Raw genomic sequence first — 288,358 nt, forward strand, 5'->3', positions numbered from 1 at the left:
ATTCCAGCATCCGACGGCCGACACACCCAGGATATGTCTACATGCAGTGGATATAGATGGGTACTGAATTAAATGTACCACCTGCTTTGAAAATGTGTCAAGACTATTCCATTTCCATAAATTCAAAATATTCTTAATTAAACTTTATGTTTGAACACAATATAGCATAGTAATGAAAATCAGGCTGCTGCCATAATATGAGTTTGACTTCATTTTTAAGGGTTTCGAGTGAGGAACTCTGCTTCACAACCAAGATTATACCGCCAAGTAAGAAAGTGAATTATACCTGTAAAACAATATAATAGCACATATAATATTTTGACATCCTTTAAACAAATATTCGGCTTTACATTCGCTAAATTTTGTATTTCTGTTTTGTATCAGATCCTTGCTTATCCGTGCCATGCAAAAATGGGGCAAAATGCCGGACTGAGGAAACATCTGGAACTTTCAGATGCGAATGCAACCATAATTATCAAGGGACATTTTGTGAAAGTAGTACGTTTTCGTGTTGCGAAAAACCATTAGTGCTGTTGATGCAAATACAATATTGAATATAATGTTTAAAGTTGTGTGCGTCGATGTTTCGATTAGCCTCCTTACTCTGACAACATTTAAATTAGATTGTAATATCATGAATAGCATACGTAAGAAACGAAATTGTTAATAAACGATAAATGTTAATACTAGGATAAAATTGAAAAATCCAACTGACCATGGAAAATCTCTAACAATGTAACAGAACATTTGCAGTTATAAACGATCCCTGCGAGCCGAATCCGTGTGTTTTTGGTGTGTGTATCAACACTCAACGTCCGTATCTCTGCTACTGTACCAATGATGGCGACCACGAGAATGATTACGGGGGTGTCAACTGCACTGAAAGTTTGTTTAAAATTATTGCATTATCTGGGGTTTATTTTCGTAGACAAGCATTTACAACAGAGTAGAACCTGACACCGGATTGTATATAACTCATTATATGTCGCTTTTGAAATTAGAGGAGACAAATTACGTACATACCTTTATAATTTTTTAATTTTATAACACAACGAAGTTATTGTTAAAACGATCATTATATTGGTTTACAGAAAAAGACGATTGTGCCCCAAGTTCATGCAATAGTCACGGGGTATGCATTGACGGCATCGGCAAATTTGCATGTGATTGTTTTGATCGCTTCACAGGCCCTCATTGTGAAACAGGTACTTAGATAGATCAAACCATTTATTGCGTTATAGTTTGATTTTAGTGAGAGTTATTATAAGTATTAGAATTTATCATAGTTTTCCATAATTATTAGCATTACCCTCATGCGCGTTATCGTTGTCGCCATGCATATTTGTTTCACACAAAGGCATTGATTACATAATAATGATGGTCATAATTTGACTAACATATCAACAATGTATTCTTTGAGGACTTGCATGTGAAACATAATTAACAAGGGGCATTCACAAGAAACAGATATACTTTGATACGTTTGCAACCATTTCAGACACGTGTAACTCGTCAGCGGCGGACCCAACGTCGTGCTCTGCTGGTAGGTTAAACCACAACGAATTACATACATTTTGAATAAACAAAGTCACAGTAATGTTACTAAATTATCTTTGAGTGTTGTAGTCTTTAGATAAGTAACGTTAATAGGTCACGTTTATCTCTCGTCTTTCGATTTCAGGCATACCATGTAACGTGCCGTGTATTAACGGTGTATGTTCGCATGGAGTGTGCCAGTGCAGTTTAGGATTTACAGGACAGAACTGCTCCATAGGCACGTAATTTTCCATGAAAAACTAAACACCATGTCAATCCTTTTTACAAACAGTACTCAAAATGGTCTTGCAAAGTAAACAGAAACTCTTTTAAAAACAATCAAAGTTAACGACCCAGCCTAACCAACATACATATCGCATGATCGCTCATCAGAATTGATTGTTCGGATGTAATAAGATAAAAAAAAATATATATGTCATAGTTCTCTTCCAACATTATATTAACAATTGATATCACGTGATACCATTGTAACGAGCCTTACCGTCACAATACAGTGCATAACATTTACCATATACAAAATTATTATTTTCAGCAAGAGGAGACATTTCTAAAGATATGGTATGGGGAATCTCTCTCTCTCTCTATATATATATATATGTAATATGGTAGAAAAATACAAATACATGTGGTTCAATAATTTGAATTTTTGGAAGACTATTTTTCAATTTATATCATTTTATTTCTTAACACATACATTGAGTTAACGATTGATTGTTTTATTATTTAAGTATATAAAAGTTATATGTTCAGCGAGAAATGGGGTTATAAAACACAAAAATAACACAACTATCGTGTCAATGCATCTTTAATATAGCGTTGTGCGAAATATCGTCTCAAGATTCCACTCCGATGGTCTGATATTAACTCGATTATGTAGATTAAAGTTATGATCGAGTAATACAATTCAATTACAGAAAGGGAAAGTTCAATTTGTTGATCCGACAATGAAAGATGGCACCAAAATGACATGCCATGTAGATACTAGCAACACTTTGGATAATTGTAATTTCTTGGTGTACATAGGAACGTTTGACGGGTAAGTCTTAGAAATTTCGCCTTGTATGCAACTCAGTAATCAAGACAAAATATGAACATTATATTGAAAAAAAAGTAAATCAATTTTTATAGCACAATTTTAATTATCGTTATCAATGTGTTCATACAGCACACCGCCGTCATTGACATTAGATACGGCAGCTGACTTAAATTTGAGTAAGCCATCACCAGTTGGGCCGGCAGCTCTTATCCAAGGAGTCAGCAAAATGTTTTCGAGCACAATATCTGTTGTTGGCACTATACATACGGCAAAAAAACAATATGTTTGTGTCACGGCTAAAAACAGGTAATTTACAAATATTGAAATACAGAAGTCAGAACTTGAAGTCTGAAATACATTTGCATTGATTGGTGATGTTTTCTATTCCGTGTGCTATTCTAATTGTTGTTGTTTATTTTCAACGTTTAGTGGTGCGTCGGATACACTTTGCGTTCAAATCCAAATATCGTATTCAGGTAATAATCGACTTAGTTTTTCCGTATAAATTTTGACTTTTTTTGTCCGTTGTTTATTGTATTTTCTAGTATGAATGCGTTCTTTTGAAATAAGAAACACATACTCAGTATTCATTTTTTCCAGATATTTCTGGCTCTAGTGCAAGCGTGAGTAGACTTTTTTTCATAATCCTAACAGACATTCAATGGTTAAAACTTTCATGTTATTTCACTCTTTACTTTATTTTTTTATCTTTTGGGATTTATATTTTTCGTCATATAATGACTTTTGTCACATTGAATTATTGAAATGCTAATTTCAGACAAAATTTGAAATACCAACGCCAATGGCCGACAGCGTTTTCTATTGTGATGTGAGCGACGTTTGCTACCTGATCTTATATACAACATTTAGCAATTCATGGTAGGTTGTTTGCAAAGGACTATTGCCATTATTCTTACCGTCTCCTGTTTTTACAGATTGACAATGCGAAATTTCATTGAATATGTAAACACTAGTAATTTACACAATTTATTTATCAATTACTGCCACATTCAAAACTCGCACCTGGTTTCGTCTACATTGAAGTTATGTATATGCATGTCCTTCTTGATACTATAATACCCGCGTATAACTCCCGAAAAAAGAATGCTATTAAGGCCGGTCCTAGCGCGCTTTCCAAGTGTTGCAATGAAATTAAACTCTTCTCAATCAAACCATCCTGTTATATTCATTTTTGTTCGTCTGTAATATAGTTTTCGTGAATATGTTACATGCATTTCCGTATTTTATCGGGCATGGACATATCTGTCTTCTTTATATTTGTGTTTAGTAAGACAACCCGCCATTTTATCTTCGATGGAAACAATTTATCGATTAGAATTATTGTGTTTAGATGGGGAAAGTCAAGAAATGATATGTTTATAAAATATGATAAAATATGATAAAATATTATTGTAAACATTTTAAAAACGGTCGCATTTCTCGGCAATAGTTGACATTGAATTCAAATTACGGCGCGCCATGACGTCACTTAACAACTATGCATCCGCTATTGAGTTAACTGTTATAAAACCCCATATACAACGTCAATTTTTACCACGTTAGTTTTTGATGTGTGATGTGGTATTTTAGTTTATTTATCAGTTAATTGGTGGCTGGATATTTAGGGAAATCGTATTTCAATATCAGACAATATGAAAATATATTAAATAGATGGATTCGTGCATTTGTTTTCGGCTTTATTGTTCTGTACGAAAACAAATGCCAGTGCATTAAAGTTTGAAAAATAGCATTACCATCTCCCTAATAAACGATCATACTTATTTTCAAAATTCCTCTTTATTTTAAGAGAAACGTTTTTTCAATATCGATTTATTATTATTTACATAATTCGCTGATTCAAAATGGAGGCTTTTAGATTAATACAATTGGTTTTAAAAGTAGGTCATAAAAGGATTTTCACTCCTTAAGACTCCCTTGAAAAAATATCAAATGTTCACCGTTTTATTTCACTGATGAAACTGCATATTTCCTCGAAAAACATGAAAAATAGCAATATTGTTTTAATACCTAAAACATTGACGTTTTTTATGCACCTATTTGACGTAGACTTTGCATACACGTGAAAGATATTACAGGCTTATACATTTAGGTGAAAGTCTAAAAGAGTATTTACTGAGCGCAGCTGTACATTTGTCTGTTTAGATCAAATTGCAACACTAAAAGTTTATTCCAGCCAACAAGTGATTTCACCAAATAACCAGGTGACTATAATGAAGCCCATTCAGAACAGTACGGGCAACTGTATGACAGAAGCGTCCTACAAATTTACGGCGCCGGGCTCTCATGATATGTGCTTCCAATCAGCGTAAGAATCCATTTCATTTACCCGTTTGCAAATATTTGACATTCAAATAGCATTCATTTTAATGATACAATATCCAACATGCTATAAAAGCGCCAGCAAGCAACTTTACGTGCAAAACATGTTTGTGTAACAAGGAACTGTGCATAAAAGCAATTTGTGTAATGGATATTACGACGGATGATCATTACATATTGTCTAGTTCTATAAGTTAATTTATCAATTGCATCTCTTAATCACGTCAATGCATTTATTTATTTTTCAACATAAATTATTTATTAAAAGAAGTTTTTTGAGTTAGTTTAGAACCGGCTTATGTTTAATTTTCACCTGGTTTAGTTTTCTTATTTGTTCAATCAGGTTGACAGATTTCCAACAGCGCTGCTTCAAAATAATTGTTGTTGACCCAAGTTCTGGTAAGCATTTAGTTCCTTTTCCTTTCATGTCAATTTCCAGTATTGTCCAAATGATGCGTCCTGTCGCTTAGAAATTATTTGCATTAAACTTTTCTTTTAGATCCATGCATGAGTTCTCCATGCCAGAACACAGCACCTTGCTTCAGAAACAGCACAAATGATTATAAGTGTTATTGTGATGACAAATATTACGGAAACCAGTGTGAAAAGGGTAAAACAATATGTTGACACTCGAACCTGTTATGCTTTATGTTTTTGCTTTTTATATAATTACACCTCTTGTTTGTGTCACGGTTTAAAACATACATTAAAGAAACAACTAATGAGAATGCTATTTTGTGAACGAGAATAAAGCAATCGGTCTTCATTCCAGCTGAAATAAAGATGTTTGTATATTTTGTCTTACAACCTTAGGTCCATGCCATTCCACCGAGAATCACTGCAGCAATGGCGGTGTGTGTTTCCTTGACAACCACGTGACTAACTGTGTTTGCAAAGCTGGATATAAGGGAGATAAATGCCAGGACGAATCAAGTTCTCAGGTTGATCACACCTTGCAGGCAGTGAGTAACCATATTATTACAAATGGATATTATACAGTTCCAGCTTGTGTGACAAATTCTTAAGCACCAACGATGCAAAATATTATGATATTTTACTGCGCTTAATTAACTGCTCCCAAACAATCAAATGTGTCCGTGTGTGTAAGCGAGGTCAATCAATGGTATAGACCGATCAGAGAAGTGTCATATTCGTGTAAAAATAGGATCTGTCTATTGGATTATATTTTTTAGAAATAGAGGATCTATGTAATACATCTTTAAAGCTGCACTCTCACAGATGTACCGTTTTGACAACTTTATTTTTCTTTTTTCTTTTGGAATGAGCAATTTTTTGCGTAAATATGTGGAAAACAGTGATATATGACTGTTGACAAAAGATCAGATCGCAGATTTTCATATTTTCGTTCGAAAATTTATGTTTAATGGCTAAAAGGGTTACTAACGGTTTAAGAAAAGTGCATAAAACATCAATTTTTGAACAGAAATACGAAAATCTGCGATCTGTGATGTTTTTTGTCATTAGTCATATGTCACTGGTTTCCATGCATTTTCGCATAAATTGGCTCGTTTCAAAACAAACAAAAAAGTTGTCAAAACGTTCAATCTGTGAGAGTGCAGCTTTAAAACGTTGTTGTTCCAAAAGCAATTACAATAATACAATAAAATCTACTGGAACAACAAAGGATTTCAAACCCTGTTTAGAGAGGTTAGGGCTGTAACGACACTGAACGAGAGACATCAAGTAGATTATTGCAATTTATATTTCATTGATTTAGGCTACATTTGCTATTACTGGAGTTCCTGTTGAAATTAATTGCAACAAGAACAGATTTTGCAGTTTCCCTGTTGATGTTCTCGATCCCTCCCACGGCAACACAATGTAAGGAATACCATTACTCCATTTACGTCTCTGAAAATAATATATGTTAGAAACCACAATATTTGTAACATTAATAACATAACTGATAAAACATTCTAGGAAACCCCTTCGCCATAATATAGTTTGTAAGTTTAAACTAAAAGAATATTGAATATACAGTTTATGACGACTTGTGTAATCAGTGTATATTCTGTTTCTATGAAATTCTGTTCTAGACCACACATCGCTTTTGGATTTGTGAGCGTCTCCATCGAAAACGCTGAGTTAGAAACCGTCCAGCAGTCTGTTCCGGGATACTTTTTAACTGTTGTAAAATTCTCACCCACGCAAATTGGAAAGTTTACGCTCTGTCTTCAGACCTTTGATATTCACGGGTGATTTTGATTTCTTTCTATGAATTGACAAAATACCCTTTATTGATATAAAAGCAGACTTGCATTGTTTCGAAACCAATTCGGTGAGGAATGATATAAAAAACAAAACAAAAACAAAACAAACAATGTTTTATTAAAATAGATGCAACGTTATTTTTTTCGAACAATTATTATGAAATTTATCATACAAATAAGAAAGTGTCGTATCTTTGCAGAATCAATAAAGATGAACTATGCGTAAAGATTAATGTTGCTGCAGGTAATGTGCTCAAACCCCACTCCCATGTGTATTGTAACTCTGTAGTTTTGTGTGGTGTATTTATTTAGTATGACGAGCAATGTTAATGAAGTTATTTTGTTTCTAGTAATGCTCTCTTTTTTAGGCGTGTCGTACATTTACGGCGATTTGGTAAGTTGAGTTTCTTTCTTAGATTGCATTAAGTTAATATGCTTAGCACTCAGATTGACCGCAATAATTAAAAACGTTAGAACACATAAGGGAAATTGACTTCAAATCCTTACACTAATTAAACATATACATTTACTGATTATTTGTTTTAATCGTAACAGGAACGACCACATTTTGTCTCCCCTAGTCTCAGCCCGAATTCATTGCTAAGCTGTATTGATAAAAGACAATGTCATGCACACTTCACCGTCTTTCCTGGGAAAAACGTCCAACAGGAATGGTGAATATTATCTTTATTAATCTAAAGCAATATGTGGTTTCATTCTTCCGTCTAGAAAGTATTCGAATAAGACTTTCTACAAATTATTGTCATAATTTAAGTTATCTGTGTATATCTTATTCTTAAATTGCTTGATAAAATTTATATATCTACGTTTTCCATGTATATTCATCCATGTAGAAATGGCCAGTATACATTCGACTACAAAACTACTTTATTCAATCCAAAGAAATTGACAAATGACCTCCTGTTTAATTTTCAGTGTGGACGTACATTACAAGACGAATGATTTTGAACAAGTACATGTGTTTACAACATGTTCATCTTGCATTGCCGCTCACCAACAACCAGATAATTGCTCAGTGGACATCGCATTTAGTCCAACGTCCTCAATTAACGGAAGGATCTGCGTGTACTTAACAACACGAATGTAAGACCTTCACATTCAAGTTTTGACCAGTGGTGTTTAAGTGATACTCGTATTTATAAGCAATGTAACAAACCTAACTTTTGAGTGATAAACCTTTAACTACCTACTTTATAATTAATTATTGGAAAAAAACAATTACTGATAACAAGACTGTAACTGTGTATTAAATAGTTGAAAACGCACAAATATTAAATGACTGGTGGATCCTTAATGTCTTGCGGAGATCAACGATCGTCTCCGAAAAAGTGTGTGGGTGACGATCGGAATGTCGCGCGATTTTAAAGAATATCATTTCATAAGGTGGAATACCGTGTTTTCTTCAACTTTCTTCCTTTCCGATTCTTACACGGTATCCTTAATAGGAACCATTGTTTTTGATATGTATTCATCCATTGTATTAATTGTGGCAGCGCTTATTTGGGAGTACGAGTGCATATTTAAAATGAGACGGGATGACAGCAAACGATTTGAAGCAACCTTGTTACAAAATTGCTAAATTTTAATAATAAAATGTTCTGTAATGTCCAAAACACGCAGCAAGGGGCTATTGGTAATGTTGTAACACAATTCACCAGTCTCATGAATGATATAGCAAGTCCATTATTTTAAACTTTCAGTCGACGAGTAAATAAACCATAATACGTGATTATATTTTGAACATTAAAACAAAAGATTAGTTTGATTCCAAATGCTTCATAATTAATATTTATGCTTTAATATTGATAAGGGTTCTTTATATATAATGAAAGTATATATGTACGTATAGAGAAACAGTTGTAACTTTTACTTAAATAATATGTTTTGATGCATGCTTTTGATGCAACTCTGTGATTCGTATAATGTATGTATGTTACGTTTTGTCGATTATGTAAGATTTGTTAAAGGTAAGGGTCTTCTACGGTGCAAAAGAGTGTGGCGAATGTTAAAAGTGAAAACGCTTCAAACTACATGTTTATTACGTTTTGAGGACCAATCTTTTGTAGGAGTAAAACATTCATCCTTTCAGATATGTTTTGGGGTAATCAGGAGTCGAGCAACTTTTACAAAAGAAGATGGGATCGAAAAGCATGTGCATTTTTTTTCGTAAAACTCTGTCGCCAATATAACTAAACGTTTGTGTCAAAATGTCCCAGCCTACCAAATCAACAATGATTTGTAGTTTCATGATGATTTATTTTCAAATCAGAAAGACGTTATGTTAAATAACGTAAGATATTGGATTAAACAATTATCTTGGTTGCAAAAATGCAAATATATTTCTTAAAGATATACAATCACAACAACAGACCTTATTGATAGTGAATTTTTAGACACAAAAACATATTCATTTATATAAAGACATTTCCGAAAAAAAATGCAAATGCTTTTTATGCAAAAACTGGTAAAATATTCTTTCGCACGATTTGCGAAACTCCTAAATACACCTACACATGTCGCAAAAGATGTATGTAGTATGCTTGCTGAATATTGAACATCAAAACTAAAAAGAAATAGAAATTTGAAACACGTCATGTTTTTGTCCTTGTAACCATGCAACTTTGCATTGTTGAATGCGCTTAATTCAAACTTGATATCATAACGCTTTTTCGTCCTTCAGATCAAAGACCTTGGGAGAGGAGAGATGTTTTACAGTCAAAGTTCCCTCTTACAGTGGCCAAGGTAGAACTATGCATCGTTATATAAGTAGCATCGTATCTATTTACTCTGATCCTTTGGGATCATTGACTCTGACTCGGAGCTTTTTGGCGATACGGCACAAACTAGCCTACACTGCTGTTTTCATGTTTTATTGTATATGTAAAGTGTTTAAAGATGATTTATTAAATGACGTGATTGTGACTTTAGTTCGCCAAAATGTCCGCACTGTCACTTTTACAGCTCCTCCAAAGACTGGCTGTCAAAGGATTGAGTGCCATAATAAAGGTTTTTGTGATAGTCAAAATCCGGATCAACCGTTTTGTCACTGCAGAAAGGGATTCATTGGACCAAGATGTGAAAACGGTTATTATTATTATTATTATTATTATTATTATTATTATTATTATTATATATCACCATTATTATTATTATTATTATTATTATTATTATTATTATTATTATTATTATTATATATCACCATTATTATTATTATTATTATTATTATTATTATTATTATTATTATTATTATTATTATTATTATTTATTTATTTATTTACCCTATTTTTCTATTGCAGTGGTGACGCCAACCTTGGTTGGTGGAAGTCCTACGGTGAGGGTATTTTAATATGAAGCTTATTTCATAAAACATTAGACAATATGTCCATGAGTATACACATAATGAAATGTACATTGTTATACAAATAAGTCATAGGTAGTAAGACATGATGTATGAACAGTGAAAATAGGATATGTTTTCTACTCATAATACATATGAAAAGTTTTTCGTAATTCAAACGCTTTATAAACATACATCGCCAAATTTCTATTAACAACATTTTTTGAGAGGTCATCAACTCAATAAACTTGTAAAGTAATATGGTTGATATACATTTGTCGTAGTTCAGCATACAATTGAAATTCAAGTAAAAAGTGATATTCGTCTTCAAGAGGGTTACAAAATAGGCATTTTTTAATTTAAGGTGTTGCGATTGGCTTATGCCATCTATCTGTTTCGATGCTCAACATATGACTTGACATCCTTAACCTAGACAATGCATATCTATATTTTGATATATTTACATTACACAAATAGGTTTGTAATTCAAATAACGATATATGTACGTAAGTTCGGGCTCTACTATACTTTCTGAGCTCAGACTGCCAAATTTGTATATAATTATCAGTATAATTATGTATATATACATGTGACATGCACTATTATTTTGTATTATGTGTATTGTTTCACTTTAAGTAATTTTGATTGCACACGGCCTAAATGGTTGAATATCCTTTATATGTTCAGTCTTTTAGCGGTATTGATGGTGGACAGCCTGTGGAAATCGCCTGTCACGTGAGGCAAGCGTGTCCATTTCCGTTCTATATCTGCGGTTCGGAAAGGTACGCTTCTGGTTGATCTCTACTTCTAGACTGCCTCGAAATTTATGTTGTCTCTGTTTATTTATTAGTAGATATACGCGTGTTAATGCAACACTTTCGTTTGAATTTTTGGGTTTTTTTAGGCGTCGTTTTTCTCTTTTAGAATTGAAGTCACGAACGGATATGTGGCTCCAGGATTATTGGTAAGTAAACCATCATCGATGGCTGCTACATCTGGCGGGTGCACAAATGGAACAGTTGATGTTACCTCAACTAAACCTGGGTCACATAAGTTCTGTCTTCTGTCAAAGGTTTCCAATGGGTAAGCGGTATTGAAGTTGGTTTGTTTGTGTCATATTTGTCTTCAAGTAATGTAAATCGCGATCTAGTTCATTAAGTTGATGACACTCCTTACACTATAGAATTACCTTAATGGTAAGTTGAGAGATACCAAACCGGTTTCGTTTATGGTGCCCTTAGTTGATACTAAATGGTTATATTATGTACGTGATATTTCTTTATTATTTGTCTAATGGTCAGTTGTTTATGTGCCACTTTGTTGAACGTATATCTTTGACTTGTTCATTACATGAGATGTGGGGTTTTTTTTTCAATGCAAAAATATTCCTTTTAAGACGTAAATTTCGTTAGTTTATTCTAATCTATTACATGCCTTGCAGACAAGTCAAAGACGAAGTCTGCTTAACAGTACATACTACAAGTAAGTGGCGTTGCCGACTTAAATATGTCCACATATATACGATTCAGATATAGCATCAATTTCATGTTGTATTACTTGTCAAATGGCATTACCCTAATCGATGTAAACCGTTCCTTTTTCCAGCTAAAGACCCAGATAAGGTTGATAAGGTAAGTAAAAATAAATACCGATGGCTAATCGTTAAATAAATAAAGTAAACCAGCTGCGTATACATCCCTAGTCAAATGATTACTGGTAAATCTGTTTGTGATAAGATATTTATACTGTATCAGGTTATATTGTGTGACTTCTGATGTACATGTTTACGTTTTAAACACTCTTAAATAAATTTGAAATACATACGAAGGCCTAACATCTTAATTTTGTTAATTTCTTTGTAGCTAAAACCTTACTTCCTTCCCCCCACATATGCCGACGGTACAACATTTATGTGCCGTAAACAAGTTCCCTTTAATTTGGAGGTGCATTATACACCAGGGGCCATGTTTGGAGCGTCAAGCCTATGGTAAACTATATATGATTTGATATGAGTTCAATTTTAACATAATCGTATTTGATGTAAAGTTTGTCCATGGTATATTAATATGAATGCTATTTGTTAATGAGGATTACACATATGTTTCTGAAGTTGAATACTTTATGATAAAAATAGACTAGTAAAACGTTTGTATGAAAAAAGTGTTAAGTTTGACTGACTGTCATGAATTTTATAATTGTCGTTAACCATTTAAATGCCTCGCTTAATAATCACGTCCTTTCAATATTAATCATAGTTCCTCAATCTGTTTAGCCCAAAACTCAGTCAGACAACTACTGGAGAGTTTCAAGGTGTGCATATTTTCCAACCGGACCAACTTGCCGATAGATGTTCAAGTGAAGTCACATTCTCTGTTCCGGACACCGCCTCAACAGGAGATACCTTTGAACTTTGTCTGAAAGTTTCTTTACCAGGGTATGCACACTGATCAGTGTTGTTATTGTTTTATAAATAATTTTATATAAGTCTGAAAACATACATGCGTGTTTTGAGAATTTATACTAGCATTCCTTAATTAAGTATTATTATTATTATTATTATTATTATTATTATTATTATTATTATTATTATTAACTATATTTTGTTTTAGCAAACAAGGCGAGGAGCGGTGTCTTATTCTCAAAGTTGCTGACATTAATAGCGCAGGTAAGCAAATTGTACCTTAGCGATTGGACAGTAATATATTTAATATAAGGTATATCTTTCAAATCAAATTTAAAACATAATCTTATATTTCAGTTCCTGGCCCCTGCAAAGGCGTGATTTGTTCGGGCGATGCCAATTGTATTTCTGACCTTACAAGCAACGTTGGCGCATGCGTATGTCCTTCTGGTTTTACTGGAAAGGATTGTTCGCAAGGTTGGTCAACCTTCAAAAACTCACATTTTAATTTATTTATTTATTATTCCGCAAAACAACTTTTTTTGATAATTAGAGTGCCCATGGGGTGTAAACTAGTTTATGATAACCCTACCTCATACCTTTCCCTCAGGGGACAAAAGGTAACTATGTGGTTTTGTTTTCCTAGTCTAGATATAGTGTTTATAGTATATAAAGGCTAGGAAAACATCATAAATAGTTGTATTCTGTCCCCTCACTCGTTTACCCTAATTTAACAACAATAGATAAAAATCCAAGCGTCATCATATTGCTGACAATGAATAAAGAATAAAGTCAAACAAATCATATTTCTCTAACTATTTTTATTGTCAACCTTTTTCCGAACAGAAGTAACAATACATCACAACTTACCGGGGGTTATAAATCCACCGCCATCCACGCCAGATGCCCCACACTTTGACAGTTCCAGTGCTCTTCCAAAGACAATCAGTTGTACTGATGGTAAACCCTGCAGCATCATGGTTCCTTACATTGGGACACAAGGAAAGCCGTAAATATGTTGTTGTTTTTTAAATGTTAAATTAGGATTAACGATCACATGACGATCATGTGTTATTTAATGCGATCTAAAAATGTATTGCTTAAATTGATATAATAATCATATAAACTATGACAACCAGGACCTTGCATGCATTTATATGTTTAAGTTCACTATATAGCAATAGACATTGTTTGGTAAATATTGGGGTTGTACGTCAAATGCCCACAATGATTTGCGCTCCTAGTGCTAGAAAGCGATTATTGTGGGTAAGCCTGCATATAAAAAATACCTAATTTTACATAAACCTGACAAATTTTGATAATATCATATTGAAGACATTTAAAATGTTTCTCTTGTATGAGATAATTATATACACACATTGAATATGTGCATTTCTGCCCTTAATTTAGTGTATGTGTCTCGTGCTCTTTTACGATGGATATACCAACTTATCTTATACGTAGCGTCATTTCGGTTTGAAACTTGCAAGAAATTGTCAGCTATTAATTTGCATTGCAATACTTGTATATGAGTTCCAGCACCTACATACCACGTTTGTTAGAGTTGTGATCATTTAGACAAGTTAACTTATAGTGCATTCTTAATTTTATAAACAGACCGGTATTTGGAGTATGTCGCCTCCATCGCAATCAAACAGAAGTTCAGTCATTATCAGCGGTCGCTGGAGTTGGTCCTCGGCTGTTGGTCACAAGCATTACTGGCCCGCCTGGCCGTAACACTTGCTGCTACCAAACCACCGCGGATGGATCACCAGCGGGGTAAACGATGGGGCTTCTTATGTTGTACTTTGCCATTAATCCTGTTTTATTTTCGTATGTGTTTACATTATGACATCACCTGTGCATTCTTTGAACAAGTTAAATACTATATGTCAAATTGCCAATTGATAAAACGTTTCTCTTTGGTCTTAGTTTGATGGGTTTCACCGATTCAATATTGATTTCTTTCAAAAAATATCTGATCATCTCTGATCATCATCAAGCTCTCTTCTTCATAGTTTCGAGTCTATAACAACTAGACCTGATTATATTAGAACATGCGTGTATTTGCAGTGTTAACGTTGACGAGCTGTGTTTCACCGTGAATATTGGTCCACCAGGTATACGTGCTTATGAATACCTATAGTCTTAATGACCTTATCAGATACGTTATTGTATAGTAGTTTAACGTTGTATTTTCTTGTTTCACATTAAAGTAACAAATACTATAAGTCTACTTTAAATAGCATTTGAAGACGAATGCCACTTCAAAGTATATTTCAGTATCCTGGTTAACTTGCTATTTGATATTTTCAACAGGCCCTTCAACTACGCAATCCCCAAACCAAAATGGTGTAAGTAAAAACTGTATTTGGAACTAACAGACAGGAAACAAACTTAGCATTGTGTTTCTAATTTATATTCAAATAAATGGCACAATTATATGTAGTAATGTTTTAACTTTAGTTTTACATAAATGAAATGTTATCATTCTCCAACCAGAATAACACCAAGTTTAGCAACAAAATGCCACCGCCTGACTCCACCTTTACCTGTCAGTCTGGCGCCACCTGTCACATATCTGTCATGACGGACAAAGGAACAGGTCCTTGGTACGATTCCTGTCTTATTCTGATGATTATATGTGTGACTAGACAACTGTTGTTTTATGTTAAACTGCTTGTAAATCAAGTGTTGGTATATTTTGTGCTTCAAAACTGTTTTTTTCTTTCTTCATAACTTCTGCAATCACATTCACAGGGTTATATTTATATTCTCGGAAATAAAAAATTCTTAGAATGTACTAATAAGTATTTTATGACATGGGTAATCATGAATTTAGAAGAAATTTAACTAAACCCTAACCGCCACCCCACCCTCCTCCCCCTCTCCCCCTTTGGCCTTTAATAACTCGAGTAATTACATTGCAGCACCCAAGTGATAGAATGCGGCTCGGGTTTACCGGGCGTGCACGTCTTTCCCACGCAAATGGTGGATGGCGTATGCGTAACGGACGTCGGATACACAACAGGCAATCCGGGACATAGCAGGCTCTGTGTTAACGCAGGGTATTCAAAGTTTTTATGAGTTATTTTAATACTTAATTTTTAGTTTCAAAATAGCTTTGTCAAGATCAATTATTCACTTTATCAGTTTTCTTCTTTCCCTTTCAGAAACAACGGAGAAGAAAGGCACTTTGACATCGACATTAACAATTCCACAGGTATTACCAACTGAAGGTATCGGATGTACAAGCATGAGGATTTCATACCTGGAGACGCCATATTATTTTGGTGTCATTTAAACGCATTTTATGAGTAGATAATGTATGTGTTTACAGTATACGAGTGATGATCCAAAATCAACAGGACTGGCGTACTCATAATAATATAGAGTGGTTAAGTGTAACAACATAATTATACAAACCGTTTTAACCTGCAATGTATCTCATATTGATTCGTACCGAAAATAAATTACAAAGGCGATATTTTACCTTTGAAATATTGAAAATTAAGATAATAATAATAAGATTTTAGGTTGAAATAAATAACAAAAAAAGAACTGCATTAACTGTAATAATGATTTTTTGGTCATTTATTTTACATATCAGTAATCAGTAAGCCAATCCGTTTCAAATGCAACATACAGTTTACAGGTCACCAGGCACACACATTTGTTATCATTATTACTTGTTAAATGACAAGCTGTGTGTCGATGTCATTGTCGTTTGGTTCATGACCAGTGTTAATATTTGAATTTTCGGATACTGGGGTTTTCTCTGTACTTTTCATTGTGTTACTATATCTGTTTGTACATCGAATAGTGTGCTAACTTTTTTTCAATACTTCAAACACTATTAATGTTTTTTTTTAATTATTAATGATAATTGTTAATAGTAAAAGTTGACAGTATAAGCAATGTTGTTTGAAACGCTCTCGTGAATATGAACCTAAATTTTCGTTGAAGGCTTTGGTCCCTGTCAGACCCTTCATTGCATGCATGGAGGCAAATGCATATCAACAACGAAACCCACATGCCATTGTCAGTCAGAATATATTGGGATCGACTGTTCCACGAGTAAGCCTTTAACTTGTTTATTTGAAGAGAAATAAAAAAAAATACATTGAAAGATATTGTTATGCGTTAGTCGAATGTTCATTTTGCATTAGGTTTATGTTGTTGTAATATGTATATTTGCAGAAAAGGGAGAAAAAACTCATCAGAATATAACCACAATAAATGAACCGGTAAGTAAACAACATGTGTTATGCATTCAAATTTAAGAGCGCTTTTAATCCGATCAACCATCTATGTATGTAAATTAATTTGCTTTCTGTATTTAAGTTTATGAAAAAAAAAAATATGGTGTACAATGTTAATTTATTTGAAGTGTGCTTTCATTAGGACCCTCCAGCGTTTTCTGAGTACAACATACTTGATGTTATACGATGTGAGGTGAACACCACTTGCACCATAATCTTGCCGGTCACAGGCAAACCAAACATGATGTAAGCAATACTCTTCAGTAGCTCCTTGCTTAGTCTGTATGTTTCAAAAGTGCTTATATATTAGGGACGATACAATGTGCACGACTAAACTTACCAAATCTAGCATAATAATTACGATGTGTATTTTCAATTTAACATGTACAACATTAAAGAGGGTTAATTAGTTTATACGCGATTGTTATAAGTGTAGTTTGTATCATTTTGATAGAAAATATGTTTACTGTCATGGTTAACATACAGTCTTCTTTCCATGATCTCTTTGTTTTGTTTTGATATGGTATGTTTGTTTGTAATTCATTTCGGAAAATAGCCCATTGATCTAATGTTTCTTGTTAGTATATACCCGACTTTAAATAAAGATTATTTTATCTTGTATCATTCAAATCGGTTGAACAGTTCCATATTTACTGCTCTACATACGGAACAGTTATTACTCATATTAATACTAGTATTAAACAAAAGAACAATTAACCTTCAGACCTAAAGTACAGAACGGGCAGTTCACTCCGGGTTTGGAGGTTGACCTGCCTCACACAGTCCAGCATTTCAGCCCTAGTACTTGCAATCAGAACTCGCCGTGTTCTTATGATGCCCACATCTCATGCAAACCAACGTTTGTTGGAACCTTCAAGTATTGTGTGCAGACCACTGACATTAGTGGGTAAGTGGTTTAGTTCACTTTTTACCGATAAACAATTGGCACCCATAAATAACATTTGTTGTTGTTTTTTCGTGCGAATTAACAAATCGGTGTGTTTACGTCTTTCCTATTTTTTATTCAGGGTCAACGCCGACGAAATGTGCTACACAATCCGTGAGTAAACTTACAATGAGAATATTATTTTAATCCCTCAAACTTGATCTAAAACCGTTCCTGCTTGTCTTTAAACGTTTGATTTAATATAAGTAGTAATTGTAGTGCACCAGAAATAATTTAACTTTTTGGCATTTTTCAGAATCTTTCCAAAAGGTAAGTGTTATTCTTGATCTTTGCGACCCTCTGATCAATTAAAGAAAAAAATTAAAACACACACACACACACACACACGTGCACACACGCGCAAACACGCACACACTCGCGTGCACGCGCGCACACACGCACACTAACACACACACGCACACGCACGCACGCACGCACGCACACACACACACACACACACGCACGCACACACACACACACACACACACACTATGTACATTATTTGTTTGTTACCGCGTCAGTAACAACGCAACGTATGTGCCATATTGAATTTACATTCACAGCTTCCAAATCGGCCCAGTCCTCCCACTGTCTTCCTGTCACCTCCCGACAATTCCACCATGACCTGTCCCATAGGGAAATCATGCCATTATGTTGTGGAGACAAAGAAACCACAAACGGGATCATGGTAACACTTTTAATTTTAATCCGAGATCCTTTAAATATGTTGACAAAGTAAGTGATTAGGAACCACTGTTAGGTCATTTTGTCATTCAATATTAAATCTCATTCAAATGATTGTGTTTTTTGTATTCTCAAACAACTGCTTTTATGTGAAATATCAAAATCAATGCGAATGATTATTTGATTGGCATTCCTGTTTCGCAGTTTAACCGCCGTTCCCGAGGGCGAAATGAAGAACCTTCAAGTCACAAGTGGAAGCATACTGGCCAGTCCAACCACGTGCAAGTACGATGTCGTGTACACGCCTGACCCCTCCCTGCCCGGTCAACAGTCATTCTGTATTAGGTAGGCATCCCTAACTTAATTGTATCGAAGCTTATGGTGAAGAGTGATCTGGGTTTGCTGTCTCAGGTTTTAATTTGCTGATGATCATATATTCTACCAAAGATATGAAAAACTATAATCTTATTTTTTGTCAGCAGTCTAATATCACTGGTTTCCAGACATGTATGACAAAAATCGGTTCAGCTATAAAGCAACGACGGAAAATGAATATTAGTATAACACATTGATAAGCGACTGCTATTATGTTTAGAGAATATTCAAATGCCTCGTCTAACTTGCAGATTTGGCTCAAGTCCTGGTGAAAAACTCTGCACAAACGTCAATAGTCAGACCTTAGATAAAGTTGGTAAGTTCATTGAAACCAGATACAAATAAAACAATAGAATATCTGGAGTTAACAATAGAATATCTGGAATTAACGATATTATATCTGGAGTTAACAATAGAATATCTGGAGTTAACAATATAATATCTGGAGTTAACACGACGTTTTAAATGAAATGCAGAAGACATACATTTCGCATTTGAAATGACAATTGGGAATTTGTTTACAACCCGAAACACCTTATTAACATTGTTGATCACATCGTTTGCTTTCTCCACGGTATGTCAATAGTTAAAACAGTGGGTCTTCGGGTTTTTTATATCTTTGTCCAGGAAAAAGATAGCCATCTAATCTTAGACCCAGTTAACTAGATTTAAGTGTGTTGTGGTTTTCTTTGAACTTATTTGGTCATATATCTACGGATAGCAACTGCGAGGAGCCCTTGTAGTCACGTCCACTGTGTTCACGGATTCTGTGACTCAACAAGTTCGAGTTCCACATGCAAGTGTCGGCCCGGATATAAAGGAAACACATGTGATCATGCAGGTATCTCAGCACAACAGGCATTCATTTAGTCAGTAAATTACAATTTGGAATCGCATTTAGAAAGATGATGCTGTAATGTTTCGTAATTAAATCCTAACAACACTCCGCGGGTTTACGTGCCAATACTATTGATGTTAGGCGTACAGAAATAAACATTAGCATGTGAATAGCCTGGTCCGTTTTTATTACAGACGGTAAATGCACAGTGACGTCTATCCCCGTTTCGGTAACATGCAACCAGGCCTCCGACTGTAGATTTACGTTTGTTGTAACTGGAAGGTATGTATCGTTTGTGCAGTTCGCGTATTTTTACCTTTTATGATGAATGTCAATTGATAAAAATATTTTTTGAACTAAAGCAGCCGTATTTAAATATTTATATCTTTTCTACACATATTACATACGCATCCGCAAGATTAATAAATCACCGTCCACGAGTGCCTTAAGTTCTTTGATTTTCCGCAATATTTTAAACTGATTTGGTTTCTGAAATATACCGATAGTATTGTTTGGTTTTGAATTAAATTTTCAGCACTGAAGCACCTGAAGTGGGTGTAAACGATACACTGTTGGTGGCAGAAGTAGGCAGTGACGCTTCTGAGACGTTAACGTACTACGTCACAATTCAAGTCATTGATCCGGCTGACACCACGTCAGCTTGTTTTAACGTCAGTGTAGGACAACATGGAGACGGGTAACAATAATGATTTTGATGAATATAACATGTTGCTCGTAGACATTGTTATCTTCATTTTGCTGTCGGTTTTATTTAAAGAATTTAAAATTATAGTATTAATTTTCACACACAAAATGATTCAAACCATATACAAAATCGTAGATCTTAAAACATAATTCTGCTTTTTAAATCGTTGACATGCGTGTCCTATATATTCATTCTGATTGCAGGTCATGTTCAAAATCACGATGTGTTCCCGTTAAAGTAGACCAGAGTCAACGACACCCCACGCAACCCGGGGTAAAAGAGTGCTTATGTGTGTATTATGTATTTAATATACTGTACACACGTCAGATTCTTACCAAACGCTGAACAATGACACACTATTATCATGACTGTTTCAGACTTTGACGAGCACGCCCGAGCTAGACTGTCAGACACACCAAGAGCAGCCTTGTCCGCCGCTTGTCGTCACTTCCAGGCCTTTCTTAAATAACACATGGTACGACATGTGACGTTGATATTCGTTATTATTCATCAAGATCATGTTAGTTTCAAGACAAAAATACGGTTTCTAAAAACCTTACGTATACGTTCGTATGTTTTCATTGAATATTTCTTTGTGCTCTTATATAACGTTAACTGTGCACTGTTCTCATTCTGATGTTTGTTTGTCGTTTGATCACCACGTTCACACCCGACTATTGTTTTAGCCCTGTAGCCACGGTGAGCGAGGATACAACGTTGACGGAGGTCCACATCTTCGGTACCAAACTTGTCCACAACATGTGTCTTACCACTGTCACGGCGAAACCGTCAAAAAATCCCGACCAGAAACTCTGCCTTCAGGTTGCCGGGTAAGTGCATGGAGGGTTGGATTTAGTGTAGGCACAAGGATAAATACACAATTACTTGTGTAATTGTTCAACTGTGTATGTCGGCATCCGTTTGGTTCTAAATTGTTTTCCGTTTGAACATAATGAGCCATAATGTGCTTCATATTTTCAGGACGGTGACCTGTCTTGGGACATCTGTATCTGGGGGTAAGTAACCTCTTAGGGTTAGATAAACACACTAGGCCCCTTATAAACATCTTAGTCGGTTTATGTCGTGTATACATATACACATACACGCATGTACACATACGTATTTGTGTAACTTGAGTTTAAACCAGGATTAAAGATGAGCTATGAAACTAAAAAGTAATAACTTAACCAATCTATGATTTTCCTACGGATTTTGAATTCGGCTTTAAATTTTATGTTTTAGGTTACGACTTAGTGCACCGTATCAAAAAAGGATCTTGCCCAAAGAAAAAATTGCCTAAAGGGTTTATTAAAGTATAGCAAATATCCCTAACGTTTTTCAATTATGCTTTATAGAATTTGTCAGTCATAGTCACATTACTCTATAATAACATCCCGGATATGTCATTAAATCTAGAATGTGAGGTAAATCAGTGATGCCAAATCATGCCAATGAAGTAGTAGTAGAATTTATACTAGAACAGAGCAGTCTTTACTTGTCTTTGTTTCCATGAGACATGTTTCCGTGCAAGTATGTGCAGCCAAGCTTCAGCACCTCAGCTCTCCACACGAATTTTAGAATCATACTTTTTTTACCTATTCTAGATTTAATGATAACGTGTTAATTCCCATTTTTCTTTTTTCATTACAGCAAACTGCAAAGTCCAGGAAGGTATGTATGTTAGGCCTTCTTCAAAATTATATATTTCTAAAAACTGATGTTTCCTTGTATAATAAAGTATCTAACAGCTACGTATACTAAAATTTTAAAAATAAAGAGATATGGAGTAATACGTTCATAAAAATAAAAATAAGTTTTCTATTTAAGAACTGGATTGTTCCAGCATACTTTTCATAAACGATATTTTATCGAATTCGGGGAACTTAGATGCGAATTGTATTCTAAATAAGCTCAAAAATAAACAAAATTTGATTCCAAAGTAAATATTTTAGAACAAGCAATTCCTAACAGTTGGAAAGAAAATCTTATATCAGATGTATCTTTAAATACAAACGTCAATACAAAACTACTAACAAGTCTCAAATATTAACATAACAAACAGAATACAGAAAGTAATTAAGAATATAAAATATATAGTTAAAGGATGATATTGTAAACATTGTTTTGATGTATGTCATGAACTGGCAATTCTAAAAAGAAAGAAAAAATAGTATTAAACAGGAGTATGATGAACATATATTTATGTTTTATTCTAAATGATCGTTATTATTTTCAGAGCGTGTGTACGCGGTGAGTATTTTGTTTCGTGACCGTGTCAGATCTTGTCCGTGGTTTGGTTAATTTGAATTTACGATATTTATAATATCACAAACGTAAGCCATTTTCTTGACAGTTATAGCTCATACTACTTTCCAGAGGGAGATGGTCCGTACTGGTCACGTGCATTGTAAATGCAGAGGGGCCGACAATCAAGAAGTCACCATAATTAGGAGAAATCCGAAACCAGAGACGTCAAAGGTCACTAAATTGGCGGGCTTCGGCGCAGGAGCAATGACCGGAACTATGGCGATTGTGTTTGTCGTATATATTGTCATTTCAAAAGTACGGGCGCCGAAGGGAAGCCCTACTGCTTTCCTCGACGACTCTTACGATGAAGCTTCCCCTACCCTACAGCCGTCTACCAGCGGGCCCTCCCCACCGCGCTCCCGTGTCCGCCGCCACTCTCGCGTCTCGCCGGAAGTTGATCCTCTGCCAGGGCCGTCAGTTGCGCTCCCCAGGCCGCGAACACCGCGCCGGTCAAGAAATCTGCCTGCGCCACCGAAAAGCATGGACTTTTGATTGTGAACTGCCTTTGTTTAAGTGAACTATTATTTTTTTTATTTTTAAAACAGAAATAAATTGTGTTTTTTTGTTAATATTCGAAGGTTATGCCAAATGACTCAATGAATATCTCGTCAATAAATTCTTTTAAACGTGTAAAGTGTATGAAAACTGATACAGAAAAACAAATTTGAAGTTGTAATTATAAAACACAATTTAATTCGAATGCCTATTATGTGAATAAAACAAATAGCCCAATGCTCTGTATGGTTTTTAGTGCCGAACTTCGATATCATATATACCACAGACAGCTGTAGCCAGTTTATGAAATACTCAACAAGGCATGGTACTGGTACACAGGACCGACAGTATTATAATATGACGCACCATAAACTGTCGTTGTCAAACAAATAAGACGCATAGTTCATTATTTCACGTTTCATTAAAGGGTATCAGTTACCTTTTGTACTCTAAGACAAAGGACAAAGAAAAATGAGTGACTTATCGTGTGTATCTACCTGAATCATACAAATAAACAATGTTAGGAACAAAACGTACATTTTTCGATAAACAAGTTCATTGTTGCTTACCGATTAAGAAAGTTAACTTGCCTGACAAACTCTGTACAAACTTTCTGGAATTAATAAAAGAATAAGAGTTCAAACTTTATAAATTACATTAAGGACAATGGATTCGAGTGGTTCGGTTGAGTTACGTCAGTACAAGAACATTGCCGAGCACTTCAACTGCCCTATACATCTAGGCAAGCTACGGGACCCGCGCCGCCTCGCCTGCGCGCACACCTTCTGTGCAGAATGTCTCAATGGCGTCATCAAAACGGCGCTCGTGACGCGGACAGACGAAATGTTCGAATGTCCCGTCTGTCGGACGCGCCACCACATCCCCAACACGACCGAGTCACATGACTGGGCGCGGGGGTTCCCCGTGGACGCGTTTTGTGTCATCCAGCTGCATACACTATCCCAGTATGAACGATCAGTCGTCTGTGAGCGACACATCCAGAAGTTCAAAGAGTATTTCTGTTTCCACCACCGCGAGCTGCTGTGCTCGGACTGTGTGATAGAGAAACACACCAAGTCCCCGTGCTCGTGCGGGAGCCTCCAGGACTCCATGCTCGAGGTACGCCTGCAGATCAAAGAGCTCCTTGCCAAACTCCGGCTGCAGGAGGAACGCGCCAGGCGCATACTCGACTCCCAGGTCGCCGCCTCACACTCGGACGAGCTGGTGAAGAAAATTGGTGAGGTGGAGAAATTACTGGCAAAGTTTTATAAAACGATGAAAGCTAAACTAAAAGCGTCAAAACACCAGGTAAATGAGACAACAAAAATATCTCAGGCGGAGAAAGACCATCTTTCTACTATCCTTTCTTTAATTACAAAGACGAAGGAACACGTTGAAAATGTAATTAGACCAGAAAAGAAACGTAAGGAAACTAGCAACGAAATATTCAACATATGGACACCACTCGAGCAGGAAACCCAGAACTTTGACCAGGCCCTGGATGATGTTGAAACAAAACCATACTGCGTCAATGTCCAAGCTGACGAACAATTTCTCAACTTCATATCCTACGACAAGAGCCCAATAGTCGTATCCAGGGATACCACTGGAACACATCCAGCAACGCCGACAAAACAGAAAACTCTCAACCGATATGCCTCCCAAAACCCCACGGTTGCAGTAGAATCGGATTCCCCTAGATATCGGGATTCGCCGGAAGTGACGATAATTCCAAGTCCCGTGCAGGCAACGAGAACGATGATCTCTTTGGCAACACCGCCCATATCCAAGTCAACCAACTTGAAGAAATTATGTAACACTCGCCCTGCCTCCCATGATGAGACACCGAGACAGATACGTTACGGCCAATCGCCTGCGCGTATCGCTGGGAACGCAAGGTCCCTTAGCATGGCTCACGTTTTCCCGAAAGTTGGAACGGGTGAACTTATCAACAGAGATACGAGTAAAAGCATACGCGGAGCGGAAGTTAAGCTGAAAGGAATAACAGAGGTATCAAGTTTTGAACTTTCGTGTGCAGATCTTGTTCTTTTAGACAATCACATTGTCACAATCACTGACTCTGCAGTGCAAAAGTTCACGATGGAGTTTAGATATGTTGGAGGTATCCATATCCGGTTTCCATGGCGGTTGTGCGCGATTAAAGAAACGACGAACGTGGCTATCAACCACAATACCCGGTTTATCTCAATAATAGGGACGGAACCAACGCTTCAAATTCTCTACCGCATAGAAACTGAGAAGCCATACGCTCAGATTTGTCACATGCGCACGCAGTTTTTGGAGGACAGGTTTGGAAAGACAAAATACCACGAGTACTTTGCTCTGTCTCATACAACCGATTTAAGGGCTGACTGTGTTGATCTGATGAAAGTCTCTTACGATAAAAACCCTTTTAGTAACTTTACCTCCAACCAGGTAACAAAACTGGTTCCTCTCCGGACCCGCACTCTTATAGCGAGTGACAAACATTCTGTCGTCCGCAGCCCCAATGCGCTCGCAGCCACAGCGGACGGCAAACGCCTGATAATTGGCGGGGAATCAGCGGTTGTATGCGTAAGGAAGACGGGCGAGATCACATGGACGCGCCCTGTCATCAGGTTCGTGGCAAGCATTTGCTGTGACAAGGGGCTGGTGTTCGTCTGCATCGAGAACGAGCGAAAATTGATGGTGCTAGACGAGGCTGGAAATAATCTATGTGAGAACCTTTTTCCTCTTGGCTGCGATATAGTCCGCCCGAACCGCGTGGCCGTAGAGCACGACCAGATGGTTGTCCGCGAGTTCAACGAGAAGGACTGGAAAAGCACAGTGCACGTGTTCAATATTGATATGCGATAGACCAAACCCGGGCTCTTTTGCACGATTATATACTGCCGGATGTGATTTACTCTAAACATTGCGCATTTGGGACGTTGAAGTATGCCAGACCTGGTGACTTTTGTGCTTAATGTTTTAGTTTCAATTTCTATTATTTCGATCTGTATATTTTATTGACATAACTATTCGATATAACAGTGTGTGTTAGTTATTTTACATACATGCTAGTACCACAAGCGTATAGTCAACTGTGGGCCGAAGCCTGCACACGTGTTTCAACAATTGCACCACACGCGGATATCAGCGTTCCTCTGTCGTGGTGTTTGTTGTTGTTGTTTCCTGTCAACCAAGGGGCATTACTAGATACTTTTTAAAGCCAGACAGTTAGCTATTGGCGTTTCTATACATATGTATATTGTCACTGGTAATATGCATACGAAGTGTCATGTAAATATCTCGAACGGTTAATAAGTAATGGTCACAGTGAAAGAGTGAGCACGCCGGCGGCGACAACGACAACACTTCTTTTATTGACAACACATCCCATTACATTGACTTTATATCTTAACTTCAACTTATAAATTTTACAACGATTTGAAACAAGCTTTTTATAGAACATTATATTTATCACTCTCGTTGTCACGCGAGAGTGTGGTCTCTATATCTTCATAAACAGACAAGCTAAAAGAGTGGTTATTTCAAGTAGTAAAACACTCGTAGTATGCCTAAAACTGCTTTGTGCTTTCAACCAATAAAACGGGGTATTCCTGTCACCAGGGCACCAATGGCAAGACGGGCATATGCCACCGTGATAAGAAATGTACATGTCCTTGCTACGTTTACTCTCCAGGAAGTTCTGGGACACACGGTTGTGTTATTTCTTAGATCTGATATACGGTAAATAGATAAGACTGAACAGAACAGAACAGAACAGAACAGAACAGAATGTTTATTACCTAATGCAAATATAGCACGCTATCGATACATCAATGGCAAGCATATTAGCAAAACAAACTATTCTATCAGAATTTTCTAAAATCAAAACTTCTCCAATCTGAAAGACAATGTGTCTGATAAGTTCAACATTGCAGAATATCTGTATTAGGATATTTGAAACCAACAAATTACATTTTTATGATTTATTCCTCTTTTTATTACGATTTTAAATCAGACAAATCAAATGAATGGTTAAAACACAAATTTCGAAATTCACATCCCAACTGTACCCAACATACGTATACAAATTTTCAATTTTCATAAAAGTGTTAAATAATTAAAAAGGAAAAAAAGCAAGGTTCTTAATAAATGTAAGTGTCTATTTTTGTTTTTCTAAACTATTATAAATCGTTCAGAGCGAAATGTCACAGGAATCAGTTTATGGACATTTTGCGTTTGTTTTGCTAATGAATGGAAATTTAGCCGTTGCTTTGGTTACAAAATGAAAATTTGGCGGGTCTAGTCTGCTAAATGCGTGCTTTTCTAAATGACTGATTAAAAATGAATCCATCCGGCCATCCCATTTGCGGAGGAACGAACATGAACAGTATTTAAAGGTTATAGCTACTACCATGTTAGTCGTATCGCCCCAATAGCTCAGTGTTTGTGCGTTCGCTTCGGGTGTGGAAGATCGGGGTTCAAACCCCGGCCGATTCATACCGAAAGACGTTCAAATATGGTAACAGTAGTTCGATTGCGTCCGGTATTATAAAAGACCAGTACTGGGTAAACGGTGTATTGATTCAACGAAGAAAGTGTATCCCGTGTATCGGTGCTTTAACACCGAATACGTTAAAGAACCAAGAAGTTTCTTCGCAAAGAGCTAACTTCGGTATCGCACCCGGATCTTTTGTATCTCACTCTCACTGTTTTTTCAAGTCTTCTTATGTCTGGATTTGACTGCGAATTTCATTTACTTCTATCTCATGTCGCTCATGGCATTTAAACACACTGCAAGTCGCGGCGGTCAAGCCATAATGCAGCTAATAGGGCAGTTCTTACGACCTTAATAAACTCAAATTAACAATCTGACTCCGAGGTCCAGGTTCACATAGTCCGGCCCAACATTTATCCACAATGGCGATACATTGTGTAAATATATTAAAAATTGTGTTCGTCGCTGAATGTAGATTAAATGTCGGATTACATTGAAGCATTCTTTGTCACGGAGTGTTTGTCCTTTGTGTCAGGGTCTTGGTTCAATGTTAGGTCCTGCCAACTGTTGCCATCATAGTTCAGACACAGGGAATGTCCGAACTATGGACCAACGCCACTAGATGCAAGCAGTGCGACTTGCAATGCACATACAGTAAAACTGCGATCGCTCGAGGACGCCGGGATCCGAGCTGAAATCTCGAGGGAACCGGTGTTTCAAACGACCCGAGTTTCAATTTACCAGTCCGTTATGAAATATCTGTCACTGTATTTTAAGTTTGAAGTCGTCAAACCGACTGTATACTACGAAAGCGAGTGGCGGATCCGTGGTCTTGAGGTAACACACTTGACTATCAATCCAGGGGTCGCAGGTTCGATCCCCTGTCGCATCACTAAAAAAAATCGTCTTCCGGGAGATGTTAAATGGGGGTCCCGTGTGACAGTGCTATACACTGGTGCACTTTAAAGAACCAGGGTAGCTCTAACCAGGGTTACATGCTGTCTGTGCACTATGCTCCAAAAACATAAAATGACTAACAATCTTAACGGAGCACTCGCCGAATGGGCAAGGCCTGAGTGCGAGTATAAATAAGCTTACACACCCACTACGAAAGCGATTATGTGTTGCGTTGTGGAAATAGCTCATATGTTCAAAGGCTGTCGTATACAAAGTGTAAAAAAAAAATACATAAATGAATAAAAAGTAATGTTTATTTTTACAAAAGGCACATTTTCTAAACAAGAAACATTTAAAAATGACAGTACATATTATGGCATTAGTTAGATTTAAGTTTCGCAAAATCAAGAATTGATGATTGGCGCATCTTGGCTCTCTCGCAAAATTTTGTGCCAGAACTAAGAGTTTTGATGATTTAACTTTTGTAGATAAAGAATTTGCTTATTAACTTAAAATGAACAATGTTTATACTCATTTTACATTCAGCAAATTGACTACAGTACAACTTTCGATAATTACTAGTGGTCGTCATTGCATCCTTACCATGTTATTAGTGTGTAGATAAACCTGTGGAAGTTAGAGTCATCCTGGAAATCAATTTCCATTTATACAAATATTTCACATTCGAAAGAAATAGTGATACTATTGTCATCTAATCCATTATTGTATGTCAAAATGATTAAAAAGAATTGGCCATTGTGGGGGTCGAACCCACGACATTCGCGTTATTAGCACGACGCTCTAACCAACTGAGCTAAACGGCCAGTTGATATTTGTACAATTCAGCCGGTATAAAAATAAAAACTTACCAAAACGTTGTATTGCTTTTCGTGATTGGTATAAGGTGAAGTAGTTTTAACCAATCAGAATTGTTCTTATGATCAAAACAGAAAGTAAGATGGCTGACTAGGACGTCAACATTTAATAAAATTACGCAATTTCTCATTTATTTCATTAAATTATGTTTGATTTTCTCTAAAAGTTGTTATTATTGTTAATTGTTAGGATGAAGAGTCGGTTTAGTACGATCGATATCACTGCCGTGATACGAGAGTTGTTGAGGTATGTGTTTTTTTTCCAATTCTGGACAGTCATTAACACTGATTAATTTCATCAGTTTTGAATCTCTTATCTCACAGCTAAGAAAATAATTTATAATGATTCCACAAATTTTGTTTATTTAGATTTTAATTTTTTCTTTATTACAATTCATGATTGTTCAACACTCTTAAACATACTTCAGATTTTAACTTTGGAAACACATGTAGTCCACCTAAATGGCCGTCAACGAGTCTTTTGACGATTTTTTTAATATGGCAGACTCGTGACGTCCACCATCCCAGCAAAAAGTAGCAAGCGGTCCTTGCGCAGAGAATCCTCGCGGCCACAATTTTGAAATTATCTCCGTTATAAATTCAAATTTCTACGAAAATATTATTGCCTACTATTAAACACATATTAAGTTATGTCAGTATGCCCAAAACACATGTTAAGTTATCATAAAACACTTACAAGTGTCGATTGTTTATCAAGTATCCCGATATCGGTAAATCTGGGACAAATCTGACTGGTTGTGTACAAGTATAACGGTATTTGTGACCCATAATATATTAATGTGAAAATAACAACTCTAATGACAAATTTAATCCATTTCAGGTCACTGTCGGATAAAAATTGAACAACTTTGTCATTATTTTTCAACATCAATGCATATTATTACAGTATATCATTTCGTCCGTTGTTAAATGGTAGAGAGTTGTAGCGTTACAGGGATACATAAGAAATGTCAAAATAATAAAAAAAGTATCCCTGATCGCTCATTATTGTAGCTAGAAACACATGCTGTCATGTTGCCAAAATGGGCCGTACATATTTCTCCCTCGTTTGCACTGTGTCTACAACAACACTTAATATTTACCTCGGAATTTTGTAATAAAATATTATTTTTTGTAAGACAGCCAGTTAAGTGCCATAAGCATGATCTTAGTCGTTCATCATTCTAACCATAGTTGTTAAACAGTCATCAACATATCAAAAGGTTTACATTTTAGTTTTTACATTTTAGTTTAATCTATAATCTTGCAGAATTTTAAAAACGAATACTGTGATTTATATAATCACCAAATAATATTCGACAACATGAAAAAAATTAAATCTTACTCTTATTAAGAAAGTCAATGTACTATTTGAATGACCCATAAGAAGAAAGGATCAAAGACCTTTTTACCTCTTCCGAATCAACTAGTCCATATAAATAACCGCTTCAAAGTCTTTGACAATTTTTGGTTTAAAAAAAGTTCCCTTGGCGCAAAATATTGTGGCTTCGGAGTCTTTGACAATCTTTGTTTTAAAAAGTTCCGTTAACCCGCATTATAAAATTAATATTATTGTGGCTACCCAATGAAACTGAACTTTTCCAGTTATAAAACAAAATAAATGAATATACAAAGGTTTTAGCTGCACTTTTCTTGAAGAGCTTGTTTCAAAAACATTTCACTGACTGAAAATTATTTTTTAAAAATAATAAATGGTTTTCAAGAAATATAGCTTTTTAATCCATTTTATTGTGTTATTTTTTAACAAGTTGTCCATCCTATCCATTGATCTACTTCAAGGCAGCTATAAGTATATAAGATATGTGCACATTTAATTTGTTTTATTCCTTGAACGTTTAATATGTATTGGCCAAGGGTTGTGAACAGTCTCAAGACGTTCTTATTAAAAATGTTTTTACCATCTCTGATTGATACTCACACACATTTACTTGTTTGCCTTTCAAAGACAAAAATCCTGTTAATCAATTAAGGATTGTGAAATAGTTGTAGTCATTGCTGATTATTTAATTTAAATGAGCTAATCACGTAAATTACTAATTTATGATGATGATTGACTATAAATGTCATACTAAATCAAATGTTACCATTTCTTTGTTGTTTATGATTCTAGGTTTGTGAGTATGCGAGTGATGAATGTGTATGATGTTGACAACAAAACCTACCTCATTCGGCTTGGAAAGTAAGTACTGTATGCTGTGTAATGTTGTTTTTTTCATTAGAAACAGTCCTAGGGCTTCCATTTAAGGAAGTTTGGAAGTACACGCTAAAATGGAATAAAAATTGAGTCCTTGAAAGTAAATAAAAATTCAATAATTTAGGAGAAAACTTCCAAAGGTGTAGGCTTGGGAGTTTAAACTATCAAATCCTGGTGTCAATAGAAGTACCTAAATGACTCTAGAAACGATATCAACAGGAGTCTCAGGTCCCTGCTTTTGGCCTGTATACATCTTACTCAGACTTAGATTCAGATTTCTTTCATGGGTTTTAGGGAAGGGGATCTAGCACTCAAATTTAGGGGAAAATAGTGACTCAAATCCTGATAGTGGAATGTAACTTCAAAATTAAAGGAAAATTCTTTATTTTAGAGATATTTTGATATCATATAGAAGGATTCCTTTTAGTATACCATACACTATAAAAAATAATATATATGCAAGTGTTTTTTTACTTTTTAAACATTTTCATGCTTACTGTTTTGCAGACCTGATGATAAAGCAGTGATTCTCCTTGAATCTGGTATCAGAATACATAGCACCGAGTTTGAATGGCCGAAAAATCCAGCTCCTTCAGGATTCTCTATGAAGGTTCTTTGTTTGATAGTGACATTATGTACATGTATGTATTATGATATACATATATTGATTCATTGTAAGTCATTAACATGCATACAGAAGACTGAAGTAAAAGTATCAAACAATATTTTTGAAAACAAATTAAGACATTTTGTTAAACAAACATGCTCCTCACCTGTATGTATCCCTGCTGTAGATGAGGAAGCACCTGAAGGGTCGTCGTCTAGAGAGTGTTGAGCAGCTTGGTGTGGATCGTATCATCGACCTGACATTCGGCTCTGGGGAGGCAGCCTACCATGTCATCCTGGAACTTTACGACAGGGTACTGATATCTTTTGTTGAAATTATGTACTGTTGGTGATAAAGCTAGGGAAATCTCGTAATCATGAATGACTAATGAGGCAGTTTTGTTGGTTCCAAAAGTAATCAATGGGAAAATATGACTCTCACCTAAGCACAGACTCTGATACTGATGTTTTTCTGTAGAAAAAGTATTCTGCCGCAAACTCATATTGAACTTGGTCTGCCGAATCACTTCAAAATATAAACAGAACTTAGACCACTTGCCTACTGAGACAACTGACAGTACAGGGTTATTGAAGTCAGAATAGTATTTAATTGTAACATTCCATTTGAAGAAGACTTGTCTCCCGTGCTTCATGCAAATTCATATAAAAAGATTTTGTCAGTCAAATCTCGCCACTCCTCAGTATGTATAAAGTGTCACCCAAGAAAGTAGCATGGTTACAGATGATGGTTCATTAATTAGTCAAGCAATAAAGTCTATTTAACCTATTTGTAAATTCAATTGAATTATTGTGTAAGTATGTTGTGTTGATGTTAAAATTGATTTTTTTTGTTATATATTGAGTATCACTGGGTATTTCAGGGCAACATAGTGCTGACAGACTACACATACACGATCCTGAACATCCTACGTCCCCGCACTGACCAGAGTCAGGACGTGAGGTTTGCTGTGCGTGAGATGTACCAGGTTGATGCGGCGAAACAACACACACTGCCGACAGAGGAAAGGTATGGCTTGCTGGAGTGTTTTAATTGGTTAAAAAGGGACAATGTTCTATATGAAGTTTGATTAAAACAGGCAGATAGAACCATTTATCCTTTGATTTGGTGATAAAAATTGTTTTGTGAGTACGGTAAATTGCACAGGTATGTGCAATCTTCTATGCAGTGATCTCCCTTGATGGGAAAAGAAGATCTCCTGCCACCTCATACAAAAATGTCTGGATTTCAGCTACATGTACATGATTGTGTAGATACTAATTTAGAAATTAGTTTCAATTTATCTCTTTATCATATTGTTTTATTCAATTCTTTAAAATATTGACTGCTTTATACCTAAAAGAATGTCTAAAATGTGAAATTTGATTTTGTGAAGGTTTTGAATGCGGTCATGTGATTTCATGATCATTGCATGATATGGGTATGTAAATCAATAGGAAGTAATCACTGTGTGGATATTGATGTATGAAAACTGAAAATTTATTTATAGATTTGGCATGTATGGGGAGTGTAGCATGATTTATTTGTATCTTATTGTGCAATATTCACATTTCATAAAATAAATAAATTGTAAAAATATTCTATGGATTTAGTAAAATAACAGAGTTATACATGTAGTTAAATTAAAATTCTGTTAAGTGCATGTTGTACTTTTCTTCCAGTCTTCGGGAAATCCTTTTGTCCGGGAAGGCTGGAGATCCATTGAAGAAACTACTGATTCCTCACCTTGGTGAGTCGTTCATGATAAATCCACAAGCGCTTAATTTTATTAATGTTGAAACTATAATACCTACTCTGTGGTCGTACTACCTAAGATGAACGCATATATACCCGGTAGTTTCACATGCATTTGTATTCAGATGAATGCTTTACCTTCAAAATACCTTAGATACTACAAACTCATGCATGTGATTGGTCAAATGAACTTCTTGATTATGATGAAAACAACTGACATTACAGATGTCACTGCTGTTGAAATCACTTTTTTATACAATGTTTAAATCTCTTGGAAACATACTATTTTTGAACATTGAAGGTGGATTGTCCTCTCAAAATTTTGTGATATATTGTGTAAATATAAACATTGAATTGTTTAAAGTTGCAGGTTGTCTGTCTATGAAAGCTCATTATTCTATGATTTCCATATACAGTATGATAATACTTTATGTATCAATTGTGGTCTTTAAGCTAATGTTGAATTGCTTTGCAATTGCAGATTATGGACCAGCGATGATAGAGCACTGTTTGGTGACAGCTGGCTTCCCAGACAGTGTGAAAATTGGCAAGGGTTTTGATATAACAACAGGTACATACCAGTAGTGCATTCTTCATACAGCTCATATTCCAATAGAGTATGTCTTTTGTAAGGAAAATAAAACAGTGAACTTGATCTAAATGAGCTTATAATTCATTATGTTCTGGACATTGAACTTACGGCAAGGTGACTGGTATACTATAGCAGCACGTGATGAAAATAAACAACAGTTTGCAAAACCATATAAACATAAAAAGTATACTCAGTACTTTACATTAATGTTAGGTAAGCACTTAATAATATGGTAATTGTTCTTGTAAGAGTGTCTAGTGGTATAGGTATCTACTTCACCCAAGAGGGCCTCAAAGGGACACAGTACTGGTTTCTGCTAGGAAAATGGTTTAGGAGCTTTCATCTGCCTTCCCAGTCAAGCTTAAATAAATAATTGTAAACCAATTGTTGTTGCAGACATGGCTAAGTTGCTAGTTGCAATAGAGGAAGCAGAAGCCCTGTTTGATATGTTCCAGAATCAGGACTGCAAGGTAACCATGGAAACAGTAACAATGATTCAAATAACCCTGTCTTAACCACTTCCATTTGCTCCAGATATTGCTTTGTAGTTTGCTAAGTAAGGTCACATATAGATAGTAGAACATGTATTGATAAACTATGAAAGTCAAGTCTTAATTATTATGGCCAGTTCAATAGTATTGTTTATTTTATTGTTAATTTCTGGATGTGATTTTCAGGGTTATGTTGTGAAGCGGAGTGAGAAGCGGCCCAATGCGAAAGATGGAGAGCCGTCCGAACTGCTAGTTTTTGATGAGTTCCACCCCTACCCCTTTAAACAGTACGAGAAAAAACATGTCGAGGAGTATCCATCATTTAACAAAGTAAATACATGTACTCTGTTTTTCTTACCAATACCTCCATGAATTTGAGCTCTATTTCAACCTGGATATCCTTTATCTGTTAAAAAAGGCAATTAGTTTGGTGATCCTAATGCCTTGACCTTATGTTATAGGTAAACGCATTAAACTCATGGGACATAGGAAAGTGTGTACTTGACATCTGTTGCTTCATTTAAATAAACTTCCCTGTTGTCCTGATATTAACATTGGGTATATTGTCTGGTTTCTGAAAATCTCCTTGTCATTGCTGTCATAAAAACATTCGTGCTTGTGTATTTGTAGGCGGTGGATGAGTTTTACTCCCAGATGGAGGGACAAAAGATGGAGCTGAAAACACTGCATCAGGTAAATGTGGTATTAGTGATGACTGTCATGAATTTGATGACAATGTCTTGTAAGGGCCGGGGATGTTTATAGTAAATGTAAATGACTGGTTATAAGACGATAGGGATTATAAGATGCAGCCAAAAAAATCCATGATAAACTCGAGGAAAAAACTTTTAATGTATGTTAAAGGACGCATTGAAAATGTTAAAATCATCTGCCACCATTGGCCACCATGTTTGTTGACAGTGACAATTTTTTTTCTTCATGAAAATGACAATGGTTATTTTAAACCATGCAATACTAATACAAAGCAAAATATTCTTTCTGACCGTGTATCGTAATCGATAACGTGTCGAGAACGAAATGTTTTGTAAAGCAAAAACCTTATATTGTACGTGTTTGTTCTCAAAATGTCAACACCTACTGGAAAGTATAAAGAACGTGGCAAAGTGCGAAAAAACAAGTCTATTATCGCAACAGTTTGTACTATTGGTATGTTAAACTGCTTAAAGGCAGTGCAACTGACAATAAATATTTTGACTGTGCACAGCTATGCTGCTTTACATGCATGTTTCATTGAAAATTATACTGAATAATTTTAATCATACAAAAATAAAAATTTAAAATAATAAACATTTTATGATACACCGTATCTCGATCTTCAACTGCCGTTTTAACCGGTATAAACTCAATCCAGATGATGTGAGTGACATCCCTTTTTACATAAATCTAAACAAACTAGTTTTTTCACCATTTATTTCTCTGAATAGCCAGCTTCGGCCTGAAATCTACCACAGAAAAAAAAATGTCAAAGCTTGTTACTGTTTGTAGCAAGTATTTCTTTACATTGAAATCTGCTGGAAAAAAGTGTGTCTTATAACCAGTCGTTTACGGTAACATTTTTAAAATGTATGTGTTTTTAGCTGTTTTAAGAACATATCACTCTTGGTTATTGTCCCTCTTAGTCAACATTATTCTGATTGACTCTCTACCAGCTACTTTTTCTACTTATTAAACAAAAACGTGTGAATAAATATTGAAATGAGGCATTCAATGGCATCGCCTATCTGTATTTATGATCAGGGTACATCTTTTTTTTATGACCTTAATTTCCAATTAAATCGATAATTGACATGGGTATATGCACTAATTGGCATGTCGAACCACTTTAGCGAGTGTCATAAACCGAGTGACTTAGAAGACGGAAATCACAGGCCAGCGCGGAGATAATGCAGACGATCTAGAACTACCGCAGTTTCGATTTTTTTTTTTTTTTCAAAAACGAAAAACCACGAATTCAAGTACCCACGAAATTGTAATTTTTTTCAGGAAACCATGAAATTTCATGCCAACGAATATAAACGATTTCACAGTAGCTTATGTTTACTGTTGTATATAGTGCTAAAAATAAATAAATACTGACTTAACGAACCAAGAAGTGAAGTGTTAACAGTTATTAACCTCTCTTACTACTGTTCCCCCAGGAGAAGCAGGCGTTGAAGAAGCTGGATAATATCCGCCGTGACCACGAGAAGCGTGTGGATGGGCTCCAGCGGGAACAGGAAGTGGACAAACTCAAGGGCCAGCTCATAGAGATGAACCTCGATATGGTATATACTATCTCCTTATACACACGGGTTTAAACGTTAGCTAACTGGCTGGTCTGTCATATTCATTAATATCTTTCAGGTTAAAGGTACTGGATGCTAAAATTCAAGTTACATCAAAAGGTGCATCATGCCAAAACTTGTCATTTAATTTAGAACATTCTTCATTGTTAATTTTTGTATTCAGGGGTGCTTCTGATTTTTGAGAAAGTTTATTTACTTACCAGTAGTCGAGTTTGAGGTAATCTTAGGGAGATTGTTTATAATGTTTAACAATAGGTAACATATAACTTAGAACCCATATTTTATGTGTTCAGGTTGATAGGGCCATCTTGATTGTACGAAGCGCAATTGCTAACCAGATAGACTGGACAGAGATTCATAACCTGGTGAAGGAAGCCCAGATGGACGGAGATCCCGTCGCCTTGGCAATCAAGGATCTTAAACTCGCTACGAACCATATCACCATGCTGCTAAAGTGAGTTCATCTTCATTGATCAATAATGAATTTGTTGTGCTTGAAATAAGTACTCCAAATTATGATATTGATATCATAGTACTTAAGATACTGGTATGTCCATTTGAGCTTGTCTGATTGAAAGGAAAAGTAACCTTGTTGTCTGGTTGGTAGAGGTGGGCAGCAAGGATGGGGGGGGGGGATGTGGAGGCGTGATCTGCTAGGGGGTCTGGGGCATGCTTTCGCTTGAAAAATTTCATTCTTTAAGCTTACTGCCCTTTTCATGCATCTCAATGGAAAACAATCAGTGTTAATATGTTTCATGAAATTAAAGGGCATACCAGGGCATACAATGCCCTTGTAAATCTTTGTCAGTGGGCAGTAATACATGCACAAACTTGTTATTGGACATGTATAACTGAAAAGACATATATACAAATGTTGGCATACATTCATCCCAGTTTAGTTGTAAACTTTATTAAAATTTGTAATTATGATGAAGGGCTGTAGACTAACTGTTAAGCATAATCATGTTACTGTATGAAAGCAAGGTTTGAACAATTTGACTATTGTCCTAGGAACCCATACATTACGAGTGACTATGAAGATGACAGTGAAGATGACTACGCCATCAAGCCCCAGAGGGTAGAGATTGACCTCGCCATCTCCGCATACGCTAACTCAAGGAAGTATGCACACTGTGACTATTGAAAGTGTTGTCTCTGTAAATATGGTAATTAATTAATTAACCTACATGTAGGCCAAAACAATTCTGCTATTGGTATGTTGTTCATGTTTCAAAGAATACATGAATAATGTACATGTATAACGGTCACTTGTGCTTGATACACTATGTGGGCTTGGTGCTGGTGTTATAATATTAAAATATTTCCTTTCTGTAAATAAAAACGACTCATTTTCTTAAGCAAATATAAGTTATTAGTTTGATTATAAAACTATACAAGCCTTTAGTTGTGTTGACATTACAGGTGCTTTGAAAAGAAGAAGCATGCTGCAGTGAAGGAACAGAAGACACTCGATGCCTCAACAAAGGTAGTGTAGGAAGGCCATCTAGTATGAAATACAGTTTGGTATAGAGTTTAATATAGAGTTTAAAAATAATTCCAATATGCCCAGGCGTACACAAGTAATAAAATATCTGTGTGACATAGGCAATGGTATTAAAAAATTAAGTAACAAAGTGAATAAATCATATACAGCTTTACATTTATATTAGCTCTTATGTCCATAAAAGCTGCTTTCTTCTGAATAAAAACATCAACAGTGCTAAAACTTTGCCCTGTTAACACATCTCGATGCCTTAAAGTAACATGTTCATAAGTTCAGCATGTACCACTGCTAATGAGAATAACATCATGTAAACCTGTCCTATTTTTCCAGGCCTTGAAATCTGCTGAGAAGAAGACAAAAGAGACCCTGAAAGAAGTGGCCACAGCGGCCTCCATCAACAAGGCCCGCAAGACATTCTGGTGAGTCGTTTAGTGGAATATTAGCATGGAGTCGGAGATGCAAACAGTATCATATTTTATTTTATGTATTCTGGTTGTACGAGAAATAACTGTAAGAATTCATGTGATGCTAAAAATAATCTCTTCTGATGTCTGTTGGAGTTAATTAAACTTAAGAATTGTGTGGGCTCATATGCATAAGTGCTGATTATAAAACACTAATATATGAAGGCATAATATGAACTGATGGAATTGTTTCATTCAAATATCACTTCTATTGGTAGGTTTGAGAAGTTCCTGTGGTTTATCAGCTCTGAGAACTTCCTGGTAATAGGTGGACGAGACCAGCAGCAGAACGAGCTTATTGTGAAACGTTACTTGAAGCAAGGTAATGATTGCAGATATGTTCTCTTACTTACAAGAAATGATACACATAACAGTCATTATGCATTGACAAAAAAGACATTTGACTACAATTAGACTAATATGTCTTATATATAAGTAGTGTTTGGTAGAGGTGAAAATTATTTATTCAGCATTTCAGAACAGTCCAGACTCAATATAACCTGATTTATGATTTCAGGTGACGTGTATGTGCATGCTGATCTTCATGGAGCCAGCAGTTGTATCATCAAAAATCACACTAGTAAGTGATGGTGTCTTTTAGATAACATAATTATTTTTTGTATGATTTGAAATATGCACAAGTGAAATGCGAAGAAACCAGAATCTTATGTTCATGATTTTTCCCACCAGGTGAACCTGTTCCACCAAAGACATTAAATGAGGCTGGCACAATGGCAATCTGTAACAGTGCAGCATGGGACGCCAAGGTGGTGACGAGCGCCTGGTGGGTTAACCCCTCCCAGGTCTCCAAAACAGCACCCTCTGGGGAGTACTTGACCACAGGGTCATTTATGATCAGAGGTGAGTAGCATGGATGTATTGAACAACGGACTGTATCAGAATTTTGGTAAAAATGATCACTATGGTACTAATTATTAATTTAACATGTCCATTTAAATCTTAATGCCAACATTTTCACAATGTGTATTCTCTGTACATGACCATTGCTTTCTGATCATATGTTTTCATAACATTCAATACTGAAATATTTACATTAACCTAGTCCTTTGTGTAGATGAAACTTGACCTTTATGTTGAATAACACCCAAGGAGTTATGATGTCATTGTTTGTTTCAATATTGCGCTCTGATTGGATTAGCGCGGCATCATTTAACCAATAATATACGATGTTTTAAAAATCAGCTATTCTTTTATACAAACGTATGTTGTCAGTTACATTTCTTTCAGAACAAAATTTTTAATACTAAATTGCAGAAGATACTATTAATTGTCAATACTTATTCTAAATGTAAATATAAGTATTGGTCACATTTTTTCTTGCGTTTATGCTGTATGAATGCAGTAAGACAAGCCAGCAAATGACCAAAAAGCCCTAGCAGGCTTCATGGAATTTGCTTATGTGCCCATCTGCGTTCATACTGCATAAACGTAAGAAAACATGCGATCAATTCTTAAATATACCATGTATGTTACTGAATTACACATGGATTTACTATTCCAGGAAAGAAAAACTACCTACCACCATCTTACCTGATATACGGTTTCGGTCTCTTGTTCAAGGTATGTCAGAATGCTTCACTAATCAGACGTTTGAAGTTTATAATCCATTTAAGATGTTACGGTAAGATCTGTGAAATTGTACCAATTTGAATGTAATCATTGATATATTACCTCAACATTTTCAAGAGCAATGGTAAAGAATTATTTTGTCATTGTGGCATGTGATGTCAGGGTGCTCTAGGAGAAATTTTATAGTGTGCAGGGTTATCCGTTATGACATGCTATAAAAACTATTTCTAAGGAAGATAATAATAAAGTTTGGTATCATGTTAAAGGTTACAGCATGCACTTTTGTATCAACTAATAGTTTTCAAAAATTACATTGACGGAAAAAGAAATTAATATATTATTTTTTACAAAATCACAGTGGTATAAGTATACTTCCATTCTGTTTTATCATTCCATAAAGTAATACAAAACAGATGTACAGACTATTTATTCTAAAACTGTAGCTAGGATTTTTTAAAACACTGGAGGAAAGTTATTAAATCTTCAAAAAGTTGTACACTCTTCAGGTCTGTTAACCTTTCATGTATCCATTGTAGATAAATCATTTTTGAGTTAACAAGAAAAAAGAGAGAAAAAAGTTAACAATGAGCTACCAATTCAAATTTCGTTTACTGGCTAAGTCACTGCAGTACTGTAGAATAATAAATTATTATTAAAGAGCGTTGAACTCTAGGGGAAGGCTTCTTTCATGTATCGCAGTGAACCTCTTTCAAAGAACACCATAACATATAAATGTTTCTGGGTAACCAGGGTTGTCTTTGCAAGAAGAAGTTATATTAAACAATCATGTTCATTGTTAAAGGGGAAAGCTTTACAAATATCTCAGTTTTCTTTGACAGTGACTTAACATGTTTTCATTGGTTAAAAGAATGGTTTTATTGCCAGTTATTTCTTGACTATTGCATTTTTTTCATGACTCCACCTGTGTCTATCCTTGAAGCCCCCTGGTGGTCTGTTTCAGATGTAATGTATTTATTTGTTCATGTGTGATCCTGGTTTCAGTTAGAGGAGGGCAGTATGTCGCGGCATGCTGGTGAGCGGAAAATCCGGGTTACTGAGGATGATGATGATGTTATGTCCATAGCCGACTCCATGGCAACAGAGGTCACCCTTGAAACCACTTCCGACCAGGAGGATGAGGATGACGAGGAGACACAGGACCTGGAGGAGAGGGAGAATGAGGAGGAAAGTGAGAGTGAACAAGATGAGGAACAGGATAGTGCCAATAGTGAAAAGACTGATGCTGAAACACATGCCATCAAACAAACTAAAAATGAACCAGTCATAGAAAGTGCTGAAAGTGATATTGGAATATCTGGTGGTGAGGGGAGTGAGAACACCAGTGGTAAAAGTGCTCAGGTGAAGTCAGAAGGCGAGGTGGTGTTGGTGAAGCAGTGTGCAGAAAGGCCTGCAAGGCCAGTCATCGAGTTCCCAGATACAGAGATCAGTCTCCACCATGTCAAGGGAGACAAGTAAGGCTGATAGTTTTTGTATATTTTTTCTTGAAATTTGAACATGGCTTATTTGCACTTTAAGCGATTAGAACTCCAGGTATAGAACATCTGTTGTGCATTACTGGACAACAACGCATGGTACAATTGTACGACTTCATCCTGTTATCTCTGTGACATCATTTTTCTACGGGTAGCGTTATGTTATTAGTACTTTACACAGTCGCCTATAAAAAAAGATTTGTTGTTAAAAGCTTTCAAATTAATCCATGAGGCCATTAGGCCTTTGTGATAAGATTACTACACATCTTCTACCAATCCATGCAGTATTCACTGCTTTAGCATTTGGTAGTAAAATCCATGTGAATTTTCTAATATGAAATTGAGTATACATATACTGTGTTCCCTTGTGTATGTTTATTTTTTTGTGACTACAATTTTGACTGTATATAAACTATGAAATGCCATGTCATGAAAGATAAAGATGATGCTAGCTAAATGATATCTATATTTCAGGTACGAGTTAGCCCGGTGTATTTCCAACCAAAGCGATGACAGTGACAAGATATATCTCGGGGATGAGCAACCAGTCGAGTTTGGCGACAAGGTGTGACATATCCTAGGGTTATTTTAAGAGTCGTAACACATTTCAGATGATTATATAAGGAAATAAAGCATAGAAACTTTAGCCTTTACATTTTTTATCTAAATTGTTCTTTTTAAGAATAAAGATTGAAATGTGTAATTCTTCTGTTTGATAGATCAACAATAGTGGACCTCGGCTGTCCGCCAAACAGCGCCGAGAGATGAAGAAGGCAAAGAAACAACAGCACCAGTTACCTCCCATGCCCGGGGAGAGGGAACAAGGGGAGGACATTAAAGAAGAGGTGGTTGCAGAGAGGAGACAGGGGGGTAAACAGGGGGAGGCAGAAAAGGGACATGAAAGTGAAAAGAAAAGAAGAGGCCAGAGAGAGGAGAAGGAGGAAATACAACTGCAGCCTAAGCGAGGACAAAAGGTAAGACTTTCTGTATTGGATAATCATCTTGTTGATTTTGCTTTTTGAAGGTCACATTATATTCACATATTTTAAGGTTTCATAAGTATAGTAGGTACAAGACAAACTTCGCATTATTTTGCTGGAAAAAATTATCAACATCTTACACTACATTTAACTTGAGATTGTTTCTTCACAGGCCAAACTGAAAAAGATGAAGGATAAATACAAGGACCAGGATGAGGAAGAGAGACAACTCCGCATGGAAATACTTGCTGTATGTGCATAGTTTACAACTACCGGAGCGGGGGGGGGGGGGGGGGGGGTATTTGGTTGTATAAGGAAGGAGAGAAATATACTTTTGGGGGTTTTCATTTAAATATGGCAGTGATGGGTGGATTTAGTTTTAATTTATAAAAGCTTGTGGTACATTGTAACTTTTTGGCAATTTTATTGAGTTTTAGCACTCCTTGCTTATTCCGAATTTTATAATGATAAAAACAATGGTGGGGGATTTCAGACGGGGAAATTGGCAGAAATCTTAAGTTCTTAATGCTATGAAATATGTAAGTCTTATTACAATTAGTCTACATATTAAGACATTTTTGGACTCAGCAGTTATGAATCCTTACAATGTGTTGTTTTTGTTTTAGTCTGGAGGCAGTAAAAAGGAGGAGAAGAAAAAGAAGAAAGGCAAAAAGGGAGAAGACCGGGGCCGGCCCCAGTCTGCCAGTCAACAGCAGCCACAACAGCTGAACAAACAACAACAACAGCAACAGCAGCAAAAGAGGAAACTTGAGCTTGTTGATATTATCATTAAGGATGCTGATAATATCTCCACTGAAGGTATAGACACTTTTTCTCACAATTTCATGATGCTTATTTTACTATATGTGTGACAGGCCTTATTAATCTGGAAGTCTTTTGATGAATGTATTTGAGTGTCTCGACTAAAATTCTGTATTCACCTTCAAACATATGATGCAAATTCAGGCGTGACGGAGAAGAATCTGGCTGTGGAGGGAGGTGAAGAAGAGGACAAGATTGAGGAAGAGGTCAACACTGGCACAGAGGTACGTACAGCATTAAGTGTCTTGATCGCTTTACAGGTAGATTACTTCCGTTCAAAGATATTAGCTTTGCATGCTTTGAGGGTAGTTCTACTAGTTTAATATAAAAAAAATGATTGAATTGTTTTTAGCTGAGTAGAATATTATTAAATTCCCATGATTTATTATTAAATTCCCATGATTTATTATTAAATTCCCATGATTTATTATTAAATTCCCATGATTTATTATTAAATTCCCATGATTTATTTCGATTTGTACTAGTCTTGTATGTTTTTAAGTATCAAGCGTAGTTGGAAAGATATTTGGACTTTAGCTTGAATATCAGAATTTGTAACAATATATTTGTCTCAAGATCAATACTGAAAGGTGAAGACCTATGCTAGGCAATTAATTTATATGTGTTTCTCAGACTTGATCTTGTAAGTCTTCGTGTCACAGTATTTTAGTGAAATTACAATATATGGGACATCAGATGTTAAATGATTTTGTAGTACCGATTTTATTTGTGTTCTACCATATTGTCGTGTGTTTTCGTTATGCATTAATTCTCTTGTCGTAATGATAACCAGCAGTCAGATTCTTACCATGCAATAAGTGGTTTGCTGATATACTACAATGATATTTCAAAATAAGCACACTATGGTCAAACTAAGAAGGATCAGGAACTGTCCCTGAGCTGGTAACACTCTGGTACATGTACAACATGTTAGCCCCTAAATTGTTACTTTTCTGCAATATTACCATGATCTGTTATGTTACAGGATGTACAGACGTTGAACTCCCTGACTGGTATCCCCATGTTGGAGGATGAGCTGTTGTTTGCTGTACCAGTCTGTGCTCCATACAACGCCCTCACCAACTTCAAGTAAGAACCTTAAACTATTCCCAGAAATATTGAATGCTATCATGTGAGCTTGGTATTTAACAATTTTAGTATTGCAGTTTTTGAAATATATATATTTTAAGTAATTTCATTTAAGGAATGAATTGCGGGCTTGATGTCATTATTGGGGTATGAACGCAATTGGACTGGTCAAAGTGTGTGGAGTTGGTAGAGTTACCTCCTCCACGCGTACTTTGACCAGCCAAATTGCGTTCATATCCTCGATAATGACATCAACCCCGCAATTCATTACTTATATTTACACCAATAGTTCATTATTTCATTCAATAATTGGTAAAAAATACTTCATTTCATTTAAAAAAAACTTTCAGTAACTCACCTACCCATTCTGTAAATAGAACGACCCGACTTTAACCGGAAGCATTTTTTCAAATGACGTCACAATAATGCGGGAAAAGATCAGCCACTTGAAATCACTTTTAAACGTAGAATTCAAACACTTGTCTTATGGCAACAATTCATTTAAAATTAAAAAAGTAATACTTTCTAAAATGTTGATTTATATTTTACGGGACCTGCTGACACAATCCAAACAATAACAAGATCAATATTTTTAATGTATATTGTTATGCAATAACTTGCGATCAGAACATATCGGAAGATGTTGCGTTCATCGATTGGTAAACGCAATTGCCAAAAGGCAGTTCATTTAAGGAATGGAAGTTGAGGTGTAAATATTCTCCTGAAAACCTTTTCTGTTTGTAATGTTTCAAACCACCAGTTTTTCTAATTTGGTGTTGATCTTACAACTTGGAGATGCATGTAAATGCATATTTGTTATGTATGCATGTTTTCATGTTTATTTTAATGGTTAACTTTTGATGATTTACTTTCCAGATACAAAGTAAAACTTCTTCCAGGCTCAACAAAAAGAGGAAAAGGTAAGAGATTGTTTCTTTTTGAGAAGTAGAATATGCAAAGAATACATAAGTTCATATTTGTCACAAGCTGATGAATAATTATATCTTTTACTTAACATGATTATACCTATCCTTGTGCACCATTTGTAAAGTATTAGGGTATTAGCTAGAGGGTTATGGGAGGGTGCTGCACCCTGTCCTTTTTTGGTAGCACCCTTCTGCCCTCATGGAGATCAGAACATGCACCATCCAGCCTTCAAAAAATTAAATGCATAAGATAATGAAATATTTCTGTTTGTTTTGATTACAACTTTAAATGTGATTATAAATTTCAAACCAACTCTACATATTAAGACCCTAATATTACAGACTAAAACACAATTTCTAACATTTTCTATGAAAGTCATGATGCTTTAATGGCTATAACTGCCCAAGACAATGTGCTCTTTTGTTCCTAAGCACGCTGTCCCTTTTCTGAATCATCCTGTCATTTTTAAAACCTTGCTAAAACCCTACAGTATATTTGTACATGTAGCCAGAAGGTAAACAAGCAGTAACTGTATATTTCAGCTGCCAAGTTGGCGTTGAACATGTTCCAGCAAGATAGATTGATTACCAGCCGTGAGAAAGATCTTGTGAAGATTCTCAAGGTAAGTTGTACTGCTTATATCTGTGTGCTATGAACGGATCAAATCCTGTTGTATTTAGGTCTGTTACCTGTGGTTGCTATGGTAATTAAAATAATCAAAATACCAAACAAGTGAAGATTTTACTGAATGAACTTTGAGATTACTTGATTTCTTTTCTCCCTTTTCCATATGCAGTCTTTATTGACAGTTTCACATTCATTCCTTTCTTGTAAATACAATTTCAATGATTAGTATTAAAATTAGTAGGGAACATTCAAATTGTCAGCATTACTAAGTGGCTTGTTTCTATTGCAATAGTGTACATGTCCTATTAGACATGATTCCCCGATAGTAGCACATCGAGGGGTGAAAGCGAAGAGGTTCTATCTTCTTCTTTATTTAATGTCATTAGAACCTTTGTGCGTTCACCCCTCAACATGGACTCTTTCCATGTGTCTATTTTTCAATTCTTCAACTTGAACAATGTTTAATTTAACTCAAAATTAAACAAAAATGCTATTTGTTGTGAGGGCTATTTCAGTAAAACATATATAACCTAGAGGAGGAAGGCAATTATTTTCTTTGGTGTCTTTTTTCGCTAATTTGGACCCCAAAAGGGAAAATTTGCTTCTGTATGGGGGAGGCATAATTAAGAAATTTCTTGCTGAAGGTGATACTGGTTGCTGATTATTCAGTGACTGGGTTTTGACTCTGCCTACAGTCTAGGTAATGGGTAATGTAACAAATTTAGTCGGTAACAGATCTTTAAGACTCTATCCTAACTGATAATTGGATATAGCGTAATTAAGAAGTTCGCTAAATGGGGAAAAGTAGTTTTTTTTATAAGCAGTGTTCCCAAATTACCACGCACCTGGTGCAACAAATAGGACATTAACAGTAACTTCAATATCCTTGTTTTCAGGATGTAGACATGTCTCGTAATATTCCTGGCAAGGTGAAGGTCACAGCTCCAAACCTTCAGAAGTCAAAGAAGAAATAACCTGTTCCACCGGACAAACTAAACTCAAAGTGTCAATTTATATAAACTGACTACAATGACTTTACTCCGTTTGACTTAATGTAATGCTACGTGAATGTGAGAAATGTTGGCTCAGAAGAAATAACAGTTGCTGGTCAAATAATATTGTGTTCAACTTAATATCTATATGAACACATTTTGCAATGGCTTTTATGAACTATTGGTGTAAATTGTGAAGGCTTATTTGTTTAAAAAGAAATATTTGTTACTTAAAACAATTGACATAATACAATAAAAGATGTAAAGAAGCTTAATTTAAAGTATCATATGAATTTATTCGGCTTTAAATTTGTGTTGAACTTTGTTACTTCCTGATGGAAATAAAACATGAGAATTTGTCTGCCTATTTTTCATAACTACAGGATTAGGGACTATCTTGGGGTTTCATCATATCGCCATCATGTTTGGCTACCAGCCAGATGCACGGTCAAAACTGTCTGGTCAATAATATATAGTCTTTGTTCACCAGATTTAAAAGGTAACAAGTTTTATGGGCTTACTTGCAAAGGTCTGATGACTAGTCAAACAGTTGTTGAATTTGCTAATACATGTATATAATAATTAAAGAGAACGAGTGGAAATAATGCCTGGATTTATTAAATTATTATTATATCATGGTAATTATTACATCTTATCACGTTTGCACATTGCACGCTATATACATGTACAGTTAACACACACAATACCCAGTATGAAGATTAAATAAGAGAGCAATACATGTTCAGAAATAGTTTTAGAAGAATAGTTTTATACTGCAATAAATGAAGGAAAAAAGGGTTGAAATCTGCATTGTGTACACCATTGCTCTGAAAGTAACTTTTGCTTAACTATCTACCTGCTGGGTGTACTCTAAGAACTAAGAAACTAATTCCATGTGATTATTTTAGGGAGTAAAATAACAACCCATCTAAAAGACCAAACCTTTTATGCTTTGCCCTTGAAGTGATCTTGTTTTTTGATGTTACCAGTTTTATTTATAATGTTAACACTTAGTACACTACACTAACTTTACCAATCTCCGACGCAGTAATCTCCCCTGACAAGCAGAATACATCTCTCCACCATGGGGGAGGATCAATATTAATTTTATATAAACTTTTTTTAAAATGTTTTTTTCTTCTCACTCTTGGATAGTTGTTATCAAATTTCAATTTTTCACGGTGCATTGAGGATAAAATACAAAACAATTATTCAAAATTAAAGATAATTTAAATGGTAATTATGTTAACTTGATTTGTATGGTGGCAGTGATTACTGCACTGTAAGGGAAGTAACGCTGCGTTGAGTTGGTAACAGAACATTTATGCTGTAAAATTTATGATAACACAATTACAAGGTCATTCATTCTTGGAGAAAAAAATGAGCAAAATAGTTGCATATTCCATAGATTGCAGAAAGGTGTATACTCACTCCAGGAACATCATAACATGATTATGGAGACCTGCCATTTATAAACAAATGTGCATGTTTACATAATAATCAAAATAAAGCATGACTAGTGATCGAGTCAATGACCTTTGGCAACACAGTAAATATACAATGTATGCTATGCATAGTCTTCAAAAACACATAAAAATATCTCTTAAAATGTGTAATGTGAAGTAAAAATCCTGCTGCAGACTTTGTTAAAAAATACTGTTCTTGAATTAATATTTAAAAACTTGAATGTATCAGAAATAATAATTAAATGTCAAGAGTTCTTTCAACTTTTACTAATTAAAAAAATATTTAAAAAAAAAGCAATGAGACTGATGTACTTGCATCAACCATTAGCACATGGCGATAAATAAGAAAACAACAACAACAATAAAACATAATAACAACAAATATTCACACACATACATTACAGGGCTCTTTTCAAGAGATTGCACATAATTATTACATATGTCATTAATAAGTGTACATGTACATCTAAAATAATCTCTACAAGTTTGATAAAATGTATAAGATACAAAGATAACTGAAGATAGTGTAGCTCGAAAATGATGGCATGCCAACAGACAAAAATACCTGCAGGTTATTTATTTTAACCTTTATTTGTCAGAAGTATAATAAGTCTTAACTGGTTACTACCTCATGTATAAAAAGTGCCTATAAGAAGTGTCTGTCATCCATTGTGACTGGCATTAGGGTAACATATCTTTCCTGTTTAGAAAGACAAATATCCTCAAAACCTATATAATAATTTACTATTGAATGTTTCTTAAACACCTTCTGCAGTAGCATGTTAAAAGGCATATTACTATGATAGATGGATAATGGATCAAGAAAGAAATCAAGATTTTTGTTAACATGTGACACTGAACTACAGTGAACCCTGTGACCTTTGACCTTCATGTAATATCATGTGGTGCATGAAATGTGATGCATGACAATTGTTCTTGCAAGTTTTATTACAAATACATATTTAAAAAAAATGACAATAAATAAAAAACACTCAGTTTCAGTTCTATAATATTTGACTTTTTGCAAATGATAATATTTTCATATTGAAGCCGTTTAACACTAAAAAATTTGAACATACAGTCTATTTGTGTGGTTTCATTGATTTTCTGCTGCTACGCATTGGGCCATCTTATCATTGACTGTACAACAAAATATTGCAAGATAAAGAATTTAAGCAAGTCATGTCCTTTTAAAAAAGATTTTATGATTACTCAGAAATATTAATTAGAAAACTGATCATACAATATTAGTGCTGATAAGCCCTATGTCCTTAGAGAACAGATGCAAATACCCATTGTGTGTAACCTGGTAGCTCTATGTCTATAGAGAACAGATGCAAATACCCATTGTGTGTTACCTGGTAGCTCTATGTCTATAGAGAACAGATGCAAATACCCATTGTGTGTAACCTGGTAGCTCTATGTCTATAGAGAACAGATGCAAATACCCATTGTGTGTAACCTGGTAGCTCTATGTCTATAGAGAACAGATGCAAATACCCATTGTGTGTTACCTGGTAGCTCTATGTCTATAGTGAACAGATGCAAATGAAAACAGGATATGACTTGAATGTATGCCAGAAATGACTGAGTGTCTAGCAACACTTGAGATATGAGATTCTTTGTGAGATTGGATGACATAATGACTCAGTGATTGACCTGCTGGTATTGACCTTCACAAACTGAATTCTTGCTCAGACTCAAAGTATTGTTTGATTTATGACATTGTCAGATGGCCATTTCCCCAGGTCAGCATGCCTGCTGAAATCCAGTCACAGCTGTGCAAATTATATAAATATAAAAAACAATGACATTGATGAACAATGCAGATCTAATTTCCTCATTATCTTCAGTTACATTTGGAAGAACTATGATCTATTGACAAGCATGGCTGACAGTAGTTCCTCGTCGTACGAGTCAATGAACACACTGGAGCGACACGGCACATTCCGGATCATGGAGGAGTCCATTTTCTGCGGAGGAATGATCAGGGAGCGTTTCTTCAGCTCTTCTGTGTACTCCTTAATTAGGTGGGCGATCTGAGATGCCTGAAACACGGGAATGTTATTTGTAAATTTAATACAGTTAAAGTGAACCATACTTAAATACATGACTACTGCATTTGGATAGTAAAATGCATCTGCCAAGAGCTTTACTTACAACTATTAAGCCTTAATGTTTGGCCTAGCAAAACATGTAATTTCAGTGGAAATATGTGACCACTTGAAGACATTAAGTAATGCCTAAGGTTAAAACTGTTGCACACTTCTACTTAACACAACGGCTCTTCTTTTCCAGATTTTCTTTCTTCAAAATATGACATAAATGACAATCTCTTAATAGCCATTTAATGAAATGGATAAGGTCTATAAAAAAAATCTTTCAAAAACGTAAGTTGCAGCCAAAAAATAGCTGAAAACATTTCACAGCTGACTAGACAAGAACCCTGTACCTGATTAGTTGTGAACATGTATTTGTTTCCCTTGGCAACATCTCCGACGATCATCATTATGCTGTTGATGGCAGGGCTTGTGTGGAGAACATCTGTGTACTCATATGACTGGATTGACTTCTACAAAACACAAATAGCTCTTGGGTGCCCTGTGGCTTTCTAATAAGTAACAATGTTTTCAGAGGATGAAAAAAGTTTAAGCTATGGTCAAATCAGACTGCAGTATAAAATGAAAACTTGACCCTCAGGCTTTGCATTATTAAATCAAAGTTTAACCTTTACTGAATCATTAAAAATCATTGCAGCTTATATCTACACCAGCATAGGAGGACTTACAAATGTTTTTGCCTCTAGAAGATGCACTCCCCTCTGGTCGACAGCCAATAGCATGGACTTGGGCAGGGAAGATGTGTAGGATTGCTGTAATACAGGATAACACTCATATATATTATATTTTCCCTTGCAGTTCAGCTAACCTTCCAAGATGTTTCTTTACACATGAACACAAGTGATGTACATATACTTATGTTTAGATCATGTAAAGGAAAGCCACACAATACCTATAATTATTTCATAGTTTTACATTTGTTTTTAGTTTTGTTCTGTTAATGAGAGCTTAAATATGAAGCACCAAGCAGCTGCTAACAGGCAACTTACCCCAATCTGGAACACGGAAGCCCCGAAGAGTGACCAAGCCTTGAGGACCTCTATGAACTGTAGTACAGCCTGACCGGGCATCAGGTCGGCCATAGACTTGTGAAGGATCACGATATCCTCGAGCCTCACGAGCGGCCGCATATCACGTGGCAAGATACGCATCACAGAACTGCCACATAGAAGGGATATTGTCAAATGTCGAAGAAATTCAACTTGTTCATCATATTTTAAACAGTCTACATATATGTATGGTTAATACCCAATTAAGAAAGTACAAGGTATACAGAAGTGGAAGAGACATGACAACAACAAACATTTATTTGCTAATAGGCCAATGGCCCATATACAAAAACACATCTAAATGTACATGGACACAAAGTAGTGCATGAAGACATGATGGAAAACATCTCACCTGTAATCAATATCACCCGGCTTGATTTCTTCACTCTCCGACTGAATCTTTAAGGCACAAAGACGCACCTGGAAAATATGCAGAAAGTTTAATGTTTACATTTTTGTTTGTTTATTTCGCAGGCTTGAATGTATTGTAATCTCATTTAATAAAAGTGTGGGTGATGATTTCAGCACTTACAGCATCCTGTGGTGTGAGAGGAACACGGTGTTCAAATATATCCTCTATGAGCTGATGGAAGATGAGGTCGCACTCCACCGGGTCTATAGGGTTCAGGTAGGGCTCTATGAACAAACGCTTCTGTAAAACATACATGGACAAGAAACATGAGAAGGGTAGTTTATAACTTCAGTTTATTATTCCTGGTATTCCAAAAATTCAATATTTTATTCCAAATATTCAATATTTCAGTCAATCTAAGGACTGGTAACCAATGGTCAGTGCTGACTATTCAGTCAGAATTTTAGCTTTCATTTAAATATTAAGTTAAACTTCGTGCTTATGCAGTACAGTGTACTTCATATGAAGTTCGTACTAGGATTAAAATAGAAGTGCTCTCAATCACTGATATACTTGCCAAATATTTTTTTTTTTTCAACAAACTATATACAATAGGACAAACCTTGAAGACCAGCTTCAACTCGCGTGCAGTGGACCCCTTTGATATTCTCTCCCACTTACTAAGCGTGTCCGACATTCGCTCATCATGGTTCATGCACCGGTCTAAAACATATTCAACAGAGATAAACTTACAGCTCAAATTTCTTGGAAATAACACACTTCTCATTCACAGCAGCAAGTAAGCATCAAAGTTATACAGGAGTATCATAAAACACAAGATTATTACACTTCAAAGACAAACATTATTTACAGTATGTATTGCTTATCGTAGCTAGGAATAGGTATTGACCATAATCAAAGCCATTATATCGTCACCTTAGTGCAATAACTCAATAACTGCATATAGAAATAGAAACAGATATTGAGTTCTTGCACTAAGGTGACGATATGTTCATGTTCTACAGGCTTTCTTAGGTATGTTAGGTTCAATTGATGTTACCTGATGATCCCTGTGTGATCTCATATAGAGCAAAGCACTCAGCATCCGACCTCATGCCAATCTTCGCCTTAACTGACTTAATCAGCTGTAACACAAAAGAAATTAGCTTATAAATCAACAAACTATGTTTTAGTTTATGTTAAATTGGTGGAATGGAACTAACATAAATCTGGCCCAACAAAGTCCATACTCTACGGATGTTTGCAATACTTACTTTCAAGTTCAAGCATGAAATTACATGAAACAAAAAGCAAACAAGCACTTACTTCCCCACAAGTGGCTGCTGCGTCAAACTCTATGACCCGATGATCTCCGTTAAGGAGGAAGACCTTCTCGTTGATGGGTTTACGCCCAGTCACACACTCTATCTCCTTTGCAGACGGTGGGAACTTCCGCTGCTTCTTCTCTTGGGTACGGATCATACACTGCAAAGAAATACACATATGGTAAAAACTATTGGTGGAAATAGACAAATAGACATAGAACTATGCTACTCTATCTCACAATGAGACAAAGCCTAATAACAAAACCAGAAAATAGCTTATTTACTTAAAAAAACAACAACAGAATTCTTAAAAGATAACAGAACATCTGATATAAAAAAAATCCCTAAGTTAAAAGTTTTCATCCAAGAAACCAAATACTGGAAAAGCTGCCTTCACACTGTGACCTTGAAATATATTAAATCTATGGCAACACATATGATAACAATGGTTTCTGCAGACTCCAAACAAGTTTTTGTATCACACCACAACCCATCCAGACAGGCAGATTGACAAATGTGTGAATGACCTATGTAATCAATACCCATGTGCAGGAAATAATTCACTTATATTTTGTCTTTCACCAATATCCCATATAACATCTGAGCTATGCTATAGAAATTGTTACATAAAACTCTAGATTCTGTTTTATGGGCATGTCTGCAGACAGTAATGGATGGTAATGTTGGCCCACTAGATATAAACAAGTCAGCAGTCAACCTTCTATTGAGACCAAAATAGACAGTGTATATATCATTTTATTCCTGGAGCTAAATACAGCAACAAAAATGTATTAGCTCATTTGAAACAATTGCCGAATGCAACCCAACTACATTGCCGTTCAATATGGCTTCAAAACTACAAAGCAACTTAATATGGCTTCAAAACTACATTGCCGTTCAATATGGCTTCAAAACTACAAAGCAACTTAATATGGCTTCAAAACTTCATTGCAGTTCAATATGGCTTCAAAACTACAAAGCAACTTAATATGGCTTCAAAACTACATTGCAGTTCAATATGGCTTCAAAACTACAAAGCAACTTAATATGGCTTCAAAACTACATTGCAGTTCAATATGGCTTCAAACTACAAAGCAACTTAATATGGCTTCAAAACTTCATTGCAGTTCAATATGGCTTCAAAACTACATTGCAGTTCAATATGGCTTCAAACTACAAAGCAACTTAATATGGCTTAAAAACTTCATTGCAGTTCAATATGGCTTCAAAACTACATTGCAGTTCAATATGGCTTCAAAACTTCATTGCAGTTCAATATGGCTTCAAACTACAAAGCAACTTAATATGGCTTAAAAACAACAATGCAGTTCAATATGGCTTCAAAACTTCAATGGAGTTCAATATGGCTTCAAAACTACATTGCAGTTCAATATGGCTTCAAAACTTCATTGCAGTTCAATATGGCTTCAAAACTACAAAGCAACTTAATATGGCTTAAAAACTTCATTGCAGTTCAATATGGCTTCAAAACTTCATTGCAGTTCAATATGGCTTCAAAACTACATTGCAGTTCAATATGGCTTCAAAACTTCATTGCAGTTCAATATGGCTTCAAAACTTCATTGCAGTTCAATATGGCTTCAAAACTACATTGCAGTTCAATATGGCTTCAAGAACACAATGCAGTTTAATAAATGCAGTTTGTTTATGACTAAAGCACACCAAACTACATGCAAAATAGTTTGATAATAAATCACAACAGCATTTTCATGTGCTGATTTTATGTTTGAGTGCGGCCCATATGGTTTAGTGGTGCTTTTAAAATAGAGAAATTTTATTGTAGAATCAGATATATGGTTTAAATAAAATATAAAAAAGATTCCTCTGTTTTTACTTTATGCGTTACAATGACTGCCTCCAATGTTTTGGAAAATCCTTGTATATTTTTTTATATCATCCCTACTATAATACATTACACTGCTGGGTCACCTTATGACAGAAGCGAGCATATTTCCCCTCCTCTGTAGTGGTATCCAGGGAGCACTTGCGCAGGTGAGAGTTCAGGTACTTGAGCACCCGACTGTTGCTGGGGACAACACAGTTGGTTGCTACACACATCAGCTGCCAGTTACGCCGATTCACATTGCTGTTCGGTTCTGAAAAATAATAAACAAAAAATTGCATAATCTTAACATTTCTTTCAAGTTTTTGGTATTCTTTTTAAGTACAAATTTAAGTTATATTTTCGTTTGAATATCTTAAGCACTGACTATGGTCTCACTAATTGTTTAAATGTGAACCTCAAGGTTTCCACTAGTACTCATGTACTTAAAGGCTTTCTTCCTTGCCAGTATTTCCACAATACTGCCTGTATACGTACCTGGATGGTCTGTGGTTTGTTTAACAAGCTGTAGGTAATACTCGTTACACAGAGCCTCGCTCTCCTGGCACTTCTGCATCACTGTCTGGATCATCTCCGTGTGGTCAACACTGCCATATTCACCTACATGTTCAAATGAATTATTTGTAATAAAAACAAAAAAATAATACATTCTTTAGATATTTTAATGTCAGTCCTGGTATTCTATCACATCTTTTGGAGGAATAGTTTGTATTCTATCACATCTTTTGGAGGAATAGTTTGTAACAATTATATTTAAGTTGCACACAAAGGTTAAAACTATTTATGACTCTATAAAATAAAAGCTTTAAACTCATAACTTCTCAAGTTAACAAATCAAAATCATGAGTTTAATGACATCTATGGATATATATAACTCCAGGGTCAAAGTGAAAATTTCTACAAATCATATCCCACTGTGTCCACATACCGGACTCGATGACACCAGAGTATATGAGTATGGAGTTGAAGACTTTGAGTGCAAGTTCCTCCATGGTCTGGTCCTGCATGGCCGTGAGACACTGCTTGAGCGCCACCTTGCTGAACGACCAGTAACTCACATCAAACATCCCGATGTTCCCACCCGCATAGCAGCTACGTAACCGCTCCATCTTAGACTTTGTTATTCTGAAAGGTGACAATGGAAAGGATCAGCATCGGACATGATTGAGATTGAATCACCACTATAACCACATGACTTTACTCTTTAGTCAGATTATTACACTTTCTGGGACTTAACAACACAATATGAACAAAAAATAAAAATACAGTTTCTTTCACTTTTAGACTCTGTGCATACATGTAATTGCCATGCCCAGACTGACAGAAACTGAACCTGCTGAGAAATGCTGCCAGCAAACTAGTGCCTAATAATTTGTTAATTGTTTGTGTGCCTTCATAATATATTCGAAGCATTAGTCCCATACCTTCTGAGTGTGTTTTTGAGGAAGCTGGAGTCGCGGTCCTGGATTGGTCGGTTGAGAAGGCGTGTCTCAGAGAGGCTGCGACGTGCACGCACGAGATCCTCGTATAGTTTCAATTTCTCTTCGTCTGTCATCTTCATCTGAAACAAGCACAGACATGGAAATTATAACTCTTGTAAGAAAGAAATATATTAAATTGGAAAGATAAGAACTAGGGACACGCTTTGGTAATGCACAAACATGTTAAGCAAACCGATATGCTTCAGTTAGTATTTTCAAAATCTTGGGATACATTGGTTGGAATTAATGAAACAATTGGTTGATATTTTCAGTGGATTAAAAGTACAAATCAATACAAACTGGCATTTTGCTAGGTGCTCAAATCTGGTGACAAGAAAGTAAATAGTCATTATAACACTTCTAGGCTTTAATTCTTTAAAAAAAATAAGATGACCCCATACTGGATGTATAGTAACATCATTTTGATTTTTATATATATATCATGACTACTGTACATTGTATAATTTTTCAATCAAATATATTTTCCCAATCTCCAAAGAACAAAAGAAGGCAAACATGTCAATCATATTTGTTATCATTAAAATTCAGCAGTAAAATTTTACAAACAAGATGAAAAGGCAAAATTTAAATACTGGGTACACAGCTTCAATAAGTTTTTTATATTAACATGAATACACTTTTATATTAGTATATGGAAAACTTACAAACAGCAAAACTCTTCAGATAAGATAATATTATCAAAACTGCCATAAAAGCATTACTTGTGCAGATACCCTTCAATAAAAAGCAAGATCCCACAATAAAGCTCCAGTCAAGAGAAAATGTATATATGGACAGATGTAGTAAGACTTGGATTTAGGAAGAATAAAGCTGTAAGCTTATAACTAGGGAAATGACAATTCTTTTGATAAAGCCAAAAAACATGCTGAATTGTGTTTTATCAAAAAATGATTTATTATTCAGGTAAAACAAAATGAGAATGAACTGTGAACAGACTACTGATTTTTTAAACAAATCATTTAGCACTAGTCGTTGACTACTTATTAACATAAATATAGCATTAAAAGAAGGAATGTTAAGTGGTTGAAAAATGAGCACATTGAACCCTCCTATAACCCTGACAGCAGTGCACAGCCCCCCTTAACAATGACAGCAGTGCACAGCCCCCCCCCCATAACAATGACAGCAGTGCACAGCCCCCCATAACCCTGACAGCAGTGCACAGCCCCCCATAACCCTGACAGCAGTGCACAGCCCCCCATAACCCTGACAACAGTGCACAGCCTCCCATAAACCTGACAGCAGTGCACAGCCCCCCATAACAATGACAGCAGTGCACAGCCCCCCTATAACAATGACAGCAGTGCACAGCCACCCATAACCCTGACAGCAGTGCACAGCCCCCCATAACCCTGACAGCAGTGCACAGCCCCCATAACACTGACAGCAGTGCACAGCCCCCCATAACACTGACAGCAGTGCATAGCCCCCCCCCCCCCCCCATAACAATGACAGCAGTGCACAGCCCCCCATAACCCTGACAGCAGTGCACAGCCCCCCATAACCCTGACAGCAGTGCACAGCCCCCATAACACTGACAGCAGTGCACAGCCCCCCATAACACTGACAGCAGTGCATAGCCTCCCATAACCCTGACAGCAGTGCACAGCCCCCCATAACCCTGACAGCAGTGCACAGCCACCCATAACCCTGACAGCAGTGCACAGCCCCCCATAACCCTGACAGCAGTGCACAGCCTCCCATAACCCTGACAGCAGTGCACAGCCTCCCATAACACTGACAGCAGTGCACAGCCTCCCATAACCCTGACAGCAGTGCACAGCCTCCCATAACCCTGACAGCAGTGCACAGCCTCCCATAACCCTGACAGCAGTGCACAGCCTCCCATAACCCTGACAGCAGTGCACAGCCTCCCATAACCCTGACAGCAGTGCACAGCCCCCCATAACACTGACAGCAGTGCACAGCCTCCCATAACCCTGACAGCAGTGCACAGCCCCCCATAACACTGACAGCAGTGCACAGCCTCCCATAACCCTGACAGCAGTGCACAGCCTCCCATAACCCTGACAGCAGTGCACAGCCCCCCATTACCCTGACAGCAGTGCACAGCCTCCCATAACCCTGACAGCAGTGCACAGCCTCCCATAACCCTGACAGCAGTGCACAGCCTCCCATAACCCTGACAGCAGTGCACAGCCTCTCATAACCCTGACAGCAGTGCACAGCCTCCCATAACAATGACAGCAGTGCACAGCCCCCCATAACAATGACAGCAGTGCACTGCCTCCCATAACAATGACAGCAGTGCACAGCCCCCCATAACACTGACAGCAGTGCACTGCCTCCCATAACAATGACAGCAGTGCACAGCCTCCCATAACACTGACAGCAGTGCACTGCCTCCCATAACACTGACAGCAGTGCACAGCCTCCCATAACCCTGACAGCAGTGCACAGCCTCCCATAACGCTGACAGCAGTGCAAAGCCCCCCATAACAATGACAGCAGTGCACAGCCTCCCATAACCCTGACAGCAGTGCACAGCCTCCCATCACCCTGACAGCAGTGCACAGGTCTGGTTATATTGTACAATGTAAAAATGAAACACACAAAAGCAAAGCAATCAAAGTTAAAGAATACATACAACATCGAGCATGCGCCCATGCTGAAAATAAGGAATAATGTACTCATACAGCAAACTGTAAGTCTTTCATAGAAATATATAGCACATACAAAAACAATAGGCTTGATTTTTCTATTGAAGTTATAGAAACAGTTCCGAGACACACATTTTTTTGGTCCAATAAATTGAAGGCACTGATAAGCATATAGCAAGAATAAAAATAAGAGCTACATTCTTTTGCTGATAACTTGATTAACAATTTTAATTGGTACAATTTGACAAACCAGTTTTAAGCTGACTTATTTTGCTGATTACTTGATTCACAGTTTTTACAGGTACATTTGACAAACCAGTTTTAAGCTGGACTATTTTACTCGCAACTTGATGTCAGAAGTGCTGCAATAGTTCTTACTGGTAAAATGTGACAAGCCAGTTTTAAGGCTGAATTTTACAGTATTTCTGCTTTTAGCTCAATACAGAGATAACACATTCTACACTGTAATATCGTCCTAACAACTTTGTGTCTGCAGTAAATAAGCGTAGGCAGTAGTAACACCAGAAATGGCCATGTTATCAAAAATTCTGCTCTGGCTTAAAATTAATCACACTTAAAATAAATAATTTAGCAATGCCAGAACCAGGAATAGAAACTTCGAAGTTTTCTCCATCTGCCGTAAGGTGTAATAATGATGATTGAGGCCATCACATCACCCTAGTCACATTGTCTGTCTCTCACTTTGGGCAGCAGGTTTCAGAGGTTAGACGTTAGATTACTGTACGAATACTGATCTTCAATAGAAACATTTTGAAAACATTTTGGTACCAAGCAATGTTTAACCTGTTAAATGTTCATCACTATGTTTACAGAGCAGTGAATTAAAATAACATCTGCATACAAACTGCAACAAATTTCATGCAGCAAAATAACCTCATTAAAGGTAGCCAAGCTCAAAACAGTCATCTATGCTGCGGAAATGTAAGAAGTAGCACAAAATACAAAAATCAAATTACCCCACAAATGTAAGAAGTAAAGAAATGTTTTTGTTTGTTTTTGTTTGCAATTTCTTGATCTATTTTAAGACATATTTTGTAATAGAGCATTCAAATTCTAGAATAAATTTTTCCAAATGTGTTTCATTTTTGTGTCTATTTTTTTTTTTTTTTAGTTAATATTTCAAAATGTTTTTCATTTTCGTCTGTTTATTTCGCTATTTTTTCAACTATCATCACTGTTTATGCTTTCAAATATTAGTGTATCACTAATTTGTATTTTATTAGATTTATGGAAGCATTTGCCCCTCAGTGCCTTATAAATATCTAATTTTGGTCCAATCCCCCTTTAACTCCATGTAAAAGTACATTGACTCTTCAGAATATTCATAGTCATTTGTGTATTCTCTTTAGGTGCATAATGTGAGGTGAACTACAACTATTACACCGCATTAAATGATATTGGAGCGTGGTATACTAAACATAACATGAACTAGGAAGGGGGAAATGTGATAAACAAAAGATGTATGAAAAATGAGGAAAAAAGTATAATGGTGAATAGAAACATAACATGAACATAACATGAACATAATAAACTGGAAACATAATGAATGAAGGTGTATGTAAGAACTATATGAGATAACAGAATGTACTAGATATCGACCCTCACCTTCTTAGCTTGCTACAAAATGAACATGAACAATGAGAATTGTGGTAATGATGATAGGAATTATAAATCATGGAAAATATATGAGTTGAATTTAAAATGATGATGATGACATCTTGGAATAAGAAACAATAAAAATCACATATTTCCTAAAAATATAAAGTGTGAAATGACAACATTTACTTGTAAGCTAAACAATCTGTGATATTGACTGCAACAATGTGTAAAAGTAAAGGTAATTAACACAAAACATGAAGAGATATGAAGACACTATAACATGTATATATTGTAAAAAACAACACTTACAACAGTTTATATAAATACTTGAAAGAGTAATGTAACAAATGTTTACCTTTTTCACTCCCTCATAGTCTGGTTTGAGCCATGCGGCATGGGCAGGGGAGTAACTGGCAATGAGATTGCCCAGATCTTCCTTGTGATTCGTCTCGAACATGAAGCATCGCTGGGGACAATCTTTTGCTGCCCCATTCTTGAGCTCCATGGTTACATAATTGTCATTAGGGTCGAGAGCGATGGACTCAATGTCTGAGTATTTGAAGTCATGTAGAACGCATTTGTCTTTGGCACGTACAAACTTGACTCCATCCATGTTGATTGCGAGGAGGGCGTCATGGGCGTGGGGCCAGAGTCCCTTGTGTACGATGGGGAAGAGCGTACAGCCATACAGCGGGAACTGCTTTACACAAGTCAGGTACCACACCTTTGCCTCCAACTCAGACTTACCACACCCATATTTCTGGAATACAATAAATGAACCATAGAATGAGCACAATTTTGTGAATTTTATTACTATAACTTTAGTTGAATGATTATTTAAAAGATTTTTATAAACACTGAAATTGAAATCTCTCATGACTGTGCATTGAAAAATTTCAATACCTCCAAGAGCATTCCTTCAGGACAGTGAAGAAAGCAGGATGTATTACCAAACTTGCCCATACCTTATGTGCAGCAGCGACCTGTACACCCCAGTCTGTGCCCTGGTGTTGGAGTATACGTCGACACAGGTACTGCTCCACCTCGCGATAACGTTGAGCTTTCCCATCCTCATACTCCCCAAGAATCACCTGAGCCTGGAGGCCTGCCAACTGTAACGCTACAGTGTCCGACACAGAAAATTCATCCTGCAAGGTTGAGAAATATGTATGCAATCAGTTATTTTCAGATAAACCTTATCAACACTAAGCCCAATAAACTGAAAAAGTAATAAAATAACTCCAGAAATTTCCAAACAGTTCAGTTTTTTTCTTCTTTTCTTTTAATTATTTGTGATAGAAAATGTTTTAGTAACAACAAGTATATATATTCTTCATAAAATTTGTGCAGCTCCAAATAAATTGTTCTCACCTTGACCACCTTGTTGACTGCCTCCGCATACAGAAGGTGGTATTCTACAGGGTCATTTGGAATGTCATGGACGTGCCTGTACACACGCTTCCGGAACACAAGTTTGGCATCGCTGCCACCCAGCGCAAGCTTGGGACCCTTCTTCGACACTGTCTCATACTTGCTCAGCTGAGAGGATTGTCTTTCTGACCTAAACACATATATTAATCAATAAATTACTTTTTTATTTCTTTGTTGATGTTCTACTTCTTGTACAATTTTCACAATCAGCTTCTTCCTGATGATTTAATTATTTCAATGATGTTTTTACTGATCCAAAAGGCTACATTTATACATCTTACATTATTATTATCATTATATACTCACAGTTCCCAGTGAGCCAGGACATCTGCCACATATTCATATGCCCGGATATAGCGCTCATATTCCAGGGTCAACTGAAACACAACGAGTATAAGTTACAGACACAAGTCAATATCAGTGACATTCTTCACAAAAAAATGTGTGACTTATTATTAGTTACTTCAGAGTAATGTCAACTAGCTGTTATTATTTCTAATAAGCCTTGTCAAAGATTAGTAGCGTAATAATTCATGAAATTATTAACAGAAAGTACAAAACCAGTATATATTTTAATGTTGCTTGGTGTCTTTGATATTTAGTTGTAGATAGTATGGAAGTTACCATATTTTAATTCCTACAACCATTCCCCATAGAGAACCTCTTTCCCTAAAGACTGAAGTCTAAAGGTCAATAATTACATACTTAATTCAAAATAGACTAAAGTGTTCACTCAGAGTCAAAGTACATGAAATCAAATTTAGTTGCAAGTATTCTGTAACTGAACTCCTTTCATCTCCCCTTGCTGTACCTCATAGAGAGCCCATCCCTCTACATACTGCAGCCCGATCTTCTTGGCCACCTTGGCAAGTACATCATGTGTTGTGTCACATGGCATGATGCTCACAGCCTTTGTCTTCCCATCCATGAAGTGAACCTTGCAGATCAGTGGCGATAGGTTACGCATGCTCTGGAAGAGAAATAACAGGAAGTTTATATCATACATTGTGGCTCATGGAAAAAAATCACATTCAATTAAATATATTTAAAGTTATAAGAGTAGATTTTATAGTAGTCATTATGTATTTTATCTTTTATGATTTAACCATATTTTTTTTTACTTCCAAAATATGTAACCATGAGAACTATAGGGAAATGTAATAAAGTTCTAGCACCAGGTCATTCATATTTCAGAAATTACTTATTTATCAATTACTGTCAGAATAGAAGTTTCAATTTGAGACAAATGTAATTTCACGGCTAGAATATTCTTTATTAAAGTATATCAGTCAAGAAGCAAGAAATATTGTATGATTTTCATTTTCCAGGAATTCTTGGTCTGAACAAAACGGCATCCAAATTTTCATTGAAACAGTGAGACATATATTTCCATCCATCATAACTAATGCCTGACATATTCTGAAACTGACAAACAGTTGTAATCTAGATATATAGGCTCCAGACAAAATGTACAATATTTGGGTACATAAAAGCCGTGTTGTGAACAGAAACAGAAATAATTTAATAGCTCTAAACCGCTCTGTGTAACAATTTATGCAGGCTCGACAAAACAAAAAGCTTCTTGTGAATAAATTAATGTTAACCAGATAGAAAGTATTATTTTTTTACAAGTACCACAGGCAATCTTAAATAATGATTCATACTTGTACTTGAAGTGGTAAAAACAATTTGTTTACAGATTCTTCTAACCACAAAAACAAAACAGTTTTTCATAATTGTTTCATTGGATCCTATTTTTTCTCTCACTACATTGATGCCAGCAGACTTTCTGTCTTCTGCACCTGATTGTTACTAAACAATAACAATGTATATTGTAATATGTTGATTGTCGCTTATCTAACTTACCATTATTTCTGCATTTGATGGTGGGTATTTCCGGGCCATTGCACGAGGAACTGTCACTTGTTTGACCACCTGCTGCGCATACTTCCCCACCAGCACGTGTGAACGGGTCCTCTTAGCATATGACACCAAGTACTGGAAATATGAAAGGTCAAATATTTTACTTTGAATGCAATGTTTGCTTCCTATTATGTAGTATAACTATATCATAAGTCAGTCTTTGAGCATTCACTAAATTGTTGACATCCTAAGATGGAATACTTTTTCACATTAATACCAATACAACTAATTCAATAGTTAGAATAAGGTTTGTTTTTATGAAAAATGTAACAAACATTGCTACAAATGTCAGTGACAATTAATGTAACAAACATTGCTACAAATGTCAGTGACAATTAATGTAACAAACATTGCTACAAATGTCAGTGACAATTACTTGTTTAGAAAACCAATAATAGAGTAAGGTGTCTTGTTTAAAAAAACTTCTACAGTTTCTTTTCATCCGAATATATTGTAGATGACACTGCACTTCATAGTAATACAATCAATGATACAATTGATGGCTTCTTCTCTTTATCACCAGATGGAGTTTTAAAGGATGGAAACATTACTTGACAGAATAGACATCTTAGCGGTCTTTTATGTCAGTCAAAGTTTGGGCAATAAACTGTCTGTTTACACTGACACGCAAGATTGTTCAGACCAGCAAAATATAGGAATCATGTCTAGAACTTAAATTCACTTTGTCAAATAATGGGACCACAGGATTTACAAGCTACTCCAGTACTTCAACTCTAATCAAATCCCATTGGCTATAACTCACTTTGCTTGATTTTCGTAATGGCTCGATGTTTGTACAAAGTACCAATTTTTCTATAAAATATGTTTATAAAGAATTAAAACCGCATGGCTTGATTTTTTTCTGTCCTGTCTCAAACAGTGTGAGTATAAATTACGTCAACTTTTCTTCTACCACACCATTTTAAATGAAGCAAAGGGCAGTCTATGCAGCTTAAAGAGCACAGCGTTCAGTTTATTAGTGGAGTTTGATAAGGAGATAAGTTTCAACAAACACTTCGAAAAACCTGTTTCCAATACATTGTTTTGACAGTGCTCTGTCAGGTTGCTGTTTTGTAAAAAGGTTTGTCGAAGTCTTTTCATACTCTAAACTCTGAATCAAACTCTGGTAAAAGACCAAAGGTGGGGCTCTGTTAGTGTCGTAGGCTGTGCTATGTTTTAGATGAAATAGTAATTTATCTTTGTTTAAAGTCTTCATATCGAAGCAAAATGTTGCCTTCCAACGTAGCATTTATGATGCAATTTGTCACATGGTATACTCACACTGTTTAAATGATTTTCTTGGTCTTAGGTACAATATTCTCAACTTGTTTTGATTGCTTTGCTTATATCGTATGATGTGGTAATCAAATAACTGGTGTTATAATTGTGATCAAAGGTACTTTGGCATCACAGTTTGTGAACGACGAAAAAATTTGTAATAGCCGCATGTGACACCTAACATAAATTCCTTGAAGAATGTGAAAACATACAACATCTTCAGAGCCTGTGATATAAATGTAAATGCTTGATTTTGTTTTATCATTGAATTGTGCTATATTGTATGTTTTATGGTATCTTTCAGTAAACTCATTTTCTTGGTATATTTTTTCACAATATGAAATACGGTAGGGAAATAGAGTAAAAAATATACTTTTGAGGTTTATTGGTTTTTATCAAAGTATAAAATGCAATTATTATAAGAAATAAAAGCTCATTTATGTAAAAACATGGAAATGTGTGATATCTGCTTGACTCAAACTTCTAGTGACTCAAACTTTCTCCTTGGTCCCTGCAGGTTAGGCCAGTGGGATTCTACTACAGTATGTAATTTTCTGTGTTCCTTACTGTCAGGAACTGTTTATTTCAATGTTGTGACATAGTTAACACCCACTCACCTTATGCAGGTTTTTGCTAGGTGCGAATGAAGCTGTAGTCAGACAGAGGAAGAGCCAGCCCAGAATGAGGCTACTGTCGTCCGGATTCTCATTGGTCTGCCTGATCAGCTGACACAGGATTTCATCGCGCAGCTCGATCCGCTTGATGCCGTGTTTGATCACTGTCTGGATCACACTGGAAGATGAGTCGTCCTTGACATCTTCCTTCAGGCATTTCGTAATATCCTAAAAATAAAGCTCTCCTACATGAGTTTTGAAACAGTGATACTGGCTACTGTGCTGGGTTGGTGTTTGATTAGGAATGATATATATCAATGATCTATAATAACATCAGTACATATAATTCTTTATGAGTCAAATAAATAACCACAATATCAAGTAAGGATCCAGAAACTATTAACACAAAACAAGTATATTTTGAAATATTGAATATTGCTTTAAAAAAAAAAGATTTCAAATATTTCTCTCATGAGCGCCTCTCAGCCTACACAAGTTCAATGATATTGCGAATTAATAAAGCTCTTTGTTTTCTTCCAAATTTGATTTAAAAACTCAAAACAATGGATCATCTTTACAACAATTTCATAATAGACTGTAATTACAATCCTTTAAAGCAAAAGGATGAGGATTGTTTCGTGAAAAATTAGCAAGCTAATACCTTGAATATGTTGCACGCAAGGAAGACGTTCTCAGTATCGTGTATCTTCACGTGTGATGTAGCAATCAGCCCGGACTTGCAGAATCGTAGCATCTGCTCTTTACTTAAAATGTCCTTCTGGAATAGTACAAATTCATTTGAATATCAAAACTGCCTTTTTGTTAGCAATATTCTTAAGTATGCATTAACAAGGTAAACAGTAAGCACAAGCTTTCATACCAAACAGGTTCAAAGGACACTATAAATTCTTCACTTGTATCAAAATTACAAAAGACATGCACAATTTTTAGAGAAAAAAAAGAAAGCAGCTCTCTTTCAGCTATTATTGCTTTTAAAATGCTAGAATAAAACATCTCTAGTTTGCAAAAAAACATTCTAGACATAAAAAAATATATATATTTTTTTATGAGTCCCATTTTCTCACCTCTGAAGGTTTCTTGTTTTTCAAGCTCTTCATCAGGGTACCACTAATATCTTTTGGGTGGTCGTTAAAGTATTTCTCAGCGTAATCCAACAAGTCATACACTTCCCCGAAATCCCCACCCCCGTCCGACACTGGGCTCATAGGGGTAGGCGGGGTCAGGGTGGTTGTTCCATTGGGTATCAACGTGTCAGCATCCTCAGGCCCACTCAGAAGAGTATTTAACTTGACAGCCATCTTTGGTGAAAGGGCTTCCACATTGCCTGGTCCCTGTACCTGCAGTTTGTTTTGATTCATATTGTCTGGCACTTCAATTGAGAGGCTCTGTTTGAGAGCAAGTTTTTCTTTGGCCTGCTGTGACATTTCTACCCCTGGAGGTAGCGGTGGAGCTGGGATGGTAGGTATTGGGGGTAGGATCGGAGGCTGGGATGAATACTCATATTCTATGTTATCAATCTCATTGATGGCGTTCTGGATTTCTTGATATTCAAGGGAGGTAAGTGATGAGCCCCGGGCTCTGCTGAGTAAGCTGTTCCTATTGGAAAGATGGCTGTCCCTTCGTACGGGGGGTGGGGGTGGTGTGGGTCGGCCCTCTTCTGGCCTTAGCGGTGGCGGGAATGGCGGGGGTGGTGGAATGAAGCCATTTTGGTCAAAGGGCAGTGGCGGTGGGGGTGGTGCAGGCACACCGCCTGCTTTTGGTGGGAGTGTTGGGGGTTCTGAATCGTCACCAGGCGGGGGTGGGAGGGGCTCTTCTATGGATAGATTTTCTGTTGATGCGGAGATCTCTGGGGGTGGGGGCAGGTTATCAATGCTACCCTCGCGTACTTGACGGTCACCAGCCAATTCAAGCTCCTGCTTCTCCTAAAAATATACAAAATATAATTTGATATTGGTTATTAAAGGGATTTAAACATTCCCAGGATGATAATTGTAACTCCTTGCTTAATAAGCAACAGAATATTAAATCTTCAAATAATAAATGTTGTAAAGCATGAAGCTTGAATATCAAATCAAAAACATAACTTAATGATTAATTAAAAGCACTTAAAAACTTAATTGGATTATTTTTTTAGTTGTTTTAATTATTTAAGCTTCTTTTCATGCTGATGCAGATGCATTTCAAACCAGGCATGCAGAGTATACGTAAAGGCCCCCCTCTGAAAATAATGTACATTTTGCATGTCAAACCTCATTTAAATTGAGATAAAAAGTAGGATTACCCCTAATGCTAGGGTTTAAGCACTGACCCCTAATTTTACATTTAATTAAACATTTTAAGCTGAAAATTTACTTATGATTATGTTAACATTATTAAGATGAAGGACAAAAGTCAATCTATATCTGTCCTCTGGAATTGTTTCTATCTGAATGAAGAATCAAATTGATAACATTTTTCCAGCGCAGTACTGATATTAAATTTCCGAAACTGACAATGACAGTAAATATGGCATATAAAATTGAACCGGTCCTTAATGTGATGGAACTGTCATTTTTGTTATGAGTAAACTTGCTGTATATAATTACTGTCAGTATCGATACCAATTATCCTCGTTTAGATATTTTTTCCCTTGGATACAGCTGGCCAAACAAACAATAAGAAATGGCCTAGATATTGTTTTCAAATAGGGCAGCATACTTTTAGCAAGAGAAATACATTTTTATGCAGATATTTTTACTGTTATAACAGTCACAGAAAATATCAAAAGTTGTACATGTTAAGATGATTTTTATGTTTGTTTTATTAATGTGTAACAGAGCATCACATAGAGGAAAAAATAGCTGATAAAACGAGTACAGTATATACGATTTTTCTGAGAGACAATATTGAAATAGAAGACTCATTATTGGCATATTAGAATTTGAAACAGAGGCAAAATGAATTAAAAACTTGCCACAAAAATGCTGTCAAAGTCTACAGCAGGCTGTAAAAATTATTAGTAACTTGTTTGTCATTATACATTTAAAAATGAAAGTGGACTGATTTTGGTTGTTGATTAAGGGGGAATATGATAGTAATATTTTTCCACAGCTTTTAACTATAAAAACAAAATATATTCAAACAGATATATAAATGTTAACCAATATATTTTGTATGTATTATAATTAATGATACACACGCAGAAAACTTGTAGTATGAAAAATAGGTTCAAAACGCTTCAGCTATTTACTTAAATCATGCTGATATTAGTAGAAAAGCAATGATGTTATTTGCAACAGTTTTCATAAACTGCTAAACTAAAGGGGTTCTCATTATTCTAGAACAGTTTGTTTACTTACTCTTGTTTCGGATTCCTAGCATTTTTCAGAAAATCACAAAACAGAGGTGAATAATCCACTTATAACCACACAGGTATAAATATTCTTATATTCAGAATATGAATGTACAAAATCACTTGTTGTTTTACTGTGAAACTTTCCTTTGGAGAATATGTTATTCCGTAAGATATCGTATATTTATCGAAAGTATATACAAAATAATGTTCACTCCAGGTAACATCTACTTCAAAATGAGTCCAATAGTAATGAGTCCAGCTAATATTGCTAATATTGCAACCATTATATTATAGTATTTCTAAATAACACAATGTATATCAATTGCCCAATCTCCTATACAGTTATCAAATGCTCAAACATGGAGAGATGCCACATTCAAACTTTGCCCACTGTTATTTCATGAGACCCGATAGCCAATCAGAGAGTTCTGTGAGGAACCAGCTTTCTGCTATTATGAGAAACACATGGTCCTATAACCAGGGTCTATTGAAAACTCTTCTAGATCAATAAAAGTCCATTTCCTCTATTATTCATTTAAAATCGGACAATATTCTTTTTCCTTGGAATTGAAATGAGGTCAACATAATCAACATATCAAACTCAAAACAATTAGAAATAAAAATGAAATGTGTACTATTTAAAATTATACTGTAAATATTTATTTCACCTGTTTGATTTCATTTTTATTTTATTTTTTGCAAGTTACTTTGAACGATATCATTTACCTTTTTTAACTTAAGTTAAATTAACCCCTACAATTAAATAATGTATCAAGTTTAAATTAATAAGGTCTTAAAAACTTAAAAACAAAATTACTACATTGTAAAAAATGATCATCACTAGTTCACAAAGAAGAGTCTGTCCGATAGTGATCTAACACTTACAGAGGTGGTCTCTGTCTGATACATGTAATTTTCACTTTCTGACAATGAGTTATCCCAAACACACTGATTATAGCTATTACGGAAGTCCTGCTGCGTTGCCAATACCGGTAATTTATAACAAGCCGATATCCTGAGGAAGGGTTCCATTTTCTTAAGCATTACACAGTTAATGTCTGTGCTAAGATTCCTTAAATAGAGTGTAAGCAAAGACCTGATTAACTTGTTCTAAGAATGCTTTGGTGGAACACTCAAGTTATTCCAAGACTTCTAGATTAGAGCTTGCTGTCGACTTTCTTCTCTGGTTTTTGCTTATGATTTCATCTTAGACCACACCAAATCGATGTTTGGTTCGCAGATTATTTACTGCACCTATTTTCCTCAAAATGCTTATTTTTTTGAGAGACCACTCCTATTTGAAAAAAATTACTCTTTTTAAGCCAGGTCGCATCGAATGACGCAAAAACATGTAATTATATGTCTCCCAGTAGACTCAGTAATATAAAATGAATACTCCCAAAAATCCTTAAAAATGATAAAATGAGGCAAAATATAAAAATACTGCAAACTGTAAAAGGACTATTAAAAAAACGTTGCAAAGCATTAAAGCAAGTATTAAAGCGGTGTATTACCTCAATAAAGAGGTTGCAATGAAGTTTACCATGTTAACAGTGATATTTAAAAGGCAAAAATAAAATCATGCAATAATTACTATGAGAATGTACTCAAATAGAATAACCTCTTAAAAAATGATTAAATCCCAAATACAATCATGAATCTCATTAAAAGAAAACAAGAATATTATTAAGTTCAGCTGTGTTCAAAACAATATATTATTCCCTAAGGCAGACTAAAACCTACCATGTCTTGGCTGAGTAAATCATTCAGCTCGTTTAGCTCATCCGCAATGTCATCTAGTGTCTTGTTACTGTGCCCGGGCTTGTTGTCGAGGCTGCGTTCCTCCTGCAGGAAGGAGAACATCTCGTCCAGGTTGAGGTTGTGTGGGTCCACCGTGGGCTCATAGTGCGTCCACATTGACTCTATCAGCTGCGTGAGCGAGTTCAACTCATTTTGTGACTCCCTGGAAAAGGACGTTAAAAATTGTATGTTGTAAAAGTGGCAAATTATGTTGGTGAAGTGCTCTTGTCATGCTTTATGAAAGAATTATTACTGCTCTAAATACAAACCAAAGTGAAATACTTAAACAAGCAACCAGTGATGTCTAACAAATACTAAACCAGAATGAATATGGAATCTACAGATCTATGCTACAATAACTAGTGTTCTTTAATAATCAAATGTGTGCATCTCAATGTCTCCTTACATTGATAGTAACAAAAATACAAAATTTACTTTCTATAACATAATGGAACAAATAAACCCAGAATTACATTATAAAATCAGTGAACAACATTGCTAATGATAAAGATACTTAGTTAAGAATCACAGAATGTAGAACAAACACAAATACCCACAGGTACAGAAATACCACAGCGATGAAAGGTCAGCCAATTAAGATAATAGCATCATACATTAAATGAGAACAATCACCATCAAACAGAATTTGTATTTTGTGGGCAACTTGGAACATTTCCTTATCACTTTCAGGATATACTACAGAAAACAATTAAGAACTTGTCAAAATGTGGCATCAGCCCATGGGTTTGATGGACAGTTGTAATACTGAAGGTCTTGGATTTATTTAATATGGGATGAAGAAAACTTTTTCAAGATTGTACTGTTTTATGTAGGATAGAGATTATGAAAGTATGTTTTTTCAGATCTGGCCTTGGCATAATAATGCTACACCGGTAGTGACTTCATAATTCATACTTCATTAATACAAAAACAATTGTCAATTTCACAATTAAGGAAAATTGTGAGCTATGACATTGATAAGTGTGAAATGGTGAATTTGTGAAGAAAAAATAATGAAATTGCAAAGTATGAAACTGTGAAGTGTGAATTATGAAAATGGTCTTTTGTATTGATATGTAGGCATTCATTATTTATATCGTAATACATTGTAGAAAACTGGAGTCCTAATATATGTATCTACTTATAGGTCATTTTATTTAGGCCAATCAACACTTGAAAGTGAGTAGGATACACCTTATAACGGAAATGAAGACTTCAATAAATAGCATTGTTCTGAAAGCAACCCTGAAATAACACTTACACTTAAACCTAAGTACCTCCTATCAAAAAGAGTTTTCATTCCTTCATTGTAATGATTTTTTAAGATAATGACATCCTATACTGCTGCACAAGATGTATGCTTGTTTCATCTTGATATTGTCCCATTCATTGAAAATGTCACAAATGAACATTTAAGTCACATGGTTCCTGCACAAGCTTCATGTTGTATCAGTGGTATAATTATCTTTATTCTTTATTCAAATGGTCATATATTTAAGAGAGCATATAAATTGCTGCCTTTAAAATTTCTTTTCCCTAGAAAATTAAGCTCTGCAGGTATAATTTTATTTTATTTTGAAAAGAAAGAAATTAAAATTTTTATGCATGTATACATTTCTTGGGTCTCTTTTTGACATGGTAGGTGTACCGGGTAGTCTCAAGGATGTTGTAACTTCAAGAATGACTCTGTTGGATAAGCAAAGCCCAGTTGCACTGCCAATTTAAGTCACGCAATATTCAGGGATATATATTTTGATGCATTAAATATATATTCTATAAATTTATGTTAGTAGCTTAACAAGAGCGGTCACAGACAGCTATATCCCCCGCCTCATGGGACATTTTTTTGTAACGAAAGCCAATCAATGGTAAGGGTAGTTTCTCAGGAACATAAGAAATGCGTAAAATTAAGAAAGGGCAATAACTCTTTTAAATAAGGTCAAATAGCAAAAGCCTGACAATATGCGCTGCATCACTTTATAGTCATCAACTTTATAGTCATCAACATAAGTGGAGTTGCGAAGAAACCAATTTTATATGTAAAATAAGCAAAGGGCAATAACTCCTTCAAAAATAGTCAAATCGGGAAAGCCCGACAATATGGGCTGCTTCACTTTATGATCATCAATCTGTGAAAGTTTGGTAGAAATCGCATGAAAAACGTAAGAGCAGTTGCGAAGAAACCAATTTTAAATGTAAAATAAGCAAAGGACAATAACTCTTTCAAAAATAGTCAAATCGGGAAAGCCCGACAATATGCTCTTTTTCACTTTATGATAATCAATCTGTGAAAGTTTGGTAGAAATCGCATGAAAAACGTAAGAGGAGTTGTGAAGAAACCAAGTTAAAGGGCAATTACTCTTTCAAAAATAGTCAAATCGTGAAAGCCCAACAATATGCGCTGCTTCACATTATGATAATCAATCTGTGAAAGTTTGGTAGAAATCGCATGAAAAAGGTAAGAGCAGTTGCGAAGAAACCAATTTTAAATGTAAAATAAGCAAAGGGCAATAACTCTTTCAAAAATGGTCAAATCAGGAAAGCCCGCCAATATGCGCTGCTTCACTTTATGATAGGGATGCAAACGAATGACAAAATTGATATTCGAATATTCGGTAAGTCTTTCGATCGAATATTCGAATATTCGAATACCAAAATGATCCTTTGAGAATTGTAGTAAACTTATATTCACTAACGTTATAGCCAGGGCCCTGGTACCCTTCTTTGTCGTATTCGGTACACGCGACGGACACCTATCATTCCACAAAATAGCCTCTGAATTTCCCCCTTTTCAGAATATATCCCAAGAAAAAGCGATATATTTTAAACAAAAAAACGAACTATATCTATTCCTCTGCGTTTACTTTTGTAAACAATGCAAAATAAGATCGGGAAATTTCGTTTTTTACAGGTTAAATGACAATATGCTCCAACGTGGTACTTGCAGCCTCGTTCTTGGATTGATGTTCACGAAATATATTTATAGAAAACGACACCAACCATGCCCAAACGTCGATTTTGACTGATGTATTTTACATAAATACAGGACAAATATACTTAAATGTTAAACCATACAATTACTTTTCAACGCAAGAGCGTTGTAACGAAACATGGAAAACAGTTTAAAGCAAATAACTATCACATGTCCTTCGAATCATCATGGCGATTTGCGCAATATTGCCAAGCTTGATTAGCAGTGAAGACAACACATTGGTATAAAGGCCGATCTTAAATGTTCGAAAAATAATTGGAATGTGTCTGATTTCACTTGTCTAACAGTCAGTAAATACAAAATTACGGGGACTGTTTATAGTTCCCGGCGATATATCCGATATGGCGCGTGTATAGTGTCATAAGTTCACACCTCTGGCATAACAGGTCCATCATTGTAAAAACAAGACAGACGAAGATGACAGTTGTAGGCAAAATGTTTTTTAATTTAATTCAACAAAAACATCGAATATTCGAATACCTATTTTGACATTCGAATACCAAACGTTCGATCGAATATTCGAATATTCGTTTGCATCCCTACTTTATGATAATCAATATGTGAAAGTTTGGTAGAAATCGCATGAAAAACGTAAGAGCAGTTGTGAAGAAACCAATTTTAAATGTAAAATAAGCAAAGGACAATAACTCTTTCAAAAATAGTCGAAACAGGAAAGCCCGACAATATACCCTTTTTCACTTAATGATAATCAATCTGTGAAAGTTTGGTTGAAATCGCATGAAAAACGTAAGAGGAGTTGCGAAGAAACCAATTTTATATGTAAAATAAGCAAAGGGCAATAACTCTTTAAAAAATGGTCAAATCAGGAAAGCCCGCCAATATGCGCTGCTTCACTTTACCATCATCAATCTGTGAAAGTTTGGTAGAAATGGCATGAAAAACGTAAGAGGAGTTGCGAAGAAACCAATTTTAAATGTAAAATAAGCAAAGGGCAATAACTTTCAAAAATGGTCAAATCGGGAAAGCCCGACAATATGCGCTGCTTCACTTCATGATCATCAATCTGTGAAAGTTTGGTAGAAATCGCATGAGAAATGTAAGAGGAGATGCAAAGAAATGAATGTGGGCCGTACGGACACACACACACACACACACACACACACACACAGAATAGCGCCTACCATTACTATATCCCCTCGCCTTTTCAAGGCAGGGGATAATTATGTAAAGTATACTGCCTTTGATTTCTTTGAAATTAATCAATCCATTGAAAACTTTGCCAATCATAATAAAGCTCATACAGTTGTTATGACTGTACTGTACCAAAAACTGCAAGTTCATCGAACCTAACGTGTTTGTTATTACCATCAATTGGCCTACGGTTTTGTGCATTTCGTGCAGACTGAAACAAGATTTTTTTCTAAGGTTTTTGTTCCTTATAATAGATGGTGCACTATGTAGAGATATTTGTCTACACAGAAATATATCCATTTGCAAATCTTTCTAGAAGTTTTTGACCAGCAAAAAACACACTTTATATAGAATATATAAAATCAGACAAAAGCTACATAAGATGCCATTTAGTTAGGAGCTGACAAGTTTTCCTTTTCTCTCCGGAAACCATAATCTATATCTAGCCATAGTTTTACTCAGTGTAAATCATTTCTGATTGAGAATGATCTCCCTTGAGTAATCTTTAAACTGAAAACAAGAATTACTCCATCAAGCTGCCAAGTAATTCTGTCCCAGATGACAGAGATTGGCAGTGAACTTCAGACATTCATTTTCAGAATTTGTATGATTACTTTCAGATTTGGTGAAAATGTTTTCCTTCAGAATAAATAAGCATCCAAAGTTATGTGACTTCAACAGCTTTAGTTGATGGTGTCTGGCTGCAATTTATTTAACAGAGCACCTCAAACGATGCAAAGCATTCAACCGTTTTTCTCAGTTGATCAAGGGGCATATCTCAAAAGCTATTTAGACAGAGGGATGAGTATGTCACTGCAAACATGCATGCCAAGTTTCATGTAAACATTTTTTTATCCATTTTTTAATTATGGCCAGTGTCACTCTTCTGGTGCTGCTGCTGATCATGACACAAACACTTTAACAGTTTGACCTGCATACAGATGAGCAGATAAATTATACAACTTCTGCAACAAAATTGTTGGAAATCAGTAGTTAATGCGGATACATTCTGATATAACAAATTATGAGGTTTTCAACCTAGAAAGGCATCTACGAAAACAACACACTTCACAGTAAGGATGTAGAAATTTTGGCAACGATTTTGATATTTTTTATTCTTTAAACATCTCACAGTCTGCTGCCTACATGACCCAATGTGGGCACCATTTATGACCAAAACCAGGGACAATCTGTTTTGTATGGGCGATCTGCCATAAATTATGCACACCCAATTGTCTGCCAAGCTCTAAGCACTGACAGTTGCTGATATGATGACCTCATGATGCCAAAGGCATTGTGGTATGAAACCAATAGTGACTTAATAGTGACTACTTCAAGTGCGCTTTATTCAGCAGTTTTAAGAAGAAATCACAAATGATACCATGTATAACTTAAAAAACTCAGTTGACTTAAATAAAGGGACAATTCAAGGACATGACTTATTCTAGATAACTTGAAAGAATGAAATGACATTCAATTGGATGTTTTCTTTTAAACACTACAAGGGTCTGTTATTTCCTTTGCTAATAAGCTTGTCTTGTGAGGCCCTGTGGACCATGATACACCTGAGCTTTGAATCCTCTCTCCCTCACTCTTCTCTCTCAACTCTCGCTATCTCTGCAAATTCAATTCCATTTGGGGATGAAACAAATGATGCTGATATCAATTACATCCTGTGTTAAACAGGCTGTTTTTCATTATTCCAATAGTGAAGCAATAATTCATTTGCAAATTAGAAAAGACAACAAAAAGAAGTTATGTATAACAATATATAAATTACAATTAAAAAAATTGGTACGGCATACTAAACAAAATAAGGTCAAAATTCTATTCTACATTAGTGTTCAGGCTAATGCCTCTAACTATGGGATCACCCGACAGATTCACACAGTCAATTCACGTTCAATCATTTAGATGAGCTCTGACAACAGACAAAAATCCATCAAGCAGATTACAACCCCAAATTTCCATTTAGTCATTAAATGGTTTTATTAAGTGGGTAATTCAGAAGCTCACACATCCCCACTGGCTATTATAGAGGCATTCAGCGCTGAACACTAAGAAAGTTTGCATTTATATTTTGTCTCCTAATCAAGTTAATCTGGCCGGACACAGCAGACTTAATTGTTTAGAAGACCAAAGTAAACACCGTAACTACTTACTGAACTACCACAGTCATGCAAACATTAGATTTTGAATTAATAACCAAGACGATCAACAAAATTAAAATTATAAGAAATATACGGTAGCCTAATTAATAGAAGTGATTTTTGAATGAATTCAGTTGAGACAATAGCTGTATATTTAATTTTCTTTAACAACATGAGTGTTGTACATGTAGAGTGTTCAACAACATTTATGTTATAAGACAAAACAACATCAGTCATAAACAGATTGTTTGCTTTATCCAATCAGACTGAGCTGAAAATATCGGAAGCTTTAAAATTTACTGAATGTATTTTGAATATGACAGCAAACATTATAATTTAAAACTGATGCTCCATAAAAAACAATGTTTCATTTTAATAATGAAAATGAAAATGGTTAGACAGTGTAACAACAGCGTGGACCTACTCAATCTTTTTACACAGCTGATCTCGGGACAGTTGGCTGGAAAGTGAGCAAGCAGTTGAGCACCATGATGCAATGATGATGATAAGTAGGAAGAGAAACATGATGTTTAGACAGAGGAATCTTTCTTACCAATGGGAGCATTAAAACAAAAAAGTCATACATTATACAGACATATATGTCAACACTTATCCATTGTTGTTTGTTTTTCAAGTCAAATTCAGGGGGTATAACTTGAGTATTACTAAGAAGTTTCATATGAATTAGAATATCTTTTCAACAATTTCTGAATTATAGGCAACATATACTTTTTTATTGATAATGCAACAGACAATATGTGGGCAATGGCAACATCACTAAAAGACCTAAACAAATTTAAACTACTTTTATTAGTTTTTGAACCAACACTAAAATGATTTAACTTTATAACTATGATGGGTAATGATTTATGGTCAACAGATTCATGCTGAATTAATATTTCAATATTAGCAATAAAATACTTGCTTAATATATCACATAATTTGTATTATGTTATCTTTTATATTTTCTTTTCGCACCAAGACAGTAAATTACTGATCATGCAATTATATTAATAATCTACTTTGGAATAGTTAGAAATCCATCAAATGAAAGGCCATTAAATATTGAGAGGTTTTTCTTCACAAAACAATACACTCCCTCAGAAATGAATGTGTTGTGAAATGCAATACAAATTCTATCAAAATATAAACAATTTCCATTTGACAACACTTGTGTTATGAATATTTTATTCATCCTGAATCCCCTGGGCGAATTACAGGCAATATTTGAGGGCTCTGCTTCGGAAGTGATGACATCGACTTTCCAAGGCAATATCATAACACAGTGTATATGTCACTCAATTTCATGGAAATGATAGTTTTTATTCCACATAGTCCCTATGGAGCAGGAAACGATAACACTTTTATGATTTATATGGAAAAGTCTCGAGAATATCAGATATACAGAAGCCCAATATTCAGCCTGTCAGTGGATATCTCTTTTCAATTGAAGTTGATATTTTGTTGCGAGAATGGATCACTTATTAAGTTTTGATAATCAAAAGCTACAAAACAAAGGAGTATTAAAATCATTTTCAAGCATTTATATTAAATGCGTAGCTGTTAATAATCTTTATACTGAAATAAAAGCAATATCTTGATACTCCAGGGTATCTTTTACAAACATTTTATACAGTAAACTCTATTGAATTTAGTACAGTAAATAGCCCCAATATACTTCCAACAATGAGTACAGCCCATCCAGTGTAAACCCCTGTACATACTTGAGGGACTCTTGTATAGTGATTTCGTCTGCAGCCTCCTTCTCGCGCACCTGTCTTTCTCGTTCTTCCTGTTCCCGTCGCAGGCGCTCTTCCTCCACTTTCTTAGCTGCACGTAACTTAGCTGCCAGACGGCGCGCAAGTAATGCTCGCACTTGTGACTGCAAGTAGAATGATAAAAGTATAAGATGTGTACGCTTAAGCATTATTTTAATCGACAATATGAAATTGTTTGCATCTGACATTATTTAAGGAGTGTAACCAGATCACATATAATGATGCAGCAAAATGATTTTGTGCTAAATATTAGCGAAAAATTATTCTGAAATGTTTTCAACATTGTATGTTTTTCCAGCTATCAAATAAAGAACATGTCCAACCTTATACTGGAAACAGTCATGAAACACGTGGTAACTCATTTCTCGGATTTTTAATTTCCCATTATGTTTTTTACACAAGAAAAATTTATCATTGCAAATCCTCCTCGGAAATCTGGTAACAAACACTACAATACAAGAATGTTTCATATCGAAGTGAAACTTTAAATAGCGCAAGATTGAGATTTTTTCCCTCCAAGTTAACAGGAACTGACTAATTGTCACAAGGTCAGAGATTTTGGTGTGAACAAGTATCTTCATTCAAACACTTCAAGTCACCAAGGACGAGAAAGTTTTTAGAAAAAAAAAAAAAAAACATTGTGGGAAACAAATATGATCTCATGTTAGGTTCTCTTTGTTCATACAAATGTAAGACTTAATCATGAAAAAAGCAAATGATACATTCAACAATGTCTGCTTATTTCTTTGCAATGGCAGTCATCAATATATGAACTCATAAACCATTTGAGAAAATATTTCAATCAGTCGAGATATAACTTGATTTTCATTACCATACCCATATCCACATTTACAAACAAAGGATTTTATAACCAAACAAGATAATGTTTAACTGTTCCATGTTCAACTTCCTTAATCTATAGGCTATTTCCTTCTGCAAATATGCATTGAGGGAACCATTCTTGGAAATTGCTTAAGCCAACAAAGCAGCATTGATGAGCAATGAATCAGAATTGTAATGTCTACATCGTACATCAAACATATGTGAAACCATTCCTTTAATAATGATGAGAAAATTATACATGTTCATCTTGTTGGGAGTTAGCTATTGTTGCAACACCAGCCCAATGCTCTAAGGCTGAAAGGCAGCGACATATTGTCTGCAACATTTACATAAGAGAGCCATCACAACGGGACTTTGCGGACAATTTTGGGCCAGGAATGCTACAATTAAGGGACCCTGCCCTCCTTTCCATGCCTCCCATCCATCAATGTAACCCACAATTTGTGGACTTAGTGTCTACAATAGCAGCACCAGTATGGCAGCCTCTATAAACAGTTAATACAACTGGAGGGACAGTCCACACAATGAAGAACTGAGTTAATTGCTTTGTCAGACAAAGTGGTGAATTTAAAATAAATCTTTACAGATACTTGTCTCAAAATCTTCCTGAGAGAAATAAATAAACAAACAGTTGAAGTAGTGCACATAGAAGATGACTTAATATTGAAATGCGAATAAGTAGTTCTCTCAGTTGCAACCAAGATGCCAGTGGGATGCGCATGACTGTAACATGGATACAAGTAGTGAACACCTTTAGTACACCTATTATATTGCATGTAATTTGGTTGTTAACTTTGTTGTAATAGATGGCTCAATTTGATAACTTCTTTAGGACTTCATTTCAATAGGAATGCGTGAAATAGGACTATTAATAGTTAGGAAGTGGTGGAACGTATATAATCCAACAGTTAATGGTACAACTTTTGTGTATTTATTAACTGATATTGTCTCTCTCTATAAGAATTTGCATATTATGCAAAACCTAGTTTGCTCCGACCCATCATTGACATGCTGCAGCATCATTTCTTGAATATTGTATAATTGCCTGCACCAGGACTTTCTTTCATGGTGTAGCAATTAGAATTCATAGATGGCGATACAATACTGCCCGAACCAGGTTGAACTTGAACAAGATACAGTGATATGACAAACTTCTCTCAAGCTTTCTTGATTTGGGGGATTTTCTGCCAAAGAGGGAATGCCAGTTTGATGGGTTTTAAATCTTTTGAATATTTCCATCTCTAGTTGTGTCAAAATTGAGAGGAAAAGGACTGGGTGCCTATTGATATTCGTGGCTTTTAACAGTCTTAAGTTAAAACAACCCAAGAGAAGTAGTAAACCAATTATAGAATTAGATGCCTGTGCTAAAGGGCTAGAATATCAATTAAGACATCTCCTGTACAAATATACGAGACAATTTAAGACAATATTGTTTATAAAACTATTCTGGTGAAGGAGTTTTTTCCCTACTTCATTGTTAAAGCATTCCTGTAACCTTGAATTTAAACATGCTGTCAGACTGATATTGCTATAAAGTGTAACGCTACAGGCAGAGAGACACCTTGACTGTATCACTGTTGTCCTCACTGTTGACAGACTGATATTGTTATAAAGTGTAACGCTACAGGCAGAGAGACACCTTGACTGTATCACTGTTGTCTTCACTGTTGACAGACTGATATTGCTATAAAGTGTAACGCTACAGGCAGAGAGACACCTTGACTGTATCACTGTTGTCCTCACTGTTGACAGACTGATATTGCTATAAAGTGTAACGCTACAGGCAGAGAGACACCTTGACTGTATCACTGTTGTCCTCACTGTTGACAGACTGATATTGCTATAAAGTGTAACGCTACAGGCAGAGAGACACCTTGACTGTATCACTGTTGTCCTCACTGTTGACAGACTGATATTGTTATAAAGTGTAACGCTACAGGCAGAGAGACACCTTGACTGTATCACTGTTGTCCTCACTGTTGACAGACTGATATTGTTATAAAGTGTAACGCTACAGGCAGAGAGACACCTTGACTGTATCACTGTCGTCCTCACTGTTGACAGACTGATATTGCTATAAAGTGTAACGCTACAGGCAGAGAGACACCTTAACTGTATCACTGTCGTCCTCACTGATGACAGACTGATATTGCTATAAAGTGTAACGCTACAGGCAGAGAGACACCTTGACTGTATCACTGTTGTCCTCACTGTTGACAGACTGATATTGTTATAAAGTGTAACGCTACAGGCAGAGAGACACCTTGACTGTATCACTGTTGTCCTCACTGATGACAGACTGATATTGTTATAAAGTGTAACGCTACAGGCAGAGAGACACCTTGACTGTATCACTGTTGTCTTCACTGATGACAGACTGATATTGCTATAAAGTGTAACGCTACAGGCAGAGAGACACCTTGACTGTATCACTGTTGTCCTCACTGTTGACAGACTGATATTGCTATAAAGTGTAACGCTACAGGCAGAGAAACACCTTGACTGTATCACTGTTGTCTTCACTGATGACAGACTGATATTGCTATAAAGTGTAACGCTACAGGCAGAGAGACACCTTGACTGTATCACTGTTGTCCTCACTCAGAGACTTGTTTATTAAATTGTCTGCTCAAAGAAGTCTAGAGGACCTCCAACTGGTCAGATCTAAAACTTATCTCTCCATTAAGAAGGGTACTCATAATTCAACTTTAATAAACCAATCATTTCCGTGTATGCACAGGAATCAGGATATAAATCTGAGGCAGTATATATTCATTAAACATCTTGAGTCATCTCTTAACTTAAGTCGTTTTCTTTAAGTTTTCATAGTAAAAATAAAACAAAAATATAGGGTTTTTTAAAATAAATAAATGCATATTCAAAAAAATCAATGACGATATAGAAATTCAGATATTATTAAGATATTATATCATATGACCAGTGACATACTTAACATAGGAAACTGACTTCAGATAGGAAATGACTCAAGATGTTTTGTGAATAGGATTACACATTCACTTTTCCGAACAACACAATTTGTTCTGTGCAAAGTCCTAACCGCAGCTAATCAAGACAGCCAATTATAGGCAGCTAAGACTGGTGCCAGAAACGTTTCGGTTTCTGATCATAGCTCCCAAAATCTTTCAATCATGATGTCTCAAAGACTTAACCAGCAACATTTACTCTTAGCTAGTTAGATGTATTACACTTTAAAGACCTTGTTTGATTAATTTGAAATAAGAGAATATTACAGCCTGAACACTACCACCTATACTCTATGTCTTTATATGCAGCATTCCATAGAAAACTAAGTGTGACCTTGACCTTAGAGGTAGAGATGCAACCTGTAGTCTTGGTATGTCAAACACATGTGGCAAGTTATTTTAAAACCCGTCCATACAATAGAATGTTACCGTCCGGACACGAGAAATTATGATGGAGGCATGGACCGAAGGTGCAATTTTAATATGACTACAGACTATTAAAGTCTGGCTTTAATGTTCCTCAAGGACAAAGCATGCCTCAGAAAATTACTACAGGTTTGTCATCCAAATTCATTTTTGGGAAATTTATTTATCTTTGATTTGCATTGAAAATAATACCAATCCCATTTTTTTTTTTCATTTTTTTTAATTTAAAACAAAAATGCTCAAGAACCTTTATACAACTTTTTCCTAGTACAATAGATATCTTTATGTTGACCTGCTATAACTACATCAACTGTGTTCCTCTGGCCTTTATTCCAGGACCGGGACACAATCCCATTACCCATAAAGGCCCAATATCTGCAAGCTTTATTTAATTTTGCAGCCATTCTAATCAGAACTTACAATCTCCCAATATGTTTCTGACTGGCCAATCTTTGTAATTTTGGCACAACATAAACAATTCTGCCTGACTGTTTCTCTTCCCAGATTAGAACAGATTTTTCCAATTCTTTCATTTTCTAATCCCACAAATGGATAAACTGACAATTTACTGGGATATCATTTGTATCTTGTATAGGACTGTAACTGATTGGTCCCAATATGGTCATATAACAGGCTTGATTGTGTCCAATCCATCATAACACGGGCTATGATAAATCATCTGCTGATGATTGGACAATATCACATTACCCTTTATGTGTGGTACAAGTCAGAAGTTAATCAAATCTCACCAAGTCAATTTAAATTAGCAGCGTTGGTACCCACGTTTTAATTACAAATTTTATTACATTAAACTAAGGACTATATTTCCGAGGAAATTTCAGTGTTTGCGGATGGCATACTTACAATGAAACCAAAAGAGCCGAATTTGTATTTTACAAGGCAAAGATTGTTCAAACTTAGAGATGAAAGCATGCAACTGCTGGAAGCTTTAGTAACTGTTCTGATAAAACCCTTAAAGCAAAAAAAAAAATACAAACATCTTAAAGAGGCAAATATCGGAAGTTGTGCAATGTATGATGTTGATTAAACTGAAATGTTTCCTATGAGAGAAGTGAAAATGCCCAACTTCTGAGAAATTCCACATAATGGCTCTCCAGGCTACCAAACTTTTGCTCACATTCTGTAATTAATGACCTAAAATAAATCATCAAGGCTGAACTTGATCAATTATTCAACAATATTTGAAAATCAAGGAGAGATGAGCTTTCGCATTATTCACTGTTTTTAAATGAAAGAAAACATAAGGCTTCAGTTAGTATTATTCAGGGGTTAAAACAGATAGGGAGAGGGTTTATCAAATTCAGGGCCCACGTTTACGAATGGTCTCATGCGCATACTCAAAAAAGCGAATGTTTCACCATCATTACTCTCATTCTGTGTTTCAACTCGGATTGAGATACTTTGTCGTCATAGACCCTGGATTGAACAACCTTATTTGCAGTATCAAGTTGTAAACACCACCCACCTGAAGCAAAATGGCAGCTTTCCTCTTGCGCAGGAAGACGATGCGGTATCGGAATGCTCTGTACGCCGTCTGAATGATGATGGTCGCCACACGCAGTTGAAGGTAGTCTACAGGGAATATTACAGTTTGTTGTATCACTATAGAATGATATTTACATTGTTTTCATGTCTCTTGTCAACTTCATATGAATTTCAGCACTTTCAAAACTTGCAGCAAACATTTGACACCAAGGTAGCATGTGATTTGTCAGATATGTAATAAACTGTGTATAATTCAGTGCAACAAGAATGGCCCTTCACCCTTGCGAAGTTTGAAAGAAGTAGGTTTCAAGCTATAAAACTATTTTATACTAGCATTTGGAATGACTAATTTAAATGTGAATTGATAAAGTGATAAATTGTTTGGTTCACTATAATAGTGTGTACATGTATTTGCTTACAGCTGCGTTTGCTATATCCCCGCCAGAAGGTCTGTATAAGGACAGCATTCCGCCGCAGGAACTCGTGCCTCTTCTCCTCCAGTGGCTCAAACACAGAGTTCTTCATAAATACCTGCAATATAAAAAAATGTATCATTTATCATATGCTTTGAGGTGGTTAATAGAGATTTATCAGTTCTATGCCCAAATCAAATGTCAGTGTACTAAGGGCTGAGGCACAATTTTAACAGCGCAATTTCGAAATGTCTATAAGTTTGCATACAATTTGAGCGTTTTCCTGAAAAGCTACAATCAACTTCCATTTATATTCCTTTAAAAAAATACCAAAAAGAATAATTTGTTTCAGTATAAGATCGCAATCAATTTCAGCCCATTAAAATCAAAAGTAAATATTTCACTCATTGCTATGCCACTCGTGAATAATAGGTTTTGATGCTCATTCGCTGAAATGTATTGCGGTCTTTACACGGAAACCTTGATCTCTATATAACAATTAATCTTTATATAACATGTATATCATTTAAAAATTTGTAGACGTCATGTCATATATCATCTCGGTATATTTTTTTTTTATATCATATGCTTTTCTAATTATGAGAAACAAAACAACACAAAAGTAAAACTAAATGTGCCATTTATCTTTCAAGGATGATTACTGGTGCGTATGCAAACAAATATAATTTAACTGAATTGGATAAAATACTTTAATGTTGTACACAGAACTGTTGTTGTTTTTGTTTTAAGTCAGTAATCTGCCAACGTAAACCAATACTTTGTTTTTTCTAATCACTCTTCTCTGCTTATTGGAAAACAATGAAATTAATGCCCATCGGCACCATGAACGTGATGTGCTCCTATATGGCCATTCTGCAGGGATTAACTTCTAAATATTTACACTCCTATTGCAATTCCTTCGATGAACATGTTTTCTTTTTATTACATTCATCATATATAATTCCAATGACTGCAACACCTTCTAAATACCTTTGACCTTACAAAAACAATGATTGTGATTGGTCAAATCGTGGTTAATGTATGTGATGTTGATCAAAGTGACGTCATTGACGCTGAGGCTGTTCAAGCAGCCAAAATTAATCTACATTCAATTGTAGTTGGATTATCGCAAAGGAATTTTGCAAATAATGATATTAAATATAACACTGAATATTTCAGAATACTATAGTTCAACTGTGTATAAAAATAATCTATGACATGTTTCTTCAAAAAGAATTGAAAGAAAAAGTAGAGGATTTTACAGGCAATTATTTCAAACAATATGGATATTTTCTGATATCTGAACAATTAAAAAAAAAAAAAAATCTTTAAAACGAAGTTGTTTGTTATTAAGATTTTTACTCCATTATTCTCATGTGGCTTTGTCAAAACAACAAAGACAATTCTGTTTAATGAACATGCAATCTGTCAGTTGATTTAAAAGAGTTTCTTTAAACTATGTAAAAAAATCTCTCTCTGGAACACTAAAGCTATGCGTATGTTGATAATAACTGCCAAAATCGATTGTTCAGGAGATTTGTAGGGATATCCCCTGTTAAGCTTGCTGTATTAGGAACTTAAGAAGATGAATGCTGATGTCCCACTATTACGACATTATCTCAGTTAATGCGTATTTAGATTCAGAGCTGGGGCTAATCAAGCATTAATCTCAATGCCATTCCTGGACGACTGACGGCACACAATCTCTGTACAGAACAAACAATTCAACATCACAACGACTTTCTGGTCAATTTCTTCTACATTACTCTTCCACACAAACGATAATGTTATGCATGATGAAATAAAAGTCTTAGAAGAGTATACTAAGTTTTAGGGTATTCTAAATATTTCCTTTGCAAAGGTTTTTCTGACAATATTGCTGACAAGCAGAACCATACAATTATGGGTGTCTTTATACCACAAACTGAATATTACATGAGACGTCATTCAATATGGAATTTACTTAACACGCTGTCTAAATTTGATAAAAGCGAGCCATCATTTAACAATTTCAGTAAACAAGTTTAATAAATTTTATATTGAAAGAAGATGAATGTGATATTTGATTTATATAATAAATATTAATTTGATGATTAATGGTGCTAAATTGGTGACTTGATAGTTAATATATCAACAATATAATGACATCATTTCATAATGGTGACATCGTTTAGGACATAAAATACTCTATGAAAACTGCTTATAACACTGACGTAAACATTATGCAATAAGGTGCTCTATTTGATTTATACTGTAATTACACAACATTCTGTACTACTTTCATTTCCATTTATTTCAATAAAGCCGAGACAGTTACAACTGCAAGTTATTTGGTATTTATAGCAAACACAGTTTCCCATTACAATGTATGGAAATGAATAGCTGCCACCTTGCAGGAAACAATTCTTACGGAATTCATAAATCCTCATAAGATTCTAAACAAGGGCAGATGCACTTCACTGAGAGAAAGAAGCAAATCATTCTGGAGCAATACATGGTTAGTAAACCATCAGTCTTACAGTTCAGATGAGCCTTCAACCAATACTTAAAACACAAGAAATAAGTGAGATTCAGAAGGGGCAATGCCAGTCCTGTTTCCATCAATGCTAACCCTGTTACCGGGGTAACAAGGCCTGGTGTTTCCCACCAATCAACACTAAAAAATTGACAGTCCATATGGGACACATGGTATCCACAAGATTACATTAAGTGGACGTGTAATTTACTGTAAATAAATCCAATTATCACAATTAGTATGTGTCTGTGCTTCCTATGAAAGCAGTATGTTGGTACAGAACAGATCGGTCTTAAATGGTTTCTATTATAGGCAGACATAGAGCAAAAGTGTGCAAAACAGTTGGATGTTTAAGGATTGACCATTGGTGTTATTTTATTGGCTTGAATAAATGTCAGCAAGATCATGACTAGTGCTAGATACTATTCTTTCATGTTAATTCATGAGTTTTCACTGGAACAAAAGAACATTTCCACATATTCTGTATAATAACTTACCATATAACGCTATTACCACATACACATATTTAAGAATTTAAATGTACAGAAATTTTTGAAAAAAATGCTAATAAAAAACATTCATGACCTTTAAATCAAAGAAAAGCTGATAACTACCAGTACTAATTTCACTTTTCCTTGACCAGCACATTTTAAATCGCAGTACACAATCTTAACCAGGAAAGAATACATGTAAAACCTGACAATACATTTCACCACTCTATGTCATACCTTGGTTTTGCCAGCCTGCCAGTCTGTGGCAGGCAGATGGAGGGAGTCCAGGATGACCTTGACCTCTGACCTAGGTTCGGCCCCTGCCTCACGTGCACCCAACAGGCATGAGTACTTGTCCAGGAATGTCTCCAGGGGCACGTGCACCGGGTAGCCCTGAAACAGTTTAGGTTGTAGACACTGACATACAAAGGGAAACAACTGTTTAATACTTTAAAGTTGAAGGTCCAACAGTGACCTCATTGATAACAGAATGATGAAAGAACAAATTATGCATTCAGGTGAGAAAAAAAGCACTATTACAAAGAGGGCAACTTCATTTCAACTCTCAATGAATAATAGAATGATAATTTATTGTGCCACAAACATGACATCATATTCAAGCATGTAAACAACTAGGCAGTCCTACAATTTGACAACCTCTACAATGACCACTAAAGCAAAAATAAGACCTCTCGTTTGATCCTGATGATGTCAAGCATGCCGGAGTATTGGAGCTGGGTTATCACATCCGTGTCCACATAGCTATCGGCCTTCTTCATATTGTTGGGCTTGATACACCGTACATACCTGGAAAAGAAAACATAAAATAACTTATTCCATATATGATCAATACCTTTGGCAACATTCATATATTTTCCCCAATTCTTTTTCCCTATGTCATTGTTTCCTTCCCAATAACAATAGACAAGACAAGGGTAATGAAGTAGGAAGAAAGCCGACGGAATATCTTTCATTCACTTAAGTTTAAGCACAGTCAAAATCAGTGACCCTTTCAGTTTTCAGTTAACATCTAAAGGCTTTCCTTATGTGGTTTAACATTTTAATAGAGAATATACACACATACCATGGGTTGGTCGTAGAAAGAATGTCCACCAGGGCAGACAACTGGTGTTTGAATGTGTCCCCAACAGTGGGTTTGCCCCGGGTTGTGCGTGAGATTGTCTGCCTCCCTCCAAGGTCCTCCAGCCTCACCCCCAACAGGTCCTGTAATGTTATTTAATATTAATGTACACTTGGAATTATTATAATGGATATTATAATCACTACTCCTTATAATTCACAAATCAGGGATCTTTATAAGAAAATAAGGCCTAAATATATCTATCTTTACAGAACAAGTCTTTAAGACATTTATTGCAACAAGTTCTTATTTTATTTTCACCCTTTAACAAACCTTTTTTTGTAATCTTACCAGTCTTATGTACCAGTCTAGAGATTAACGAAATGGAAGACCTTCCTAATTATGCACCTAACTGCTTAGATGAACAAAGCATGTATGAAGAACACACCTGGAACCTAGTGAGGTCCTGTATGAAGGGGTTGGAGGAGCCATGCATCAAATCAAACAGATGGTCCTGCTGAACGTCCTTGTTCTTATCTAGGAATCCCGCCACGGTGTATGTGACAGCCCCTGCGTAGTGCATGATACCAAACTCTCGCTCCCATGTGCGCCGGTCCCCTCCCTTGATGTAGTACTCATAATCCTCTAGCTCAGTGTGCTGCTTGTTCAGATAGGATTTGTCTGTACCCTGGGGATGAGGGAAAACAGTTACCAAGTGATATATGTTGTATTACAGAAGCATCAAAAGAGAATTTTAAAATATTTAAACTTAATGATAACATATGAATTGTTGAACTTCTTGAAAAAAATAGTGAATTCAATTAAAAAAAAAAAGTTTTTATATTTTAAATCCAGAATATACATTAAGCATAACATTGTGTACCAATGGAATAACACAGTTAAGAAAAAATTGAATTTGAGGAAAAGATACAATTTTTAATTATATTTATCTTTAATTTTCAAGTTGTGGATATTTCAATTTCTCATATTCTTTTTTCAGTTAATCACTTTAAATGAGTTTGTAAACATCATGATAACATTTTTCTCATTGAACAACTCCCGGATATTTAGAAAAAAATATATAGATTGTATAAAATGATGTAATTCAAATAGCTAGTTTATGCTTTTTTCATTGAACATATCAAGTTGTTTCTACAGTTGTAAATACAAATTAAAACATGAAATTTATTACAATAAGCAGTTAGCTGTTTGCTGTGTTGTCATACCTGGGGAAACCTGCATTCCTCATCCAACATCTTCATAACACATCGAGGTGGCTGCAAAATTATACACAAAATCAATATCTCAACTTATCTCAATCATTATAATTGTTTCTATAGTGTTTGTACTCCATTTAAATTCTAATTGTCAGTGAAATTTAACAAATTTGTAATATTACTTCCTGGAGTAAGAATAATTTTTGATGTTATGAATATTCTTTCAAGCTTTATCATCGTTACATGTACATGTCGCTGGTAATGGTAAACTATTACCTTTTCTATGAGTTCTACACATTTAGAGTTGTCTGTAAAGGTGATGTGATCAAATGAGATCCCTTCCTGCCGATACTGTAACACACAGGCAGAGTTAAACATCAACATTATTGACAATGTCTTCAATTGACAAATATACACTGTGTAAATGAATTGTAGATTGTTAACCTAACTTTGACAACAGGGGTTTTCTTAAGCGGACGCCCACTTGCCCGCGCCGGGTTAAAATCGTCGCGAGCAAGTGATTTTTCAAAGCAGGTAGCCCGTCGGGCAAGTAAGCTTTCTTTTATTTTTCTTTGGGTTAAAATATTTTCTTACGAGCGTAAGTTAAACTAATTTTGATTGGTTATTGGAGTTTAGAAGGCCAATCAAACGAATCGTAACGTATAGCGTTCGTTGGACTTGGCAAGATGGCGGACGGAGACAAACAGGCCAAAACTGAACAACTTTTCTCAATTTTCTCTTAAAGTAAACCAAAACCAAAGCCAAAAACTACCAATAATGAAAGAAAAAGAAAATACGAAAAAGATGGTAGAAAGAGAATCTTCCAATCTTCCTGGTTAAACGAATTTAAATGGATTTAATATGAATATCATCTCATGAAATGTAAAGTTTGTACGAAATATGATGATGTTAGTTCTTTTGTTACGGGTTCAAACTTCTTTCGAAAATAACAATGATGAAAACAACAATGATTCTAATAACAATGAGTCAGAGAAGAAAAGTAAATTAGTTGGTGGTGACTCTCCAATACCATGTTATACATGCCAAGGCACGCAAACTGATGATAATTGTGCTGAAGAAATACTGATGGATGATAATGTATACAGCAGTGACTGTGACTTTTATGAAGAAGAATCAACAGATTGTGAAGAAAATCTATTTGAAAAAAGAATTCAGTATGAAGACAGGCTAATAGCAAAAAAGGCATCTGTTGAATTCCTCATGGTTTTAAACAGTGAGGCTATGGTGTTACTGTTGTTGGATAATGCTCGTTTGAAAATAAAATGTAGCAGTTTAGATCTCAAGTTATTGTTTATGTTTATTAATAAATATCATTGCCTTTAATACAGATTGACTAAAATGGTATACATATAAACATTATCAAAGATCGGGCAACCCAATTTCACAAGGGGCAAGTAGATGTTCAAATTGACTTGCCCCCGGGGCAAGTGAAAGTCAAATCGTTAGGAAAACCCCTGGACAATAATAATCACTTGCAGAAAATATGCCCAATTTTAAATCACCTGAATAATTATTATAAGTCAAAATGTAGATATCTGGATTGATCGCATTTGATTGGCAAGTTTATGCAGTATGGAGGGCTTCATGGATTTGGTTACATGCCCTCCTGCATTAGCACTAACACACATCACAATGTGATCATTCCCTTTAAAAGCTTATTCATACTCCCTCATTTTCATCTATCGAAACTACCAAATGAAATATAATTGGTAAGCTAATGATATGGTTTTCTGTTTTCCTTTTTAACTAATGACAACAACATGACCGCTTACTGTATCTTGTTCAAGTGCAAACACATAGTGGTTAAAGAACCGATGGAGTTTCTCATTGGTGTAGTTGATGCACAGCTGCTCAAAACTGTTCACCTGAAATGCATAGAATAGACAGTGTTACAATACTATCATTTCTTGCCATCTTTCAAAGGGAGGAGAATCCAACCATAGTTAACAGCATAACATTCAAGAATTGTGTCCCTTGTAGTAATTGACCCCTAAAAATTACGAGATAAGACATGAGGAAAGGCATTGAATGTCTGGGACTATTGTTTTCAAAACCTGACAATGTCTGATACTTGATACCATTGAGTAAAGTCATCTCAATGAGGAAAACCTCATGGCCAACTGAAATTGTAACAAAGACATTCATCTATATGGCCTTGGTAGGAGACACAAAGGTATGACTAACATGAAACCATTAGAACATTAGGAAGATACTAGTTTCAAATCACTTCATTGTTAATTGTACTGCCAATCGTCTTCAACTTCCTAACCTCACTGTACAACAATGACACAACATAAACCACATGTAAGTATGAGAAACTGCCATGAAGTGCCAGTATTGGAAGAAACAATAACTTCATGACTTTCAGGCCATTCAATATAGTGGAGAGAATGGTAGGTGGGGATGGTATTGTGGTCAACTTGAACCATGAGACAAAACCATGAGAAAACAGAACCAACCTATCCAGAATGAGATATTCTATTCCACAGTAAGATCATAAACATTATTACACATTAAGCTGAACGGTTCATTCCTTTAAAACCTACATCAACATATTTCAACAATTTATGAACTTAAATTCAATAATACCAAAATGCAATTTGGCACTACAAGGACAAGCTGTGCAGCCAGCAACTTACTGTAAGACATAATTATTCATTGAAGCTCCACATGACAACATACAAGGAAGATATCCCAGAATTAAGTACATGAAACTGATGCCTTGTAATATTACGTCTGACTCATTCTTTAAGACATGCTCTTTTAAGGTCTAAGAAAAATAATCAATCTCCCCAAACATTAGATATTTGACAGATATGAGTGCATGAAACAAGATACAGCAAGATGTATGTGACAAAAACTATCTTCCATCAACCTCATGAATGCTACTTTGCTTCCAAATTGTCTAGAGCTGAACAGTTACTGGTAAGTTTGTGCATTTTCATCAATTTCTTTTATCTTGATTGTAACAAAAGCTGGTTGTTAAGAAGAATCACACTGTTCTGGGGTTTCTTGGTAGAAACTTGAACTGGTGAAAACATGCCACTGGTGCGAACATGCCACTGGTGAGATCATGCCACTGGTGATCGAGATCATGCCAATGGTGATCGAGATCATGCCACTGGTGAGATCATGCCACTGGTGAGAACATGCCACTGGTGAGAACATGCCACTGGTGAGATCATGCCACTGGTGATCGAGATCATGCCACTGGTGATCGAGATCATGCCAATGGTGATCGAGATCATGCCACTGGTGAGATCATGCCACTGGTGAGATCATGCCACTGATGAGATCATGCCACTGGTGATCGAGATCATGCCACTGGTGATCGAGATCATGCCACTGGTGAGATCATGCCACTGGTGAGATCATGCCACTGGTGAGAACATGCCACTGGTGAGAACATGCCACTGGTGAGAACATGCCACTGGTGAGATCATTCCACTGGTGAGAACATGCCACTGGTGAGAACATGCCACTGGTGAGATCATGCCACTGGTGAGATCATGCCACTGGTGAGAAAATGCCACTGGTGAGAAAATGCGACTGGAGATCGAGATCATGCCACTGATGAGAACATGCCACTAGGGAGATCATGCCACTTGTGAGATCATGCTCCACCAGTGTCATGCTCTCACAAGTGGCATGTTCTCATCAGTGGCATATTCTCACCAGTGGCATGATCTCACAAGTGGCATGTTCTCATCAGTGGCATGTTCTCACCTGGTGAGATCATGCCACTAGTGATATCATTCTACTGGTGAAAACATGCCACTGATGAAAACATGCCACTGGTGGATCATTCCACTGGTGATAACATTCTACTGATGAGATCATGCCACTGGTGAGATCATTCTTCTGGTGAGATCATTCTACTGGTGATAACATACCATTGGTGAGATTAGAACCCAGAATGGTATGGGTGAGGGGCAGACACATATGATAGACTACAAGAGCACCTAACTGTTTTAACTGTGAAATACATGTTAAGGTACTTTACCAATTCAGACTGTAAAGGTCATGCACTCAACTGTACTATAGCTCACAAAGTCCTTAAAATTGCCTCGCTTTGCGTTGATCTAGAGATTCTCAGTTTCATGTTGAATAAAATACCAATTTGACATATTTCAGAAAAGGTTCATAAACGCAATCCCTCAAAACCAGTAAATTATTATCAAACAAAAGATGGGTGGCAGAAAGCATAAAAATGATTATTTCAAGAGCAGTAAATTATTAATATGTAACATGAGCCACCAGCTGCTGCCAGGCTGGCAAGTTCAAGACGTTTGCACTTATCGCTGTCAACCAGCTACTTCAAACTTACTGACTATCAAATCGGACCAAAACTTTCTAAATGATAATATGCAAATGGAAATACTCATTCATGTTAATATTGACTGGAATATACCAGGAAATATTCATGTTCATATTGACTATTTTATGCACTCTCCTTTAGCCCTAGCACACTGACAACATGTTTTTCTTGTAGCCCCAGCACATAATGTCAACAAGAATTTCTTTTAGCCCAAGCACATTGTCAACAAGGGTTTCTTATAGCCCGAACACATTGTCAACAAGGTTTTCTTCTAGCCCAAGCACATTGTCAACAAGGGTTTCTTGTAGCCCAAGCACATTGTCAACAAGGGTTTCTTATAGCCCCAACACATTGTCAACAAGGGTTTCTTCTAGCCCAAGCACACTGTCAACAAGGGTTTCTTGTAGCCCAAGCACATTGTCAACAAGGGTTTCTTGTAGCCCAAGCACATTGTCAACAAGGGTTTCTTGTAGCCCAAGCACATTGTCAACAAGGGTTTCTTGTAGCCCAAGCACATTGTCAACAAGGGTTTCTTGTAGCCTCAGCACACTGTCAACAAGGGTTTCTTGTAGCCCAAGCACATTGTCAACAAGGGTTTCTTCTAGCCTCAGCACATTGTCAACAAGGGTTTCTTGTAGCCCCAGCACACTGTCAACAAGGGTTTCTATTAGCCCAAGCACACTGTCAACAAGGGTTTCTTGTAGCCCCAGCACATTGTCAACAAGGGTTTCTTGTAGCCCCAGCACACTGTCAACAAGGGTTTCTATTAGCCCCAGCACACTGTCAACAAGGGTTTCTATTAGCCCAAGCACACTGTCAACAAGCGTTTTTTATAGCCTCAACACATTGTTATCAAGGTTTTCTTGTAGCCCCAGCACATTGTCAACAGGTTTTTCTTTTTTAGACCAAGCACACTGTCAACAAGTGTTTCTTGTAGCCCCAGCACATTGTCAACAGGTTTTTCTTTAAGCCCAAGCACATTGTCAACAAGTGTTTCTTATAGCCCAAGCACATTGTCAACAGGATTTTCTTTTAGCCCTAGCACACTGTCAACAAGTGTTTCTTATAGCCTCAGCACATTGTCAACAGGTTTTTCTTGTAGCCCAAGCACACTGTCAACAAGGCTTTTTTATAGCCTCAGCACACTGTCAACAAGGGTTTCTTTTAGCCCAAGCACATTGTCAACAGGTTTTTCTTTTAGCCCAAGCACATTGTCAACAAGTGTTTCTTATAGCCTCAGCACATTGTCAACAGGTTTTTCTTCTAGCCCCAGCACATTGTCAACAAGATTTTCTTTTAGCCCAAGCACACTGTCAACAAGTGTTTCTTATAGCCTCAGCACATTGTCAACAGGTTTTTCTTCTAGCCCAAGCACACTGTCAACAAGGGTTTCTTGTAGCCCTGGCACACTGTCAACAGGTTTTTCTTCTAGCCCAAGCACACTGTCAACAAGGGTTTCTTGTAGCCCCAGCACATTGTCAACAAGGGTTTCTTGTAGCCCTGGCACATTGTCAACAAGGGTTTCTTGTAGCCCTGGCACACTGTCAACAAGGGTTTCTTGTAGCCCTGGCACACTGTCAACAGGTTTTTCTTCTAGCCCAAGCACATTGTCAACAAGGGTGTCTTGTAGCCCTGGCACACTGTCAACAGGTTTTTCTTCTAGCCCAAGCACACTGTCAACAAGGGTTTCTTGTAGCCCTGGCACACTGTCAACAGGTTTTTCTTCTAGCCCAAGCACATTGTCAACAAGGGTTTCTTGTAGCCCCAGCACATTGTCAACAAGGGTTTCTTGTAGCCCTGGCACACTGTCAACAGGTTTTTCTTCTAGACCAAGCACACTGTCAACAAGGGTTTCTTATAGCCTCAGCACATTGTCAACAGGTTTTTCTTTTAGCCCAAGCACACTGTCAACAAGGCTTTTCTTGTAGACAAAGCACACTATCTACAAGGCTTTCTTGTAGCCCAAGTTCATTTTCACTAAGTTTTTTATTGTATCATTTACCATTATTTTAAAGAAATTGTGATGACTGTGGTATGGTTCAGAAGAAGATCTAACATTCAAACAATAGTGAATTTCATTATTTGTAAGTATCCACGAGAAGGAAAACAAGACTTAAACAAATGCTGCCCTAGCCAACAGCCTGTCCTTGTATATTAGTATAAAAAAAGGTTTGAATTAAATAAGTGGGGTTTGGAACATCATCATATTCACTCAGTCATCTCTAAAAATAAATATTTATTGTGCTTTTATTGCATTGATGATAATTTAGCCAATTTATGTTAGTCTGTAATGAAAACAGCTGATGGTTTATTAAGAATCAGACTTGAGTCTATTTCCTGAACAGGAACCTGCGTAACAAATCTTCTGATCTAGCCAATAGATCATAATGAAAGCAAACATATAGCAACAATGAGCTACTGAAAAGTGGCTGCAGTGCTCATTCAGTGTAGAAAAATCTGTTGAATGCCTTCAGACTTCCAGCATATCTTGTCTTCAAACATACTATTTATTGCAATCGACTTGAATATTTCCAAGGAAAATTTCTGATAAGGCTTGCAATAGACAGTCATAAAGCATCATATATTCAGGACCAAGAGGCTTGGTCTGACATAAGCATCTTTGTTCAATATTGGCCAGAAATGAACATTCTTTACTGGAAAGGCTTCCCAATAAATGTAGGGGCATCAGGTTATCCAAAAAATGCATAAATGGCTACCATGGGAATTCATAATGACTTGAAGGGAAACAGCCACTTGAATCACTTGACCTTTCCATCATGAAGTCTACACTAATATCAGAAATCTCTTGGAGGTTGTTTTTTTTAATTAGGATAAGTAGTATAGTAAGCTAATATATGACCGTGTGTATTTGAGCATTGTTATGAATGAGTGATCAAAATAAACAAGCATTCTGGGGGTGAGAAGGCATCAATCAGAATGGTGGAGTCTGCATGCCACCTGGAAGACTCTTATAACACATGGCCTCTCATGGGGAAGATAAACAAACTGGCTCCATCATACCCTACATATGTAACCCATGTTACAGAAGGTTTACTTTTATTCTTGAAGAACCTTCATCTGTTCCATATCCGGTTGTTAAAAGTTTCAGTCCATTTGGTGTCAAGGCTAAAGGTTTCAACAAGGGGTGATTTATTATCATACAGGTAAACACTCAAGCAATAAAAAGTTATCATTCTTGACAGGATATAAGTGTGGCCTCATTAATTAAGGTTCCCTAATGGTTTACATAGCTGAAAAATGATGAAATATTTGACCATTGTCAGCATGTCAGATAAGGTATATCCACAGTTGTATATCCAGTATAATTTATTTACGAGCCCTAAAGTGACATTACAAAGTTTCAGATGATGACCATAATAACCAATCATTAAATTTCAATACAGACGTTACTAACTTTTAAAATAAAAAAAAACCTAACCCTAGAACGCTATCAACATTGCCAAAAAATAAATAAACAGTGCCTTTGATTTTAAAGATGAAACCAAAACTTAATTCAGCTGTGAGGCAGGGTCATCTACAAAATTCTTCAGATACAATCTAAAATTTATCCAACAGTGCACATTTGCAGACAGGGAGGGTAATGGTACCATCAAACACCATTAACTACTGCAGTAGGAGCCCAATTCGTATTTTATGACAGTGGGTTAAGTGCAGCCAGACATGGACCCACTTCCTACACTGTCCATTTACTGTCTGCCACACACATAAATCACCATCTGCTAGATAAACAAACATGCACCAGACAAAGAAACAACATTCAACAAATAAACAACATTCAACAAATTTTCAACTAATTGCAGTTCTTGTACAATTTCTGCTTACAATGTGTATTTACATGGATGAGCCAATATGATAGAACAATTCAATGATAAGAACATACCAGTACAAACACTTTCACTTTAATCTGATTCTTCCATGTTTATTAGGAAACATTTCTTCTTTGTTTTCAAGTAATCTGTGAAATCATCTCTTATTAGTTACAAAGAGGGATGTTATCAGAGAAAGATAAGACCTATTTACAGGGATTCTACCAGTTTATTATCTGTTTACCCTAGTGAGCGCTGAACTGTATACAAGGTTCCTTGTTTTGACACATGATATTTTGTAAGACTTGCTGTTTTAATTATTTTCCTAGAAATTTGGAGGGTTTTCATAAATTTCCAATTTGATCTGAAAAAGTCATAACTACAGAATGATTGTTTAACCATGTATACACCCTGAGTATACAGAATGGCTATCATTTCCAAAATAAATGTCTATGATTAACTCTCTTGATTTGTTTAAAAAGAAATGTTGTATCTGTTAAAGTATTTAACTATTATTACAACTACTGCTACACTTCTAGATGCCCATCATGGCGAAACTTAAAAATAATAAATTAATTAATAATCAGCAGGCATGGATCATTAATACCTTGTCTGCCTTCATGACCTACCTTGAAATTTTCAAAACCGAATATGTCAAGTATGCCGATAAATCTCGACTGGAATGTTCCGGGGTTGGTGCACTTGTTGACAGCATCAACGAGCCAGGCAAAGGTGCGGGAATAAAGGCACTTGGCCATTGCATGGCGATTCTCACAGGCCTGAAAAAAAGAGAATCTTAATAGGAGATTTTATGAAATACAAAACTTCATGCGATACCCATTGATCAATTAACAACAGTATTTTAAGTACCACAAATGGACTTGTTACTTAATTTAGGTAAAGAGTTATGAAAGAGTACTGCACTTTCTTGGTACATATATCACCCTTCTGCTCTCATTGGGATCAATATACTCTTAAGGCTCTTGTCTGCCTTCATAGAATTTAATACTAATGATAATCAAATATTTCTTTTGTTTTGATTAAGACTTATAATATAATTATAAAGACATACAAACTTTGCATATTGAAACCTAATGATGTATTTTTGCAGAAAATCCCCAGATTCGCAAATAGCAACCAAACATGAATATAAATTGGAATATAATCAAAATGGATACCTTTTCTGAGAAATGTTAGACCTATGATCCTTTATTGCAAATGTGGATGGCAGTTTGAATCCATTATGGTTAACAAATGATCTTAGTTTATCTCAGCAATATTCTTTAACTTTCGCCTCAAATGTAAATGGTTAATATCATACTTGGGTTTTCAAAGCATATGTATAATTTTGCATTCATTTCACTGAAACACAGTATTGATAAATATTTTCTTTTTCAGGATTTCTTTTTAAATTGAAGGCAAATTTGTAAACAGTACAAAATTAATGTCAATCTCTGCAAGCGGAAGGTCCTTTCTGAGATCCCTGTAAATGTTTTGAAAAATTCTATTGTTTAAAATAAATGAATACTTACAAACACAAAAACAATAAAGCAAAACAAATCCCTAATGCAAACACAAATTTAGGAAAATTAGAATATGATAAAATTAGTTTGTCTTCAATTTTTTTTTACTTAGTCCAAAATCTTCTGAAATTTATTGCTAACCTCCACACCTCACACATTGGAACTTAGTCCTACCTCTTGGTGTTTGAACGGAATACTGGTGACTGTCCCGCGGACCTGGATCTGGCGGAACAGCAAGGCCTCAATGAAGGACTCCAAATTAAGTCCCAGCAGTTCACACACGAGTCCCACAATTTCAACGTCATCCTCTGTCAACTCGCTTTTCTCACCTTCCACATCCTCAAACTTTAAGTTGCCAAGCCATAACACTGACGAGAGTATACAGAATATTCCATGCACCATGTCTTGTGACACATTACACACATTTAACGCCAGTCGGAGACGATCAAACATGGAAGAATCGTTTACTCCATCTAATGTGTAGCACCCACTTTGGTTAAGATATGCGTAAGATTGTAACAAGCCTACACGATATTGTTCCCGAATTTCAGGACAGTGGTCAGCCGCTGCAATAAACTGATAGAACACATGGTAGTTTCTCTCATTGGCCGACTGGAAGGTGATGCGAGACTGTTCCAGCAAGTAGTCCTGCACAATGCAGCCTTTTATCTGGCACGAGTTGTCAAAACACACTTGGACAAACTTTCCGAACCGGCTCGAGTTGTCATTCCGGACCGTTTTGGCATTTCCTGAAATAAAATGAAAGAATATATGAATGATGCAAACTAGAAAAGTAAATGATTATCATCCATCATGTCTAGAATTACGACTGTATCGAGTGGATGTTCAATAAATAAAATAAAGGTCCAATCTGACTTGTCCATTTCAAAGCCTAGACACCATTTCAACATCTGTGCAGGTTTGTTAATATTTCTACCAAAGCATCAATTTTAAAACCTTTTAGGCCCCTTAGAGAAGGTATTCTAAAAAACATTGCATGTATGCCATTTATCATGGAGCATTGTTTAACAACCTCATTCACTTGTGCACATTTGGACTTAGATGTTGGGCTGCCACAGACAAGGAAAAATCCTTGATCAATCTATAGAAGGATAGGCAGTTTTTGGTCCAGAAAAACAGAACTAGACTTTAAAATCCTCTTTTTTTCAAAACAGGTGTAAAATGGACTATTCTAGTCTAAAATGATAACTTCAATAATATATCATACTTCTGCTTAACAACAAATTTTGTCTGGAAACTTTTTAAAAGCCCTTGGCAGATATCTGGTTGATGTCCTATTTCACAGTTCTTCAGAATTTAAAAGCATCTAAATCAAGGGCACCACCCTTTGATAAGTAAACTTTCCTAGATACAAAAAGCACTTGAGGTATTGAGAAGCAAGGCAATGTCAGGTATGTTTGTAAAATGGTGCCAGGATGGTCTCGCTACAAGTCTGCAAATGTGCTGGGTAAATTTCAAACATGAAAGGTTACATTTAAGAAACAGTAAACCTTAAGGTTTGTGGAATTTATCAGTCTAACATCATATAAACAGTATTACTCCACTACTAGTAACTATCCCAAACTGACAGCAGCTGCTTTTTATATTTATTGATGATATTTATAATATATGAAGATATATGCAAGGAATCCAAAGACTAGCAGATATCTAAACATGAAAGTGATAAAGGAGTAAACTAGGCCACATATTTGTGAAAACTAGAATGATAAACCTATCAATGTGTGATTTTGAAGGGATTGGCAAATGCTTACTGATAAGCCAAAATCTGGCTGGGCAGGATGTGTGTACAGGTAGAAATGTTAACAGCTAGATGAGATGTAATCAAAGAAGTACTTGTGCATGTTCCAATAATTAATAACATTACCATGTGAACTGTAAAGATGTTTACAATATCTAAATTCATTCACAGATATTTTTTTCTAAAAAGATAAGGATACACAATATTTCTTGTTATTTTATTCTCAATATTGACCACACCTGTTTGATATAACTATGTTTTTTACGCGTTGTAATTATAAATTAGAAGTTCTTATGAATTTCTCAAGTATGAAACTTGTATCAACCACACATTTCAATCATCTAAATGACATGAGATTTATTTACCTCTATCCTAGATAACTTTTCAACAAGAAAACCCACTAAATGATAGGAGGTAAATAATTCCACTGATAAGCCTCGTAATTAAGATACACTGCAAACACAAGCCTGCTGCACTACATTCTTAGAGCTGGAATTTAGGGAGAACCTTCACTAGCCTGCACAACCAGCTGCAGCCCCCCTCCTCTACACAAACCGGCCTGTTAACACCCGTTAAACCAGCCAGATAGGTTTCTCAGAGATTTATGTTCCGGACTCATCTACCATATACAATGTAGAATACATTCACTGCTTCTGGTAACAGGAGTTCCTTGGCTCAGAATTTACTGAGTAAAAAGTGAAATGTAATGTGAGTGAAACTGATGAGTCTTGTCCACTTTTATGACAAGTGCCTGTCTGACCTCACACCACTGCAGGTCATAGATAATAGTTTGTAGTAGGACAATCATAACCGTTAATGATTGATAGGTTTATATCCGCCTGCATGCAAGCCAATCAATATACAGGCAAGCCAATCAATATATTAAGTTGTTAAAATAACTACATGTACTAAAGAAAAAAAATCATACTGCAAAAAATTATTATAAGACCGACTTAATTAGTAGTTTAAAAATTGCTGAACAAGCTGTTCAAACATGTATCTTAATTTCATGCCTTCCTGGGAACTCTCAGGCACGGATTATAGTTTTAACATGTTTGTCTTAAAATCAAATATGACAATAAAAACCTACTATCATAAATATATCTTAACAGTTATTCAGTAAATCAGTCTCTCTTAATTAACTTCCATAAATTGTCTAACTCTCAATCAAACATACTTTCTCCCTTTCCAACAGGAAGTTGCCTATTCATGTACTTGCTTATAAAAATTATTTTAGGAAGTTAACAACTAAGTGCATTCTTAGTCTTTAGATCTTGACCACACGTCAAAAGTACTTGTATTTATTTGCTGATCGGTTGAAATCTCGATTGACCATTTTGATTTCCAGAAAAAAATATCCTAAATGACCAAAATAATATAGACTTTAAGTTTGAAAATGTAAAAATTTAATAAATCAATCTGTAAATGTCCTGTTACATTATATGATAACCACTTAATGGCATTTTAAGTGTTCCGCTAAAAACACTTACCGGTAATCTACATGTATATTATAGTGGTGCAACACGCACATTCTACAATTACAATGGTTTATGTTCAAAATCTCTATGCCTTTATTAATCTTAATAGTTCAAACTTAAAAATTAAATACAGGAGGCCAGTAAAAAGCAGAAGGCCACTGAATGCAGTATGCCCTCTTACATTATAACACCATTTTTTATAAAAGTCAGCAGTCATTGTTGTTCAACAGATAACAGTCCAGTACATCCATCCACTGCCAACATCAATATTACCAATACTATATTGCCAATGAGCAACAAATATATCACACATGACTCCATTCATAGATACCATTAAGGTTTCTAGTCGCCTTGTAAACCTACCGAATGCCTCGAGGATGGTATTGGCCTCGAGGATCTGTTGTTCGACCCAAAACGAGGTGTGGTTCGTCACTGAACACAGGTACTGCATGATGAACTTTGTGTTTTCCGTCTGAAAAAACATTCAGGGTATTAAGCTTCATCAACATTATCTTCATATTGTCCATTGAATGCTCACAGGGCTTATATAAACCTTCTTACTTCAACTGCTTATTAACCATTTCAGCAATCATTGGACTATACAGTTGCATTCACTTTGTTGAAGATAGAAGTTTGCCCAGTCCTATCTTTCAATTGTATGAACCATACTATATTGACCAACCCTTCTCTGCCAAGTCCTACCTTGCCATTGTATGACCCAAACTATATTGACCAACCCTTCTCTGCCCAGTCCTACCTGCCATTGTTAATGACCCATACTATATTGACCAACCCTTTTCTGCCCAGTCCTACCTTGCCATTGTATAGGCTATGCTATATTGACCAACTCCTCTCTGTCCAGTCCTACCTTGCCCTTGTATGAGCTATGCTATATTGACCAACCCTTCTCTGCTAAGTCCTACCTTGCCATTGTATGGGCTATACTATATTGACCAACCCTTCTCTGCCCAGTCCTACCTTGCCATTGTTAATGACCCATACTATATTGACCAACCCTTTTCTGCCCAGTCCTGCCTTGCCATTGTATAGGCTATACTATATTGACCAACTCTTCTCTGCCCAGTCCTACCTTGCCCTTGTATGAGCTATGCTATATTGACCAACATAAGTCCTTTCTCTTCCCAGTCCAATCTTGCCATTGCATGAGGCATACAATATTGACCAACCATTCACTGCCCAGTCCTTCCATTACGTTGTATAAGCTATGCGTTATTGTCCAACAATTGTCCAGTCAATCGTTGCCATTGTATAACCCATACTTTATTGACCAACCCTTCTTTGCCAAGTCCTACATTGCCATTGTATGGTCTATACTATATTGACCAACCCTTCTCTGCCCAGTCCTACCTTGCCATTTTATGAGCTCTGCTATATTGACCAACTCTTCTTTGCCCAGTCCTACATTGCCATTGTATGGGCTATACTATATTGACCAACCCTTCTCTGCCCAGATCTACCTTGCCATTGTATGGGCTATACTATATTGATCAACCCTTCTCTGTCCAGTCCTACCTTGCCATTGTATGGGCTATACTATATTGACCAACCTTTCTCTGTCCAGTCCTACCTTGCCATTGTATGGGCTATACTATATTGACCAACCTTTCTCTGTCCAGTCCTACCTTGCCATTGTATGGGCTATACTATATTGACCAACCTTTCTCTGCCCAGTCCTACCTTGCCATTGTATGGGCTATACTATATTGACCAACCTTTCTCTGCCCAGTCCTACCTTGCCATTGTATGGGCTATACTATATTGACCATCCCTTTTCTGTCCAGTCCTACCTTGCCATTGTATGGACTATACTATATTGACCATCCCTTTTCTGTCCAGTCCTACCTTGCCATTGTATGGGCTATACTATATTGACCATCCCTTCTCTGTCCAGTCCTACCTTGCCATTGTATGGGCTATACTATATTGACCAACCCTTCTCTGCCCAGTCCTACCTTGCCATGGTATGACCCATACTATATTGACCATCCCTTCTCTGTCAAGTCCTACCTTGCCATTGTATGACCCATACTATATTGACCAACCCTTTTCTGTCCAGTCCTACCTTGCCATTGTATGACCCATACTATATTGACCATCCCTTCTCTGTCCAGTCCTTCCTTGCCATTGTATGGGCTATACTATATTGACCATCCCTTCTCTGTCCAAATCTACCTTGCCATTGTATGACCCATACTATATTGACCAACCCTTTTCGGCCCAGTCCTACCTTGCCATTGTATGATCCATACTATATTGACCAACCCTTCTCTGCCCACTCCTATCTTGCCATTGTATGACCCATTCTATATTAACCATCCCTTCTCTGCCCAGCCCTACCTTGCCATTGTATGGCCCATACTATATTGACCAACCCTTTTATGCCCAGTCCTACCTTGCCATTGTATGACCCATTCTATATTGACCAACCCTTCTCTGCTCAGCCCTACCTTGCCATTGTATGACCCATACTATATTGACCAACCCTTTTCTGCCCAGTCCTATCTCAGTCCTACCTTGCCATTGTATGACCCATACTATATTGGCCAACCTTTTTCTGCCCAGTCCTATCTCAGTCCTACCTTGCCATTGTATGACCCATACTATATTGACCAACCTTTATCTGCCTAGCCCTACCTTGCCATTGTATGGCCCATACTATATTGACCAACCCTTTTCTGCCCAGCCCTACCTTGCCATGTATGGTCTACTGTATTGACCAACCCTTCTCGGCCCATCCCTACCTTGCCATTCTATGGCCCATACTATTATACTATATTGACCAACCCTTCTATGCCCATCCCTACCTTGCCATTGTATGACCCATACTATATTGACCAATAGTTCTCTGCCCATCCCTATCCTTCCTATTGTATGACCCATACTAAATTGACCAACCCTTCCTTGCCAAGTCCTACCTTGCCATTGTATGACCAATACTTCATTGACCAACCCTTCTCTGCCCAACCCTACCTTGCCTGCTCCACTCTCCCCGCTGATGATGCATGACTGGTTTGTGCGCTCGTCTGTGTTTGTGTTGTTGTTGTCATTGAGTCGCTGGAAAGCAGCTTCTGTGATAGCAAATATATGTGGCTCCATAGAGCTCAGCTTCTTCCCGCTAAACACCTCCACATTCTCCTGCAAACACACAGATAAAATGGACTTAAACATTGTCTAACCTTATACATGTACAACTGAGCAGTCCGGTATGTTAGCATTCTACAAGAAAAAGAGCCCTGTTTCAAAAGCAATCTTCTAAGGTTGTCGTAAATGATTAAAAAATGTACATGTTTTACATATATTATTTTGATAAATAAAAAAAGAGGTCAACATTTTATACAACAATACATCTAGCGGAAATCTGTACTCGAGTCCAATTTAATATTTATCAGTTATTAAATTCAAGTGCACTTTGTGCTCTAGAAATTACATTTTTCAGAATATTGAGCAATGATGTTTATTAACATAATGCACAAGAAAATGGGCTTTTAAAAAGAGTATAATATTTGTAATTTTGAATTATGTCATGCTGTAAGGTGAAAAATGAGTTGAACTTGAGACGGTGAAATGACTTGAGTAGTAGTTCTGTGATATTGGGGCCCTCTAAGCTATAATATTTTATTTTAACTATCACTAACCTAAAACATTTCTTGTAAACTAAATTATTTACTTATTCAGGAAATAGAATCCACAATCAAAATGCTTTTAATGTCTTATATATGTCTTAAAATATGGTGTAGTATAATGCAAACTACAAAATATCAAACACATCCCAACTAAGGCCTAAAAAACATTTTGCTTCTAGTCACCCGACACTCGACTCGATTTTGTTTTATTTCCAATAAAAATTGCGGTATACAATTATTTTAATATGAAAATACTGATACTTTGCTTATTTCACAACTAGAATTCATTCAGCACCTAAACAGTGCATTCGTTCTTTGTTGCCTTATCTGCTAATCTGACGCCTGTAAATCTGTTAAGAGGCATTAAATTTTCAGCTCCTAAATTTCAAAGCTGAATCAAGTCATTGGGTTAGTGTAATCTCTGTCAAATCCAATTAAAGAAAACATATAATTATTTTTTTTAATAATAATTAGATGCTCTGAAAGTAAGTTAGGGTCACAAACCATTCAAAAATATATGGCAGGACCTTCATAATATAGATTTTAGGGCTCTGAAAAACAGGTGGATCATTTTCTAGTTATATTGTCTTCTTAATCCTTGTATTTTCACTCAATCACTATTTCAATCATTATGGTGGAAATTTGACTTTATCAGTGTTTATAATGCCTGTCAAGCAGTAAAAATTGTTTTGTGAAGACAAACACTGACATGACACCCTGCCTATATCAGGTTTCATAACGTTCTTCCCCCAAAAGTCATAAAAATGTCATATAAGTGCAGGTTAATGTTTGAAGTATGTACATTTTGTACATTATAACTCATACCAATAAAGAGGGTTGTTTGAGTCCAAACAATAAACCATACAATCAATGAGGCAAACCAGAGAGCATGAGCAGAAAACTGATCATGAAAGAATGTTTTCAAAAACAGACTCTGCTCATTTCTGCTAAAACGGAGTGCTGTTTATAGCAGCAGTTCTCTGATAACAAGCTATCAACAGAAATCTTAGCAAACCATGCAATCAAAATATAATTGGTCTCTGAATCAATGGTGCAACTCAAAATCAAAGTGAAACTGCAATCTCCTAAAGGCTCGCATTTCCAATACATCGGTCTCCAAAACCATCAAGGCAATATGCAAAGTATGGCCATAAAAATGAAGGAACTTGATCAACTGGTGGCAGACTGACATTTCTTCCAGTTCAATAGCAAATACAATACCCCCAGTATTCATTGTTTCTCATATGCTTAGGTTCTCCCAACGGAGGGGGTAAATTGCTCGTCAATATTTCCCAAGTTCTTTCTCTTTAAGCATAATGATTAAGACTCCCTTATCCAGTTTGTATTTTGCATGTCATGTGATTATCATTATATATTTGTGCAGTGTTAAGTCCTTTGTGGTCACAATAACAAATTGAAGCCAAAATTGGTGCACTCAAATGGAATGCTTCAAGGCTTGAGTTAATGCACAGCATGAAATAAATCAGTCAACCTACAGTATATATATATACAGGGATTTATTTTTAATCTGCTTGAGTGCATCCTTCAGGACTCACATATTTCACAACTATAAGACTTATTGAGCATATATATATATATAATAAAACAATTCAAACGATTTAAGAACATTTTCTTCCCCTAAAACAACAGATTAGAAGTTTTTACAATGATGCATATTAAACAGAGTTAAACAAAACGGAGATTCGAATAATAATGTCTATCAGGAGAAGAAAACATGGCACTGAAGGCAATCAATGAAAATATGAATATCGATCAGTTTCCTCTAAATTAATATCCCAGACAACAAGTGGCGGGGCAACAATCGTGATCATATCTCAATGTCCCAAGTCCTGCTGCAACAGATATAGTGTGTACAATGCACTCCAGTCCAGGAAAACCAAATCAATTCATAACCATTTAATAAGCCAAGATAGCTTTGCTTTTTATGTTCATTTGCGAGAATTTAGTGGTAACAAGCAAGTTATTTAGGAGTTTATTGTGTAAACAGTAAAATGTCAACTACATTGTACATACATGTATATTTGGAATAATCTCTACATTATATTGATCGAGGTAACAACTCTGGAGTAGTTGAAATCACTAAAATTAAACATAATATCAAATATCCCCCTGTGGTCACTAATAACATAGTAGTGTCACTAATTATGTACATGATAACCATCTAAATCATGGGCAGGTGCCTTTTGTTTAAACCATTCAGCTGACTTCCATCTGCAAGTAATAGCTACCTTCACCTGCAAATGGCAAACTGGTGCTTGTGTTTCAATTCAAGAACATAAAAAACACCAGAAAACACATTTAACTTCAATATTTATAAACTGCCAGTACATGAAGTAAACCACCTATTTAGACTTGGCTCACATACAGTAGTAAAATCAACAATAATCATTACCAACTGTCTTATAACTGCAATGATAATTGTCCTTGGGCTATTTTCCGCCATAATAATGCAATAGCCTGACATCTTTGTATAGGAAGGTAACCTATATCGCGTGATCTAACATACGCTAATAGATATTGATACATTGTTAACCTGCTGCTAATTAATTAATGATTTGTTAATAATTAATGTCATTGGAAAATACCTGTAGATGAGAACAATCATAAAATGGTATAAATACATTTAAAATGGGAAAGACCAGTATACGTATTTAGATTTATAAGATAGCTTGCATTTTCAATGAAAAGTTATAAAATGTATTTCACACACTTTCTGAAGCAAAAACTTTAAGGGAAAGTAATATATTTATGACCTACTAAGTGAATCTATTTGTCTTAATCAGGCATATGACTAATCAATAACAATTAACAATGCTATTTCACTCTATGAAAAATGAAACAAAATGAGCCATTGATCATTACAGGAACATAAGTTTGTACAACCACTGAATCATGCTGGTTGGGCAGGATGCTATTGGAAATCATGGCGTCAGTGCCAGATTACAGGAAACTGTTGAATAATGACTAATATAGTAAATATACCATAATTTCCACAATTCAAAAAGCAGACTAATACTTATAAATGTAATAAATTAATAGCATGGTATATCATTTTGTTTATACAACAACATGACATCTACATGTTCACTAACAGACAGGATGATGAGAATAGAAAATTACAAATTTGTCATATTTTGACCAACTAGTTAAAGCTGCACTCTCACAGATTTACCATTTTTACAACTTTTTATTTTTTTGTCTTGGAAAGAGCAAATTTTTGCATATATATATATATCTGCAAAACAATGATAAAAGATTGCTGACAAAAGATCAGAACGCAGATTTTCATATTTCTGTTCGAAAATTAATGTTTTATGGCTTAAACCGTTACTTATAACGGTTTAAGAGAAATACATAAAACATCAATTTTTGAACTTTAATATTAAAATATGTGATCTAATTTTTTGTCAGCAGTCTTATATGACTGGTTTCCATGGATTTTCGCAAAAAAGTGGCTCGTTCCAAGACAAAATATAAAAAAGTTGTCAAAACGTTCAATCTGTGAGAGTGTAGCTTTAAATATATGCGCTACTAAATACAATACAATTAAACCAAAAAAAATAATGTTGCAACTGTACAGGAGCCTAATTGAAGGAGATGAGATTAATAACTATACTACAGTCCATCCATAATTTGAAATACATAAAAAACACATTATGGTCCAGTTCTCATAGATTTTGTATAGAACTGTCAACAGTTCCAAGTTATGTGCTTTCGGAGGGTGTACCAGAGGAAATTCTAAAACCATAAAATTGCTCTATAAAGGAACTGTGTAAACATTTTGCTATAAAATACATTAATGTGATCCAAATGTAAAAAAAAAAAAAACACCCTACAGGATGACTGCAAAATGCAAATGGAATGCATTTCTCGGAAAGCATCCTATACAAATGGTCTGCAGCAGCTTCATTCAAAAGGCAGTCAAACCCATCAGGAGTAGGTGAAAAGCCATGATTCCAATTGGATAAGGACAAATAATACCAGGGGGATTTCATGTATGCCATTTATGCATTTCTAAATAATGTATCCCATATCAGGAAAATAGAAAATGTCTGATGGATAACAGCCCTTTATTGATCTACTCTTAAAAGGAGTTTAAATTTTATAAATATGATATAAAGCAGCATGATGCTTCAAAATGAACTAATGCATTTCTGTGTTTTCCCATACTAAACTCAATAGTCTGACAGATTCCCCATGAACAAAGTGTTTAAGAATGCCCTCTTTGTAAAACAGTCTCATTTCAATACTATTAAATGAAATAGGAATTTGAAGTTTCATACTGCTACAATTATTTTTATGGGTGTACAGTATGTTGAAACTGATACCCTTTGTAAACATTGAACAGTTGTACAGGTTTTATAAATAAACAATGGATAAAGGTTAGACTGTTCATTATGAACTATTCACTGTTAGGCCTTAGTACCCTGTATATCTGAAAGGTTAAACTGTTCATTGTTTATAACTATGCACTGTTTTTGTTCCCTGTATATCTGAAAGGGGACTGTTCATTATTTAACTATTCACTGATTTAGTACCCTGTCAAAGTGCAAGTGCATTATTTCAGATCAATGAGCTCATCTTTCTAAAAGCTACAATGAAACATAATTTATATATGTACTCAATGGAAAATATTATATATTATAGATATATAACTTGTAATATATATTATAAATATTTTACATTTTGAGTTTCATTCCTGCATACCTGTTCATAGATGGGCACATTCTTATAGGGGTTGACTGCCACCAGAATAGAGCCCGTAAATGTCTGATATACGAGTTAAGGAACAGTACCGACTTACATTATATAAGAAACATACTCATCACCCATAACATGGACATGCAAATCAGAAATATTGTTTATGTCAACTTGTGAAATCAAAATAATGAATCACATTATTATTGAAAAAACTTTAAACCCTAAAATCAACAGTGACAGACAAGATTTAAACATTCTATAGCCTATTTGGAATAATGTATGTCTGATAATTTCAAATAATTGCACACAGAAGAAAAGGCTAACACTTAAATTATGGTACAACTAGAGTCAATGTGGGTTGAATTTTCTATTGAATCAAAAATATTTGAAATTGTAACTACTGATTGTTCTGACTTCTACTGGAAGACTCAGTCAGTATATCAATTAAATGATATCCACCTGTATGTCTAACATGATAATTAACAATCTTTATACACTGAGAGACTATTGAAACTTGAAAGGATACATATATTTGGTCCTTCCTGTATCTGGTCCTCAGGTTCTCATTGATTCCATTTTCATCAATGTTGCTAATCACAATCATGTCAGGAACTCCATCAGAGGGTCGGCACCCTGAAAAAAACATTTAGCTCAAATTCATATTTAAGATGATGAAGTCAAAACAAAAATCTTTACCTACAGTTGTTTTTATTAATCTTAGTAGCACATTACATGTTCTTTGCTGTGAGACATATTCCACATGTGTACATCAGTCATCGAAATTAGACTTTTGGATGAACAAGCCCGAACTCTTATTTTATTGCATGGAATCATATTTATGAACAAGCCCTGCTATATAAAATTCAGAATTTGAGCAAGCCCGGAAGACATTTTACCAAAGCAGGGCTTGCGGGCTTGTGCTAATTTCGACCACTGGTACATGTAGCCTTCATGATGTACCAGTCTTAACCATTAACAATTTCACTTAACCAAATTAATTATAAGACACTAGGCAACACCATATTTTCTCAAGTTAAGCGTAATCATTAACTTTTTAATGACTCAAAACTGTTACAAATTACTAAATGTGTGTGTATTTGTGACAGTGGTGGCTGCAGTTTTGATGTACTGTAATAGGTATGTAACTTAGGCTCCTCTTAAAAAAATGCTGATTCGGCTTACTTTGTTTTCAAAATTAAAGGGTCTCTCACATTTATTAGGGTCAGACATTTTTGCATAAAGGATATATAATAAACATCATCACAAATTCAAAAAGAGGTCTAGATTATAGATACTGAAGTAGTGTAAATCATTAATTAAAAGCGATAGAAGTGCTATTGAAATTCATTATTTTAGGCCTTGATTCATAAATTTTATGTTTAAATCAGTACTTAAAAGATGCTGTTTGTTCATTTATATAAATAAACTAACTTATTTCAACAAAGTGTAAAAAATATAATAAAATCTTTGAATGAATTCCTTATAAATTCAATAAAAAGGCGCTTCAACCATCTGTATCAATTTCATTTTACTTTATATTGGTCTTTTATATTTGCATTTCATTATAAAAAGAAAACAGGCTATTTGCAATTTGTAAACATACACACGTGCATAGCTGTCAAAACCAGGCACGCGTCCCAGTTTACACTCCCAAAATGTACGGCACGCGGGACAAAGAATTTAAATGGATTAATAATAGTTGAATATTTCATGAAAATCTCACCTCTCGAGGACATTTCTGGCCTCCCCATAACAGAAGCCATTTTAATTATCGTTTAACTCATAAATCCATAAAAAGGTACATAAAATCGCACTCGTTTTCACACAATCATTCACCAACAATGACCACTGTCAAATAATGTGTACACTCATGTGTGACTCAGAGCGAAGCGGCGGAGTTTCCGCATCTAGCCACGCCTACTCGATGTCTAATTTGCATATTTGTCGTAAAATATTTTTTTAACAATATTCTCTTTCGGATTTATTTATTTGCTCACTATATTTTTTTCAAAAAGGAATATCTATGCTATTTCAATAAAACTTTGCCCAAAACACCCTTAAGCTGAAAAATAATATTTTACGATAATGATCATGCCCACAGGAATTAGCCGTAAACCGTTTACAAGGCAAGCCACCGAAAAAAGAAAGTTGACAAGCGAAATGCAAGATTTCTGCAATTAGTATGGTATTTCCAAGTCGTGGAAGAGCGAGAGGAGGGCCTCGGGCTCGTGGAAGAGGAGTCGGCGAAGTGGCATTTGCTTCAAGGCCCGCACATGGGGACAGTAGCGGATATGAAGACTCCGGTAGAGGGCAGGTAAATCAGATCAAGAATAACAGAACAGTTAGGTATCAACACTTGTTTATATGGTCGCATTGTATTTTTATTTAGTGAGGGCCACATGCAGCAGTAACGTTGACAGGACCTACCCTATTGCGATGCCCCCACCCCTAAAAATTCTTTTTTATTCTGTTTTCATTAACATTTATCACAAAGACCTAAATATCAACCAAACATTCCATAAGAAAATCCATATAAATACTGTTATTACTATCAACTACAGTGCACTCAACAAGTTAGACCCACTTTCCTTGATCACTCCGAGGGATAAAGTCAATGATCGCGGATTTCCTCCAAGGGTAAAACTATTGCCCTCTCTAAAATATTGTCTTGGCTTGTTAATAATAAACATTGAATCATTGATGTATTGTTACTTATTCTATTGCATCATAAAACAGCCAACATTTTACACGATTCTGATTCATGACCTCTGACATCACGCGCATGATCGATACAATGTAGAATAAACTATTATTAGTGGTTAAAAATAGCTATGACATTTTAGGGAATTTTCCACAGAAAATGAGACAAGAAGGCCTTCAACAATGCTCTGTGAAACTTGAACGCATGTTTGACCTCCGTATTTTCCGAAATTGTGTAATTAGTAACCTAGCCGTTTTCGGTTGAAATGTGTTAAGCAATGTATTCAGCCATTAATAAAATAACACGTTTATAAAATGCAAGAGCTAATAGTGAAATACAACTGCGTTCTTGTGGTAAGCTTCCTTCATGCAAATCAGGCAAGGAAAAAGAATAATAGCAATTTACTGGAGCTGTCATAATCAGTGGAAATGTTTAATAAAAAAATAACTTTAGGATAGATTTTTATCAAGTAACCGCAGAGTTTCTGGGAGTTAACCCCTCCGAGGAACGCAGCATTCTTTGGTCGACTGATCACCTTCCGATGGCCTAAATTTCAAACTCTCAGGAGTGCAGAGAGTCGATAAATTCACTGTGTTGGCCGCAATAGCGAAAATCCGTGGTGGGAAACGGAAAGTGGGTCTAACTGGTTAAATGTACTGTAACCATGATTCGCGGATGTAAGGAATAAAGTTTAATAAAACAATGATTTTATTTTTCAGTGGTCAAATAAGCACAAGCCCGTAAGCCCCGCACTGGTAAAATACTTTCTGGACTTGATCAAATTCTGGATTATAAATTATATAGCAGGGCTTTTAAAAAAAAAATTTATGCCATGAAATAATATAAGCTTGTTTATGCAAATGACAAATTATGATAATTGGTTTTAATACTAACTTGAATTAAACATTCTCTTTATTTAGCGTTATTTCCCAAAGTATTTAAACACAACAGGTCCAAAGGTCAAAGTAAATGATATCAGTAGAGCACAGCCACTGAATCTAGGATCCCATCTTGATTCTAGTACCTAGGTTGACAGCTCTGACTTAATCTAGGTCAAAACATTTTAGGCAGGCCATCGCTATTTTAATCAATTGTTTTTTTGTGAAAAATAGTCACACATATCTTGTTCAACTACATGTTAGTACATTGAAAGAGAAAACATGTCAACTTGCGTGACTGGGCAAGTTCAACCAGCCTATTGCTATTATACATGGATCAATACACAAAGATTCATGGCAATAATCAGTGATTTAGTGCAATTTACTGCCTTCTAAAGGCCATTTCCCCATTTTTTCCCAATTGCTTTTTCCCCCAATTTCATAAATGTAGATTACTTTAATGAATGAAAAAGCAATGAATTTCTTGAACAATAAACAGATAGATAGGTAATTCTTTATTGATTCTTTATTCTTTCTTGCCATTTATGTATAAGCAATCTTGATTTTGTATTTTTCCCCCATAGTCAACTTTTTTCCCAATTTGCAAGGCACAGGCGGTGAAAATAATAATAAAAAAATACTGATAATATAACTGATTATATAGTTAGGTTATAAACTAATAATTTACATTTGAATGAGAAAAAATGACCCTCAGCGCTAAAACAAATTTTATTGTTTGTTTCAGATGCCAGAAGAATTGCGCATTACGGTTGGAAATGATAAGTACAGAGGTGCTGAGGATGTGACTGGAAGACTCAGCCCGTCTGTAAGCCATCGCCTGGGACCCCCTGTTGACAGTAGAGAAGCTGAGAGGCAGCGGGAGCATGAGCAATATAGAGCGGAGGCTAGCCTATATGGAGAAAGAGATAAATTCAGAGATTATGGTAGACATGACTCTTATGAACGTGAACCATTTCCAAGGGACCCTTACAGTAGGCCAGATGAAAGGGAGTATGGTGATAGGAGAGGACTTGGAGCTCCAACGGGCTACCCCTCTCCCAAACAGCAGCCACCAAATATGCCTTTGCGAACTGAGCATATTTTTCCTGCTGCTGCAAATTCACCTGCCCCTTCAAGTGGTGGTGGGTCTTCAAGACCTCTAAAATCAATCTTGAAGAAGAAAGAACCTCCAACATCTTCAACATCAACCTCTTCAAAACAATCAGGTTTACCCGGAATGGCAAATTATATTGATGATATTGAAGATGAGGATAAATTTCTTTATGGGGATGATGACAAAAAAGACAGTGGGCCTCCTAGGCAAGAAAGGCCTAGTATTCCTGTTGAAAGGCCAAGCATGCGATCAGCAGCTCAGTCTTGGCAGCCATCAGCTACTCCAGTACAAAAATCCTTGGCTAGTGCTGTTTCAAGCTTTGTTAGTGATCAGAGACAGTATGTGGAAAGTTCACTCCCAAGCCAGCAGCATTATCCTGAAGAAGACCCTTACAGGCAACCTGCTCATGCTCAGTTAGAGCCACCAAGACCAGATTCTGACATCTGGAGTATGCTAGCCAAGAGTGTGCAAAGTGTACAACAACATCAACCACAACCACAGCACCATCCACCAGTCAGTCAGCAATATACACAACAATTCAGTGAGCCAGAGCCCCAAAACACCTTTCAGAGCTCTTATGCCACCCTTCCTGCTGCAGCACAGCCGGTTCCAGATGTTCAAGATACACCACGCAATGATCCCACAATTGAAAATATACTCAAATCAATTGGGTTTGATTTTGCAATGTCAAAAAGAATGCAGGAAAAGGCAAAGCACACAGGTGGAGACACACTGTCTGCTGAGCAAAAGCCAGCAGATCCTGAATATCAGATCAAAGAAAATGCTTCTTTCATTGGTAGTGGGATGTCACATGAAGAAATGAAATCCCAGCTGGAGAAAGCTCAGCTTGATAGGAGAGATAATCAAGACAGAAGGAACGAGAAAAAGGCTGATGGCAAACTTCAAAGAGGTTGCTCCCCAGTAAGTGATGATGGTTCACCACCACCGATGTTTAACCTTCCACCCATTACCATTAAAAGAAGAATAAATGTGGAGAGAAGAAGTCCTGAGTGGGAAAAGAGAGCAAGAAGGAGCAGAAGCAGAGACAGAAGTTTTGACAGAGACAAACATGCAAGAAGTCGCAGTCCCAGTTGGAACAAAAACCAAGGCAGGAGATCAAAAAGTCCTGCATGCAGAAGATCCAGATCATTGAGTCCTGTGAGGAAAAGGTCAAGAACTCCAGAAAGACGATACATAAGACGATCCCCGAGTCCAGAACGGAGAAGATCAACTAGTTCTCCACGCAAAAGGTCTCCTAGTCCTAGAAGGCAGAGGTCTCCAAGCCCATCTGAAAGAAGAACAAGCCCGGTTATAACAAGAACTTTTAATCTTGATGGGCTAATGCCAAAATTTAGGAGACGTTTCAGTAGAAGTCCTGACAGAAGATCCAGAAGTAGGGATAGAAGTAGCCCAAGATTAAGGAGAAGATCACCAAGCCCTGGACGAGGTAGAAAAAGAGGATATAGTAGAAGTCGTAGTAGAAGTAGGGATAGGAAAGCAAGAAGAAGTTTAAGTCGTGATATAGGTCGCAATCGAATAAACTCAAGTCGTGGAAGAAGCCGCAGTAGATCACCAGGAAGGCGAAGGGGCTTGCCTGGCTCTCCTGTTTCATCAAGTTCTGACTCTGATCCTGATGGTCCAGCTAATAAAGAATACTTCTCTGAGCCTTTAAAACTTTTTTCAAGAAACCAAAATAAACATACATATGATGTATCTCCTTCAGTACATGGACAAGTACCATTCAGTGGTCCCCCACCAGATTTTCATGGTCCACCTCCAGGAATGTTCATACCACCAGGCTTTCCAGTGCCCCCTCCCGGCATTCCTCCACCAGGAATGCCCCCCTTTGTCATGCCAGGGGTCCCACCTATGTTTTCTGCAGTCCCTCCTATGTCAGTTCCACCCCCAATGATGACAGGTCCTCCGCTGGATATGGTTCCTCCTGGAACCATAGAAATGCCTTTAGAAATACCGAAAAGAGGATCTGAAATACGTGTAGTTGAGGAACACATGAGAGGATCCGAAATAAGTTTAGTTGATGAACGGGCAAGAAGAGAATCACCCAGGAAAAGGTCACGCTCAAGCAGCAGAGATAGGTCAAGAAGCAGAGACCGAAGATCAAGGAGCACTGACAGAAGTAGAGGCAGAAAAAGATCAAGGTCAAGAAGTGTGAATATTAGTCGAGATAGAAAGAGGTCCAGGTCTTATAGTAGAGATAGAAGTAGGGATCGAAGAAGTCGCAGTAGGGGGAGGAGAAGTAGAAGTAGGGAAAGGAAAAAGGCAAGATCAAGTAGCAGGGACAGGTCAAGAGACAAAAAATATGAAAAGCAAAGTTCTAAATCTAGTTCAAACAGAATAAGCAATAGAATGGTCTTGCCAGCAAAATCAGAAATAAAACCCACACTAAAAGAAGAAGGAATGGAAATAAAAGTCATAAGGAAATCACCTGAAAGACAGATTGTTGTAAGCAAGGCAAAAGATGAGAAAGATGACAAGCCAAAAGATGGAAAATATGTCAAAGTAAAAGCAGATCCTGATAAAGAAAAGAATAAAATACTTAAAGAGAAAGAAACAATAAATAATAAGATAAGTGTTCTTGAAAAAGAATACGAAAACTTAAAAAAGCTGGAAATTGACCTAAAGCAAAAACAAGGTAAAAGTAGTAAATCTGATCCCATCCTTGTTGAGAATAATAAAATACTTGATGAGATTAAAAAAGAACTGGGCAAACTGAAATCCAAAAGAAATGATCTGATCTCGAAACACTCCAAAATCCTGGACTCAAAGAGGGATGTTAAAGTATCACCAAAGACAACAGATGGTGATGGAAAGGGTTCAAAGAAAGATGGGAAATCAAAAGAAGAGGTAAATGTTTCGTCCTCATCTTGTTAATCATAACTTGCCTGATAATAAATTATTTTGTTTTTCAGTAAAAATGGGAATAAATTAGTTGATCAGTACATGTAACTTGTCTGTAGAGTTCAACTTCTAGTTGGAGTAAAAAAAGTACCAGAAGTGTCTAACATTTACCATGACTACTTTAGTTCTTAAATAAAATGTATTTGAAAAATGCCCGAATTGTTAATTATTGGAGAGTTCAACTTTTGTCCAATACATTGCATAATGTTTTCCAGTTTAAGGTAGAAAAGGGGAAGCTGATGCGACACCAGTTTGTGGACAATGGGAAACACTGGTGCAAGCCGTGTAAATGTGTTATGTCCAACCTACACGACTATGTACAGCACATTGCGGGTGTCACACACAAACAGGTATATTTGTGGAGTCAATTGGGTATTTAAGAAAGATATATTATAAACAGACCATTATTTACCACTACATGTACTATCATGTCTTCTTAGCTTTGGTGTTTTTGTAAGCTTCATTGTCTTGACTATAATTTCATGGGTATTTGTTCATCAATTTAGAGCGTTTAATATACTCACATGAAACTTTGACATCAGATCTAATATGTAAACATGTTTGGACTTCAACAGCCAGTATACTATAAAAGTTTGATAAGTTATCCACAGGAAATATTGGCTACTTAGCACAATTGAGTGATTTAATTAGTTAACAGCAATTATTGAACAAATATTGACCTATCAATAAATATTTTGGCTAACTGACCATTCAAAGGAATTAAGCGCTTTGAGCAATGGAAAACAACAAACCAGTGCTTGTATCCACTGGCGGTGCTTTTGATTAAATGAGTGTGCTAAGTGTTAAATTGAAGATTGAAGTGATTTTTGTATGAAGTAGACTTCAAATACATGAAGCAATTGGAAGTAATTAAAATTTTGCTGAAAAAAATGACAAAAAAACACAAATGTAATAATTTGTTCATGTTGCAGACAGTGTCCCCAGACCTAATGCCATGGAAGGATGGTTTCCAGCCCAACGATGGCATGATTGTGAACAAGGCTGGCATCCGTGTCTCCGTACCAGGTAAGCTCCGTACTTGTAGGGCTTCTCTGAATGCTTATAAAACTCATTTATTGTCTTACTGTTTTAATGTTTGGTTTATACGTTTCTCTTTTTTTTTAAGGTTAAGCATCTAAATAAAGAAAAAGGTGTTGGCGTTTTGAGCCATATTAATAAAGTCTTTAGCCCATCTGTTTTTCCAAAATCAGAGGGTATTGTGGTTATTTTGTGCGGCTTCATGCCATAACATGCCTGCATGTATATCTCAAGATATGCACAGTTGGTTTTTTCTTTAATAAAGGTTATTGCATTCAAAGTCTCTCTGAAATTCAATTACCTGAATTTTAAACATTATTTAATATGAGCTTGTAAATATATAAATATAATTATTACTTCATCACTAGTATCCGCCTCAAATGCCAATTGTAATTTATCATAACCAGGAAAGGAACTCTTATTAGTTTATTCCAATCCTGAAATTTGACTATGTATTTGTATTGTAATGTTGATAAATTTTGCTCAATAAAATATGTTTAAACCAAGATATTCACATAAAACTTGGTTCACATATGCAAAAGACACTATGCATATATGCAACAATAGCAAATTTTCAGCCATTTCGGCATGTGATAAAAATCCATGAATTAATTAACCGATTCTGGAGTTTAGCCATCATCTTTATCATGCCTTCAAAATATGGTCTGTTTTGCAGGTGTCGAGTTTCTGATGCCAATGGCCGCCTTCTTCTGCCAGATCTGCAAGGTGATGCTGGCTGACGTCTCCTACGCTGTGGACCACTTTAAATGTGAAAGCCATTTTCTCAGCTACAAGGTAACAAGACAGGGAGTATACTCATATACATAGCCCATTTGTATAAGGATCACTTGAGAATATCATTTCTGACAAAAGTTCATAGAATTTTTAAAACCAGGAATGCAACAAGTATAATTTCAAGAGTGTGTCACCAATACACCGTAGAACTTTTCATTTCCAATATATATTTTTTGACGAACATCTCATTTATTTATCAAGGTTTACTACTTTGTTTAAGTAAAATTAAAGGAACTAAGTTTTACTAGTGACTAGTAACATTGATAGGAACACCCATTTGAAGATCATGGCGCTTAGAGGTGATCCTTCATGGTTTTTGAACAGTGTATATCAAATCCAAATTGAAGTAATGAAATATATCATTATTTTAAAGATTCTCTGGCTTTAAGTTAAAGTTTAAATAACCTTTAAGCCTAAATTTGTAGGACTTCTTCTTTAATTTTTATTTCTGTTATGATGATGGATATTCATGCTGCTTTCTTTCAGTGTTAACAGCAGGTGGGGCTGCTGGAACATGTACCTTTTATCTGCTAGAACCAATAATAACCATTGCTTTCTTATTTCTTACTCTAACATGATACACACAAAAAGTGTACATGTATTTGCTTAATTTAGTTGTAATTACAATATTAGTTGGCTACCAGTCTTTCAGGTAAGTTACCTTAAAAACTAAATCAGATTTAATTTCATTAAGTTAATACTAAATATATGTACATTGACAAAGGAATTGCATTTAAAATGGATTGTTTCAGCATCCATGTCCTCACCTTTTTGCAATGGGGAGATTAGAAAAATATTTTAACCCACAAGTTTATGGATTTATTTACAATATTTCATATCCAATTTTTTTTTGAATTCTTAAAAAGAATAGATGTTTTGTAACTGATATGTGATTACTGTTATTTTATCTTTTCTCCTCTTTTCAAAGTTATAGTATTATCCATAGAACCATAATTATTTAAATGCAATGAAAGATCTCCTTTTTACTTCATAATTGAGCACATGTAAGCCGTTGTTACCCAATAATTGTCAATGTATCTTTAATTATGACATTGCGTTTCTGATACAGATAGCTGAATGAGAGTATACTGCTTAAATCTTATTTTTAGCTTATCCATTTTTTGTTGTTGTTTTTTATTAAAGGCATAAAATCAGAAAAAAGTATTTTCATAGTGAAAATATGGTTATTATAGTTAAGCTTTCACTCAGAAACATTTTAAGGATATCTACATGAACAATAGTACACAAAAAGATCTACCAATGCCAATATTTGCCTACTTATAGGCATTGGAATGTCCATAAATCTGGCTTCGATATAAGAAAATGACATGAATCATCAAGCATTGGCCATTTGGTACATACTCTTGTATACCATAACCTTAAATATTATATCACTTTTAAGCTGGTATGACATGAAATCTTATTAATATTATAACCCCTAAATGATTATATTTTCTTATACATGTTTATCACTTATGTAACAGTAGCCTTGTGTTGTTTTTCCAGAAATACTGCAAAGATAATCAGTTCTACGAGAAGAAATACAAGGAAGAGAAGGAAGTGTTCCTGAAGGGTATGACCGAGGTAGACAGGAAATCCTTTCAAGAAGAGAAAAAGGTTAAAGCTGAAGAGTTTAAAAAGAAGAACAAAGCTGCCGACTCTAGGGTTCGTGAGAATGAGAAGAAGTGGGAACAATCTGTTGATGACCTTGAAGATACAAAGGAACCAAAATCTAATACTAATGTTTCAAAGAGCCAAATAAAACTGAGTTTGAAAGGTGAAGATAGGGAGAGAAAAATCTCCCAGAGTGACAGGAAGTCAGTTGATGAAAAAAAAGAAAAGAAAACTGATGATAAGTTGGATGATAAAAAGACAGACATTGACCACCAACCAGACATTGAAAGTGTTTCCAATGAAAGTAAATCTGTATTAAAAAGTGGTACCCCAAAGAAAAACCCTGTCCTTCCACCATGGACACCTGTGGGCAAGAAACCAGAGGAAACAGTGAAACCTGATGACAAAGCTGCAAGTCTTGATTCTTTCCTTACAAACGCATCAAATGATGCTAAGATTCCAGTGTTTGGTAGTACAGAAAAAAAGAAACTTAGTGGTAAGGATTTGTTGAAGGCCTACAGTGCTAGGAAACAGGAAGAGCAAGCTGCAAAAGAAAGGAGTAAGCATGAGCAAAAAATAAACGAAGAAAAACAGGAACTTGAAAAAATGAAGGCACTAGCTGATCAAAAAACAGCTGCTGAACTTGCACAAAAGGCAAAGGAAGTGATATTTCAAAAAATGGTTGAAGCAGAAATGAAGAAACTAGAAGAAGAAAAGAAATTACTCCCTGTCAACAATACAACAGAAGCACCTGTAGGAGAGATCAAACCACCTCCACCACCATCACAGAATGTACCTCTACCTATTGTGCAACTACCAATCAGTGCAACAACTACAGATGTTCCAAATGTGAACCTTGCAGTAGCTCCTGCCAAGGCAAGGCCACTGTTCGCAGCACCGCCTCCGCCGCCACCACCAGAACCTGAAGAAGACATTCCCCTTCCTCCTGGTACTGAAGTGAATATGCCTCTGCCACCCCGTGTACTAGATGATGATATCCCATTGCCTCCAGGCACTAGTGACACCATCCCGCTGCCACTATCAGCTAACTCCTTGTCAGACAATCCACCTTTGCCCCCTGCACCAGCAATTATGCCTGCCTCAGATGAACCTTTGCCCCCTGGCACAGAAACTGCTGTGCCTGAGCTTGAAAGCACTGAAATTGACACACTCCTGCCACCGGGAACTGAGCCTGTTACTTTGATGTCTCCTATGACAGTTAAGATAAAATCACTGGAAAAGATAGTTGAAGATGTTTCAAAGCGAGAGATGCCTTCTCTTATTGATTTTAAAGATACTGAAATTTGTGAGGTTGAAATGTTAGATGCTGATGAACCAGACACAGGCTACACTGTAGAATTTAATACTGATAAAAACAATGAAGTCATCGCATTTGAAAATCAAGAAACATTGGCTAATGTGGTAGACTTTGAAAAACCTGCATCCATTGATAAAGCGGAGATAACTGTTGAACCAGACACAGCTAACACTGTAGAAACTGATCCAGATAAAGGAAATAAAATCATTGCATGTGAAATTCAAGAAACTTTGGCTAATGTGGTAGGCTTTGAAACCCCTGCATCCATTGATAAAGCGGAGATAACTGTTGAACCAGACACAGCTAACACTGTAGAAACTGATCCAGATAAAGGAAATAAAATCATTTCATGTGAAATTCAAGAAACTTTGGCTAAAGTGGTAGGCTTTGAAACCCCTGCATCCATTGATAAAGCGGAGATAACTGTTGAACCAGACACAGCTAACACTGTAGAAACTGATCCAGATAAAGGAAATAAAATCATTGCATGTGAAGTTCAAGAAACATTGGCTAATGTTGTAGATTTTGAAACATCTGGATCCGTTGATAAAGCGGAGATACTTGTAGTGGAACAATCACAAACAGCAACAACAGAAAGTATTGAAATAAATGGCTCTTCAGAAATTAAAATTGACGAGTCAGTAACTGATATAATACTCCAAAACATTGAAGATGCAGTAACTGATAAGCTTCCAGAACCAGATGCTGAGATAGAAATATCCAAGAAGGAATCAAGTCCTGATACAGAAGAACCAATGGAAGTGGGCCACGTAGAGGAGGGGGAAGAGACCGAAATAAAAACCCCAACAAGGCGTGGGAGAGGTCGTGGACGCGGTAGGGGTCGGGGAAGAGGAAGAGGGGCCAAGACGAAGACCTCAGCTGCTAGGTCAACTCGGGCTAGTAGGACCATGGTAGCTGAAGAGACAGCTGAAGCTGCGCAAACTGAAGAAACAAAAGTTGAAGCTGATAAGAACGATGAAGTTGTGAATGAAACTGATAGTAATGTATCTGATTATAAAACTGTTGACAATGTTGTTGACAATAAACCTTCAGATAAACAGTCTGGTGTTAACCTTGATGCCAGCACAGGTGGAAAACCAGTTAAGTCTGGCGCTTCTCCTAGGAAGTCGAGTCCTAGAGTGCGTAAGGTATCGACCAAGGCTGATACCGCAGCTGATTCCGATGTGGACGGTATGTAAACTTATTCTTTAACAAGGTTGCGTTAATATATTACATAGTTTCGAAGCAAATTTAGTGATTAACAGGTTATTATCTTTAACCTATTTCTTGCATCCTATTTTTCATTATTGACTTGTTATGTTATGATCTGAAGATAAAACTTATTCTTGAGAGGCTTGCATTGATAAAGAACATGTGAAACTTACGTTTCGAAAATCTTTATATAGAACTGTATCTTAAGTGTCTGTTGTAGATGCGGCGAGTGATGCTAGCGGCTCGAGCATGCACATGGACAGTGATTTTGAGGTCGTTGATGACATCGATGACGAAACGGGAAACGACACAGCTTAAGTATGTGTACAAGCAGATTATCTAGACTAGCATAAGAGACTGCTGAAGTATGTGTGCAAGCAGATTAACTAGACTAGCATAAAAGACACGTGTTTGTATCATACTTTCAAGAATGTGGAAGAAGCCTGAATACATTTTTTTTTTATTTTAGACTATGTTTACTTTGTGATTTGTATATTTCCCTTACGGTCGTAGTTGTGTCTACGGATATGGTTCAGAGAAGATGCGTACTACACCAAAGAGTTTATAAAGGTTGTACTAAGCCTGACCGTAGCAGCCATGTTCTTCAAGACTGCAGATTTTCACAAGGGAATGAGAATCACTGATGTAACCAAGACGAAGGACTTGCGGTAGCTGTTATATCCAAGTTGATTCCGGAAAAGATATCCGAGGCAGAATTGCATGTGTGTGCATTCGCTGTAACACTTTTTGACCTTACATAAACACAAAATCGTGTGCTAAATTGTTGTTAATTTGTTTTTAAATCGCTGTGCATATGAATTTTAGAAATAAATCCACTGTGTAACTTTGTGTGTAAAGTGTATGTGTGCGTGTGTGTGGATCGTTAGACAAGGTTTCGCGACTCAAGTGACCATGACCCCGCCCAATTACCAGTGATGGGATTCCAGGAAGAGGTCGGTGTGACGGCTTGCAGTATTCGGCCGAATAAAAAGCTCCAGTGATTATCTGTTTAATTTGCAACTTACTCAGTCGTGCATTTACGCTTTTTGTATGACAGAAATTAAATGATAAATATGAAATTATCGAAATGCTTGAACGTTTGATTTTCAGAATGGAATGATCGTCCTTGTATTTTACAGACACGTGTTATCTGCATCCCGCTAGAGTGGAATTGTTAATAATATGTTTCTATTGTGTCATATGTTGTCTTGTAATAAAAATCGTATACATCGTTGTTTTATCACGAATGAAAGATGGCCACGTAAATAGCTCCTCGGGCAAAAGTAATAAAAAATATACGCGGGAGGTATTTGACGAGGAACTTTTCTGTATTCAATAAAATTGTAAATATATGGTATCCGGGCGCAAACTTTCGTTTAGAAAAATTGTAAAAAAAGATTTTTTATTAAGCGTATGGTCAGTGCCACCCCAAACTTCGTTACATGAAGGCTAGTCATGTGTTTTCGTGGGCGTATTCACAACGATATGATTGGGCTTGACAATTTCATCATAATTACTAGTTAGCTACGTTTGCACATCGCACTGTCGATCGGAGCACATTTTGTCGGCGGCTTGATTGTTTTAATCAAAATATATAAACATGGAACTTGGTACGCTTGGTTACAAGAGTGAACACTTGTATACGTATTGACCCCATTTCCCTGGTAAATGGTTGGCAATTATATTCCCGAATTTATGCAGAAAAGATGACTAGCGTAAACGGACGGTTACGATGTTAAGTATTAAATGCGACCATGATCATATTTTACACATATTGTTTTTAAACAATCGTGCATTTTCGGATTTTACAAGAATGCTGTACTATCAAAGTACCATATTAAGAACTGTAATAATACTAGTTTACGCGACCGCTCTGGTCGAACGGTGGTAAATAAATGACACATTTTAAATACCTTTACAACAAACCTTCATTGTCATCATCATTATTGAACCTCATTTCATCAACATCGCTATCAATGAGGTTGAACCTCCATTGCCATCATTATTGACATATGAACCCTCATTCCCATCGGTGCTATTATTTTAACTTCAATGACAAAATTGACAATCATTAAACCTCAAATTGCCATCAATGAACCTTTATTGATCCTAATAATATCGTAATAATTAAGCCTCCATTACCATTATTGAGCTCCTTCATTTACCATCATTATTGAACCTGCAATGCAATCATTGAACATCCATTGCAACCAACCATACATAAACATGAATTGCCATCAACATCATTGGATCTTCATTGCCAATTTATGGCCATCAATCCCATTTAACATTCATTTCCATCAACATCATTTGATCTTCGTTGCCAATCTATGGCCATCAACCCCATTTAACATTCATTTCCATCAACATCATTTGATCTTCGTTGCCAATCTATGGCCAACAACCTCAATTAATATTCATTTCCATCAACATCATTTGATCTTCGTTGCCAATCTATGGCCATCAACCTCAATTAATATCCATTTCCATCAACATCATTGGATCTTTGTTGCCAATCTATGGCCATCAACCCCAATTAACATTCATTTCCATCAACATCATTTGATCTTCGTTGCCAATCTATGGCCATCAACCCCAATTAACATTCATTTCCATCAACATCATTTGATCTTCGTTGCCAATCTATGGCCATCAAACTCAATTAACATTCAATTTCATCAACATCATTAGATCTTCGTTGCCAATCTATGGCCATCAACCCCAATTAACATTCATTTCCATCAACATCATTGGATCTTCGTTGCCAACCTATGGCCATCAACCCAATTTAACATTCATTTCCATCAACATCATTAATTGGATCTTCGTTGCCAATCTATGGCCATAACCCAAATTAACATTCATTTCCATCAACATCATTGAATATGCATTGTCGTCAGCGTCATTGAACCCCAATGGCCATCAACGTCATCGAACAGGGTGCATATTTGATATTGTTTAAACTAGCACACGGGCGAAGCGCATTGCATGGTATTTGTATCAGCAACAGATCAGACATTTCTTCGGTAAGTGTCTCCAATCTAGATTAGAAGTCGTGACGTGGTCTTCGGGCAAAGTTTCTATGGTATGTATGTGTTGAATTGGCGCCACTGAGGTTTTCGTGGTAGTGTTATTGTTTTCGGTACTGGTACCGTTTGCAGTCCTATTTTTTGGATGCTGTTCTAGATAGTCTTATTTTCGATGACTGGGGTGAGAGTATTTGTCTGAATCCAGTTGTTAAAAACGACAGTCTCAGAACATACGTGTACTGTAGGCACGTGATTTTTTATTAAATACTAGTGCTAGATTCGGTGGAATATTGTATGTTTAAGAAAAAATGATGGGTGGAGCAGCAAGGTCACGCTGGAGAATCCACGTGAATAATTGGTATTTAAAGTGCACGGTAAAATTAAAGTGCACGGTAAAAAAGTCTCGCTTCAGGTAGGTTTTTTAAAGATAACTTCCTTAATACTAAGATAATAAAATAAAACGCTTCTTTTGTACACGGGATACCCTTTACGCGAGTAATTTACATCTTCAGAACACTTCAGCAATGCATGGATCGTTGTCGTGCTCGCGTTAGTATATATCAAATGGGCCATTTTTTTATTAAGTATTAAAAGCAAGTTTATTTACAGTTCTGCTATTCTCGTGGCTCTATTACTAATAACTACATGCTCATCATGTCCAGTTTACATGACGAGGCAGTTTTGCCGCCGTGGGTATTTCGTGTCGGTATAAAAGTATGCGGTATTCCGATGTTGGCATGGTTTTATAGCAGAGTTATCAAAACTAAATAAAGAAATGACATCGTTTTCTTGCATAACGGACATGTGTTTCCGAGGTTTTGTAATGTTCCCGGAATCATTAAGTTCGGAGTCCGGAAAATAAATTTCTGTCTTTGTATTTGACTATTTACGGTTTTTAATTACCGTTACCGGCTATAATTTATGTAGAACAATTTTGTTTGATATTAAAAGTTATATCCGTAATGGTTTAATACTTTTTCTAAAGATTGAACTTGACACCACCACTTTGTAATGTAATTTATATACAATCCAATATAGTTGTTAAAACTTGCAGACATTCCGTTTTGGCCACATGATAAACGTTAAAATAAATTCAATGAAAGGCATAAAAATGGTTTGTTCGTGTCTCGACGCTGATTAAAGAACATCACTTGCATATGGAAACTTTGAAGTTCCTTTTTGTACCGTTTAGAACAGATTCTCAACTATTGGGGACTAGGAGAATTAAAGTGGAACATTGCGCTACTGCTTCAAGCTTTCAGGTCCGGACACCCGTGGGGTCTCTTAGTGACCTCTTGGTAAGCATGGATCATAAAAGCGATATAGACGGAACAGGGTCAATGATTTGATTCCCTGTATGCAAGCTGTACAATTAGGACCGTTATTTTGTGAGATTGGGTTATGAACATTTAGTATATTGGTACTGTTGAAGATATAGCTAGCAAAGGTCTTGTAGTTATACCCGTTGGAATGTTATGTGCTTTTTGATAATAAAGCGTTATTAATTATTGAACCGCGTATAATAATTATTTCCAATCACTGTTTATTAAATGAGCTGTGTCACAGATTGGCACCAAAAAAGTGTTTTTCTGTAACGAATCTCAGGACAATTATCTAATAGAATGTGTTACGCTTTGATATCATAATTGTAAAAAAAGTACCATAATGTAAAAAAAAATGTGTCGGAAACCGGGTTCGAACCCGCGTCGCCAAAATTGAAGTCCAACGTCTTACTGAGCTACAAAGGCTTATTCTATACGGGTGACATCATTAAGCTATACAACTACCTCGGTAATATCACGTGATAACAATGACTAGCCAATCACGCATAAGGAATGAATTCTACCTGGTAGAAATTACCCAGTTATCTTTTTTAATGGAAAAAAAACCGAAATAACTGCTAAACTTAAATAAATTATAAACTATGTGGTACTTCAGCTACTAAGTTTCAATGCATTGTACACATGGATGCAAAGTTTATGTCGACAATTTTTTTTTCGCTATTTTATCATACGTGAGACAGCCCCTTTAAGTGTTTATATTACTGATAACATACTTAATGTCAGTCAACGAATTTTTTCAAGTCGTGCCCATGGGGTCAAAAATGGCCATACCCTAGAGTTTACAAGCTACAAGCTAAGATAGACTTATATTGGGAAATTATCGTAAATGTTATTTTCTCAAATCACATGGCCCAGACCTTTGATATTTGCTGTGTCATGATATGATGGCTATCCATCAAGCTTGTTCAAGTAATGCCTCTTGGATCAAACCCGGCCCCGCCCCGTTCGACCTTTTTTTTCTTATTTTTGAATCAATGAATTATGGGCCATGCGTACAGTTTTAAAAACAAATATCAATGCTGGCCTAAGATGACATTGTCTGTGATTTTTTCACCTACTTTCTTATTTTATTTATTTTTTCAACAACGAAATCTAGACCATGTGTACAGTTTTGAAAACATATATATCAATGTTGTGCTTTGATGACCTCCCATGAACATGAATGTGATCTATTGACCTACTTTCTTATTTATGAATCTACAGCGATGCAGTTTAGACCATGTGCGCATTTTTGCAAACAAATATCAATGTTGTAGTCGGATAAGTTATACTGTGTCATTTTGACCTTTTTTATTTTTGAAACAGTAGAAATGAAATTTGGACAATTTTGAAATCAAATATCAATTTATGTTCTGCTATGATGACATAACCACTTCAGCATTAGCCTGTTCTGCTATGATGACATAACCACTTCAGCATTAGCCATTCTCGATCATAGTTTAAAAACTCATTCATTCTCATGACAAGAGCTGTCACAGAGACTATTCCGCCGCTTTTCAATGTAAAGATTGTAAAGTTTTGGCGAAACATGCATGAATCACTGTTAGATAAGATTTCAATGCAATACATGATGTGCCGCGATATTAACATCAGTACCAGTCAATTGTAACCACGCCCCCCCCCCCCCCAAGGTCCGTGGGAATACCGGGGAAATGGGCCGAGTTTTTACCTTTCAGGTGGCCCCGCAGTGCCGGGTGAATGCGGTGGTTTTGTCTTCGCTTTAAATATAGCGGGAAATGGGCCTTACCTGGGGTACGGGGGCATCTGGCGGGGATTTTTCCATCTGTTCGTTCCCGAAGGGCGGGAATTTTAGCCGTGGTTGGCTGGACCGAAAGTTAAGTCTAATAATGAAGGGCCATTATTTGCAAAATACAGTTATCTAACATGGTTATTCAAGTAGGTTGGGTGGTTGAATACCATTGTATAAAGTCTCAATTAATGCAATACATCAAGCAGTTGCTGAGATAGTATCCCATTTCTAAGTCGCATTATAAAGGGGCAAATATTATATAATATGAAATATAGAGTTATCTTACTTGATTAAATTAGGTTAAATGGTTCGGAGCTTGTATGTAAAGTTTCAGTGCAAGACATGGTGTATTCGCTGAGGGTGTTGACTTTAAAGTGGTAACATGCAAAACCTTAACCAGAATTTCTAAAGGGGCCATGCTAGCTTATTTGAATTAAATGCAAACGAGAGTAATATTAGTTATTTAAGTAGATTGGATGGTTGAGTACTATTCTAAGTATCAATGCAATACATCATGTAGTTGCTGAGATATTAACCTGTGGGCTTACATGCAAAACTTTAACCAGAATTTTTAAGTCAAATAATAAAGGCCTATAATTTGCATTATATTCAAAAAAAGTGTTATCTTACTTCATTAATTTAGTAGATTAGATAGTTTGGAATACTGGGCATATCTAAAGTTTCAATGCAATACATGATATATTTGCTGATATGTTGACTTAAATGTGGTTATATGCAAAACCTTAACCAGAATTTCTAAGTCAAATAATATAGGGTAATTATTTGCATTAAATGTAAACTAGATATCTAACTTGGTTAATTAAGTAAGTTGATGGTTGAGTATCAATGTATTAAGTCTCAATGCAATACCTCAAGTAGTTGCTGAGATATTGACCTATGTGTGCTTGCACGCAAAACCAGCTGCACTCTCACAGATTTACTGTTTTGGCAACTTTTTTTTTATTTTTTGTCTTGGAATTAGAATTTTGTTGCGTAAATATCTGCAAACCAGTGACAAAAGACTGCTGACAAAAGATCAGATCGCAGAGTTTCATATTTCCGTTCCAAATTTAATGTTTTATGGTTTAAACCGTTACTAACGGTTTAAGAAAAATGCATAAAACATCATTTTTGGGACGGAAATATGAAAAACTGCGATCTGATCTTATGTCAGCAGTCTTTTGTCACTGGTTTGCAGATATTTACGCAAAAATTTGCTCGTTCGCAGACAAAAACGTCAAAACGTTCAATCTGTGAGAGTGCATCTTTAACCAGAATTTCAAGTCAAATAGTCAGGGCAACTTTTTGCATTAAATGCAAACAGGGGTTATCTAACTTCATTAATTTAGTATGAAAGATAGTTGGGAATACATAAGCAAAGTTTCAATGCAATAAATGATGTATTTACTGAGATAATGACTTAAAGGTGCTTGCATGCAAACCCTTAACCAAGTACGTGTGACGCCGACTCCGACGCCGACACCTGGGTGAGTAGTATAGCTCTCCTTATTCTTCGAATAGTCGAGCTAAAAACAAAGGTTTAAAACTTGCACTCAGGTGAGCTTTTCAGGGACATCATTGCCCTTTTGGTTGAACTAAGTATATGTCTGAGTTTACTATTATGTTTTCAAATTTGGATTTTTGGTCTTTTTCTTGAGACTCATTATATTCTATAAAAAGTTATCGCACGCCTCTTTCAGCTGATACTCTATCATTTTAAGCTGAACTATTCGAAGAATAAGGAGGCTTTACTACTTGCCGCGGCGTCGGCGTCCGGTAAAATGTTTATGGCAAAAGGCATGTTCACCTATAAATTCAGGTGACTTAATACTTCACACATGTGCAGTTGTTCAGGGCCATCACAAAATTAGGTTACATATAACTCCATAATTATGGCTGCTGATTGACTTAGGAATTTAAGTTAGTTTTAGGGCAAGTCGGGATTTTGACTTATAACTTCTACACCCTTCATTTAATTGACTTAATACATTTATTAAGCATTTATTACACAATTATTGACGACCATCTAACAATCCGATTACATAACACCATTCCATCCTTATACAAATTGACAATAGGTTAACGTTTCAGGGCACATTGTGTCCAGGGGCGGATCCAGGAATCGACGTTCGAAGGGGCGTAACTTAGGGGCGTAAGTTTGACTTGCCAAGTCTATTTTGTCTTTTTATTGCTTTTGACAAGCCCATATAATAATTGTTTTCATTTCTATGACAACGCGGCGAACAGTCGAGAAAAAAAATGTCCAACATCAACACGTATAGTTTTATGACTATACGGTCATGTAGTTAAATGATATTGCGAACATACTGCAATATACAATCGCTTACTGGATAAGACTGGTATTAAATACAGGTAAGTATATCATACGTTAGTGATATATTAGATTTATCATTATGTCTTATTTGCTTTCCAGGACAGCCGGCTTTTTCAATAACAACATATGAGTCCAAAACTTACCCTCGAGGCTAGTCCCCTGACAAATGTGCGTCATATACACGCAACCAAATTAAGGCTCTGAATGGACATAGTACATAGTTCTACTAAGTCACTCTCGTCGGCAAACAAACATTTATTGTATAACAAATCGTGACCTTCTAAAATCCTTTATATGAAAGCACTATCAGGATTGCACTGAAGCAGCAGTATGATAGTACGAACAACTTATTGCCACGGCATGTCGAACTTTAGGCAGTCCTTCCACCAGTTTTGGAATATCACTACGGAACAGATATCTGTGACCTTGACCCTCCGGATGACCTAGTCGTCCATCACTGCCGCAACCCCACGTGAAAACGCTTCCGTCTCGGCTAACGGCTGCGCTGTGAATTCCACCGGCGGAAACGTGAGATATATATTCGCCATTGAAGTGTTCTTCTGGGATTTTTGTTGGTGTATATCTTGAATTCTGATCACCCAAGCCTAATTTACCTTTGTACCCATCACCAAAAGAATATACTTGACGTCTTTATTGACAAATAAGGTATGTCCATGTTTTTCACCTACACTACAGCTCAACTCGACAGCACCTAACGTTTGTGATCCGCCAACAAGCGTAGGTACCCGCTGTGACTTCGAGTTGTTTTGGCCTTGGCCAAGCGCTCCGTCCTCCCCGCGACCAAACATGAACACACCAGCCTCCGTCACTGCACCGGAGTGGGCAAATCCGGCGCTCATAAAATTAACTTTCACGCCGTCATCTTGAAATTTCTTTATTACCTTTGGTGTCAGCTGGTCATCTTCATTTCCGTGACCCAACACGCCATGCCTCCCACAACCCCATGAGAAGGCTTCCCCGTCCATGGTCCACACTACAGAGAAGTTGTTTCCACACGACACACCGGCCACTCGATTAGATAATGTACCGGGTAAGCACGTGGGGAGTGCAAGATGTTGAGCGCTTCGGGTTCCGAGGACGCCATGGGATTTACCGTAACCCCATACGAAGACGTCGTTGTCTTCTGATACAGCAGCCCCGTGCCAGATGCCGCACGACACCTGTTCAATAATGGAAAATATGATGTTGCGATCGATTCAATTCACTCAGCAAGATTATATATCGTGATGTAATTTATTGATAATACTACTGTTAGCAAATTAGCATTTTAAGGTTTGAAGCATTTGATGATCGTGGGTTTTGCTCCATCCTAAACCCTTAAGTGAATTTCGAAATGAATACAATATGTGTGGCCTGCCAATCGAGTCCACGCATTTTTTACGTATTACGTAAAACTTACTACTGTAGAGGTAGTCCATTTATGCATGTGCTATTTATGAGTACATGCATGGTTTTATTTCAAATAAACGTCGGCCTAAATAAAAACGAACGAAACTGATCATCTATTGTTTTCAGTGTAAAATGACATTGCATTGTCCTTTGTTTACTGTGACTGATTGGGTGGCACGTTCTGCTATGTTTATTTGCTAGCAGAACTGCGTACATTTAATTTTAAGTATATTTTCTAATCGGGACGTATTTTTTAAAATCGACAGGATTTAAGTCAAGCCCCAGCGAGTTTCGGTCTCTTTTAAAAACATTTTTATTAGTTGTCGCATTTGTACAATACATGTAAATTTGTTAAACATTCATTTAGCCAGTATATATAGCTAGAATTCCCAATTTCAAGTTTTGCTTTCCAGCTGCAAGTTATATAATGCACATGTATATTACCACACTGAGTCATACCTTTTTCAGTTTCACATCTTTTCCATCCTTCAGCACGTGCACATGTTCAGGAGTGTGTCTGTCCGCTTCATCGCCCGTGCCAAGTCGACCATATTTCCCACACCCGAACGTGAATAGCTGCCCACTGGCGGTAATTACCGCGGTAAAATATCCTCCACAGTGAACACTCAAAACGTCATCACGAAGGTTCGCCTTAATTGGTGTGTGAACTGTGTCCGTTCGTCCGTTGCCAAGTTGTCCAAGTTTCCCAAATCCCCAAATGTATACTGCCATAATGAGTATCTTTAGGTTACTGGAATAATAAATATTGTAAGCTATATTTTCCCTTCGAAGTCATGGGTGAATAATTTCTATATATAGGAATACACGTAATAATTTGAGCACCACGCCTGATAAACTGAAACTCCGTAACATAGATTACAACGTGCAACGTATGCGCTATAATTGAGAAAAGCATGGAGTTGTAATTAACGTACTAGTATCAATTTCCAATATATTTCAATGTCAGTATACATATGAACGTATATCGTGCTTCCATTCATCATATTTAGATACACATTTACTACTACATGTACACGAGTTTTGATGCAGCGTATTTAGTATCGTGTCTAATACTAGTTTGATATATTGTTGTCTTGTACCTGGGTCGCTCAGGGCAAACTGCAAATGCTTCTTCCATCCGGTCATAATCAAATCTGATCACTTTATTGTCTCTTTAAACATGTGTGCAGAGGTGGTTCCAGAATGTGAGGCCATAGACCCTATAATTTGGACGTGCGCTCCCTATCATCTGAACCAAAAACTAAACGCTGTTTGGGGTTTGAATAATTTTGCTAGTTTTAATATAAAGTGGTGCATTCTTTACTTTGTTTTACTATTGATTTTAAAATTCCACTGACAACTTTATTTAAATGTAAAAGTCCAAAGCAAACATTGGGACCCGGCTGGGTCACTGAAGCTTCAGCGATTGTGTTTATGCCGCTTTTATGCATGCATGTTATGGCCGTCGTCTTCAAGTTGTACATTATTTTTTTTATGTCAATCTTTTGTGGAGCCAGTAGGTTGCAAAACAAAAGATGAAAACTAATGATGACACTAAGTCATTTACATCAAACAAGCTTAGTGTAAAACACACAGATATAACCTCTCATTTTGGAAACAATACTTTGATCTGGTGGTATTTTCCATAGTACAAAAATGGCAAAAGAAATGACATGTTTTAAGATTTATTTAATAAACAATTTAATGAAGATAAACAGGCATTGGATACCACATATCTTTCTCTCACCATATTTACACACTATGTCCACAAAAACACTAGCACTTCTAACCCAAAACACAACAAAACATAAAAAAATGCATTTGTTCACTTAGCTGAAAAATAAACATACATAATAAATATACTTAAAAGTGCTGTTTACAATGGCATAATAACCTACAGAAATGATAGAAAATTATAACTTACTAGTTATACATAAAAGTTAATTACACATATCATCCTGACCTATACATATATATATATTTTTATAAAATGATTTCTTCAATTATGCCCGCTTTGTCCTACTTGAGTGGTTAAGTTGTCTTCAGGATGTCCCACCTGAAATTAGTGGAGTTAGTTTCATCATTTCATAGTGTGTGCTTAAAATTAGAACCTTGTATATTTTAATGAATCTATTAATAATGAAAGTTCCAACGATTGTGGGCTTAGTGCAAAAAGATTTTAACTCATGATAGAAATATAAGATGTAATTTAAGCTAAGCCCTCAAGTTGTGTGTTTACAACTACACTGTAATATCATGTGTACACAACTGGATCATGCGATAGAAACAAAAGGATGAAAAACAACACCATAAAGTAAATTCCCAAAATGGAAATGGAATGCATCTTATAATAAAAAATATTTAACAATACCAACATCAAACTATACAAAAGAAGTATACAATACTAGAATGTAGTTTATGAGTTTAAACATGATGAAAGAGTAAAACAAAATTAATTTTAATGCCTGATTTAAGACATTATATTTAAACAAAATGGCGCTGTGAGATGAAATTGCTTCTTGCAAAATTTGGCAAACAATATATATAAACATCCAGACCATTTTGAAGTTAAATAATCTCCAAGCTATTTTCTTCTTTAAAGCTGCACTCTCACAGATATACCATTTTTACAACTTTTTATATTTTGTCTTGGAAAGAGCAAATTTTTGCGTAAATATCTGCAAATCAATAATTAAAGATTGCTGACAAAAGATAAGATCGCAGATGTTCATATTTCCATTCAAAAATTAATGTTTTTTGGTTTAAACCGCTAAGTTGCTAACAGTTTAAGAAAAATGCATAAAACATCAATTTTTGAACTTAAATATAAAATTCTGTGATATAATATTTTGTCAGCAGTCTTATAATATAACTGGTTCCATGGATTTTCGCAAAAATTGGCTCGTTCCTAGACAAAAAATAAAAAAGTTGACAAAACGTTCAATCTGTGAGAGTGCAGCTTTAATACAATCAAAACCTAGCTCTACCCTTATAAGCTTATCTGAATACATACTTGTATCAATGCATAACATGTAAATTACAAGATGAATTTTGCGAAATTGAGATTCTGTGTACTTGAAGTATTTGCAATAGGGCTACAAGATTTCTGGTTGAAACTTTTCTAAAGCCTTTATACTCTTTTTGTAAGAAATTATTGTGAAACGAAATTCTCCTAAATGTATTCACAAATTAATTCCAAATTTTAAACCTTCCCAACTCGAGGAGGGTGTTACCTCTCTATTCCCTCGTGTACCAAATACTCCATCATTTAGGAAAAACTGAATTGATGACATGGGGAAAACATTTCCTAAGATATGACATTGTGACCTAGTATTTGTCCTGAGGTGACCCATATTCACAAATTTTCAAGACAACATGGACATGTATTCTTACAAAGTTTTATAACAATATGATAAATACTATTGACTTGGAATAAAAACTTGAGCGCATAATTTTTAACGCCCACCCGCCCATACAACTGTCCACATCAGTTTTTGCCATTCAATAACCCATTATTTTATGATGAAGGCTTTGGCTTAAAATGGTTATCAAGTTGACATTAAATTCTTTTGTACTATGTATTATTACTAAAATGCCACAAAATAAACATTATTGACAAACATTTAAACATGGAGTTGTCAAGTGTGTATAACAGTATGTCCATTTGACAGTCCATTTTTTGCATTAGGTAGAGATATCACAGTGACAGGAATATACTTGTGGCCTCTACCACACATCTGCTGGTATTTGAGATACAGAAGGCCTGGCCACATATATGCCAAACTCAGTCTTGGCTCCACACGGGTACAGGCCAAGATCATCATGAAGATTTGTAGGTAAGGAATCAACAATATCACCAGCCAAAATGTCAATGGAATGTCAGACATATGACCCCAGAACTCGTCAAATAATGACACATGTTTAGAACCTGCCTCACTGTCTGGGTTTGGTTCAGAATGAAACTTTTGAACATGGTCCAATGCAAACTGGTTGTAGTGATCATTGATCTCAAACAGGTAGTAAGAGAATGCAAATGTAGCACCAAGGTAAAACAACACCATCAGCCAGGCAATTCGCTGTCGGAAATTCATGCTGCAGTATTGTCATTGCAGGACCTGAAATAAATTGCAGTTTGTTTAAAACTATACAGTTAACCATAAAAAAAAGTTACATGTACATGACTAGACTATATTCTAGACAAGCATGAATTTATGATATTTTCTGGTTTGCTTAAATCCTCATTCAAACAGACACAGTACAAAAAGACCTAATACAAATATCATCTTAAAATTTTGAAGCCTACAACTAGCTACAATAATGAGCAATCAGGGATACTTTTTTTATCATCAATGTTGAATAATAATAATAACAAAATTGTTCAATATACACCCGACAGTGATCTAAACTGGATTGAATTTGTCAATGGAGTCGTTATTTTCACATAAATATATTGTGGGTCCTGAATACTGTTTTTATACATGTTCACAACCTGTAAGGTTTTTCCCAGATTTACAGATATCAGGAGGTAACTAAATAAATATGTGATTAATAGAAGGCAATAATATTTTTGTAGAAATTTGAATATATAACGGAGATAATTTCAAAAGTGTGGCCGCGAGGATTCTCTACACAAGGACAGTTTGCTACTTATTTGCTGGGGTGGTGGACATCTAGAGTCTGCCATAGTAAAAATAAACTGTCAAAAGACTCGTTGACGGCCATTTAGGTGGACTTGCCTACGACAATCTGGACTACATGTAGTCTAGTCAAAATAATTCTACATATTTATTTTACATTTTTTGATATGGCAAATTGGAAGAATCTTGTATAACACGTCTATTTTTTTACCTCATGTGGTCATGCACTAGTATTTTATCTTGATGCATACCTGCCAATTTCTTCTTTTCGTATATGTACATAACATGTGTCTATCAAAATGGTAGATATGCTGATAAATCTGTAGACAAGAAAGTTTATCCGAAATGATTGATCCGAACATGGTTCATGTTTAGTAAAAAAATACAAAAATTACGACGCACTGTTACCAAAGAAATGCAATCCTTGCCGAAATGTATTTTCCAAAAACATGTTCTGTCTTAATTATCGTTCTCTCAACCTCACCTTTGACATCTAAACCAGTTCTATGAGCATTTGTTGTCTCGAACGTTTCTGTCTTGATGACACATCGTTCGGGCGGCAGTCAACAGGTAATGTATATCTCAAATAACAAAAAAATAATTCAAATAACGCCTGGTAAAACGTTCGTAGAAGGTTTGGCATCAAGTGCAGACAAGTAATTTGAAGTGTTACTTCTGGAAATCAGGCATTGTGTTGGTGAAGTTAGAGCATATTTACATTAACTATAGTGTGCACCATGATTGTATTTGCCGGCACCCGGGATCACTGAATTTCATATTATTAATAAACGTTTTTTTTTTTAAATATCCTAACACGAACCCTAACTATCTTTATTCCGCAAGAAATAATTCAAAGTTAAACCAATACTTAAAATTTTGTTCTCATTCTCGACATACTTGGCATTTTTGTGGCGAGGTGCATACTAAGAAGCTTGAAAAAGTACAAGAACGAGCCATCAGATTCATATACAATGATTACACATCTGATTACCCAACACTTTTATCTAAATCAATGTTGCCAACTCTCAAGCTTAGAAGGTTAAGGTCCATTGCTATAGAAACCCATAAAATTATCCACAAGCAGGGTCCAATGTATCTACATGACTTAGTGGTAATAAAAGAACATTCCTTTAACTTTAGATATAAGATGATGGCTGCTATCCCAACTGTAAGAACTACAACATATGGGTGCAATTCTTTCCGCTCCGGTGCCCCTAAACTCTGGAACTCCCTTCCACAACATTTTAGGGAAGAAACTAATTTTAATCATTTCAAGAGTTTAGTCCGGGCATGGAGCGGAGATAACTGCAAATGCTCATTTTGCATGTAAGAATGCTGTCATATAACATGCTGTAAAATGTCTTAATCAAAGATATGTTGGATGGGACCTCGCGAGCTTAGACTGCCTATGCAGCTGGTCTCTTTCAATGTGTCTTTGATTTAAATCATGTTAATTAATTGTGACTTCTTTTGTTTTATTTCCCATGCTAAATGCATTGCCCTTACAGAATGAATGTCTTTTTGTGAACAACTCGCGAACAATTTGTGAATATATTGTGAACACCAGTATTCGCAGGTATCATTCGCAGAATGTTCGCAGCTTATGCGAATAATCAGCGCACACCTAGGACTGCTATTCGCAATAAGTTCACAATAAAATAATAGTTCGCAGAATGTTTACGGTTATAACTTTAAAAATGTTAAAGTTAACATAATGTTCACAATTAGAACATATAAAATGTCAGTTTATCAAACGAAAGGGTTTCAATTCGCAGAATGTTCACATTTAAGTCGCAGAATGTTCACATAAATAACTTTGTTACTGACTAGGAATAACATTTGTGGAAAACACTCTGTTAATTTTCCCTGTTTACAATATGTTCACAATTGTGACTTGTAAAATTCCACTAATCAGTCCCACAAAGATTAACAAATTAAGTTAAACAGTATATGGATTCCACTTTAAATGAGTTTTTATACTGATCGAGGGTGTTAATTTATCCTTGGTTAAAAGTGAACATACATGTACCTATTGATGATGACCTTCAGACAAATCCTTTCAAAGGAATATTAACTACCAGTATGTAGAATTGAAGAATATCAAACGTTTTGTTCACTTTATTTTTTAAGCATGTTAACAATTCAGAATCAAATCAAATATTCAACAATGTGTCAAAAACATTCATATTATACATTCAGTACAAAGTCGGCAATTTTCGAGAAAAACGTGCTTAAAGTTTTGTTAATTTATTTCACTGATTTAAATTGTTATAAGTCACCATTTCTTCTTGTTAGATTTATTTAATTAACGTAAAACACATGGTTGAATCACATCCATAAAATAGCCATATTCTCCGACAACGATGTTGCCGATAGCGACGAGAAATAATAACAACCTAGTTATTTCCCTTCACCATATACGTAATTTCCGGTTTGTAATTGAAAAACGAGAAATTTTGAAACAATTACGTTTTTTGTCTACATTTACTGCTGTTCGAGGATGCTTCTGTCGAGTTATGACAGGTAAACATCATTGCAGTTGTATAAATTTAATATTAAGCTTTGTAAGGTTTAAATGATATAGAAAAAAGACTAAAATATTCGTTAATATAGTCATAAACCCGGAGTAGTAAACAAAGGACTTGAACTGGACTGCTTTTATTTAATTTTCATACACCATTGTCCATAATAATGAGGTAATTTGTATAATGATATAACTTTCTCATCATGATCGAGTCAATTGTTTATGTAGTCAGGGGAGTACTGTGTTCCTGATGGACTTGTCAACGACACTGATATGACATTTTCATCATGATTTGTGTATTATAACTTATGAATGACCTTCATTTACTAGAAACACTCATCCTGACCATACCAACACTGTAGATAATTGTGATCTGTTTATGAGTTTTGATAACAACAATGATGAAATGACAAAAGATCACAGTGCACTACATAACTGTATTTATATGCATCATATTGCTATCTTATTTCAGGACAGTATCCATGCTCCCTGTCGGACACCCTCCCATGTTGCAGTTAACATTTCCCTGCCAGTCTTCTTCCCCCATCATGCCCAACTGACTGGTTCAATATTGTTCAAAACTATATGGAAATGCCTCGTCATCGTAGTTTGGAGTATGTGCAGAGCACTGAGGTACATTTTAGTTATTTATAACTTAAGTTCACAAATTAATAAACGGCTAATTGAATTATTAACTGACAGTTTTTTTCAAGTAAGGAGAATATTTGTGGATGCACACATGACAATCTTGTGATGCGTAATCAGAAGGCATATTGTGTAATACCGAATAATTAACTGGTTTCCATATTTTATTTTGAAATCATGCAATAGTTTAGATTAACAAAATAGCATGTATAAAATAAAGATGTACGTGTATCAAATGTTGCAGGATAACAAGCAGTTTATTTGCTTGATGAGACTGATTTGCCGGGGAAGGGAGCAGACACTGCTGTGAGCATGATGATCACTACTTCAAGTACCATGGTTTGGAGATGAAAAGCCGAAAATGGCACTTTGGTCTTTGGAAAAGCAGGTAGATAATAAATTTTGCACATTTATCCCTATGGTAGAGTACTTTAATTTTGAAAATACTTACCTAACAGAATTGAGCCCTAGATTTTCAAGAGTATTCACTTAAGATGTTAGCCTTTTAATTGTTGTCAGTTACATGTCAAAAAAATAACCTTGACCATAACTCAATAACTGTTGAAATTGATAAAATGCAACTTTGCATACCTATTGCCAGAGGACGAATGTATATGTGAACTTTCATAAGTATGTTATTTCTATATTACATTTCAAATTTTCAACAATGATCAACAAAAATAAATGCTGTTTTAACTAGTCAAGAAACTCCTCACTTTGTCAAAACACTAGTATGATATCTAAATCTTTATGTAAGGCTTATATAAGCTTATTAAGCTTGTTTTTTGTGTGCTTTATTGTGATGTCAAAATATGACTGAACTAGACATAATTTCTATCAATTCATACTTTCAGCAAACAGGCCTGGCTTTGTGCAGTGCAGGTGTGTTGCATCGGATATGGTGTAGTTTACCTTAATGAAAACCAGAGTAGTTGTGTTACCTGAACTCCTTTCCGAAATCTGCATCAAGGGGATGGATCTTGAATGGCAGTGGTATTAACATGACAAGATCAGATAATACAGCAGATTTGACATTTAAAAAGACAGTGTGCCCTTGACAGTCTCAACCAAAGCATTGAACAAACTGTACAACCTGTTAATTAACTTTTAGAGCTGTTTGTTTGGACTAGTGTTTGTCATTCAGAAATAAGTATTAACATTATTTCTCAGTATGAGAAAACTCCAGGAATTAGAAACTTACTGATATTTACTATAACTATGTAAACAAACCTCTTACGGGTTTAGCCAGGTTAAAGAAAGACAGGGAGCCACAGAAAAGAGACAGGTTTCCATGTGTCAATAGAACACCCTTCATTTAGCTGTGAAGAATTTTAACATTTTGAATGTTACAGAAAATGTAAGGAACATTGTATAATGTTTAATTGAAGTACTATTAGGTTTCAAGTGCCAAATATGTAAAGCCTGTGTGTATTTATAATCATGTTAATATAAAGTTGTTATCAAAACAAAATCAATATTTGACTGTCTTAAGCTTTTAATTCTATGAAGGCAGGAGGTTGCCAATCTATTTGTTAGTTCTACCTTTTTCATAACTGTGGCCAGGGGTTTGCAGGCCCTTATAACACTTTAAAAAAAAACTGATAAAATTTCAATTTTACTCTGTTAACTTTGATATGGTAATCTAATCTTACTGCAGCTCATTTCTGCAATATTATGACTGAAACTGTATGTTATAACAATAAGTATGGTTACCTGTAAGTTACTTAAATGGAATTTTTTGACAAGTATATAAGACAAAATTATTGGAAAAAATAAGAAAAAAATTGTTTGTTAAAAGGTATAATGCATGTATGTAGACAAAAACAAAATGAATAATTACTTTGTGTTTGAATAAACTGTATAATAATTGTTTTCACTTCTTACATTTGATATATTCTCTAAAATGGCAATTTAGGATTTGACTCCAAAAGTTTTGCACACAGTATCACAATATATATATATATATATCACAGGTTATTCACATCTACTGATCTCCAATAGTTCACATTTATTGTTCGCATATTGTTAACATTTATTGGTTCATAGTTCGCGAATGGTTCACATGTACTATTCGCAAATTGTTTACATGTACTGTTCGCAAATTGTTTACATTTAATATTCGCAAGTTGTTACCATTTAATATTCGCGAATTGTTAACATTTAATATTCGCAAGTTGTTACCATTTAATATTCGCGAATTGTTAACATTTAATAGTCGCAAGTTGTTAACATTTAATGATCTCCATTTGTACAATTTGTTCACAATTTGTTCGCAATTTGAGTTCGCAGATAATCTAATTTGCATGTGAAAAGTGAACATTCTGTGAACATTGTGCGAATGAATTCTTAGAAGAAGATACATGTTCGCAGATAGTTCGCAAAATATTTACATATTATTCACAATAACTGTTCACATTTAATGCATTTTTTCTGTAAGGGTGTCGTATTACCTTGTGATTCGTATTTTCGATTAACTTATGCTATAAATTATGCTAATCTACCTACATTTTATATAAAGTCTAATGTCTTTCAACTGCCAAATATGTTTATGTGATTTTACTATAAGAATTATTTATTTGTTTCAAGTGTACATACTGAATATTATTATTTGCATGAACTGATGTGTGTGATATATTAGTTACATAAATTATGCTATTTATTTATATAATGTCGGTCAAAAGCTATTCACAGCTTATGTTAAACTGTTGATGATAGTACCCGACAATAAATAAATATTGACTTGACTTGACTTGATATGTTTTATCTGGGAGTAAGATTATTGGTCACAGGTTTTTTCATACACTATTGTATTCCTTTCCAGAGCTCTACTTTATATAATTATAGTAGATTAATTGTGCGTATACCTTAACTGTACTTGCAATGTTCGCGAAAAAAACGTTATACATAAAACACTAATCTATAAGAGTTAAATATTAGCCAAATCACATTCATCACATTTGAAGCTTATATTTTTCTTTACCGGGGATAGGGTGGAACATCAAGCACAAAGATACCATCTTACTTGAAAACACAAAACTAGTAACAGACCAACAAGAAGTATGCAATGTTTTCAATGATTTCTTTGTCAACGTAGCCAAAAATATTGGAAATAATTATCTTGATGTAAATGAAAACCATCCAAGTATTGTATCAATTAAGCAAAACAACCTAACACAAACCGAACTTCATTTTAAACCTATAGATTCTAGCTTTATTGATAAACAAATTGACAAATTATGTATCAAAAAAGCAACAGGCGCTGATGGTATCTCATCTAAACTGGTAAAATTAGCTAAACCTGTCATCGCCAATCACATTACTTCTATCGTAAACAAGTCATTTTCAACATCAACTTTTCCTGATAGTTTAAAAATGGCACAAGTTACTCCTTTACATAAAATGAACAGTAATCTCGAGAAGGGCAACTACCGTCCAGTCAGTATTCTTCCAGTAATGTCAAAAAAAATTGAACGCGCCATGAACACTCAATTAGTTGAATTCTTTGAACAACATTTTAATATATTCTTGTCTGCTTTTAGACCAAAATTCGGATGCCAAACAACACTTTTAAAAATCATTGAAGACTGGAAACAGGCACTAGATGAAAACAAATATGTAGCGTCAGTACTGATGGACCTCTCATTAAAGAGATTGAATCTAATTAAGAATTAGCACATTATTAAGACAAAATATAGATATCACATACTAATACATATGTACATATAAAATATTAAAATATGTAAGAAATTGTACCTAATATATATATATATATATATATATATATATATATAACGTCAAACCCGCCCCTTATGTTATTTTTATTTGCAGTATTGTATCTGTAAATTGACTGTGCAACAACAACAACAATTATCTTTATTTTCCATGGTAACATTTGTTACAACAGACTATATAAAGTTCGATAAAGCATCGGTAAACAAGATGGAACTGAATACTTCGTAACAATACATTTGCTTCAATAGTTCTATGCTAACGAAGTGAAATTATAACGCAATAAAATAATGTTAACATATTCAACTGAAATAAAGCGTTATAAACAGGTTCAGTGACATAGGTAGAATTAGTTAAACAATTCATTTTAACATTACCATACTATTAGTCTCTTGTCATTGTTTGACAAAGTTCATTTTGATGTTAAAACTAAACGGTCTTTGTTTGACGCTATGGTTGTTCCAACTTGATTGTACGGCTCTGAAGTATGGGGTAAATACAACTTTGAAGAAGTTGACAAGTTACATTATAATAGATTTCTCAAATATATATTAGGTGTAAAGCAACCGACCCCCAATTCTGCTGTATATGGTGAGCTTGTACATACATGTTCGATTAAGAAAACATGGCCCATGATCATATTTAGATGATACTTTTTTATATGTAATTAAGTAAAATTAAATTCGGCGAACAAATAAATGATTAAAAAAATATACACAACATAAGACTTTATTTTACTTCGGTATACAAATCTGATAATAATATTGCATTATAACTATACATTCGTATTCATTATTATTATTTTATTTTTTTTACCAAACTTATATAGCGCCCTTTTCATATACACGTTCAAAGGCGCTTTACAACGATAGAATCTGATAGCTAACTACAAGCAATATTATTAAAACACTAGACAGCCTTTGAACAATAAATGTACAACATACTAAAAAATATGAAACACAATAAAATAAAATGTGGTATTTAACTGGTCGTCTGAATTAAAAACAATAAATATCAATATCATCAGATAAAAAAATAGTCTAGCGAAACTTCGGAAAAATTTAAAAATGATATTAATATAATTTACGCCCGACATCTAAATTGCATTTATATATTGTATCAATAGTCTAAAACAGTTTACATAGGATATGTAACTGTACTAAAAGATCATGGAAGAATTAAAACAGGTTGTAAAATTATGTTTAAAATCACATAATGGTCACACAGTCTTCGTGAATCATTGTCACAGATCATTCCTGGTAAAAATGCTACTCATACACCTGTTTGAAATAGTGTGTTTTAAGTGCACGTTTGAAAGAATACAATGAACTTGAGTCTCTCACACCGGATGGTAGATCGTTCCACAGTTTCGGAGCTGCATATTCAAAACGTCGGTCGCCGTAGGTTACAGTTTTACCTTTTGGTATCACTAAAGTAAGTGCTTTGTTTTGAGATCGCAGATTTCTTCGTGGTTTGTAAACACAAAGCATTTCTTCCAAATATTCTGGTGATTTCCGTTTAAAGCTTTGTAGTTATGCGTAAAATTTTAAACTGAATTCTGTATTGCACTGGAAGCCAATGTAGTTCTTTAAGTACAGGTGTGATATGATCGTACCGCAAGGTTCTGGTGATGATGCGAGCAGCTGTATTTTGAACGATCTGCAGTTTAGATGTTTAGTTGCATCAATTGTCAGATATTTCTGAATTCTGCATATTTGTCTAAGATGTAAATAACATGATCTGCATACTGAATTAACGTAATCTTCCATGTTCATGTTTGAATCAAAGATGGCACCTAATTTTTTAACATTAACAGACTGTTTAACTTTCGAGTCACCGACGGTTACCGATAGATCTTCAATGTGTTTGGAGTTATGAGGAGATGAGAACATGATGACTCCTATTTTATCAGTGTTAAGTTTGAGCATGTTTAGATTCATCCATGATATTATGTCTCGAAGGCACGATTGAATGCGTTGTAATGTTTCTTCCTTAGAAATGTCATCTGATGATTTTGAAGATAAATACAGCTGTGAGTCATCGGCGTAGAGATGGTATTGCAGCCCTTGCTCTGTGCAAATGGCACCAAGGGGTTTAGTGTACATTGTGTAAAATTTCGGCCCTAATACAATCCCCTGTGGAACACTAAAATTCAGTGTGACCGGGTTTGACAGCACCCCATCAATGTATACTGTCTGTTTTCTATCTTGAAGGTATGATGTTATCCATTCAAGTGGTTTTTCAGCGATTCCGAACACATTTTCAAGTCTTTGTAACAAAGTTTTGTGATCGATTGTGTCAAAAGCTGCCGATAGATCTAGCATTACTAAGATGGTTGCATTACCATGGTCAAGGGATTTAAGAACATCATTTTGGACGTTGATAAGTGCAGTTTCTGTCGAATGGAATTTACGATAGGCTGACTGATGTTTTTCTTGAAGTTGATTTTCTGTCAAGTGTTCATCAATGCGAGAACTCACTACTTTTTCTAGTGTCTTTGATACAAATGATAGATTTGAAACAGGTCTTTATTTTTTTTTTAAATGTTTTGATCCAGTGTTTGTTTTTTCAAAAGAGGTCGAACATAAGATCCTTTAAACTCTGATGGAACGTTTCCTGTGCTGAGCGAAATGTTGATAATGTTCGAAAGAAATGGTAAAATTTCATCGAGGAATGATTTTAATAGCCATGTTGGTATCGGATCCATTTCACATGATTTATTGGAAGATTTATTGATTATTGTCTTAACTTCTTCTGCTGATGCTGTTTCAAAGTGAGTCAGACTATTTTCAACACTCAATTGTTCTGTTTCTGATTCGACTGGGTTAAGAACTAATTTTGATTTTATCTCATCTCTAATGGTTTCTATTTTCTTAACAAAAAAATCACTAAACTCTTGTGGCAATTTATGAGTTTTTATGTTTGTAGGTAAAGATGTCTCAGTTGGACCGTTCAGTAGATCTTTTGTGATTTGAAACAAGTGCTTTTGATCTCGACCACAAGCTGTTCCCTATCCAAATAATGATTTGGCTTTAGCCTCTACCAGCATATTATTTACTTTTGCACATTGATTTCGATAAATTTCGTGGTCAACAGTCAGTTTAGATGATTGCCACTTTCTTTCTAACCGCAGATGTTTTGCGTCATATAACTCCTTAGTATACCAAGCACAAGAAGGTCGTAACACTATTGTCTTTGTTTGAAGTGGGGCATGTTTTTCGAGTAAGGTGGATAGTACATTTGTATATACTCCTACAAGTTGTTCGGGATCTGTGCTTTCAATATTGTCACGTAAAATTTCTGCTGATTCAATGTCACTTTTAAAGGAGTCTATATCAATTGAGTTCAGTTTTCTATATGTCACTGTCTTTCGGATAGGTGGTGGTTTTTCAGCAACGGTATTGAATATAACAGCATAATGATATTTTGTCACTTTTCCCGATTTATTGTCAGACAACCCTGGATCAACAGCATTGATGTTCGAAACTGATGTGTCCGTGTCTCTAGTGATGACGACGTCAAGTGTATGTCCAAGCACATGAGTTGGTTCTCGTACATGTTGCACCATTCCACATGATTGTAAAATGCTTGTGAATTTAATTGTGTCCGATTGAGTGGGGATATCCAGATGGAAGTTCAAGTCTCCGGTTATTATAATGTTCTTATCAGTCACAGCAAATTTTGCTAGAAATTTTGCCCATTCTTCTAAAAATACACAAGTTTTTGATCCATTTCCTTTAGATGGGGGTGGTCGGTAAACAATAGCTAACCTCATTGAATAATTTTTAATTGTTATCTTGCAATCCAAATGTTCAAATGTTGCGTAGTCACTATCATGAGTTGAGGTTAGAACCTGAACGTTAATGTTTGACTTATAAATCAAATTAAAAATTCATAATAATACCAAACACACACATACACATATGTAACTGCCCACTAGTTACCCAATAGTGAACATTCATTTTTTATGTCACTTGCAACTTGCACAAGTGTTAAACTATTAACAAGTGTAGCCTTATTTGTAAAACATTTAATACACAACGCATGTCAGCCAGTGTAATTTCTCTAGTTTTTTTTGTTAAATTGAATTAATTATACTCAATAATGAGTTCCCCAATAACGTTTGGCACTATATTGAATATCCCTTTTATCCCTCATATTTTGTAAGTTTGATAAACTTGATACCCCTACTCTGTAACATTAATAATATATAATGGTTTCACCCATAGGATTTGTTAAAATGGACCATTCCATTTTGGTCCCGTGATGTTAGGGTATATAAGAAGCGAAAGGCATAGAATTAGTTAGTTCGTGTCTCGACGCCGATGTGAAAACATCAAGTTAACATATAGGGAAGCTTTAAAGTATCTTTTTGTACTGTTTAGTGCGGGTTCTGAACTATTGGAGGCTAGAATTAAAGTGAAGCATTGCGCTACAGCTTTTAGTTTCCAGGTTCGGACATCCATGGGGTTTCTTTTTGGCCTCTTAGTAAGCCTGGATCATTGGGATACAGACGGAACAGGGACAATGGTTTGATTCCCCGTAAAAGCTTTACATTTAGGACTATGGGTTTCGCTAATATATTGTGATTGGTTTATAAGCTTTTTGTATGCTGGTCCAGTTTGAAGTTATTTCATAGTTGTTGTAGTGTTTCTGTTTGTTCGTTCTTGCTTTTGGGATAATTGAACATTGATTCTTGAACCATAATAATTATTTCCAATCATTTGGTTTTGTAAGCAATCATTGTTAATCACTTGTATATATTACTGATTTCATACTTAATTTTTATGACAATGCAGTCCGGGAATAGGTTTATAGTTTAATTTAAGGTAGCGTGTCCGAGCTAGCTAGGAAAGAAACGTTACAAAATTTGGCGCCCAACAAGGGACAATATAGATTTATAGCAATCTAGCTTACCTTGAATACAAAAGAAGCATGGACAGCCCAAACCAGAACGAGGTTTCGAGACTGATCGGCGAAAACGCTGTCTTGAAACAAGAAATAACAAGGCTTAAGTTGGAGCAGGAAATTTCATCGTTGCAAAAGGAGCTCGATAGAACTGCAGCACCAAGCATGACGTCTACACCAAAATATCAGCTCAAACCACGCATGAGGTTTAATATACAGAGAGGACTTTCGGATGATGAAACTGGATGTAAAAAGTTTTCGTCTCCAATAGGTGATGACGCCCAGGACCAGAGTATGGGCAGACACGTAAATCAGTTTAGGAAACGGCCGGGTAGCGTGTCCGAGCTAGCTAGGGAAGAAACGTTTCAATATATATTCGATACAAGAACGACCATGAAAACAATACAAAACCATTTTATTTCCGCCACTCGAGACAAAGCCATCCTTCTTCGTATTAGTATAATTAAGCTTTTATTGACACTGCTGACTAAACTTATTTGTTCTCATGTTGTCATGTATATACGTATGACCTGAGTGTAATAAAGAGATTTGTTGTTGTTGTTGTTGTCACTGGTAATATATTTCGGTCGACCAACATGAAAGCAATTTAGGTCGAAAAAAAAATCTAATTTTATTTTTCATTTAATTTATTATATCCTTTTTTTAAAAATATATTTTGGTGTTGAAAAACGCTGAACTATGGAGCAAATCCTGCAGCCGGCTTTTATCATTCTCTCTATGTACGTGGATGTGCTCTTCCGGTGAGCTGTCAACTTGGAAAACACAAAGCATGACTGATGTTATATAGATTTGTCTATTGTACAGTTGACTAATTCATAATGGGCCTTTGCAAGTGTCCAAAAAAGAAAGTAACAAACTTGTTTTGCTTTGAACATCGTGTAAATGTTTGTGAACATTGCCTAGTTGCTAATCACGCTAAGGTAAGTCAGTGGGTGGGGTAGCGTATTAGACTAAAAGGGCTACAACAATACCCCAGGACCCGTATTATAATATATTTCAGTATGTAACGACCGTTTTGGCATCCGTTGTAATTGATTGAAACCAAATTATTTATTGCATACATTGTCAGATTTTTCACATATTTTTTTTTTAAATTTTAACTCGAACACTTGTGCAAATGGATTTTTGGTATTAAAACACAGGCCATTAGCAGATTAAGCCTTTGATTTCACCCTAGTGTAGCTCACTCAAAGCATATGAACAATAGAATATACATTTGTACAAGGGATAACTCAAAAGCTAGTGCAAGTAGGTGCCACAACTTTGTGTTCTACTTCTTCAATACTCGTACTTAGCTACAATAATGAGCGATCAGGGATACTTTTTTTTATTATTTTGACATTTCTTATGTATCCCTGTAACGCTACAACTCTCTACCATTTAACAATGGGCGAAATGATATACTGTGATAATATGCGTTGATGTTGAATAATAATGACAAAGTTGTTCAATTTTTATCCGACAGTGATCTGAACTGGATTTAATTTGTCATTAGAGTTGTTATTTTCACATTAATATTTTATTGGGTCACGAATACCGTTATACATGTACACAACCAGTCAGATTTGTCCCAGATTTACCGATATCGGGATACTTGATAAACAATCGACACTTGTAAGTGTTTTATGATGACTTAACATGTTTTTTGGGCATACTGACATAACTTAATATGTGTTTAATAGTAGGCAATAATATTTTCGTAGAAATTATTATTTATAACGGAGATAATTTCAAAATTGTGGCCGCGAGGGTTCTCTGCGCAAGAACCGCTTGCTACTTTTTGCTGGGATGGTGGACGTCACGAGTCTGCCATATTAAAAAAATTGTCAACAGACTCATTGACGGCCATTTAGGTGGACTATACTCGTACTGTGCCCACTCTGTAACATTATCATTCTGTGGGTATGTACAAAGGTAGAGTCTAGTCAAAATAATGGTACATTAATTTTTTTTTCAATTTTTGATATGGCAAATCCTTTATGTATAAATTGTTTTGTACCAAAAGTGGGTAGTTATTCCGATCAGGATTCCGTGTTAAAGCATATTGCTTCTATTAAATAACATAAAAATTAGAAATATTACCAGATAATATTATTTTATATTAGATCCATACACAAACAAAAATAAATATCCAACAAATTATTATGAGTTTGATGTGTTTATTCTTTTCATACTGTCAAAACATAACGATATATATTCGTGAAGGGCACCTACAAGGCTGTGGTTCACAGTTTTACAACAATCGGAACACCTTGGCCATGGCTGAGTTGTTACGATTGTATTTACGAGGTCTATCTTGAAGCTTGCCAGAGATGGCCGAGTTGTTACGAATGGCATAAATATAGTCTGTGTCAGTCAAGTTTTGTTTTATTGGAAAGGTAAATCCTGTGTTTTAATGCATTTAATGCTTGTTTGGTGTAAAATATCTTTGCACTTACATGGTAAAGTATGAATATAAACCTTTTTTATCTATTTCAAACATAAAATATTTCTTTAAGTACAAATTCAATATTTTTCAAAACCCCCCTGTTTTTTGCTCAAACCTGTTTAGACGTTATGGATTAGAAGAATCCCGTACAACAGGTCTATTATTTTAGACTAGGGTAGTGTCAGGCATGCAAATATAAAGAAGGGCTTGTGCTTATTTCGACAACTGCTTTCTCCATCAAAAACATTGCATGAGGTATGGAAGCTGAGATCAAAAGACAGGACTTTTTTCACTTCATATGATAGGGGCTGCAATAAGGCTTCCGAGTACATAGGCTTCCTACAATTTCCAAAAATTAAGTAGTTTTTATTCCAAGAATAATGAAATGGGATTTTATGAAAGGTGGTCAAAATATATGTCACATCCTTTTCTGTGTGTTAAATTATGTCAAGAATGTTATCACATATATGTTTTATAATACTGCATCCCTTTCTGTGTATTAGGTTCCCATGTGGTCATTTTTGTTTCAGTACATTGTCCAGAGGTACCTTCAGTGGTTACAAGACAGCTCATTTTTGTTTCAGTGCATTGTCCAGTCGTACCTACAGTGGCTACAAGACAGTGACTATAGCCCAAACTGTACGCTATGCTCCAAAGATCTGCCTGATGCATCCTGTGGAGAATGTGTGAGGCTTACCTGCTATGGTATGTACAATATTATATACTGTGGTTTTCTTTCAATTTGTCTACATTACCATAATGTTGTGACACAGACTTCTTCTACAATGTAATGGAATAACTTCATATTTGGTAGAGGTATGTGATGTGAGTAAAACTGATAAAACCATGTGGAGAAATAATTTATTCCACGTAAATGTAATTTAAATAATGATGTTTTCAGTCTTTAATCATGAATAAGCTTCAAATATAAATATTTCTTTTTTGTTTGTTTGATTATTGAACTTATACAAATCTCAAAGACCATAATTATGTACATTAAAACATTTCCAGATGTGTTTCACTTTGGGTGTTTGAATCAGTATGCGCGGGCCCTACCTGCCAATACAGCCCCGGCTGGTTACACATGCCCCGTCTGCCATGCTGGGATATTTCCACCCAGTAATATGGCCTCACCGGTGGCTGATGCCCTGCGACAGGCTCTTTCCACTGTCAACTGGGCTCGGGCTGGACTTGGGATGCCTCTGGTACATGTTACTTTTATATTTCAGCCAAGATAAGGAGTTAAAGTATCTATTTTTCAGTCATTTTGGTCAAACTTTGGCAGGACGGAGGGACAAAATTCACATTTCTAATTCTCAGTAATGACTTATGGGTGTACATTGTATTCAAGTAATTTTTGAAGATCTCATAGTTTTCAAATGTAACAGTGATGAATTTACTATCCTTTCTTTAAATCTTCTTGTTTGGTCAAATCCATTGCTTTTCCTCAAAGATGAAAAACAAAATGCCATTCTGTAATTTTAGACAAAATGATCAATATGTTGGTTAGATATAAGAGAATTGGTACTTGATGCATGAACAGTTATTTGCAAACATCCCTTTGTATTTTACTTTAAGTAAAAAGAATCTGGTTACAGATAGAAGAGGCAGAATCAGCTTTAGTGCAGACCCAACGGCCCCCTTGCCCTATTCCAGCCTTAACCCCTAACGGAGGTCCGGCCCAGGCTCTCCCCCAGGAAACAACTCCTCCCCTGGTAGGCCTCACCAATCTCTCCACACTGGGCACCACGCCTGGTCCCAACACCACACGCCCCAGTGCTCAGGTAGTCTCAGTTGACTGTGTCTGATGTTTTAATAGTATGCAGTTGTGGCATGGGCATTTTTTTGTTACAGTCAAAACTGTTGTCCCGAGGTGGAGGGGATGACTTCTGAACTGTTGTCCTGAGGCCGAGGCAATAGTTCAGAATGTTATTCCCGACACCGAGGGACAACAGTTTTGACTATTACACAAATGCTTATGCAACAACAGGCTTTATTACCTGATTATATATTTCTGTTCAAAAATGAAAAAGACAAAAACTTTTGTAAAGCGAATGTATTGAAGTTTGCCCTTGATCATATATTATATAAGATTGAGCGCTTGAAATTTCTTCGGTACTTTCAGTGAACCAAATAAAATTACAAAACCAGAAATTCACGAGTTTAAAAAATATGCAGGTTTTTTTTTAGAATCTCAATAAAGCCTATGATGTACCTATGACATAGCCTCACATGCGGGTAACAGTTCATACTGTTTACCAGTGAACAGTTCAAAACTGTGATGTTGATTGCTATTTGTAAAACAGTTGAAAATAGTGAATTACATTTATATAGGGCATCCGGTAATAATGCGGTCCAGGATGCACTCTCTGTATTTAAGATTGAGAATGCTACTTAAGTGATATTTTATTTAAGTCTGAGTAATGCATATCATTATTAGTTGTTATTCTTTGAATTCAGTCCAATACCAATATGTAATTTTCTTATCTTATTAATGAAATTTTAATGAAATACCTAAACACTATCCCATCATTCAATGCCTATTTACAATACTTAACTCTTAGACAAAAAATTAAAGGAGAAATTGCACTACACAAAGATAGATATGATTCCCACCCTCTCAAATGGAATGTATTAGAATTATAATTTTTTTCAAAATAATTAAAATACCGATTTTAGTCAAAACCAAAATGCATATTAACAGTATAGATTCTTTTTCCTTTTTACACAACCATATATAGTAAACACATCAATAAGTGAAGGGGACATGTGGGTGTGTGTATGTGCGTGCGTGTGTGCATGCGTGTGTTTGTGTGCGCGTGCATGATTAGTTTTGAAAATATGAAACAAAATATAGATATGCTTTTGATTTGTGGTGTTTTTGTGATCGCTTATTTTTCAGTTATTATAATATCTATGTTCAAAATAAATGAGAAAATAAAAGTTCAAAGTGAGTGAGTAGAAACATGGCAAACCTTTTTTATATGCTACTATAGTTTTAGCTGCGGCGTACAAACAGAGAGTAGGGGGGCGGGCAGCGTCCAGTATACCAAATTTGGCCTGAATGTGTATTGGCATAAAATTTCGGAATATTTGGATAACCAGCCATATCGCTCTTGTTTCTCAAGAGTTTTTGCACTTTAAATATAGAAATAACCTCAAATCTGTCTTGTCTGATCAATTACTTTAGATCCTTTGTCAAATCATCACAAAATTTAGTCAGAATATATATGGGCATAATATCTCCAACAAGTTTGATAACCAGCATTATTGTTTGAGTCATTGAAAGAGTTATCGTTCTTTAATTATAGAAATAACCAGAATTGGCCTTGTTGATCAATAACTTTAGAAGTCTTTGTCCAATCATCCCAAAATTTGGTCCGTATGTGAATTAGCATAATAATCAGACAAGTATGTTTACCATTCATATAGTTTGAATCTTTAGATAATTATTGCCCAACCAGTCATTTAGTTTGAGTAGTTCGAGAATAATCGCCCTTTGATTATAGAAATTACCTAAAATTGTTCTTGTCTGATCAGTTACTTTTGATGTAAGGTATATGCCTTTTTTCAATCATCACCAAGTTTGCCTTTTCTTCATTGAAATATAAGAAAAATAATTAGTATATTATAATCATATGATAGCTCTTGAGGAGTAGGTTCCGTTATAACTTGGTCCATTTTAGTGTATCATAGAATCTATATGGAAACTTTTTTCAATTGATGAGAACCTTGAATTACAGTCTGTGTGATTGAAAAGTCACAGAAGAACATGGTCAGTATGGACTGCAAATTGCATTTGGCATTTTGTAGGCCAGTTTCATGAAACTGTTTAAGGCTTTGCTATTCTGACTGTCTGTGATTTTATTTTTAAATATGGTGTTATCTTTCTCAAAAAACTGAATTACGTGTACATGTTAACAGCAGTGACACCATAACATAACCTTGTATTATTCATATACATGTAGTCCGTGCTGTATTTTTGTCTTGGTTTGATCAAAATGTATTGTGCATTTTTACATGACTTGTTTGTATTCTAAATGAATAACTTTAATCAGAGAAAAGCATTTAGTACCTTGCATTTCATTTCAAAAGCTACAATAACATTGCTAACTATGTTTAGTATATTACTATGAAGAGAAGGTCTCTGAGTAGAAGCAATAATGAATCTTGTGTCTCATTTCGGCAAGGTTTATATTGATTCTTACTGAGCTATATAGATATGAACATACAAATAACATATTTAAACTGTTCTTGATTTATGTCCATAGTATAACTCTTTAATTTAATGGCATGTACCATGCTTTAATGCAATAATACATATATATTTCATTTACCTTTTTATGTATTTTGTGTACTGACTCATCAATAAAACCATCATTAATATAAATAAATCCTCTTTTAATGGAGGAAAGAAAGATATCTATCTATTTACACGAAATGAAATATTGCTTAATGCTCACATTGCACCTTTAACATTTGAAGTCAAGTATAGTACAGTTAGAAGGAAAGGTGGGGTTTAAAAAAATGTTTAAACAAATTTTTTTGAAGCGTTCCAAGTATATGATATAATTTTGGCTTACATGTTCATAGTTAGATTTGTGAGGTTTGTTTTAAACAGATGATGCCAAAATTCTTTCAGTGGAGCTGCATATTATTTGCCAACATTTATGGATAGAATCCCCTCAAAGTACTTTTCGGTAGTTTGGTATATATTCCTATATCTATCATAAATACATGTAATTGTCTTTATCTAAGTGGTTAGTGTTGTCTATATATATTATAAGTGGCAATGGTTTGTGTTATCTAGATAAGTGGCAACGGTTAGTGTTGTCTAAGGGATGGTTAGTGTTGTCTAAGGGATGGTTAGTGTTGTCTAAATCTAAGTTGAGATAATAAGTATTGTCTTAATCTATGTGGTGATTTTTAGTATTGCCGTTATCTTAGTGTTGTCTTAATCTAAGCAGGAATTGTTAGTATTGTCTTTATCTAAGTGACCATTGTTAGTATTGCCTTTATCTAAGTGGCCATTGTTAGTATTGACTTAATCTAATCGGCAATTGTTAGTATTGCCTTTATCTAACCGGCAATTGTTAGTATTGCCTTTATCTAAGTGGCCTTTGTTAGTATTGACTTAATATAAGTGGCCATTGTTAGTATTGTCTTAGTCTAAGTGGCCATTGTTAGTATTGCCTTTATTTAAGTGGCCATTGTTAGTACTGACTTTATCTAAGTAGCGATTGTTAGTATTGTCTTAATCTAAGTGGCGACTGTTAGTATTGTCTTAATCTAAGTGGCGATTGTTAGTATTACCTTAATCTAAGTGGCCATTGTAAGTATTGACTTAATCTAATCGGCAATTGTTAGTATTGCCTTTATCTAACCGGCAATTGTTAGTATTGCCTTTATCTAAGTGGCCTTTGTTAGTATTGACTTAATCTAAGGGGCCATTATTAGTATTGTCTTAATCTAAGGGGCCATTGTTAGTTTTGTCTAAATCTAAGCGGCGATCGTTAGTTTTGCCTTTATCTAAGTGGCCATTGTTAGTTTTACCTTTATCTAAGTGCCCATTTTTGTATTGACGTTATCTAAGTGGCGATTGTTAGTTTTGTCTTTGTCTTTATTTAAGTGGCCATTGTTAGTATTGTCTTTATTTAAGTGGCCATTGTTAGTATTGCCTTTATCTAAGTGCCCATTTTTGTATTGACGTTATCTAAGTGGCGATTGTTAGTTTTGTCTTTATTTAAGTGGCCATTGTTAGTATTGTCTTTATTTAAGTGGCCATTGTTAGTATTGACTTTATCTAAGTGGCCATTGTTAGTATTGTCTTAATCTAAGTGGCCATTGTTAGTATTGACTTTATCTAAGTGGCCATTGTTAGTATTGTCTTAATATAAGTGGCCATTGTTAGTATTGTCTTTATTTAAGTGGCCATTGTTAGTATTGACTTTATCTAAGTAGCGATTGTTAGTATTGTCTTAATCTGAGTGGCGACTGTTAGTATTGTCTTAATCTAAGTGGCGATTGTTAGTATTACCTTAATCTAAGTGGCCATTGTAAGTATTGACTTTATCTAAGTGGCCATTGTTAGTATTGTCCTTATATAAGTGGTGATTGTTAGTATTGTCTTAATCTAAGTGGCCATTGTTAGAATTGTCTTTATTTAAGTGGCCATTGTTAGTATTGTCTTAATCTAAGTGGCCATTGTTAGTATTGTCTTTATCTAAGTGGATAATGTTAGTGTAACTCTGAGTGTCAAAGGCTTGGCCCCCTTGCAGTTTTGTTAATGAAACTTGGTGGTGGGTATCATTCAGAAATTATGACTGATTTTGAAACTGTGTAATGTTAAGGTTGTTATGTCTGATGTTTGTTTGTTCAATTTACATTTTCATCAGTGTGACGTAAATTAAAGGTTACCATTACTTTTTTCCAGGTGAGCCCATACACAACATCCACACCCAGTCGGCCCAACCCTGGCCCAAACACCCACAGTGTTATCAACGTGGATGAGGGGACCAGCGTACGAGGGACGGACAAACAGACACATGCAGGTGAGCAGTCTGTAGGACTTTTATTTGGCTATTTCGGGAAGATGACTATAGTGGTTCAACCTTTGGAAAATGTGTCTGAGTTTCTAAGTTGGGCTTACTTTTATCAATGTTTTTTTTTTTATTTTTTTGGGGGAGCTTTTGGATTCAAATTTGAACAAATGTTATATGGATTATTGAAGGTATATAGAGCTTTTCCTGGGTGCTTTTTGCATGTTGATCAGCTCAGTATTATACAGCAAATTCTGAGAAATACTTTTGCATTGAACTATGTATTGTCTCCCTCTCTGTAATTTGTTCAGATGGCTTGCTCTTTATAAACAAACTTGTCTCTCTTATTCTGAGATAAAGGGCATATTTACAGCAAATTTCTTTCTCTTTTATCATTTAAATTCAATTTGTATTCAAATATTTTGGATGAAATGGCATTCTCACTGAAAACTTCAGAACTTTTTTTTGCATAACTTTGTTAAATATTGTACTTTCCGTTTAAAAGTACTTTCCATTTTGTGATTTTCTCAATTTGGTATAGTTTATTTAAACAGAAGCTGATTTAAAGCATCTTTTATTCTTTACTCATTTTATAGTCATGTTTTTTACAGGGTGTGTTTCATGCAAGGATACCTAAAAATTGATCCAGATTGTAAGACACTTTTGTGTTAAAAAAGCCAAATGAGAAAAAATCAGTGTCCTGTCTTATATATGAAAAAGCCATTATATTTTGTAGGAGAAAAAAATGTGTGTATCAGATCAGATTAGTTGTAAGAAATGTCATCTCATCTAATGATTTTGTTAGACAAATAATATTTTAGATAATGCTCATTTTTGCATACAAGAGGTCCTGACCTGTATGTTACTATGCCCCTCAAAATGGTGACAGTGTATATATTAATTTGACTTTGAAAAATTTGGACTTCAGGGTCAACAGCATATAAGGCTAAACATAGAGTCACAATTAACCCAGGGATTAATACAAGTTATGACCTATTATAGTTACACTTGTGAGGAGTATATATATGGTCAACATTTTTAAATGGAAGTTGTTATTTATTCAACAATTAAACATTTTAAATGCAAGTTATTTGATTTCAGATCCGCGTAAACTGTTTGACTCAACAAAGGAGGATCTGTTGAACATGTCACATGACCATGATGATGACAAGTACCGGCGGAGACCCGCCATGGACTGGCTCAACAGATGGCTCAGGTACACTAAAGGTTTGCTAGGAGATTCCAATATATTGATGACATTGATCCACTGGTATTTTGAAAACATTGGGTAGTCTCACCACAGCCATATAAAAATGTTAACTTTTAAAATAAAGTGTCACCAGTTGCTAAAATGTGTTCAACGTTCATTAACTCTGGCACAGAATAATATACATACAATATATTATATGCTATATTTAAAAAAATATCTAATTTGTACAGATTGAGGTTATTAATTTATTCAACGTTCATAAACTCTGGCACAGAATAATATATACATACAATATATTATATGCTATATTTAAAAAAATATCTAATTTGTACAGATTGAGGTTATTAAATAAGATTGAGGTTATTAAATAAGTGAAATGATAGATAAACTGAGCTTGTTGTCTTGCCTTCGAAGCATGACTGACATGTAGGAATTACTTAGTTGGGTGGCTTCGGCATCAGAATCATTGGCATCACACTTGCATTTCTAATAAATTATTTTTAAATAAATTGATGTGAAATGTGAATACACATTGCTCATGGTAAGTATATGACCTCCATTGATTTTTGATTTTTCAATAGGAGGTCAAAGGTGATGGTTACCTTAACTGGAAAAATTACTTTTGTTTCCGATCAATAACTTTTAAAACACTTAAATTATAGCTACATCTTCAATTTTGGTATTCACATTGTTTTTTGGTCATAAAATGACCCCTGTCGATTTTGTGGTCAACAGTCCTTGTCATTGTGACCTTTACTAGAAAGTTTATGTGTGCTTTCAAAAGGCCACAGATCCGATTTGCGGCATTCTAGTTTTAATTCTGGTATGGTTGACGTTGTAAAGTTTAGGCTTAATAGGTGCTTTACATAAGATGACATAAAACAACAAAAAGGCTTAGTTATTACCCGGCCTTTTTCTGCCCATTTGCGTCTTGAAATATGCCATTATAGAAAAAACATAAAAAAATCGGAAGATTTACAGAAGAACAAACTTTTCTCTTTTTTGAAAATGAGGAATTTATTAATATATCAGTTTTTTCCCATTCAAAAGACCTGAAATGGCTGAAATATCAAACTGTGTGAGTATAAATATCAATTTAATAAATCATGACGGTTGATATTGCAAACTGATCTCTGTATGTGATGATTAACAACAGTTTTTGAATTCAATAATCTCCATAACTTTTCATCACACAATTCATTACAATATTGAATGAAGCATTTAATACAAGTAAAAGGACTTCCATAAAAATAATAATTTAAAAACATTTTTTTTTTTTAATTCTTTCCTCCAGATTGGGAAACAAGTCAAATATTTTGCTAGGGGAAGGGGTCCAATAATCTGGGAGCTATAGAAAAAAGGCCTGATTACGTACAGTGTATTACTGTTTATCCCAGCAATACAAGAGTTCAAATATCCCATTTACAACACTGTCAGGAGTTTATGTTAGTCCCTGTTAAATATTTCCAATCAGTAGTGAACATTTATGCAAAAAAAACACGATTTCAGGGCGCGGAAACCGGTTACTAATTCTCAGACAGAGAACAGTGTTAAGTGAGCTTTGTATTAATTATATTGAAAAGACCCCCAGGAAACCTTTACCTACACCAGACAACACTTAAACACCCTACAATGCACTCGGGGATACACTTACCCTTGTAAACCAGTCCAGTTGCCTTATTGCAAGATATTTACGGATATTTTTCTGTAACACTGATACCTTTTCCGTAATACAACACACATTAGCTTCAAACCATTTGTCTGCTAAAACTTAAAAGGCTTCAGGGTGTGATATCAAAAAAGCTTATGATACACTGTAACTATCTAATATGCTGTTTGCATAATGATCAGCTCCCAATTTTCTTTATGGTAATATCTTCTGTATTCATATTTTGAGAATGATAGGATTTCTATAAATTTCTGTGATTGATTTGAAAAGATTTATCATTTGTTCATCCATGAATTGAAAATGTAGTAATTTGGTCTATTGCATTAAACTGTAGCCTAGCAAGACGACTGGTTACTAATGAGATTTATATGTGATACATTAAGTAATATTCCATTCGTGTTATTTAGAATTTTGGATGAAAAAGCAATAATTCTTACACTATTGGCATCATAATTTTCATCAAGCTCTGCTTTATAAAACCTATTATTTGAACTGGCTTGGAAAGCATTCTGCCAGTGCTGGGTATTCACTGAGTTTCAGACTCAGACTCTGAAACTTAATTCTTATATTGACAGATGATGAATGCCTGATAGTAGAAAACATGATTTGTAGCGCATACATCTTTGCTCCTATGACAGCAATTTTACAATGAAATTAAAATTCAGCTTTTCTGAGACTGAGTCTCAAAGTCTAAAATTCAGACTCAGGACATAAGTGAATACGGATCCATGGCTTGCAGGCTTGTGCTTATTTTCATCAATGACTTTTTTGTGCAAACGTTACTTTGGACATAAGTTGTCTTAGCGTTTTCAATACCAAGTTATGATACAGTATACAATGAGATTTTAAATAATCCAAACCTATTTCAGGTCGAGGGACACGGGACCAAAGTATGGAATGATGAAGCGGGATGCCAGCTCGGTGCGCAAGAAATTCCTCATTGTGTTGCTCATTGGTGTGATTGGCTTCTTGACTCTCATTGTGATATTCTCAAGGTTGGGCAGAGATGCTGCCGAAGACGACCCCTTACTAGACCCCATGGCAAATCCAAACATTAGGGTGAATAAAATTTGAGCCCTGGGGCATTCCAGGGTTTGTTGTTATATATGGGCAGATATTAGCAAAGTGGCAGTGATAAGGGAATTATAAATACTGTGGATAAAGATTGTGCATGTATTCCGGCCACTATTTGTGGTCAACTCGGTTGTCTGAGAAAGAGAATGTCTATTTTTCATATTTTCTTTTAAATACAAGTGAAAGTTAAGTTATAAGAGAATTTGTGTAATGCTATCTTACTTTTTGAGTGCTACATCATCCAGGTATGTGATCTTCGTCAAATAGATATGAGAAGGGCTCTTGCAAGGTCAACGGTAATGACATAAACAAACCATGAGGAATGCATTTTATGCACGAATTGGACAGCCTTCCGTCATGTGACAATGGTTAGGCTAACTGCAACTTTTACTTGCATGTATAAGTACAAGTATTGCAACCTATCTATTGTTGATGAACTGAAAATCTTCTTGCATGTCTTGGTGACATCTATTTTCCTTCTTAAAAAGGCTTCTTAAGACTCCATCAAAGACGTTGTCATTTCTTCAGGTAGTTAATGGTGTAAAGAATACCACGTGTTCATGATCTTGCTAGTAGCAAAATAGTTATGGCCTGCTATGAAACAAGATTTTTAGTGTTAAAAATAACTGTATTTACACTTTGATAGCAAATATTTATTTTTTAGTTTATAACACTTGTGGTTACTGGAAATTTAGTAATCATCATGATTTACCCTCTTTAATCCTTTTTTGTTCTGTAATATCCTGCTTTACTTAAAGTTTTCCACTGTATTGGAAGATGTTATAACAACCTGATGTATGTAGATACTAATATTAAATGTTTTAATGTGCAATGTTGATCAGATTTGCTTGGAAAAAATAGTAGAGCTAATGAATTTAGCTTGCAGTGTGCATCACAAATATTAGGGCTTAAACAATGCATTATTGTGGTCAACTTTAATCTTGCTTACGAGCGTAGCCTATTGTTCTGTTTATCCTGATTGATAATTGAGTGATTAATGACACTTTCTTGTTCATAACATGCTGATATGACGTTGAAAAACCCACACGTTCATATTTTCGTCTGTATTTCCTCTTGGTTTCTGATTGTTTGTTGTCAGAAGAGACAAGCCAGCATGCTATCGCTGTAGATTATTTCCTGGCTCATTATCAGCTTTTTATCGACATGTTGTAGACACAAGTATTGCTTTTGACGCCAGCATGGAATGAATTGGATAAAAAGAGCCATTTATATATGTACTTTCCATTTAGCACAAAGTCCTTTTGGCTCAAAATATGACACAAAGTGCGTAAAGTGACACTCTTATTCAAAATCAATGCATACACATGTTTAACGAACATAAATTTTGAGTGATAAACCTTTAACTACTTACTAAATAATGCATTTATGGAAAATATTAATTACTGATAACGAGATTGTAACCGTGTATTTAATAGCTGAAAATGCAAAATAATGATTGGTGAATGCTAAAAGATTTACTGTGATTTACTATTGTGTCATAAGGTAGAAATACCATGTTTTCGGCACCTTTCTTTGAAATTTAACTCTGTAATCTTCATTCGAACCATTGTTTCTGACATTTATTTATCCTCTTTGGTAAATTAAAACAATTGTATTAATTGTTGTAAATCTTATTTGGGAGTAAGAGTGCATCTTTAAAGATTTCGTTTCTAGGCACAATCAACACAGTGATTACATATTTTAATTCTTTATTTCAAAGTTTTATTTCCTACATTGTTGACATTTATACATTTTATTTAGTGGAGAAGTTTCATATTGAAATCATCAAGATCAAGTCATTGCTTTAACCAAAATGTTGATACTTCTAATAGAATAACACATCTCATTAACTACCGGTATGTGACTTGGATGAAACAATTGACATCATTGACACTTCTGCTGTGCAAGCAATTAATTCTGTATTCAATTGTCTATATTCTTTTTATAAATAAGTTATCTAGTTGAATTTATTCTTTGACGTGACGTCACAAATATCAGCGTTGAAAATGTTTGCTTTAAATATGTATTGAGTGCTGTTAATCATCAAATTTTCAAATAAGTACTATGATATAAATAAGATATCACATTCATGCCCATTCAGTACGAATTTGGTTAAAACTTGTTCACTGAAAATTGATTAAAATTCAGCTAGGCTCGCTCAGTTTTAGAGAACTTGTTTTATTCCATGTTGAATGACCATTCATGTAATATTCTCAATAAAGTTTATGGAAGTATGTAATTATCTTCTACATAGAACACACCATAAGTGTAAAATGCCTACCATCCTGAATTCATGAATACAACTGAAGTCTAAGGTTATATTATGCTTATCTATTACTCAGGCTTAGCTTTCTAAAGAAAAGCAGATTATCAAAAAAATAAATGAAGAGCACATGGTCTATATACCAAAGACAAGGCAAAAATACATACATATACTATATGTATGTATTTTTGCCTTGTCTTTGGTATACAGAAATGTTCACATTGTATTACATGCAAAAGGTTATGGCGTCACTGTTTATTTCAACACTGCGCTTTGATTGGATTAGTGCAATGTCAATTAACCAATGGTATACGAGATTACATTAATGGGCTATTCTTTGATATAAATGTATGCTGTTGATCACCTATTTTAGTTAATATGTAGCTGCAGAAACTACAATTTTTTAATCATGATGAATATTTATTTAAAATATAGATATAAGAATGAAGCACAATTTTTCATATGTTCATGCTGTATGAATGGAGGAGGGTTCATGGCCTACATGCAAATTTTTAAAAAATCACTAGTTTTCTTCATGGAACTTGCTCTCATGCCCTACCAAGGTTGATACAGTATGAACAAACCAAAATGGGATCAATCCATTAATGACACGAATTATAGCTGTCTGTTGTCAGCGTCAGCTTCAGTTATGCCTGATATTTCCTCGTAGTTCAATATTAGATAGGTTCCATAATCAGCTGCAAATCATTATTATTTATATACTATAAAATAGTATACATACATGTAAACATATAAGCATTATGTAAAATATTGCTGTTGGGCCATACCAAATTGATATTTCTTTCCGCGGATTTACCGCTCCTATTTTTTTGAAAATGTAAAAAAAATTTTTTTTTTTTTTTGTGCGCCCGCACCTTCATTTTGATCGCCAAGCAGATTTTTTTCAGGTAATAATTTATTAAAAGGCTAAAAATAATCAAGTATAATTTTTCTACGCTAGTTTTCGTGTTTTTGTAAAGGGAAGTTACCGATGCGTAGTGTTTTTATACTGTATATCGATCGGTTTAGCATGGGTTTCAATAAATTCAATCAAAATGGTGTCTTCCGGTATAAACAATGTGGCTCGAAGTTTGGATATTAAATCTTATTTTTGACAATTAATATGTTTTGAGCATGCTTGAAGTCATTGTTGATTGTCTCATGCACTAAAGGATCATTATTTAAAGCAATCATTATGCAATAAAGCATGTGTATCTGAGACTGGTAGCGATTATATTGCGTAATTAGTGACTCGTTTTAAATGGAAATCAGAATGATCAACTTAGTATTTTATTTAAGTCATAATACAGGGACCAAAATTTTACCTCGTTACGACGATGCTGAAGATGACAGGTCAACTTAACTGGAACATGAGTCATTGTTTGGTCGAAATTGATGTATCAAGCTCATTTTCTGATCAAATTCTGACAAAACAACAGTTTTGAACAAATATCTTTTCACAAATAGCGATATAAACACTGGTCTGGATATACCTCAACATAAGTAAGCCTAAAGTTTATCACCTTATTTTTTGTTTTTATTTGCAGCACAATCCGGGATTGTAATGCACTTGTCAATTGTAACCACTGCCGCGCCCACCCCTCGCCCTTGTTCCAGGGATATGCCAGGGGCGAGTGGGGGATGGCCATATACAATTGGCCGGTGCATAAAAACATCTAAATAACCAAAAAAAGTACTCTAAAAAATAACCTTGTCCTTTTTGTTTTAATAAGCACATGTCATTGCATTTCTTAGTCTATGTTATATGATGTCTGATGTTTGATGATGCCTGTGTAAGTGATCATTTTTTACAAATCCAAAATCAATCCTAAGTTATGTCTAAATACAGTTGCATATGATGTTAAACTGATTCAGGTAGATTTATATAAGTTGTTTCAAACTTTTTACTTAAAGCAGGGTTATTTATTATTATGAATGATCATCATATTAAAGTTTGTTTTAATTATATAAGAAATTAGAAATTAGATTTATCCATATAATGTTTGTACTAAACAAGGATGAATAAATAGTATGTTTTCCGACATTTCCCCAATTTCCATTAGAGGTTCAAGATGGCATTAAAATGGGTTTAAGGGCAATTATTTTGAACAATCTTTCTTATTTATATTGAATATAAGGAAACATATATTTTTCGCTCGCTCGCTCCAATTTTTTTGGGCAAAAATCCGAGGAACTAAACATCAATTTGGTGTGGCCTTGCTGTTAAAAAAAATCTAAATGCGATGATGGAAATAATTTACTATGTTCAATTAAATGTTATAACATAAAGACACAATTGATATAATGACCATAAATTGTATCATTAGCTGTCCATATATGTTTTTGTTATTTTTATGAATTTGTTTTGTTCAATGTTGGAACTATGTTGAAGACTATTATGATTAGGGAACATTAATTATTTATTAAAAATAATGAAAAGGGTTTGCTTGTGTTTATTATTTGTTTATATGATACATACGCAGTTTATATGTATGTAATATAGACACTGGTATGATTTCAGCTTTGCTATTCACATATTTAAGGGACACTCTCATTGTTTGTAAAATGCACTTTTTTCTACAAAATAAAGTGTGGCAAATGGAGTGTTAATCTAAGATACTGTCGGCTGGAACCCTTCAACAAATGTTGACATAACCTCAAATATTGTCTTTGAAGCCCAAAATGATAAAATGTGTTACTTTAGCCATTCAACAAAAGTCTGGAGCTGGAGCATCATTGGTTGTTTTAAGTTATCACATGATGCTACCAAGTTTTCAATAAAGATTTAAATATTCGCCAGCTTAGTTTGGTTCCCTGTGGGCGTGTGGATTAGATATCTGATTCCTATATTTTCTTGAGAACCGTCGTGTGTCTGCAGGCCACTACAACCAGATTGTTTTTTTAATCCCCCGCCACGGAGTGGGGAGGGGAATATAGGAATGCACTTCGTCCGTCTGTCCTTCTGTCCGTCCGTCCGTCTGTCTGGCTGTAACATTTTGTGTCCGGGCTATAACTTACTTACGCATTGATGGATTACCATATTACTTGGTACAAATGTTGTCCTCATTGAGACGATGTGCATTGACATTGACCCGGGTCCATACCTCAAAGGTCAAGGTCACACGAGACATTTAAAGGTCAGAATACACATGCTCATGTCCCCACTATAACTTACTTATGCATTGATGGATTACCATATTACTTGGTACAAATGTTGTCCTCATTGAGACGATGTGCAGTGACCTTGACCTGGGTCCATACCTCAAAGGTCAAGGTCACACGAGACATTTAAAGGTCAGAGTACACATGCTCGTGTTAGCGCTATAACCTAATTATGCATTGATGGATTACCATATTACTTGGTACAAATGTTGTCCTCATTGAGACGATGTGCAGTGACCTTGACCCGGGTCCATACCTCAAAGGTCAAGGTCACATCTGACATTTAAAGGTCATAGTACACATGCTTGTGTCCAGGCTTTTTACATTTAGCAGTGTAGACATGCCAATTCTTACTGGATTTATTGACCTTATACATTTTATGTACTTTTAGCAACAATAACTGAATTTAATCCAAGAACTCGAACCAATTGCAATTTGTGCCAGTAATCCAACACAAAGTTTCGGGTCCATATTATGACAATGCCTAATAGAGGATAAGATATAAATGATAAATGAAAGTGTTAAACAAGTTACACAGATTTATACTTAGCGCACTCTATCAAGCATTATCATTATGGGCAACAAGTTTGATATTTAAAAAAAATAATGGACACAAATGTGATAATATATTTATAACATGTGTTTTCTCTTCAAAAGCAGTAAAACAATGTTATGACGATATATTTATAACATGTGTTTTCTCTTCAAAAGCAGTAAAACAATGTTATGACGTCACCACAATATATATGTATCACTTTATTGAAAATACTTAAGGCTTGCTATTTCATCGATGTTATAAATCAAGGACTCATTTTCCTTCTTTTATTTTTTAGCCAAAATAACCTTGACGTTGATCTTACCTACACTACACAAAATATGAATTACTTAATAAAATATCCTTTTATAATATGTTCAAATATCCAAGAATATTTAGGTTACCGATCAAACAACTTGTAATTCCTATATTCCCACTCTTGACCAGTGGTTGTGTACAATTTTGGTCAGATTCGATGTACCAGTCAGGTTGCGAGGAAAACAAAATATACTAAAAACAAGGGCGGGGGATATAGCCGTACTTTGGACTGCCTTGTATACTTCAATTGTATTGTATTCTTCAATTTTCATATCGAAGAGTAAAATAGTTTTAATATAAGTGTTTTCAGATGCATTACTGGGAAAATTGTTTGGTGCCAAATATGAGTGAGTCCCTTTAATGGAGGAATGTAACACCCTTACGTCCTAGTTGATGTTCAAGTTATTCATAGGAAACTCTCATCCTTTGTAAGTGTCCCCAGATTGTGTTCAATTGAATTTAATGTATGTTATAATGGCTTACCAAGTGGGTAAAGTCCACCATCAACAAAAGTAAGCTGAATTGTGAAGTTTAGCTAAATGCACAGCTGTATCTGTAACAATCTGTAAAACGAAATACAACAAAAGTCTTCATTACAGCTGCAGCTTAACATGGAATACAGCAACAGTCTTTATTACAGTTGCAGCTAAAATCAAATACATCCACAGTCTTAAATACAGCTGCAGCTAAAAATGGAATACATCAACAGTTTTAATTATGACCGCATCTTAAATGAAATACAACAACAGTCTAAATTACAGCTACAGCTAAAAATGAAATAAAACCACAATCTTAGTTACAGTTGCAGCTAAAAATGAAATTCAACAACAATCTTAAATAAAAGCTGCAGTAAAAAATGAAATACAAGAACACTGTTAATTAAAGCTGCAGCTAAAAATGAAATAAAACATCAATCTTAATTACAGTTGCAGCTAAAAATGAAATTTAACAACAGCCTTAATAAAAGCTGCAGTAAGAAATGAAATACAAGAACACTGTTAATTAAAGCTGCAGCTAAAAATGAAATACAACAACAGTCTTTATTACAGTTGCAGGTAAAATGAAATAACACAACCGTCTTCATTGCAGCTGCAGCTTAACATGGAATACAACAACAATCTTAATTACAGCTGCAGCTGAAAATGGTATACAACAACAGTCTTTATTACAGCTGCAGCTATAAATGGAATACATCAACAGTTTTAATTATGACTGCATCTTAAATGAAATACAACAATAGTCTTAATTACAGCTGCAGCAAAAAATGAAATACAACAACACGCAGTCTTCATTACAGCTGCAGCTAATAATGGAATAAAACCACAGTCTAAATTATAGCTGAATCTTAAATGGAATACAACAACGGCCCTAATACTATAATTACAGCTGCAGCTGAAAATGGTATACAACAACAGTCTTTATTACAGCTGTAGCTGAAAGTGGTATACAACAACAGTCTTTATTACAGCTGTAGCTGAAAATGGTATACAACAACAGTCTTTATTACAGCTGCAACTGAAAATGGTATACAACAACAGTCTTTATTACAGCTGCAGCTGAAAATGGTATACAACAACAGTCTTTATTACAGTTGCAACTTAAAATTTACTAAATCAACATTCTTAAATACAGCTGCAGCTAATAATGAAAGACATCAACAGTCTAAATTGCATATGCTGCTAAAAATGGAATACTACAGCAGTCTTAATTACAGTAGCAGCTAAAAAATTGAATCTATCAACAGTCTTAACCACATTTATAGCTAAAATTGAAATACAAGAACAGTCTTTATTACAGCTGCAGCTAATAATGGAAAAAAAAACAACAGCCTTAATTACAGCTGCATCTAAAAAAGAAATACAACAACCGTCTAAATTACAGCTGCAGCTAAAATGGAATACATCAACAGTTTTAATTACAGCTGCAGCTCAAAATGGAATACAACAACAGTCTAAATTACAGCTGCAGCTAAAAATGAAATAAAACCACAATCTTAGTTACAGTTGCAGCTAAAAATGAAATTCAACAACAGTCTTAATAAAAGCTGCAGTAAAAAATGAAATACAAGAACACTGTTAATTAAAGCTGCAGCTAAAAATGAAATAAAACATCAATCTTAATTACAGTTGCAGCTAAAAATGAAATTTAACAACAGCCTTAATAAAAGCTGCAGTAAGAAATGAAATACAAGAACACTGTTAATTAAAGCTGCAGCTAAAAATGAAATAAAACATCAATCTTAATTACAGTTGCAGCTAAAAATGAAATAACACAAACGTCTTCATTGCAGCTGCAGCTTAACATGGAATACAACAACAATCTTAATTACAGTTGCAGCTGGAAATGAAATACAACAGCAGTCTAAATTGCAGCTGCAGCTATAAATGGAATACATCAACAGTTTTAATTATGACTGCATCTTAAATGAAATACAACAATAGTCTTAATTACAGCTGCAGCAAAAAATGAAATACAACAACACGCAGTCTTCATTACAGCTGCAGCTAATAATGGAATAAAACCACAGTCTAAATTATAGCTGAATCTTAAATGGAATACAACAACGGCCCTAATACTATAATTACAGCTGCAGCTGAAAATGGTATACAACAACAGTCTTTATTACAGCTGCAGCTGAAAATGGTATACAACAACAGTCTTTATTACAGCTGCAGCTGAAAATGGTATACAACAACAGTCTTTATTACAGCTGCAGCTGAAAATGGTATACAACAACAGTCTTTATTACAGCTGTAGCTGAAAGTGGTATACAACAACAGTCTTTATTACAGCTGCAACTGAAAATGGTATACAACAACAGTCTTTATTACAGCTGTAGCTGAAAATGGTATACAACAACAGTCTTTATTACAGCTGTAGCTGAAAGTGGTATACAACAACAGTCTTTATTACAGCTGCAACTGAAAATGGTATACAACAACAGTCTTTATTACAGCTGCAGCTGAAAATGGTATACAACAACAGTCTTTATTACAGCTGCAACTGAAAATGGTATACAACAACAGTCTTTATTACAGCTGTAGCTGAAAATGGTATACAACAACAGTCTTTATTACAGCTGCAACTGAAAATGGTATACAACAACAGTCTTTATTACAGCTGCAACTGAAAATGGTATACAACAACAGTCTTTATTACAGCTGCAGCTGAAAATGGTATACAACAACAGTCTTTATTACAGTTGCAACTTAAAATTTACTAAATCAACATTCTTAAATACAGCTGCAGCTAATAATGAAAGACATCAACAGTCTAAATTGCATATGCTGCTAAAAATGGAATACTACAGCAGTCTTAATTACAGTAGCAGCTAAAAAATTGAATCTATCAATAGTCTTAACCACATTAATAGCTAAAATTGAAATACAAGAACAGTCTTTATTACAGCTGCAGCTAATAATGGAAAAAAAAAACAACAGCCTTAATTACAGCTGCATCTAAAAAAGAAATACAACAGCAGTCTAAATTACAGCTGCAGCTAAAATGGAATACATCAACAGTTTTAATTACAGCTGCAGCTCAAAATGGAATACAACAACTGTCTTAATTACATCTGAAATTATAGATATAATATACACCAATTTGTTGTAAATATAAAGCTTTAGCTGTTTAATAAAAATATAGAAGCAGTTAAATGTTATATATTATATATATTATATTATATTAGGTATATTTATGAGTACACCTTCAGATATGGATTACTGAGATATTGTTATGAATATACAGCTGAAGCTTTAAACTCATATTTGATAAGCCATTGCTGTCATATTGTAACTTTTGAGCCACTAGTGCCTGCCCATTTGTTATAGCTTGACTCAAATCGCGCATGTTTATCATCAACTATATAGGCTTTATAACTTCTCATTAATGCAGTTGCCAAATTTGATCGCTTATATGTAGAAAATAATCATTTTTAAAACTATAAGGACGGAAACTTTGCCTGCACTATCAACTGGTGCTTTTCAACCAAGTTAGTTCAGATCATGAATACATGTCTAGAATGAAAAACATGTTTCTTTCACAGAGCGCTTGAACCTAATTTGTACTTAAAACATATACCTCTTGATATGCTAAATCAGTAGGCTATTTATGTTAGTATCTGATACAAAAAATGTTGACTGTAGGTTTTGCGAACAATGTCGGACATCATTTTGCTCAAATTAGGCGTTTCGTCTGTACAGTTGGGGTCGATGTAATCAGGACTACCTAGCACTAGGCAATCGACATTAGAAGACCTTTATATCTAGTCATTGCTATGCTTTAGGTCTGTTGCAGAATGAGATAATGACACTTTTATTGAATTATCTTTCTAAAAAAGTTGCTTTTTTCTTTTTAAATTCTATATTCCGCACAAAATGGTTTTGTTTCTATAGGAAATGACATCTTGTGTTTGGCGAAATGAAGATTTCTGAAATGTTGTGTCAGATGAAGCGATGTTCTTTTTGTCTTTGCTGACACATATTGGTACGAAACATTTCTTTCGAGGAGACAAGCTTTTGTTAGTATGAGATTTTCATTCAAACTGATCTCATTTAAAGATTTTCCTCCGTCGGAAGATAACACATTATATAATATTTTTTATGTATTGCTACTGAATAAGGAGGGGCTGGCCATGACAAGTTCAACTAAGTGGGAGACGTGAATAATAAACCACAGTCAGTGAAAAGGACATTTATTCAATGTCAAAACTAATAATAAATACGAGTTTGACATCCTCGTAACATACTATTCACGACTAGCACATTGGGCGTCCAAATAACCGCCCAATAATGAATAACCGTGTAACAATAAAACCAAAATATACTAGAACAACTGCCTAAACATGTATATGTTCAAAGAAATGACAGTATAAAACAGTACACAAACAACTTAGAAATGAGTTGATTGCACTACAAATATACAACATAAAGAAATGCAAAAACGAATTTTTTTTTAAATAATATACACATAGATTATTTGAATATGTATGGAGGTGGATTGGGAGGTGGAGGAAAAATTATGCAAAATATTTTTGCTCAAAATATGCAAGCACGCATCTCAGAAGATTTTTCTAGAATGGCTGACGCGGGAGGCTAGCGATAGGCTGACCCCCACCACGTGACCACTGGTCACGGCTTGGAACGCTGATAAGCCAAGCACACACCACGTGGCCACTGGTCACGGCGTGGAGCGCTGTTAAGCCACGCTTTGGATGTAAACGGTTAAACCCGCACATTTAGCAAGGGGTGATTCAGTTCAACCCGCAGATCCATAAAACATTTTATGTCGGCATAAAATTATATTTATGTATTGCTACTGAATAAGGAGGGGCTGGCCATGACAAGTTCAACTAAGTGGGAGACGTGAATAATAAACCACAGTCAGTGAAAAGGACATTTATTCAATGTCAAAACTAATAATAAATACGAGTTTGACATCCTCGTAACATATTATTCACGACTAGCACATTGGGCGTCCAAATAACCGCCATAAGTGTAACCACACGACGCGACGCTTTTGTTAGTATGAGATTTTCATTCAAACTGATCTCATTTACAGATTTTCCTCCGTCGGAAGATAAAACATTATATAATATTTTTTCCCTGGTGATCTATTTGAAGAAACAACAAGATTGGAAGCTCGATTCTCAATATTCATCATCAGCTGTAAAGCATACTATTAAATAGAGGATAATTCTTTTTTCCAGTATACAATAGCTTGACTTGAGAAAGAGAATCCAGTGAAACACTTAAAAACAGATTAACATTTATTGACAGTTTTACAAAGATGTTCCGAAAATATCTATATTGATCCTTGTTTGTTTGTTTTTTTGAATTTGCACGGAATTTAATCCACATGAAATATTGAAATTGAACACACTTTATGAGATCTAATTAAATCCAACAACACTCAGAATTATTCCCAGAATATTTTGAAATGTAATCACCACAGATAAATTTAATTAAGTACAAGATTTTAGAATTTTTCTAACACTGGTGCTACCTTTATTAAGACTTGACAAATTAAAATGAAACATTAACTTTACCTAAGAAGCTAGCTCAGAAAGATTTGCCCCAATATATAAAATAAAAATGTTCCAGCACATTCTACTCCAGAAAATTTCATTAAATTCTATAAATATCTTTATACATATTCTCAAACTACCAAATATAGAAAAGTATAAAACTCTTATCAAATCTGGACAAAAACATGCTATAAAGTATCATAAGACAAAACGTCGTTTATTTAAATGAATTTACTGTAGAACACCATACAGATGTACACTAACAGTTTTAGTAGAATACATACACATGTTACAACAGCATATTTGTGAATAACTAATCATGAACTTTAAAATAGACTTACAATATGAACACGCTGAACAAACTACATGTAGTTATGTTGACAAATGCTTGGACAAGTGTGAGGTTAAGTATTCTGATACTACATTAACCCCCAGTGGACTCCATACTCATCGACCGTTACAAGGCGTTAACTCCATCATTTATTTATAGAGATTTTCTCATGTATGTGCTATCTGGCTACCTTGTGTTTCTCGTTAATGCATCAGTCAATTGTAACCACGGACTCTGAGGTCCGGGGAATGGCGGGGACTTTGACTTTCGGTATAGCCAACCCCCGGTAAAATCCCCGCTCTGCGGAGAGAAACTGCTGGTAAAATCCCTGCCAAAAGCCCCCCGCACCCCGGGAACATCCTATGGTAGGCCCATGCCACGCTAGTTTCGGCGCGAAAACAAAATCACCACTGTCACTCGGCACTGCGGGGCCACATGGAAGGTAAAAACGCTGCCAATTTCCCCCGCTATCCCCGGTATACTCCCGGACCTGGGGAAGCCGTGGTAATAACTGACTGGTGCATAAGTGTCTGACATAAGGCCTCGAAAGTTTTACCTTTACAGCTGCACTCTTACAGATTGACCGTTTTGACAAGTTTTTATATATATTTCGTCTTGGAATGAGCCCATTTTGGCGTAAATGTCTGGAAACCAGTGATATAAAACTGCTGACAAAAGATCAGGTCGCAGTTTTACATAATTACGTTCAGAAAATGATGTTTTATGTCAAAACACCGTTTCTTAAAGCGTTTAGAACGCTTTTAGCTATAGAAAAAAGCAAACATTGTTTTTTATGATATGTTATGATATTATGTGAAAATGAAAATCTGAGATCTGATCTTTGGTCAGCGGTCTTATATCACTGGTTTCCAGGCAGAAATGGGTCATTCCAAGACAAAAAAAAATAAAACGTTGTCAAACGGTCAATCTGTGAGAGTGCGGCTCTAAAAAGGGTCCATTGTAGAATTGTAAAGTATGGGTGCATGCCAGCCTAATACAAAATGCAATATAATTTGGAAAGTATATGTGTCCAAAACTAAACAAGATCAAAAAGACCTGATACCATGTTCAGTTTACGCGATCGTTGAAACAATGTTTAATTTAAATAGATACACGAAAAAAACCTCATCCCGAACTGGGCAAGAGTTGTGGACTATGCTACCGTCTTACACGTTTAAAACGTGAATATTAAATTCCAAAATATAAACAAAAATGTGTCTACATATTCACTTATTGATATCTTTGCTTTCACGAATTGTCCTAGCCATTGCAATAAAGGGCATTCTCAATCAAAGGATTGGAATTCATTTCGGGGGCATTCAAACAATCGTGAATGCACTAGAGCAAAGGAAATGCCCATGAAACGAGCTACAAGTGTCTTACTTTCTTTGGACGAGCCATTAAGTGATCAGTTCATTAAACTAGATAAACATAAAATGTCCTCGTTGGGAGGTCACCGTTCACAATAACGTATATTCAGTGAGTTGTAGGCGTTGAACAAGAGTGGTTATGTGGAACAATTACTCCTGAATGTATCCCTTTGTTTGAGGATCCCCAACGTAGCGGTGAACATTATATAGGTCGTTTCTACTAATGTCACATTTCAATAATGGAAGTAAGGATAGATCAAGGTATGTGAATTATCAACAGAAGTAATTATAGTTCGCCAATATCTATGTAACACAGACACTCATTTGTACTAACAACCGTATTGTCATAAAAAATACTGCTGGACGTTTAAAAGAGATCCAGACTTACGTATTTCATTTGAAAATCTTATTCTATACAGCTATAGTTTATTAGATTACATCAATGGCAGAATTGATGCTACGAGGTTTCAATGAATTTATTCAAATAAATGTAATCTAATTGATCTTATATTCGCGATGCAGGTCGATCGCAGAAATTGCGATCGCATATTATATTACTTCTTACTTCCGATAAGCCTTACATGCTGGGGGAAATGTGAGATTGAGCGCTCGTACACCGGTTTAAGCATCCAGTGATTTTATTGACTGTTCCACCATATCTCAATATTTGTAAATACGTTAACAGTGCGTATTTTGATATTACCACTATAAACAATCTTAAACTAATCTTGTATCATTTAACAAATCTATCGATGTACAGTTGATATCTACCAAACTCCTCATAAACACTAGCTGTATTTTCAAATCTTAAACTGAATTCTTTCAATTTCCTTTTACTTGGTATTTGCCCATATTTCAGATGCATAGTTAAGAACAGGAGCAACAGAAGACACAGTATATTTGGTTTCAGATAGAAGTCCTTACATTTATCGAATAAAACATTCAGCGCTTTACCTAGTACCAATAAAATGCCTTTTTAAGCAAAATTACCATTATACTTGAATACAGGACATAATAAAATGGAATCATTCAAAACATCAATAAGTTGTCCTAAAAAGACGCAATGCTTCAATACAAAGAATAAAATATTGTCATTTTCAATATTAATGTAACCACAACGTCAAGAACAAACTGCCAGATTGTGAGCACTCAACCTTACATTTCCCATCATTTATCACCAATTGTTTATTTTTTACAGACACAAAACAGGTAATCAGGAAAATGAATCACAAAACAAAACAATGATACAATAATGCAATAACTTTCGACAAATATTGTGATCCTGCCATGGAACGTTCAATAACATCCCTTAAAACTACTGGAGGCTTAAACCGGTGTTCGAGCGCTCAATCTCGCATTTTCCCCCAGTATATATGGCTTATCGGAAGTACATTTTTTTAAGAAGTAATATGATATACGATCGCAAGTTCTTCGACATGCTTCGCTAAAAATTAACAAAACTATAAGATGAATTAAAGTACATTTACTTGAATAAACGTACTTAATGGAACAACGCAGCAACTGTGTTTGCCGATGGAACCCCATAGCATCTATTCTGCCATTTATACAATCTAATAAACTACAGAATACGCTTTTCAAAAGAAAAACGCATGTCTGGACCTGTTTTAAACGACTAGCGGTATTTTTTGACAACACGGTCGGTAGTACAAATGAGTGTCTGTGTTACATAGATATTGGTGAACTATAATTACTTCTGTTGAAACTTGCTATCCCCGAACTGATTTTGTTCGTGATCTATCCTTACTTCCATTATTGAAATGTGACATTAGGAGAAAAGAGCTATATAGCGTTAGCCGCTACGTAGGGAATCCCCAAACAGTGGTATTCTCTACGACCAATTTCATCGCCGATGTTAATCTGTCGGAGTCTATGTCCCCGTTGTTTGCAGCATTTGCCGGCTTCCACTTGTTGTGTGAATATTTAGCCAGTGAAGACTGATGTCAAGTGATGAGTATCGATAAATATGCCGGCGTTATTTTTATACTTACTTGGAGGATATACCCAGTAAATTGAAAAATACGCTAAAGATTATAACTATCTTGTATGGCCGAGAGTGTAAGATAGGTTCATTCCGACCCGAGCGTAGGGTGTTTTGTGGAAGCGAGGTTTACCGAGTTTCCGCAAAACACCCTGCGCGAGGGTTGGGATGAACCTATCTTACACGAGCGGCTATGGTAGATGCTTTTTCTCCCACATCAGTTAAACAAAATAAAGTGAAAATGTATCTTTTAGCTGGAACTATTTTGTGCTTAGTGAAAATAACTGCGTATGGATATGCGATAATTCGTGGTTGTCATGGATATGCGCGCAGTGATTCAGAGTATGTTATTAGTCGAATCGGTCTATAAATAGTTCCAAGGAGACTGGTGACATTTGAAGCGAGAAATTATTTATTAGCTTTCTAAATATAGCCACAAGACAAGATTTCCATGATGTTACAGACGACAGTCTTCAACAAGGGAGGTAATTATATTGTGGTGACCATTAAAAGGGAGTTCCATACGGGTATTTTATCTTCGCCTGTGGACAAGATAAGAATTTCGAGCATGGTTATATTATTGGATCTACTTATCTGAGGTGGGAGAAAATATGTCGCAAGGAAAGTGTTGCATGAGTAAGATTCAATGCGTGGTAAACAACGATATCAATTGTATGTAAGAGTTTGACAATTTTCTTCTTTTGTTGCAGTTGTGTCATCCGGTGTCTAATTCCCCAAAGGCCATACTAATTGATATTTTGCGTCAGTCTTTTTAACTGCGAGTTTTTTGTATGAAAATAAATATCTTTAAGCACTTAACTGTATTGTATATATGTTTGTTTACGCTTGATATAAATAATATGTATCATTCTCCATTGATAACTTTTGTGAGCGAATCATTAGTGAAATATGTTACATATCCAAATGATTTTCAAAAAAATGTTAAGATAAAAATAGACCAGTACATTCAATTATGGAATAAAAAAGTACATTCTCCAAGTAAATGTATAAATTATAATAGTAGAATACAAATTCGAAAACTAATAAAATGGTGTACCTAGGATCTTATTTTTTGTCATTATAGATGCTAGCATCATACATTTCCAATTGAAAAATGCAAATTTATTGATGTTTAAAGTCATTGATTAAATATAGAACACGTCTTATGTGTTGAAACATTCTTTATGTAAGAATTTCACTATATATTTCAATGTACGCAAGTGTAATGGTAAACAATTATTTGCGTTATAAATGTCCGTACTCTACTTTAATCGCAAAAATCAATCATAAATTTAATGTGTATTGGCGAATGAGAGGGGACAACTTAACGCCAGTACGATACCATCTGTTGTTGCAGTAACTGCAGATTATATATAGTTGTTATTGTAATGTTCTTTGCATCACCGAAATGTTTTTGTAAATCGTCTTTTGATCATCCTCCTGTAAAGCAATTCGTCGTTGATAATTCTTCAATAATAAAACATTATCCTTCTGATACAACGTCATACTTTTCATTTAGTTAGCCCAATAAAATATAAAATCATTCCGAGCATACCCTGGTATGTTATTTGTGGATGGTTTATTGGCATTGCATAAAATAACACGGCATTCAGACTGGGTGAATTTGTGTGGAGTTTAAAATTTATTGCTTGAAAACACAGCCATTTATTGACCAGTTACCCAATCCTAGTGCAGTTTAATCACAGCCATTCATTGACCAGTTACCCAACCCCAGTGCAGTTGATTCACCGCCATTCATTGACCAGTTACCCAACCACAGTGCAGTTGATTCACATCCATTCATTGACCAGTTACCCAACCACAGTGCAGTTAAATCACAGCCATTCATTGACCAGTTACCCAACCACAGTGCAGTTAAATCACATCCATTCATTGACTAGTTACCCAACCACAGTGCAGTTAAATCACAGCCATTCATTGACCAGTTACCCAACCCCAGTGCAGTTGATTCACCGCCATTCATTGACCAGTTACCCAACCACAGTGCAGCTGATTCACAGCCATTTATTGACCAGTTACCCAACCCCAGTGCAGTTGATTCACCGCCATTCATTGACCAGTTACCCAACCCACAGTGCAGTTGAATCACAGCCATTTATTGACCAGTTACCCAACCCCAGTGCAGTTGATTCACCGCCATTCATTGACCAGTTACCCAACCACAGTGCAGCTGATTCACCGCCATTCATTGACCAGTTACTCAACCCCAGTTCAGTTGATTCACCGCCATTTATTGACCAGTTACCCAACCCCAGTGCAGCTGATTCACCGCCATTCATTGACCAGTTACTCAACCCCAGTTCAGTTGATTCACCGCCATTTATTGACCAGTTACCCAACCCCAGTGCAGCTGATTCACCGCCATTCATTGACCAGTTACCCAACCACAGTGCAGTTAAATCACAGCCATTTATTGACCAGTTACCCAACCCCAGTGCAGTTGATTCACCGCCATTCACTGACCAGTTACCCAACCACAGTGCAGTTAAATCACAGCCATTCATTGACCAGTTACCCAACCACAGTGCAGCTGATTCACCGCCATTTATTGACCAGTTACCCAACCACAGTGCAGTTAAATCACAGCCATTCATTGACCAGTTACCCAAACACAGTGCAGTTGAATCACAGCCATTCATTGACCAGTTACCCAACCCCAGTGCAGTTGAATCACAGCCATCCATTAAGCAGTTACCCAAACTAATGCAGTTGAATCACAGCCATCCATTAACCAGTTACCCAACCCTTGTGCAGTTGATTCATAGCAATTCATTGACCAGTTACCCAACAACAGTGCAGTTTATTCACAGTCATTCATTGACCAGTCACCCAATCACAGTGCAGTTGATTCACATCCATTCATTGACCAGTTACCCAATCACAATGCAGTTGATTCACATCCATTCATTGACCAGTTATCCCAACATTTATAAATACAGTTTAAATATAGATATAAATATATGTTATGTATGTAATGCAAATGTGTATGATTATCGACATGTAGTATAATGTCAACCAAGTAAACATGAGGCAATGCCAAAGATTCAAACGAATATATCAAAACATTCTAATTATTTTTGACTTCGCTTTTGAATGAATTAACACTAGGTAAATCAACTAAGAAGTTTCAAGTATTATCATTCATTTTTTAAAAAGCAGTCTTCAAGATGACATTCAAATTAACGTTAGGAACCTGCGCTTTTAAATCAAGGACTAGCAATTTACCAGTCTAGAACTCTAGACCATCATTCAAATGGCGCAAGAATGGGCTATCGATGCTATCTTGAGGTAATAGAACAATGTTAACCTGTTTGGCTGTCTGATGAACTGAAAGGGAATATTAAAGGACTTCTCTAGAATGTTTAAGACCATAACACAGACCGTAAAGATAGAACATATCGAACACTCATCTCTAATCTTGAAAGGAAATGCATGAGTTTAGTTGTATTGACAAAATGTAAAGACAATCTTGGCACTACCAGTTACGATGGTTGGTGCTGGTTTAGTGGAAACGCGAAGCACGAACATTCGATAATTGAAGATTTAAAAACAAAGGGGGATGGTCTCGAGTGGTAGAGATTTCTACATATTTATATATAAGAGACTTATGTCGCATTCGGTCGCATTCTTTAAAAACCTGTGTCACTATGTGGACAATACTTTGACCAAACATGCAACCAACTGGTAACAAAGTTTAAAATATTAAACCATAACAAGCACTTTTCTTTGTATATCAAATATAAATAAAGGGTTAATCCAAAGCTATAAATTCCACGATGAAAATAGCTGACATAAACATGATAGGCAAGGATCTTGGCTGTGTTTTATTTGGCATTATTGTCTTGTTATTAAAAATATGTTCAATAACTATAGACTGTTTATAGACAGATATATAAGACAGATATATAACACAATATATACACCATCATTATACACTTTCGTTTACCTTAGTCTAAAACTCTATTGTTGAAACGTTTTCAGGACTGTATGCTTATTTTCGTTGAAATTGGGCAATCAAATGAGAGAGTTTTTTGTGCAAACACTTGCTCTCAGGGTTCAACATTTTAAAAAAGAAACATTCTTGGTGTGTCTTTTAGGTACAAGTTAGGGATGCAAACGAATATTCGAATATTCGATCAAACGTTTGGTATTCGAATGTCAAAATCGGTATTCGAATATTCGAAAAAAAAAGTAATAATACTAATTCTCAATAAAGAGAATAAAAAACTTTTTGCCTACAACACTGTTGTTGTTTATAAAGTTTTTTTGTTTTGTTTTTACAACGACTTGCCCCTAATGCCAGAGGTGTGAATGTGATGACAATACACTAAACACGTGTCATATGTCATTTAGGGACATATCGTCGGGTACTGTAAAAAGTCCCCCTACTGTTACAATATCTGACTAGGAATCGGCTATAACACTAATGTTTTGTCCTGGCTGTAAATTAACCTGTGCAACATAGCTCAAATTGCCGTGATGATATGAATGCCATGTGCTACAATAATGTTGTTACATATATGTGCTTTAAACTGTTTTCCATGTTTCGATACAATGTTCGTGCTTTGAAATGTAAACATATATAGTATAGCGTTTTAGGATATTTTTTCTCTATTGTTGTTCAATAGATGAGTCAAATCCAGATATGTTTTCGTTTTATTATTTTACTACTTCCCGAGTTGGTTTGAGTTTTCCAAAGTTATATTTCGTCAATTTAAAGGTCAATCTCAGAACGAGGCCGCTTGTCCTACGGACAGAGCCTCCATTGGCACAAAGCGCTATTTGACTAGGAATGCATCTTATTTCACATTGTTTACAAATATAAAGGCTGCGGAATTGAAATTATTGAAACTACAAGTACATTGAAATTTAAAAATAATGATAAATAAAACACGATAAACACATCTGAAAAAGCCAATTTGAACTTGAGAAAACAAGCTGTTAGTCATTGTACATACATTGTACATACAGATATATAACAGAAAAGAACAAAAATCATTTTGATTAACATAGTTTTACGGTTAAATTAAAGTAAAACCCAACTTACTTGTAACATAAGAGTGTGGGAAAATGTGTGTAAGAGGATGCGCAATGAAGATACCATCGTGGTTAAGAATTCCTTGTCATATTGAGCAATGCCATGCACTCTCTGGTCTAACTTGTCTGATAATTTCTATTCCAGTATCTGCCCAACAGTCACTCATAATTTATCGTTCCGCTTCTTGTAAATCCTTAGGGATATGTAGTGTTAACAATGAAATTGGATTCATCATGAACTTTCATCAACTATCCTGTTATTTATAAAGTCAATCTGTTCGATGAGGCTAACAAAATAAAAAAAAATAAAAAGTTTAAATTTGAGAAACTTAAGTTGATGATGTACAAGTTCTCATGTGATACCAGATAATAAGGATTCCTTTTAACTAGATACAGATTATGATATGGGAAGGGAATTGGCGTAAATACATGTTTTAAACAAAAACACGTATGAGGTGAAGTTTAAGTACAGAACTGGAAAACATATAACTCATCTTAAAGGAATAATTTTTCACGCCGCACTGAAAAGCGAGGCCAATTTTGTTTCAATAAATGTGAGGTGCTGTTATTATGCCATTGGTATTTATGGTTTGCTGTAACAATTTAAAAGAATATTGCAACAATGCAACAATAATGCCATTTATTTTTAGAAAAAGAAAGTAAACTTTATGTAGTCTTTGTTACGTACTTTTTGTAAGAAATACCTAGAAGTTATGTAGCCTTACCAACTTTGATGGTTTTCGAACAGAAAGAACGTAACAGAACAGAACATATTGTTTATTAAGACTTTTATCTGGCACATCGACTTAGAAACCAAATAATGCTCATAATCAAATGTCGTTTTTAATTCCATATTCAAAACAAATAACGGGCTATCAAGATATCTATGACTTTCTTCCTTAAAACCATCAATTATTCTAGTTTTGAATCATAACAAGGATGACTTCACATTGAATACATTGTATTAAGCGAGACCGCCGAGGGATTACAAAACCATTTAGACTGCTCAATGCATTACTGTGATCGGTGGCAAATGCTAGTAAATGTGGACAAAACGAACATAATGATTTTCAAACGAGGTGGTAGAGGAAGGATTAACGATGTATTCATGTATAACGGCAAACAGATTGAAATTGTGAACACGTTTTGCTATTCAGCGTTTGTTATAAGTTCAAATGGGTCTTTCCGCAAATGTTTAGAGGCTGTGGCAAGTTAAACTATTAAATAAGTCATGTCAGTTAAAGCATTACATCTGTAGGGTATATAACAGCAAATATACAATTTGATTTATTTGACGCTTATGAACTCTCTGTGCTCGAAAATTGCTCAGAGGTATGGGGTTTTACTGCAGCTGAAAGTCGGGAACGTCTACAAAAAAGTTCCTTAAGAAGATGTCAAAATAACAAATAACAAAATAATAAATTTTCCTTATATGGGGAAACGGGACGCTATCCATTAATGATTTAACAGAAAAGTGAAAATTATTGGTTAAACCAATGGACAGCTATAATTCAAATTGTTTGAGACTCCCCTACTTTAAGTACTTTGATTTCGATGTGTTATATCTAACGGTTGGAAAAGAACGTTCTTAAAACATAACAGAAAAAAGGGAAAATATTAATACAGTTATAAGATATTTTTGACAAGATTGTTAACGAAATGTTTTTACTCATGTTAGTCTATTACTATAAGCGCCATTTTTCGTTGGGTACTTCCGGTGCTCGTATGCAAATTGAAACTTTGGGATTCTGCAAACGGATATAAATCGCGCTCATGCGTATTGGAGGAAATAATGACAGTTGGGGTGCATTTAACCAATATCCTCTTAAAATACAATGATCGAAAACACTTATACATCAAACAAGAGACGCAACCTTATATTTCTCAACATTTTTCACCAATTGTTTAGTTTTTACAGGCACAACACAGGTTATCAAATCAAGATTCACAAAACAAAAACTGTCAATGAAATCACTTAAACATTCAGTGCAGGCTTAATCCGGTATACGAGCGCACAACCCCACATTCTCCTCGCATATAAGGCTTATCGGAAGTAAGAAGTAATATAATATGCGATCGCATGTTCTTCGATCTGCTGCGTTAGTCGACACTAAATATAGGATCAATTAAAGTGCATTTACTTGAACAAAATTGAATACGCTTAATCGAACACAGCAACAACTGTGTTTGCTTTTCGAGCCCCTTGTCATCAATCCTGCCATTTATATAATCTAATAAACTATAGCATAAGCTTTTTTAGAAGTAAAAGGCAAGTCTGGATCTGTGTTAAACGTATAGCAGTACTTTTATGACAATATGGTCGTAAGTATAAAAGAGTGTCTGTGTTACATAGATATTGGCGAAATATAATTACTTCTGTTGATAATTCCCATCCCCGAACTGATTTTGTTCCTGGCCAATCCTTACTTCAATTATTGAAATGTGACATTAGTAGAAACGAGCTATATAATGTTAAGCGTTACGTAGGGAATCCCCAGACAAAGGGATACATTCAGGAGTAATTGTTCCACATAAATCCTGTTCAACGCCCGCAACACACTGAATATACATTATTGCGGACATAGACCTCCAAACGAGGGCATTATCTGATTATTTAGTTTAATGAACTGATCACCAAAATGACTCATTCTAAGAAAGTAAAACACTTGTAGCGCGTTTCATGGGCATTTACATTGTCCTCGTGCATTCAGGATTGTTTGAAGGATTTTCAATCCTTTAGATAGAACAGTAAGAGGCTGCCCTTATGGCAAAGCGATGTAATCAATAAGTAGGCACAAGTTTGGAATTTAATTCACACGTTATAAACGTGTAAAACGGTTGGATATGCCCTCACTTTTGCTCAGTTTGCGACAAAATAAGTTTGTTGATTGCAAACATTTTAACAAGCAACATCTTGGGCTGACACGCATCTATACTTTACGATACTACAATGGACCCTGTTTAAAACTGCATTCTCACCGTTCGACCGTTTGTCTTTTTTATTTTAGTTGTGTCTTGAAATGTTCCATTTTGCGTTAAAGTCAGGAAACCAGTGACATAATATCACATCGAAGGTTTTCAAATTTGCGTTCGAAAAATAATGTTTTATGGCTAAATGCGTTACTAACGCTTTAAGAAAAAATGAGTTTTTGAGGAAAAATGTTCAGGATCGTTTTCATTTTGTATATTGGGGCCATCCTCTCTGATCTTGGGTCTTTGGTGAAGTTAATGTTTCTATAAAAACATATCACATCCTTATACACGTATCACCAAAGCCAGAAAATCTTAAAATATGGAATTAATTAAATAATCTGTGGTGATTACATTTTAAACTCTTCTAGGGCACAATTCTGAAAGTTCATGTGGATTAATCTGTGTACATCCAAAAATACAAGGATCAGTGCAGATATTTTACTAAGTAAATAAATGTTATTGTTTTTTATCGTGTATCTGTATTTAAGAATTGTGCGAAACATGGAACAGTTATATAACGGGACTCTATTTGTACATCACGCTATACCGCGGCTCTACCTGAGCACAACGTTAACTTTGAATTTTCGCTTTGGCTACAATTCCTGATTTAAGTACTTTTTGTTTAGACAGTTATCTCCAAATCGAAATCTACGCGGTAAGCGCTACATATTGCAATTATACATATCATGTTTTAGTCCTGGCGATGTAAACGTACCCAAAACTTTCAACTTGAAAATCATTTTTAAATAGATTATCCAAACTCATGCGGCCCCTTTCAGATCACACAAAAACAAATAATGACGTTACAAATGATAACTACAAAATACCCACCAGGAGCAACAGTCGTGCAACATGTTGTCTTGTTATAGTGCCTTGGTATAATCAACCTGTCGGAGTAACCCGGGCTCTCGAGTAGTCAGCGTGAACTTGTTTCTGATGTTAATGGTGATTTACAACCGTCTTAAAATAAGCCAGCGTATTGCAATATTTTTCTTAATCTATATGAAACATTGCACACATATTTGTTATAAAATATTATTAAAATGATAAAGGAATTTCTAAACATACTGCCAAAGAGCGAGGAAGTAAACGTTGTTTACAGAACATTATTCTCGCATTTGATTTATGTCGTAATTTTATTTTTTCAAATGAACATAAACACATTTAACCATTTTATATTTGAACCTTTTTACAATAGTTTTATACTCTGATCTAGGTCGATTGGTCGATCTCAAAGAAAGAGAGGAAAAATATCCCTACATACCATATTTGTTTTGAGATGTTTGTGGAAAAAAGAACTTGTTTTGGCTAAAGTATGATTTACATACGTTGTTCACAACGATATTAAGTTCATGTAAGTTTTTGACAATTTCACGTTTTCTTCATCTGGTGTCTAGTCCCTTTAAGGCAATTTAATAACATTTTGAGTCAGTCTTTTTTAACTTCGAAGTTCTCGTATGAGACTACATATCATCTGGGCACGAAACTGTATTGTATACATTTATGTATCATTCCCTATTGATAACTTTTGTGAACGAATCGTTAGTGAACTTTTAAATAGATCAATTCTGTACAATCTCCATATGATTTTCAAACTGTGTTCGTTTGTGGAGTTTTGTGGTGTTGTTCCGAGGTTCTTGTTTGTGTTTTATTTTTGTGTTCTATGTCGCTGGCGTGCCATTCAACGGGGCTTATGTTTAAACTTTTGGCTACTGAGCTGATTTCTGTAGCTTTTCCTATAAATATTAAGATAAAAATACCAATAAATCAATCATGGAATAAACAAGTACATTCTCCAATTAATTTTATAAATTATACTTGTATAATTCGAAAACTATTGTTTTACCTACGAACTTTAGAATCAAACTGAATAATCATACAATTCCAATTGTAAATGTTTTGATATTGAAAGTCATTGATTATAAAATACGTCTTTTGTGTTCAAACTTTCTTTATTATCACTAAATATTTGAATGTACGCACTTGTGATTGTAGAAATATATTTGCGCTTATATAAATTGTATATCCGAACTACCTTAATCGCAAAATTCGTTTACAAAATTTATTGAGTATCGGCAAATGAAAGGGGAAAAATAATCACCAGTACAATGCAGTCTGTTGTTGTAGAAAAACTTATTTATAGTTGTTATTGTAATGTTCTTTGCATACCGGAATTTATTGTAAATCGTCTTTTGATCATCTTGTTGTAAAGAAATTTGTCGGCTATAATTCTTCAATAAAAAACATTATTCTTCTGATACAACGTCATACTTTTTATTTAATTAGCTCAATAAAGTATAAAAGACAGAGCATACCCTGGTATGTTATTTGTGGATGGTTTATTGGTATTGCATAATATAAGACGGCATTAAGACTGGGGGAATTTGTGTGGAGTTCAATATTTATTGCTTGAAAACATCAACAAAAATAATATTGATTATTTAAACAGATAGGATTAATGTTAGGCCCAAGTGCAGTTTAATCACAGCCATTCATTGACCAGTTACTCAACCCGAATGCAGTTGAATCGCAGCCATTCATTGACCAGTGACCCAACCAAGTACAGTTGTTCACAGCCATTCATTGACCAGTTACCCAACCCAGTGCAGTTGAATCGCAGCAATTCATTGACCAGTTACCCAACCCAGTGCAGTTGATTCACAGCAATTCATTGACCAGTTACCCAACCCAGTGCAGTTGAATCGCAGCCATTCATTGACCAGTTACCCAACCCAGTGCAGTTGAATCACAGCCATTCATTGACCAGTTACCCAACCCAGTGCAGTTGAATCACAGCCATTCATTGACCAGTTACCCAACCCAGTGCAGTTGAATCGCAGCCATTCATTGACCAGTGACCCAACCCAGTGCAGTTTAATCACAGCCATTCATTGACCAGTTACCCAACCCCAGTGCAGTTGATTCACAGCCATTCATTGACCAGTGACCCAACCCCAGTGCAGTTAAATCACAGCCATTCATTGACCAGTTATCCAACCCCAGTGCAGTTTTATCACAGTCATTCATTGACCAGTTACCCAACCCCAGTGCAGTTGATTCACAGCAATTCATTGACCAGTTACCCAACCCAGTGCAGTTGAATCGCAGCCATTCATTGACCAGTGACCCAACCAAGTACAGTTGTTCACAGCCATTCATTGACCAGTTACCCAACCCAGTGCAGTTGAATCACAGCAATTCATTGACCAGTGACCCAACCCAGTGCAGTTGATTCACAGCCATTCATTGACCAGTTACCCAACCCAGTGCAGTTGAATCGCAGCCATTCATTGACCAGTTACCCAACCCAGTGCAGTTGATTCACAGCCATTCATTGACCAGTAACCCAACCTCAGAGCAGTTGATTCACAGCCATTCATTTACCAGTGACCCAACCCCAGAGCAGTTGATTCACAGCCATTCATTTACCAGTGACCCAACCCCAGAGCAGATGAATCACAGCCATTCATTGACCAGTAACCCAACCCCTGTGCAGTTTGCCCACAGTCATTTATTGACCAGCTACCCAACCCCAGTGCGGTTGGATCAGAGCCATTCATTGACCAGTTACCATAACTAAATTTTTAAATACAGTTAAAAGTATACATGCTACGTTTGTAATGTAAATGTTAAATGTATATATTTATAAACATTTACTAATATTTCAACCAAGCTATCATGAGAGAATGCCAAAGATTCAAACGAATACATGAGCATTCTAGACTGTTTTACTTCTCTTTTGAATGAATTAATACTAGTTCATTCAACTATGTAGATTTAAGTATTTTTCTCTTTTTCCCCCAAAGTAGTCGTAAATATGAAATCCAATATAACGCTACGAATCTGCGTCTTTAAATCAAGGATTTGCAATGAACTAATCTAGAACTCCTAACCATCATTCAAATGGCGCAAGAATAGTTTATTGATGATGTCTGGGGATAAACAAAATACGTTAACCTGTTTGGCTTTCTGATGAAATGAAAGGGAAAACTTAAGGCTTTTTCTAGAACGTTTAAGACCATCGCAAATACCTAAAAGATTTAGGCCCGCCATATCGAACGGTTATCTCAAATCTTGATAAGAAAGGCATGAGTTAAGTTTTTTATCGACAAAATGTAAAGGAAAAAAATGGCACCACTAACAACGATGGAGGGTGCTAGTTTAGCACGCATATTCGAGTTTTTTTTAAGTTTTAAAAGAAGGGGAATGGTATCGAGTTGTCAAGATTTCTACATAATCTATAAGAAAATTCGGACGCATTCTTACTTGCATTTAAAAACCTTTGTCTCATTGTGGACAATTCTTTGACCAAACACGCAACCAAGTGGTAACCAAGTTTAATCTAAAACATTTGCTTTTTTGTATTTCAAATATGAATACATGTATATATCCAAATCTATACATTACGCGATAAAAATAGCGGACATAAACATAAGAGGACAGGATGCTGGCTGTGTTTTTACATCATACATCATTTTTGTTTTGTAATTGAAGAACATTGCATTATCTATAGACCGTTTATGGATATAAATAACACAATTAACACCATTAATATAAACCCTTTCGTTTACTTTTAGTCTAACACTCTATTGCTGATTTCAGGACAGCATGCTTAATTTTGTTCACATTGGGCAATCAATTGAGAGGTGTTTTTTATTATAAGCGCAGATACTTTCAACACCTTCAAAAAGGAAAACTATTGGCGTGTCTTTTAAGAACAACATTAGTGTATATTCAAAACTCATAATAAACGATATAAAACTTTAAACTAAGATAACAGGATGTTGGCCGTTTATCAGACTTATTAGATTTATATCCAATATTTTATACATTCATTTTGAGTTAGGAACGAATAACATGTTTATATCTAGATATATAACAGAAAACAACACTCATCATTGTATTTAATATTCATTTAAACACTAATTAAATTAAAGCTCAACATACATTGAAGAGTGGTATAATGTGTGGTCGGGGACGCAATTTAGTTGCGCAATGAAGATGGACAAGACAGACTTAAGCGGCAAAGAACTCCTTGCCATATTTTGGATATTGATGCCATGAATCTCTGGTCCGGCAGGTTGTTGAAGGTTATCAACTTGTCATGTTTTCGATTCCAGCATCTGCCAATTTACGGAACAGGCAGTCACTCATAACCGAGACAATAACACCATTATCATTTTAAGGCATCTTCTTTCCGTTTCTTGTCAATCCTTAGGGATAAATAGTGTCAGACATAAAATTGGATTTATGCTGAATTTTCATCAATAATCCGGATATTTATATAATATGAAATCTGTTCGATTAAGGTTACAAAATAATAAAAAAAAATGTTTACATTTGAGAAACTTAAGTTGATGACGTACAAGTTCTCTTTTTTCATCAGAAAACAAGGATTCCTTTTAGCTTTTTACAGATTACGGTATTAGAAGGGATTAGGCGGAAATTCATGTTACGTTCAACAAACAGATGAGGTCAGCTATAGAAACAGAACTGCGGTCATATTCAGAAGGCATCTTAAATAACTAAATTGTAATTTTCAAAGAGCTTGCAATTTCTAAAAATGTACTATTCCAAGTGACGATAGGTTTTTTCTCAGTTAATGATTCAATTTGAGGAGTTAATTTTTTTCAATGACATTAGATAAATAAGCAGATATAACCTTAAGCTTTCAAACTCCAAAACGTGAAAACATCTGTGAAGTACTTTTGTTTGAAATTTAACGGTGAGGTAACATTTTGCAATCGATGGTATTTTTACTGAGCCATTTATACGAGATAATGCGGCACAAGGACGATTAAGACGGTTAAATCCAATCCCAAGAGTCCATGTTGTAATTGTCATTTCTTCAGTTTAAGTAATATCCATATATGGTGCAATTTTGATATATATCTAACTTTTCATTTGATATAACCTACAGTTCCATACTAACTTTCTATATTTTTCTAATCACTCCCTACCTAGTTGTGATGGCGTTCATATAATGCGTATAAGTCACATAACCATTTAGAATTAAGTACGAAATTTAGTAGATCATTTCAGAGCCTTTCCCATACACTGACCAACTATTGTCCAGTTTATAGACATACAATCCTGTAAAGTGTCGTTTAAACCTTCTACAAATTGGCTCCGCGACAAGGTACCAGTGGGCCAGTCTGTCGTCAATCAGATACATGGTAAAGTTGGAACACTGTGGACCCTGTCCGCCCTCAGAGCAACCAGAGGCAATTCAGAAGTATACGACCATCCATTATTCAACCATGACTGCTCTTTACTTAAAGTAATAACTTAAACTTTGGTAGCAATAACAACGTAAAAAAATAATTTCATGCGGTATAGTAAAGTGATATATCATTAAAAAGGTTACGTCATTACAAATTCAAATATGCACATTTTTTTAGAATCCATCATTTTTTGACAGAATTATGGCCCTTTTAATTTTACATTTTTATCAATTTTTCTGCCAAAATAGGTCAAATTCAAAACTTCGGAATTTAAATGAAATAAATAATGTAAAACAACACATTTTGTTTAATTTCTATAAATTTAATACACATTCCTAAATATCAGAGCGTAAACAATGCTTTAAGTAATTTATTTCACGTTAAAAAAATTGATGTAAAAACGTCTATTTTTAAGAAATTTTAAAAATGCCCTATATTTTGAAGAATGAGCTAGCAATATGGTAAAATACAAATAACATTTACATTCTTCCATTCACTGCTTGGCTGTTGCATTTTTACAATTAATAGTACACAAATAATTAGTTGCCATGGTAACCATTCAATTAAAATACAAAAAAAAATGCTAAGAAACATCGCTTTTTGTTAAAACGGAGAATTATGTATATCTTTCAATTTTAAAAAAGGTTAACTTAAAATCATCTAGCAATTCTGAATATTTTAATAGTATGAGATTGTCAGCAATTTTTAAGGTTAAATTATAAATATAATTGTATACAAAGTATGACCAAATGAATGAAAAATAAGATAAATATTTTGTTTTGACTGAAGCGGACAAGCTAAAAAAGTATCACATTGAAAATACTTTTTAGACAACAATTACAGTTTCCTAAGAAAACCATGTTACCATCGCAACTGTTTAAAGTGACACACTTATTCAATATCATTACATACACATGTAAAAAAAAATATATACTTTGACTGTTAACCCTTTAACTACTTATTTAATAATTTATCTATGGAAAATAATTAGTACTGATAAAAAGATTGTAAATGTCCATGCATGTATTTGTAACCATTCATAACATATGAAGTTTTACACTTAATAAGACAACATTTTATATGGAAACATTTTCACTCTATAATCACTCAAAAAAGTGAAGGAACTATTCATGCTGTACCGGCGTATTTGGAGGTGCAGATACTTCTTATTGCAAGAAAATTAATCCTCTTTGCACTACACTCTTATCTTGGATATTGCAGGAATTGAGAGAGAATCTGTGAGACACCTCATGGTATGACTGTTGCATGATATAACTACTGTCAAATACTGAAAAATACTGTCAAATTACACCAAGCTGATTTCTTCTCAGAAACCATCAGGAGACTGAAAATATAACAAAGGAATGTGTTGATTTCAATACACATGTACACAAAAGAAACTGAATGCATTCAGTTTATATAGCAACAAACATATACAGATGTATATATACAGTGTAAAAAGGTTTTATCAAAATTAATTAAGGGAATACATTATATTACCAGATATAATCTTAATAAAGTTGACATACATACAGAGAAAAATAAGGATTTTTCTAATTTAAAACTTCATACTGTTCAACGTTTATGTCCATTTTTTGTACATAGCAAATTACTTTTTCTTTATAATAATTTATTTTTCCTTTCAAAATTATTCCTCAAAAAGGTAAACATTATATTTTTAATAGAGCAAAAAAATGTTAGTTTAGTATATGTATGGCACAGTCTATTTGTCATTTTATCGACATTTTATTTCCTCATATGTTCCTGACCTACTTCGGCTACTTTCATTTGCTTTTTTTATAGAGCGCATAAAAGTAATTTTTCAAAATTTTGAGTAAATGTATTATGGTTCAAATCCTTGGAATATTTCTTTGATTTTAACAATAGTGTTCTCTTCCTGTGTCTTTCTGGTAACTCTACTTGAATATTGCATCATCTGTCAGAGTTTGTTTACCTTAAATTTATTGTCATTCATCTGATGTACTTCTTGATTTTTTATTTTGTAAAAGCTGTGCGTTTTCTTAGTCGTTTTCGTTTCTCTTTTAATCGGGTTAACTTATTTAGCTTTGATTACTTTTTAGCCCATTTTTTCCCAATTTGTGTTTTACTATTTAATTGTGTTTTCTTTATAATTTAATACATATGTTTGGTCTTACCGCTGAATCAAGACTAATTAGATACACACATGTATATTACATATGTTTCATTTCACTTTGAATATTAGTTCTATCCATAAACAAAAGATATCTAAACAATCTGACTTCATATATAAGTCTTGCAAACTTAATTCCGATGCGATGGTGTAAGTCTTAATGCTGGTTTTCTAAAGAGATTTGACTTGATGTTTTTTGTTTCCATTTATCCTGTCTAATGTTTTCTGGTGTGACGGATCTTTACCTGATCAATGAAGAGATCGTTGCCCCTGTCTTGTCTCACCAACCAATCCAGAAGGCTGTAAGACAGAACTGTCCAAATATCCTGACACCACTAAGGTCATTTCCGCCTTTCATTTCGGTTCTCGTCCGAGTGGAAGGAGACGTCAAAATATGTCAAAGCCCTTCTTTGTGACTTGTCAAGCCTTTCGCTCGAGATTTGTGTCGGGATAAGTATTTCTGGCTAGTTCGATGGCGTTTTTTTTTCTGACCTTTATATCGTTTTTTTCTAATCTGTATATATAAGTAGTATAGTGTAGGGAGTTTGACATTATAATTTCACTTGTAGTAGGATGGGTTTTTTATTTCATATCTTGCCAAGGTGATATTTCATTATTTTCAAATTTTTATTTCAATTACATGCTCGTCATTTTATTTTGACTTTCCAAAAGTACTATTGAACGATTTCGGGGAGTGGTTTGTTGTTGATCTGTCAACTCAACGTGGATATCATTGTGTTTCACTTTTCATACATGTATGAGTTCAAAATGGTTTTCGCAGTTACATTTATAGCAGTGAATATTTTTTCATTAGTAGTTTCATCTATATTCATATTACCGGTGTATTTCAGAAAAAGTTCTATTCCTTTTCTCTGTAAACTTTAAGGGTATATTCTATTTAATATCTATTCCAGATTTTACAAGGTCCGCCAAAATTGATCTCCGGGTACCTCTCTTCACATTCCATTATGTATACATGTTATCTTTTTAATTTAGGAATGTCGTAGACATTTTAAATAAAGAGGGGTTGTAAACAGGACAGTCCATTTTGTTATTCTGTTTCGTTCAGTCAATGTAATCTTCATGTACGTGCATTTGTTTAAAGCTGTAGTGTGAATGTTAAATTAAATTTATCACGTGATACTACCAATGATTTCAATAAAGGTTTAAATATCCGTCAGCGTAGTATTAGTCATTATAGGCGAGTTGATAAGGTATCGGTTTTCTTTTGTTTTTCTGTCTGTACCGGCGTTGCTTTCAATTTCGGGATCAAAGAATGAAATTATTAAAACTTATGTGTTTTAGATGCATTACCTGATAACTTATTTCTGGTGCCAAAACGTGAGCGAGTCCCTTTAAATCTTTTCCATTGTTTTATTATATCATTCTTTTTATAGGTTTTCCATATACTGGTCAAGTATTATTGAGTTGATAAACATAGAACCCCAAGAAGAGTCGTTTACACCTGCTGCACATATTTATTTATAATGGACACAGTTTGTTTTGTAACATGTGAGTAAATGAGATTCACGTATGCCTATCTAAAATAAATAATCTTGAATACGTTGTCGACTAAATTATATGAAAATTTTAGAAAACTAAATAAAAAGCCATGGTTTAACATAAAGAAGCCATGAAAAGAAAAACGAAATTTCGTTTTACATTCCAATATAGAAAGTAAAAGCCGTTGGAAATAGACTGCACCATCAAATGGGTGTGTCTTCAAGCGCTGCGCCTTAATGAAGCAGAATGTATGTTCAGGCAATATGCAGATACAACTTTTCATTCATATTTTGTATCAAAGTTTAACATATACATGCCATATTCATGCGCGCTTAACGTGAGAATGAGAAAAACAAAGCAAATTGAAAATACTTTATGTGTTAGTATTATTGTAACTACTTAATATTTTGGTTAATCAGTTTTGCCTCTAAAAGAGAATACCACTTGATACAATCGAGTACCGTGGGTGTGTAGTTGGTTTTCTAAGAATCTGAATCCATGAATGTACTTATGCTCCTCTCCAATATTAAGTAACTATATGTTTTCGAAGAATATAGCATGCCTTTGTGGTAGGTATTTTGTTAATATAAATAGCTGGAATGTGTCACCTACCTATAGAAGGTTTTGTTAGAAGGATTAACTGGAAAAGAATACGCTAGTTTAACGTTAACACTTAACATTCTTGTTAGTTTAATTATGGAGTAAGTGTTGTTTACCGAAGAATGAATTAAAAATATGAAAAGTCACGTGTTATGTTTGTTTTCATAATATTTATAATGGACAACAATTGTTAACAAATATTTCCGTCAAATACGAAATCAAGATGGGTGTGGTTAAATGTCAGTAAAACAAAGACCTATTGTAAAAGCTGGCACATTGCCAAATGCCATTCCATACACATTACAGGAATAAATATTGTTTATAGTTTATACATAAGATAGTTGCTAAAACAATGGAAACAGGCATGCAAAATAACCTCATATGGCAGTGGTAATTAATAATGAAAGTCTAGACTGTGTAACATTGATACGATTTCGTCTTTTTACTCGATTAACCACCATCGGGTAACAACCTTCAGAATCCCTGCGGTAAGTACAATCAAGACCCAATAGCCCTGGATCGTGTAAATATTGCTTGCAAATAGTCTCTGACAAGATGACGTTTACCGTCTACATACCAATACCGTGTTCTCGACCTTAAGATTAAACTTGCTACACATCCTTTTAAATGTGTCTAATTTTATGAGAACAATTAAGCAAATATGTAGTTAAATGATTACAACTTCCTTGTCCATATCTTTAAATCTGTTCTCATTTAGGAATGTTGGATTTAATCAATGTAATTGTGGTCGTGTTTATTAACTGTCTTATCTAAAAACTATGTTTTTGCTTAGTTTGTATTAATTCTTTTTTGTACTTTGTCAATGAAATAGATGGCAAATAAAACTGAAACTGAATTTTCCAAGTCAAATAAGATAGTTTAATGTTTTGAAGTCAAGTTAATGGTGACAATATCATGTTGTCTATTTTCAATGAGCCTCTGCAAGACAGGCCTATATAATTGCCTTAGGACGGTGCACTGACATCTCCCGACAGGCACACTTATATATCAGGGAATTATATGTTCTCCTTAAAACATACCTTAAAATAAGAATAAAAGGAAAAGCGAAGTAAAGCATGTGGCCAATATTTATATTGTGTGTGATAAAATAAAAAATGAATTATTTTGTTAACAAATGCGCATCTCACCTTAAGGTATTCTATCCATAATGGCGAGGTTAGTATTCAGGTTTCAAAGACTTTGCCCATGCGATTCTAATGAAAATGCAAAGAGAGTTTTATATGACATTTTGTAACAACACTTTATCTAAAGTCGGAAAATAATAAATATTTTTTTTACCGCAGCTAATTTTAAATTTACGGCGTAAATGTATATTATGCTGGCATTGTAGTATCTTAAACATTGCACATAGTCAAATTCAAGTTCTAGGGAAAAAGCAGAGTTGCCTAGAGTCAAAAATCAGTCCGAAGAAGGTATATCTACATCTACTACTTATATAAATTACCTATTTCCTATACGCTGAAAAATGTTTTTTTTTTTTTTATAATTGCCAATTAAAAAGTCTTAATAAAGTATCATATTATAGTGGCTAAATTGATCTGGAAGTGTCTTACTATATTTTAAAATATAATAAAACAACTGAATAACATTGAAGTTAATTGTTGGTTAATAGTATTTTTTGGAAAACATGATTTAAAAGAAAGTAGTGAGTCACGATTAAAGGTATTAAACTATGCTACGTGGCGCCGTTTTATTTTAACTAGTAATACTGACATCGATAATTTTGGAATTTACCGAAGCAAGGTGAGTGAAATTCGACCTTGTACGGAAATAAACGACATTAACGACGTTGTTAAAGGTTGTTAAAGGTGGAATAACTTAATGAACATAATTTTACCTACTTATACAACAAGGATAACGACATACTCTATGTTCAAAACAGTAGTATTAAAATATGTAGTTTTGAAAATTAAAACAAAGCTAAAAATATTAAATAGAAAGCTATACACGATACAAAAAACAACAACAACAAATTAAATCGAAACAAGAACGAACGACAAACATTTGGATTTCTTTTAGTGGTGCTTTATCTACAGAATATACATTCCTTACTTTGCTGCTTAATGTTTATAGAGTGACAACTATTTGTTATTTTATGATTTATGTTCTTCCATGCATGAACTGCATGCGTTTTGTTTCAATCAAACTGTATTGTTCGGAATTGTTGAAAATCCTAGAACGTAATCTGTTGTCTACTGGCTGTACGATCTATCTCAAGAGAATCGCTTCCACAAACAAAACCATGTTTTCATGACCGCATGTTAGTTTGTGTTCACAGCAAAGCAGTGTTTATCACCATTATTGTGACAAATGCGTAAGCACTTGCCCGCCTGGTTGAACATTTCAAAATTAATAATTTCTGGAGTGGCTTTAAAGGATGATTAATCATTTATGATCCGCTGGGATCATTGTATACGACACAGTGAAAATAGTGATGATTGACCCAAAGTCAGTGCAAAAGTGTGTTGCCGTTATTGTGTGCATTTTGTAGTTATATGAACCAAACTTTGTTATGAAACCTAAAATTGCATACAGTGTTTAAAAATCTAAGAATCTCCTACCTATTACAATAGCTGTGGTATCTTTTAAAAGTCTGAAGTAAATGTTGAAATCAGAGTAAGACTCTTTCGGATAGAAAATGTTTTTCGCACAAAATACATAAATGATGTTAAATTACTACAATTTAAATGCCAACTTATTACGTCGAATATAAGGAATGACCATACAGGAGTTGAACAAACAGTGTATTTACTGTAAATGTCATTTGAGCGTATAACTGAATATGTCATATGGACGTTCACTGTATCAGTAAAATTATTTTCTCGTACAACTTAAGTTCTATTATTATTCCTTCTTTTTTACCTTTGAGGAGTCACGTTGTAATTCTAGCCAGTGTAGAAGTGAAGAAACATACGCTACAATATGTATAGCCTTTTGTCTTTGACAGCGTCCTTCAATTTGATGCTGTTCAGCTACTGATAGTGATGATCGGCCATGTGCTTACAGGTTATCACGTCCTTTCAATATTGAATATCAGTAAAGAAGTCATGGTCGGGAAAAGTATCTCTGGCAAGCTCTTCGGCGTATTTTTCGGGCCTTTACATATTTTTTTATCCATTTACATTAAAACGATGTTAATAAATGTAGATTGACATTATAATTTACCTTGCAGTAGGACTTTTTATTTCATATGTTGTAAAGATGATATTTAATTTCTTTCAATTTCAATTATATGCTCGATACTTTTTTTCATTTTGATTTTCCTGAAGTACTATTGTACGATTTCGGGGAATAGTTTGTTGTAGATTTGACCACTCAACGTTAAAATTATAGTGTTTAATGTTTCATACATGTATAAGTTATTCCTTGCAAAGTGATTTTCGCATTAACCTTTATTTCAGAGAATATGTTTTCAGAATGTTGACCTTTATTCATATAACCGGTGTATTTCATATCAGTTATTGTATACTTTTATTTTATTTTTTTCTGCAATATCGGTCATTGGCGTTGACCCTGTGGACATTAAACTGAGTTTATGTTTAAACTTTGTACTACTGGAATTGTTTCTGTATTTTTTCATATACATATCAAGGAATGCAATAATTCAAACGTACATGTTATAGATGCATTTCCTGGAAAATTATTTCTGGTACCATAACGTGTGCGAGTCCCTTTAAATGATTTTCTATTGTTTTATTATATTATTCTTTTTATAGGTTTTCCATTGACCATTTTTAGTCAATAAACATCGAACCCCGCGAAGAGTTGTTTACACCTTATACAAATATGTGTTTATAATGTATATTGTTTGTTTTGTAACTTGTGAGTAAATGAGATTAACGTCCGCCTATCTATATACATAATCCTGAATATGTTTTTGACTAAATTATATGATTCTTGCAGAAAACTGAATAAAACATTCAGACGAGGTTTATCATTAATATGACAGGTAAAGAAAAACGAAGTAATTTAGAGTTTATATTCCAATTATATCCGAAGTCAAAGCCGGGGGAAAAAGACTGCACCATCAAATGCGTGTGTCTTCTGGCGCTTGGCCTTAATGAAGACTAAATGTGCCTGTTCAGGATACATTCAGATACAACTTTTCCTTTATATTTGAATGAAAAAGTTCAACATATACATGCAATATTCAGGCGCGCTTAACTAGAGAATGAGAAAAACAAAGCACATTGGAATTATTATATGTGTTAGTATAAGTGTTACTACTTAATATTTTGGTCCATTAGTTTTGCTTCTAAAAAAGAAAATAAATTATTAAAAAAATGAGTACTGTGGGTGTATAGTTTGCTTTCAATTAAAGAAGCTTAATTCAAGAATGTAAATGTCATCGATGCATTTTGTCTTAACCTCTAAAGATCCTAAAGTCTCCTTAAGCATGCAAGCGTGGATAGGCAAATTTCAGTATGAAACTGTCTCTTAAATTATATTGAGACATATGAAAGTCATTATTGGCTTATAGACCTCATGATTTTACGTAATAAATGAAATGTTCGGCTACAAATAACGTTCTTCGTTTCCCTGACCCCTATTATCAATTCCGATTATTATATATAATGTTATCATAGTGTTGCTTATATTGTTGTGAAAAATACACAAATATCATTTGATACTGTTTGATATCATATTTTTTAGTTAATATGTCACTGTAACATGATTCATTTATGTTATATATTAAAAGGTTTTGTTGCTGACTACTGTTGCTTTTGTATAGCATTACCTATGATCCTATGAGCTATTATGTTATTGTTTATATCTATGCTCCTCGCCAATATTAGGTAACTTCATGTTTTCTACGAATATAACACGCTTTTGTGGTAGTTATTATCTTAATATAAATAGTTAGAATGTGTATTTTATTAGAATAATTAACTTAGGGACAAATAAACACTAGTTTAAAATTAAAGTTAACACTTAAAATTCTTGTTAGTTTAATTATGGAAAAGTTGGATTAAGTGTTGTAAAAGGAAGAATGAATTAAATATAAGGAATGTCACGTTTTATGTTTTTATCTCATAAAAGTTTTAGTAGAAAACATCATGGCGTAGCAAATAATTCAGTCTAAGAAGAACTAAAAATGGGTGTGGTCAAATGATCAGTGAAACAAAGAATTGTACTAAAAGCTGCCATATTGTATGTTTTCACGACATATACTGTTACACGCTTGCCAGCGTCGAGGGGTGGCCTGTCCCTCGACTCCTGGTATGTAAATAGAAGCCCTCTTGTTTGATTGGTCTAAGACGAAGGGGCACCCGATATTCTGCGCTGGAAAACAATAACATTTTAATATATTGGTAGGGAGTACTCTGATGACGTTATATCTTAATTGTTCTGATTTCACTTAACACCGACAAACTGTAAATGTACACTAACACTAACACTAACACTTTATAACACTTACCTATACATCGCTGTCTACGTAAAATATCATACTTCTCACCAACGGTTACACTTCATATTTATATTTAATCTCGTTTTTATAGCCTGAATATATATTGTTGATTGCTGTAAATATTCAGCGAACGAAGGTACTGAAAATAAAAAGGCCATCTCTTGTCAAATGAACTGCTTAAAACGTTGTCAAAATCATTCGTGAGGAAAACTGGATTTCGAAACGTACTTGGTGTTTGTTAATTACTTAAGACTGTGGGAATTTGCTGTATAATTTGACATGAAAACGTGCTTTTGCGGTCCTGGCCAGATTGTTGTGACCGGCAGTTGTTGCAAAATTTACTGTCCGGTAGCGTAAGTTTAAAGTAGGTCATGACCGGAAACAAATATGGCGGACTGTAAACATTATCATCAACATATGAATTTTCAACAGTTGTGACTTATTCTATGGAATAATGTGAAAAAGTCAATTAAACTTGAATCATGATTTGAGTAGCAGTAAATGAATTTGATTGAAACATTCTTTACACTTTATAAGTGTATTATAAATGCTATGCCGTACACAAAACAGGAATAATCATTGTTCATACATAAGATATTTGCTTAATCAATGGAAATAGGCAAACAAATTAACCTCATATGGCGGTGGTAATTTATAGCATATGTCTAGACTGTGAAACATTAATACTGTTCTATGTCTTTTTACACGAGTTACTGCCATCATTCATCATTTCATTTTTTTTTCAGAGTCATACTGACTTTGCTAATTTTGGAATTAACCCAAGCAAAGCACATCAAATTTGACCTTGTATGGAAATAAACGACGTCGTTATGGGTGGAATACTTTAATGAGCAGTATTACACTTACCTATACAACAAAAATCAAGACATAGTCTATGTTCCAAACAGAAGTACTAAATATATATGTAAACTGTATAAAATTAAAGCAAAGCTAGAAATATTAACAAGAATGCTATACACGATACAAAAAACAACCAAATAATAAATCAAAATTTGAAGGAACGTCAAACATTTTCAAATGAATAATATTTCTTTTACAAAGAATACATTTTTTATAGAAAATACATTCCTTTCATTGCTGCTTATTTTCTAAAGCGTGACAACTATTTATTATTTTCTGTTTCATGAACCTAAACGCATGACTTGCATGCGTTTTAATTTATTTCATTCAAACTGTATTGTTTGCATCGGAAACGATGACAATCCTAGCACGTTATCTGTTGTCTGCTGTCTGTACGAACTATCTCAAGAGAATCGTTTCCATAAACAAAAACATGCCGTATGTCATCCTATTGTTGATATGTTTTCATGACCTCATAATTACTTGTTGTTCACAGCAAAGCAATAATTATCACCATTGTTGTGATTAATGCGTCAACACTTGCCCGCCGGGTTGAGCATCTTCAAAAATGCTAATTCCTGGGGTGTCTTTAAAGGATGATTATTCATTTATGATTCGTTGGAGTCAATGTATTCGACATACATTCAATTTTACTGTGTAGTAAATTTGCCTAATGTACACTAACATATATTAATAGGCAGTTGTCCTTGGCAGTTTCCTTAAATTTGATGCTGCTTAGCTACTAATAATGATGATCGGCAATGTTTTTGAAATTAATAACGTCATTTCACAATAAGTTTCTTCTATGGCCGCTCGTGTAAGATAGGTTATCCCAACTCTCGCGCAGGTTGTTTTCCTCTCGTTAAGGCAAGACACCATACGCTCGTTAAACTTCGTTTCCTCAAAACACTCTGCTTTCGGGTTGGGATGAACTCACTCGAGTGGCCATGTTAAATGCTTTTTCTCCCACCTCAGTTAAACAAAATAGAGTAAAATGTGTTTTTTAGCTGAAACCTTTTATACATTATAAACAAAAATCGCGTTTAGATATGTGACAATTTGTGGTTGTCATAGATATGCGCGTTGAGATTCAAAATATATAAGAAGTCAAATCGTTTTTTAAATAGTTTTGAGGAAAGTGCAGCATTATTTCTTAATGCAGCGTAAAAACGTTTTGTTGGTGTCATTTGAAGCGAGAAATGCTTTATTTCAATTCCTTATATTGCCACGAGACAAGGTTTCCATGGTGTTACAGACGACAGTCTTCAACAACCGAGGTCATTGCGTGATGACAAAAAAAGTATTACCATACGGGTACTTTTTCATCTTTGCCCTTGGGCAAGATAAGGATTTCCAGCATGGCCAAATATTGGATCTACTTATTTGGGCTGGGAGAAATTTTTATATCTGTAAAGAAGTATAATACCACCGACAGGCTGATGTATGTTTAACTTATATAGAGGAATATCTAAATAGTATTAAATTTTGCTTTAGCTTTAATATACGATGTTATTTTCTCCCACCTCAGATAAGTAAATCCAAAAATTCGACCATGCTAAAAATTCTTATCTTGCCCACGGGCAAATTTTGAAGACCGTCGTATGTAGCATCATGGAAACCTTGTCTTGTGGCAAAAATTAACATCCTAATTAATTATTTCTGGCTTCAAATGGCACCAATTATTTTTTTCACGCTCCGTTCAAAAATGATGCTGCACACTCCTCAGAACTATTTAAGGAACGATTTGACTAGTCACAAAATCTGAATCACTGAGCGCATAGCCATGACAACCACGAATTATCACATATCTATACGCATTTATTTTCACAACGCACAAAAGAGTTCCAGCGACAAATACATTTTTACTAAATTTTGTTTAACTGAGGTGGGAGAAAAACATACTATAACCGCTCGTGTAAGATAGGTTCATCCCATTTGGTAAACCTCGTTTCTGCAAACACTCTACATACGTATAGGTGACTTCAGTTGCAGCCTTAGCTCATGCATAGAAGAACCGGTTTGAAGCATGTTCATCTCAGTGATGGCTAGCATCGAAGGCTGAGCAAGTTCTTGTACACAGTATTGCTTATTGTATTGTCTCATTTCCTTGTAAGAATAATTTATGGCAAAACACATTATTACTTTATTTACATTTCAGTACTATGATAAAAGCCAATATAAATACGTGGATTCTATATATGAAACATTCAATTTTCATAATATCTATGTTTATGTATATCACAAAATTCTTCAGAATATCTTATGAAAAAAGTTAAAAAACATTCATTTAGGTTTTTTTTGTTTTAGCTTGATGTTGTTGTGTTTAAAAAAGTAGGTAGACCAACGGATTCATCAATTTCGTCAAGTGACATTATTCTCATGAGTGGTATATTAGCTTTATTCAGCTTTGATATACAAAACGTTGTTGTCAGAAGTTAAACATATATTTGAGACTACATTTTTATACAACGTTAAGGTACATCATCATTGCAAAATTGTACTTTTCATACCCTTCAAATATATATTGTTTTTTCCCGCTTGTAGTCAATGGTGTATTTTGGTGATATAAGAGCAACGGCCCAACGCTAACTTAATAATTTAACACTCCACATATTGAAAGTGGTAAAGCGACAGCTTCATGTATTTTGAGGACACTTCAACCAGAATTTCGAAGAGTTTTATGAAAGATACAATTAGCAAATATTTCGATATATTTGATCTCTGTAACTCTTGAATAAGCATTTGATTGTCAGATGTATTATTCAGGTTGAATTATTATTTATTACAGTATAAGGTTTATACATAAGGATAAACAGTGATAAAGTTGTGTAGCCTTAAACTCATGTATATAATTATGTTGTATTATCAAAATATCTACATATGCTCCCGTTTTATAACGCGCGTTACGTCTATTATCCGTCTCTGCATTGTATTAGTAACACAAACATTACTTGAGTGAGTGGTTGTATAAAATGTCCTTACATTTCCTTTAAAATAATTAGCTAAAATAATAACCTAATTGAGCGTTAATTTGAAAGTCATCGTTTTTTCATTTTACTAAAAATTAGATTTAATTCATGAATAATACGATGCATAATATAATTGTATCCTGTAATTTAATCTTTCTCGTGGTTTAGGTGTGTTTGGTAGAGTTTTCCAGAGTCTAGTACGTTCCATACTTGGCCTGAAATTTATATAATATAAAAGTAGTAATGTTGAAAATGTTCCTTATTATAAAAGTGAAGCACACAATTACACAATTAAAAATGATGGATGATACTGGTTTTGCGGAAACGTGAAGCACGCATATTCGATAATTGATTTTTAAGAAAACCGGAAACATTCTTCCAGTAGTCGAGTTTGTCACATATCAGAGCACTATGTAGCATTCAATCACATTAGATTCGGTCGCAACCATAATAGCATTGCAGATAAAAGAAAATTTTGACAGGAGTAACCACGTGAATATTTCGACCGAAAATGCTGCCAAGGGGCTCAGATGTGGTCTAGTTCAAGGTGTGGAAACCAATCTAGGTGAGCAATGAAGACGGACAAGACATACTATTGTGGTGAAGCGTGCCTTGCAAACTGTTGAATGTTTAGTTATACTATAAAGTCCTTGGCCTGACAACTTATTGCAGACAATCAACTTTTATATTAATCCAATTCCATGTTGAAATATCTGCATCTTTACAAAACAGGCATTTACTCATAACTTAACGAGGCAATACAATTATCATCATGGTAAATAATCTCTTTTCTTTTTTTGTCGATCCTAAAGTGGGAAAAATATAATGTTAAAACATGAAACTGAATTATAAAATATTATCAATAATTCTATTCTGGTTATTTCATATTCTGGTTATTTGTATGATACAAAATCTTAAGATGATGTCGTACTAGTTTGGATTTTTTTTATCAAAAAAAGAACATGAATAAACTAGATACATACACTTATATGGGTAGGAAATGACTACAAATCAATGTATTGAAAAATATAACTTGTTAATAGACAGCAGCCAATTGTATAAAAGTTGGTTAGATTTAACCGCTGGTTAAAGTTGTCCAGCGGTTAACTTTAACCAAGTTGGCCATTTTATCCAAACCGTTTATCCGTTTGTATAAAGGCAGAAAATGCGGCGGCTAAGTTAACCAACTTGGACAACTTTAACCTAACCAATACTCCATGAAAATACCCACAATGCACTGATAAACATGGCTCCGGTCAGTGCGTGTTTACCGCATTTTTCTTTTAACATCGTTGACTTTTTCGGCATATACCATGACATTACAAAAAGGTCGTTGAATTTTAATGAAAAAAATACCGATCAAATCCATTACAGCGTTTAACACCACAGTAGCGTGAACATGTACCTATTATTTTGATATACACCAATATATAGGGCTTATGGTGTACCTTTGAAAATGAAAATATAATATATCATGGTACAGTAGTACCAATTTAATAAAATCGCACTTACCTGTTTCAAGTGCATATTTCCTCTTTATAGAATTCTGTGCATCGGCAGATTTAATGACAAACTTCATTAAATCTGCCCAGCATATTAAAATGGTAAATATTCAACCAAATACCTGAAAAAACTGTCAACAATGTATACGCTTCTTCTGTCAAAAATAGTTTGACACATATTACACATGCAACATCTGAAGGGATTAGCTCATTCCAGAAACAGGGGTGTTGAACTATTACTTTGCACAATATGGTTGATATTGCAGCAACTAAAAATGCATGAGCATGCAAACATCATTCATATAATCTTCTTCAATATACCGTGAAAAGTTTTAAGAGAATACCAGCTGCTAATAAATTGTATTTGTTAACCCGAAATAAAAAGTATCACTTTCATTAAAATGCAATGGCTTCGTCCATTCAAGTGTGTGATTTTTGTGGAAGATGCCATCTAAGGAATGTATAGTCAGTTTTAACTTTGTCCTTGAAAAAATCAAATGAGTTTTGTATGAGGCCATTCCTTTTGCTACTAATTAAATATAATTATCATGTTTTTTAAATGTTGACATTAAAACGTTTAGTTTTATATGTTATTCAAAATAGTAGCTTTGACTGGAATAGTATATGGGTATTATTATTCAAATTTAAACACAGTTATATCATAGGTGACTTTTGGTATCAGTATCAATACAGAGACATCATTAGTTTACAATTTAACCCTCTCAGCATAATATTATATTACACTAAACTTATTCACTATATGGCCTTAGATTAACCATTATGTAATTCCTTTTCCACTTACCAGGACCACAAAATCAACAGACATGGAATATAAATTCTTGTCTTTATTTTCATAAAACTATGTAAATAAAATCAAAGTCAATGTGTAACAACAGTACACATGTATTTAAGATTAATCAAATCTTTAATGTTAGTGTTGAAGAGACATGCAAATTGATTTAAATAACAACACACTGTGGCAATAAAGTATTTATTTTATCATATTTGTTGTAAGAATTTTTCTTAAACCAACCATTTATCTTTTATACAAAATGTTCTTTATTAAAACCATTTTTACAGTAAATGCAGTCCTGTGTCAATATCAGAAAATGTCAAACATTATATTGTTTATTTTCCAATCCAGCCATTAACTGTCAAATGAATAGTTTACAAAGAAAACTATTAATAGTGAAATTTAAATATAAAATGACTTTTTTGGTACATCCCAATTAAAAACAATCAGACTAAACATTGTTTCAACATGACGAAGTGCTATTTGTAATTTCTTTTATATTACACTGTTGGTACTACCCATTAGTATGGTAATTTGAATAGCAAGAAAAAGATCTAAGAAAACAAATCTAATGAAAAGTATATTAATTTAATTACAATAAACATTTATTATTTAACCCTCTCAATACAAGATAGGACGTTGACAAGTAAGCCCTCTGGGAGCAGCAATTTGAAACGTTTCCCCTTCCTCTCATGAATTTTTAAGATCCACTTTGTGGTGTTTCCTAAAACAGGAGTCTGTCAAATGATCTTGGTCATCCAGTGGCTACAATCTGAAGAATAGTAAAATCAATATTTTAAATCATAACAATCATGTATGTGCGTTTAGGTATTTGAACATAGGTCAATGAAGGGAAAGCCTCTTTAAAACACCATGAACACTAATGCACTAGTCAGTTGTAACCACGCCCCCCAGGTCTGGGGAATAGTGGGGACTTTGCGGGGACAAACAGCTGGTAAAATCCCCGCCAATTGCCCCCGCACCCCAGGGACCCTAGGTAAGGCCCTTTCCCCGCTATATTTTTGCGAAGACAAAACCACCGCATTCACCTGGCACTGCGGTTCCACCTGGAACGTAAAAACACGGCCCATTTACCCGCCTATCCCCGCTATACCCCGGACCTGGGAGGGGGGGGGCGTGGTTACAATTGACTGGTGCATAACCTATATAAGTTACAAGAACTGGAATTTCAAAACATGATTTTAATGCAACAGAATGCAATTTGGTCTCTAAAGTACTTTAATGTTCACTTTTAAACTATTTAATAAGCAATAAAGCAGAAGTATCGAAATCCATGCTTTACATTGAATGTTCCTGTAAAACTCCATTTAAATATATATGTAAATCCTCACTGCTTTTGATGTGTAAGATCTCGTGTTGGTTCCATTCCCTACTGTAACGGACAAATGTAGAACTAATCAACACTAGTTCTTCCGACTTTGGCTGGTAAAACCACTCAACTGAAACATAAATTTATTATATACAATAAAGCTAAAAAATGTATCTATCTTTTTATCTATGACATGTTATTTGAAGGATACAGTTAAGGTCTCAAATCACAATTATGCTTACATTTACTCATTTATATCACGCAAGCACGCACGCACGCACACACTTCTTTATGTGTTTTCAATAATATAATTACATACTACTGAACACTAGCAATTATCCTCCTGGGTGCCTCTACCAGGGTGTATTAGAGAAAGTTGTAGAAATAGGCTTTAGAATGGGTAAGATTCCTTGAAAATGACGTCATTGCAGTCAACTTTTCTCAATGTTTACACGCGGTTTATTTTGATTGTAAATATGTGTAAATGAAATAAAATATGTTAAAAGCAAGGGTATATCTATACACAGAAAGGGCGAGACATGCAATCAATTGTTGGTCTCGACCCAGAGTCGTGACTTGTGTAAGATTATGGAATACTATGCACACACTAACAAGGTAAATATCGTTCTCAAAATGCAGCTTCTTGTCACTATTTTTGTTTCAAGGTTCCGTGGATAAGTTTCATGCATAAATTAGGTCACAAATAAGAAATTGATTTTTTCTTACCTCTAAATTCATGACTATCATGGATATCGATCTTATAACATTTGTTTTCTATTTAGGCAGAGTCCATGTGTCTGTAAAATAGTCGAAATAAGTTGGGAATCGAGTTTTTTTGTGTCTGGGCCGCCATCTTTGTTTTGGATAAGTCAGGTAACCATACTCCTAGAGGTCGGTTAAATATTGTCCAAAAGTTAGCCGAATCACGCGCAGGTTAGGATAACTTATATTTTATACAATCGGGTTTCGGATAACTTGACCAAACCAGGGAAATAACCAAAAGATAACCGCTGGTTAGGACTTATCCACGTTTATACAATTGGCTGCAGATGTCTAACTGGGGTCGTATTCCTCAAGGCATCGTGAGTAATTAATATATTATTTTCTCAAAGCTTGCATTTTCTAGATATGTATCATTTTAAATGTAGAAAACCTGCTCCGTTTATATTTTGTCATAATAATACTTCTTGGCATTAAACGAAATGGATTTATCAGTTACTTGAATAATGTGTATATGTTTATGTGACAGATGAACTATTCCGTTGATATAAGTGGCACACGAAATAATTGTTTATACTGTTCAACCTTATATTGTATTGATATATAGGTGCGATAAATGGAGAATTTAGCTATCTCCAAGATCCGTACATTTCATTTTAGTTCATTGTTCGGAATATAGCTGATCTTCCTTGTAAGAAGATCGACGTGTTTACGGGAAATATCCGGAACTGTGAATGAGAGTCCGTTCTCTTGTAACCGTGCATGTAGCATCCAAACAATCGCTCCCAAAGGGAAAACTAAATAGATGTAGTATGATTTAATCGGCTACGTGTTAGCTTTATCTGATCACGTGTGAACGCCTCATTGCGGAAGGCACGCGTTTTTTAATTCATTGCTCACCGCGAGCCTTCCTGGGCCAGGTTGCCTTTATTGACGGGAGACATGGAAAGTATACAAAACTAATTCTAAAAAAATCCGATTCATTATAGGAACTATGTGGCTTTCTTGTTTGTAGTTCGTTCACAATGACTGACATCGTTATATAATACTATAATTCACAGTGTTCTTCAGTTACTATGGAGTTGTAGGGTTAAGGGAATAAAAGTGTCGAGAAACCCTCGCCAGTTAGGCCTAAACAAATAAATTGTGTGGTTCGGGTCACCCGACCCTACCTGGAAAATATCGCCGACCCTACTGTTTTTTTGGTGCGACTTGCGAAAAACCCCCACTCCAGAAAGTCGGGAGTTTATGCTCATAACACCCAAGATGAGTTTCGAAGGTGTAGAGATAATGTTTTGTTCGAGCCGGGATCTGTATCCGATATTGACAAATCAACATCCGGCAAGGGGCCATGGACCCGTTTGTATGAAGAACAGCTGTACGATATTCCTGTCGTACAATTTATCGGGAAATTCTCCGACTTTTCGCTCTTCAATATGTTCATTGTATATACAATTGAACAAAATGTCTCTGGATAATAGTACAAGTTTTCCCACACACAAGATTAAATGCCGGTCTAATTTTAATATACCCCACCCACCACTGCAGGACAAGGCATGACCCAATTCACTTGTCATGTTGTTAGATGCAGTCATAAAAAATAGTTTGAATAAAATAGCAGCCGTGCAAACATACTACTAGTATTGATAGGAAATATAAAACACTCGGAGTTCTGACATAGGCTGGTGCCTGACAAAATGTGACTTTCTTTTAAACTGGGACTGAAACCTGGGTCTGTTGCCATTTGTACAGTTTATAAATTATTCCTTACTTTACTTCTTGGAGAATGGCAGAGAAATGTTTTTGAGATGCTGAAGCAGGTCAGTATTGTCACATTTAATTATCAATATAATTCTTCGGAAGGTGTGTAACGAATGACAACAAAACTGGCAATAACACCCCACCTAACTGCAGCGATACTCAGTAATGTCCTTATATAACTTAAATTCTGTTGAAAAAGGACAAAAACAAAGCAAACAAAACTGTACCAAATTTAAATAAAATCCCGACCTACCCTACCTATTCTTGGGGACCATGGTACCCGAACCACACAATTTATTGTTTTAGGCCTTATGCTATTTACAGCTCCATTTAGCAATAAGGAACATTTTCATCATAACGTTATTTCTTCATATTTCATGCCAGTGGCACATGTATTGTTAATAGTTGATTCATGAAAACAGAATATCGCTTTTCCTAGTGGACGTTGACATACCACATGTATGATTTATAGTTGATATTTGAATATAGAATACCGCTATTTATAGGGATCGTTGACACTCCACATGCATGATTGGTACGTTGAGAATACGGTTATTGCTTATAGTTGATGATTCTTAAAAAAACTCGTTGACATTTTACTTGTTTGACATGTGGTTATTTTTTTAAAGGACAGAATACCGCGCTCGTGAGGGAAAGTTGACAGTTAACATGTATGCCTTATTGATGATTATACGGAAGCTAGGGGACGTTTATAGTAAACACGCATGCGATTAAGTTGATAATGAAAACAGAATACCACTGAAGCTAGGGGACGTTTACAGTATACATGTATGAGATTAAGTTGATAATTGAAAACAGAATACCACTGAAGCTAGGGGACGTTTACAGTATACATGTATGAGATTAAGTTGATTATTGAAAACAGAATACCACTGAAGCTAGGGGACGTTTACAGTATACATGTATGAGATTAAGTTGATTATTGAAAACAGAATACCACTGAAGCTAGGGGACGTTTACATTATACATGTATGAGATTAAGTTGATTATTGAAAACAGAATACCACTGAAGCTAGGGGACGTTTACAGTAAACACGCATGAGATTAAGTTGATTATTGAAAACAGAATACCACTGAAGCTAGGGGACGTTTACAGTATACATGTATGAGATTAAGTTGATTATTGAAAACAGAATACCACTGAAGCTAGGGACGTTTACAGTAAACACGCATGCGATTAAGTTGATTATTGAAAACAGAATACCACTGAAGCTAGGGGACGTTTACAATATACATGTATGAGATTAAGTTGATTATTGAAAACAGAATACCACTGCAGCTAGGGCACGTTTACAGTATACATGTATGAGATTAAGTTGATTATTGAAAACAGAATACCACTGAAGCTAGGGGACGTTTACAGTATACATGTATGAGATTAAGTTGATTATTGAAAACAGAATACCACTGAAGCTAGGGGACGTTTACAATATACATGTATGAGATTAAGTTGATTATTGAAAACAAAATACCACTGAAGCTAGGGGACGTGTAAAGAATACATGTATGAGATTAAGTTGATTATTGAAAACAGAATACCACTGAAGCTAGGGGACGTTTACAGTATACATGTATGAGATTAAGTTGATTATTGAAAACAGAATACCACGGAAGCTAGGGGACGTTTACAATATACATGTATGAGATTAAGTTGATTATTGAAAACAGAATACCACGGAAGCTAGGGGACGTTTACAATATACATGTATGAGATTAAGTTGATTATTGAAAACAGAATACCACGGAAGCTAGGGGACGTTTACAATATACATGTATGAGATTAAGTTGATTATTGAAAACAGAATACCACTGAAGCTAGGGGACGTTTACAGTAAACACGCATGAGATTAAGTTGATTATTGAAAACAGAATACCACTGAAGCTAGTGGACGTTTACAATATACATGTATGAGATTAAGTTGATTATTGAAAACAGAATACCACTGAAGCTAGGGGACGTTTACAATATACACGTATGAGATTAAGTTGATTATTGAAAACAGAATACCACTGAAGCTAGGGGACGTTTACAATATACATGTATGAGATTAAGTTGATTATTAAAAACAGAATACCACTGAAGCTAGGGGACGTTTACAGTAAACACGCATGAGATTAAGTTGATTATTGAAAACAGAATACCACTGAAGCTAGGGGACGTTTACAGTATACATGTATGAGATTAAGTTGATTATTGAAAACAGAATACCACTGAAGCTAGGGATGTTTACAGTAAACACGCATGCGATTAAGTTGATTATTGAAAACAGAATACCACTGAAGCTAGGGGACGTTTACAATATACATGTATGAGATTAAGTTGATTATTGAAAACAGAATACCACTGAAGCTAGGGGACGTTTACATTATACATGTATGAGATTAAGTTGATTATTGAAAACAGAATACCACTGAAGCTAGTGGACGTTTACAATATACATGTATGAGATTAAGTTGATTATTGAAAACAGAATACCACTGAAGCTAGGGGACGTTTACAGTATACACGTATGAGATTAAGTTGATTATTGAAAACAGAATACCACTGAAGCTAGGGGACGTTTACAGTATACATGTATGAGATTAAGTTGATTATTGAAAACAGAATTAACTGAAGCTAGTGGACGTTTACAATATACACGTATGAGATTAAGTTGATTATTGAAAACAGAATACCACTGAAGCTAGGGGACGTTTACAGTATACACGTATGAGATTAAGTTGATTATTGAAAACAGAATTAACTGAAGCTAGTGGACGTTTACAATATACACGTATGAGATTAAGTTGATTATTGAAAACAGAATACCACTGAAGCTAGGGGACGTTTACAATATACATGTATGAGATTAAGTTGATTATTGAAAACAGAATACCACTGAAGCTAGGGGACGTTTACAGTATACATGTATGAGATTAAGTTGATTATTGAAAACAGAATTAACTGAAGCTAGGGGACGTTTACAATATACATGTATGAGATTAAGTTGATTATTGAAAATAGAATACCACTGAAGCTAGGGGACGTTTACAATATACATGTATGAGATTAAGTTGATTATTGAAAACAGAATACCACTGAAGCTAGGGGACGTTTACAATATACATGTATGAGATTAAGTTGATTATTGAAAACAGAATACCACTGAAGCTAGGGGACGTTTACAGTATACATGTATGAGATTAAGTTGATTATTGAAAACAGAATACCACGGAAGCTAGGGGACGTTTACAATATACATGTATGAGATTAAGTTGATTATTGAAAACAGAATACCACTGAAGCTAGTGGACGTTTACAATATACACGTATGAGATTAAGTTGATTATTGAAAACAGAATACCACTGAAGCTAGGGGACGTTTACAATATACACGTATGAGATTAAGTTGATTATTGAAAACAGAATACCACTGCAGCTAGGGGACGTTTACAGTATACATGTATGAGATTAAGTTGATTATTGAAAACAGAATACCACTGAAGCTAGGGGACGTTTACAATATACACGTATGAGATTAAGTTGATTATTGAAAACAGAATACCACTGCAGCTAGGGGACGTTTACAGTATACATGTATGAGATTAAGTTGATTATTGAAAACAGAATACCACTGAAGCTTGTGGACGTTTACAATATACATGTATGAGATTAAGTTGATTATTGAAAACAGAATACCACGGAAGCTAGGGGACGTTTACAGTATACATGTATGAGATTAAGTTGATTATTGAAAACAGAATACCACTGAAGCTAGGGGACGTTTACAGTAAACACGCATGAGATTAAGTTGATTATTGAAAACAGAATACCACTGAAGCTAGGGGACGTTTACAGTATACATGTATGAGATTAAGTTGATTATTGAAAACAGAATACCACTGAAGCTAGGGGACGTTTACAGTATACACGTATGAGATTAAGTTGATTATTGAAAAAAGAATACCACTGAAGCTAGGGGACGTTTACAGTAAACACGTATGAGATTAAGTTGATTATTGAAAACAGAATTAACTGAAGCTAGTGGACGTTTACAATATACACGTATGAGATTAAGTTGATTATTGAAAACAGAATACCACTGAAGCTAGGGGACGTTTACAGTATACACGTATGAGATTAAGTTGATTATTGAAAACAGAATACCACGGAAGCTAGGGGACGTTTACAGTATACATGTATGAGATTAAGTTAATTATTGAAAACAGAATACCACGGAAGCTAGGGGACGTTTACAGTATACATGTATGAGATTAAGTTAATTATTGAAAACAGAATACCACTGAAGCTAGGGGACGTGTAAAGTATACATGTATGAGATTAAGTTGATTATTGAAAACAGAATACCACTGAAGCTAGGGGACGTTTACAGTATACATGTATGAGATTAAGTTGATTATTGAAAACAGAATACCACTGAAGCTAGGGGACGTTTACAGTAAACACGCATGCGATTAAGTTGATTATTGAAAACAGAATACCATGGAAGCTAGGGGACGTTTACAATATACATGTATGAGATTAAGTTGATTATTGAAAACAGAATACCACTGAAGCTAGGGACGTGTACAGTATACATGTATGAGATTAAGTTGATTATTGAAAACAGAATACCACGGAAGCTAGGGGACGTTTACAATATACATGTATGAGATTAAGTTGATTATTGAAAACAGAATACCACGGAAGCTAGGGGACGTTTACAATATACCACATAAGATAGGGCTATTTCATACTATGAATGTACGTGGTTCTGAATGTATGTGTTCTGAACGAGCTTTCTCCCAGAATGTATTAATTATCGATTAATTGAAAAGCGTGCAACGATTTATTGAAATTTCATTCGTTTTAAAACAGATAGAAAGGTAACACACCCTAAAGGCATTTATGGAACGTTGGCATTAGTTCCTTTACTATTCAATCGTATGCTAAACTCAGGAAGTCTTGTAAATCCTTGTTCCAAATTGGGCAGATTGCCTGTGACATTATGAAAGAATATGAACAGATTATGCATTGGCTAATGGAATTTACATCTGATTTGAATAAAGTAAATGATCGGCTATAAATAACGTTCCTTGTAACTATTAACATTATTTCTAGTCTTCGGCTAATACACGTCTTTGGTATTTTCCATAAAGCAATAGGACACGAAATACAACAGATAACACGTTTTAATTTAATTTTAATTTTTATTGCTTTCCTACTACTTTGCAACAAAATGGTATTCTGCGTTGGCCTCTTGTTGAATAGTTAAAATCTTTTTGAATATACATCATAATAACTACGGGAATACCAAACACTTTAAATTAATTTGGTAAGTTATTTATTGCAAACTATTTGTTACTTGCCTTCCTTAGATTTCAAGTTCGAATACGTTAGTTCCTAAATGACCGTTTAATTAAACCCCCCTCTTTTGTTTAATAACTGCAATTCCAATATAGAATGTTTTTGATAATATTGCTAGCAAATATTCTCTGACAATCTGGTTTTACCAACAACATAAGTTAGCAATACTGTGTACGTGCCTTAAAGAGTAAAGAAGTAACATACCTTCAAGTTTATGCCCTCCTATCACACTCACGTTTAGAACGTTAACCAATCGTCATATCAGTTAAATATCTCAATTTTATGAATGGCCATAACATCAGCAGACATTTCCTGGTTGTCTATTGACATGGATCTCCTTGTAAGACAGCTTTGTCATCCGAAGAAGTAAGCACACTCCAAGTTCAAGAGCTCTTGCTCGACAGCCAAGCTGATATGAGACGGGTTTATCTCCGTCCACTTTAACTCACCCTATTGATCTTTAATATACAACAGAGAAATGTTGTCCTGTTGGGAATGAGATTGGACTTTGTAAGCAATGCCCGAAACCTAAAATAAACAAAAACTGTCTTTAAAAAGGATAAACGGCGTAGATATTTAAGATCTGTATCGAGTCGTCGTATAATACACATCTTCATTCAAAGAGTTCAGGAAATATGTAAGTAAGCGAACCTTTGGCAAGCTTGCTAACATATTTCCTGGTCGAGTAGAAAAAAATTGTGTAGTATATGAAGACGAGTGTTGGATGTTTTCATAATTTTCTAGTAAAAGAATAGCAACATGTTTCATCTGCTCTAGTGATGAGCCGAATACTCCAAAGCAATGCAGAGTCCCGCCTTACATGTATTGCAGAAATGTAGTACCCGGAATAATTAAAAGACTAGAATTACATCCGTTCGTTTTAATTCTGTTTTGAGTAGAATTCATACTAAAATGATATCCAGTTAGAAATACGACAAAAAAAACAATAAACTTTTAACGAAATTTGCTTCCTTTTTATTAGTTGTCATTTCCGGTAAGATGACGTCATCAGTTGTGAGTTGTTCATGACGTAATTACCAGTTTTAATACATAATTACCGCCTGTCTTGAATAATGTTTTCAAAAAACCAATACGAAATACAACGCTTTCCTCATAAGATGAGATGGAAAATGTACTACTGTATATAAATAAATCTTCGTCATAAATACAAACTGAGAAATTAGCGTATGACTTGCTAGAATATTGTCAATTAAGCAATCATCATCATAATGATGATGATGATGATGATGATGATGATGATGATGATGATGATGATGATGATGATCATGATGATCATGATGATGATGATGATGATGATGATGATATGATGATGATGATGATCATCATCATCATCAGCAGCAGGAGCAGGAGCAGCAGCAACAACGTCATCATCATCATCATCCGCAGTATCATCAGCATCGTCGTCGTCACCGTCGTCATTTTCAAAAGTTGTAAATGAATTAATCTCCTGTAAAAAATGTTAAAATATCATACTTATGCGACCAACAGACACAACTCGCAAAAGTTATAGAACACCTGCTTGCATTTCGGGTAAACGTATTGCTTTACGGATTCATTAGTATATAGGTACATATATGCCATTAAAAAGATTATGCTTTTGACTTCATAATACTAACAGTTCAATATATAAATATTTTAACGTATGATAAACATGCAGTATCTTGAGACTGATAAATAATTGCTGAAAATAACATAGACAATGAAAAATGTTGATTAAGAGTAGACTTATACTGTTCTGACAGCATGTGAATGCCCCTAAATCGCATTGCGAGGCTCATGCTCTGTCAATTCCCATGACGATTGCAGAACATCTCCCAAAACGCGGTAAACAAATGGCATGTCTGAAAGAAACAATGTATTTCTATTATTTATTTTAAATGTTCATACACCTTAAGGAGTAGGTAATGGATTTGCCAACGTTCGTGTGTTATTTTTTTGTAAGTATATACGTTTGCATCAACGAAAATGTCCCTTGGCGGTTGCCAAAACGAAAATTTTCTAAAAGTATATTTTCGCACATATGACATCCAACTAAATATTCCTATAGCAAATAAGAAAGGAACTTGAACAATTGGAATGATGTTTATAATCATTGGATGGCTATTCAACTCAATCAGTTACCCGTAAACGTTTGCTGCGTGCGTTTTGCATCACAGGAAAGTATTTGTTTCGAAGTGTTTTCAAAAAGCATGCACGTGTGTATGGGGACCAAAACATCGATCATAAGACAAAATAATTTATTCATTTTTGCACTATGTCTCTGTAAAAGACTTTTGAAAATAGCGAAAAAAATCGATGTAAAAGCATACCCGAATCGACGTGATTTCTGTCTTATATCCCCTCGGCGTTGCATTTGTGATCACGTGGCCAAAGTTTGTTCATCACCTGTGTATTTTATAACAACAAATTCAATTTAAAACGATGATAACGTTAAAAATACTTTGTACAATGACATGAATAAAAAAGTTGTAATATTATGCAGTAAAATGTACTATTACATCCTTTTATTGTTTGCAACGCAACTTATACTATGAATTACGACCGGATTGTTATGAGGTTTGTATAAGATCTATGACAATGCTAAATAAAATCAGATGTGATCGATATTTTTTTATATTGAAATCGCTTTCTCTTTGCAACAACATTGTTTAACGACACGAACATTACGTTAAACAAGACATATTGAAATATGTAACACATACACTTTTAATGACGATGTGTATGTTGTGATAAGAATCCGTTTGGATTGACAAAAACGAGTATGCTATCGATGTGATGTTTTCGTTGTGCCTCCTATGCTTTTGCTCTTTACAACCGACTTTCTCGTTCTCATACCTCTTGGACATGAATATAAATCGTTAAAAATAGACGTTTTAGCATTCAAAAAATGTACAACAGTCACTAGCGTCCGGTATTCGATCTATACGCAACATAGAAATACTATCAAAAGCAATCGAAGGACAAATAGAAAAAAATGCAACAAAATTCGCCGGGTAACAAATAATCCTAGCCGGAACACTTTGCATGATGTTTAAAATATAAAAATGTGAAGCTTCATCGTCTTTACACTTCATTCCCCGATTTTGAAAAAAAACAACCTTTGTCCTTTTTTTAAAGAGAAAAACCGTTGATCATACTCACTTTTTGTCAACAAAACAGCGCGTCCGTTCTAGCCCTGAATTGGCATTCGCTCGTTTTGCTACGTTCCATATTTTTGTGGAAGAAGGGGAAAGTGTAATACATTTAAACTACAGAAACAAGAAGCTCATGTAAGTACCAACACCAAATTTTTTTTGTTGGAATTGCCCTACGAAAGAACGAAATTTTAATTAATTGCATCTAATTTAAGAACATAAAAAAAAATAAAAATACAATGTATGACACCATTATGTGTTTACAAATGGGAATTCAGCCTTGCTGTATTTGTGAATAAACTCTTTAAAAACGTGTTGGTAGGGAAAGTGCATGTTTTATTTAGTTTTGAAGAACAAGAATAAAACATACATGCTTTGCGACATGCTTTGGAGAAATAAGTAGTTGACCGAATTTAACGAAAGATTTTATCAGATTTTGAATCTAAAAGCATCTGCTTTTGTTCTGGTGACAACATAACTATATTTAATGTCAAAATGCTCCTATCAACAATGTTTTGTGGGATCTTGTTGGTATATTTTCAAATAAGAAAGGTTTTCAATAAAATAACGATAAGTAGTGGTTAAAATTAACTTCATGGTTTAAAAATGCAAAAAGCTTTCTTAGAATAGTTGCAATAACCACAGAGCCACAAGACATAATTGATAAGGTAAAATTAAATATTTTGACAAAAAACATATTCATTTTGTATAAAGAAATTTCCGAAAAAAATGCAAATGTTCTTTTATTGAAAATCTGATAAAATGTTGTTTTGACTTGTCCTCAAACGACTTTTGCACTTTGGAATGCCCTTAATTTGCAATGAAATGCATTTTTAATGATGACAGTCACCGTTTTATTTGTTGATATAAAATGCCAACGAATCTATGCATATTTTATAACCTAATTATAATTATATAACACAATGATCATTTGATTGATTGATCAAACAATAAGGTGTTTTTACATGCAAATGAAACTATGAACCCTTAAAAATCTATTGATCATGATATCATGAAATTATGAAATGAGTAATTGTGCATAACATTTGCAAACTGTCTGGCTTGATTCCATGTTTGATACCAATCGAATGCGAAACCCACGGCAAGATCGAGGTAAGGTAAAACTATGAAAAAATAGAAAGACATAGAAGTATAAAAAAACAGTCAATAGAGCATGTATAATGATGATGTAAAAAGCCCTGTAAGAACAAAGCTAGTAGTCGAACTTTAACGAATATCCTGGTTAGAGGCACATGGATGGTAAACAACATAGACTGAATGTGCAAACACACACTTTTGTTAATTACTGTGTGGGTTACCGCCTTGGAAAGAACGGTCACTAGCAATTCTGTGTGTGTGATTATTCTTATCGAATGTCCATACTTATCAGATATTTGATAGTCACCTTTATGTGTCAAACACATCAAGGTGGTAATCCTGAACCTTCTTTCCACACATGTGTAATTACTTAATTCCACATAGACCGATCTGTCAAAAAAATGGTCTATTGAAAATCCACGCAGATTTGCTCACAACTTTTAATTCATGGAGAGAGAATAGTGTGACGGATTCAAACAAACATTGATAACAAGCTGGGCCCGTAAATATCTTTAATTGCAACGGTTTTAGTGATAGATTGTTGTATTCCTGATTCAATATTAATGGGAAGTAGTTTTGTCCAGTTTTAACTCGATCAAGAATGAATTGGCTGTTTTTTCTGAAGTGACACTCTTATTCAAAATCAAACCGTACACATGTATGACAAAATTAAATTTTGAGATTTATGTCTTTTACTACTAACTAAATAATTTATTACTGATAACAAGAGTATAACCGTGTTTTTAATAGATGAAAACGCAAAATATATGGAATGATTGGTGAATGCTACAGATTTACTGTGATCTACTATGGTCCCATAAGGCAGAAATATCATGTTCTCTACACCTGTCTTCAAATTAAACTCGGTATCATTCATATGAACCATTGTTTTCGACATTTATTCATCCATTTTGGTATATCAAATCAATGGTTTTAATTGTGGTAAATCTTAGTTGGGAGTTAGAGTGCATCTTTAGCATTGATTTGTCGCCTTATGAATAAACATATATAGTAAATACCTGTTATCCAAAAAGCGAACTCAAAGTTTACATGTTCATAAGCCACTTGGTAAGAAAGCCTATATTCTACAACGTATGTGAGAAACAAGACATCAATTCAGCTGTAAACAAGTGCGTTTAGATAGTTAACCGTACTGCTAGGTTGAGTGGTGTTTAGGACAGAACTTGGTGATGATATATTTATTATCCTAGAGATGAAGCGGGCGTTTTCCCATACTTTATTCATTGTCAAGAAGAAGTTTACTGTTATATAAAGCGAGTTTGTTTATACAACAGTTGAATTCACACAACCATAAAACGGCCTTATAAATCCTTCCATAATAAAGAGGGAAACAGCTTGTACGCTGTCAGTACAGTTATGTTTTTATTATTCTTGTAAATCGAACATTTAAAGAAACCTTAAAGATCAGATCAGTCACAAATTTGAACAGATCTAATCGATTTTACATTATATTTCAATTATGTCTGGTGTTGAATGAACTAAACTTCTTTATGTTAAATGCATAAGCACTTCTATTTGGAAAACGTTGAACAAGGAATTGGCTATCTTGCTACAATACTGAATGCCTTCGTTCGATTTTTTTGAATTTTAAATTTCATTACATGACCATAATTTGAAAAAGACAAGAAAACACCCAAAAGTTTTTTTTGACGTGCAAAACCTTAAATTTGTATTAACATGACTAATGACAACAAGCTGTTGTTTCACTCAATCAAGAATGGCTAAAAGCACTGGATCAATCAAAGAACAAATGCACATAGCCGGGGAAATTATTTGAAGGAAATGGTTTAGAAATACAACTGAATGTTAAGTGATTTTTTTTAAAAGCCTGAACTCTGTCCTTACCCAAGAGAGGATTTAAAAAAAAATCAATAGATTTTCATCCTCCAAAAATAAGAAGCCCACACGCATGATTTGAACAAAATTGAGTTTTAAACTCTTTTTATTTACTAAACTTAAATCACTTGAATAAAATAAATGGCACATTTTGGCCATACCACATTTAACAGTGGGCTACTGCTTAATCCAACCGATTCACCTTTGATAAAATTGGAAGCCTTACTGGGAAAATATTCCCTTTTTCATTTGATAAGACGAAGAGGATCATTGAGAGCCTAAATAGTTGTTTTGTACCTACGACATCTAAAACCGAAAAGGATTCAACGGATTTGTAATCCAATGATGTTATTTTCTAATTAAGTTAGATGACCTCAAGTTAACTCTATAGGTTAAGAAAGGTCTCGTTTGCTACGCTCACTAAGAAAATCCTTTATCGTTTTTGACTTTGCTTCATGTCATCTAAAACTTACCTAGATATTAAAGAAATATTGGTGCGATAATCCTGATTTGAGTAAATGAAACAATGACACAAAAACACTCCTTTAATAACCTAGTCGGTTTTTTTGTCATCGTGTGTCATCATTTGTTTAGTTGTTCAAGACAAATATTTTTTATAGAATCCAAATAATAAAATTGCTTCTAAATGTGTTGGTCAATTCATATAACTAATTCAGAATAATTCACACACATACATATACTTATACTCCAAACAAGCAGAAAGTATTTTGGATACTGTCTGTTTAGTTTAGTTCCTGAGGTACTGGGACTAATTTTGTCAAGAGACAGTGATAATAACCGTATTCGATGAACCATATTTTAAGGAGTTTATCATGAAAGAACATATTCTTCTCATATCTGTACTATTCATGCCGTACATCTTTTTCAATCATTGGTTAATTTCATAGAACAAGTTGCATTTATATCCGTAATATAAATTACAGTAGATTTTCAATGGATGATTCAGCATAAATTGTGGGTTGTTAGGTTTTAAAGGTTTGCATAAGTCAGGGAAAATTATTTCCACAACTTCGTTGACGGACGGAAGCAAAGTGAATACGTGCAAAGCAATTAATTCTCAAAGGTTTTTTTCCGAATTCCTTGTACAAACCACTTGCCTTTTCATGTACTTGAAATCTGGTGAATCAAATTTGCACGGTGAACTGTGTACAATAACTGTCCCATATGGACATAGGTGACGCATTTTCTTTCAGAGATCATATAAGACCTTAAGACTTGGCCCATTAAACATGTTTGTATGTGGTTTGAAAAATCATAAACATATCTGACGATCTATCGGTCTAGCAAAATACTGACACCAACACATAAAATGATTCACATACAAATATAAAGTAAACAAAGTTTTGATTTTTGGAACAAAAGATGAGGGTTATGAGTACCTGGCCAAACCATGTTGATTAATATGACACCCTTAGCATACACATGTAAATATATGAATAATCTGTTTAGTGACTTTTAAAGGGTTTTTCAAAAGTAAAATAAACGATAATTGTCCAATTAATAGTTTTAAGAAACGCTTTGACAAAGAGTAATAAGTTTATATTGTAACCATTCCACTGAGCTTAGACGCTCACATAGTCTTTTTTATTTCGTGAACAAAAATCCTCGGGGGAATTCCGACATTTTTTTCGCAGATAATTGTGACATTTATTTTAATGACAGTATTTTCCATGATATTTAAAAAACATTTCAAGATTTTAATAATCAGCTTTGATGGATTTAGTGCCAACAAACGCCTTTAAACATTATTTATAGAGAAACAATCACAGGGAAGTTCAATAGATACGGCGCCAGTACATATTATCTTGATGTATGGAAGGAGAGACGTCCGTTAGAGATGAGTAGGAAGGGGATGCTGAGGCGATTAGGAGAAATGCGTTATTGAACATGCTCTGTGCTTCCCCTCCAATCAGGCTTCGAGGACGCTGGTGGTCGCCTCTTACACGCGAGCTCGCAAACATTTATATCTTACACCTGACGACAAAAGGATGTCTTGTCGGGAATCGGATGATGAAATATTCAATTAAATCTTATCTGTTTGAAAGACATAACATTGATTTCACTTATGAAATAGTACGCGTTAATGTAATATCTGTGTAGATAGATATCAAAAAGTATTTGTATATATTGAAGTTTTTTTAAAAATAACCTTTGAAGTTTATCATTTCTTAATAAGCCAGGAAGGGTAAATTTTAGCATCAGCAACACTTTAACAATGGAGGACTCTTTTACATTCAATAATACCAGTGTAGTTAATTCAACATATTATGACGATTTATACTATGATAGTAGCATGGATAGTTGCCAGCTCAATGCGATGGAACCGTACAGGGACTACACTCAAGTTGGTTGGGTGTCCGCAATAATTACATTTGCCTACGTCCTGGTTGCTACGCTGGCGTTGCTTGGCAACCTGTTGGTGATCTGGACGGTGTGGCGGAACTCGCACATGCACACGGTGACTAACTACTACATCATGAACCTTGCCATTTCCGACCTGCTCGTGGCGGCGCTTGTCATGCCGCTCAAGCTGCTGGAGTACCGCGCCGAGTGCCAGTGGCACATCTTCAAGAGCGATGGGCTCTGCTCTGTCGTCTACTACCTTCTTCCGGTTTTCGTGTTTGCCAGCGTCCTGACGCTTGTCGCCATATCCATAGAAAGGTAGATGATTGATAAAGGCTTATTCTATAAATATATAAAGCATTTAACGTGATAAAATATTCAGTTTAGTTTTTTTTTTATTAGAATGTATGTAGTATGTTTAGTTAACATCAATTGAATGAGACTTATACACACGAAACTAAAATATTTCTTAATTTGATCATATTAAGTATGGTACCTTAGGATGTTGGATTTCACGAATCAACAACATTTATTGCATCGCTTAAAAATTTGGTCGAAGCAAGTTTTTAAAACATTATATTTATGTACGAGGCGTTCGTCTATTTTTAGAATCTCAAAAAAAGGAGGATATCACGGTATCAATAAAATTTAAATTTTAATGGGATGCTAATGCCAGCGTTTTATCAGTGAAATATCAATTTGTATTTCAACTGCTTACTAAGGATTGCAAATATAAACTTTAAGAACTACTTATAAACTTTTGAACCAGACAATGTTGCCAAAAAAAAAGAATAAATGATTATTGTTTGAAAAAAAAAGCTTGCATAAGTTTAAATAAAGGTATATATTACATATATATTTGTAAATAAACAACTAATCGTTTATTTGAAAAATGGCATTCCTGTTTTTTAAACGTTTTCTTGAACTTTAAAGCTGAATGTTCGAAAATTTGCTGAATGAAAAATAAATTTCAGACGAAGACAACTGCTCAAACATAAATATACCTTGTTATATAATCGTTCAAATATATTTTTGAACTGTCATTGTTATACGTAATACAAACTTCAAGGAAAATTTGCACAATCATTTAAAGATTTAATGATGATTTCTTTACCCCACCCACGCCTCAAAATGTGTCAATAACCTAGCGTGGTATGCACTCTTTACCTGGAAAACGACTTATTTCTAAGCAAATCAGACTGGTCTCTGACCGTGAGGGGTGACTGAATACCAATGTAACATAAAACAAACTTTTAAACTACAAAAAAGTCTCATCCAAATCGTCCGCAATTGTTTTGCATACATTCGACCATTCGAAAATGCATTTAATAAATTGCGGGGTAGTAATTTGGTCATTCATTTATGCCTTTTTGTTAAAGTGTGATTATGCATTCAATGTTATTAATTGGATGACAAATGCATTATAAAAGTTCATTGATTAATGGTCATAAAATGTTTACTCATCAACGAAGGCAGGACTCTGGGTCGGCAGTAAGTGAGTTCTTCGACTGCCCCAAGGGGAAAACACCCATTCGGACTATATACACAATGTTAACAAATTGCACATTTGCAGCGAATTTTTTCAAAAATAATTGAATGCCTTTTTCTTGCGTCATGGTAAAATGAAATGCTTTCGAAAAAAATAGCCATAGTATCAGTTAGTTGGATAAGAGGTGTTTTCTTAGATCTCATTGAACATAGTACTTATTAATAATAATAATCAAATAACAACACTACTACTACTACTACTACTACTACTACTACTACTACTTCTGCTACTGCTACTGCTGCTGCTGCTGCTGCTGCTGCTGCTGCTGCTGCTGCTGCTGCTGCTACTACTACTACTACTACTACTACTACTACTACTACTACTACTTCTACTACTACTACTACTACTTCTACTACTACTACTACTACTACTACTACTACTACTACTACTACTACTACTACTACTACTACTACTACTACTACTACTACTACTTCTAATAATAATAATAATATAAAAAATAATAAATACTGTTACGGGAACATTTAATCCAATAAGGCCAATCATTTCCGTAATACATAAAATATAAGAAATAAGTTTATTTTACATTCATCAATATTCACTGTTATTGTTATGATTTTTTCATAACCGTTAATACTTAAAATACTTAATTGAGTTACGCTTAAGTATTTTCGAGAAATTGGGCCAGATTTTAATGGTGCTTTGTTTATGGCAATCTCGTACACATGTGTTCTGTATCACCAAGACTACAATAATTTGAAAACATGAACATGGCCATTTAAGGTCAACGCGTTCTTATTGAACATGCGCGTAATCTAAATTCCTCTATAATTTGTACGGTTTGTAAAACCATCAGGGTTTTAACATTTAATTAGGACATGACCACGTCTGCGTTCTAAGCTTGTTAGCCTTATTATCTCTTAATTTGAGTGATAATTTTCGGTGATTTATCTTTCTTGTACAGGCATAGGTCTTTGTCCCAAAACCAACATTCAAATATCTGGTTGTGGGTGGGAGTGGCATAGGCATTACAATATTTACCCTTAAAGCCCGTAAAGTTTTGTCCAGATTAATCATAATTGTAGATAATTGGTCAATTCACTGCATAAGTTTTAAAACTATATCTCCAGAAAGCGTTTAGAAAAAAGCAAATTCTGATGACACCGGAGATTCATTTTATGTAATAACATTGTAATATTGCACATAAACCCGAAGATGAAAACGAAATTCGAGAAATTATACTTAATCATTTTTCGTGACAAGATCCAGTTTATGCTGTTAACAAAATGGAAGCTTACACCGAACTGGGAGATTAGTTGTCATCAGTATGGCCAATGATGGAACATAATGACTTAGAAACAATTTCAAGAACTCAAATCACTTTCTTGGTAAAGTTATTAAAGCATAATTATATAAAGTTGTTAAGATTGAACGGTTCTAAGATTACAGAAACATTATCTAATACGAGCGAACATTCTAAAGGAAAATGAAATACAGCCGCTACAGAAAAAAATTGTAAATGAAGATTAAGTACCAATGTCAGAAGCTTAAAGCAAAACAATTAAATAGAACAGAATAAGTGTTTACTTGATTTAGACTATTATTGTTTATTGCTTTCCTTCCAAACGTGCCTTTAGTAGATAGTATTGTAATGTATATTTTATATTTGACTATAACGTATGAAAATGCTTTCGTATTTTCCTTTATATTATTCTAAAGGATTCCAAGTTTGGTTCTATATAGGACATCTCCAGCACTTAATGAAACTACAGTTTCTCCAGCATTGTAATGAAGCTACAGGTTGCATCTAATGGTTTGAACATACCTATAATTGTATGAAACTGGGTTATGTTTAAACTTTTTGCTACTGAGCTTGTTTGTGTAGCTTTTCGCATACATATTTATATGTATTTAAATAAAATATATTGCATGAACTATTAAAGAGCGGTTCTTTTTTGAGTCCGATAGACGATTTTAATTGCTACACATGTAGGTTATATTCTAAGAAATAATGTATCTATTGATTATTGTTTTCATTGTTTATGTGTACATTTCCAATTGAAACCCTGAAGAGAAATATTAAAACAATATATTTGTATATGTTTTCACATTGGTCATGAAGAATTTAATGAGATAACGTTTTTGAGGAACAATTTATGTTTTAATATCCGTTCTTCCCATGCTCATTTATAGAAAAGCACACACACAACAACTGGCAATAAATAGGGTTTGCATAGTTATTCCAAATTTGTTTTAAACAAGTTAAACAATTTTCAAAGCAGTCGGTAAAACGGAAATGGCTGCCTTTTAAAATAATTTACGGTATTCGCATATAGGGATGAGTTTTTGACTGTCAATGAAAATGGTCCATTCCTCAAATTACGTATTTGGCGAGTTTAGTAGCAGAAAATGGTATCATCTTTACTTGTCAATTGTCATGTCGAGGGGTGAAAGCGAAAAGGTTCTATCTGCTTATTTATTTAATGTCACTTAGAACCTTTTCGCTTTCACCCCTCGATGTATAATACTACGATTGTCTCGGTATCGCGTCAAATACGTAAAAGTTGATTGATAAAACAATATGAACGACCAGCTGACCCTGAACATGCAGACATTATGTGCAACTCTAACAATTATTTCGTAGTTTTATTCGTATCTTAAAATGTTTATTTTAAATACCCTCTTTTTGGAATATCTCACATGACGATGTTATTGCAAAAGATAATGGAGATAGATTTTTCAAATATTTGTCTCGTGATTCAGTGCAACTATCTTATAACCATTCTCCAATACACGTTTAACAATGAATTTATGTTCATAATAAAAACAGTTAATAGACGATTTATTATACCAAATTACACTTGTCGCAATTACTCATTGAATATTTAAAAGGTCGAAATTTTAAACAAAACCACTGTGGACTATCATGAGATTGTGAAGTTTTCCAAATTTTAGAGTTCATGATATATGTATATTTAAACAACCCTCATTGTCGGAGATCAGTCTTATTATTAGGTAGACGGGTCGTTTACAAGATTCGTTGTTGACATGACGTGTGCTGGGTTGTTTTAAGTTATAAGTTATGTTATGTATTCATTTTTCGGAAAGTTCAATTTACATAGTCAGACAGTTTGAAAAGATGATATGATATCGAATTTATGTTAGAACATTTGTTTTCGTCTAATGTTTTGTCCGAAAGCAAATGTTTGCGAAGTTTTCTTAAAAAGAAAACGTTGAAAAACGGGATTGCAATTCCCTTCATAAATGGTAGGATTATTTTTATTTCCAAAGAATCTCTGAATCAAACATATGCAATATTTCTTTAAGATTTGACATACCTATTATTTACTGGTTCAAAACTGAGGTAGTAAGTTTTGATCAAAGGGGAGTAACTTTAGTTGATTTTAAAAGTAGTTCTTAAAGTTGATATTTTTACTGCTGTTATTCAACTGATAAAACTCAATATTTCACCGAAAAGCACAAAAACTCGTATTCACTTTGATTACTTGTAGGACAATATCTCATACACACAGAGTAGCGCTCAGTCACCACTTCTAATGGTGCAATACTCCCTAGGATCGAGTTTATATCCAGGAGACACTTTTAACAGAAGTAGTTTATTGCTGAAAATGTATCCCAGCCTAAGATTGATGTGTACCTTTTTGTCATCTTTTCTTTGTATACAGGTAGAAATCACGACACTAATGACAATTCCAAAGAGTAAAGTATTACATTTCTGTTCATGTTAATTGAAGCTTTTATCATTGAGCTGTTCTGAAGTGTTCACAAGAAAGGGGCAAGCATTTTCGAGACTATACTAAGCCCAAAGACATACAACTTTTCTAAATAGGAAAATCACAGATGGTAGTTCCTAATGAAACACGTTATTGACTGTTATAACCACATTCGTAATATGACAAAATTAAATTCCGCTTTTTTGTCCTGAGTCTAAATTATGATCGATCGAAATCACACGCACAGGTTACATATTACGTCATTCTCATATCCAGCCTATTTCCGACTAAACGTAAATAAAATGGTGTAATCAAATTCATGCATTGCAGCGGGGATACGAACCTGGTGGACAGCTTTCGTCAATTAAGACAAAGCAGAACATATTTCTGCAATAATAATGTTGTTTTGATTTCACCAAATCGGTAAACAGTACAAGTCTGACTTTACAAACGTTTATTTTTACAAATATTTCGAACAATACACGAGAAGTGAAGTACGTGAGCGTTGTTTTCTCGACAACACGTGTTAACACTTTCTTTTGTTTTTTTCCCTTCTTGCTTTCGCTTACCGATCTGATCATTTGTGGACAGACCGTCCGTTGATATTCATATTTGCAATACAGGATTTTCGCCCAAAGTCGGTTTGAAACGAAAATATTTCACCAGAGTTAAAACTTGGACAGCAATTTGGACCAAAATATCATGATTTCACATACAAATGTAATTTCCCCTTTTTAATTTTGTCTATTTGGTCTTTGTCGCTTGAATGCTATATCATAAAATAATATCATAGTAGGTCGCTATAAGGATTGGTCTAGCAATTCTGTATCGTATTATCTACGCAGCGTGTTTTAATCTATAATTCTGGTTAGATATTTTTCATCATTAATATTGTGATAAGCTTAATAACAATTATGAAACTCGAATGTCGGCATCCATTTCAATATATGACTGAAGTATTTCCCAGGAGCATACTAGCATTGCTGTTTGTGAGACTAATAGCTATCCTGATCAACGCTTTGTTATAAGAAAAGAAAACTCGTCAGTATTAAGAAAATATTAAGGTGACCATTTTCTGTGGCCACGCGCATCTGGGCGATCATTTTATTTTGATATATGAACATTAACAAACAGTGATCGGCTTATGTTCTAAATTTTATTTGTTCTTGTGCAGCCTCTGTTAAAACCAATCGATGAACCTGTTTAAATCAGATTTTCATTAGTAGTTTACTGCGAATTTGTAAAATATTTGCATCACATTGGTAAAAAAGAGTTTCTAATACTAATTTAGCTTATTATTTGCTCAGTCCAATGTAATAAAACGCGGTTTCTGTCGAGGAGCTGAACAATTAAAACCTCATTACGTATTTAAACCCCTCAAATGTCTGGTTTCCTAAGAAGGATCATGCAGATTCAGTTTTCTGGACAAATATTTCTAAATATTCAGAACTTTCTTATTTCTTCTGGACACATTTGATATTTATGATCTTCCTTAATCCTAATCAGAGACGCAGCTTTAGGATTCTTAGTCATTTTTTAGATAATATTATTCTAAAAATAAATACAACCACATTAACACAGTTTGTATTGAAAATTATTGCGCCATCCAATTTACTATCGTTTTCTGATGTTTTTTTTAATTTATGAAAAATGTCATCTTATGGTATACCGTCGACTAAGTTGAAACTGATTTCTGTCGTATAACACGATTAAACTAAGTATAATTATCAGAGTCAAATGATGCATTTTCACTTTCATCAGAAAATGATTCCTTTATCTTTAAGGCAAAAGTTATTTCAGACATAAATGGGCCTGCAGATACCATGTTAAATTTGTACACACATGTTTATATACTGGTGGTATGGGGCATTTCAAGTGATTCACTTGTACGTTTTGTCAATTAACAGTCTCAACCAATATTTATATGAAAAACTACAGAAACAAGAACGAGACTGCTGTTTATATACATTTGATGTGTTTATTCCCGACGATTTCTCCCCTAAGATGTTTTATTCTCCACTTTAGCCGGCGCTAAGTTATGTTTAGTGATTGTTGCCCGTACTTCTTCCACACTGTATATATATTTTTTCTCGTCACTCGCAGTCATTTGATATGACCTAATGACCAAGTATGCCAAGTTCTAAGAGGCGCTGACAGAGTAAAGGAATTCAAACCGAGCCTGTTTTTTCATACTTGAGATGTATTTAGTACTTCTGGTGGATATCTCTTCCAGGATGTTTATAGTATCAGTCACGAGTCGTCATATGATACGCAAGTTTATACATCGAGGTCGGGAAACATGTAGTAAGCAAGCCTTTGTCTCGACTACATATGTCCTGGTCGAGTTATCTAAAATGTATATGCATATTATATGATGATGAGTGTCAGATTCTTTTTATCACATGCTTTTGCATTAAAAAAAGCAAAAACGACCTAACCGTTTTACCTCCACTTTTCCATTGATGAGTCGAATACAATAAAGCCATGCCATATGTATCTATAATACAGAAAAATTCGCGATGGATATATTAAACTGAAAACAATGTATAAAATAGCATGTAATGAAAATATTCATGTAAAAATATATTTCAAAGAACTGTGTTTTATCATTTCAGGTACTACGCAATTGTTCACCCGTTGTCAGCGATGAAAGTAAGCAGCAAGTCCCGTACTCGTAAGATCCTCGCTGTCACATGGGTTATCCCGATCCTGGTGGCGTCCCCGTTTGTTTTCAGTAGAAGTCTGCCTTTCTCCATACACAGCGAGCTTGGATCTATTTCACGAGAAATCTGTAATGACCGTTTTAATGAAATTGACTTTGCCTTGTTTGGCGACCCTGAACACATAGGGGATTTTCGAAAAGGCTACTTCCTGTTTCTCTTTTTTGTTATGTATTTGACTCCCAGTGCTGTTATTTTTATCACATGTGTGAAGATTGCAATTAGTCTTGTACAACCAATAACCGTGGAAAACTCCATTTACGGACGAAAAGATACTAGAAGAAGACATGAGGAAAACAAACGAAAGGTAAACTAACCGTGTAAAATATTACTTTTGTAAACTAATGGCCTGGTGGCTGTATGGTCATTGTAATTATATCTTGTAACAATCTATGGATACGATTTCTGATATTTCTGATAATGGATAGGTGTTCTTTTTGACCGTGCCAATACTTTAGATATAAGTACATGTTAATTAGATAACTATCAGGGGTCCACATGCAATGCAAATATGGTCTTTTTAGGTTGTTGTGTCATCTCGTAACTATGGAGGTAAGGCTATAAGCAGCTGTCAACTATATTAAAACATGGTCAAGTCCTTATTATTAAAATGGAAAGAAAGCACAAGGCACACTGATCAAGACCTAACAGATAAACAACATCACAATACTGCAGACACAGATAACACGTGGATCATGGATATTGGAAACACACTATTTGACCAGTTTTCATTTAAATATTATGTCTGTTACATTTTTATGTATTTTACTGATCATGTTGAAACATTTTCAAATTGCAGGTGGCTCGGATGGTGATTGTTATCGCCATAACGTTCATTATCTCTTGGTCACCCCACTACCTGGTCAGCATCATCAGTCAGCTCCAGCCAAATAGCTTTCTACGAGAGGGTCAAATCATTTTCACCATGCTTATTACTCATCTCTGTGGCTTTGTTAACAGTTGTCTTAACCCTATCATTTATACAGCAATGAGCCAAAAATTTCGACGCAGTTTTAAAGACATTTTAGGTCGTATTTTATACTGTTGCACGTTTCGATCGTTAGGACCATATGGGATGAGGTACGGTCAGTCACAGAGGTTTACGTCCACCTTTCGACAAACGTTATCCGAGACTGACCCAAACCACCTCGCTTTGAATGATCACAGACACAGGAACACCGTGTTGTTGACTGCAAAAACACATCCGTCACACAGTAGTAGCGGAACAGACTCGGACATTCGGGAGTTGAAAGAAGAGGAAAAGAGCATTGTGAAGAAGTATATTTTCAAAAACAATGGACACGTTTGTAAAACAGAAAATATCGTTGTACGAAACAGTTCCCCTGTAAATGTTGAACCTGCTTCGCCATTGAAAGGAATTCTAAAGAATGGTACAAGAAACGTTGATTATCAAAGTAATATACGTTGCCATGAGCAGTTGTGCACAGGGGATGATGAAAGGAATATTGCAGACGTTTAAATAGTCCTGGTTAATTCATTTTTTTAAATTAAAATGAAAAGATGGATCTGTTCAATCTGTTTAAGCATAGACATTATTTTATGATTCGTAAATCATGATACTTCGATGGAAACAAATCACGATAAACGAATGAACATATTAAAAAACATTCTTTATTCTTATACCAATGTACATACATTTCGAAATCATTCATTGGCTTAATAGAAGCACAAGCTTAGCATGCTTAATAGATATTAATGAAGTCATTTAAGTCGCGTCGTTGTTTGATGCTCCATGTTTACAAGTATACCAAAGCTTATGAATACCGTACATAATGTGTGAATTAAAATAACATTCCATGCAAATATAATTTATATTGTATTGAAAAAGAAGTTTGAATATTCCAAGACAATCAATTGTTATGCACCCGTATTGATGTCTGCTTTTAGGGCTATGTCATATTACCTTACAATAAAATATTTGTTAGTAAACTTTGTACGAACATATCAAATAGTATTTTCGGCATTTAAAACCGTTGTCGGCAGGGGCTTTAAAAGCCTAAGTTAAGCTACGGAAATCACAGAAACATGCTGAGCAACTGATTTTTTTATGGATCATGGATTAAATGCCCAATAGACACTCGACAACACTGTGCACTATAAAAATAATTGTTCAATAAATGTTGTGGAAATTGCCGTTGTCAGCGAAAGCAGAGGAGTACTTTGGGGGTTAAAGAGCGCTCAGTTTAATAATTGCCCAATATTTTATTCAAAACCAAAAACATAAAAAAATTAGCACGCAAGACAACAACAATAAATACAACGCAAAATGTTTGGGCCACCGCTCAAACACTATCATTGTGTAAACTCTATTATCTATCAAAGCAAAAATGAGTATCTTTAAGTCCTGTCGAAGAATTTTGAGAACATGTATTTCAGTATAGGACATCCTGACGAGGTCTTTGCAACGGCTACCACGGAAACATCCCACAAATTCTTGTTTTGGATGTCCTTCTCCCCGTAGATCTCAATGTGTTTTCAAGCTTATTCCACATTGATTGCGTTGTACAAAATGACACGATCAAACAGATTAAAATTCGATTTTTCGAAAAAAATATTTTGAAAAACAGTTTCGGGAAAATGTTTTGCATAATGTGTGTATATATTTTATAGCAATATCTCTGACTGGTACTTGCATACTTGATTGGTCCCGTTAGGGATTAATTTGTTTATATAGATTTAAAAAAAACCCTGAGAAATGGATGGTTTTGAAAAGAGTACCACCTAAAGAAATTAATAGGAAAAGGCCACACCTATCATGAGGTTGTAGTCAAAAAGACGTTTAAAGGAATTGTCTCTGAGGACACTGCTTACCAGTCATCTAAAGGTCTTAATGACAGTTGTATCTAGTGCCTCAAGAAATCATATGATTTTTCAGTTAGTCCAGTGAGAAATGCAATTCAGTTTGTGCATTTCAAGTCAGTCCCCGCTTAATAGCGTCCGCGTTGTTAGATTTCAAATTAAAAATGTAGTTGTATTGTATTTGTTTTTTATAAACATTTATCGTCCTCACTGTATCTTCCTAATCACTATGCCTTAAAGCGCGGATCATTTTTCACTAAAATATTGTTTTGTGTTAGTGCGTTGTTGCACGTGAGCTGTCTTATCAAGGGTGGGAAAGACAGAGAATTTCAGACCCAGTTACAATGCTGAAACCATGAAAGGATTTTGTTTACAATATATTCCTTTAACCCAAACCTTATCACAACGTTTTTAATTTATCGTGACCGCCTGTTGAACGCCGAACAAAGTTTGTCATACGTCACCAAAATTATCATTGGATGAATCCCTACTGGGACTGCTTTGCCAATTGAACAATCGACAGTTGTCAATTTATCAATCGGTTGGCTGAATAAAAACTTATAGTTTGTAAATGAATACACATTATTGTATGTTCCAAAGGAATAACTGACAGATCTCGCCCAATGATCTCGATGAGTTGGCGATGGATCAAATTTCTATGGTACTTGGCCACACTCACTTGCATCTACGTATTTCGTGTATGCCAATTAAGTCCATGTTCTGTAAGCATCTTTGCTGCCACAGTTGAAACTACGTCTGCTTACGAGTATTCCGGTTTTAACATTTTTATGTTTTATATAAATTGTCTTTGTATACAATTGTCATGTTCGCGGACAACGCCTGATGGCACATTTACACTGTTTAAATTTGCCTGGATATATTTTCTCCCGATTCAAATCAATGAAATTGCTTTTAGAATTGAAAAAAAAATATAATTAAGGCGATAATGGTGTAATAATCGGCTACAATGGCATCATTGACAGCATTTATTGCAATAATTTGATTTGTTTTGCATATAATTTCAGATTTTAAACATTTTTATTTATTTGAAAACTCAAACATTCGAACATTTTTTTTTGGGTGCTGACTTAATCAATTGTTTACTAAAATAGTAAACGTACACAGCAATATCCATTATTGTTTTGTTTTTGTGACATTTACTTAGTCATCAATAAAGTATTGTCAAATTGTTTGTTTAACTAATCAATGCCTTAAATCATGCCTCTGTGTCAGTTTTGTTGTTTGCAATGATTTCCTTAACTATTAAATTTCAAACAAATCTTAATATCCGACGCCAGGATGCATTAAGCTTCGAAATTAACTCAGTAGCATCCGTTTGAGATGCCGTTCGAATCTTGTAAAAATCTCTCGCCTGGGTTCGGGACTGGTCCATGAGACATATCGTTTCGGCGTATAATTATATATAACACGCACTTAAAAGCATTATGTTGCCGGATTCTGGATCCTTTGCACCGCCGGTGTCTATTCCGTTGATACGGGATATCATGTAACCCAGAATTCTGGTGCGTTTCTAGCTCTAATACTTAGTTTATATAGCTGTGCAATTTATATTAGGCGAGAAATAAAGTAACGTTGGATCTTTCTGGACTTACACTATATCAGTTTATTTTGGAAATAACATTTGAGAACCATCTTTATTTAGAATAAAACGAAATTGGATTATTGCTTACTATTTGGATTTGTGAATAAAGTAAAATCTTACAATTGTGGTAGCTTTGTGTTTCGAAAATAATTACATAAAAGCTTGAAGAAAATTATGTCTTTGTATCTCTCATACATGTCTGGCAAGTTAGGGGGCCAAATTAATAAGGTAAAAATAAATTTTGCCACAGGAGTACGGCATTTTGGACATTTGCAAATCAGCTATGCCATAAACTAATCGAAAAATCAAGTCAGAAACGTACTATTTATCAACATTTTTTTATTGTTTATTTATACTTTTAACGTCAAGAATGCCATTTTCTCATTGGAATGTCTCACAATTTAAGATCCGTTTGGTATTTCCTAATAGAAATGTCTCATAATTTAAGATTGTGTTTGCTATTTTCTATTCTTGATTAATTGTTGTCCAAAGAGGAAAATCAGGTCAGATAATCAAACGTTTATGAACGCTGCATCAGTTTTGTCTAAGCACTCGTTGGAACATTCAGGCATTTATTATTTTTTTAAAATAGGATCTTTAAAAATGCAGTTAAAATACTGCTTAGAATGTAAAAGAGCAACACATGAGGACATGTAGGATCAAAAGAGTGTATGATAGAGCTGGATTGAGCTTACGTCACAACACCCGATATCCAGCACCTTATTCATTGGGCATGCACCAAGTGCGGTTCTCAATTTGGAATATATAGCATTCAGTTAAATAATGCATTAATGATGAAAACTAATGGTACAGGAATAAGATCAGTAGTTAAGAAATAACGATGACTCTGAATTGATAATAGTTCTTCCAGGCAAAAAAAAACGACGGGTGACACAACGTTAAAATACAAAACAACAAACACATATAACATAAGTATACATTAATATATTTCTATTTATATAATGTAATGGCAATGCATTTCTACATTTGCATTGTCAATCTAGGACGGGGTAACATTTTAGTACTTTTTTTCTTATTAGGTTTCGTTTTTCCACAAAGTTATATTTAAGTAAAGTCCATCCCAGAGTGAGGCTGCGTGGAAATACAGAATATTGAAAATCATTTGCCCCTCTCGGCGAGTATTGACGTTCGTCATACATGCGTTCGTTAGAAATATTGACTTTGTTTACAGTTGAAAACACACTTGAATCGAAATTATTCGAATTTGTTTACTATAAAATATATTAGTTCTTCTGAAAATCGGGAATTTCAGAGGTTATCTTGGGGAGAAAAAAAAACGACCGTCACTTGTTTTCCAAAAATAATTTACCAAGGTCTACCCTTAAACAACTTGGTTTATATAACGCTCCCCAGTCCTCGTATTACAGTACGCTGGCTGAATTTCTGCAACAATTATGCAAGTTTCGAGGTCAACTCGGCAAGTCTTTTGCATAGGGTTTTCCACGTAAAAGATCATAAAAGGCCATCTAGAGCAAAAACGAGGTTCTCTTTACAATGATATTTCCCGAGTTTTCGTGCGCAGCTTCATACATGTGCGCTTAATCGTTTGCCTCCTTTCAATGTGTCGGTCTATGTAATAGCTAGAGCAAAACGATTCCACCAACAATCTTCAAACAAGTATAAACAAGTATATGAATATTAGTGTGATTGATTTCCCGAAGCTCTCCCGATTAGTAGAAGTTAAGTTGTAAAGCCTTTTCCATTAGCAACCCGTCAGTTTTGTTTCATTGCGTGGATGTAATATATGGAGTTTATTTTGGACGTTTTGTGACATTAACATCTGTTTACAAAACAATTTTTTTACCCGCTTTCAATTCCAAATCAAACGCCAAAGGGCAGGGACACATATTCGAAATGACGTAACATTCGCATACAATCTGGCCCGCTTTTCCGAAAAACTATAATAAACCGTCATTTCAAATCTTTTTAGGCATAAAAGAACAAAGAAAAAAAAATTGTTCCCGTGTAAGGAAACAATTTCACCTCGTTAACACCAAAAGTAGATATAGCTTTTAGTGTTTACTCGGTAAAATACGAACTTACACTGAAACAAAACCCCACCCTCTCTCTCGATCGAAATGCCTCATCCACGTTGATACTGCGATGACCTGCGATGACGTCAACACTGTCTTGCTCACAGACAAAAATACCAATTCACGGTGGTGATTGTGTGTCAGTTGATTTATTTTCGCACTCGGGCAAGGTCCGTTCAGCGAGTGATCCGATGAGAATGTTAGTCATGTAACGCTAGTATGAGCTACCCGTGTTCTTTAATGTGCACCAGTTGATAGCACTGTCACACCGGATTCACATTTTACGTCCCTACTGGAAGACCATTCGTATTTTTTTAGAGTTGCGATGGTGAATCGTATATGCGACCCCTGGTTTGACAGTCAAGTGTTTTACCACCAGTCCACGGATCCGCCACCAATTCACGGCCAAACGTTGCTGCTTTTATAATGCTATCAAAGGATCTGAACCGAAGCTATCCACATATCTATAACCGTGAAGTGAGTGGGGAACATTAACCATGTGTAATGATATCCGACTTCTGAGTAATTAAGGACTGGAAAGCATGGAGAACTATCTGATTACTTTTAAATAGGAGTATTCTACAATGTGCAATAAAAATGCATAACTAATATAAAGCTGTTGAGATTGATCATTATTACAAATAGTCAATTATATTACTATTAAGCGTCTACGTGATCTAATACATAAATTACTTCGTAGTTCGTACTGATTTAAAAGGTTTGTCATATTTTTCATTGACTAAAACATGGTTTCTCTTAAACGCAATTTTACCAAATAAAATAGTTTCTTTACAAACTCCCTAATTAAACTGCGGTAAAACATAAAATCTACGTTTGGAATTGGTAATTTATACGAAAACATTTTAATCTTTTTTAACAGGTTGACCGATTCCCATAGCCATGGTCATTCACGTTCCATCATAAATAATAACTTCAAATGTTAAGATTTTATTCAAAGCTCCTTTTTAATAATATTTTAACCAAAAATTGCCTAAGATTTAAGAAATGAAAGTTAATCTTGCAGAATAAATGATAATAAAGCAGTTCCCAATTTTTCTGATTAATACTCTTATTTGTCTTTAAAATGAATGCAAAATACTATAATGTAAACAGGATCATCTTTGTCGGAGTTACCATAAAGATTTTGATGGTTGACAGGTTTGTTGTTATTTTGTTCCCTCTGCGAATCATGCAAACGACTTATTGTTTCGTCAGTTTTCAATTAACTTTTTGGCCCAAACAGTATTATCTATGATTGATATAGAATTATGTTAAGTCCTCAAAATTATATTACTCTTACCATGCGTATGTGCAGTGTATGAAATGTCCTTCAGAAATTGGTTTTCTCCGTATACCACATGAGATAATGCTTACAAAGAAATCAAACAGCATACATTTAACACAGAGTAACAACTTAAAACAACACTCCATTATCAAGTTAAAACACAAACGGTTACCAACATCTATTTTTATAAATAAACATGCTATCAATAAAACTTGGGCTAAGCACATTTGTACGGGCAATTATATACATATACATAATGTATCACATGCAATGAAATTACATACAGTTACCAGATAGTATTAAATCTATCAAAATGTGAAGTTGATCCGGTGACATGTCACCCTACAAGAAATTTGCGCTCCTAACAAATTCGCTCAAGTGGTTACACTGTGTACAGATGTACTTGTCTGAACAACTTAATCGATCTGCGTATCTCTGACAACTACCTAATTTTGTTGACGTCCAGCAGGCTTATGCCTTTATTAGATCGTGATTTTTATCAATCAGCCTATCTTTCTCATCACGAAAGCAATTACGCAATAGATGCAAATTCGTCCGTGAAATGTCTTGACAACAACGTTCTATTATTAATTTCAATATGCATAATACCAGCACTTATAGGACAACAGATATCGGTGTCTGTAAAATATCCAGGTCTTAGTATATTAAAGAGAAACAAATGTTGAACCAATAAATTTTGTAGAAATTTGCTATGAACATTCTTTATTTATACAAAGAAGAAGAAAGGAATTACACTTAGATCTGCAAGGACATTTTTACAGGAGCCTATCATACATAAATAACATGATTCTTTTTTAAGTAGCAATAAAAATATTTATGCGAAAAAAACTGAACAAACAACATATTTTGTTTAAAAATATTCTTATGAAGTTTAAAGTGATCCGTGTATTGCAGGGTGTAACTATGGCAACATAAACAATTCTACCGATGAACCAATGCTAAAAATGGTTTGGTAGTGTGTCAAACAGGAAAGATGTGACATCTCATCCAAAATAAGATCAACACACAGATAGGAAGTGAGAATATGAGGTGCTTGGTTTGTAACCTTATGCCACTGAACAGTGTCAATGTTAAACGCTTAGTTATTGGACCTGTAGAACCACTGTATAAATATACTATTGTAGATATTAATGCTTTCCTGTTCAAATCGGCGAAGGCTTATTCTTCTAAAAAACAAAAATAATATTGGATTTTTATATATCTAGTTCAACCAGGTTATGAAAAGCAAATGCCAAAACTTTTGACCGATTTCCACAAAAGTATTCATAACCTTTGTGTGGTTTCTTTGGAATCCATTTACGCTAGGTTCAAGTTTGTTTTATACATGTGGTTAACTCTTCGAAAACTAAAGACACAGTTTCTAAAACGTTTAAGGCACTCAGCAAACAGCACACAGATAGTGCCGTCAACAACCGAACCATTATCTCTAATCTTGAATGACTTTCAATTCAAGAGAGAAATTAAGGAGATGAGTTTTTTTTGTCGAGTTTAAACAGTGTTGTATTATTTTGTATTTTTTGGCAACATGAGTCAACTTTTTATAAATTAATTGTAAAAAATATAATGGCATTACTGGATGGTGGAGGGTAATGGTTTTGTGAACACGTGAAACACGCATATTCGATAATTGTTGTCTGACAATGCATCGCAGATCATCAGTTTTTATCTTTTCGATTACATTCTAAATGTTTGTCCATTTAAAAAACAGGCAATCAGTCAGTATCCAGATAAAAAATATTATCATGGTATGGAAACTCATTTCCGTTTTGTGCCAATCCTATAAGGAAACACATAACATTTAAAAACTGAAATCACGTTCATGTTATATTTTCAGCAACTTATATGACACGACTATTCTGCTCTTTCTAATATCTGGCTATTGATATGATACAAACAATATTTGATGACGATTACGAAACAGAAATTGTTTCATGTACTAATTTCAGTGCTGTTTTCGACATCAAAGGAGGTCAGGATCAATATATTGCACCGGATCATTTTTGTATCTCGAACACTAAGCATGTGTAAAATGCTTCAGCGAACAGAATGTCTTTTGAGTATACAACAGAAAAAAACGGCAAGGTGTAAAACTTAAATTTGATTCTAAAATAGAATACCACAGTATCTATCGGACGTTGAAAGAATGCATGTGTCACGGTTTTAAATATTGCGTATGTAGTTTGCATTGTTTTAAACGTAAATTCCATCATGGAACTATAGTGAATCCTTCCGCAAACACATCTAAAGGCTGTACAACGGAAGGCCTCTCGGGCGATTACGACAATGCCGAATCTTGCCGATTGGCTTTGTAAATGGATCTCCGTTTTTACGAGAAGCATTCGTTAATGTCCTTGAGTGTCCGTTGGTGTTCGGGTGCTTCTGTCCTTGTGCCATACGTTCAATCGTTTTTAAGTGACCTTTGAATAGATTCCAGCGAACATAGTTCTTTTGTTACGTCCTTATGTTCCAAAGTGAATGTTTGGCAAGAAACAGTATGATTTGCGAGGTGTCCGATTTACACGTGTGTATGTCTTGGTGTGGTCAAACGCTTTTAAAATTCATTTGACCTTCCTGGTAGCCCTTATGAGATGCAGGTACGGAAACCCATTCTAGAAAAAAAATATCATTGTTTGGACTATGTAACTTTCGTACTTGTAGTTCGTTCTTAATTCATGGTTTCGTTATACAAATTGAAAATCGCAATGTTCTACATTATCCATGACCAAAATAATAAAAAAGTATCGAAATACAAGCGCCATGGAGTTATCTATTTTCGTATCAAACTAAAAACTGAAGAACATTTGAATGATAAAGTAATGTTTTGATATTTCACGCGTGTGATACAATTATGATTAAAATTGAAAGCCGGGTTAATTATACATTGTACAGCGATTCGTTGAAATTCCGTTCGTTTTGAAACAAATAAAAAGGTAAAACAACTCTAAGATATCTATGGAACGTTGTCACTGCTTTCTTTACCATTTAACCGTATGCTAAAATCAAGAAGTCTTGTTGATCCTTATTCTCAATAATTATTATTATAGGCAGATTTTAAAACGTAATGGTCTTTGAAGAAAGTAAGCATCAGCTTGTGAACTTCACATCTGACGTTAATAAAGTAAATGTTCGCCTATTAATATTGTTCCTTGTCCCTCGTAATGACGTGCCAACCAGACAGATTGATATAATGTTGTAATAACTTGTTTCACAATCGTTGTAAAACAAATCGATCAAAGAACTTATGCACATGGCCGTGGTAATTATTTAAAGGAAATAGTTTAGAAATACACCGGAATGTTTTGTGAACATTTTAAAAACCTTGGCTCTGTCGTTACCAAAAATAGGACTTTGAAAAGTGTTTCCAAGAGATGTGCATACTCCAAAATTAAGAATGTGCCATCCTGCAAAACTAGGTGCAGGATTTAAGCAAACTGGAGTTTTAAACTATGCTTTTATCACTGAACTTAATTCACTTGAATAAATCATATAGCACATTTTATTCAGGCGTGGATATTTCAGACTAAATTTCGTTGAGAATTAGTTTAGAGGTCATATGGTAAAAAGCGGGCTACTGCTTGACTGCTGCTTGACCAAACTGAAATGCCTTGCTTAGATACATATACATTTGGAAGCCTAATTGCGAAAATATACCCTTTTCATTTGATAAGTTAGACGAAAATAATCATTAAGTGCCAATTTAGTGGTTTGGTTTCAACAATAAATGACATCGAAAACGTTACAAAACCGAAAAGGATTCAAAGAGAAAGGGCCAACCAAAGTTTTTGGAGCTCAGAATAGCATTGTGCTTAAAGGTTCGCCTACTGCCACTCATCAGATACATACTCCATGTGCCAGATTTTGCCAATGTCGCAAAGGGCAATGTGACTGTATTCTAAGTCAGTTAGATGACCTGAATTAGAAATCTTAACACATTAACAAGGGCTCGTTCGATACACTATCTCTGCCCGGTTTTAATAGTTAAGACTTGGCTTCATGTCTTCTAAATATTTATAACATGAGTGCAATAATCCTGAATAGATTAAATGAAAAAATCCACACAATTTTCTTTTTGTCATGGTATGTCATTATTTGTTTTGTTTTTCGAGACAACTATTATTTTCTCTGTAGGATCCAATCAATAACATTATTTCTTAATATGCTGATAACTTTCATATAATTTATTCTGAATAATTCCCTTAACTTATAAAATAAACATAACTCTTTTCATTCATAGATAATCCGAAACAAGCAGAAACTATTTCAGAATATTTCTTGATGAGTTCTTCAGATACGGTGACTATTTTTTGTCAAGAGACATTGAAATTAATGTAGGAACGATATATACACAAGTTATACACATTAAGTGTGTTCAGATTCCATTCAACGAGTAATGCTTCAAACGATATGAGTCATATTTGATGAAGCATATTTCAGGAAATATATGAAGTAAGAGTGTAATATGAAAGGACATGTTTATCTTACATTTGTATTAAACTTACCGTAAGTCTTTTTCAGTTGGTAATTTTACATAATCAGTGGACTGCTAGTTTTCAAACGTTCGCATAATTATTTCCAGACGAACGCAAATTGAATATGTTCAAAGCAATTTCTTATCAAGATACATCCGAATTCCTTGTACAAACCATTTGCATTTGAATGAACTTGAGTATGAATTCTTCTTTAAAATGGTTCAAATTTACACGGTGAACTGAATATTATCACTTTCCCAAATGAGATTGTATTAGTGACGCATTTTCTTCCTAAGATCATTTTATTATGTTAACACTTGCCCCATTAAATCTGTTTGTATTTGGCTTGAAATATAGGGATAGGTGAAAAACATAAATATATCTGACGCTATCGGTCTAACAAAATACAGACATCAACCCATAAAATGATTCACATAAAAAGATAAGGAAAACAAAGTTCTGATTTTGGATCAAGCGATGAGGTTAACGGGTACTTGGTACAGAATGCGGTTTAATATGGCTTCCTTAGTAAACACTTGTTCAGATATGAGCAATCGGTTTTGTGGCTTTTGAAGAGTGTTATGAAAGAAAAATAAACGATAAGTTACCCATTTTATTTCTTGTAAATACGGCTTGACAAAGAGTAATAAATTTGTACAGTAACCCTTCCGCTGAGCTTACTTAGGAGTTCGCTTAGTCGCTTTATTTCATAGAGAAAACAATCCTCGACGGAATTCCACTAAACATTTATTTCGCAGATAATTCTGACATTTATTTTAATGACAGTGTTTTCCAGAATATTTCAAAACGATTTCAAGTTTTAAATGAACAACTTTGATGGATTTAGAGCCAACAAACGCCTTTAAACTTTATTTATAGAGAAACAATCACAGGTTAGTCAATAGATGCGGCGCCCGTACATATTATCTTGATGTATGGAAGGAGAGACGTCTGTCAGAGACGAGTAGGAAGGGGATGCTGGGGCGATTACGAGAAAGACGTTATTGAACATGCTCTGCGCTGCCGCTCCAATCAGGCATCGTGGACGATGGAGGTTGTCTCTCACACGCAAGCCTCGCAAACATTTTTATCTTACACCTGACGACAGACGGATGTCTTGTCGGGAATCGGATGATGAAATATTCAATATTATTTTTTCAGTACGATAGACAAAACATTGATTTTACTTATTTAACACTAGCGTTGTTATTTGTGTTAAATACATATCAAACTATCTATTTGTTTTTAAGGTTGGTATATTTTTTTATTATTTCTTTATACACCAGGAAAGGTCATTTTTATCATCAGCAACTCTTCAACAATGGAGGACTATATAAACTACAATACTACCAGTGTAGTTAATTCAACATATTATGACGATTTATACTATGACAGTAGTTTGGATAGTTGCCAGTTCAATGCGATGGAACCGTACAGGGACTACACTCAGGTTGGTTGGGTGTCCGCAATTATGACATTTGCCTACGTCCTGGTTGCTACGCTGGCGTTGCTAGGTAACCTATTGGTGATCTGGACGGTGTGGCGGAACTCGCACATGCAAACGGTGACTAACTACTACATCGTGAACCTTGCCATTTCCGACCTGCTCGTGGCGGCGCTTGTCATGCCGCTTAAGCTGCTAGAGTACCGCGCCGAGTGCGAGTGGCACATCTTCCGGAGCGATGGGCTCTGCTCCGTCGTCTACTACCTACTTCCGTTATTCGTGTTTGCCAGCGTCCTGACGCTCGTCGCCATATCTATTGAAAGGTAATGTTCGATAAATCAATGCTTTGTTCTAAAGATCCATGATATATTTATACTATAAGATTGTATGTAGTATGTTCCATAAACTTCAAATAAATGCATCTTATAAACACGAGACTAAAGTATCTAAATTGATTATAATTGATGACATACCTCCCTTTTTCGAAAAACGTTATGAACGTTAATGAGCTAGGTGTAGATATCCTCCAATTATATTTCCGAAAGAGGAACATAATTTTGCTCAATTCAACATTCTGATTTACCCGCTGAGTTTTTTTGTGTTGACGTTAGAAATATTTGAAACACATTAATTAAAAAAATTAAAGAAATTCAAAATATTGATATTAATTTTATAGAGTTCCAATAAGGTTTTAATGGACTTCCATTGCCAGATAAATGTCAAGTCTTGTATATATCTTCGACTATTATTTGAGTAATATCAGATCATTTCGGAAACATGTAAATTTCACACGCTTAAATTAATGCTGCCATTACACAATATTCAACATTGTTGTTGAACCCCAACGCAAGTTTAAAGACATTAATTTTTAGGTAAAACGATTAGAAATCAATGACGATGAATATAATTAAATGTTTTTTTTGTCCAAAGCAGGCCTCTGTGCGTGCAGTGAGTCGAGTTTAATATAGCATATAAACTAGACAGAATTTGTCACCATTTAAATGTTTTATTTTTTAAGGTGAACTGAACTGCTTTTGGACAAAAAGTTATCGAAATCACCAAGTAGGATATTAAGAAGTGTTCAAAATACCGTATTCAATCTGCTAATTATATGTTTATTATTGAATATAAACAAACTAGCTTGCCAAAACCAAAAATGATCCTAAAACGAATACATGAGAATCATCAATTCATAGTATATGTAGTATTATCATAGCATTGGCCTTCTAAGCAATCTCTTATTACATATTTGCATACCTTAAGAGTATTCCTTCCTTTAAACCTTTTTCGTCGGTACAATTAAATCAAAAGCCCTGTTTAGAATTCGGTAATCTCGTTTTCTTTTGCAAAAACTCTTCGCCTTAGTCAAGTCTTATGGATGTGTGTTTTTTTACAATCTCTTTTGGCGGTTTTGGCCGCCAGATAAGTCATCAACATTTACCTTGTTTATACAAATGATGTATATTATTGTTACGGCATTAAATAAATGCCCATATACAAACTTATCCTGGTAGTTTGTTGATTACTTACTAGCTGGGGATATGAGGGTCATAGCCAAGCCTGGTATAATACATAAATGTATATTACTTACAAAAGTCACCTTACACAATTGTTTGATCTTATATAACACAATAATTTACTCAAAAACGTTTCTTTTCTTGACTCGTGCATTTGTAAAACCCAAGGAGCTAAAGCATTTAAAAACGTAAGTGCACTACGTAAAAAAAATTGAAATGAAAGGTCGATATGCGGCCTTTGATGTATAATTAATCATATACCTTTTGATATAGGCAATTATCTCCTTTATCTGAACTTCGCAATGTCAAAGCTGGTGTACCTCAAAGGTCTGTACTTGATTCATTGATTTTCTTATTTATGTTTATGTCATTGCCGACTCCCTCGTAAGTACAACGCGACTATATGCAAATGAAAGCTCGCTTGACGTTTCTTCGTCAGATACCAGTCGTATTAAATCTAAACTAAATAGCGATCTGGATTTTTTTTTTTAAATTAGGCTTAAGTACAATCCCCTTAGTGGATACAATTGGATAGCAGAAATAAAAATAACATTCTTTTAATTGCACTTTTATGGCGTTTCAGTGAAATAAAACGTCTTATCTATTTATTCATTTATTTTTTGGTCATTAAGCTGGGCGCTTATTTAAAAGTCACATCCTGTGGAATAGGCAATTGTATATAATATGGAATGCAATTTGGTAAAGGTATCAATATGAGAATCAGTTAAGTTGTGTTTTAAGTTTTGAAAAACATATTGTAATTAGCTTTGTCTGTCAAGATATGTCAGGGTCTAACGATTATTTGAAATCGGAAGTAGAGAAATTTGTCAATTTGTAAACTGAAAGATTATTGATATAACTCCTAACATAGTGTTTCAAATGGGCTCTTTCTTTGGTATATAAGCGAGAATTTACTGTGAGTAGTAATAACAAACCGGACTGTCAATCCAGGGGTCGCGGGTTCGATTCCCCGTCGCACAACTAAAAAGTACTGATTGTCTTCAGGGAGGGACATATGGGTCCCGTGTTAATTTATTGTACACAAGTACACGTTATAGAACCAGGTCAGCTCGAATCAGGGTTACATTCTTTCTGTGCACTATAATGCTCCACTAACTTACAATGACTAACAATATTATAGGAGCACTCGCCGAATGGGCCGAGCTTACAAACCCACAAAGAGTAGTTAATCTGAATCGGAATTGAGTAAGCTCGAGTCGATTGTTGTATGTGGAACGATGGTCAACATGGTTACAGCAAAGGTTACTATTTTAACTCAGGGACCTCCTCTCAATCATTGCGATAGTGCAGGGGTTCTATGATGACAGTTACTGATGCGAATACTTGGGACTTTTAACAAGATACCACTGCTAGACTGTCTTAATAATTGCGATTGTTGTATACTGAACTTTAATACAGTTTACTAGACCGGGTCGTGCTGTGTAACTGTTGAATCACTGTTTGGTGCAGTACAAATGAGGCTCATTTCAAAAGATTGAGTTTGAAAATTAGCAATTTAGGATATAATAATAGGAAGTTGAAATAGTCGTAGTTCGGATGGACCCATATATTAATTCAAGTTATGTGCAATTGAAGTTGTATTCTCTTTACCGGATGAAGTGAACGGAATTTTTTGTGTAAGCTTGAACTGTTGAAAGGCTCAGGAGATATTAATGAAGTTAATTTATGTATTTGATCAGCTCAGTGATTTATAATTTTAAAGAACAATAATGACTAGAAATGTTCTAAACTCAATGAAATTGTAAGAAGTCGTTAGAGATAATGAATTTCTAAAATTATATTTGTAAACATTTTATTAATAAAAGGACAATGAAGAAGAGGAAAAATGATATATCTTAGCAGTTTGTTTTGTAAAAGACTGCTCTGAAACATTTAAACCAAAAGCTAGTTAGATTATATAGTAAATGACCGCTCGGAAGAACGTTTCATGTATTATGTTGTAGTTTTATTGGTTCAGTTAAAATTAAATTATTAAAGTTAGAACAGTGGTCGTTACATGTTTTGTTGAAAGACATTCGTTACATAATACTATTTTAATCAAAATATTTTAAAGTCTTTATTTGTTAATTTCTTATTGAAATCCTGAAGAGGGTCTTTTTTCTCATTGACTTATATTTTCATCGTAAATAATTCTGCAGGTTTGGCACGGCATCGTTTTCTCCTGACGGTGACTGCATCTAAAAGAAAACAAGTAAAGCGTTGTGATAAGAGCGGGAATAACAATGGTTACACTATCAGTAATAATGGTTGATGTTGACTGAGCATTGCGCGTATATAATCAACTACCTCGTTTTGCTTAATGATCTGGGTAAGGTTTTTTGAACAAAAGAGATCGTATTGCATTTCATTAGCGATATGTATGTTTTGTCATAACATCTGCAAATAAGTAAAGTGTTTCTCTTTCCGTGATATAATCGCTTATCGTATATTATCTAGCGGATTGCCTGTGTCGTGTAAGGTTTGCTTGGCTTTGGTAAATTTTGTCACAGCACACAGTGCCTCCTCCTGTCCTGTCGTGTCTAGACTCGCGCTGCCGAACAAGTCTTAAGAGCACCTTCCCACAGAATAGACATAGTGGACTAATCGATGGATTCATCATTATATAAAATAAATAAATCGATAAGATATGAATTTAAATATATTCACCAAAGACTAGATGTATGAAACGAAAACAAGAACTGCTGATTCTGACCAGCCGTTTAATAGTAAGAAATGTGTACGTTGCCACAACATAACAATACATTTTTCGAGTGTGCACGTTGTCATTTTTACAGTACCACCAGCTTTAAAATCCTGCAATAAAAGCATGTCAGAAGTGAAGAATCTTATCTTCTTTAACATCGAGAAGGCGACTTCAAAACACTTGCATTGAATATTTACGGTATTTTGGGACTTTTTCATAACAAAGCATTGTCTTATTTTGCATTAAATACATACATGAACTCCATCTATACCATCATGAAATCCTTAGTGTCAGTATATTGTAAATAACCTACGTTTCATTGGATCCCAAAGAATCAAATTTATAGAAATTTCAATAAAAGATAAAATCATGATAAGGTATATTATTTATATTTCTTCTTTAGATTGAAATGGTCAGTATTTTTAACCAAGAACTCTATATAATTTGGTTGCATTATTGCATTAATGACAGTGTCCGATTATTTATAGCATATGGTATGTAACAGCATGATAATTGTTTAAATACTGACAACATATATAGGGTTTGTATTATTTAGTTCAATTTGGAAATCATTCGATAAATCGCAATACAGTACCATTGCCCAAAGGCATTCTTTAACAAAAAAGCTGACATTTGATGAGAGTTATAGTTCTGATACCGACTTTGTATCAACCTTCCCGTAATGCGATATTCGTTTGTTATATCATATTTCTTTTTTTATTGTCCGTGTGTGCTTCGGCGAATGAACGCTCCGTCATTTAGTCAGATCACAGAACGTCGCTTTTAAGGCTTGGAATTTACGATAACTGGATTTGACCTTTAAGTTTTCATTGTAGTATTGCCCCATACGTATTATATAATCGACTCAGCGTGTTTAGATTTAAAATTCTGCTGGTCGGGTATTTGTCATTATTTATATTAGCTTAATAACTTCTATTACGATACTCAAACGTCGGCATCATTTCAATATATAACTGAATTATTTCCCAGAAGCATACTATGAATTTTACAATCAACGCTTTGAAATAAGTAAAATATACTCTTCAGTATACCGAAAGGATTAGCAGAAGCACAATAATGTGTCACCGAAACACATTTGTTTCAATTTAATTATTAAGAAAGAGGATTTTACAACTTGTAATGGTTAATAAATATGCATGATATGTGGTCAGGCCAGGCGCTTCTGGGTAATTATCTTGATTTGATAACTGAACTTGACAAACAATATCCGGCTAAGATTAGAAATGTATATTTTGTTTTATTGCCCAGCATCTGTTAAAATCTACCAATGGTTAGAGTCAATGACAACAAACAGTTTTTCCTAAATAATGTACTGCGAATGTGTAAAATGTTGTCATCACATTAGAAAGAACATAGTTTCCATCACTTATTCTGCTCATCACACGCAATGTTCATAAACGGAGACAAGAAAATGCTTTGTTATAAAACGCGGTTTCTGTCGAGGATCTAAACAATTAAATCCCAGGTATGTAGACCGCTCAAATGCCTGGTTTCTAAGACGGATCGTGCAGATTTTGTTTTTCTGAGGAAATATTTGAAAATATGCAAAACGTTCCAATTTCTTCTTGACAAATTTACCATTTATGATCCCTTTGAGAAAAAGTTGCTTAAGCATTTTTAGTATTTTTTTTTCCAGATATTCGAAAGATCAAAACAACCACATAAGCACAGAAACGATTCACATCGTCAAATTAAGTATCGTTTTCTGATCTTGTCTTTAATTTATGCAAATTGTATTCTTAAGGTAGACCATCTTGAAACTGATTTCAACAGTACAACAGGATTAAGCAAAGGAGAATAATCAGATTAAATGGATATAGTTATTTCCGCTTGATAAACATACCTGTTTTTTTATATATATAGTATGCATGCACTGTGCTGCTTGTAGAGTTTTGTGCTGTTCATCAATGTTTCTTGTTTGTGATTTTATGTTCTATGTCTTTGGCGTTTACCCAGTGTTATTAAACCGGGTTTATGTTTAAACGTTTTGCTACTGAGCTTGTTTCTGTAGCTTTTCGCATAAATAATCATTAAAATAATGATTTCTTAATCATTAAGGTAGAAATATATCAGTCAGTAGTGGGCCTGCAGATAAGCTAAGCTCTGTTTAATGTTTACACAAATGTTAATTAACCGCTCCTACGGGGCATTGTTAGTGTTACACTAGTACTTTTTGTCAATTAACAGTTTCAATTTAGCCGGAACTGCTGTTTTTATACCTTTGATATGTTTATTGCCGGTGATCCCTGCCCTAAAATGTTTTTATATTCCATTACACTGGTGCTAAGTGCTACGTGGCAACTGTCCCCCCGTATTGACGCGCGTGCACACACAATGTAGAATGGTTTTAATCCTTTGGCTCACTTCATATGGTTTAGCTATTACCGCTTATGCCGGTTGTAAAAGGCGTCTGCAGTGTTGCTCATATTATTAGTTTTTTGTTATGTCCATGTCACAAGCTCTAGTGTCAATGGACTGTCTTAATCAAACCGAGACTTCCTTTTCATACTTTGAATATAACTAGTATTACTGGGGGATCTCTCTTCAAATATGTAAACTGTATATAGATATTTATGTCAACATATTTCCAAGAACAATATGTTATCATTCCAGGTACTACGCCATTGTTCATCCGTTGTCAGTAATGAAAGTAAGCAGCAAGTCGCGGACTCGTAAGATCCTCGCTATCACGTGGGTTATCCCGATCCTGGTGGCGTCCCCGTTTGTCTTCAGCAGAAGTCTGCCCTTCTCCATACACAGCGAGCTTGGATCTATTTCAAGAGAAATCTGTAATGACCGTTTTAATGAAATTGACATTGCCTTGTCTGGCGACTCTGAACACACAGGGGAATTTCGAAGAGGCTACTTCCTGTTTCTCTTCTTTGTCATGTATTTGACTCCCAGTGCTGTTATTTTTATCACTTGTGTGAAGATTGCCATTAGTATTGTACAACCAATTATTGTGGAAAACTCCATTTACGGACGAAAAGATACTAGAAGAAGACAGGAGGAAAGCAAACGAAAGGTAAACTTACCGTGTTTACATATAACTTATAGTTACGACTCATAATGTTTGACCTGGAGGATGTGTCGCCAGTGTAATGTCTTATTGAAACAAGAAATGGATATGTTTTTCGATCATCATATATGTTTCACATGCGTTATTTTTCCGTGCCAATGCATTAACCTTAGATTAAGGTTTACGTCTTTATGCGAACAGGGGTGCACATTTGTGTGCAATGAAAATGTGATCTTTTATGGTTTTCATGTCAGTACTATGAAGGTACGGCTTTGTTGCCATTTAACTGTTTCTCAAATATATCACACATGGTCAAGTCCTTATAAAAACAATTGCAGCTAAAAGACGTTGAATGCACATTGATCAATACCTGACATCATACAAAAACACAATACTACAGACACAGATCACTCGTGGGTCAAAGTATAAATAAATGTGTTTCAGGGATCCAGACTATTTTACCAGTTTAGATTTACATCTCGTGTCTGTCACATTTACATGTACTTTATTGTCTGTCATGTTGAAACCTTCCCAATTGCAGGTGGCTCGGATGGTGGTCGTTATCGCCATGACGTTTATCATCTCCTGGTTGCCCCACTACCTGGTCAGCATCATCAGTCAGCTCCAGCCAAATAGCTTTCTGCGGGAGGGCCAATACATATTCACCATGCTTGTAACTCATCTCTGTGGCTTTGTGAACAGTTGTCTTAACCCTATCATTTATTCAGTCATGAGCCAAAGGTTTAGACGCAGTTTCAAAGACAGTTTAGTTCGTATTTTATACTGCTGCACATGTCGATCGTTCGGACCATACAGGATGAGGTATGGTCAGTCACAGAGGTTTACGTCAACATTTCGACAAACGCTATCCGAGACTGACCCGAACCACCTCGCTATGAATGACCACATATACAGGAATACCATCATGTCAAAAGGCAATATCGGAACTGACTCGGACGTTCGGGAGTTAAAAGAAGAGGAAACGAACATTATGAAGAAGTATATATTCAAAAACAATGAACACGTTTGTAAAACTGAAGGTATCGTTGTATGAAATAATTCCCCTGTAAATGTTGAACCTGCATCGACATTGAAAGGGATTTTAAAGATTGGTACACGATACGGTGAATATCAAAGCAACGTCCTTTGTCACAAACAGTTGTGCAATGGAGATCATGTCGGGAATATTGCAGAAGTTTAAATTTTCATTTTGATTCAAAGTCTGTGAAGGTGAATCACAATAAAAGCTGTTTAGCGTAGGCCTTTGTTTTATGAATCGCAAATCACAATATACAAAGTAAAACTTTAAATAGTCACGATATACGAATGGACACATTAAAAACAAACATTCTCAATACTTATGATTATTTGTATATATGTACACTTTAAAATATTATTAATAGTTTTCATCTACAATCAATCACGCATGCGAATCTTGTATCATTTTATAATCATGGGATGTTCGTACTGGTTCTTTGCATGCTCTTTTGTAATTGATTAAGTCTTTTTAGTCGCGTCGGTATTAATTAGTTCATGTGCATTATTATGTCAAAGCCTTTTTTATCATAAAATCATGTGTATTTTCAATCAACATTCCATGAAAACATAATCTGTAGTGTATACAGTCATGATAAATATTCTGTTTTGTAATCGGAAAAAATGTTGTTTGTATATTTCACGATAATTATATTCAATGTTCCTGATTGTATGCCAGCCTTTTAACGCTTTGTTATATTACCTGACAATAAAATATTTGCATGTTAACTTTGTACGTTTATTACAATTGTAAATATTATTTTTAGCATTAATAGACGTCGTCGGCAGCGGCTTGAATATTGGTAATAAAACTATGGGGACAAGCCGAGCAGCCGTGAATTGCCAGGGCGTGTGTGTGAAATTTTTTACCACAGGCTTCTTTAAGCACGTGGTAATTGGAAATCGGATCATTGACATGTTTTGCACTGTCAAGTGTAAATGAGGATTAATGGGTATCCAGTTGGGAAACGTGAAAAAAGGAACAGCTGATATTTTGTTGTTACTCAACGAGATTCCTATAATAAAATACGTGTGTAGAATAAATGTACGCATTTTGTCCTACGCATTTTGACAGCAACGCTATGATTTGAAATACTTCAGTATGGGGCATATATACGTGGCGTTTGCGACGGTATCTAGCAGGAAATTCCCAAATCATCTTGTTTATTTACCTTTCACGTTTTTACTTTATTCAGTATTGTTGGGATAAGAGTGCGGTTGTGCACACAATTTGGTTTAAATTCCCATGAAAATTTACATTTAACTGACCGTTCCAAGGCGGTACCTATCAATCCTTGATAAACAACTTGTTTTTGGAGTTTTGTTTTGTTGTTTCATGTTTCTGGTTTGTGATATTTTGTTTTTCAGTTCTATGTCTTTTGCATTTACCCTGCACTATTAAACGGGGTTAATGTTTAAACTTTCGGCTACTGAGCTTGTTTCTGTAGATGTTCATGTAAATATTGAATGTATTTGTATATGGAGCCATTATCAAAATATCAGTGTTGTTCAGTTTAGTTTTCTGTTCTAGGCATTGTTGAACTATAAGACTTGTGTAATATAATTATTAATATGTACTCTCACAAAATATGAATATCTGGCAGTTTATATCATTAAGGGCTTTTAGTGGGTAATTAATTGAAATTAATTCGTAAAACAAAATAACGATGACCATGTTACGAAGCACACTGTTTAACGTATAACAAACTATAAACGTGAGTCACACAACGCCACAATACAACAAATATTACATACTTATCAATTTAAATAGTTGCATTAATTTTCAATATTAATATAACATATGTAGATTGTTACTGTACATGGTTGATAAGCAAACCCTTCTGAGAATATATTAATTCAAAATAATTTAATTCTAGGAAACTTGAAAATTGGCATTTCATTTAAACAAATGACGTTCTACACAATAGCTTGCTTTTTTGTTTCCCCATATTGACTTTCGTGTATAATTGACATTTATTGAAATAACCGAATCTGCACGATTTAGCAGACTTGTCTTACAAGCTACCATTTCCTGTCAAATTAATTTATGTATTTTCATCACATTCGTGAGAAGGTCTAAAACATTGGAAACATTAAAACATTAAAATATTGTTTTCTTAATGCAGTATATGACATCTTAAAGTCCCTAGTGAATCCCGTTGAGTCAAGCCTAATATTTATGTGAAAAACTACAGAAACACGCTCAGTAGCCAAACGTTTAAACATAAACTCAAATACTTAACAGTTAAATAATTCTCAAGCAATTGCTTGGTTGAATTCCTGGAAATTTCGACAGCATATCATTGTCGGATTGTATTTCACAGAATATGCTATCATATACTGATTTATTGAAGCAGCAGTCTTGTCACGAATCAATAATCGCAATATTAAACAAAGCAAAATGTTATTGGACGATTGTTAAGAACATAAACCTTTGTTAATCATGAGAACGATTTGTTCCGATGTTTTCATAACATAGTTTTTATAAAGTTTTTTTTAATTTATCAAACTGTATGCCATACCTAGAACTTCAGTATTGTCCTTATCCAAATCAGTTCTCGCTAACCACTGGCTTGAACTCCCACAAAAGAGGATTAAACCAAAGCGTTTATTCAATTTCGAGTTTGTTTTTATATATTATTGTATAATGTATAACGTTTCAATCTGACGGAATGAATATGCTGAATAAGATGCTTTTAACCTGTACAATTTTCAGTCAGAGAAATTCCGTTGATATAAGGGTCATAACATAAAATACAAGTTTGTTACGAAAGTATTTCTACAAGATCATTCACTCTAAAATTCAGCTAGGTAATATTTAAGCCCGTGTTGGAAACCATCACAACCTATGATACACTACCTAAAACTTTCGGGAAAATAATCGCCGAATGTCGAGGAGCATACCGTTTAACAATTGCCTTCTTTATTTAGATAATCTAAAGTACTTATTTTCAGCATTAACTGGACAGTCTTAAATCATCAAACATTCTGCCCCTACATCAGCCATCTCTTTTAAATTCTACCCATACTTGTACATCACTCAGTATAAAAATGTCACATTTTTCCAAGAGGCGCAAGTAGGATATTTGTTTATCTCAGTGTAAGATCGTATTTTATTTCACGAGTGTCATAAAAAAAACATAGTTTCACGAGTGGCGAAGGCACGAGTGAAAATATAGTTTTTCTATGATCACGAGTGGAATTAAATACCATCTCACACTGAAATGGACAAATTTTCTGTTTCTTTTATGCTTATTTTCAGAGTTTAATAGAATTTTAATTTATTTTCTTAATTACCCCATTTTTTGAAAAGGGTGTTATTTACGCCGCTACCCGTGGGGCGCTCCTCATGCAAAATTATAGCTGTCATTTTTTTAATTTTCAGTTTGTTGAGAAAGAGTTCTCGGGTATTGTGTTTTATAGTTTATTATTCGCTCGTTTTTTAAGTGCAAATATATAATGAACAGATATCAATGTAGTTTTATAAGTTCATCCATGTTCCAAATATAATGAAAACAATTTTATTTTAAGCGTGGTATAAATACATAACCAAGTTACTACGCCGCATGTTATTGAATGAAAATTTGAAAGATCGAATGTGTTGGCAAAACGAATGCAGATAATCATAGGATATACAACATTTTTCTAAGTTTAAGAGTGTGTTTCATGAAACATGGATATTCAGCCATCTTTCTGTCAGAAACCAGTCTGTTTTGAAGACAGGTCGATTTTCAGGTAATGTTGAGGGTCACGCTAGTTTGTTGACAAATTTTGCGGCGTGGGTGGGGTAAAAAAAAAATCAGAAAATCTGTAAATTGTTGTGTGAATTTTCCGGGAATTTCATATTATGTTTTACAACGACAAACAGTTCAAAATACATTTAAATGATGATATAACATTCTCTTTATGTTCGAACACTTGTTTTCGTCTGTTATTTGTTTGGAATAAATAAGGAACAGGTATTGTGATAGCCATGGTTTCATAGTCTATGTCGGCGGTGTCGTTGCCACAAACCTTTCATCTTGGCAATAATCTAAAGTTAAATCATGGTATTCAAATGAAAACATGGTTTACATACAAAAATTAATATATAAATATAGTCAAGAATAACCTTGGTTGGTAAGTACAGAACTGTCAATATCTACTTGCACCATTTGACGCTCTTCCCAATAAGGAATGGTCTAAAGGGGCAAAAATTATATAATATGAAAGATAGAGTTATCTTACTTGATTAAAGAAGAAAGTTAAATGGTTGGGAGCCTGTGTGTAAAGTTTCAATGCAATACATGAGGTATTCGCTAAGGTATTGACTTAAAAGTGGTTACATCCAAAACCTTTACCAGAATTTCAATGTAAACAAAGAGACCATTATTTGAATTTAATGCAAACTAGAGTTAGCTTACTTGGTTAATTAAGAAGGTTTGATGGTTGAGTACCATTGTATCAAGATTCAACGCAATACCTCAAGTAGTTGCTGAGATATTAACATATGTGTGCTTGCACGCAAAACCTTAACCAGAATTTCTAAGTCGAATAATAAAGGGCAAGTATTTGCATTAAATGCAAACAAGAGTCATCTCACTTGGTTGATTAAGTAGGTTTGATGGTTGAGTACCATTGTATCAAGTCTCAATGCAATACCTCAATTAGTTGCTGAGATATTAACCTATGTGTGCTTACACGCAAAACCTTAACCAGAATTTCTAAGTCGAATAATAAAGGCCTATTATTTGCATTAAATGCAAACTAGAGTTTTATAACTTGGTTAATTAAGTAGGTTGGATGGTTCAGTACCATTGTATAAAGTCTCAATGCAATACCTCAAGTAGTTGCTGAGATATTAACCTATGTGTGCTTGCATGCAAAACCTTAACCAAGGTGTGACGCCGACGCCGACGTCGACGCTTGGGTGAGTAGTATAGCTCTCCATATTCTTCGAATAGTCGAGCTAAAAATGGGAATAAGTTACCACAGCAAGTCATTTCGCTTTACTTGTACAATTAACAATGTGGTTGAACCACAGTGCAATAATTATTGGGTCTTTAAGTGAACAATTTCTTTGTACAAAACATTTGTTTTCAAGTCAAAGCACGAACTACGCATTAACCTGACATTTATTATTATTATAATTAAGTATTTCTATTGACACCGCCTCTGGCAAATTGAAAACAAAAGAAACAAGAAATGATTAGTGATGTCTAATGAAAATGAATACTACTTTGTTTTCGATTTTCCAAGACATTTGCCCTTGATGACGGAATCTACGGACATTAATTATTTGATAGCCGTCAACTCGGGGCGTATGGTTCTTATCCATTGCAATTGTATCGTGTCTGGTTATGTCAATGATTTTACTGTACGTGACATGAATAAATAAAGTGTTATGAAAAATTACGACTGCCTTTAGGCATTATCGATAGCTTGTTTAAGAAAACAAAAACCGTCGAAGTCAACCGTAAAGGAGGCATTTAGTAATACCAACTTAACACGTTCACTGGCTTTCCATGAGTATTTTAAAACTAGTGTAATAGGTACAATAAATGCATGCTGAGGCACCCCAAATGATCGGTATCGTAATAGAAGAATATTGTTTGATCATTTTCGTCTGTGGCTGTAAATGGTTGAAAATTATATTTACAAATGTAAAAGAAGACATTTACGAAGTATCTTCGGAAGAGGCACAGAATGTCTGTTACAAGCATTGGGTATATTAAAAATATTGTACTTCAAAATTGTTTTAAAGGATGTATTTATGTGTTATTTAATCAATCCAAGTTTCCTGATGATGAATGTAAGTAATTGGGATAACAAAAATGTAATTTTCGAATTGAAGTTACGTGCGAAGGAGATTATTGCTTGGGTCAATCAACGGAACACATTGGTGTATGAAAATGGTATGGTAAAGCTCTTTAGAAATGGATGGTTTATTCGTGCATTGATCACATGAGCGACACTCGTGAATTCATAAGGGTTTTCGTTATGTATTAAGAACTTTCAGAAGGTTCTTAGTTTGATAGATCGTCTGGTGATTGGTTTTATGTATGAATGGGATTTGTGCTTATGTTTGTGTTTAGTTTTTGTTGACTCGTCAGCAGAAAGAAAGTAGAAAATATATGATCTAGATATAAAAGACAGAAACATAGTGTGAAATTACAAATATTTGCGTTTCCAATCGCATGCTATAAAGTGGTTTTATTAGAAATAATTCAGTAAAATGTGCTTTAGTCTTTTGTCATTCGGCCAATAAATATTAACATACAAAAACTGTATAATTATTTTTGAGCCATATTACAGTCAAGTGAGCCATAGGTTTCTTCTTAACCTAAATTAATGTATAGCAATATACATTTGAAATGAAACAAATTTGAATAGTGTTGATATGCAGCCAAAGAGTGTAGCAGATGACGACAATGTATACACTGAGAAAAACGGTAAAAGTTGTAATAACGTTTAATCGGTTAAAAAAGCCAAGCTATAATAGATTTTTGGATAAAATTGAATCGATGTGTAAACACTATCTTAAAGAGAAAGAAATTAAATAAATGAAAGTATTTTTGAAAGTTATATGTAACAGATTATTACGACGCACATTTGGTTTATATCATTATGCCGCTCTGATCAATGTGAATATTGTCTGTTTCGTGACAAAGCAACATTTTCGATGTATCTTCTCAATCGTGACAAAGCACCTATCATCGATGCGTCGTCTGTTTCATAGTATATCAAACTTAATTTAATTATCTTTGAATAAAAACAATAACACAAACGCTGGAAGAAGTAAATAGAGTTGCAGGCATACTATGAATTTAAATGTACGTATAAATATATCTGATTTACATCAACTTATTGTTTTCTCTAAATTGAGATAAGTTTGTTCCATTCATACAATTACAATACAAGGAGCCGCCTGAACAATTTTCATGATAGTGTTGGTAAAACCAAATGCTTGGCCACATTAATTGACGAAGTACCTACTGTTTATTAATAAAACAAAGCATAAATGGGTGTACAAATACAATAACAACTGCAAAGGCAAAATAGGAAGTTGGACAGGCTATACTTGTAACGTCACTGAAACGGTATTTGGACATGCTGTTCTTGTTGTTTCCCACTCTTAGTCTCCTGATCTTTGTCACGACTTAAAAATATATGGTAGCCATTTTCTGCAAATTTAATACTCTAATCGTGCAATCATCATCTCATTTATATGAACCGGAAACCCTAAAGACACCTTCCTTTTAAGAAATAAATGGGATTTAAAATAATTCGTCTATGTCATAAAGGGATCCGATGACCTTTTTTGGAAGACTTAATTTAAATGACATCTCTAATCAATGAAATTATTACATCTGTAAATTTGTGAAACGATTTCCATGACCTACATTGGATATCGAGAAAAGCTCATTTTTGGTTTAAATGAATCAGTTAAGATAAAAAAATGCTTACAGATGTTTTGTTTTGTATATAACAAATAAACTATTGAAAACTGCACGATATTCAAAACCTAAATTTAAATAAAAATAGATACGCAAGTTTTATGTTAAAGTATCAACACATTGAAGGTGATCATTGGGAAAGCACAAATAGTGCAAGAATTACATCATGTGTGAGAAAAACAGTCTCGGTAACGGTTAAATTGAGGCTGTTTATGGACAATAATGGTACATGCATCACTGAAAATGCCCCCAATTGCTGGCATTAGCGTTATTTTATTTCTAAATTGAATATAAGTGGTTTTTATTTTTCTGTCATCTTTCATACAAGCTAAAATAAATGTCAACAAAGTATAGGAGTTTGGATTATATCCTATTTTTAACTAATCATACTTACTTTTGAAATGCTGACTAGAGTAATTAAAGGATCAATATGGCAGAGGACCATTGCATGAACGTATCAATTTTCCAATAGCCGAGAACTAACACTTAGTTACCTTGGATCTTACAATAGATGCATATAAGGATGAAAAGACATGTTACTAGAAGTATAGTTTTTATAAGTACCACTTATTGTTCAACAAACTATAAAGTTGTTCACGGTAGCCTTTCTATTTAGATTTTTTTAAGAAAAGAAAAAACGTTTGTTTTTTATTTCTATAAACCCGTGTTCTGAATGCAACCACAATGGCGACTACAAATATGAGGTATCATTTAATTCACAGCAACTAATTATCTTCGTATGCTGTTTAAAGGCGGAACATAAACATGTGATAACCAATTTTTCTCTTGGTCGGAGCCAAGAAGGATGAAAATGAGATAACAAGGTCCAACATACCTCAATCTGTTTCATTTTGACACCAATTGACCCTATTGTTCTCTCATATAACAGGAAGATATATAGCTTTGGCGTGAAGCAATTAATTAACATATGAGCTCCACGAACAAATGTTAGTATGGAAGAAGGTTGCCTTATAGTATATTTCCCAACTCGATGGCGCTTTTTAAAGTTTGCTTTCTCTAACATGCCGGTTGTACATTAGAGACATTTAATACCTTTATGAAGAGGAACTAAATATAAGTGTCTCATGGGCACCATTATCTGACACTCAAAAGTCAGCAACCCTTATACAACATGCCATAACAGAACATATTATTGTTTTAAAATATCGATTGTATTGGATACCAACGAACACAACTTCAACGTTACAACTTTATGTGTTTAGTCCTCAAACTGTTATAGTATGTTTAAACAATTGCGGACCTGCTTCATAAAAACTGCATTCGCGCTTCTAAAATATACGTCTTAGGGTCAATGGTTAGTAAAAGATATTTAAATAGTGTACGCGATTATTGCCTTTGCCGTCATAGATTTAAGCCCTCGTACTTACAGTGTTTACTGCAAGTAAACATTTCTCTATAGTACTCTGCCTTTGACTGTGTTATGATTGTAGCTTTCGGTGTACATTTGAACACGCCGTGTTCAATCACGACGTATGTACAACAATTCATAAGTTAGTTAGAAATGACAGCAATATATATATAAATCTTGATAACAGTAGAGCTGAAAAAAACACAAAACATATTGAGCAACTAGAAGATCCGGATGCGATTTTTTTTATAAGACTACTTGATTCTTTAACGAACCCAGCGTACACAGGAAGCAACTTTTCTGTGTTTTACTTTTCCCAATATTAATGTTCAATTCCAAACGCTAGACAAGGGATCTTATTGACCATTCGAGCAATGTGTTGCTCTTACATAATAACCATATAATATTGGCGATATCAAGTGATTTTCTCAAAACCAAATTGGTTTGGAACTAAAAAAAATCAATATCATATTTGCGTGCAATAATTTGCCAAAGGAACACCTTTCTACTCTCAGACATGTTTTGGTGTGTAAGTGAACAAATTTCAAGATAAAATATTTTTAGCAAAACTTTGTTTAGATTGCAAACTTTCTAACTATAGAATTTCAATATTTTGATCTTTTCGAGGAATCGTTTGGAAAATCAAATATCGGTTTTGAAATCCAAGCAGAAAAAACAATTAGCACAACAAATCAGTATTGTTTCTCTACTTTTAGGCCATTGATTTCGCTTAAGACGTTTTTCTTAACAACATGTTTTCCTTTACCCGTCTGCAAACGTTTAAAGAGGTAGACACTAACACGACGGAAACTACATACACAAGTCCAATAGTCGAAAAACAACAACACCCTGTTAAGAGACACGAACCAAATGCCCAAGCGACAAAGAACTGCAAGGCACAAACGTATAAACCCAACATACACAAATACAACCACACCAACAACAGACCACATGCACGGATCAAAAGGCTTCACCTTTAAATACATAGCCTCTTGAAAACAACGACACATGTATGGATGAGTTTGAAAAGTTGTGCCCCGAATGTGCTTTTAATCTCTTAAATTTGTTATGGTCATTACAACCCACTTTTTTTTAGTAATTATTCGATTTCCGTGCCTGATCTTTACGTGACTTGTTACATAATGACATCTCTGTGGTACAACTATTTGTAATCAAAAGCAATAAAACCTGCTTTTCAATCAGGCGATTTGTGTTTAATGTGTCTTTAGCATCGTATTATGATCGGATAATATTTTTTCTGGTAGAATTGTAGTTAAACTCTACCGGCAACGTGTTTATTTATTCAACAGGAATGCAATGAGAATTTCTGCATTGAACGATCTATTAATACTGTACAAGATGTATGGAAGAGGTTTTTCCTAACGAACTATGTTGGCGGCGTTGTTGTTTCAACACTTGGAACCTTCAATTTATAACATCTTTTGAATATGTATATAAGTTCTATTGAGCTTTACCGTGCTAACTTTGGCTTATTGCAACAAAGGAAACCTAGTCATGTTCGTCATATTTAGATATTTTTAAGCTTCAAGGATAAGTGTTGTGATAAAGTCTTTACATTAAGTGCATATATCAATCACCTAGTCTGGTGCCAGCCACTGAAGGAACTTCCACCTATATTGTGCAACGTGATGTTGCTAGCGTTTTCATAGGAATTTTACAAACTGATTTGGTTTTCAAAATTAACAAGAAGAAAAAACTATAAAATACCCTACCCATTACTCATAACATTTTACAATGTAGATTTTTTTTAAATTAGTATTAAACGCATGAAAATTGTAATGATGTTGGTGCCAATGATGATATGACCAGCGGTGATGCATTATCTCTTTACTTACAGTATTCAGGAAATGACCAGGGAGACGCATTTAACGTTATTGGGAAGTCTACTGATAAACATCATGAAGTCAGTATCCATAGATAGTATCGCTTGTTGCTGAAGACATTTACGACATTGATTTATAATTATGTGTATCTTGCCGAAACGTATTCCGCATTTACGAGCTCGCCTAATGATAAAAGTAAATTATGTGTAGGTATACAAACGTTCTTGACATTTGTATTTTGTGACCACGCTTGCTTAACTATTACATTTTTTGAGACCCAAGAGCATTGATCCTCCACCCTACATAAGATCATGAGCGGAGACGTATTTCAAAGAAAAGTGTCTCTCAGTTGATTATTATTTTTCATGACATTTGAACATAAATTATTTAGTTGATTAATTATGTAGTTCTTGTAATTTGGATTTTAGCGTGTTGAGAAAACATACTTCTAGAATATTCAATAGAGCAAGGCAGGTACGGATGTACTTGAACTTTTTTTATCCCTACGAGATCCAATGAAATGCAAGCGTTCCTGAAGTAGCCGAACTTGATATTATTGTGGGATCTATGCTCGTACTATTGCCAAATGGAATTACATTTTTGCTAGAAGAGTATGGAACAAGGAAAGCAGTATTTTCGAATAAAACTTTCTGAACACTATGCCGTTGAATGAAATCAGTCTTTGATACAAAGAAAACTTACAAAAAGTATCCATTTCGTGTGATTCAATCGATAAGATATACTTTATTACCCGAATTTGGAGAGCATCAAGGTTAATAAATACTGGGAAAAATCTGCATTATATTGTCATAGCGCATCAGTTCTGTGCCTCTCTGCTTAAAATGTAAGATAGCCGAAACGTTTAATTTATCCTTCGGACTCCACACACTGAAACCATAATGACATTAATCACGCAGTTCATTCCTTAGTTGAATTAATCAAGTATGTCGATTTGTTTTGGTCTAAAATCTTTGTCAAAACCTATTTTATAATAATTGCGATCAAAACATTTAAAATACGGAGCTTGCCGAGAAGCATTGCATGGGGTTGGTTTTGTTGGTGACGTCTTATTCATGCACTCTTAAACAGTAGCTCATTATAGTGCATAAATAAAATAAGGCATGGTCGAATTATTATCAGAATATGTATTAATTTCTCTAAGTAAATAGTTTAGGGGAATGTATTAAAACGTACCGTGAAATCTAAGTGTATTTATAATACGGGCGATGTACATCAATCTTGCTGTCAGGCCAATTTCCAGTTCGTAACCAATTTATCATGCACTGTTATTGTATGGCTCACGATAAAAATTGCAATGGTCTGTTCCAAATATTTCAAAAGAGATCATTCGTCTTAGTCGTTCCGGTTAGGAGTACTCGATAATCAACTTGTCTATCTTATTTATCGGAGATGGAAGAGTTGACACATTGCCTTGCTCTGTTTGGCCACCATTGATCTGACAATGTCTGGTTTAAGGACTCTGATAACGTGTTGCTGTACTCTTCCTTTTATAAGATGTTTAATTGCTAAAACTTAATATTTAAGTAGCAACATATTAAGTATACTGGTAGATATCTTACAAGAGAAAGTACTTTGCACAAAAAAGTATTTGTTTCACTACATCATGTTAACTATTTTGAATGTTAAACATATACTTAGTTTTCATCCCCCTTAAATATAGATATTTGGTCAAACTTGCCAGCCAAACACAATTTAAATAATTTAAGCTCTTAGTTTCAGTGCCTTTCCTATGACAAGCTCAATTTGAATACTACATCCATAGGTAGATTTCAACAAGGACATGTATCTACTTACCTTACATATATAAACAATTGTAATATATTTTTCAAGTAACAATTTCATCTCTCTTTAAATGTAAGATTTGTTTACGTCATTACTGGCTATAGTTAGGAGTAAACTTATACTATAGTGATCCTGTTAAAGCTCTTTGATGATTTGACATACGGCAGGCTATACATAATCACAAGCTACTGCCCTTTTAAAAAACACAATATACCTCAATGAAAACAATATGCCTGATGTTGATATCAAGTTGAAAAAATTGAAAACTAAAGTTAATAGCATTCAGCAGTTAACTAAACCCATCAGTTTAAAAGGTGAAGTTATGGTTTAACTCAATTTAAGTACAGTAACTACTAAGGTGATACCTATCTTATATTTTTGAATACAATTGTGGCTACATTGGTTGTTGTGTTTCGCTTTTGTTTAGACTCTCTGGGTGCATAATAAACGTAATGGAGTCTGAGAACCTTGGACTAGGTATACTTTGATAAGATTTACCATTTGCGGTTTTTTTCTTTATTCAGGATTGTTGAAAGAAGAGTGAGGTTTGTGCACGTAAACTGGTTTAAACCCCAGTAAATTTACCCTTGACTTCCCGTTTCAAGACTGAACCAAACAATCCTTGATAAACATACCTAGTTTTTTTTATAAATATATATGCATCGTGCTGTTCGTGGAGTTTTGTGCTGTTGTTCTATGTTTCTAGTTTGTGATTTTTTTCTTCTATGTCTTTGGCGTTTATCCTGTGCCATTAAACGGGGTTTATGTTTAAAAGTGTGGCGAATGGGCTTGTTTCTGTAGTATTTCACATTAGAATATATACTTAGTAACTTATTTTTATCGTCTTTACTATCAGCAATACACTTAGGTTCAACAACTACTATTACATTATTGGCAAGAAAACAGACACTGACAACATAAATATAAGATTATAGTTAGGAATAAATTTCGGGTAATCGTGTTGTAAGGTCAGTGAAAAAAGTCCATTGTAATTTTAAACCAGACTAGGCAAACTTATCATTCAACTTGTCTTAATATTTAAGACGAACTAATAATGAGGGAACATAATGAATAATTTGTTATTAATATTACCAATGTGTCAATATTTTGCATTGGATTCAAAAATGTTTCTCTTTAACGAAAGCTCATGGTTTGTACCAAATAAAAGAGTTTCTTTACAAACTTGGAACTCCCTAAGTTAAAGGAGGTAAACCATCTTATAGCCTACGTTTGGAATTGATAATTTATACGAATACACTTTAAAATTAAATACTGACAGTTTAACCGGTTCCCAATAACAACGGTCATTCACGTTCCATCATAAATCTTTATTCGGAGTTGACTTTTAATCAATTTTGATCAAATAGTTGTACATTTTGCCTGTGATTCTAGTAATGAAAGTTGATATTGCAGAAGAAAGGATAATCAAACATCTGCTCGTCTTCTAATTAATACTCTTATTTCGTCTTGAAAATGAAAGCACAATACTAAATTGCAAACAGGGTCTTCTTGGTCGGGTTTTCCATAAGGATTTTGACAAGTGACAGTTAATTATTAGAGATATTATCTTGTGCCCTCTGCGATTCGTGACAATTTTCAATTGACTTTGTGGCCAAAAACTATATTTTTTTTGATTGGTTTAGACTTATGTAAAAGCCAAAACGTTATATAATATTAACCACGTGTAAGTGTACTGTGCAATTGACATACTCCGTAAACCATATAAGATAAAGCTTACAGACAAATCAAACAAATGTCAAGATACTTTTTTCATGTAGTTTTATTGGTACAAACAAGCACAGTAGCTAAAAGTAGACTATGCTACATATTCATGGGGAAAATACAAAGGTCAAATGGACAAAGAAAACATGAATAACTTTTAACCTTATGCATTAAGCAATGTTTAGCAACACGCATTTAACAACATTTAACATGACAAACAACACAAAGTTAACAACTTTAAATAACACAATGATAACAACTTCAACCAACACAAAGTTAACAACTGAAAAAAACACAAAGTTAACAACCCAAAACATCACACAGTAAACAATTTCAACAACACAAAGTTAACAACTTATTATAAAACAACAGAAAGTAAAACAAACTTCAAACAAATCACAGTGACCAACGTTATTTCAAATGAATATGGCATTCTTGAGGCGTTAGGCCATAAGTTTAATTGGAATATGTGTTTGGTCAATAATTTAAGTCAATAATACGGCATCATGAAACAATCTCATTTGATCAAGAATACAAATATTTGTTTTTTATCGGAAACATCTCCAAATGGCATATTACAACGGAAACTGATAAGCACGGACCTCATTCATAAAGATATTTTATAATTTGCTATATTTCAAAAAGTGAAACTTTGAGACTTCAATTTTTCAAAATTTGACAATTTCTGTGTGAAGGGTTTTCTTCCAAACGGAACGGCACATACATTTTGACGTTTGATCTGATTCGTATGACATCTTAGACGTCGTTTTCCGCACACATGTAATGTTAACATTCTTTACTTATACAAACGAAGAATGGAGTTGTGGATGTATGATGGTGTAAATCATACGTGCACAAAACATGAGAAAAGAGTTTCAAATAGCAATAAAAAAACCACACGTGTTGCTGATGAAATTTTAAGTATTCAGTTCTGGTTGTTGTAACCATCGCTACATAAGCACTTCAACCGATGACAAAATAGTATAAAGGGTTTGGTAGTGTGTCAAACAGAAAAAATAGGACATCATTCAGAAAGCAATTAAAGAAATGGGATTGTCGAGTTCAAAATGTTTTATATTCTTTTATAAATTTGACAATATGAGAATATATTTAATGGATATATTGTAAAGCAAACAATAGCGCAATTAACGATGATGGAGGCTGCTGGTTTAACGGAAACGGGAAGCACGGAAAATCTGTAATTGCAGTTTTAAGAGCAATAGCAAATGGTATCCAGTGGTCGAGTTTCTAAATAACAGAGAACACGGTCACATTTAATTTAATTAAATAAGGTCGCATTCGAACTAACATTTAAAACTGGAGCCTTAACAGAATGATGGTTCCATCTTAAACAATATCACTAGCTGATTACTAATATACAAAATTCCTTTCAGATATGTTTAATATAAAGAATGAGGAATACACAGCATATTACAATTTTATTTCTGTTAAATGTTCCGTTGCTACTCTCTTATATTTTGTTTCTTCAGGACGTTGACAGAAAACAAATAAGACTGATAATTGTTTCTTGAAAACGAAATACTGCGTTTGTCAGGGGACGTTGACAGAAAACATGTACGAATTATAAGTGATTCTTGAAAATAGAATACGGCGCTAGCTAGCGGACATTGATTAAATACAAGTATGGTTTATACTTGATTCTTGAACACAGAGCACAACGTGGTCGAGGGGACGTTAAAATAAAACATGTGAGACTTATAGTTGACTCTTGAAAATACCGCATTAATTGTCGGACGTTGACATAGTATCGTATATTGTGTGTATTGCTTGAACGTAATTTCCACAATTAATCTATTGTAAATGTAATGTTTGAATGCAATGAATTAGTAGAAAATTGATTTCCCTTTGTATCGATAAATATCTCCGCCATGTGTCGCAAGTTAAATAGCTGCACTAGGTTTTCGTGCAAATCTCAGTTTAGGCTCATTTAGCTTTGGGCAGCCGATGAACACGAACGCAAATTTTAAGATTTTGTTGTTGCATTTCGAAACAGTTGAACATGACAAAACGAAGGTATGGAAAATTAATTTTAATATGTGTTTTCATGTTAAGGCATTATAAAAAATATGTAGTGCTGATATGAAATATATATGATAAACATTTTTGTTACATGTACATATCAGGCGAGTGCTAAATACAAATTTCAGTTTAGTAACTGAATATGTTTTTTGTCATTATTTCAGATATAGTAAATGAAAAGAGAAAAACTATTGGCGTACACATATATAAACGTAAAGCGAAATTCCGATACTGCCAAATCTAGCCGATTTCCGTGTAAATAGGTCGTCGTTGTTGCGGGAAGCATTCATAAATGTCTGTGAGTGTCTGTTTGTGTTGATGTGCGTCTGTTCTTGTGGCATATCATCAACAGCTCCAAAGGCACTTCATATATCATCTTACAAATAAAGTTCGTCTGTTTGTTACATGTTATGTTTCAGGGTGATTCTTTGTAAGAAAGAGTATGAGTGGATACGTTATAGAATAACGGGTTCACGTGTGAATGTTACTTTACGGACGAAGTGCCTTTTTTTTAGTTCATTGCGCCTCATGAACCTTCTTGGGTAAAAAAGAAGTTATACGCTAGAGGCATGGCACACTTAAAAAATTTATTCTGAAATAAATTCCATTCATTGTAAAGACAATGTGGCATTCATTCTTGGAGTTCGTTCTTAAAGTGACTAGAAACCATTGCAAGAAAAAAAGAAAATTGTCAAATGCATGCATAAAATTGAACCGTTGTGTACAACACATTATATCTTACTAACTGATCTATCACGACACATGCGTGTTTTGCAGGTTTTTTGCTTCATACTAGTTATAATATAATTCAAACTGTATTTGTCGATTTTGGGACCAACTTGTGTCTTGTCCTTTTAACTGGTGATTTTGTCATATTATGTTTCAATTCAAAATGTGCCACAGCCATGGCCAAAATAATTAAGGTATCGAGAAACGAATACCGGAGAGTCGTCTTTTTTCGTAACAATTAAGCAACTGAAGAAGATTTAAATCATAAAGTAATCACTTGATTTTTTTCACCCATGTGACGCAATTATGATTTGTAGCTGAATACAGAATATCGCTGTTCGTTAAGGGAAGTTGACAGTGTAGCGCATACTATCTAGAATACTGTTTTCATACTTTTTCATACGACTGTATTTAGAGCTTTTTTATCAACAAATAGATAGGTAAAACAACTCAGAAGTATTAATAAATGGTGTCATATTTTTTTTAAACATTAGGCTTATGTTACATTCAGGTCTTGTGGATCCTTATTTCTATTTGGATCCAGGCAGATTTAAATATTATGTAATTGTCTTTGCAATTGTAAAACTTGAGATATATGAAGACTGACGTTAACAAAGTAAAAAGGTCATCTATTAACAATGTTCCTTGTCCCTCATATGCGTATAACCAGTTTCCGGTTAATACTCGTATTTGGTATTTTCCAGAAAACAGAAGAATACGCAGGACAACAGAATAAACGTTTTAATAAATACTTTCCTGGAACGTGATGCTTTTTGAATGACAATGAACTCTTGTTAATAGTTTACATTTAATTACAATATATAACGTAAGAACCAAAGAATAACACATTCTTAAATTTTACTCTGTAAATTGCTCACTTCAGAGTGTTCGTAACTTGCCTTCCTAAAATGACAAATTCGATTCCGTTAGTTCCCGATTACCAAATGAGAACCTCTGTATTTCTTAATTAACTGTGATTCTAATATAGAATGTAGTTAATATTATTGACGGCAAATTTTCTCTGACAAGATGTACTTTACTTCCTTCATAAGTTAACGACAACTACGTACGTCATTTAAAGAATATTAGCATTCATGTTTGTGCCATCGTGTCTCGTTTACATTTAGTACATATCTACCATCATATTAGTTAAATATATCAATGTTATGAAGAAAAGGGAATGGGACACTTTCAGTAAGCATTGCATGTTTCTCTATTGACATTAATCTCATTGTAAGACAGATTTGTCATCAGAAACAGTAAGCACCATTCCGTTTATCAGCACAAGCTCGACAGTCAAGCTGACATGACTCTGGTCCATCTATGTTCGTCTTAACACAATATTTGTTAACTCCATTGACCATTAATTTATGGCAGACACTTATTGTCGCGATGGAAAACCTGTTGACATTCGTAAGAATTCTTGTACCAGCAATATAGACTCTAATGTAAACAAGAACTGTCTTAAAACTGGACCCTGAATGGCCCTGAGCCAATAAACAAATAAACAGGAAATTTTGACATCAGTGCAATCAGCAGGAGATACACAGCAGGGAATTGTCATTCCAAACTTGCCTTTAATTGCGAGCAAAGACCAAAAGCGAAAATGTAAACGTTTGACAGTATGCCTTTAATTGCGAGCATAGACCAAAAGCGAAAATGTAAACGTTTGACATTATGCCCTTTGATTGCGAGCAAAGACCAAAAGCGAACATGCAAGCGTTTGACAGTATGCCTTTAATTGCGAGCAAAGACCAAAAGCGAAAATGTAAACGTTTGATAGTATGCCTTTAATTGCGAGCAAAGACCAAAAGCGAAAATGTAAACGTTTGACAGTATGCCTTTGATTGCGAGCAAAGACCAAAAGCGAAAATGTAAACGTTTGACAGTATGCCTTTAATTGCGAGCAAAGACCAAAAGCGAAAATGTAAACGTTTGACAGTATGCCTTTAATTGCGAGCAAAGACCAAAAGCGAAAATGTAAACGTTTGACAGTATGCCTTTAATTGCGAGCAAAGACCAAAAGCGAAAATGTAAACGTTTGACAGTATGCCTTTAATTGCGAGCAAAGACCAAAAGCGAAAATGTAAACGTTTGACAGTATGCCTTTAATTGCGAGCATAGACCAAAAGCGAAAATGTAAACGTTTGACATTATGCCCTTTGATTGCGAGCAAAGACCAAAAGCGAACATGCAAGCGTTTGACAGTATGCCTTTAAACGTTTGACAGTATGCCTTTGATTGCGAGCAAAGACCAAAAGCGAAAATGTAAACGTTTGACAGTATGCCTTTAATTGCGAGCAAAGACCAAAAGCGAAAATGTAAACGTTTGACAGTATGCCTTTGATTGCGAGCAAAGACCAAAAGCGAAAATGTAAACGTTTGACAGTATGCCTTTAATTGCGAGCAAAGACCAAAAGCGAAAATGTAAACGTTTGACAGTATGCCTTTGATTGCGAGCAAAGACCAAAAGCGAAAATGTAAACGTTTGACATTATGCCTTTAATTGCGAGCAAAGACCAAAAGCGAACATGCAAGCGTTTGACAGTATGCCTTTGATTGCGCGCAAAGACAAAGAGCGAAACTGTAAACGTTTGACATTACGCCTTTAATTGCGAGGTCAATACCGCATTTGTAAAATTGAAGACACCAAACATACTAATTAAAGAGAAGCAAAACATTGATGAGTTAATACCAGAAGGGACAAAGCGTACATTCAAGTATATGTCATAGTGATTTTTGGCGATTTAGAGAAAATGGAGCAGCGCTGCGAAGCCGATGGCCGAGAAAGTTCACACCATTTTGGTGTTCGCTTTTAGTTGACCCACTAGCTCCGCCCTTTGTGTAGTCACGTGGTATATTTGAGCGAAAACTAAACCGCCAAGGCTTCATTTTCATTAAATGAGTGTCGGGCAATGGTAAATTGTCTTGCTTTTTAAATATGTTATAAAAGCAAATAAAATTGATTGATGTTGATACATAAACGCTTATTATACTTTTCGCTAAACAAATTATTGATATTTAGATTATAAAAATATACTTTGGTATGCTTGCAATGTACAGAACTTTACTGAGGTGACCTCGTTAAGTTTGTTTTTATTTATAATGATCTACAGAAGATTGCACATTTTGAAACTGAATTCGTTTTATTGGCTGTATATTATAAAGAGCATTTTATAGGAAAAACGGGAATGAGATTTGTGTTAATATTGTCACAAAAATATTTTAGTTGTGCAGTAAAAATATATCTTTACAATATGATAGCTGATTAAACATCTATTTTTAAATTAGGGTTTATGGCGTAAACTTCAACTGCCTCCAGAAAACGGTACCGTTAACTGTCAATCAATGTGCATGCGCAGAGGTCAGAGCGATCTATGAACAAATACAGCGTAACCAAATCTTGTAGATCGACAACGAAAAAAAATGTTTATATTCACCCTTATATCTGCTCTATATGACATTTTACTGCATTCAATAGCGAAAATCCTTGAATGTCATTCGCGCCCAAATATGTATGAACACCAAATATAGTTCTAAGGTTTTGGTGCCTTCCCGGAACTAAGCTCTCTGTATAAATTTGTTCGTACGAGATGTTGACACATACAGCGCTAGAAGAGAATGAAATAAGAAACCACTAAAAACTGAACCATACGGATATTTAAAGGAATAAAACGCATACGAATTAGTTCCATCGCTTAAACATATCGAGCAGCTGTGGTGTTGTTTTCACATGTCTTAGACGAGTGCTTAATTTGTAATTCCGTAACAGTCTTTTCACAGCTGGTCAGAATCGAGGGCTTAGTAGAAAAACAACGAACAACAAACCTACGTGACTACAGGCAGGGAAATAAAAATAAACACGTATACATTGCAGCAACCTATCACCAAAGTATTCCTAGCACGGATATATTGCAACAACCTATCACTTAAGTATTCCTAGCAAAAGATTATTTGGCCTTTCGGTTGTGCTGAATTAGTTATTCCGAAACGGTCATTCCACAGCTGGTCCCGTCAGAATCATGTAGAACAACAAAGCTCAATAGAAAAAACCCACATACGTGACAACAGGCAGGGAAATACAAATCATACGAAAACATTGCAACAGCCCACCAACAAAGTAACCCTAACATAGATATATTCTTATTCTTTTTTCGGTCGTGTTTTAGTAAACGTTTATTATGATGAAAATTTATGTAAGCAGACTTTTGATGAACCCAAGCCGCCAACCATTACTTAATGCTAAAGTATTATGTTTTTTTAATGGAGTTAATTTTTTTCGATGGCGTTTTAGTAAACATTTTATTCTGATGACCCGAGGCGCCAACTTAAATTTATATTTACATTGCTCTTCCAGACAGTTATTCCCTTGTGGCAACATTAATGTAGCGTACACTATGTCGGGTTGAATTTTGTTTTAACTCACATTACAAATAACACTTAACGATGTTTCTCGCGCGTTAGTGCAATGAACAGCAGTTAAAAAGACAAGCTCATAGATAACGAAGAAATGCTGCTTTTGCGTGATAGATATGTTTAAACGCATGACCACAGTAAAATATATTTAGATTAAACACATCAGATTTCTCACATTATACTTGCAATGCGATCATTAAATATCATTTGTCTATAATGGCTGCAATGAAAACGCAGGCAACTGGATACGCATCACATTCGCAGATGATAGTATGCAATTGTAGGTGTAGTATGATAAGTGTGTCATACTTTACACTCTCTACCTGTGATCATTATTATAATTTATAAACGGAAATTCGAAAAAGCTTATTCTTATACGTAGCGTTTATACATTATGGAGAATACATGGTCATATATGTATTTACTTTAATATGCATGTATACAGTATGTTAAAGGGGCTTGACACCGTGTGATGCAATTGGAAGAAAAAAGAAAATTGTCAAAAACTTACATAAAATTGACATTAACACAATCTTGAAAAAATATGCGAAACAAGGTTGGTGTTTAGAAAAAAACTAGTTGAGGATATGTTTATTGGGAGAGGGATTTGTGTCATACTTTTGTCGTTGTTTGGGACGCAGTTTACTGATTATCACAACTACCTAAAAACCTATCGTTTAATACATTTACAATAAGCATGTTGCCACAAAGTGCCACGGCGAATTCTATACAATCATCACGATCATTCTATTTTAGGCATAATAGAGACATGGGTGCGATAATCGTGATTTGATTAAAAAACGAAGATATATTTCATTCTTCCATAATTACCAAGTCTGGTTATTTGTCATAATCTGTCATCATTTGGAAAATATTATATTTTGTATTTAATTGTTACTAAAAAAGCTAATAACATTCATATAACTAAGAATGATTATACACTTTTTAAGTAATTCAAACACAACATCTACACAAGAACAAGTAAGGCCGGACTAATTAAGTGCAATATTTATTTGTACTGCTTCAAGTGATATCAATCATTATAAGATGAAACATATGTCAGGAAATATATGTAAATGAGTTTTTCATGAAAAGTAACGTCCGTATTATATCAAAAGCATTCATATTTGATATCAGTAACCTGCATTGTTGCTGAAATCAATAGAAAAATATTTCTTGAAAGTCTAAAGACATTCATAGGTAATACAGTTATACATGTACAGAAAATAAAAAGAAAACTTGACGCATGTCTTGTCGCTATTCAGATGAGATAACATTCAGTACATTTTAATCTGCATGACAAACTTAACAGTATCTGTACTATTATAACAATATGCAGTTGAAGTCACACATAGACAAGGTGATTAGCCACTACATCGTGTACCTTGCCATCTCCATCCTGCTGGTGGCGGCGATCGTCATGTCACTGAAGCTGCAAGAGTATTGCATCGAGTGGTAAGAAATCATCTTCCGGATCGACCGGCTCTGCTCTATCAAATTCTGTCTCTTTCTGGTATTTGTGTTAACCAGCTTCCTTGCGTTCGTTGCCATTCATAGAAAAATACATGTTTCATAAAAACAGGATTTATTCAACATACCCATTATAGGTTTATCTATTTAATTGTTAGGCTGCTCAGTTTATTTTCTTATATGAATGTATTTATTACGCTAAATGGTGGTCGAATGAATGAAACTTATACATCTGAAAATAAAATTCGCTTCAATTTATCAGAACTAATACGACACACGTGTACGTTTTAAGTTTTCGTAATATATCATGAACATGAATGAGGTTGGTGCAGATATTATATGCTCATTTTTCAAAGCGACAATTGATTTGGATCAAATGAATACACGGACTTGTCAGTTCAGATTACGTTTTGTTTTGCAGTGGGAAGATTTTGAAAAACAAGAATTCATCTCAATAGAACAAATTCAAAATATGAATTTCAATTGAAGAAGGTTTCTATGAAGTTTGAGTTTCAATGGGCGTCTTATGCATTAACAAAATACATATTGATTTCCATAATTATTCCAACTAATAACATTTTCAGACATGCCATACCATTTTGAAAATATTTCATTCCAAAAAGAATACTAAGTTAATGCTTTCATTTCATTTATGCACCAAACGGTATGCTTCATTGTTGAATTTTTAACAAGTACATGGAATGGAATTTCAGAAGTACAAATATGGCATATGCAATCTAAAAAAACATTAAACGCTATCTTTCGGATTTATAATAAGTCCACATTTACAAGTTCAAACAGAATTTTTGTGCATACTAGTCTTATGAAAATAAAACAAAAACCCTTATACTACCTCAATAGACGTTTTGGCTGCTTGACCGACATTCAAGACATTTTCCCGAGAGTGAAAAGATTGCTGAGAAGTACTTTATTAATTCTAACTGGTTATGTGCAAGCAGGGAGCAATTTGCCGAAACATAAAGGGTAAAATTCGATAGTGTTGTTAATCTTCTCGAAACTCTCAAAAGCACATCTATAGAATCAACTTATATGAAAGGGACTTTAAGATCGACATGCAATTACGTTAAAACTGTTCTATATATTTTTGGATTAACTAATACCATTCAATTCGTTTATTCAATTACTGATTTTTAAAATAGGAGAACATTTTTGAAAACTTAGGGTCATTTTTTATCAAGGCTCTTGCAATAGAATTTTTATATGTTTGGCATATATCCATCGTTTTCATAAGTCGCGACAATGTCACGTGACAAATCATAAGAAAAAAATATTGAATAGCCGAAAATGATATTTAACAGCTAAAAAGGATATTTTATTAAATAAAACTGCGAGCCTAAAATAACTCGACGCCATATTGGTAAACAAATATACATTCTACCTTGTTGCAAAGAGAATATAACTGATTTATTAGTGGACAAATATTGATTGTCATTTGGCCATGTGACTGACTATTGTGATCGTTCAATTAGTTGCTGCTGCACGTTTACTGTATTGTGACTGCTTTCACAACAACAAGTGACGATATGCAGAGCATAAGGTAGACTTGTAGTAGGGTTATTATTTTTAGCATGAACACGAAGTTTCCCAAGGTGAAATCTACTAATGAATGGTAAAAATAAAAGCTGTCTCCACTCTGAAAATTTACAGGCATTTAATTTTTTGGCATGACAAGCTTAAAAAATGAAAGTTAAAAGACATTCCAAACGCGCGTGGAACAAAATAAATGTATGAGGTATCTAAGTTACAAAACAATCGGAAATTTTAGATATTGATGTCAAGTTTGATCTACATCTAACATTATGTTAACTATGTTTCCTTAAATGTGGCACGAGAAACACCCATTAGTGGTATATAGGTTTAAGCAATAACGAAAATATAATTTATATGATAGCTGGTAAACATCAATGTTATCATTTATGTTTCAAAGCCAAGTTGCGATAACAATAATAAAGCAGTTGTTTCAATATTACAATGATAACTACATAACTACCTCGAACGCCCGCATCGAGTTTATTGTCTTAACCTTGATTTGTTATTATCTGTTGTTGGCCGGGACGGGCCTGTCTCGGGAAACGTTCCTATAGCCTTTTCTGATGGTCATATCCTGGGTCCGCCATTTAACATAATAAAATACAAAACGTCATATTTCATCAAGCAAAGATTAAAATGTGATTGCTGTATTAATTTTTGATTTAATTCGATGGGATGGTATGTTGAATATGAAAAATTTCTTTCAAAATTAATTTCTTACTTACGTTTCCAATAAACCATTTCCAAAGGATTGTCAAATTTAAATACCAGTTTGTTTTGCAAACAATCTATTGTAAATATGAAAAAAAAATCATCCAGGCAATATATTCAACTTCTAATAATTCGTTGTACTTTTAATATATTTGTTATTTAAAAATGTAAAGGGATAGTCGAAAGCCAATACCAACCTTAAAAGGGCTGTTTTTAAAAAAAAAGCTGTTTCGCTTTACATAATGGTCACCATGACATGGCTTATTCTTGAAATGTGGTCTGTAAGTAACTTTATCGTACCTTTCAAGAGTTTCCTACTCTACAGTGTTGGTCAAACTGTATTCATTCGTTTGCAGGTAATGTTTGTATCCGGTCGTTGAGAACTTAAACTTACCTTATTAGTGTACTTTAATTATTTAACTTTAGTCTTAATTAAGTTTTTAAGTTGATGCTTGGTCTGATGATACTTATTTTATTTTTTACTTGGTAAGTATTGAGACAGTTTGGGACAAGTGTGAGGTAATGACCATATAAACTAGTTTCAAGTAGACTTGTGCTCCAGTGAACTCGTGTTTCAGTGAGCGTTCCAAGGCGGTAATTCTATCATTTAACGACATAGCTATTTTGATGAGTATGTGGTGTGTTTTTGGTGTTTGTATTTGTGCGTTTGGTATGTTTACGTGTGTGTCTCTAGCTCAATGTCGTTCTGTCCATTGCCTTGTTTCTCTAAAAAGGATTTATTTTGATAATTTTGATAATTGGGATGTCCCTGTAGTGTCCATTTTATTAATGCTATGGTTCAAAATATGGGTGGTAAATGGCACAACATGAACGCTTGGAACTAGTTTCCATTGAACCGGTTATTATTAGTATGAATATACATACAAAAAGAAAATTGAATAAAACAAAATTCATATAAAAAATCTGTTAATGCTAATGCTGTAAATTCTGGGTTGTCTATGTTGATTAAAACAAGCTTATTTATATAATTTTTAATGCTGTTGTTAAATTTGAGATAAACGCACAACTATTTGTTATACTATTGAGTGTTTTGAAAATTACTTGAACGAATGTGAAACTATACGAGTGTATAATAATTTGAATGCTTAGAATTAAAGACATACCTAAAATCCATACGTAATATGTAGTCCATAAGGTCAGAATATTTTGATAACTTATGTTGCTTTCATTGGATTAAACTCATGCTGAAACGTCTGGCTACTGAGCTTGTTTCAGTAGTTTTTCACATAAGTATAGTGAAATTAATACTAAGTTCAATGTAAAATAAGTTCATGATAAGGCCTCCGGTGACCCGACCCTACCTACGAAATAGGCGCCTGTCCTTTCGGGTGTGTTTTGATAAATTAAAACCTTTAAAGCTTTATAAAGAAGATTACTTTAACACCATTCCCCAACTATTACAGTAACGTTCTTACATAAATTCTAATGAAAATGAAAATAAAAAGTCTACTTTTTTGAAAAGGATGAAATCTTTTGTCCATAATTATGTTAAATTGCTCATCATTTTTGATAAATGGAAATGGGCAGTAGTTTTGATAACGAACTGTATAGATGGGTTTCATATGGAAGGTCACAGTTTCATATAAGAGTGACAATATGTTTAAAATGTTTGATATGTTGTTGTTTTATTTGTAAACATTGCATGGGTCTAAAAGTAATTTTAACCGACATAAAACGTTTGTTCTTGACATAAGGTGTATTCGACTACGGATTGATAAATTGATGTTTAGGCAGATACTATACAAAATATATCCTGTTATGACGACTCAACGCAACAGGGACAGGAAAAAAGTTAAATCGTCCTCCTTATCAGCGCTTTTCAATACAAATGTACTCTTCAATATAAAGATCAGCATCAAACTATGTTTTGAAAACAACACATTTTCTTTAAACATTTCTTTTAAGGAAATGGGTTAGGGTTAGGGTTAGTGACTTGTGATTATTTATATGCTTGGCCTCTGGAGCTCATTTTAATTTGATTAATGAGCATGAACGAACATTAACCTGCTGAATCTTCGAAATAACATATAACCTCCATAAATATCAATCGATACACCTGGTTAAAATTAATGACTGAAACTGATTTGCCTAATTAATATTTTTTTTCGAATTTGCAAAACATTGTCATTCCATTGGAAAAAATATTATTTCGAACACTAACTCTGCTCTTAAGCACACTCTACATAAAAACAGACCAAATGATCGAATGAAATGCACTGTTGTATAAATGAAAACCTAATTCTGTCGATGGATCGCCTGAACAATTAAAACTACATTATGTTTTAAAGCCACTCAAACGCCTGGTTTTCGTCCAATAAAGATTATGCTGATTTTATGTACAAATATTTTGCAAAAAATCTCAAAATTTCTAATGTTCCTAACACGTTTTCTGTTGATGATCCTTAACAAGTCCCTGTCTGTTATGGGTATTCTTAAGATCATAACCACAAATTTGTTAACAAAGTATTTGTAGAAAACAAATGGCTACATCCAATTAAATATCATTTGCTAGTGATGACAATGTCGTTATAGTGTAGACAGTTGACCACATTGTAACTGATTTCCGTCGAATAACACGATTAGGCTTAGGAAAATAATCAGAATAAAAGGATTTAATACCTTCATCAGGAATGACTTTTAAAGATGAAGGTAATGGTAGTTTTACACATACATGTGCCTACAGTCAAGTTAAACCCAGTCAAAGATGAACACACATATCTATAGGCCGGTGTTACGGAGCGTTGACCGTGTTTCAATTTAGAATCAAGCCGAGACTGCTTTCTTCATTCTTCTGATTGTTTTTTCCGGCCGATTTCTCCTATGATCTTTTTATATTCCACTACAACTGATGCTAAATGCTGCGTGGCGATTGTTGCAATATTCGTGAAAAGCTCCATTTAAGGACGAAAGAGTACGTAGGAGAACAAACGAATGATTAGGTACCGCGAAAACATACTTTCTCAAAAGAGCTTTATTTACCGTGCCAATGCGGTGATATTAGATTAAAGTAACAGGTCTTTGCAACGGAAAGCAGCAGGAGACACCAATTCTTCTATTTTTGAATGCCCCTGTTGTTTAATTGCATAATGAATGTTGTTCAAACTATTTAGGCCCTCTGAGATGGTCAATTACGGTATCAGTTTGAAAAGGTAAAACTACTCGTTTCAGATATAATTATATTCATAATAAGGTAAACAAGACTGTTTTCTCTCCTCTCTCAACGAACCTGAAACTTTTCAGTAACAAAACAAAACAAGTAGGCACATACATGCATTTGCATTGCATTGCGTGAATCCAATAACACTTTCGCCAAAACCACGTTTTCG

At 34.8% G+C, this 288,358-nt stretch overlaps 10 protein-coding genes, 1 long non-coding RNA gene and 1 other non-coding gene across 20 annotated transcripts; 9 read left to right on the forward strand and 3 right to left on the reverse strand.

Annotated features, from left to right (window-relative positions):
* The first annotated feature begins 18,721 nt into the window (after positions 1–18,721).
* Positions 18,722–23,621, forward strand: LOC128210004 (uncharacterized). Its single transcript, XM_052914296.1, has 13 exons — positions 18,722–18,819; positions 19,020–19,160; positions 19,442–19,506; positions 19,912–20,031; positions 20,223–20,310; positions 20,564–20,725; positions 20,938–21,007; positions 21,112–21,209; positions 21,421–21,564; positions 21,716–21,750; positions 22,385–22,405; positions 22,971–22,984; positions 23,111–23,621. The coding sequence occupies exons 1-13, from the start codon at positions 18,752–18,754 to the stop codon at positions 23,531–23,533; spliced, it is 1,449 nt and encodes a 482-aa protein (XP_052770256.1). The 5' UTR covers positions 18,722–18,751; the 3' UTR covers positions 23,534–23,621.
* Positions 23,622–24,121: 500 nt separating this feature from the next.
* On the forward strand, positions 24,122–26,571 carry LOC128209256 (uncharacterized). The gene has a single exon (XM_052913210.1). The coding sequence runs from the start codon at positions 24,203–24,205 to the stop codon at positions 26,390–26,392; it is 2,190 nt and encodes a 729-aa protein (XP_052769170.1). The 5' UTR covers positions 24,122–24,202; the 3' UTR covers positions 26,393–26,571.
* A 3,098-nt stretch (positions 26,572–29,669) lies between these two features.
* On the reverse strand, positions 29,670–29,743 carry Trnai-aau (transfer RNA isoleucine (anticodon AAU)). The gene has a single exon. It is a non-coding gene; the product is annotated as a tRNA-Ile (tRNA).
* A 125-nt stretch (positions 29,744–29,868) lies between these two features.
* LOC128208945 (ribosome quality control complex subunit NEMF-like) lies at positions 29,869–48,604 on the forward strand. The gene is made up of 29 exons (XM_052912676.1): positions 29,869–30,041; positions 31,926–31,994; positions 32,517–32,619; positions 32,804–32,929; positions 33,497–33,642; positions 34,296–34,363; positions 34,850–34,939; positions 35,357–35,430; positions 35,638–35,781; positions 36,082–36,144; positions 37,611–37,736; positions 38,051–38,211; positions 38,769–38,879; positions 39,180–39,243; positions 39,592–39,680; positions 39,944–40,047; positions 40,243–40,305; positions 40,416–40,586; positions 41,248–41,306; positions 42,318–42,787; positions 43,283–43,373; positions 43,528–43,782; positions 43,961–44,038; positions 44,415–44,607; positions 44,755–44,834; positions 45,596–45,699; positions 46,576–46,619; positions 47,169–47,248; positions 48,150–48,604. Exons 1-29 carry the CDS (start codon positions 29,986–29,988, stop codon positions 48,225–48,227), a joined length of 3,360 nt encoding a protein of 1,119 aa, XP_052768636.1. The 5' UTR covers positions 29,869–29,985; the 3' UTR covers positions 48,228–48,604.
* A 237-nt stretch (positions 48,605–48,841) lies between these two features.
* On the reverse strand, positions 48,842–115,288 carry LOC128207824 (myosin-I heavy chain-like). Of its 7 annotated transcripts, XR_008256766.1 has the most exons (44): positions 115,129–115,288; positions 113,932–114,038; positions 113,412–113,474; positions 108,031–108,195; positions 105,403–105,511; positions 101,977–102,551; positions 100,909–101,058; positions 93,907–93,999; positions 92,390–92,464; positions 92,123–92,173; positions 91,345–91,584; positions 90,900–91,039; positions 90,505–90,622; positions 90,053–90,208; positions 86,816–86,927; positions 86,377–86,483; positions 80,584–80,741; positions 72,509–72,728; positions 70,770–70,784; positions 70,385–70,414; positions 68,496–69,353; positions 68,072–68,188; positions 67,414–67,638; positions 65,462–65,593; positions 64,407–64,565; positions 63,902–63,972; positions 63,536–63,725; positions 63,130–63,312; positions 62,520–62,924; positions 60,532–60,552; positions 57,846–57,982; positions 57,350–57,546; positions 56,899–57,021; positions 56,508–56,674; positions 54,559–54,717; positions 54,293–54,377; positions 53,855–53,955; positions 53,413–53,532; positions 53,233–53,300; positions 52,821–52,989; positions 52,500–52,583; positions 52,164–52,283; positions 51,226–51,759; positions 48,842–51,017 (listed from the first exon to the last, which is right to left on the reverse strand). XR_008256766.1 is itself a non-coding variant. In XM_052910970.1 (43 exons), exons 1-43 carry the CDS (start codon positions 115,166–115,168, stop codon positions 51,580–51,582), a joined length of 6,795 nt encoding a protein of 2,264 aa, XP_052766930.1. In that variant the 5' UTR covers positions 115,169–115,288; the 3' UTR covers positions 48,842–51,579. The 7 variants fall into 7 exon arrangements, 6 of the variants coding, with proteins under 6 accessions (XP_052766930.1, XP_052766931.1, XP_052766932.1 ...); XM_052910970.1 differs by having other exon boundaries at positions 48,842–51,759; XM_052910971.1 differs by lacking the exon at positions 60,532–60,552 and adding an exon at positions 62,171–62,182 and having other exon boundaries at positions 48,842–51,759.
* A 228-nt stretch (positions 115,289–115,516) lies between these two features.
* Positions 115,517–128,224, forward strand: LOC128207871 (uncharacterized). 2 transcript variants are annotated; one of them, XM_052911049.1, is made up of 9 exons: positions 115,517–115,719; positions 116,826–116,861; positions 117,730–120,963; positions 121,233–121,367; positions 121,950–122,043; positions 122,732–122,850; positions 124,357–126,973; positions 127,215–127,312; positions 127,508–128,224. In XM_052911049.1, exons 1-8 carry the CDS (start codon positions 115,588–115,590, stop codon positions 127,310–127,312), a joined length of 6,465 nt encoding a protein of 2,154 aa, XP_052767009.1. In that variant the 5' UTR covers positions 115,517–115,587; the 3' UTR covers positions 127,508–128,224. The 2 variants fall into 2 exon arrangements, with proteins under 2 accessions (XP_052767009.1, XP_052767010.1); XM_052911050.1 differs by lacking the exon at positions 116,826–116,861 and having other exon boundaries at positions 127,215–128,224.
* Positions 128,225–135,287: 7,063 nt separating this feature from the next.
* On the reverse strand, positions 135,288–137,693 carry LOC128209326 (uncharacterized). Its single transcript, XM_052913313.1, is given in 3 exon segments — positions 135,288–136,098; positions 136,101–136,632; positions 137,321–137,693. Coding segments are annotated over 3 exon segments (1,146 nt in total). The 5' UTR covers positions 137,594–137,693; the 3' UTR covers positions 135,288–135,757.
* A 6,226-nt stretch (positions 137,694–143,919) lies between these two features.
* On the forward strand, positions 143,920–147,411 carry LOC128209223 (uncharacterized). The gene is made up of 4 exons (XR_008256962.1): positions 143,920–144,021; positions 144,495–144,655; positions 144,912–145,055; positions 145,522–147,411. It is a non-coding gene; the product is annotated as an uncharacterized LOC128209223 (long non-coding RNA).
* A 6,654-nt stretch (positions 147,412–154,065) lies between these two features.
* LOC128207881 (zinc finger protein-like 1 homolog) lies at positions 154,066–170,950 on the forward strand. 2 transcript variants are annotated; one of them, XM_052911062.1, is made up of 7 exons: positions 154,066–154,245; positions 156,338–156,458; positions 156,765–156,958; positions 157,352–157,537; positions 162,187–162,304; positions 163,394–163,508; positions 166,041–170,950. In XM_052911062.1, exons 1-7 carry the CDS (start codon positions 154,144–154,146, stop codon positions 166,243–166,245), a joined length of 1,041 nt encoding a protein of 346 aa, XP_052767022.1. In that variant the 5' UTR covers positions 154,066–154,143; the 3' UTR covers positions 166,246–170,950. The 2 variants fall into 2 exon arrangements, with proteins under 2 accessions (XP_052767022.1, XP_052767023.1); XM_052911063.1 differs by having other exon boundaries at positions 157,352–157,468.
* A 9,538-nt stretch (positions 170,951–180,488) lies between these two features.
* On the forward strand, positions 180,489–193,859 carry LOC128208349 (uncharacterized). Its single transcript, XM_052911907.1, has 3 exons — positions 180,489–180,510; positions 184,164–185,067; positions 193,547–193,859. The coding sequence occupies exons 1-3, from the start codon at positions 180,489–180,491 to the stop codon at positions 193,857–193,859; spliced, it is 1,239 nt and encodes a 412-aa protein (XP_052767867.1).
* Positions 193,860–229,917: 36,058 nt separating this feature from the next.
* LOC128208351 (QRFP-like peptide receptor) lies at positions 229,918–239,408 on the forward strand. The gene is made up of 3 exons (XM_052911909.1): positions 229,918–230,285; positions 237,824–238,235; positions 238,728–239,408. Exons 1-3 carry the CDS (start codon positions 229,918–229,920, stop codon positions 239,406–239,408), a joined length of 1,461 nt encoding a protein of 486 aa, XP_052767869.1.
* Positions 239,409–251,501: 12,093 nt separating this feature from the next.
* On the forward strand, positions 251,502–259,939 carry LOC128208352 (QRFP-like peptide receptor). Its single transcript, XM_052911910.1, has 3 exons — positions 251,502–251,947; positions 258,480–258,891; positions 259,427–259,939. The coding sequence occupies exons 1-3, from the start codon at positions 251,502–251,504 to the stop codon at positions 259,937–259,939; spliced, it is 1,371 nt and encodes a 456-aa protein (XP_052767870.1).
* The last annotated feature ends 28,419 nt before the right edge of the window (positions 259,940–288,358 follow it).

Source organism: Mya arenaria, chromosome 11, assembly GCF_026914265.1.
Source record: "Mya arenaria isolate MELC-2E11 chromosome 11, ASM2691426v1".
In the NCBI taxonomy this organism is placed as follows: Eukaryota; Metazoa; Mollusca; class Bivalvia; order Myida; family Myidae; genus Mya; species Mya arenaria.

Bases quoted from the DNA above. Each gene is read 5' to 3' on its own strand.
- LOC128210004 (XM_052914296.1), top strand. From the start codon at position 18,752: ATGACCTGTCCCATAGGGAAATCATGCCATTATGTTGTGGAGACAAAG. The intron at 20,032-20,222 runs GTATCTCAGCAC...TTTTTATTACAG, and splicing joins AAACACATGTGATCATGCAG to ACGGTAAATGCACAGTGACG. The intron at 21,751-22,384 runs GTAAGTAACCTC...TTTTCATTACAG, and splicing joins TGGGACATCTGTATCTGGGG to CAAACTGCAAAGTCCAGGAA.
- LOC128209256 (XM_052913210.1), top strand. From the start codon at position 24,203: ATGGATTCGAGTGGTTCGGTTGAGTTACGTCAGTACAAGAACATTGCC.
- LOC128208945 (XM_052912676.1), top strand. From the start codon at position 29,986: ATGAAGAGTCGGTTTAGTACGATCGATATCACTGCCGTGATACGAGAG. The intron at 40,048-40,242 runs GTAATGATTGCA...TTATGATTTCAG, and splicing joins GAAACGTTACTTGAAGCAAG to GTGACGTGTATGTGCATGCT. The intron at 43,374-43,527 runs GTGTGACATATC...TCTGTTTGATAG, and splicing joins CAGTCGAGTTTGGCGACAAG to ATCAACAATAGTGGACCTCG.
- LOC128207824 (XM_052910970.1), bottom strand. From the start codon at position 115,168: ATGGCTTCTGTTATGGGGAGGCCAGAAATGTCCTCGAGAG. The intron at 101,059-101,976 runs GTAGGACTAAGT...TCTTTTTTTCAG, and splicing joins TTCCGTTCAAACACCAAGAG to GCCTGTGAGAATCGCCATGC. The intron at 92,465-93,906 runs GTAAGCGGTCAT...TGTGTGTTACAG, and splicing joins TTGCACTTGAACAAGATACA to TATCGGCAGGAAGGGATCTC.
- LOC128207871 (XM_052911049.1), top strand. From the start codon at position 115,588: ATGGTATTTCCAAGTCGTGGAAGAGCGAGAGGAGGGCCTCGGGCTCGT. The intron at 116,862-117,729 runs GTAAAATACTTT...TGTTTGTTTCAG, and splicing joins AGCCCGTAAGCCCCGCACTG to ATGCCAGAAGAATTGCGCAT. The intron at 122,851-124,356 runs GTAACAAGACAG...TTGTTTTTCCAG, and splicing joins GCCATTTTCTCAGCTACAAG to AAATACTGCAAAGATAATCA.
- LOC128207881 (XM_052911062.1), top strand. From the start codon at position 154,144: ATGGGCCTTTGCAAGTGTCCAAAAAAGAAAGTAACAAACTTGTTTTGC. The intron at 156,459-156,764 runs GTATGTACAATA...AAACATTTCCAG, and splicing joins TGTGAGGCTTACCTGCTATG to ATGTGTTTCACTTTGGGTGT. The intron at 157,538-162,186 runs GTAGTCTCAGTT...ACTTTTTTCCAG, and splicing joins CCACACGCCCCAGTGCTCAG to GTGAGCCCATACACAACATC.
- LOC128208349 (XM_052911907.1), top strand. From the start codon at position 180,489: ATGGAAGTAAGGATAGATCAAG. The intron at 180,511-184,163 runs GTATGTGAATTA...ACCCAACCACAG, and splicing joins GGAAGTAAGGATAGATCAAG to TGCAGTTAAATCACAGCCAT. The intron at 185,068-193,546 runs GTTTATTCACAG...TACCCAACCCAG, and splicing joins AGTTACCCAACAACAGTGCA to TGCAGTTGAATCGCAGCCAT.
- LOC128208351 (XM_052911909.1), top strand. From the start codon at position 229,918: ATGGATAGTTGCCAGCTCAATGCGATGGAACCGTACAGGGACTACACT. The intron at 230,286-237,823 runs GTAGATGATTGA...TTATCATTTCAG, and splicing joins GTCGCCATATCCATAGAAAG to GTACTACGCAATTGTTCACC. The intron at 238,236-238,727 runs GTAAACTAACCG...TTCAAATTGCAG, and splicing joins ATGAGGAAAACAAACGAAAG to GTGGCTCGGATGGTGATTGT.
- LOC128208352 (XM_052911910.1), top strand. From the start codon at position 251,502: ATGGAGGACTATATAAACTACAATACTACCAGTGTAGTTAATTCAACA. The intron at 251,948-258,479 runs GTAATGTTCGAT...TTATCATTCCAG, and splicing joins GTCGCCATATCTATTGAAAG to GTACTACGCCATTGTTCATC. The intron at 258,892-259,426 runs GTAAACTTACCG...TCCCAATTGCAG, and splicing joins AGGAGGAAAGCAAACGAAAG to GTGGCTCGGATGGTGGTCGT.